The 272,395-nt window shown below is 40.1% G+C and overlaps 3 protein-coding genes across 4 annotated transcripts; all 3 read left to right on the top strand.

Annotated features, from left to right (window-relative positions):
* Nucleotides 1-10,013: 10,013 nt before the first annotated feature.
* Nucleotides 10,014-15,407, top strand: LOC137257436 (uncharacterized). Its single transcript, XM_067794765.1, has one exon. The coding sequence runs from the start codon at nucleotides 10,014-10,016 to the stop codon at nucleotides 15,405-15,407; it is 5,394 nt and encodes a 1,797-aa protein (XP_067650866.1).
* A 10,528-nt stretch (nucleotides 15,408-25,935) lies between these two features.
* LOC137257435 (uncharacterized) lies at nucleotides 25,936-28,284 on the top strand. The gene has a single exon (XM_067794764.1). It carries the CDS (start codon nucleotides 25,936-25,938, stop codon nucleotides 28,282-28,284), a length of 2,349 nt encoding a protein of 782 aa, XP_067650865.1.
* A 14,490-nt stretch (nucleotides 28,285-42,774) lies between these two features.
* Nucleotides 42,775-271,943, top strand: LOC137257620 (microtubule-actin cross-linking factor 1, isoforms 6/7-like). 2 transcript variants are annotated; one of them, XM_067794945.1, is made up of 6 exons: nucleotides 42,775-42,888; nucleotides 95,839-96,007; nucleotides 192,896-193,067; nucleotides 227,372-227,495; nucleotides 267,823-267,975; nucleotides 271,593-271,943. In XM_067794945.1, exons 1-6 carry the CDS (start codon nucleotides 42,851-42,853, stop codon nucleotides 271,915-271,917), a joined length of 981 nt encoding a protein of 326 aa, XP_067651046.1. In that variant the 5' UTR covers nucleotides 42,775-42,850; the 3' UTR covers nucleotides 271,918-271,943. The 2 variants fall into 2 exon arrangements, with proteins under 2 accessions (XP_067651046.1, XP_067651047.1); XM_067794946.1 differs by lacking the exon at nucleotides 267,823-267,975.
* The last annotated feature ends 452 nt before the right edge of the window (nucleotides 271,944-272,395 follow it).

Genomic DNA, 272,395 nt, shown 5'->3' with positions numbered 1-272,395 from the left:
CAAATCAAGGACACTTTTTCTAAAATTCATCGTGTGCGAAAACATAAGGCCAAGGTAAGTATAATGGTTAGCGATAGTCAGTAATTTACCATTGAGAAACCATTTTTCCTTTGAAGCGACGGGACCGCCTCTTCTGAAGATTATTATATTGGTTTTCTCGAAATTAACCGAGAGCTTCCAATTGTTTGTGTAACATTCTAAGATATTGAGTTTTGTAAGCCAGTAATTGTATCGGACACCAAGATCACATCATCAGCAAATAGGAGGATGAAAATTTCGAGCATATCAGGGAACATTTGAACACCGTGTTTACCAGAGAGTGTGATATATGATAATACAGTTCACTTATAAAGAAAGAAAACAACATTGGACTTAGAATACAGCCTTGTCGTAACCCAATGGGGCAGTCAAAAAAGTCTGTTACATCATCACCACAACGTACACATGATTTTATGTTTGAATACATCGACTTTAAAATGTTATACATTTTTCCTTGTAAACCAGCTTTTCGTGAGCAATACCACAGTTTGGGACGATCTACAGAGTCAAAAGCTTTCTTGAAATCAACAAAAGCAACATATAATTTGCGTTTACTTCGTGAGAGACATTTTTGTATTATAGCATATAATGTGAAAATATGATCTGCAGTTGAATATTCTTTTCTAAAACCGGCTTGGCATTCAGGAATCAAGTTTCTCATACTTGACTTGTTCTCATCAAGTTAGAAAATCAAAACTACATAAATATTATTTGAATCATTACCAAAAGGAGTTTGCATAACACAGCCTGTAACATAGCCTAAGCGAGGTCGGGGTCGAAGTGAAAATACTGGGCGATAAATTTCTTCACTTGCTAAATTTACTTGGTTTGTAACGTTCACTCACCAGTATGTAGACACTTGTCAATATACGTCTTTACACTTGGTCTCATAATCCTAACTACTTTGTAATCATACTTGCATGCATTTTGAAACTTAATAAAAAGAAGCGATCTGCGAATGTACAACAGGAACGTAATATGTAGACATTTCATACTTTCCTATATGAATCATAATTCGCACGCACGCCCTAGTGTATATCTGCATCATTACACTTCACGACGAAAACAATGATTCTGTTGAAAGCTATGACACGTATTAAAACAAAAATGCAAATATTAAAATTGGAAATTTTAACTATAAATTGTATATTTATATACTTATCCTATCTCACGATTTGCACTTCTCTCTCTTGCTTCGACGCTGAGTGGAACGAATTAGAACTTTCCTGTAGGCCTCTCTTGTCCATATGCCCGTGTTCCCCAGGCTGCTCTCCTTACAGGACGGGTCCCTTAGCCCATGCAGAGCATGCAGCATGCTCCCCTATCTACCCACGTGACTACCTCAGAGTGATCATTCTTTCTTGGAGCCCACGTCTAAATCTGTGTAGTGGGGAGGCTGGGTGGGCATACATCGCGTGAGATAGGATAAGTATATAAATATACAATTTATAGTTAAAATTTCCAAATTTTTAAACTTATCCTATCTCACGATTTGCACTTATCCCACGGTTGGACGGCGGGTAGCAGATTACCCTATGTCTCAAAGCACTGACAGTATTACTGTATAGGCTAATGACAACCGTAGGTAGCAATGAACAAGAGAGGTCGCATCCAACTAGCATAGAACCTATCCTAGTGGTAGGTTCTCCTGAACCCCTTGGCTTACTAGGCGCCATCGCTCCCAAGGAGTGGGTACTCCTGAGCAATGTGGTGTTCGGCCGCAACCCTCGCATATGCAAGGAGACGCAACTAGGCGAGTCATGTCACTTCGTTGCGATTTATCAGAGTACCCCCGTAATTAAAGTCTTATGACTAGTAATCGGGCCCGTACCTGCTTCGAGACAGCCCCCCAGACCCCATCACAAAGAGGGGAAAAGGAAACTGAATCGGAAAGCTCACAAGTTTAACGTTCAGTACCAAAGCAACACCACATGGCTTCCACTACTTACCACAGTAAGACCACAAAGGTGTGCTAAGGAACTTAGGAGCTATGAACGCTACGAAATCCGTAAAGGAAATCGGGAAGGACTCACTACACTGACGTGATTGCTCCGAGGAGTAGAGGTCAGCAAGCGAGATTGTTGAACTCTTCCACATCGAAAAAACAGGATCTAGCTACTAAAGATCCGTATAGACAGTAATAGCAATCACCCAATAAATTGAGTAAAGAGTTCAATTCCCAGAAGAATTCAGAACAAAACTCAGAAACAAAGTTCAAAATTCTATTCAGTATGTACACGAGAAAGAAAGCATAAACGCACTCTTCCTCATCTGCGTTGACAGGCCAATGACATCAGCTGGGCCAAGACAAGGGGTCCGAACTGGTGAAGACCTTGGGCATCAGTGACAGACAAATCCCTCAGATAATGCGAAGAAAACACTGTATCAGAGCGCCAAAAGCAACTCTCCATGATGGACGTCAAGGAACAGTTGCTGTGTAGAGCCATCGTAGAGGCTGCTGGGGGTGGCAGTGCAGCAAAAGCATACGCCCTCAGTATAGTAGCACGCATCCAAAAAGATAAGGTTGTCCGTGAAACCTCAGCCTTGGATGTAGATGACAGCGGGATGAATGGCCTCTTACGAAGACCGTAGAGCTCTGACAGGGCAGAGAGATGAATCTTCCACATCATCAGGCCCAAGAATCGTTGACAAAGGAGGGATAGTAAAACGTCTATCTGGTTGTCTTGGTAACTGGTTTGTTGCGACAAAGTCCCAACGCAATCCCAGAAATACTCTGCCATGCCGTTTTCGTTCAAACTGCACACGATTCACATCAAGTGCATGCAACTCTGAAATACGAGCCGCAGTAGCCAATGCTAATAAAAAGAAAGTTTTGAACGTTATCTGTTCAAACGCCTTATCATGTAATGGTTCATAGTCAGTGGACACTAAATGACGGAGGACAACTGACAAATCCCATGCAGGAGGTCTGAACTTCCTGGACTGGTCAGCAAGCCTGAACGAGCGAAGCAGAGACTGGAGCTCGGGAGTAGTAGACACCTTTGTTCCAGTAGTTGTAGCAAGAACCGAATTAATGGCAGCCAAACAGGTTGACAATGTAGTACCTTTAAGCTTCCTCGTAGTTCGTAAATGCTGTAGAAATTCTGCAACGACTTGAGGTGATGCAGTGGTAGGAGAAATTATTCCCCTAATACCAAATAATGTTCAAATTTCTTCCATTTATTGTCGTACAATGATCGAGTTGAAGTCCTGTGTGCAGAAGTTATAGCTGCAGCTACTCTCTGAGAGTAACCTTTGGGTCTCAGAGATTTCTGTAAATGCGCCATACGTGCAGATCCAGGGTCTGAGGTGACCCGTGGTACACGTCTGAATGAGGATGACGAAGTAGGTCGTTGCGGGCGGGTAGCGGTACTGGATTCGGTTCTGCTAATTGCTTTAGATCGACGAACCAACTTCTTGCTGGCCAAAAGGGTGCAACCAAGACCAGACGAATCTTGCTGGCTGTAAGTAACTTCTGAACAACTTTGGGAAGTAGAGCCGGGGGAGGAAACGCGTAGGCGTTCAGTCCCTCCCAAGATATTGCTATTGCATCGTCGTCCCACGCCTGAGGATCCGGAATAGGTGATACGAACCTTGGAAGCTGATGGTTGTACCGAGTGGCGAATAGATCTACTTCTGGTTGAGATATGGGGTAGATCATTGACTGAAACATCAGAGGTAGTAACATCCACTCTGTTGGTGACGGCCGTTTGGGACGAGACAAGGCGTCGGCTATGACATTCCTCACTCCGGGAATGTGTCGGGCTCTTGCCACAATGTGAAGAGAATCGATTAGGTGGTAAAACTGACCCTGTCGAGCCTTGATGGTTGATGTACCATACCACTGTTGAATTGTCAGATTGAATCAGTAGATGGGACGACTGGAGTTCTGCTGTCCAGTGTTGAATGGCTAGAATGACCAGACTGAATTCCAACTCATTGATGTGAAGGGTCTTTTCTGCGGATGACCACTGCCCGGCCACTCAATGATGGAGAAAGTGGGCACCCCAACCCTCGAGGGATGCGTCGACGAACAGGTGAAGAGTCGGTGTGAATGGCACCATAGAGACTCCAGCGCAAACATTCTGTTCGTTGAACCACCAACGAAGAACTGGCCGTAGCTGCTCTGGAAGACGAATCATTTCCCTGGGGTTGTCGTTCCGGATGAATGGGCACAAAAACATTTGGAGAGGGCGAAGTTGTAGTTGGCCCCTGTAAGTCAGTGCTTGTGCCGACGTTAACAACCCTAGTAACTCTTGCCATTGGCGTAGGGTTCTGGGTGAATTCAGTGCTAGGGGTAGACTGCGCCGAATCTTGTCCCATCTGTCCTGAGGTACAAATAACATGCCCTGAATGTTGCGTGTCCAATATCGCCCCTATGAATTGTAATCTCCGAGTCGGTATTAATTCCAACTTCTCGTAATTCAGGAGCCACCCTAATTGCGTTAGCAACTTGATGGTGAACTGCCTGTGGAGATGAAGGACAACTGGATCCTGCTGAGCTTAAACACAGTCGTCGATGTAGCTCTCGAAAGTGATTCCCCGACAATGCAGGTAGCTTGTTATCGGTTTGGTTACCCGAGTAAAAAGCCATGGGGCCGTAGATATTCCAAATGGTAGTACCATCCACTGGTAATGACGTCCTTGGAACGTGAACCGACGATGCTTCCGGTGATCTGGATGTATTGGTATGTGAAAATAGGCATCTTGCAGGTCGAGGGAAATCAGATAGTCTCCTTTCTTCAAAATGGTTCGTAGCAGGTTGACTGACACCATCCGAAAGTGGGGTGGTGGTGACAGAAACCGGGCATTGAACTGTTTCATGTTGAATATCAAACGAAGTTTGTTTGAATTCTTTTTTGGGACCAGAAATATTGGGGAGTAGAACCCTGGAGTAACAATGAGTGGGTGGAGCTGTTCTACAGCATGCTTGTCCAGAAATGTCTCTATGGTGGCCTGAAGAAGCAAATTTAGATCAGGAGGATAAGTGCGTTGAAGAGGAGTGACTGTGAGATGGGGATTCCCGACAAGCGGCATCTGATATCCGTGAGTGAGAATCGCCGAAACATATGGATCTCGGAGAATCTCCCAGTTGGGTGCAAACTTTCCTAATCTTCCGCCCACCGGTGAGTCGAACATCGGTACGATTGGGGACGGTAGGACCAAGTCGGGCAGCAATCTCTGTGAGTCACTGCTTAGAGGTGCCACTTCCAGTGTCGGGACCTGTCTTGGTGGGAGGACGAGAGGCGCCACCCTGGGAAGGTTTTCTACTCCTGTTCCGTGTTTGGATAAAGGGTCTCTCACGAAAGCAGTCTTTCAAATCTGGGTTGGTTGGAGAAAAACGAGGCGTTCTGCGTTGTTTCAATGAACGTTGCAGCTGAGATTTCTGCATTTTCAGTAATTCAACAGAGACCTGAAAATGAGTGTCCTGATGCACCTTGTTTGAAACTTCTCCAATGTTACCACCAAAAAGCATATCTGAGGAAAAAGGTTGTCTAAACAATTCAGCCTTCAAGCGTTCATCCCAAGATGAAATGTTGAGGGGGCCTCTCCTGCGCACTGTAAGTACGTACCCGAAAAAATGGGATAATTGGTCTAGAATGACCTGAAGCTGGTCTAATACCAACGCCATGCATCCCCTGATATAAGCATCTTGGTCAGTATATCCGTGATCAACAGCTACAGCAACGGCATCCACTGCCGAAATAGCACAATTGATAAAGGGTAGTGTGCGACGAATAGTCATATCCATATGTGCCAATTCCCCATCTTCCACAAAGAAAGGTGAAGCAGCGCGTTTGCCACATAGGGTAGAAATATCCTCGTCAACTGATGGAGACGAAGCCAATCCAGAAAACCCATGACCGTGAGCAATGGATGGCATAAACTTGGGTGAAGACAAACAATCCTTCACGCGTTTCAATTTCTTAAACGCATCATCTAATGAACTTTTCATTTGCAGAATGCACGGTCGTGGTGCCAAGGTAATGGTCAATAGGTCATAAGACACATTAAGGTCATCCAGAGATCTGCTCATCGACAGCTGAAGCTTTTCAACAAACCAGGCAAGTACATGCGAAGGTTCTACTAAATCAAAACTACCCTCTGGGGTAGAAATATCCGAATTACTTGGAGAGCGGGATGAGGGTTGATGAGATACACCAGTGGAAGACAGGGTACCAGTTGATGCAACTGGAACTGAACTTGACGTAGTCGAAGGTTGACATTGATTCCAAGCTACTGTAATAGCCCGAAGCATTGTATTTAAATTTGGCCCTTGAGAGGAATCCTGAATAGGATTCCATGATTCAGGCAGAATTGTCGCCCCCCGTCATATGATCCGAATCAGTTTGACGTGAAGGAGAGCGACGGTCCCTGGAACTATACCGGCGTCTGGATGGGGAGCGAACTGGTGAAATCAAACGAACCATAGCATGTTGACTAGTCGGGGAGACAGAAGGATGGGATGACCTAACTCCATCTGGCGATCTGGATCGATTAGTAGAGCCTGGCCTACCATCCCGATGGGATGATCTTGAGCGAGCAGGTGAACCTGAACGCTGAAGTGATGTAGTCCGGGAAACAACCCCAGAACGCTGATGCGAATCACATAAGTGGCATGAATCGGGATGAGCTGACGAATCAAATTGATGAGGCAAACCAGTTCGTGTACTTGAAATCAATTCGATTCCATCACTCACTTTGTCTAGAAGCCGTGCTTCGAGAAACTGCCTCAGTATGATTAAGTGAAGCCGAACGGTGCACTGAACTGGTGAACCCGTTCACGCAAACCTGTACATGGTGAATTGAAACGGCCATGTGAATTGATTCTATCTGGTGAATTGATTCCACCATGTGAACTGATTCGATCTGGTGAATTGATTCGGCCTGGTGAATCAGTTTGGCGACGTGAATCCAAACGGGAGGAAGTTCCGATACCACCATTTGAATCAATACGTGTTTTAGTATGATCAATAGAAACAGACTGACGACCAACGCCACTCTGCTATGGTGAACATGACAGCTCAGGCGATCTCCGAGATGGTTTTGCCTTGAATGACTTGGAGAAACGGAATTATTTGGTAATGCAGGTGATGCAGATCGGTGTTCTCACGTTTTGAGATGAACCAGATGCCCTAGAAACCAAGAGAGTAGACCGCAGATCGGGGGAGACAGTAGATACTAAAGGTTTATCCATAACAACTACCCTAGAGCCGGCCTGAGACGTTGAGCCAGGTGAAGAATGCGTCCCCAAAAGCTTCCGAACATATTCCGAAAGGTAAGAATCTCGGAGAGCGGGGATTTCAAACGACGAGGGGTGAGGGTAGGACGATCCTGGCGTGGTTTCTTGGTAGGAGTGGGGCCTTGGTCAGCAGATGCATTCCTAGCTCTATCTGCAATCCTACAAGCAAAAACCCGCTTATAAGCCTTGAAATCTTCTGTTGATAAACCTGCACACTTCTCACAACGTTTCTCCCAAGAACATTGACCCACACAATCAACACACGATATGTGTGGGTCCAAAGTCGAAAACATAGTTTTACACTGAGCGCAAAACTTACGCTTCTTGTTTGGAGGATCTGTTTTCCTCATAATACAAAACAACTCAAACTCTATACAAGATCTAAGATACGTCCACTCTGTCGTGCGACAAGAAGAAGAATGATCACTCTGAGGTAGTCACGTGGGTAGATAGGGGAGCATGCTGCATGCTCTGCATGGGCTAAGGGACCCGTCCTGTAAGGAGAGCAGCCTGGGGAACACGGGCATATGGACAAGAGAGGCCTACAGGAAAGTTCTAATTCGTTCCACTCAGCGTCGAAGCAAGAGAGAGAAGTGCAAATCGTGAGATAGGATAAGTTTAAAAATTTAAAGTTATAGGAGCAATGTCAGGCTATTACCTTCTTCGGGGAATGTATCCATCAATATCCACAAAAAACAAGTGATAATTAATTCATCTGCAGATTTCCCAAGTGATGTGTCTTTTAACAGTCTAATATACGAAAACGTGATGTGTCGTTTCAGGTTTTTCACATTGCTGTATAGTGTCATTGGTTACCCAAGATAGTACACCTGGCAACTAACTGCACAATGTGCGTCATTCTTTTTAAAAAGTTATTTAGTTAGCCAACAATGAGCAATCAATCAATGTATTGGCGGTTAATCCTTTGAAAGAATGGTGTTGTTTTACATAGACACAGACACGACAGAGTGTATTCAGTATAGATTAGTAAATGTACATTTATAAACACTACCTTTTGACAAATCCCCCATTTAAATCCCTATAAAACTAATTAATCAATCAGCGTGTTATCTGTTAATCCTTTGATCGATCCGGGAGCCTTTGTCGGGTAATCTAAGTGGTGTTACCACTAATTGTGGTATGCATGTTAGAAATTCATTAACTGAGTATCAAGTGTATAACGTGACAAATAACGTGTAGGTTTATACCACCTAACACGGATTACAACCTAGCGACACCAAGTGATTTTGACAGAATCGTCTATGAAAACAAGGGTTGTAACTCGAAAACAAGGCAAAGCAGGAGACAAAACTACATGATAGTAGATTGTGAGAACATATAGCTTTCATTTTTCTCAACAGCTTTCACGATTTCAGGTTTGTACAAACCTGTAAACGAAATAGTTTAACCCCTGAAATGTAGATGAATACTGCACAGACCCTCATTTCTATACCCACTATTACGTCATGGAGAGGCGCCACTCTGATTGGTTGAAATTTCGTTTGCGGTTGAGAATTGTGCACTGTTGACAAAAAGGTCGATTTCAGGTAATTAAAGATCGTAATGAGCAGTTTTAATGACAGGGTTTCATTTATAACGATGTCAGCAACTGATTTTGCATTCGAGTATATGTGACTTTTAATATCTCCTACGTAGGACTTACTATCTCCTACGTAAGACTTAGTATCTCCTACATAGGACTTACTATCACCTACGTGGGACTTACTATCTAGTTATTTTGTCATAAATGCCCCTTTTGTCATAAATCAAGGACGGGCGACCTACACTCCGACCCGTCTGGTTCTTTCAAATACTATTCGAAATTGGCATAAATTGATATTTAGGTAGAGAAAAGTGCTGTGTACGCACACAAATAGATTTTCACACAAAAGAAGGTATTTCATTGTTTTTGTCCGTCCTCGAACCATCATACGGATTGCTTCGACTGGTCTCATGGGAGGTTCCCCGTCTGGTTTGCCCCATACCCCCGAGTAGCCTAGTTACTTCGTGATTCATAAAGTCAACCACCCTAGGAAGTTGTCCCACCCATTAAGCGTTTGGTTGGGCTTTGCCCGGCAATGGGGTTTTTGCCCCACTCCTCTAAATCGCGCGAATATCGGTGTGCAAACAACCGTTCGGCTATGGTACGTGTTGGAAATATTACCCTTTTATTTCAATTACAGGAGAGACCTGAGTTAATAATTTATCATTCTGTCTTTTTCTCAGTACCTTTTTCTAAGTATCTCTTTCATTGTCTTTTCCTACCTCTGTTATGATTGAAGGATTACTGAAAGCCAGTATATTGTGTGATTTTTCGCTCCCTAACAAATATTTTAGGGGCTCTTTTTTTGCTTTTGAGCATTAAATGGGGAGTCATGATATATAATGATTGCATGAGAGCTTCTTCCTGTTTCATTAGTTCACTGTAAGGAGTTTTAGGTTTTCTCCCAACAGCTGTATGAGTGCGCGGAGTTATTAGTAACCACATGGTCTGCCATGTGCTCAGTGTTTTGCCTGGGCAGAGATACTTTTTTTTGTCAGAGAGACAAAGGCTAGAGAGGACTACTCTTCAGAACAAGTGTATGATAGCATTCAGTGAATGAATCATCGTTATGAAACCTCCATCTTGCCTTTGTGTGTTTTCTCAACAAATATCTAACAAATTTTCTGAAGAGTATTAGAGTTCCTGGTTTGGTTGTTTGTTGAAAACACGAAGTCTGACAGAGCTGAAATGGATCCGAAAGAGGGGACCAGTAAGGATTCCAGTGAAGAAGAGAAAATGCTGGCAGTGAGAAAGCAGAGGAAAATCCTGAGGGGTAAAATGACTAGAACTATGAACAGATTGAGTGACTATATTGAGCTTAAAGTGCAGAATCCCAAACGGTTTGAGAGAGAGTTAGAAACTTTACGAGTTGACTTTAGTAATATCTGCATTGTGCATTATGAGTATGTAGAGGAACATGAGCATCCGAAACTTGATGAATGGGAATCTGAGCTGATTTCTGCCATGCATGAAACTGAAGATAAAGTTGAACATTATTTAGAATTGCAGAAGGGCCACACGCATGAGGATGCAGGGGGCAATATTCATTCTAAGGATGGACAGTTTAAAGACCAGAAATCAGCAGCAGCTGTTGATACATCTCAAAACTTAGATGATTCTATTGAGTCAAGTGAAGAAAATCATGGTCCAACAAATATGGAAGACAACCATTCTGTGCCTGCAAGGGTTTCAGGCCCCAGTAATCTTATGCTTGGCAGTACACCCACCTCAGCAGATCAGACAGTTTTTGACAAATGGATTGTAGACCTAGTGGAGTTTGAAGAAACCAAATTTCCGAACATTCCTGACACAATGTCTATATCAGAAGCTTTGTATAAACTGGAGGCAGCAAAGGATATTCCTACAATCACTTTAAAGAAATTTGATGGAAACCCATTAGAGTATGTTGATTTTGTGGAGAGATTCAGAATTCATATCCATGAGAAAGCTCATTTGACAGATGATGTTAGGATGGTTCAGTTGTTAATGCACCTTCACGGAGATGCCAGCAGGGCAGTTAGTCCATTGGGATCCAGCGGGATCATGTATGCTACTGCATTGAAATTGTTAAAAGATCAGTTTGGTCATCCAAGTCTCATTGCGCGGAGTTTCATCAATAAACTTGTCAATGGATCTAAAATTGTGCCTAATAACAGAAACAGTTTGAAGGACTTGTCTCTTGACCTCATTGCATCTATTGCTACACTCAAACGGCTAAACTATTTTGCTGATGTGAATTCCAATGACATTCTGCGCAAAATTATTGCTCGATTACCCAGTCATCTCATCGACAAATGGAAGGTTGTTGCTGCCGACTTGAGAGAGAAGGGTGAAGTGCCTTCTGTTATTCACATCAGTGACTTTGTTAGGAAAAGGGTTAAGGCAGAATTTGATCCAGACTTTGGTGATATTGATAAGTCAAGAGGTGATTTAGCTAGGCCACAGAACAATTTTCCAAGGAAACCAGCTGTCAATTCACAACAACCTGCAGGGAGGTTCGAAAAGATTTGTCCTGTTTGTGGAAAAGATCATCGAGTCAGTGATTGCCCTGTTTTCAAAGACAGTCAAGTTACAGATAGAATTGAGCTTATTAAGAAACATCAACTGTGTTTTTCATGTTTGAACAAGGGGCACATTGCCCGTAGATGCCGATTTAAGAGGATATGTGGTGAAGGACACTGCATAAGAACACATCATAGACTTCTTCATACTGAACCTCCAAGTTCAAACAGTGTGACATCTGTTCTTGATTATCATTGTATGTTGCCAGTGGTGAGAGCCTTATTCAGAGCACCCAATGGTAGGATCTGCCAGGGAAATGTATTAACTGATGGGGGTGCTGGAACTACAATTATCCGGAAAGGCTTTTCTATAGCTTTAGGCCTGCAGGGTAAAGTTGAGTGTCTGGACATATCTGTGGTAGGAGGCGAAACTGTGAAACAAAGCAACAGCAGACGAGTGCATTGCAAGTTATCTCCCCTTGAAGGAGGAGAGGAGTTTGACATTGAAGCATTCGAACTGGATAATACTGTTGAGGATGTACCAAATCTGGACAAAGCCTGGCTGAAATCATTTAGTTACTTACGGGACATTGAGTTTTCATGCAAAGGTGGTCCAATTGATCTTATTCTTGGAGTTCAGTACAGTCATATCCAGGCAGATGAAGAAATACGTCAGGGATTGCCTTTTGAGCCTGTTGCTAAGAGATCAAAACTGGGATGGTATGTCATGGGAGCAGATACTGTGCAACGTGTGTCACCAGTGTGTGCAGTTCAGGTGATGCAGAAAGTTGATTTCCAGAAAATGTATGACTTTGAAACATTGGGTATTCAGGCTCCAAACTGCCAGTGTCCAAGAGAAATCTATTCATCTGAGGATAGGAAAGCTCTAGATATGCTTGCGTCTTCATGCCAGAGAATCGGGAACAGATATGAGATAGGTCTTCCCTGGAAGAGAGATCCACAGGAGTTGCCGAATAATTATTCAATGGCAGAGAAGAGACTGTATTCACTTGAGAGAGGTCTTCTTAAAAATGAAGCAAAGGCGTCACTATATAGTAAAGCCATCAGTGAATATGTGGAAAAGGGGTTTGCTGTTCGTCTTGAAGACAAGGATATCCACAGAGAATCTTTCCCAGTATATTATCTTCCTCATCATGGAGTTTATCGTCCGGACAAACCCAGTACACCATTGAGAGTAGTGTTTGACCCTGCCTCTGAATTTCAAGGAGTTTCGCTAAACTCTTTCCTGTACAAAGGACCTTGTATGATTGGGGACTTGTATGGTGTACTGATTCGCTTTCGTGAGGACTATACAGCTGTTGTTGGGGACATTTCGAAGATGTATCTTCAAATCTTGCTTCCAGAGAGTGATACTGACGTACACAGATACCTATGGCGTGATCTTGACACATCTCGTAAACCAGATGTTTACAAACTTTTGAGAGTGGCTTTTGGAGATAAGCCTTCTCCAAACATGGCTAGTTATGTCATGCTGCGTATTGCCAGTGAAAACAAAAACTCTCATCCTGATGGTGCTGTTATTCTAGAGAGAGATCGTTACATGGATGACTTGATTCATTCTTGCCCCAGTGATGATATTGCAGTTGAGAGAGTGCGCCAAGTTGATGATATCCTGGCAAGTGGAAGTTTTCAAATCAAGAAATGGTATTCATCTTCTGTTAATGTGCTGAACATACTGGAGCCAAACAGGGAGCATGACGGTAAAGAGAGCATCGATTTGGACAAGGAAGAAATCAAAACCCTTGGTGTTGTTTGGAAGCCAAAACACGATATCCTGACATTTTCGGTTAAAGATGTCCAGTTAGTCCAATTTACAAAGCGAAGTGTTTTGTCAAAGCTCTCGATGCTATATGACCCTCTTGGTCTGGCTTCAGCAGTGACTATTCGGTCTCGAATTGCTTTGCAAGATGTTTGGAAGTCAAGGACTTTAGGCTGGGATCATCCAATGCCAGAGGACATGTCTCACTTGTGGCAAGAGTTGTTCACAAACTTGAACAAACTAAGTTGCGTGGAATTTCCAAGATGTTTGAAGCCAAATGATGTTATTTCTGGCAGTGAATTGCATGTGTTTGCAGATGCAAGTGTCCGAGCGTATGGTGCAGTGGCATACCAAAGATGGGAAACCTCAAGAGGGTATGAGGTGAGATTAGTTTCAGCTAAAGCCAAGGTTGCCCCACTTCATCATACGACAATACCAAGACTTGAGTTAATGGCTGCTCTTGTTGCTTCCAGATTGGCAAAGAGTTTAGTGTCAAATTTCAAAGAGCAGCCAAGAGATGTGATATTGTGGACAGACTCTAAAATTGTTTATTACTGGGTTCAGGCTGAATCGGTGAACTTCAAACAGTTTGTTGGTGTTAGAATAGCAGAAATCCAGTCCTTTTGGAAACCAGAGCAGTGGAGATTTGTTCCAAGTGACCAGAACCCAGCAGATGACCTTAGTAGAGGCATTTCAGTTGAAGAAATCAATGGCAGGTGGATGCATGGCCCTGACTTTTTGAAATTAGACTCTGAACAATGGCCTAAAGACAGTGACAAAACCAAACTTGAAGAGAGTGCCCTTGAAAAGAGGAATTCCAAAGTAGTAACTTTCTGTGACACATCCTCACCAGCGATTGATCCTGAAAGATTTTCAAATTGGTCTCGTCTTGTTAGAGTGACAGGCTACTGTTTGAGGTTTATAGACAAATTACATGCAAAAGTCAGAGGTCAGGCATACAAACATCCGGGACCATGTTTACAGCCAGAGGAAATCAATGGAGCAGAAACTTACTGGGTTAAGTTTGCACAGCTATCTCTTGGAAACTGGAAAACAACGTTGACAGATCTAGCACCTTTTCAAAGGGATGGAGTCATTCGTGCTGGGGGAAGGCTTAGACAAACCTCATTGCAGTACGATCAGGTTCATCCAATCATATTACCAGCTAAGCATCAAATTGCTAAACTCATCATGAGAGATGTGCATGAGAAGTTGTGTCATGTAGGGCCAGAAAGGACTCTGAGTGAAAGTCGACGGAAATATTGGATCATTCGAGGGCGAAGCATGGCAAAGGGAATTGTGAGAAACTGTGTTACTTGTCGTAAACTTCGTCAGCCAGTTCATCAGACTTTAATGTCAGATCTTCCAGCAGAAAGACTGTACCCATTTTCACCGCCTTTTACGGTAACAGGTGTGTACTTGTTTGGTCCATTCAAGTTGAAGTACGGCAGGAATAAGAGTATTAAAGCTTGGGGTGCTATTTTCTCCTGTGCATCAGTGAGAGCTATTCATCTGGAAATTGTTGCGGATTTGTCTACCCAAGCCTTTTTACAAGCCTTGAGACGGTTTGCAGCTCATCATGGTTGGCCACAGACTATAATATCTGATAATGGCACATCGTTCGTTGGCGCCAAACGAGAGTTGAAAGTTCTTCTCCAGGAAGGAAGGAAACAAATAGAAGAATTTGCAGTGTTGCACAAACTGAAATGGAAGTTTATTACACCACTTAGCCCACATCAAGGTGGACTATATGAAAGTTTGATAAAACAAGTAAAATGTGCTTTGCAGGTAGTGGTGGGTCAACAACTACTTTCTTGGGATGAAATGTCTACAGTGTTTGCAGAAGTGGAGTGTTTGGTAAATAGTAGACCACTTACTAGAATGAGCAGTGACCCAAATGATCTGCAGCCGATCACACCAAATAACTTCGTACTTGGTAGAGCGTCGACCGAGATTCCTCAGGGCCCCTTTCAGGAAATGACAAATCTGCAAAAGCGGTTCAAGTTTGTGCAGTGTTTGGTTCAACAGGTGTGGAAAAGGTTTCTCAGGGAGTATGTGCCGACCTTGATGAAGCGTGTTAAGTGGCAGACCAAGGGGAGACAACTGCAAGTGGGAGATATGGTGCTGTTAGTGGATATTAACTCTCCAAGAGGGAAATGGGATCTTGCAAGAATTCTGGAGGTGTTTCCGGGGAAAGATGGCATTGTGAGAAATGTGAAAGTCAAAACTAGTTCTGGTGTTTATCAACGTTCAGTTCAGAAATGCTGTCTGATCCTAGAGGAGAATTCTTCTTCTCAGTAGTAACAGTGTTAATGGTGGACGTTATCGACGTTATCGTACTGTGACATTTCATTGACAATTTGAAGCTGAAGACATTATGTTGACATTTTTGTTGTGTGGTGGAGGGTTGTTGGAAATATTACTATTTAATTTCAATTACAGGAGAGACCTGAGTTAATAATTTATCATTCTGTCTTTTTCTCAGTACCTTTTTCTAAGTATCTCTTTCATTGTCTTTTCCTACCTCTGTTATGATTGAAGGATTACTGAAAGCCAGTATATTGTGTGATTTTTCTCTCCCTAACAAATATTTTAAGGGCTCTTTTTTGGGTTTTGCTTTTGAGCATTAAATGGGGAGTCATGATATATAATGATTGCATGAGAGCTTCTTCCTGTTTCATTAGTTCACTGTAAGGAGTTCTAGGTTTTCTCCCAACAGCTGTATGAGTGCGCGGAGTTATTAGTAACCACATGGTCTGCCATGTGCTCAGTGTTTTGCCTGGGCAGAGATACTTTTTTTTGTCAGAGAGACAAAGGCTAAAGAGGACTACTCTTCAGAACAAGTGTATGATATCATTCAGTGAATGAATCATCGTTATGAAACCTCCATCTTGCCTTTGTGTGTTTTCTCGACAAACATCTAACAGTACGATTGAATCTCTCCACTATAGTTTGGCTTCGATGTTCTCCAGCTGTGCCACGTTTCATCTCAGCATTGTGTTTGAATAACAGTTGTGACACGGCACCCATAAATTCACGGCCTGGATCGACTTGCGCTGAAATCCACGGGCTACTTGTGTCGCATCCTTCGCGGTCAAGGGTTCGGCTTCCTTGTAGCGGCTGGCTACGTCTACAACTGTCAGGGCGTACTGTCATGTGGAAGAAACAACAGGTCGGCTTGGTGAACATGATTAGGTATATGAATACTGATTTTTCTCCTGGGTATATATTTTGGTGCTGGTAAGTATGCTTGCTTGTTTTGTAACCAGGCTTTGGCTTTTTCTTCCAAAACATATGCGGCTTTAGCTATTTTTTTAATAGCATCTGACCCTTTCTAATATCCCCGCGGGCTGTAGTAAATTTTCTCCATTATACGTATGTAATTTAAATATTTATCCCCAGATATCAAGGAGTGTCCAAAGATATCCATCGTTTTGTATCCATTGGCGATAGAGACGTCTTGTTCAAAGTCTGCCGGTACATCTTATGCCCCTCACTACAAAGTGTGTTCATCTTGTGTTTTAATGTTTTCTTCACGAATAGGATCTGTTTGAAGAGGGTATGTCATTTCACCACATTCCTTTCCACACCTTTAGCCTTAATCAGCAAACAACCTGTCCTATCTTTGCTTTATTATTCACCACTTAATTATTCTCCATATAATTAACAATAGATCTAGACAATACACATATTAAGCAATGACAACAACGTGAAGAGTGAATTGCTAGCATTACTCGTACTCTCGGGTCACATGTCAAACAATGGATACCTGAACAAAACTCACTCAATCAGTACGTCCGATAGTCCAGACAGGCGCCAACCACGCAACACACATTTCTTAGAGACTGTTTGAAAGACCGAGACCATCCAATGTGGATAGGTTTCATGACACTTATCTGGAGATCAACTGACTAAACTGGTCCTTCATCAGTGCCAATTTATCAGAGTCATTGCATTTAATTTAATCCCTTTGAACTGTTTTAAGCTTATCTGGCCTATGCAGCAAGTGTTGCTTTTAGGAAAACATCACTGATTACATACATGCGTAAGTACTCAACTGAATGGTGTTTATTATTAGCGGTAAACTTTAATATGTGATTGGAAACACTCCAGATAAAACTTTCAGATGCAAGTAAGCTTTAAAACTGTCAAACTAAACTATGTTTTAAGAATTAGGCAAATCGCAAAAATATCAAGTCAAGTCAAGTGAAATTGATTGTATTCAAGGCCTCCGGCCCATATACAAGGAATTGCGTACATATACATATTTATAATATATAATGCAATGACAATTATGAAGTTACATGGATAACACATTATTTCTCATGACAACAACGTGTTTCACAAACAAAGAAAGGTTACGGATGACAGTTTCATTTCTGGAAGTGAGAATGGAAACAAAGGATAATGTTAGGTGTTTTGATAGATAATTACTTGGTATATATTTTCTTCTAAGATTATCATAATATGGACATACAAATATAAAATGGATTTCATCTTCAATAGCCGAAATGCAAAGTGGGCAAATTCTCAAATTTCTTTCAATGGACAATCTTCTTCCGTTATTAATGCTTAAGTCTAATAGACCTAGTCTGAGCTGAACAAATGTACGTCTGATATTTCTTGATGTCAAAACAGACAAATATATTTCTGGTTGTATAAGGCTTTTAAAAGATCGATATAGATCATACCTTGAACTATTTTCTAAAGTCGAACGCCATTCTTGATGAAACATATTAATTGACTGCTCTCGGAAACGTTTAAGAAAAAGAGTTGCATTACCTACTGTCTGATTTAACCATACAAATCCAAAGCCATGAGAAAATAAAAGATTTCTAATATGTGACGCCCAAGTTGTCTTACCCATATTATCGAGGTGAACAAGCATATTATAAGCTATTTTAGGTATTCGCTGTTCGTGCATTTCCAAAATCTTAAGCCAATACTTTAAACATCTGATTTGTGAATTTATATAAATTGGGTATCTCCCACATTCCCCATAAACCATACAATTCGGTGTTGCTTGTCCAACATTTAGAAATCTTTTACAAGCTAAGAGATGAATCTTCTCAAGACAATCTTGACGCTGAAAACCCCACACTTCTGACCCATAAAGCATAATCGGATGAATTTGCGAATCGAACAGTTTGAAAAATATCTTCGGAGTGAAGATACCTATCTTCTGAGAAACGGACATAATATTTATGAAAGCCTTTTTTGCGCGTGATTGCAAATCAAGGACACTTTTTCTAAAATTCATCGTGTGCGAAAACATAAGGCCAAGGTAAGTATAATGGTTAGCGATAGTCAGTAATTTACCATTGAGAAACCATTTTTCCTTTGAAGCGACGGGACCGCCTCTTCTGAAGATTATTATATTGGTTTTCTCGAAATTAACCGAGAGCTTCCAATTGTTTGTGTAACATTCTAAGATATTGAGTTTTGTAAGCCAGTAATTGTATCGGACACCAAGATCACATCATCAGCAAATAGGAGGATGAAAATTTCGAGCATATCAGGGAACATTTGAACACCGTGTTTACCAGAGAGTGTGATATCATAATACAGTTCACTTATAAAGAAAGAAAAACAACATTGGACTTAGAATACAGCCTTGTCGTAACCCAATGGGGCAGTCAAAAAAGTCTGTTACATCATCACCACAACGTACACATGATTTTATGTTTGAATACATCGACTTTAAAATGTTATACATTTTTCCTTGTAAACCAGCTTTTCGTGAGCAATACCTCAGTTTGGGACGATCTACAGAGTCAAAAGCTTTCTTGAAATCAACAAAAGCAACATATAATTTGCGTTTACTTCGTGAGAGACATTTTTGTATTATAGCATATAATGTGAAAATATGATCTGCAGTTGAATATTCTTTTCTAAAACCGGCTTGGCATTCAGGAATCAAGTTTCTCATACTTGACTTGTTCTCATCAAGTTAGAAAATCAAAACTACATAAATATTATTTGAATCATTACCAAAAGGAGTTTGCACAACACAGCCTGTAACATAGCCTAAGCGAGGTCGGGGTCGAAGTGAAAATACTGGGCGATAAATTTCTTCACTTGCTAAATTTACTTGGTTTGTAACGTTCACTCACCAGTATGTAGACACTTGTCAATATACGTCTTTACACTTGGTCTCATAATCCTAACTACTTTGTAATCATACTTGCATGCATTTTGAAACTTAATAAAAAGAAGCGATCTGCGAATGTACAACAGGAATGTAATATGTAGACATTTCATACTTTCCTATATGAATCATAATTCGCACGCACGCCCTAGTGTATATCTACATCATTACACTTCACGACGAAAACAATGATTCTGTTGAAAGCTACGACACGTATTAAAACAAAAATGCAAATATTAAAATTAAAGTTATAGGAGCAATGTCAGGCTATTACCTTCTTCGGGGAATGTATCCATCAATATCCACAAAAAACAAGTGATAATTAATTCATCTGCAGATTTCCCAAGTGATGTGTCTTTTAACAGTCTAATGTACGAAAACGTGATGTGTCGTTTCAGGTTTTTCACATTGCTGTATAGTTTCATTGGTTACCCAAGATAGTACACCTGGCAACTAACTGCACAATGTGCGTCATTCTTTTTAAAAAGTTATTTAGTTAGCCAACAATGAGCAATCAATCAATGTATTGGCGGTTAATCCTTTGAAAGAATGGTGTTGTTTTACATAGACACAGACACGACAGAGTGTATTCAGTATAGATTAGTAAATGTACATATATAAACACTACCTTTTGACAAATCCCCCATTTAAATCCCTATAAAACTAATTAATCAATCAGCGTGTTATCTGTTAATCCTTTGATCGATCCGGGAGCCTTTGTCGGGTAATCTAAGTGGTGTTACCACTAATTGTGGTATGCATGTTAGAAATTCATTAACTGAGTATCAAGTGTATAACGTGACAAATAACGTGTAGGTTTATACCACCTAACACGGATTACAACCTAGCGACACCAAGTGATTTTGACAGAATCGTCTATGAAAACAAGGGTTGTAACTCGAAAACAAGGCAAAGCAGGAGACAAAACTACATGATAGTAGATTGTGAGAACATATAGCTTTCATTTTTCTCAACAGCTTTCACGATTTCAGGTTTGTACAAACCTGTAAACGAAATAGTTTAACCCCTGAAATGTACATGAATACTGCTCAGACCCTCATTTCTATACCCACTATTACGTCATGGAGAGGCGCCACTCTGATTGGTTGAAATTTCGTTTGCGGTTGAGAATTGTGCACTGTTTACAAAAAGGTCGATTTCAGGTAATTAAAGATCGTAATGAGCAGTTTTAATGACGGGGTTTCATTTATAACGATGTCAGCAACTGAGTATATGTGACTTTTAATATCTCCTACGTAGGACTTACTATCACCTACGTGGGACTTACTATCACCTACGTGGGACTTACTATCTAGTTATTTTGTCATAAATGCCCCTTTTGTCATAAATCAAGGACGGGCGACCTACACTCCGACCCGTCTGGTTCTGTCAAATACTATTCGAAATTGGCATAAATTGATATTTAGGTAGAGAAAAGTGCTGTGTCCGCACACAAATAGATTTTCACACAAAAGAAGGTATTTCATTGTTTTTGTCCGTCCTCGAACCATCATACGGATTGCTTCGACTGGTCTCATGGGAGGTTCCCCGTCTGGTTTGCCCCATACCCCCGAGTAGCCTAGTTACTTCGTGATTCATAAAGTCAACCACCCTAGGAAGTTGTCCCACCCATTAAGCGTTTGGTGGGGCTTTGCCCGGCAATGGGGTTTTTGCCCCACTCCTCTAAATCGCGCGAATATCGGTGTGCAAACAACCGTTCGGCTATGGTACGATTGAATCTCTCCACTATAGTTTGGCTTCGATGTTCTCCAGCTGTGCCACGTTTCATCTCAGCATTGTGTTTGAATAACAGTTGTGACACGGCACCCATAAATTCACGGCCTGGATCGACTTGCAGCTCCGAGGGCCACGTCAGCGGACTCCGTTTGTTTGCGCTGAAATCCACGGGCTACTTTTGTCGCATCCTTCGCGGTCAAGGGTTCGGCTTCCTTGTAGCGGCTGGCTACGTCTACAACTGTCAGGGCGTACTGTCATGTGGAAGAAACAACAGGTCGGCTTGGTGAACATGATTAGGTATATGAATACTGATTTTTCTCCTGGGTATATATTTTGGTGCTGGTAAGTATGCTTGCTTGTTTTGTAACCAGGCTTTGGCTTTTTCTTCCAAAACATATGCGGCTTTAGCTATTTTTTAAATAGCATCTGACCCTTTCTAATATCCCCGCGGGCTGTAGTAAATTTTCTCCATTATACGTATGTAATTTAAATATTTATCCCCAGATATCAAGGAGTGTCCAAAGATATCCATCGTTTTGTATCCATTGGCGATAGAGACGTCTTGTTCAAAGTCTGCCGGTACATCTTATGCCCCTCACTACAAAGTGTGTTCATCTTGTGTTTTAATGTTTTCTTCACGAATAGGATCTGTTTGAAGAGGGTATGTCATTTCACCACATTCCTTTCCACACCTTTAGCCTTAATCAGCAAACAACCTGTCCTATCTTTGCTTTATTATTCACCACTTAATTATTCTCCATATAATTAACAATAGATCTAGACAATACACATATTAAGCAATGACAACAACGTGAAGAGTGAATTGCTAGCATTACTCGTACTCTCGGGTCACATGTCAAACAATGGATACCTGAACAAAACTCACTCAATCAGTACGTCCGATAGTCCAGACAGGCGCCAACCACGCAACACACATTTCTTAGAGACTGTTTGAAAGACCGAGACCATCCAATGTGGATAGGTTTCATGACACTTATCTGGAGATCAACTGACTAAACTGGTCCTTCATCAGTGCCAATTTATCAGAGTCATTGCATTTAATCCCTTTGAACTGTTTTAAGCTTATCTGGCCTATGCAGCAAGTGTTGCTTTTAGGAAAACATCACTGATTACATACATGCGTAAGTACTCAACTGAATGGTGTTTATTATTAGCGGTAAACTTTAATATGTGATTGGAAACACTCCAGATAAAACTTTCAGATGCAAGTAAGCTTTAAAACTGTCAAACTAAACTATGTTTTAAGAATTAGGCAAATCGCAAAAATATCAAGTCAAGTCAAGTGAAATTGATTGTATTCAAGGCCTCCGGCCCATATACAAGGAATTGCGTACATATACATATTTATAATATATAATGCAATGACAATTATGAAGTTACATGGATAACACATTATTTCTCATGACAACAGCGTGTTTCACAAACAAAGAAAGGTTACGGATGACAGTTTCATTTCTGGAAGTGAGAATGGAAACAAAGGATAATGTTGGGTGTTTTGATAGATAATTACTTGGTATATATTTTCTTCTAAGATTATCATAATATGGACATACAAATATAAAATGGATTTCATCTTCAATAGCCGAAATGCAAAGTGGGCAAATTCTCAAATTTCTTTCAATGGACAATCTTCTTCCGTTATTAATGCTTAAGTCTAATAGACCTAGTCTGAGCTGAACAAATGTACGTCTGATATTTCTTGATGTCAAAACAGACAAATATATTTCTGGTTGTATAAGGCTTTTAAAAGATCGATATAGATCATACCTTGAACTATTTTCTAAAGTCGAACGCCATTCTTGATGAAACATATTAATTGACTGCTCTCGGAAACGTTTAAGAAAAAGAGTTGCATTACCTACTGTCTGATTTAACCATACAAATCCAAAGCCATGAGAAAATAAAAGATTTCTAATATGTGACGCCCAAGTTGTCTTACCCATATTATCGAGGTGAACAAGCATATTATAACAGTTGCAAAATGTGCATATTTGTACCTAAAATTATTCAGATATTTCTCACCAAAGTCAATGTTGTATTTTGTACATTTTGTTAAAGTATTCACGTTGCAGCAGACTTGTTATCGGTAACTTGCGTAACTGACAGCTGTCTATGCTACTGGCATCACCCCATGCCGCTACAAGCCTGATTGAGTATACACTCCAGTGTTTGTACTGACCGATCCGACCACAACTTAATGGTCAAATATTCACGCCTGTACACGCTGTCAAATTACACAGATGTAGATGTGGAGGCTTAACCACGTACATTACTGGTTATTACTTAACTTTTCCGACAACACACGGCCAAAGCAATTAGAATCTCGAAAGCTATCTGCCAAAATTGAGTAATATCTCGGTGCCATAACTTTTCAAAAGATAGACAAAGCGTCGTCTCCATTTTAGGGAAACTGGTTATACCGTACAAGCAGAGGGTTCAGCTATATAAGCACCAGGGTCTGAAACATACATCAGTCTGACCCTGGAACCCTTCTGTTTGTATCAAGGTAAGCCATAGTTACTTTTTACTTTGCTCTTTTCATATTTTTGCTTAAAATGCGCCTTACTTGAATAATGAACCTAGTTCTGCACTTTATCAAAGTCATGTTCTAATCTTGTACCTTGGCCGCGTGGTTATGATTAATGTAATTTGGTATCATTACTACGATAGTTCTGTATGCCGTCACTTTGTAGTTCTGTATGCCGACACTTTGTAAGATCTGTATGCTGTCACTTTGTAAGAATAACATAGTTATGGTTCTTACAGCATTAGACCTTGATGACAAGCAATTTGATGACCAACAGTATAAGTCTCCTGATCTCAAACCCATCATTGATTACCTTGCCAAAGATGAAATCCCAGCAGGTTACAGTGACACACAAGTCAAAGGTCTTGTAGGTCGTGCCCAACAGTATGCTCTTCTTGATGGCATACTCTACCATTTCCATCAAGCTAAATATAGGGGTACCAAGAACAATCGTCCACAGAGAATCACACAGGTTGTCATTCCCTTAGCGCTTAGGAAGCAACTTCTTGAGGCTTACCATGATTCCAAAGTAGGTGGATGTCATTTTGGTAGGGACGCCACTCATCAGGCTCTCATTGGTAAATATCACTGGCCAGGAATGTATCAAGATATTGACAATTACATCAGGTCATGTGAAGTATGCCAAAAGACCAAAATGCATACCCATGCCAAACCAGCCCCTATGGTTCCCATGCCTGTAGACGACACTTTCAGCCGGGTTCACATTGACATACTTGGGCCCTTGCCTGAGACCAAAGATGGCTATAAATACGTTTTGCTGGTAGTTGATGCCCTTTCTAGATGGCCTGAAGGCTTTCCTATCAAAACGCAAGATGCCACTGAGGTAGCTAAGGTCCTTGACAATCAGGTCATTACCAGATTTGGTGCTCCGAGATCACTCCTTTCTGATAGAGGCCGTCAATTTACTTCAAAGCTTGTGAATGCACTATGTGAATTGATGGAAATAAAACATTATACTACCTCTAGCTATCATCCTCAGACAAACGGTATGTGCGAGCGCAGAAACCGTACAATTGCACAAGCACTACGGGCTTATTCGGATGAGAAACAGTCAAATTGGGCAGATCTCATTCCCTTTGTCATGATGTCAATGTCAGGCTAACGGTTTCACTCCTTACCACCTTCTGTTTGGAAAGGAAATGCACCTCCCTATTGACACAGCCCTCCTTCCCAAACCTACCCTTGGCAAAACTGCAGGTCACCTGAAGGCACTCCTTGAGAACCTGAAATTGGCAAAGGCTATTGCCAAGGAAAATACAGAAATATCTCAGGACATCAACAAGACACGATGTGATATCAAAGCTCAGAGTCCTTCATATAAGGTGGATGATCTTGTTTTGGTGGATAACCGACAGGTTCACAAAGGCCAATCTCCCAAACTGTCAGTGAAATATACTGGTCCATTCAAAATCATTGGATTAGGTCCCAATTACACTTACAAACTGAGACATATAGACACAAGCAAACTACACAAATCTCTCATCCATGCAAACAGACTGAAGCCGTACACCACCCGTACAGACCCAAACAACAGACTTCCAGATCCCAATCCTGCTCCCAATACAAATCCACGTCCTAATCCAATTCCTGCACATACATCAACATCAACATCAACATCAACATCAACATCAACGCCCACGCCCACGCCCACGCCCACGCCCACGCCCACGCCCACGCCCACGCCCACACCAACACCAACACCAACACCAACACCAACACCAACACCTACTCCAACTCCAACTCCAATTCCACACCACAACCGTGATACTGCCCCGACCCCTAACCCTAATCAAACTGCCCCAACCCCTGCAACCAACACAGGCGATGGCACTCACACTCCAACAGATACTCAGATGGTACCACCTCAGCCACATATCTCTGATTCCGGCAGTATACCATCTACGTCTCAGTCAGAAAATGATCCGAATCCTATCACGGACGATGGAGACACATACCCCATTGATAAGATTCTCCAATGCAGATGACAGAAAGGCATCCCCCACTATCGCATCAAATGGACAGGTTATCCTACCACAACATGGGAACCTGAATCCAATCTCAGCAAGAATCTTATTGATGAATTCCATAGGACGACCACAAAGTCTGGTAGAAAACGTAAAAAGGGACGCAAATACTTCAAATAAGTCACATGTTTTCTAGAGTCCAGTTGGTCTTCTGAGATTTTCATGGTGTAGCTTTAGGTGTGTTTTGACCACCCCCCTCCTACAGTAACCTTGTTCACTGTGTTTATAGTGCTAGGTTGTTCAGATGTTGACGGCCGCGACATTCTGCTCAGCCAGGTCAGCTCATCTAATAGTCTCATTTTTGATTTCTCAAAAGGTTCCACCTGGAGTCTGATAATACTGTGGCTGCTTATGTATTTTGCCCGCCCTGTTGTGTCTTCTGATCCAGTCCCACGATTGAACTATGGTATTCTCTTTCGTCCTGCCCCCCAAGTTAATTTCTCTACGGAGTACTGGATCCATACTTACGAGGTGAAACTTCCCAATGTTCCTGGCATCCCAACATTCAGTGGCTGCCATCAGGGTAACAAAACCTGCGACCTCCTGCATCAAACCCAGATGCACTTGAATGCTATTAAGACGAAATGTGTTGCCCAGCTAAATGCTACTCGACAACAAATTATCAAACTGATTCCTGAATCCAGAATTCCTTCATCTACCCGAACCAAAAGAGCTATTTTGAGCTTTGTTGGTACATTATCCAAGACATTATTTGGTACAGCCACGACAAATGATGTCAACATTTTAGCGCAACACATAAATGCCCTAACCAAACATGATCTCAGTGTAGCCAATGTCATGAAACAACATTCAGCCCACCTTTCCTCATTCATGAAACTGGTAGATAGTAGGTTCAAAAATGCATTAAAAGGTATTAAAGCCAATCATGACGCCATTACATTCGCTACCACTGCCCTTGAGCATAGTGTAGAAACGATGACTTTTACCCTTACAGCACTTACCTCCCTTTTAATTGATCAGATCCAAAATGCCTATGTTGTTGAACATCAGTTAGAGGAACTGAAGTTAGGCATTCAAGATTTAGCCAAAAATAAATTGTCCCCTTTACTGATAGACCCTGAAACCTTGCTGCAAACAATTCATCACCTGTCTTCTGTCCTGTCCAATAAATATCCCAAATTCCACTTACTACATACCAATCCAAATTACTATTATTCCCAAGCTAAATTCATATTTGCGAGAACAAAATCCCATGTCTACATCTCAGTTAAATTTCCCCTGTCCTCATTAGGTAAACCATTCAAAATGTACAAAGTTATTTCCCTTCCCCTACCAATTAATAGCACATCTACTCATTCCACCCACCTTTTGGCAACACCTCCATATCTAGCGGTGTCTTCAGATGCTCAAAGTTATGTCGAAATTGATAGCTCCACTTTGACGTCTTGCTCTGGTGATGAAATTGCTTTACATTGTCCCTTTAGAATACCCATCGTATCAATTAATAGACCTTCATGTACTTTGGCCCTTTATCACAATAACAAGCAGCAGATTAAGAACCTCTGCGACTTCCGTTACGTTACCAAACCTCAACCACCTCAATTAATTTCAGTTGATTCTTCTCAAGTTTTAATTTACCAAATACCATTCCTTACCCTAACCTGCCCTAAAGCACATAGAATGATTACTGGGTGCAATTTTTGTCTCATTAAAACTCCATGTTACTGCTCCTTGTCTACTGAAGAACTCTTCTACCCTGCCTCTTTTGGATCCTGTTCTAATAACACCAGCCAAATCTCTCATCTTCATCCTGTTAACCTCCCTCTCCTACAACATTTTTTTGATGACACTGCCCTTGCTAGTATAGCAGGTGATACCTCTTTCAAAAAGGCAATCAACTTCACCATCCCTAAATTTAATATATTTTCACATGAATTTTCAAGCGTTTTGGTCAATGACAATCAAGCCCACCTTAGTCTCAAACGAATAGCTGAAAGTGCCAAAAAGGATCAGACCATTTTTCAGTCAATCGCTGAGCCATTCCTTGATGGACAGCTACCATTGCCAAGTACCTGGCCAGACACAAACTCTATAATTGCCATTTCTGCATCTGTTGTTTCAGCCTTTTCAATTTTATTAGTTACATGGATGTTTTTCAAACTTCGTACACTTTCAGCCACTCTCATGCTAATTACTCGTGTTGCTCCCGTTAAATCTGTGCAACACCCATCTTTAGATTATAACGCCCACACTACTCATAGTCCCCAGCCTCCAGACTTCGTCATCTCTTCTCTTGCCGACTATCACGTTTCTATCCTTCTTGGCATCATTACCTTCGCTGTCACTACTATCCTTGTCATCCTTCTCATCCGACATCGTTCAAGAATGCAAAATGGTCTTCTCTTGGAACTTACTACTGGTCCCGAGTGCGTCACTATTCCCATTCTTTGCTTATCACTTTGTCCTGCTTACTGGGACATACAGCCTCCATACACTGTTGAAAGCCTCCGTATTTCTGGTTACTTTTTTCCAACCCTCTCTGTTGACTGGCCAGACTTCATTGTTACTAATAAACTTACTAAAACGTCCATCACTATCCCCCAGACACTTCAAGTCTCCTTTCTTACTGCACGTAAGCTTCAGCGTTTCTGTACACAACCATTCACCGCCTGTGTGTTGCTTATTCATGATGGCTATTATAAGGTTCTCGATCCACACTCCATACCTAGGTCATTTTAGTTACTTATATCAGACCTCCTCTACCTTGGTCACATTTGCAAATTCTTTCTGAGTGTACATTTAGGATGGGCATTTCATGTTGTTGAGCAGTACTTACTTATTTTGTAATTGCATTCTCCGATGTATGACTTTCTAATTTTTGTATATCAGTGTTGACTATGTATTTCCTTGATTTTTTTTATTGACTCTTGTTGTTTTGGTTCTTTTTGTGTGTGTGTTTTGATGTTACCTAATTGCTTTTGCGGTCAAAAGCTTCCCAGGGCACAGGGGTACTATAACAGTTGCAAAATGTGCATATTTGTACCTAAAATTATTCAGATATTTCTCACCAAAGTCAATGTTATATTTTGTACATTTTGTTAAAGTATTCACGTTGTAGCAGACTTGTTATCGGTAACTTGCGTAACTGACAGCTGTCTATGCTACTGGCATCACCCCATGCCGCTACAAGCCTGATTGAGTATACACTCCAGTGTTTGTACTGACCGATCCGACCACAACTTAATGGTCAAATATTCACGCCTGTACACGCTGTCAAATTACACAGATGTAGATGTGGAGGCTTAACCACGTACATTACTGGTTATTACTTAACTTTTCCGACAACACACGGCCAAAGCAATTAGAATCTCGAAAGCTATCTGCCAAAATTGAGTAATATCTCGGTGCCATAACTTTTCAAAAGATAGACAAAGCGTCGTCTCCATTTTAGGGAAACTGGTTATACCGTACAAGCAGAGGGTTCAGCTATATAAGCACCAGGGTCTGAAACATACATCAGTCTGACCCTGGAACCCTTCTGTTTGTATCAAGGTAAGCCATAGTTACTTTTTACTTTGCTCTTTTCATATTTTTGCTTAAAATGCGCCTTACTTGAATAATGAACCTAGTTCTGCACTTTATCAAAGTCATGTTCTAATCTTGTACCTTGGCCGCGTGGTTATGATTAATGTAATTTGGTATCATTACTACGATAGTTCTGTATGCCGTCACTTTGTAGTTCTGTATGCCGACACTTTGTAAGATCTGTATGCTGTCACTTTGTAAGACTAACATAGTTATAACTTAAACACACAATTCGGCTGTATGTCAGATATGGTTTACAAGTTAGGCTTCTATTAGTTTTTTAAAACTATCGCAATATGTGTCCTGGAAGTTTTTCGTTAACAATGTATATACGTGCGTTCTGTAATTTAGAATATGTGCAGGTTGCACGCTGTGAGAATGTGTTTAAGTCGCCACTCTGGCACTGATCGTATTATTCATATGTGTAGAATTCGTCTTTTCAAATATAATGGAAAATGTTGAATAACATGAAGCGCTAGTTCTACCCATACTTTCCGGCGTCAATTCACTGTTCAGTTCATATACAATTCCTGCCTGACAGACAGAGTTATTAGTTCACTTCAGTTGAGATGTTTTACCATCGCATATTGTCGAAACCAAAAACCAAGTCAGCGCAAGTATATGTTTTATATTGTGACTAGTTGCTTTCGTAGATATTGTAATTTTAGGTAACTAAGTTAACGTTGTGACTGCATATATGTTCAGAAGAAATAATAATTGAACGTTAAGTTATTCTGACTAAATGCGTACAGCATTAGCAAAGCCTAAGTGAATATATATTTTCCATTTGATATACGCTATTGTCCTTCACTATCGTGAGTTATTAACTCGGAAAATCTCCGGTAAATAGCAATCATTTGGAAGCTACGAAATTTAGTCTATGTGTGTTGTAGATCAGTTCGTAGAGAACCAGGGTTTTTCAGAATTCCAAACTTACAGATATATTCTTCATAACTTTCTATATTTATCCTGTTAACAGTTTAGTCGTTATAATATTTTAGTGAGTTGTTTACATTGTCAGTTTAAAGCACTTCAGTGGATTTAATGAATAAAGGCTAACGCTGTAAAATCTGTGCAGCAACGCAACGGTCACGGTTCATTAGCATGCCGCCACACTGGTCTGCACAGCTAGTACGCGTAACGTAACGGAACGTGACGTAACGTACCGTAGTCAGTCTCAGTGCGCTCTAATTATCAGTTACATAGGCCTTCATTTATATAACTGTGTGTCAGTCAATATTTTGAACTGGTCTCGAGATATTTATTTGTCAAATATATCACGGCTCATCTATAACTGTTATGTTAAATTTACCGTACATCGGATTATAACAGTACACGTTCAAAACTGTACGGGCGTACCGTATTTAAGGGAAAGGCCGCCCCTGTATTGAAAAATGGTCGCTGTTCAAGAATGGCACAATGTTTATGAGTAAAATGTACATGATAAATGATTGCAGATTATGTTATGTCAGATATTGTTAGTACAGACATGCAGTTGTTAATTATAACTTTAAATTTGTTTGTATTACACCGTCGTAACGGTAATGAACATTGTATTGAGTTTAACTTAAATTGATAATGATTTATTATATAAAGTAAGGTTTAGATGTTATTCTTCTCTTCTCATGTGCATTGGTGACATTTTATATCATTGTGGTTGAATGATCTTGTATGACATTGAATCCATGTATTGAATAAAGAGTCTGACCCTGGAACCCTTCTGTTTGTATCAAGGTGTGGAGATCCCCCCGGCTAATTCCCCAATTCTAGGTACGAAGTAGCTTGGTGACAAACCAAGCCCGACTTCAATATTATAAGCTATTTTAGGTATTCGCTGTTCGTGCATTTCCAAAATCTTAAGCCAATACTTTAAACATCTGATTTGTGAATTTATATAAATTGGGTATCTCCCACATTCCCCATAAACCATACAATTCGGTGTTGCTTGTCCAACATTTAGAAATCTTTTACAAGCTAAGAGATGAATCTTCTCAAGACAATCTTGACGCTGAAAACCCCACACTTCTGACCCATAAAGCATAATCGGTTGAATTTGCGAATCGAACAGTTTGAAAAATATCTTCGGAGTGAAGATACCTATCTTCTGAGAAACGGACATAATATTTATGAAAGCCTTTTTTGCGCGTGATTGCAAATCAAGGACACTTTTTCTAAAATTCATCGTGTGCGAAAACATAAGGCCAAGGTAAGTATAATGGTTAGCGATAGTCAGTAATTTACCATTGAGAAACCATTTCTCCTTTGAAGCGACGGGACCGCCTCTTCTGAAGATTATTATATTGGTTTTCTCGAAATTAACCGAGAGCTTCCAATTGTTTGTGTAACATTCTAAGATATTGAGTTTTGTAAGCCAGTAATTGTATCGGACACCAAGATCACATCATCAGCAAATAGGAGGATGAAAATTTCGAGCATATCAGGGAACATTTGAACACCGTGTTTACCAGAGAGTGTGATATCATAATACAGTTCACTTATAAAGAAAGAAAACAACATTGGACTTAGAATACAGCCTTGTCGTAACCCAATGGGGCAGTGTAATCCCATCCGACACCATGACACTACCACCTCCATATCGATCATGGTCAAGAATTGCTGCTCTGGCATATCGCTGCCCGCTCCGACGCCAACAACGTTTTCTGCCATCTGTGAATCGTAGGCAAAACAGAGAGACATGGTGTAACGCCAGTGGCGCATAGCCCGTCCCTGATGCTGCCTAGCCCATGCCAATCTTTGGCGCTTATAGTGAGCTGAAGGGGTGACCTCCTTAAAAGGCCGTCTTGCTTTCAGACGAGCTTGATAGAGTCGGTTTTTAACGGTTGAGGTTGAAATGCGTCTTCCAGTGAGTGTGCGGAATTCTCTATTGATGGCAGGGCCGATTTAAACCTATCGCGTAGAGCAATTGACGTAATGAGACGATCCTGTCGTGGTGTCGTTGATTTTGGTCTACCACGCCCAGGTCTCGTTGCAACCCCACCCGTTTGACGGTACTTATCCCACAGACGTGAAATTACACTTTTTGATTTACCCATCTGCCGGGCAACTTCACATAATGATTCCCCCCCCCCTTTAATCCCCACAATTCTCCATTTTGTTGCTTCACCGAGATACTGCCTCAGAGGCATTTCTGTCAGTAAGTGTCAATCTCTATTGCATTAGTGATTGCGACTTCTCCAGTACATTTACAGGAGTTAACTTCTGTATGCACATGTAGCACGTGCTGGGCATGCATTATGCGAAATTCCATTGTCATTGGATGTTGCGTTTGGGAGATACGCCACTATAACGGACCCTGTCACAGTCAAAGTCATCTACATTCAATTTCTTGGTTCCCTTATTTTCTGTCGGTAGTATAATATATTCAGTGCATACTCTACTAAAACAACAAGTACATTAATTGGGATGTACAATGAAGACGTGATGACAAAAGGGTTACGTGCAGAAGCCAGTATCAAGGTGGTAACAGGGGAGTACATGTAGAAGCCAAGTAGGGGGTTACAGACATGCTTCGGTTAATTTTCGTTTAGTGAAGTCAGATTGGTTCGCTGCGAGTATTGTTTATTGGGGTTGTTCTACACATGTTCAGAGATAGCTCATTTCTTACCCAGTTTGTGCTCCTTGACTCTGGTGTTGATTGGTCTTAAAGGTTTGCCGATATATGGTTGTGCACAGTTGCACAGTCGTCTTTTAAAGGTCACATATACTGTTATAGGGTACAAATGCAAAATCACTTGCTGACATCGTTATAAATGAAACCCCGTCGTTAAAACTGCTCATTTCGATCTTTAATTACCTTAAATCGACCTTTTAGTCAACAGTGCCCAATTCTCACCAATTCTCAGAGCGGCGCCTCTCCGTGACGTAATAGTGGGTATAGAAATGAGGGTCTGTGTGGTATTCATCTACATTTCAGGGGTTAAACTATTTCGTTTACAGGTTTGTACAAACCTGAAATCGCGAAAGCTGTTGAGAAAAATGAAAGCTATATGTTCTCACAATCTACAATCATGTAGTTTTGTCTCCTGCTTTGCCTAGTTTTCGAGTTACAACCCTTGTTTTCATAGACGATTCTGTCAAAATCACTTGGTGTCGCTAGGTTGTAATCCATGTTAGGTGGTATAAACCTACACGTTATTTGTTAACATTCACTTGATGCTCAGTTAATAAATTTATAACAGGTATAATCAGTGGTAACGCCACTTAGATTACCTGACAAAGGCCCCCATTTGGCATTTCTTTTGTATGGATCGATCATATGATTAGCCGATAACACGCTGATTGATTAATTAGTTTTATGGGGATTTAAATGGGGGATTTGTCAAAAGGTAGTATTTATGTACATGTATGTACATTTACTAATCTATATTGAATACACTCTGTCGTGTCTGTGTCTATGTAAAACAACACCCTTCTTTCAAAGGATTAACCGCCAATACATTGTTTCCTCATTATTGGCTAACTAAATAACTTTTTAAAAAGAATGACGCACATAATGCAGTTAGTTGCCAGGTGTACTATCTTGGGTAACCAATGAAACTATACAGCAATGTGAAAAACCTGAAACGATCACGTTTTCGTACATTAGACTGTTAAAAGACACATCACTTGGGAAATCTGCAGATGAATTAATTATCACTTGTTTTTTGTGGATATTGATTGATACATTCCTCGAAGATGGTAATAGCTTGATATTGCTCCTATAACTTTAATTTTAATATTTGCATTTTTGTTTTTAATAAGTTGTCGTAGTTTTCAACAGAATCATTGTTTTCGTCGTGAAGTTTAATGATGCAGATATACACTAGGGCGTGCGTGCGAATTATGATTCATATAGGAAAAGTATGAAATGTCTACATATTACATTCCTGTTGTACATTCGCAGATCGCTTCTTTTTATAAAGTTTCAAAATGCATGCAAGTATGATTACAAAGTAATTAGGATTATGAGACCAAGTATAAAGACGTATATTGACAAGTGTCTACATACTGGTGAGTGAACGTTACAAACCAATTAATTTAGCAAGTGAAGAAATTTATCGCCCAGTATTTTTACTTCGACCCCGACCTCGCTTAGGTTATGTTACAGGTCGTGTCATGCAAACTCCTTTTGGTAATGATTCAAATACATGTTTATGTAGTTTTGATTTTCTAACGTGATGAGAACAAACCATACATAATCTCATTAATTCAAATGGATTTGACTTCAAGATTTTCAAAAATGGCGGCGCCCTGTTTTGGGATGAATGCTATTTAAGTTTGTTTTCACTGACTTACAAAAGGACAATTACCTTCTACTGGTAGTAAAATATGTATTTCATTGATGGACAATAGGATTTTACATGACAATGCTTATAAAATAACAATTTCACTCTTGGAAGTGAGGTGGGGGTCAATATAACATTGCTTGGAATATAAATGTCACTTCGACCCCCACCTTGCTTCCTTGGAAGAAGTCCTTACGTTAAAAGTTGTGTCGTGCAAAATCCTTTTGGCCATGATTCAAATGCATATTTAACTACCAGTAAAAGGTAGTTTTGATTTACTAACTTGATGAGTTTTTCACCGACCTACAAAATCAAAATTACTTTCTACTGGTAGTAAAATATGTATTTTATTGATTTACATTAGGATTTTACATGACACTGCTTATATCATAACACTTTCACTCTTGGAATCGGTCAATATAAGATTACTTACGATAATATTGTCACATCGAGCACAACCTCGTTTCCGAGGAAGAAAGCGTTATATCCATGCAAAATCCTTTTGGTCAGCAATTTGTAGTAGGCAGTCTTAATTCTATGAACTCGATGAAACTTGAACTCCATTTTCTATCCTGGAAGCGTGGTTGGGGGCGAACTATCCGATTTAGTATACACCACAGGCTTCCACAAAGCTTACTTCGCACACACTAACAACCAATTTAACCCCCTGGATGCCGAGTTTTTTTTCAGGCGCACATTTTCATAAAGTTTGAAAAGTGAACGTTGTGCGAGATTTGCGATCGCGTGGCCCAGGTTCTGCGTACGGCTATGAAATTGCACAGACATGTAGAATATTTGATTTCCTATCCGTTGGTATAAATATAATTGCGGCTACCTCAGGGGTTTGAGAAATAGACACTGCTAAAAGTTGTTCAAAACTTTTGTGTGTGTTCAAAAACAGTAAATTTCTCAGTTTTTTATCGTGCACCAATAAAAGCACTCTGCTACGATTTTTTTAATTTGGCATCTTTACGGAAAGTGTGAGCGAAGAAAATACAGCTTGATATCTGAACGACATGAGTGTATATGAAATGGATGTATGTGTTAATGCATAACGTCATACTCACAAAATCAAAAATGACCTGCAATAAATGTCAAAAATCGATTTTCTACTATGACGTCAAACGTCGACAGAGAGGTCATGCATGTATAAAGATAAGGGGGCATAACTCAGTTATGGTTTACATTAGGTCAATGTAACTCCGATCACATGGAGAGAATTTGCTGTGGATATGGACAGTATATTTTCGTGATGTTTTGTTCACAGTGAACCAAACTATTCCAATACATATTTCCCCAATGTGAGAGGATACCTTTTGGTAGTTTCACAATTTGTAAGAAAAGATGCAAGTGTACTACATCAAAAATCAGGCAATAGCGATTTGGATGTCCCTATCCGATACATATTTTAGTTCTTAGATTCCCATATTCTCCTGTTTGTGTATATGTATTTTTATTAATTTTCCATCATTATTAACAGAGTAACAGCCACATTTTCAAACGTAATGAAATAACTGAAAATAATGCGACATTTTAGTTGACGTCACAGCATGTTTTGTGCATTTTGTGACGTCGGAAAAAGACTACTCTGGTTGCTGATTAGTATATATCTAACCTAATTTCCATTCAATGTGTAAAAGATATCGGCTTCTGTGTCAGAATTCAACACTTTTTAGCCAAAATATAAAATGAATGGTTTTATCACTGAAATAGTGTCCTGAATATATCAACAATTACACGGTTTTACTACATATCTTATTGTGAGCAACACGCGCACCTGCCTAGCATCAATTTAGCTTAAATGAAAATTTCACAACACCTGAATATTCATTGAGTATTCATTTAGGAAAAAGACTTTTCTTCTCATGATTATGAAATCAATTCCCTTCATAAGTATGCAATGAAAGGTACAAAGAGATCGCTTTTTCAGTAAAGAAGTATTAGAAAATGGACGTAATGCTTGTCGAAATTAAGACTTGACCTGATGTATAAAATTATATTTTTAACAATTTCCGTATAAATATTGTTTGAGTTAGACATTCTGCCATCAGATATATTTTAATCGCATTTGAATTGACTTTATTATCGAAAAACAATGATAATGAATCATGAAACGTTTTGACAAAGTCGCACCTGGTCAATTAATATTCATAATAGTTTTGTCTATAAAAACGACACAAACCAATACAATGAACAAGACAATTCCTTTAAACAGTAGTATGTGTGCCCCTACATTTCATAAAATGTACAAATCATTTTCATTAATATTATCCGTTTTACTTCTAAGTTGGAATTAAATCGCTGTTTATTAACCTGTTCATATGTAACTGCAATATTTGTCCCAACGTATTGAATATTGCACATCACGTGAACTAAAGCACATGTTGCAGTAATGGCTACGTGTGATCTTCCAACACTTGTGTAGGGGCTTAAAATGTGGTATAATACACTTACTGAGTCAATTTCCCATGTAGATATTATTCAAACAATCAAAAGCTTTCAAAGAATAAAAACGGATACCTTATATCCACACATGATATGGTGTTGAACATGGTTATATGTAGATTCTGAAATCAGTTTCATTAAAAAATATCTGAACGATGCGCAAAATATACATCACAATACTATAAGTGCAATCGGAATGGTATGGGCATTGTGTTTACTCTTGTTCAACCGACCTTCACCTCAAAGAAATTGCCTAATATGTGCAACAATGTTGACGTATGACATCACTACCGATGACCGATTTCTCTCAAAATGGCGGCTTCGCTGAGAAGGGTACACGGGATTTTGCGACGACTTTTTGCTTGATTCAGGGATCTTTTGTATATAAATGTGAGATGTAAGTAATCAGAATTATTCTGACTATTTGTGTATTGTGATATGTTCTTATCGTTTACATTGTAAATGACGGAACAAGCCAGAAATGCCGATAAGTACCGTTGTCGTTCTGCGTGATTTTGCGTCAGTCATGGCGTCACGCTGCACTGAAAGTTTGACAGTTTCTTATGAATTACCAAATTATTTCATTGTATCTATTTTCAATTTGCTATTTTTTGCCACGATACTCTTCCCCTGAATATACTAAGCGTATTGAGCCATTGTAAGCAATGATTAGAGGGCTGGATGTTGGGAAATTTCCGAAAATGCTACGCAGTGTAAAATTGGAATTTTTCTTTGTTTACATTTCAGTCAAGCGCTGTCTTTCGAGCACAGCGTTCGTTTTCATGCTAAATATATTTCGTTTCGTTTTGTCTAGACAGTTGGTATTGGTGACAAAGACCATTTGTAATTTGATTCTAAGATATATGGGGAATTCAATGATGCATTTGTCGCTGCTAACTATGAAGTATACATGATGTAATGGGCTTCTCAATACCGGCCTTCTCGAAACGTGATTTTGTAAACACTATCCAATATGGCGGAAAGCGCACTTCGGCGTTCGTGTAAGTGTATTTTCGAAAACATCCCAACCGATTCTGGGTACATCGGTGACGTTTCAGAATTATCATTCCTGGTTACATGAAAACTTGATATCATTGATCATTAATATGCTATTTTTGAAATTCATTACTCCCAGTAATTATCCGATTTTCACATTTCAAAACATACTGCAAATAACGCTGTTAACCCCCTGGATGCCACAGGGACATATATGTCCTTCCTCTACATACCTCACTTGGAAGTCCATTGAAATTATAAATATACCACGCATATATAAATACTTCACAGTTTTGAATTCTGCGGAAAATTCCCAGTTTCTTGATACCATCCACTATTATCTCAGACCAAGCTAAAGTGCTTAAAATCGCCTTTCAAAATAGGCTTCATCGTAAATGTCGCCATTTTTCAAACTGTACAAAATCGAGATTCACAGAATTATTTGCAGAATGTTTTGAAATGTGAAAATCGGATAATTACTGGGAGTAATGAATTTCAAAAATAGCATATTAATGATCACTGATATCAAGTTTTCATGTAACCAGGAATGATAATTCTGAAACGTCACCGATGTACCCAGAATCGGTTGGGATGTTTTCGAAAATACACTTACACGAACGCCGAAGTGCGCTTTCCGCCATATTGGATAGTGTTTACAAAATCACGTTTCGAGAAGGCCGGTATTGAGAAGCCTATTACATCATGTATACTTCATAGTTAGCTGCGACAAATGGATCACTGAACTCCCCAAGCATCTTAGAATCAAATTACAAATGGTCTTTGTCACCAGTACCAACTGTCTAGACAAAACGAAATGAAATATACTTTGTATGAAAACGAACGCTGTGCAAAAAAGACAGCGCTTGACTGAAATGTAAACAAAGAAAATTTCCAATTTAACACTGCCTAGCATTTTCGGAAATTTTCCAACATCCAGCCCTCTAATCATTGCTTACAATGGCTCAATACGCTTAGTATATTCAGGGGAAGAGTATCGTGGCAAAAAACAGCAAATTGAAAATAGATACAATGAAATAATTTGGTATTTCATAAGAAACTGTCAAACTTTTAGTGCAGCGTGACGCCATGACTAACGCAAAATCACGCAGAACGACAACGGTACTTATCGGTATTTCTGGCTTCCTCCGTCATTTACAATGTAAACGATAAGAACATATCACAATACACAGATAGTCAGAATAATTCTGATTACTTACATCTCACATTTATGTACAAAAGATCCCTGAATCAAGCAAAAAGTCGTCGCAAAATCCTGTGTACCCTTCTCAGCGAAGCCGCCATTTTGAAAGAAATCGGTCATCGGTAGTGATGTCACACGTCAACATTGTTGCACATATTAGGCAATTTCTTTGAGGTGAAGGTCGGTTGAACAAGAGTAAACACAATGCCCATACCATTCCGATTGCACTTTTAGTATTGTGATGTATATTTTGCGCATCGTTCAGATATTTGTTCATGAAATTGATTTCAGTATCTACATATATCCATGTTCAACACCATATCATGTGTGGATATAAGGTATCCGTTTTTATTCTTTGAAAGCTTTTGATTGTTTGAATATTATTTACATGGGAAATTGACTCAGTAACTGTATTATACCACATTTTAAGCCTCTACACAAGTGTAGGAAGATCACAGGTAGCCATTACTGCAACATGTGCTTTAGTTCCCGCCATGTGCAATATTCAATACGTTGGCACAAATATTGCAGTTTCATATGAACAGGTTAATAGACAGCGATTTAATTCCAACTTATAAGTAAAACGGATAATATTAATGAAAATGATTTGTACATTTTATGAAATGTAGGGGCACACATACTACTATTTAAAGTAATTGTCTTGTTCATTGTATTGGTTTGTGTCGTTTTTATAGACAAAACTATTATGAATATTAATTGACCAGGTGCGAGTTTGTCAAAACGTTTCATGATTCATTATCACTGTTTTTCGATAATAAAGTCAATTCAAATGCGATTAAAATATATCTGATGGCAGAATGTCTAACGCAAACAATATTTATACGGAAATTGTTAAAAATATATAAATCAGGTCAAGTCTTAATTTGGACAAGCCTTACGTCCATTTTCTAATACTTCTTTACTGAAAAAGCGATCTCTTTGTACCTTTCATTGCATACTTATGAAGGGGATTGATTTCATAATCATGAGAAGGAAAGTCTTTTTCCTAAATGAATACTCAATGAATATTCAGGTGTTGTGAAATGTTCATTTACGCTAAATTGATGCTAGGCAGGTGCGCGTGTTGCTCACAATAAGATATGTAGTAAAACCATGTAATTGTTGATATATTCAGGACACTATTTCAGTGATAAAACCATTCATTTTATATTTTGGCTAAAAAGTGTTGAATTCTGACACAGAAGCCGAGACCTTTTACACACTGAGTGGAAATTAGTTTAGATATATACTAATCAGCAACCAGAGTAGTCTTTTTCCGACGTCACAAAATGCACAAAACATGCCGTGACGTCAACTAAAATGTCGCATTATTTTCAGTTATTTCATTACGTTTGAGAATGTGGCTGTTACTCCGTTAATAATGATGGAAAATTAATAAAAATACATATACACAAACAGGAGAATATGGGAATCCAAGAACTAAAATATGTTTCGGATAGGGACATCCAAATCGCTATTGCCTGCTTTTTGATGTAGTACACTTGCATCTTCTCTTACAAATTGTGAAACTACCCAAATGTATCCTCTAACATTGGGGAAATTTGTATTGGAATAGTTTGGTTCACTGTGAACAAAACATCACGAAAATATACTGTCCATATCCACAGCAAATTCTCTCCATGTGGTCGGAGTTACATTGACCTAATGTAAACCATAGCTGAGTTATGCCCCCTTATCTTTATATGTGCATGACCTCTCTGTCGACGTTTGACGTCATAGTAGAAAATCGATTTTTGACATTTATTGCGGGTCATTTTTTATTTTGTGAGTATGACGTTATACATTAGCACATACATCCATTTCATATACACTTATGTCATTAAAATATCAAGCTGTATTTTCTTCGCTCACACTTTCCGTACAGATGCCAAATTATATAATTCGTAGCAGAGTGCTTTTATTGGTGCACGATGAAAAACGGACAAATTTACTGTTTTTGAACACACAAAAGTTTTGGACAACTTTTAGCAGTGTCTATTTCTCAAACCTCTGAGGTAGCCGCAATTATATTTATACCAACTGATAGGAAATTAAATATTCTACATGTCTGTACAATTTCATAGCCGTACGCAGATCCAGGACCACGCGAGCGCAAATCTCGCACAACGTCCACTTTTCAAACTTTATGAAAATGTGCGCCTGAAAAAAAACTCGGCATCCAGGGGGTTAATCTCGATTTTGTACAGTTTGAAAAATGGCGACATTTACGATGAAGCCTATTTTGAAAGGCGATTTTCAGCACTTTAGCTTGGTCTGAGATGATAGTGGATGGTATCAATAAACTGGGAATTTTCCGCAGAATTCAAAACTGTGTAGTATTTATATATGCGTGGTATATTTAGAATTTTATTGGACTTCCAAGTGAGGTATGTAGAGGAAGGACATATATGTCCCTGTGGCATCCAGGGGGTTAAGCACAAACTACGGAGTCTGGTGGAAATCTGTGTATAGTGACACCATCACCCGACCCCAAGGAACAATTGACGGCAACACAATTCGACATGTCTTTGGTGACGTCGAGAAATCAACAAAATGACGAGCTTCCTACACATTTTCTTTACATTTAACTGGAAACCGTTCCTTCTATGACGTCACTGTAGGGCTCTGGCGACAGAGTTACGTAGCCTGTCTGCGGTTTCGTTTGCGGACGAGAGAGAAGCAGACGGCTTTTTAGCAACTTTAAGGCTTGGTATTAATTAACCACATGGGTTTTTTGTTGTTTTGTTGTTGTTGTTTTTTTAAAAAAAGGTGTTTCGTTTACGACTAACCAAAAGTCTTTCATATGCAGTGATAAAAAGGGTAACAAAACATTGAGTTTAGTGGCCCTTTAACATAGCCATTATCACCGGTGGGGTCGCTATAAAAGACGACGTTAAACCACCAATTTCGTTTGTTCGTCAATTTTGTAAGCCACACCCTTTGGGTTTCATTTTTCCTTGTTGGTAAGATTGCACCCGTTGGCCTGCAGTAGGTTGTTCAGAGCCGAGAACATGGTGTCTGTATCCAATTGTTGCTTCAGGAGTCTGCTGAGGTCTTGCCAATGTAGCTAGGAGATTTTATATTGGAGCTGGTTCTGGCCTAAGATGCTTGGTTGGTGGTTTGAGGATTGATACGATTGTCCTCTTGGCAAATTTGGGAGGACAATGGTTGAGATAGGATAATTCTTCTGCAACAATTTTGCACATAAGGATATTTTTCAATTACGCTCATAAATTTTGTGAAGTCACTGGTAGGTGGAGTCATGATATGAGGGAAATGACTTCTTTTGTGCTTTACATGTATTTTTTCGAGCGCGGGATGATGGGGTGTCCGTAAATTTATATGTTTCCTTATACTTCGAGATGGGCCTGTTAGCGTTAGTCTATGTCTCTTATATGTGGGTAGTTTCCTCACAACTGTTTGTAACCATTCGGCCATTCGGGCAATTCCTCACACCATTGCCGAGTTAATTACCTTGAAATTCAGTTAGAATACATATACTATGCCCCTCAGGTTCTTAGTATACATACACCCCTTGAATCAGAGCTTAGGGCCTCAGCGGTTATTCGTGCACTGTTCTGTGCCATGAGCCTTTCCTATGCGAGCTTCGCTGCTTACACTTCTTTCGACTAGTGTTTGTTTCGTTTGTTTTTAACTAGACCGAATCCATCTGTTCCGGTGAGGATTCGATAACTCACCCCACAACAGACTCCGCGAATGGGCGATCGCTGTCAGGAGCTTTGTATCGAGCTCGTCTTGGAGACCACTTTCTCAGCTACCAAACAAGGTTAAAATGGTGTTACAGAAAAAGAAGAAAAGTGTGACGACTAAGTAAGTTTTAACCAGTTATTCAGCGGTACTGTGATTTGGTTAGCTCACTAAATACAATGAATAGTTCGTGATGCCTTTCCAGCTGGTCGTATTCCAAACAAGATCGTAACTAAGGCTGACATACTGCATAGTACTTGGCGTGCATGTTCTGGTCGTTCTCGTCATGATCATGATGGGGGAGGGAAAATGATCAGCTAAAAGGTCTTACCCAAAAGTGAATGATTGATCGATATGATCATTCAGTGGTAACTTAACCAACTGTCAGTTAACTGGCTAAGATAAATAGCGTTCATTACATGAACGCTATGCCGCACCTCCTTTGTCGCACTTTCGCACACTCGTTACGACTATTGCGCACGAGAAACTTATATGAATGGCTTCTTTGTACTTACACCTACATGTGCGCCCTATTTTCGTTATCCAAATATTCCAAAATAAATATTTGCAAGCCATCAAACATCTCCAGTGATCACTCGCACATGAGCGGCGCCATTGTGAATCACGTGATGCGAAGGGATTCCCTCAGTAAAATAGTAACACACTGTTTCTTTACAACAAATTTTCATACATTCTTAAAAAATTAAAAGGATTGTGTGGAGACTTTCGTTTGCAAGTTAGAATGACTAACCTGCTCTTTTTCCCTTAGTCCAATCGTTTCCATAAAAATCAAGAAAAATAAGATTGCAAAAAATCTGCAAATAGCAAAAGGCACCACTTTAGACTCATGCTGAAAAGTAATAACCGGTTTTAGAGCTATGCTCCAGAAAACAAAATGATGACGGACAGACGCATGGAAAAAAAAAACATATGGGAGAAAACACCAGGTCATGTATGTTCATGGAAAATCCCCTAAACCTAAAAGGGTCAAGTTAGTAGACATATTCATGAAGACTCTGTTGCCATTGCGGGGATATTGATGACTGTGCCATAACTTCATGCAGGCAATATACAATGTAACATCAAAAACAAATGAAATCATAACTTTTGATTCCGAATAAACTCCATGTACAATTTCATATACTTATCGTTGTTCAAGTTCTCAATATAAGTCAATAAAATTTGCAAGTTGAAAAGCATACTTTTCTGAACTAATACTTCATTGATAATTTGGAAATCCTGATATTTATGCTGTCAAAAGGAAGAGGTACTGTCATATTTGCAAGTGGAATTTCTTCAACTGACCCCAAAATTAAAACCTTCTGTCCAGTGGTGTGTGAACAAGACTGAAATATGATATTTGGCATTGTGAAGTAATTTGAATGACCCTAACCATTTAACAATTAATTTCTAGTTGTATCCACTTTATGTTAGCATTTGTATATATTTGACTTTCTGAACTGAGACTTCAATGAACGATATAAGTGACTTAGGAAATAAAATCCTTTATCATCAATGATATATGAACAAGAGTTTAGATATGATATTTGCCTTTGTGTTGTAATTTGAATGATCCTTCCCCGTGTAACAATTGCTTCTTAGATGTATCCACTCGGTTTTGGTATTTTTTTAAGATTGAAACATAAGAAACACTGTTTTGCTACTTGTTTGCTAATATGGAAAAGAAGAAATGTGCAGCAAGGATTGAAGCCAGGTGCTTGAAATCTAACACAACATGGAAATATTAAAAGTGATATTCAAGGCAGTAGAAATGTGAATTGAGGAATGTTAAAGGTCACATGCAACCAAAAAATCAAACATAATTAAAACACATTTATCACTTATTCATGACATATAATATACACTGCTGCTGTTAAAAAAACAAATAAACACAATTATAAGCGTACAATCGCGATTCAAAAGTGCAATATTTTGTACTTGGGCTTACTTCCCCCGAAACGAAGCCCTCGGGAGACCGAACCCAGCCATACCGGGTGGATATGCACTCAAGTGAAACGACGGCTTCCGATTGGCTGTTTCATTTGCTGATATGCTAGGTTTCATTGTGTGTACAGAAAGATGATCTGTCTGATGGGCATTTTAGAAGTATACCCAGTCACCAGAAAGTAAAATTCTTGATGGATAACAACTTCTTTTAGTGTACTTGATCCGTCGTTTCAGTATGGATTCATATACTGTTGTCAAACAAAATCATATACACTAAAAGAAGTTGTTATCCATGAAGAATGTATATAGAGATGTTGGGTTTGGAAAATACATATTCTCTGAATTTGCGTTCGATCCAATAAAAAAATCATGTCAGTAGAGATAGTAAACTACTGCGCGGCTGGAATCTGTCATTCGTCCAAGTACAAAGCAGGACTTGAAACTGACAAGAGTTTGCACCAGTTTCCATCAGATCCAGTCATCCGAAAAAAATGGATGTATTTTGTTTGCAACCCACAGACATAAAAACATGTCATGTGTATCACACGTGCCTAATTACATAATGTGGCAGACACGGGACTCGGTTGCACGAGTAATAAATCAGCTTATTTTCTTTATGTCGTATAGTCTGATAGGTGTTAAGTTTAAATCGCACGTGGTCAATGATTGAAGCTGTGTATTGCATGTTGTCTTTAGCAGACAGGCAGGCAGACATATAGGTGTGAATAAACCAGACACTGAGCTTTCTCTGTGACAGAGACTGCTCACCACAATCAACATGTTTTTTTTTTACGTAACGAGCAGATTATTCACTTGTTTGTGTACACAACCAAGATTAGACTACTGCTCACGACCTCAGTATGCATACTGTTTCAAGCTCCGCGAATCTATTCACTGCGCATGCGTTATGGACGCAGCGCAGCACACCTGTTGAAACCAGTTTTCCCCCCAGCGCTGGGGGGAATTTAGTGAAACGTTTGAACTCCGATTTCGCGGGCTTTTTTTTCATCGCGTTTTTTTCAACTTTATAGATTGAATTGGCATTTTTTATGATTTGTTTCGGTAATTGCATACCAAAAGGTACCAGAATCTGCAAAGTTGTGTTTTACGTTGCATGTGACCTTTAAAGTTTTTTTATTATTTACTTTTTATGCATTAATGGAATTTAGAGATAATTAATTCATTAACTCATTAATTATTCAGTTCCTACATTCAATATGTCTTACCAGTAAAGACCTGTGAAGGTCCCGGGGTAGAATAGGCCTTCAGCAACCCATGTTTGCCATAAAAGGCGACTCAGCTTGTCGTAAGAGGCGAGTAACGGGATCGGGTGATCAGGCTCGCTGACTTGGTTGACACATGTCATCGGTTCCCAATTGCACAGATCGATGCTCATGTTGTTGATCACTGGATTGTCTGGTCCAGACTCGATTATTTACAGACCGCCGCCATATAGCTGTAATATTGCTGAGTGCGGCGTAAAACTAAAGTCATTCACTCACTCACTCTTACCAGTAAACTATGTTTTGTAGTCAGACTTTTGGGAGTAGTACAGAAACACCGCCCTGTCAATGAGGCAGCAATGATCCAATATAATGAATATTGTAGAAAGCATTGAAAACTCCAGAGCAATTCCTTTCAAAACAGTTGTTGAAAGGGCTAGGTGGTCAGTCAGTCTTGATTGGGAACAAAAGTCTCCACACAATCTTTTTAATTATCTGAAAATGTATGAAAATTTGTCATAAACAAGCACCGAGGTGTGGAACATGTCTTACTATTTTAGGGAGGGAATCCCTTCGTGTCACATGATTTAAAATGGCGCCGCTCATGCGAGTGATCGCCTGAGATGTTTGATGGCTTGCAAATATTTAGTTTGGAATATTTGGATAACGAAAATAGGGCGCACTTGTAGGTGTAAGTACAAAGAAGCCATGCATATAAGTTTCTCGTGCGCAATAGTCATAACGAGTGCACGAAAGTGCGACAAAGGCTTTTCACCATTGCGTCTTATGGATGTGCGGCATAGCGTTGATGTAGTGAACACAAAAAGATCAAAATGGCCACACAGAAAAGTCAAGATGGCCATACATTGTTTTATTATTTTTGTAGACTGTGTAAAAATGACAAAAGAAGCTATATCACACAACAAAATGGTGTTTATGATTGAGGTACTTTCCAAATAGACCAATCCAGTCTGTCAATCAAAGCTGGCGCATGTGTCGATTTTGGGCAATCAGGAGGCCGGGTGCGCATTGTGGATTTGTCAGACTTATTTCCGAGGTCAAACGAAGCCTCCGAAGCGATGAGCTTCTAACTATGCCGTTCTCATTATACGTTGCTGCAATTTGATGAGTACCTTCAACAAACCTTTTGGGTGAAGGCAAAAAAAAATGAGATTGATCAAGGAGTACGATAGGCCTCACGATCAGTCAATTGTCGGCACCGTCGTTCTGGAAACCTGGAATTCTGCTCGAAGTTGAGAATTTGCATGAATTTCCACACTTTCGCACATGTGCAAAACCATTACCAATTAGATGACAACAACTAGCAGTTTAAGGATTCGCAAGAGTCATAAACACGGATATTTTTTGTAGCTACAAAATTGTTTTTGCTTATCGTTTTAGTCAATACTGGGCATTGGTTTGGTTAGACAATAAAGCTGAAACGAGACGGGCGAGAAGGCCGTGACACAATGTAAACAAATCTGATAGCGATCTAATTTCGGTTAGGGACGACCAACATGGCAAAACTTGTTACATTAAAAAACAATGTGATAATATGGTTGCCTTCGATCTTAGATATTCTTAAATTTGTCCCACATTTTATGATGTCAAGTTTCAAAAGCACAATCTGAAGGCCTACTGTGCAGTACACTATCTGTTAATAGCGCAAAATATTTGAAGAGTAACATTTTTTATTCACAGGAACAGTGTAAGCAGATGTTTATCACGCAATATCCAAAATATGAGAAGCATTTTAAATGAGTGTCTATAAAATCAAGCCTTAAATATTTCAGAATTTCCATAAAGAGATGCGGATCGAGACGAAAACTATGAGAGAAGAAGAGTCTAGTGACTTTCTGGAATATTGGAGGGAATTAAACCAAATTGTATTTCTTAACTAAGAGAATATTATTTGTTTCTAGTTTTTGTTACAATATATTTTTTTAATGTAGGAGTGGTACATTGGTACACTTTAGGAATAATACAGTCAGTAAAACTGTCATTTTAATTACTTCGATGGACATGATAGCAAGATACCTTTTAAGAATCTTGCATCCTTTAGTAAGCGTAGAAAGGTAATAAAGTAAAGAGTAATGTAGTCAATTATAAGTATACCTAACTGAGTGACATATTCGATTCATGTGGTTTGAAAGCAGAATCAGGGATACTTAGACAAGACTACAGACATGTCATGGCAGAGCAGTAACTTGGCACTAGTTTCTTGGCTCCTTAGTAACTTAGTTTCTGCTTTAAGATGTTTGATTACTCATATCGTCACTCATATAAAAGTTACTTCAACATCCAGAGAGTTTGAAAAAAAGACAACAACAAATGCTACCTTTAGGCCACACCCTGGTCAGGCATTATTCAGTCTTGTAACAGAATAACTTACAAAATCACAGTTGACTATTCATGTATATTGAAACACACATTTAACACAGATTTGATGTGATTTAGAAATCACCAGCTTTTGAGGAGGTTACCAATGTTTTATGACTGCGCCAAAATGGTGTTTATCAAGATGGACAAATTGTTCAAGGTGTGTTGATGAATGGTTATTTAGAAAATTAGCTACATTTTAAATTGCCCTCTGGTTTGCAGGCACCCGTGGCGAGCCACCTCCTCGTGGTGGGTGCTGGGTAACGCCAAGAGCTCGCCGACATCCCCGTAGTGGACCCGGGAGGATATTTGGTCCACCAACCCGTTTGCCGTGGGTTGCAGCCCTGTGTCGGCGGAGGAGGGGATCCTGGTGGTTGAGAGCAATAGGAGCTTGCAACCGTGTACCTGTTGCTCAATACACCACTTCGGCCCTGACTTCGCCTAGACGGGTGGTCGAATAGGCCCGGTTCGACCAATCGGCTGGTCATGCCAAGCCCTGTGCATGGGGCATTATTATATTTATCAATGCACATATATCATTTGGAATCGTTGTAAATTTGGACTTGACTATATAATCTAAAACATTTTGAATTTGAAGTATGTTGTTCTGTAATTTGCCTAGAGTCCTATGCCAGAAGGCGGTGGCTCATGGGCCAATCTGGTAGAATTATTAATCTCTTAATTCTTCTGCTGGAGTATATCATCCGGGTATCCTTGGTGCTGCAAGCTGGAGGCCCGCTTGCTTTAGCATTGTCCTTGTGATACTCTATGGTGGGTGGGGAGCTCGGATGATGAATCATATGACACCAATCATGGCTTATGAAATACCCCCCAAAAAAACCAAACGTCCACTTGAAATTGATCCCGTTGATACTTCTCATAGACCGTCTCTATCGATTGAGTATTGGCCACGTTTCCTCATTATTGAGACTCCGGACAAGACACCATTGAAGTTGAACCCTTTCGCAGTATCTAAGGGCATTCAAGGTATTGCTGGGGATGTCAAGAACATTAGACACTTGCGTTCGGGTGCATTACTAATAGAGTGTGGCAAGAAACAGCAGACAACCAATCTGATGAACATTGAATCTTTTGTGGGCATTCCGGTCACGGTCTCTGCTCACAAGACCTTGAACACAAGTAAAGGTATCGTCAGAGATCGTGATCGGTTGTTTGCTGACATGTCCGAGCTTGATATAGCATGCGAAATGAAGGATCAAGGTGTGCTGTATGTGAAGCGCTTTTCCACCCGAAAAAACAATGAAACAATCCAAACAAATACCTATTTGTTTTCTTTTTCATTGCCAAATGCTCCCAAATCAGTAAAGGCGGGTTACTGCAATATCCAAGTTGAAACCTACATCCCCAACCCGCTCAGGTGTTTTAAATGTCAGAAATATGGACACGGTGTATCTACCTGCACATTGTCTGTTGTGTGTGCTCACTGTGGTGAGAAGACACACACAACAGAAGATTGTGACAGTGACTTTAAAAAATGCACTAACTGCTCTGGCGACCATTCATCTTCGTCAAAACAGTGTCCAATATGGAAAGAGCAAATGGCGATTAACAAAATAAAGTTCACCCAAAATATCTCTTTTTCTGAGGCAAAGAAACTGGTGAAGAGATCTGACCTTCTAGAAAGTTATGCTACAGTAGCAAAATCATCATCTGAATCCAACTCTAAAATAACAAAATCATCCACAGGATGCCAAACTACCTTGACTTGGGTCAGTTCCGACTCCCCACAGGTTTTATACCCTGCTATATCATCCCAGACTGAGGAATCACTTCCTACTACATCAAAGTCCTCTGATCATAAGTCATCTTCACAGTCACGCTCTGAGTCTCATTCAACAGCTGATAGACAACAAATTGTTAAAACTAAACCCAAACCTAAGTCTGATGCTTCAAAGCAACAAAGTGGCAGAGCTCCTAAGGGGTCACAAAATAAAATTCAATTGTTTAATAAATATGGGTCTCTTGAAGATATGGACGTTTCTGAAAACGTCCATTCTAGGGCACATAGCTTGTCGCCCTCCAAAAGAGTGCGGGGTAGATCCCCAAAAAATCCCCCCAAAAGATAGTTTATTCCAACAATATTGTACAATGGAACTGCAGAGGTTTGAGGACTAATTTACATGAATTACAGCTATTAGTCCAAGATTTCACACCTTCAGCGTTATGTCTCCAAGAGACATATTTAAAACAAACAGATGCATTTGACCTTCGCCATTTTAATGCATATCATTCTTTTTCACCTCCGGGTGATAGAGCCACTGGCGGGTCATCCGTTCTAGTCAGACAAAACGTTATTCAAAGCCCTGTATCACTTAATACTAATATGCAGGCTGTTGCTGTGAGAATTACTTTACATGTAGCGTTTACGCTATGCTCGCTGTATATTTCGCCGTCTTCGACGTTTGCCAAAACTGATCTGCAAGCTCTCTATGACCAACTCCCGAAGCCCTGTATTATAATGGGAGATTTAAATGGGCACAACCCTCTCTGGGGTAGTGTAAATATAAACGCTAAAGGTAAGTTGTTGGAGGACTTCTGTTCTGACAACGATTTATGTATTTATAATGATGGTTCCAATACGTATTTACACCCTGGGACAGGGACCTATTCTGCTCTTGACCTGTCACTCACAAATTCAGAACTACTTAATGAATTCGAATGGTCAGTCCATGATGACCTCTGTGGAAGTGACCATTTTCCTACTATATTAAAAGCTGTAACTCCATCCGATGTTCCTCCATCATCAAGACGGAATTTTAAAGAGGCTAACTGGACTTTATATGAAACACTGTGTGCTGAAAAGCTTAAACCTGAACGTTTTACTGACGTTCCTGATGCTATTCAATGTTTTTCTGATGAATTGAACTCCATAGCTGATGAGTGTATACCAAAGTCCTCTGCAGTTCCACACATAAGAAAACCATGGTTCAACGATGAATGCAAACAAGCTAGGAAGGCAAGGAAAAAAGCAGAACATTATTTCCGTCGCCATCCTATGGTGCATAATTTGAATAAATTTAAAATTTTAAATGCTAAAGCACGGCGTACTTTTAAACAGAACAAACGCCAATCTTGGCAAAATTATGTATCTAAAATAAATTCTCGGACACCCATGTCCAAGGTATGGAATATGGTCCAGAAAATTAAAGGTAAAGGTACTAAATCTACTGTCAATCATCTTAAACATGGAGATCAAGTACTTACCGATAAATCAGATATCGCAAATAAACTGGGTGAAACCCTTGCTAAACACTCTTCCTCTTCTAATTATTTACCTAAATTCCAGCAGTATCAAAAACAACAAGAAAAGAAAACTATTAATTTCAACTCAGATAATGGGGAAGATTATAATGAAACTTTTTCTATTCATGAGCTCCATACTGCTCTTGATCAAGCTCATGATACTGCTACAGGAGCTGATAACATACATTATCAACTCCTGAAGCACTTACCAGAATCCTGCCTAGAAACTCTCCTAAATATTTTTGATGATATTTGGACATCGGGTAACTTTCCTTCATCATGGCGTGACGCCATAGTAGTACCCATACCTAAACCTGGACGTGATCATACCGATCCATCCAATTATCGTCCGATTTCGTTAACTAGCTGTGTTTGCAAGACCATGGAACGCATGATAAATAATCGACTTGTTTGGTACTTGGAAACAAATAACCTTATAACTGATATACAGTGTGGTTTCCGTAAAAACAGAAGTACTGTCGATCACTTAGTGCGACTGGAATCATTTGTTAAAAATGCACTGATTAATAATCAACATGCTGTGTCTATCTTTTTTGATCTTGAGAAGGCATATGACACAACCTGGAAATATGGTATTTTAAGAGATTTACATGACTTCGGCTTGCGAGGTCGTTTGCCTCAATTTATTGCCAACTTTTTAAATAACAGACAGTTTCAAGTTGGAGTGGGTTCTACCCTGTCTGATCATTACAATCAGGATCAGGGTGTTCCACAAGGCAGTATTCTGTCTGTCACACTTTTTAGCATCAAGATAAATAGTTTATCAAAAGTTTTAAACGATTCAATTGATGGATCGTTATTTGTGGATGATTTTAATATTTCTTGTCGTGGGAAAAATATGCATACCATTGAACGGCAACTGCAGCTTTGTTTAAACAAAATAAATAAATGGTGTCTTGAAAACGGCTTCAAATTTTCTAAATCGAAAACTAACTGCATACATTTTTGTCGTAGATATAAACCCCATAAAGATCCTGAACTGTCTCTAGATGGGACGCCCATTAAAGTTGTGAAGGAAGCCAAGTTCTTGGGTCTAATCTTTGATTCACATTTAACTTTTTTACCACATATTAAATCACTTAAAACTAAATGCCTGAAAGCACTTGACTTGCTGAAAGTTGTTTCAAATTCAAAATGGGGAGGGGATCAAGCTACCCTTCTCCATCTCTATCGATCACTAGTTCGTTCTAAACTTGATTATGGCTCAATCGTTTACGGGGGAGCCTGCAAAAGCAATCTTAAACTTCTTGATCCTGTCCATCATCAAGGTCTGAGACTTTGTCTTGGATCTTTACCTATTGACAGTCTCTATGTTGAAGCTGATGAACCTTCTCTTGAGCAGCGCCGTATAAAGTTAGCTTTACAATACATTACTAAATTATACTCTAATCATTCTAACCCTGCATATAACTGTGTTTTCAATCCCCTTTATGAGGATTTATACAACAAAAAGTCTTCTCTTGTCCCGCCTCTGGGACATAGAATTACACCTTTTCTTTCTGCTGCTGGGATTCAGCTGGAAAACATAGCTCCCTCCCGTCTTCTTTCTTCTACTCCCTGGCAGTTGGTCAGGCCTCAAGTAGACCTAACATTGACCACATTTAAAAAATCAGAGACTAATGAATTACAATATAAGCAAAAATATAATCAATTAAAACATAAATATAGCAATTATAAATCCTTATTTACAGATGGGTCCAAGGATGGTGGCGCTGTGGCTTGTGCCACTGTCATTGGATCCAGAACAATATCTTCTAGATTACCAGTTAGTAGTTCTATTTTTACAGCTGAAGCTAACGCCATATTAACAGCTCTCAAATATATTCAAAGGCACCCTAAACGTAAACAATATATAATCTATTCAGACTCTCTTTCTTGTCTCCAGGCGATTAAAAATTTATCATGTAAACATCCACTTTTAATTGACATTATTGAATTGTATAATAATCTTGCTACTGGCCAATACGACATCGTCTTCTGTTGGTTACCCAGCCATGTAGGCATTTCAGGGAACACAATGGCCGATCTTGCTGCCAAGGCAGCACTCAACAAATCTGTGACACCGCTTCTTATTCCCTACAGTGATTACAAAGCCACCATTAGATCTTACATCCGTGATCTGATGCAAAAGAAGTGGGACACCCAAGTGGGTATAAATAAATTACATGAGATAAAACCTTACATTGGTTATACCCACTTGGGTTGTCAATCCAGATTTGAAGAGGTCATACTACGACAATGTCGTGTTGGCCACACTAGATATACTCATGCATACCTGTTGAAAGGTGAGGATCCTCGATTTTGCATCCCTTGTGATGAGAGAGTCACGGTCAAGCATATTCTGCTTGACTGTGTTGAATTCTCCATCACAAGGGATAAATATTTTACAGTTAAAACAATGAAGGATCTTTTTACCAACGTTAATTCTCATTTTATTATAGGTTTTTTAAAAGAAATTGATTTTTTGGGTGAATTTTGAATAGTATGTTTCTGTAAATAGATGTATTTTAATGATTGGTAGTTTGAATTAGTAACTTGAATTGTTGGTGGCTGTACCCTCAAAGGGGGTTGAAGTATTGTAAAATTATTGTCCTCCTGAGAGGGTACGTAAGTCCACAAACATTCACAGTAAATTTAAGTCTGCCAGGTTTTTAATCGTAGTATTCATGTTGTTTTAATTTTGGCTAACCTTTTGTACAATCGCCAGCAGCAGAGGGGATGATGTAAATCCAACTAGGGTCCATGCAGGTAGCAAAGGTACTGTAAGTCCCCATGGTCCCTAGTGTGGAGATCTACCTTCAGTTGTTGGCGATCTATAGTCTGTTTTTATTATGTATTGTCTAAATAGTGCTATTAGTTTTAACTTTCCATACTAGTTTTACTTAAAACTGTGATATGCTAGTTGTTTTACTGTCCTCCGTTGACAGATTTTTCCATATGCATATATTTAATTTAAATGTTCTCGTCACGATATGGCTGAGATATTGCCGATGTGACGTTAAACATTAACTCACTCACTCACTCTGGTTTGCAGGATGTGAATGCTTTAGGGCGTTTTCCTAAAGGTTTGTTATGACTTTTACCCCTTTTTCAAACAACTTTAATATGTTTTGATGACATTAGTAAGTATTCCAGAAAAGGAAATAGATCAGATTTCATGTTATGTCCTCTAGGGATATGGTCTCAGATATAATAAAACAAAGATTACTAGCGTCATTGTTGAAGAAGCAATGATGTACATATGTACTTTTATTATTATTATTTATTTTTATGTACATATGCAATTTTTTTGACAAAATGCTTTGAATTTTGGAGATATCCTTTGCACCTTATGTCCATTAGTAATTATCTCTGAAGAAACCTAGTTAACTGTTTTGGTAACTGTGGATCCTCTGTTCAGGGATTTTATTGTTTCTGAAAGATGGGTCAGTGTACAGGTGCAGAGTGTATCTTGGATCTTCAGTGTTATGGTGGTGTTATGTACCTGAACATAAACGCTAGCAGTTCATGAAGTCCAGTATTGTGAAAGTTTGTAAATTAGGATTCCACAACAAAGTACACACAGACAAATAAATTGAATAGGATGATTAAAAAAATATATTTCCATATATTAAGTGTCATTTTAGGATGGTGTACATATTTGAAGAGGGAAATTTTATTGAGATTTACTGAAGATTAGCTGCTGAATATTTGCTTCTGAGTATGTTTCTACTAGTATGGAAATATTTTTCTGGTTTGTTACTCAAAGGTATAAACCCATGATTTCACATGAGTGATTGAACTAAATTTGTACATCGGATAAGAGATCGAACTGAAGGCTCCTCGCGCAGTGTTGACAATCTATTTATAGATTCCGAAATGATCTGCAACTTGAACATGTGGTTGTGATCCCGGTTATCATAGAATTATGATGGGAGTCTAGAGGTGAAAAAACAAATAACATACTTCAGTTTCACTTCCCTGCTAGTGTCTTAGACAGATGTGAAATGCCAGACAGATTAATTATTTCGACAAAAAATATGCTTCCAACACGCAGCCGCTGGCGGAGACGATTTTTCATCTGTCATATAACTCATTTTCACTCGCTAATTACTGTCTGTCAAATAAGATATATTGAAAATAAAATACGTAAACCTTTCCCCTCTAAATATTCACAAACGACGGATACCAAAGTACCACAAAGAGAATTCATCAACACAGTTCTCAATATACGTACGTTTCGCCGGAGGTGACGCCATTGTCCGAGATTGTCCCCCCAACATCAAAAAACTAAGTGGGCGGGGCTTATCGGCCCGGGCTGGATCAGTCTATTGATACTTTGAGACTGAGGTGGATGAGAAGTTCAGCCTTCTCGAGACTGGCATTGAAAGTAAACAAGCTTAGAAACACAGTTAGTGTGTTTGTTGTGAATAAGAACTAGCTGATGTGACAGACTCACAGAATGAGCAGAATGAGAAACCTCTACTGATGGAGTCTAGTGGATAAACCTATGTCCAAATGGTACTCTAGCAATGTTTTCTTATCTACCATTTCTAGATGTTTTGACTTGGAAGATTTGTGGCCATTTTGACATGTGGCCATTTTGTGTAGAACCCTGCTAGAATGCAGTTTACCGAGCACGCTACCCGGGGACTGCTGAGCGCTTGCTAATTAGCGCACTACACCGAGTAAGCTCTTTAGTGAATTGTCTCACTGTACCGCACTGCTGTATCCTTATCCCACGGGTAACCCCCTTCTAGATCCTTTGCCCATGCCACTCCTCACAACGCCCCCTAGAAAAAACTAAGCTCGGTGTTCATATGACACGCGTCATTTTCAATGCAGCCAGTATGATCACATCATACCTGTTGTTCTTCAGTCATGAATTTCATTAAGAGAGAACCGCGATGTTCTCATTTACAGTCGTGACAAATGTTTTCAGTTTCAAGTAAATAATAACTCTCGTTGGTATTTCTGAATGAACCATACGGAAGAGTATTAGGGTCACGGTGAAAAATCTTTTTGTTGTCACTGACTCCTACGTAGGACTTACTATCTCCTACATAGGACATACTGTCTGCCATGTAGTACTTAATATATCCTTTTAAAGGTTCGGATTATGATGTGTGCTTATTAAATTGAGAAATGTTTGATTATGCAGGATGTTAGATAGTAGAAACGCACGTCAGTGCATATTTATGACACTAACGCAATGTTACTACACAGTGTTATTGTGTGTGTGTGTGTTACGTTTGGATGACGTGGACCTTGACCTAATTGCAGTTATGGGTATTCTCTCTCTCACTCTCTCACACACAGATACACACACAGATACACACACGCACTCACACACGCACGCTCACAGAGGAGGGGGAAAAGTTTCTGATATGAAATTCTTGTTATGACACGTCCTTCCAAAATTTTGCTTGTCTTCATATGCTTATCCTCAGTACTTTTCGTTACACTCCAACACTGAGTCTAACAAAACCTTATGGGAGGTCGCATCAGGTAACCTTTGAGATTGACCAATCAGAACACAGCTTACCAAATCGTGAAAGTGCATGTTCGCACATCCCTTACAAACTTTTTATCTCGAAAAGGTTCGTACCCGAATGATTCCGAATGCTATTTAGCTTCCGGGTGATGCACATGGCGTAAGTATAACCATGACAACGGTGAGTAAACAGTTGCTGAAAATGGTGTTTTTGACATTATTCAACCATGTCAACAGAAACCCCAAAACATATATACTGCAGGTAAAATAACAGTGTTATGTGCAGAGTTTTGTTTGTGGTGAGATCTGTGTCAGTGACCTGAATATTTTGAAAGTCCCTCTGATCCCTAAATAGTAGCCGTTGTCTGATTGGTTAAGTCTGTTTAACCGTCTTGCATTTGATTGGACTGTCATTGATTGCTCAAAGTTTACCTGACGCGACCTACTAGGTTTTGTTAGACTCAGTGGTGTAGTGTAACGAAATACACTGAGACGAAGTTTACTTAGACTGATATGCATACAAGGTTACAAGGAAGATGAATTTCTCCACCATCTTCAGGGAAACCTTATGCAGATTAATTGCATGAGGATGATTGATCAAATTGCTGAAAAGCATGTGCAGATATCGTGCATGTGAACTGCTGTGATTTGGTGTAAAGTTTTGATAAGAATTTTCCATTTTTCACCAAGTTTAATCATTTGTTGAACACATGGCAATAATCTTGTTAACATTACAAATTTGTTTTATTATACTGTTCATGTGTAAACAGTACCTTTAAACAGTATGGAATATTTTGCATAATCTAGATGAAACATATGATAGTAGACTCCAATGGTAAATATAACACATAACTGTAGACTGTAAACGTAAATGAAACACATGGCTGTAAACTCTGAAACAGTTACTGAAACGGTCAAAAAGGAAATGGTTTCCGTGTCTGGTGGAACTAAGTTGACCATTTTAGATTAATACATTAACATATATCAAGCATCTCTAACAGGAGATACTAAGTTCTACGTAGGTGATAATAAGTCCTACGTAGGAGATGAGACTAAAAAAAAAATTCACCTAATATGCTTCCATAGAACCATGCCTGTTTTTCGGTGGGCACAATTTGGAAATATATGAGACAATTACTATAATATATTTGAGGAAACCTCAATTCCGATGGCCAAGCTTGTGAGCTTGTGTTGCTTCGTCTGCTTGAAAAATAAGAGTGCCCTCTGGGAAAAACTAACTGTTTGGCGTAATGTCCCTTGCAAAAAAATATCCGTGATGATACCCAATATTGGGCCAATGTCGGGCCAACATATGAAATCTGATTGTGATTTTGCCAACCATTGCCAATGTTAGGCCAACGTGGGAATGCCATCTGGGGAGTTTTTTAACAAGCAATATTTGAAGACATTTTATTATGTGAATAACATTTTAAAGGTTACATGAAACGTAAAACATACTTTGCAGATCCTGATACCTTTCAGTATGCACTCATAAAAAATGCTAGTTCAACCTATAAAGTTGAAAAAAAACCCGCAATGATAAAAAAGCCAGCGAAAACGATTCACTAAATTTTCCCCAGGGCAGGGGGAAAAGTGGTTTTAAAAGCTGTGATGCGCTGTGCCCATAACGCATGTGCAGAGAAGAGGTTTGCGGTGCTTGAAACAGTATGATTGCCTGGAGTATGAGGTCGTGCGCAGTAGTCTAATCTTGGTTGTGTACACAAACAAGTAAATAATCTACTTGTTACATAAAAACATTTTGTTGATTGTGGTAAGCAGCCTCTGTCACAGAGAAAGATCAATGTCTGGTTTATTGACACCTAAATGTCTGCCTGTCTGCTAAAGACAATACGCAATACACAGCTTCAATCATTGATCACATGCAATTTGAACTTTATACGCCATAAACAAAATAATTTGGTTTAAGACTCATGCACCCGAGTCCTGTCTCTGCCACATTATGTAATTAGGCAGGTGTGATACTTGTACACATGACATGTTTTCATGTCTGATTGGTCAAATTGCACACCGCGTCCAGAATATTTAATTTCCATTTAGAGAAATAATAATCTCATAGTATACATATAAAAAATGTTTTCAGAATGTGACATGAAAAATCAAGCTCGTGAAGATGGGTTTCGAGGTTATTCTCATATGAGGAAACCTGAATTATTAGCCCTACTCAGTCTAAAACAGGATAAAACTCATACTGAAGGGGATTTAACAAAGGAAGCACGTGAGCATGGGTTGCAAGGTTTTTCCCATATGAGGAAATCGAACTCATAGAACTGTCAAAAGAGCAAAGACCTCTTGAATTACAATTCATGCCTACGGAAAATGCTGTAGGCAAGTATTTGAAAATTTGGGAGATGGGAGAAAATATAAACATTGAAGATATAAAACTGTTGGTCTTTGACAGAGTAAACAAAAAACTAAAGATCTAAATGGTATTAACTTTCAAGATGCCCCTAGAAAAACAACAGGCAAATGACACCATAAAATACACCCAGGTTTACTTCAGGGGTAAACAAGATGTGGTTACCCAAACCGAGACTAGAGACTATTAACTCGTCTGTAGACACCTCGTATGGAAAAAATGTGAGAATCCCTAGAATGCTACATGAATATGGAGTATGGTTTGGTTGTTGACATGGTTAATATGGTCTACCTGGATATAGCAAACTATGTGCCATTGAAAGGTGGATTGTACTTACCCCTGCCTTAGTACATCAAGGATAAACATGCCACGGTCAATGTCAAACCCCAGGTGACGACGACTTTATGAGGATAGCGATAAGATCTGCTGAATTCCCAGCTGCAAAAAATATGGATAGACATTCAAGCTATCCCAAAAATGACGGTATTAACTGGGAAGGTATTGATGAACCCACCCCCATATCCCAGGCCACCAAAATAGAACAGCAGAATACAGATATAGCTATCAACGTATGCGGGCACGAGGGTAACAGTGTAATCGTACACAGGGTAAGTCCTCTTATGTATAAGGATGGATGCTAAACGATCAATATATTCATGATTCAGCAAGGTGGCAAGTACCACTACATGTGGATAAAGCACTTCAACCGGCTTATATACGTTCAAAAGAAATACAGAGATTAAAAATGTTTGCATGGGTTTTCTTTGGCCGGCCTGCTTGAATCACATGGTGAAGATTACCTTGGTGTAGGTGAAACGGCTGTACAAGATGACTTGCCAGACGAAGATAACATCTTGAAATTCATCAACTACAAAAATCAAATGCCTGTGCCCTATATTAATGCCGACTTCAAAGCCGTTAACAAACTGATTGATACCACCACTCCCTCACCAGATAGAAGTTTCAAACAAAAAACACAAGAGCATGAAGCATGAGGATTCGGATATGTGGTAGTTTGATGCCATTGGACGAAAAAAAGCTCTCTTTATTTATCGAGGTTCAAGCGTTTACAACATGAAGAGATTATGCCGACTTCAAAGCTGTTAACAAACCGATCGATACCACCACTCCCTCACCAGATAGAAGTTTCAACCAAAAAACACAAGAGCATGAATCATGTGGATTCGGATACGTGGTAGTTTGATGTGATGGACAGAAAAAAGCTCTCGTTATTTATCGAGGTTCAAGCGTTTACAACATGAAGAGAAAACGATCAAGGATCAATTACAAAACAAGATACCAATACATATGACTGCAGCTGACTGTCAGGCCCACGACAAAAGCAGTCATTGTCATGTGTGTGATAAGCCGATGAATGGTCAGTTAGGGACCACTGTCATGTAACTGGTTGATACAGAGGTGCAGCTCACAATGATTGTAACTTGAAGCTCAGAAAAAATCCTAAACTCATTCATATTCCAGTGGTGTTTCACAACCTTCACGAGTATGATTCCCACCTGATTATGGGTATATCCTGTATACCCAACAACATGGAAAAATATATTTCCTTCTCACTGGATAGTTTTAAATTCATAGACAGCGTGCAGTTTCTGCTGTCATCACTTGATGGCCTGATCAAGGCCAACAACCCACATGACTTGGCGATAACCAGTCGGTATGCAGAAGAGGCAGCTGCTGCTACACAAGGGTATTTACTGTACGATTACATGGATAGTTGGGCCAGATTTGTCAAGACGGAGTTACCTCCCAACGACTGCTTCTATAGCAAGCTGAACGACACGCCTATTTCACAAGATGATTATGAGCATGCGAAAAACTTATGGAATAAACATGGTTACTACCATGACCTGTACTTGTAAACAGACATGCTTCTACTAGCCGACATGTCTGAGATATTCAGAAAAACATGCTCAAAGCAGTACGGGTTAGACCCTGCCTCTTACTACTCCAGTCCCGGTTTGTCGTCGGATGCTCTGCTGAAAATGACCGGTGTTGAGCCGGAATCATTCACCGATTACGACATGCACCAGTTCATCAAGAAAGGTTAAGTAGTGGTATTTCCTTTGTATCATAACAGTACGCGAAAGCCAACAACAAATACGTACATGGTTACAACCCTAACCAACCCCCTACTCTTTATCTCGATGAAAATACCCGGTACGCCTGGGCTATGAGCCAGTATTTACCGACGGGCAATTTTGAGTGGGTGTTGCTTGATTTTGATGTCACGAGCATTGCGCTGGATTCAAACAAAGATTATATACTCGAAGTGGACTTAGAATACACAGAGGAATTGGACTCCTTGCATAACAATTATCTGTTGGCTCCAGAATGGATGAAAGTGAATATGGAATGGATGTCGGTCTACAAACAAAATAAATAACAAAATAATGTAAGTTGAAAAATTCACGCCAAATTTGATGAACAAGACCAAGTACATCATTGACTATCGGAATTTGTAGCTGTATATGTTGCTGGGTATGAAGTTGAACAAAATACATTGGGTACTGAAGTTCCAACAAAGTCCATCGATGGAATCCTACATCAGGATTTGCGAAAAAAAGGCTACCAACAGCTTCGAGAAAAACATGTACAAATTGATGAATAATTCCGTATTCAGAAAAACCATGGAAAATTTGACAAAGCACATCTCCTTTAATCTGGTTCAATCAGGCGATGAAAAAAAAAAATTGATAGCCATCCAATCGTACGACCAAAGTATGATATTTGACAATGACTTGGTAGCTATACATATGAAAAAGAGCCATATCAGACTGAATCAGCTGGTATACATTGGGAATAGTATCCTACACCTGTCAAAACATCTGATGTACGACTTCTACTACCATGTACTGAAAAAGCAGTATGACAACCGGTGTGAAGTACTCTACACTGACACGGATTCCCTCCTCCTGGAAATTCGAACTGAGGACGTGTACAAGGACATGAAAAACTACATACACCTGTACGATATGAGCCATTACCCCAAGGACCATCCCATGCACAGTCAAGTCAACTAAAAGGTACTCGGTAAAATGAAAGACGAATGTGTCGACACACCCATTGCCTAGCATGTAATCTTGAGACCCAAATTGTATTCTATCAAAAAGGCAGACGATGCTGAGATGCAGATGGCCAAACAGAAGAAGAAAACGTTCGAACACCAGATGTTTCACAGCGAGGAACATAAGATATATACGGTCTGACTATCAACAAGATGTCAGTGTCCCCATGGATAAGAAACGATGGATACCACCAGATGCTATTACCACATATGCTTTCAGACACGAACAAATTAAAAACTAGAAATGAATAAGTTAAACATATATGGAGTATATATACTACAACCCATGTGGATATTGGAAAGGGGCAGAGGCTATACCGGGTTTCAGAAGAAAAAGAAAAAGCCTGGTTACAAAAAGAACCCATCTAGCAAGTCTACCTGCCGGCACCCTCTTATATACCTAGAATAAAATTTGGCATACATGCACCTAGTCAAGTTCACCAAACCGACCTGCTGTTTTTACTGCATGAGAGGGTGAGAGGTAAAACCTACAAATATGCCCTGACCATCGTAGACATAGCCAGCCGCTACAAGGAAGCCAAATCTTTAACCGCGAAAGATACATCCCAAGTAGCGTGAGCGTTCAAGCGAATATATAAACACAGCCAGCTGACCTGGCCTACCACGTTGCAAGTTTACCCAGGTCAAGAATTCATGGGTGCTGTGTCGCAGTTGCTGGCCAAACACAATGTACAGGTCAGGCGCAGTGAAGCGGGAGCCCACTGCAGTTAATCTAGAGTCAAGAGATTTAATCGGTCACTGGCCAAACGTCTGTTTTCACATCAATAATCGCGCACGAAACAGCCCGACTGCCTCAAGTTGTAGATGCCATGAATCACGAAATAACAAGATTACTGGAGAAGAGACCCGTCGAAGCCATAAAGATGAAATATGTCGAATCAGAGCCAGTGGCACTATGTCAGGGTGACATACAAGAGAGAAAAATTCCAGACCGTGCACGTGTTAGGTAGTTATATCAGTCCAGTGAATACGAGGGTGACAATTATAAGCATTTAATATTGACCGGGTACATATCAAAGCCGCTCAGCCAAACCTATGTTACTTGAAAGATAGCCCATGTAGAGGTTTCATCCATGAGGAATTACAAATCGAACCCTATGCTACATAAGTTAGCTTTAGACCAATATTATCAATTCTGTGCTGGACCCACCTCTGTAGCAATCCAGGTTATATCTGAATCTGCCGTCTGTCTGATGTGCTTTAAGCATCATACATACCATGATTCGAAATTCAATGGTTCCAAGGAAGTTCATTGTTGAGTTTGCTGGTGATCAGAAGTTTGATGTTCTCAATGTTCATATGGTTGTTTATATACGACAAAATATCCGTATCCCTATTATTATCCATATCCATATAGTATGCATGACCACTAACACGGTGAAAACAGCAAAACCCCTCAGTGCAGCTTCTTCTGCCACAAATCACGTTTTTTCCCATGTAAACCCATTGACAATGGTATGGTGCTGTTATGTTCCTTTTTGTTTTATATATTATGTAATAATTATTTCTCTTAATAGAAAATAAGCCCAGGGGTTCTAGTCGTTTGTTGGTTAGCATGTAATATTGTTGCATAGAGTTGTCTACATCACTGAACGTTCTAATGACATGATTTTCATGTTCGAGTTGCTCATTAATAAAATCAAGTCTCTGCATACGTCTCTTCGCCTGTGCGGCTTTTTATTTAGCTATATCGTGTCATTTTCGCTCCACTCCTGTCCCCGCCACATAAGACTCCTGTAACCTGTAGAATAAATAATTGCTCCCTGAAAAAGCTAGGACATTTATTACAGCCCCGCTGACCATCATTGCTAACGTAGCCATCCTATATTATATTCACTTTAAAATATTTTCGGGTATAATTCCTTGTTTGACGTCCTTGGAAGCCATATCCATACCCAGGTTCATACTGTGCGTCATTGATGAATGGTTTGTCCCTCAGATGTTATTAGAAATATAATTTTAATTAGACATAATATTACATGATGGTCGATTTCTGGGGAGGTTGTTGGGTTTGTTCGGTTTTGTATAGTGTGAACCCCAATAGAGCAGTGGAAACAGCTCCACCGCCTACAGCTACCCACAAAATGTACTTATTGTGATGCTTGGCTAAGGTGTTTTTCTACCAGCCACTACTCTCTTGAGGTTCTTCTTCCTCACGGGTAATATGTGTCACCTCCTCCTCTGTCTGCATCACCTCCTCCTTCAGGTGCATCACCTAATCCACCTGTGGCTGGACACCGTTGTCCATCTTGTATTTTTTTATTGGTCTCCATCATTTGTTTTGAGCAGCTCGTCATACTCCATCCTGTAATGTAACACACAATTTTTAATTTTAATGAAAAAATATCTGGCATACATGAGGCACATGAGAAAAAAAAAATTAAGTTGCATGTGACTTAGATTTCAAAAACTGACATCTTACTAAAAATTACTAGAAATCACTGAAACATTATTTTAAGTTACTAAAGCATTACTAGAAATTACTAAAATTTACTAAAACAGATGTTGCAAGCACTCCTCAAACGAATCTCTGTCCTTGCAGGGAATAGGGCCACCCACTTCATGTTCCCGTAAATTTTTTAATACAGAGCAGAATTTTTGTGTCAGCACCCAGATGCTATGTTTTGCATGTCAGCCTGAAAATGCCAGGTATGACAACATGTCGCTCTTTTTCGTTATGTCTTTGTTGGCGCTGTAGTTGTTTAATATGAACAGGGTCGGCTCTCAACTGAATTTTTTGTGGTAGGCATCCAGCACATCCTGCAGGCATGTGCCCGGGTGGACTCTGTGTATATCCAGATGCATCATCACCCAGGATCTACCCATGTACGTCTTGTTCATACACAATAACGATATTGTTGAATAGGTCTCGATAGTACCCCTCCAGCAAATCCAGCCCAATTACGGTCTTACCACATACCATCTTGCCCACACACTATGGCACAGTGCGGATCGGGTGGCAAATTATTAGATGACTTGCACGAATCTCCCATTCCCTATGTTACATCCTGTGATGCAGGAACCTATTGTACAGGATGGCCATTACTGGGTTTAAACCAGACGGGCCAAATCTGAACTGGTCACCATGTCGAATTCCAGTGAAATATTGTCGATTTCATAACTGGCCTCATCACCATTAGGCATGTGCATGACTTTGCTGTAGTCGTTAAAAGTGAGCTTGTATTCCAGCCTGTCACCCAATGCGGCCTGGTGAGCAACTCGAAATCAAGTGGGATACAAGATCTATTCCCATATGCTTCAGCAATGACTTTTTCACTGTCCTAGATTTTGTCTTGCTGTTGCTGCTTTATATAAAGGTGTCTATTCACTGATACCCTGGTACACATTGTTGACTCGCTCACCCTCGCTTTTCCATGGATCCATGCAGCAGTAGTCTGTCATCGATGCTCAGCCCTTCGTTGCTGCTAATTATTATGGTGGTTTTCCTAGTAATAGCATGGCCCACAATTTTGCACGAATTCAAGTTTATTGTTTCTAGAAGGCAACATGATGTGAAACACTAATCGTACCATGCCAGGCACAATGAGGTCATTCTCACCCAAATTCAGGAATTGAACCAGCAGCGTTTGGTTCTGGTCTATTTTGCTGGGGTTGTTGGTGATGGTTACTGACTAATGCACAGTTTTGACAACAAAGCCTAAAAGGGTCAAGATTTCTCCCATATGACATTATTATATGTATAAATATATATGTAACATTAAAAATTAAAATGGAGGATTTTGATGCTGGTGTGTCGGCCACCACCGGTGAGGCTGAAACTTCATTGAGCAACTTGGATGATGAACTCACCAAACTAGCCATTAATGACTACTACTCTTGGTTAAAAGACAAGCCGTTGTGGAAAGATTATTCCAAGTTCGAAATTGATGGCCATGGCACAGTGCGGTTAAAGACTCACTCGCATGTCGATTTATTTAGCAAGAAATGGAGAAAACCACTGGTCAGGCAATGCTGGCAAGTCGCCATGGTACCGAATATATCCATGATAAACATACCAGATTACAGTGGTGCCCGACCTAAAATTCCTCAAAAAGTCATACAAGATCTAAAGCTGGCAGGGTCAACACAAGCTAAAAAAACATTGGACAGCATTGAAAAGTGCGTTAACTCTTGAAAGGGCTCGAATTTACCATCAAGAACGATTGCGCAACCTAGAAGATGAGAGACGTACTGGAATGAGCATCCTCGAATCGAGAACAGCTTCAATCCAAAATCAGCCACATACGAGAAACCATTGATCAGGTGTTGAATGCAGACACCAATTTGACCAACAAGATCAATGTTTTTAGACCCAAATTGGTTGATATTATAATCTGAACCTATGGTTGTGCCTCTTGCTATTTACAGATGTTTTGGCATTTGTATTTTTTTTGTTTTTCCATGAAACGTTTTGGTCTTAGTCTAATGGTGGGGTGGGCTTTGCTTCTGGAGCAGAACCTGAAAACTGTTCAATATTTTTCTGCAAAACTTGGTAGACATATCAGTCAGAACCTAAAGTGGTGCCTTTTGCTATTTATAGGTTTTTGTGGTTTATCATTTTCTCGGTTTCCATGGAAATATCTCAGACTTAGTCTCAAAATGGAGGGATGGGCTTCATTTCCGGGGCAGAACTCAAAAACCGTTCAACATTTTTCTGCAAAACTTTGGAGATATATCAGTCAGAACCTGAATTGGTGCCTTTTGCTATTTACAGGTTTTTGTGATTTCTTATTTTCTCGGTTTACATCTAAGCGTTTTGGACTTTGTCTCAAAATGGATGGATGGGCTAAGTTTCTGGAGCAGAACTAAAACATTTCTGAGTATCTTTCTGCAAAACTTGGCAGATATGTGGGGGAGACCCTATTTACACTAAGACTAACTCTCAAAATGGATGCATGGGCGTCGTTTCCGGAGCACAACTCAAAAACCATTTCATATCTTTCAACAGACCTTGGCAGATATGTGAAACAGATCTTGAAGTGGTGCCTTTTGCTGTTTACAGATATATGGCATTTATATCTTTTATCATTTCCATGGAAACGATTTAAACTTAGTCTTAAAAATTATCAAGTAACTTTCAGATGATTTGTCCTTTCAAATATGTTGGGCTCCGGGGAGATATGTCATCTTCTGATGACTCTTATTCCGAGAACAAGGGATCACCATCACCAGTATTTTGACTGCATTCGGTTTTATTATATCGACCCTGGTCTTATTTGTGACTGGTGGTGGTGCCGGCGGTGTACCACCCACACCAAAACCTCCCTGCAGCAACGATGTCAAAACCTGGGTCAAAAATTGGGTGAGGCGCTGGATAGGCTGGCTGGTAAGGCTGCTGAAGCCTTGGTGGGCATCCTGTGTAGTATAGTCTGATGGTTATTGAGTACATTGTCTGAAACAGTCACATGGTTCGGTCAAAATTTGTGGGCGCTATTAGTCACCATGGCCGGTTTGGTGTACATAGAGGCTGAGGAATTTTCAACCAAATAAAACGCAGACCTGTCGCAATACCTCCTACTATTGGTGCTGTTTTATTTTTGGTATGTTGCTGATTTTCGACCACCTGGTATGGTGGAATGGATTGTGGTGGGTGGTATGGGTTGAATTCTAGATTTCGTAAGGCAGGGGTGCCCCAATTCCCGTTCCACTGGTATGCGTTGGAGGTGGGTATGCGAGCTATTGAAATCTGGGTTGACACCCAAATTTAGTCCAGACTTGGCAATTAAGATTTTGTTGTTGTGACCCACCACTTTTTATCCCCTGCAACCCATTTTGCAGGGGGTATTAAAATGCTCCCTGTCCATCCATCCGTGCACATGTATCTTTTCCCCAGCAGAACTCTAAAACTGTTCAATATATCTTCGCCAACCTTGCCACATAGAGTAGTCTAGTGGTGTATTGGTGCCTTTTGATGGTTTTGGAATTCTGAACAAAATATGTTTTTGCGTTTCCATGGGTGGCGATAGCATCTTCGGCGTTGGACATGAACTGTTTCCATGCATCATATGCAGTCCCTTTACCAATAATGGTGGAACATGTTTGAGACTGAGCACCCAGAAGCTTTTGAATTGAATCATCATGAGTATATCCTTTTGATGGATCCAGCATAAACATTTTCCAGTTGTCTCCCGGTTCTTGTTTCTAACCTCCAAACATGGTAATTGCTGTCGTCAAAAGTCAAGGAACAGTCATCCCACTCGTTTGTAGTGATATGACGTGTAACCCCATTTTTTAACCACATCTTGACTGGCTTCTGTGAGTGACTGATTTGAACCCTGCAAACGCCAATCTGTTTTCGGGTCAAGTTCAAATTCACTACAAATCTATTCGTAAGCTCATCCATTGTACAGGTTGTTGGCAACTTGGCCACGACTTGTCCTGCTGAAGCGAGATTCTTATTTCTTTGAGGATACGCCTGATCTGGTAGTACACGTGAAACATGAGTACGGATTTGTTAATTTATATACCGAGATGGACCAATATCAATGACAGCACTAATAAGCTGTTAGTCAGTAGCGCCAGCCATTTATTAACCAGTGTTCGATAAGCAATGAAGTTTTCAAACCAATGCGAGCCGGACTCAAAATGAATGACTCAAATGGCACGGTGGTGTTGATTAATAACGGTGTAACACCTTGAGGTTGCTACCTGACAATGTACATTGTATAGGGTTGATATGCACCACTGAGAACTTAACAGAAAAACAGTTGGAAATTATCTTGTAATTTATATAACAATGGATCACCATTTGACCACCAGTCCCTATCAAACGTCGACCCATTATCACTCTCAGTGATCTAGAAGACATGGAAGGGAGTCAATCTACCTGGTGAGGAATACCTCATATACATCCTACACTTTAAAGACAATGTGTATGAGAGAGTGCTGCTGAGAGCAGTTAATGAGCCCTTATGGATGATCAACATGACCCTTATTGCACCTTATATCTATTTTAATGAAGATGGTACTGTCCCTGAAATTAAAAACGATATCTTTTTCGCGTCTTTTGTTCTGTGTTCTAGTATAAAAACCAAAATAACCTTGTTGCGTACTTGTAACTCACATTTAAGCTTCGACTTACCTCCTGATTACCCGTGGAAGCGGGAAACTCTTTTAAGTGTACCTGGCAAAGGCGGCACACTCCAAATCTTACGTGGGTTAACAATACACTGGGAACACAAAGAACTAGAACAACTAGTCTGCCGTATTGTAACAATTTTACCAGACAAACAGTGTTGGTTGACACCCATCTCAATAAACCAAGTTGGGGTTTACTTACATGGTGATCCACCTATTGACTTCTCATGTGTCTTCCTACATAATAATATAAACCTTATAAGTTTAAAATTCACTTATGATGACATAAATGAAACTTAATTAAATTATATTTCATGATATACATTATAGACACAGGATTGGATTGTACCCCATCGTAGAAGAAGTGACAAAAACAATGGACCCAGTAGACGAATTTCACCTACAGCAGTCATGCCATATAAAACAACAACTTGATGAAGACTAAAATACGCGTAAAGCTTTATACAAGAAATACCACAGAGCCGTCAATTACGGTAAGACACAGCCTTAACGGTAACCAGTATTGGATTAGGTGGGATTTGTGTCGAGTCGTTAACCCCCATAGTAGCCTTGCCTGTAGTACTCTCGAATTAGTGGCTGGAGCAACTGGATTGAAAAATACGTATCCTGAAAAATACAGCGCAAAGCAACAAAACACGATGCGAGTCCTGGCCGAAACACAGTAGATTACCTTACATCCACTGCTCTCACAGATAATAAAATCTCGGAAGAGGAGTTTATTGTTTGTTGTTGTCCGAAATAGAAAAATATATAAGGTAAACATGAAGCATGAGATCACTTCCAAATCTCGTAAAAGCAACATTATTAGTGAGGACGAGAAAAAAAGAGTACACAGAACAGGCCTTTATTATAAAATTCAAAGAAATAATAGACGCTACATGTTAATAATAGACATACAAATGAGCTACACCCCAGTTGAAGTCTATACATGCCAAAATAATTAGGGTTAGCTGTAATTAACCATGCCTTATACTAGTCGTGAGCCAGAACCCCCATTGTGTATGCTACGATAGTTTGTCATGAAATGCATGGGGTCCCATTTTTTGTAAATAACTCTTCATCCAATGATCCAATTGATCTAAAACTTTCCATGTGGATGTTTTGTCAGCCAACCCAATCACATTGTATATCACCAATTTATGAATTTGTATGAAAGAATCTGTCCATTTAACTCTCAGCAAAGTAAACAGGAGAACGCAGACTGCTTGCAGAGGGAGGAACAACGACAAGTTTATCACCTACTTTGAGAACGGCCTGCAGAAACTGGCACCCAGCAGCAATCTTGACTCTCTGACACCAGACAGGCTCCAGAAAGCCAACCTCACCCACCAGCCCTCCACAGCCTAAAAACTGACAACACCATCACCATAGCCAAAGGCAAGGCAATGACCATCTTGGATCACAGCTCATTTCAACAGCCAGACTGACACCATCCTTCCAGACCAGACTACCTAAAGAAATTAAGGAAGGACCCCACCAACACTATACAAAAAGAGCATAAGTCAGCTGGATGTACATGTAGGGCTTGGTAAGGTATTAATGTTATTACACCTTGTTACATCAATTGTTGCTAATAAATGACTGTAAAATAATTACGAATTTTACTTTACGTTTAATCTTTGTTAGATTTATTAGTATCACATTCATTTGGGGCTAAAACTCAAGTGATTATTCAATGTGATAACTGTGTCAGTATTGTAAGCAATGAAGCACAACTGAGATAGACTTTACAAGGTTGTATTAATGCATTTTTGTGTTTGGGCAGTATACAACAGTATATACTGTGGGAATCTAATTTGCTGTTACATGTAATGTTAAATTCTTTAGTTGAAGTGATTTAATTTAAAATATTCTCAGGCTAAAAGTTAAGGCTTGATGACTATTGTTAAATACATGATAATGTTTGATGTCAAATCACAAAATAACCGACCCGTGAAGGTACCGGGGGTAGAATATGCTTGCCAGAAAAGGCGACTCAGCTTGTCGTAAGAGGCGACTAACGGGATCAGGTTGGCAGGCTCGCTGGCTTGGTTGACACGTCATCGGTTCCCATTTGCGCAGATCGATGCTCATGTTGTTGATCACTGGATTGTCTGGTCCAGACTCGAATATTTACAGACCGCTGCCATATAGCTAGAATATTGCTGAGTGCGGCGTAAAACTAAACTCACTCACTCACTCATTCAGTCACTCACAAAATAAGCTACCAGTAATCACAGTAATAATTTTTTTGTTTCAGGGAAGGTGAAGCCTGCAACCACATTGCAACTTTTCTTTATGCACTTGTCGACATGTCTGACAAGGAGGAAGGACTTCATACTGTTACATCTACACAGTGCAAGTGGAACAGACCGAAAAAGGAGGAAACTGAGTCTCAAGAGGTCACAGAATGCATAAATTTTGTGAAAATGTGGAGCCAAGTACATCAAGGAATTCAGTAGACTTGAAAAACTGTGCTCTATAATAATGATGGTAAATGTACACAGATTTTGTGAACATTTAAAGGGGCACTGATGCGGAGCAATTTCTGTGGACTGGTTGTTTCTTTTGTTATTGTTTTTCTCCCGTGTTTACCCAGATGATATCCCAGAATTTATGACTGGTTCGAGATCTCTGCTTTGCAACCCATATGCACAGTTGATAGTTTATGTGTAGACTGATCAATAAAGATGAAGTCGTTTTACTTCCTTATTATGAAAGCAAATCAAACACCTTGAAGTTTTACTCATTTGCCAGTAGTATAAAAAAACATGTTAGGACTGAAAAATAACGAAGTCAGTGTAAGTCTTTATATTTTGTTTTATAAACCTAATTAGTTCCTTGTCACATTTGTATGCATTTTGAAAGTTAATAAAAAAAACCCACATGGTCTGCTTATAAGAATGAAGATTTTTATGGATATCAACTTCTTTATGAGAGAACACAACGTTTTGGAGTTAATGCTTACTCCTTCATCAGGTGAATAATGACAAATAACATGTGTAGGTTTATACCATCAAACTTGAGTTGCAGCAAGGAAGATGTAATCTCTGTGTCGCATGCAGCCTGAAAACACTTCCATTTGCTGTGTACTTGGCTAAATGGGTACAATCAGTTTTCTTATGTAAGAAAATTTTCAGATTTCTCTACCAATGGCAAAGTTGTTATTAGTTTACAAATACAGATAAATCAACTATGTGTTTTTATTATCATAGATAATAAACCAGGGTCACAACTACCAAAATTTACGTATGATGTTTGCTATGATAGCTGGGCCAACCCTCAAAACTATCTAAATATAAAGCTTTTCAATCTTTTGGACTTATATGAAACAAATGGCTTGCTACATGTATGTAGACATCATATTTTCACATGACATGATTAAATATCGAGGTAAAAAACACAGAAATAGGATCAAATTAGATCAGTCACTATACCATCCAAGCATCCGAAAAAACTACACTGCTGGGATATTTTGTTACCATCAGATATGGAATACCATGGATATTTTTAAATAAAGGCACATGATGGGCATTGGGAATCTTCACCTTTTAGGGTGAAGAAATTCTGCTGATGTGGACCGGAGCCCAGTCCCTGTGTCCGTCACGGTCAAGGGAGCGGGTGCTGACCAATTTGCTGCTTGGTTTCATAATTAGACAGTTGGTGAGAAACATTATTCGCTCTGCATCAGTGCCTCTTTAAGGGAGTGTGCAAACCAGGCAGCATTTTTGTTGACAATACAGAAAAGAAGACTTACAAATAAATATCTAACGTCTCTTTATTATCTTGTCATATTTATTTGATCATGATGACAACATACATGTACAGTTGTACATACCCCATATGGGCAGCAGCTATCCACAGTAACATTGCAATACTCTCATAGATTTGCTGTATATAAAATAACTAAAATTTTCCCCACATCATGTAACAAGAGAATATCTTGTTATCTAAATGTTTGGCAGGATAATTTAAGTGTTTTCCATATACATCAGTCCTTCCAAATCATCATATCTACATTACACAAGAAAACTGCATCATCATGTTATCAGTCTCTAAAAAAATCCAGTTAAACGGAACCTAACACATGGAACAGGAGACTAAAATCATGAGTGGTAGTGGTCCTGTAGATCAACATTAGTCACAAACAACATTTTTTATTTCAAGGATCAATGACTATTTTCACCTCAAACAGAAATTTAGTTATAAATATTCCAAAACGTTATCAATGTGCAGAAGGCAATTTTATCAAAGTTCAGTAATAAGAAAACTGATTGTTTTCCAGGTGTGTCTTACACAGACACTGAACAAACATGATAAACATCGTATGAGTTAATCTTCTTCATCATTATCAAGTGGTGGTTGCAAATTAGTAAATTCAACACAAAGTTTCCTAAACAAAGACTGCTTTGCAACTGTAAAAGGCATTACCAGTTCAGTGTATACCCTGTAGAATACAGACTTTTTCTACCATTTCCATTGCCGTCTTTACATAAATTCTAAGATTCAATTTATGAAATTCTTCTACTTGGTCTCCTGCTATGATCTAGATCATTCCAGTAGTGGAATTATTAATTTCATATCTAGAATTATCAGATCTAAGATTAAGAAGCCCTTGTCTGCCATAACAAAATATCCACTTTCACATATATTCAGAATTCCACATCATTCTGTCACATGTTTATCACTAATAGTGCCAGACCACAAATCAGAGGCAAAAGTGGTAACACCAGAAAGGTTTTATTAAATTGTGATTGAAGAGTTTCTGTAAAGGTTTCCATGGAACATTTCGGACTTGGTCTCAAAATGGAGAGATGGGCTTCGTTTCCGGAGCAGAACTAAAAAATTGTTCAACATTGTCTTGCAAAACTTGGTAGATACATCAGTCAGAACCCAAAGTGGTGCCTTTTGCTATGTATAGGTGTTTGTGATTTCATCATTTTCTCAGTTTCCATGGAAACCTTTCAAAACCTTCTCAAAAGTGAGAGGTGTGTTTCGTTTCCGGAGCACATCTCAAAACCTTTGTAATATCTGTCAGCAAAACTTGGTAGATATGTGTGTCAAGTAACTGTCAGATGACTTGTCCTTTCAAATATGGGGGAGCTGGGGGGATATGTCATCTTCTGATGACTCTTGTTGACACATGCTAATATCTGATGTATCCATTGGTCCACAATAATCATGAAGCATATACTTGAAGCCTGTAGAAAGATCCACAACATGCGAATACACCGCTGTCATCATTACTAGAAACACTTGAATCATTATCAGAATCTGCATTCTCAAGAGACTTCATTTCTTCAAGTTCCAGAATCTCTTTAGTTACTTGAAAAAAATAAAAGCAGATGGTTAATATCAGATTTAGCTACCTATTTAGATATGTTTCATACAAATGACTGGTGCAGTAAAGCTTTTGAATGAATTACACATTCAGAAATGTATGTTGAATAAAACCAGTAATTTTAGAACACAGGCTGAAAATGAGGCAGAATTTACAAAGAGTAGCTTGTCATACAGATCTTAGATCAGAAATACACTTACAAGTCAATGCAAATATGCCAATTGTTTCAGCTTTTGGAAAGTGAAGAGAGTATCTGTAATATGTTTAAAGATTTCATGGAAATATTTTGATTGCATTTATTCTGAATAAATCTTTAAAAGTATAAATGTTCGTTGAAAAATAGCATTATAAAACATTTTTCTCACCTTGTTGCTTCCAAGATCTTAGTAAATCCATGTTTTGGGATAAATACTGCAGGCAATCATTAACCATCAATGTATTTGCCATTACTGAAATGTGATGAATGCCATTCTTTTCTCTGAACCAAAGATGTATATTCAAATGTATGTTTTTGGCTGAACTGAAAATGTTTACTGATGTATTCGCAGTAACCAAGCCTTATGTAAGCAAAATCTTCTTTGCTGGACAGCAGTGATGTGTAACACATTTTCCATTTGTGATCTTCACACGATAATTACTACAAACACAACAATGGTGTTGATACATAGATTTGATGCCTTTTCTTTCACTCCATCTGCCTGATTGGTAACAAGTTCTCCAGTTATTGCTCTCTGGAAGTAGGGCGGCCTGCCTTCTTATTGTTTCGGTGAACAAACAAGCTACGAAGGGGAGGTAATTTTCAAAGGAGATGACCCTTTTGAACTGGGCTATACATTACATTTTGTGAAACATTATCATATTACAATACATGCATGACAATTACAATAATATCACAAACTGAAAATACAAATTCAATAACAAGAATTATTCATTACGTCAGGAGTGTTGCTTAAAGGGGCACTGATGCAGAGCGAATAATGTTTCTCGCCAATGGTTTAATTACAAAACAAAACTGCAAATTGGTCAGCACCCGCTCCCTCAACTGTGACAGACAAAGGGACTGGGCACTGGTCCACATTAGCAGAATTTCTTCACCTAAACAGTCAGGAGACCGGATGCCCATCATATGCCATTATTTAAAAATAACAAAATATCCCAGCAGTGTAGTCTTTTTCGGATGGCTGGATGGTATTGTGACTGATCCAATTTGGTCCTATATCTGTTTTTTTACCTCGATCTTTAATCATGTTATGTGAAATTATGAATTTGTAAACTGGAAACAATGACTGTGGTATTGGTAGAGAAATCTGAAAATTTTCTCACGTAAAAATACTGATTACACCTGTAATAATACCTGTATGTATTTCTTATGTAACAAAGTTCCGTTGGTATCCTCAAAACACTTTTGCCTCATAGGTGTTTCCAGGCTGCATGCGACACAGAGATTACATCTTCTTTGCTGTAACTCACGTTTGATAGTGTGACATTTGACCTACACGTGTTATTTGTCATCATTCTCTTGATGGTCAGTTAATGAATGTATAACAGGTAGAATTAGTGGTGACACCACTTAGATTACTGGACAAGGGTTCCCATTTGGCATTTCTCCTGTCTGGAGTAAATACTCAACATTATAAATTAAGGTCTGTAGTGGCAAATGTATTGTATGTTATGTAATATATGTATCAGCTGATACATTACTCAAACAAACATCAATCAAAGGATTAACCAGTTACACACTGATTGATTAATTACCTCTATCTACTACAGCGGATTTGTCAAAAGGCAGTGTGTGTAGATGTACTGATCTATACTAACTACATCCTGTCGTAAAGTGTGAGTGTAAAAACAACATCCTCCCTTCAAGAAATAACCATCATTTGCGTTGATTGAATGATTGCTCATTATTGGTTAACTAAATTACTTAGATAGGCAGACATCATACAATTAGTTGGCAGGTGTGCTATCTTGGGTGACCAATAAGAGGTTTATCAGTTTTTTACCAATGTGAAAGACGTGAAACGATGTGTTCGCAAATTAGACTGTTGTAAGAAACACAACATAGAGCAGGATTATTTACCAGTTGCAGATGAATGGAATATCGTTCTTTTATGTACATATTGATACATTCCTGAACAAGGTATTCATTATTTGCATATTGTTTTAATTTATTTGTTGTAGCTTTCATCAGAATCTATATGACAGAAAACACACTAGATCACGAATGTGTGTGAAATAGGATCCACATTGGCAGTCTATACAATATTTAAATGTTACAGTCATGTTAGAAATTTACTATCAGTATAAGCAGACCGTGTGTTCTTTTATTAATTTTCAAAATCATACAAATACATACCTGCATCTTAGGCTATAAATATACAAATAAATGATAGGTGATGACTATTTGAAGAATTCATTCATAACATGTTATGAAAGACGGGATTGTATCCATCAATTGATGAAGTATGGCTGCTAACCAAAATTCTGTTTAATTCTTTGAACACATACATTTCAATAATTACAAGGAAATTTGTCAATGTAAAAATGATGTTCATTTTCAGATATTAGTTTGTAAGGGGTAGTTCTGCCCTTGTTACAATATCACATTTGGGATTCTTTTCGTCATATTGTGGTACGAGTGTTAAAGGGTGCTTTTTCTATGGCCATACCGGTGTTTCTTCACTGATTGCCATAGTTGTCTGCTATGGCAATCATATCAATGTTGGGGGAGTTCAAGTAGATTAACTCCCTTGGCAGCCAGAAATATCGATCTTGAATAAGCACCTGGGCCTTGTCTTGTTGAAATGTGAATTCTCTTCCAGGAAATACAAAGCCAGAACCATGTTCTGTGATGTCATTGATGGTATTTTGCTGATATCTCTGGCTGATTAGATTTTAAAATTTCTGATCCATTTGCAGACATCATTCCCCAAATATGAATTTGGGGTGGGTGTTTTACAGCAGTTTGCAGACAATGATGCCGGTACTTTTCATGAGGTAAATGCCTCACTTTTGTTTGTCGATGATTTTGTAAAGCACTTGAAGATTGATTCATCTGAGAAAAGAACTTTTTACAGTCTGGCACTTCAAAATATTGATGTCACAGAGTCTGATAAGTCCTTCTTTCTCTGAGTTTTCTTCAGAAAAAGATTTTCGATTTGGAATATAACACTTGAGTCCAAGATGGACTCTCCGATAGTTGGCCATGTTGGCTGATCCATTGACCCATTGACCCAGAATGCTGTGTTCAGGATTGCATATCTATCATGCACATTCATTTCTGTTGGCTCTGTCTTCATGTCGTTTCATACATGTCGTTTTGAGGAGGGAGAAGAAGAGACCCATTTAGAGATCCAGAAGGTGGGGCATATGGTGCAATCATAGTCTGTTGTACAGACCCTGAAGCAAATTTATCCAAGAAAGCCCATGCAAGTCTAGAAACTGTGGCAAGTCTAGAATCCTCTAGCTTCAAGAAGGTCGATATTGGGGGGCAATAAAAAGTCCACCTCGGTCCACCACAAGGACACCCACCATATGGAGGAAAAAAAAATATTGTGTGTACGGAGTGGGAAATATATATTGTACTTTGTATACATTGTACATCACAAGCATGCTTATTGTATGCGAATCGAGTAGCAGCAACAGTCAGTTCTGCACTTCGTATTTGGCTACAGCAAACTTTTTGCAATATTCTGCAGAAGAAATGAAGTACCAATTTTACTGCTTCTTTTGGAAAATTAAAACTTATTTTTAGAAGTATTTACTGTTAGTCTCCATTGTGCACAGTAAGCATCAAAGGCTTTCAAACAAAGTTTCAGATCAGAAGGAGATTCAGAAAGAATTGCCAATAGGTTAATGAGTAAACCAATTTCTTTTAGTGCCTGTGCATTCACAAATTCCAAATCAATGACTTATTTGACAGAAAATATTCCAAGTCACTTAAGTGAAGGGCAAACAGAAAAGGAGATAAATTTTCTCCTTGTCTAACACCCCTAATACAAGGAAATATTTGAGTTATACTGACATTACACGCATGATTATATTATCATTATTATGTGCTTATACATATGTCTTGTAACATTAAAACATTGTCTAGTAATACCCTTACCAACCATTTTCAGCCAAAGGCCACAGCTCCACACAGTATTACTAAAATCAACAAACGCTGCAATATAATTTCTTATTTTGGCTAAGTTATATGTCAATCAATACTTTTAAGATATACATGTTATCAAGGGTGGAGTAGTTTTTCTTGAAGCCTGCTTGAGCAGAGCTTACGGCACCAACCCTGTCACAGAAGACTCAGAGCTGTTCACTTAATAAGGATGTGAATTGTTTTACCAAGCACCTTAAAAGTGACAACCCTATGACATTATTTGGGACCCCAACATCCCCTTTGTTTTTGTAAAAGGTTTAATTATACCAAGAAGACCGGATTCAGGCATTACGCTGCCATCAAGTACTAGATTGAATAGTTTTACATATGCAGGTAACATAACATCGGTAGATGACTTAATATACTCATTCACAGTATTAACTAACCCACAAGCTTTGTTGCTTTTCAGACAGTTGTCATGGTTAAAATTCAAAACGTCTAAGAAATCCCCCCAGAAACAGCAAAATATAACACTGACAAGTCTAAAATATTCAGTAATATATATTGACCAAAAAGCAAGATACAAAGATTCACAATAGAGGATTCTAATAAAATGCAACAGTATCAAACCTGAAGTAATGGGTCACAAATATAATATCCACTCACCAAAGTCTTGGTTTTCAGAGTGAGAATCAGTTACACTGAATGTTACATAGCGATGTTGGATGTGGTCCGTGTCAACAAGCAGATGAAGAGGTAGATAGATGTAGAATAGGCCAGATGATGACAACTCCAGTAAATTCTCTAAAAGTCTGTGTGTTTCGTCAACACAACAACCAGCCTTTATATACACAGTCACTGATTCTTGAATATAATATTCAATATAATATTCAATGTTCAAACTTCAGCTTGCTATTAGTTCAGCATTCAAGTCTGTCACACTCATAGAAAGAGTGGATGAACTGCTGATGGGACTATTCAAGTATTACCACTACAGCACTGTGAGATAAAAAAGCTTAAGAAAAGATGCAGCTGTTGACTAAAGAAATGGAAGGTGACACTTCAGATGAACCAAACAGAGGTCCTGTTACAATTAAGAAAGCTGTGCATACCCGGTGGTTCAGTCATGAGAAGGCTGTTCATGCAGTGAGGCAGTGCTACCCATCAATCCTTGTGGACTTGGAGAATGCTGTAGGCATGAGCAACGATAAAAAGGCTGGGGATAAACAGAGCGTCACTGCTGACAGACTCTACAGGCAGCTCAAATCGTATGACAGACTTTACACTATTCTCTTGCTATGTGATGTGTGCTCTCTGTTATCTGGTCTAACAAAGCTGTTCGAGCGAAGGGATTTGGATTTGAGTGTTTTGGAACCACAAATACAAAGCAGCACTGCATCTTGAGAAAAATGAAAGACACACCAGGCCCAAATCTAAATCGGATTGACCAGCTTGCTAATCTGTATGACCTGGAGAGGACAGACAGCAGACGAACAGATATCAAGTCTTCAAAGGACATATTTCTTGACCATCTGATACAGAATATGGAAGAGAGACTGCAAGTTGCACCCATCATCACAAACCTATCAGCACTGGATCTGAGGAAAGCTGGAGATCCTTCCTTCCTGACTTTCCATGGGGATGCTGAGGTATCAGATATATCTATGTTAATACTGCTGACCCTCTAATAACATTTTAATTTAAGAAGATTCTTCCTTGTGTCCCAGACAACCATGATCAAGTAATTTGTGGTACTGCTCACCTGTGATAACCAATGGAATTGTATCTAGAATAAGATTAATTTTAAAGATTTAATTGATTTTGCTTTAATTACATTGTGCATTTGTTTCTTTCCAGATAACACAGCTGGCAGAGCACTTCGGACTTGATGTCAACCAGACACAGATTGAGTGGACTAAAGAGAAGGAGCTGTTTTCAGGGGAGCTTGACACCAGTTCACCCTCCTCCATTTTGAAGACACTCACCAGCCTGAAGCCTCAGCTTGGAAACTTGTATCCAAACATTGTTCAATTACTGTCCATCCATGCAACAGTGATTCTGGCAACTTCTGAAGTTGAGAGAGTGTTCTCAAAAGTGAAATTGATTGTGACAGATCACAGAAACAGACTCAGTGTTCAGAACTGCAACAGGCTTCTCATGATAAGCCTGAATGCATCTTCGGCTTCAGACATTGACTTGAAGAAAGTTGTGAACAAATACTTGGCAAGGAAGAAAAGAAAAGTGTAAATTGTTGTTTGTGTGTTTTGTGAAATTGTGAACAAATGTGGTAACAGATTAATGTCGTGAAATGCTTTTTTTCAAACTCTAATCTTAAAATACAAACTGAGGAGAGTAAAAACGAACTTTACAATTGAAATTATTTTTTCCAACATGCCCTTTTATGTTATGAAGTGCCCTTTTCCATGAATTTACCCTGCCCTTTCTGAACCCTAAGGGGAACACTAATATTCGAAAAATTTGTGACCACATCACCACCAACTTCAGAAGTAAACACAAGTAGTCAAGGGAGGTAAGCCTGGGGCACTACCTTAAAGGCCTGTCGCTAAAATACTAATAGCACTGAACATTTATGATTCAAAATGTGACCCATAATAACTATCACTCAAAACTCTGAACATTTTGACCCAATAATAATTATCACTTAATCATTGATACAGTTTACAGTAAATACACTCTCATAACACAATGGACATCAGAAAAGATTTCCTCGTTAGTAATCAATGAGTCTAAAACCTCATTTTGTAACACACCTTCCAGATAAGAAATATCACAATCAATCTCACAGGCTTGTCCTGCATTCAAATCTTTGAAATGATTGAACATCTTGCTGATCAATATAAAATATACTTACTGAAAAATTTAAGGGAACGCATGAAATAGCTGTGACTTTTAATCATTGAAACAGTGAGAGAAAAGTTCATACCGACGAAAAGGCTTATGTCAAGTGATGAAAATCAATATCGGGTGTGTCCCCCATGTCTCTGGAGAACTGCTTGGCATTGTCGTGGCATGCTGCGAATGAGTGTACGGATGGTACCAATCGGAATTCTATGCCATTCTTCCTGGAGAGCCATGAAAAGTTCATCCAAATTGTTGGGTTGAACAGGTCTGTCCTGAACATTGTGGCCAAGAACATCCCAAGGATGCTATGGTCAGGACATTTAACCGGCCATTGCAACACATGGACACCTGCAGCCCTCATTATGTCCCGACAAACATGAGTGATGGCGGGCATTGTCATGCAGGAACGCGAACATTCGACCTGCTGTACGTGCATAGGGGATCACAGTCGGGTTCAAGATCTCGTCACAATATTGTACACCTGTTATCCTGTCATCAACACGCACAAGATCTGTTTTGTGGTTAAAGGTAAACCCGCCCCACACCATAACAGAGCCCCCTCCATAACGATCATGCTGTTTCATGGTGCAGACACTGTGACATTCTCCAACGCGTCTCCAAACCTGCTCTCATCACTAAACATGGTGTTTCTCTATGATTACACAATGCCGTTTAGAAAGTGGTCAAATTCAACATATGTCAATTTTGGGATTTCACTTTCTCAGTAAAGTACATATTCTAGTACTTTTTTGGTTGAATCCCATCCAGGATTCGAACCTGCACCATGTCGAAGTCGTGAGGGCTGAGCGGGTTAGGCGGCTGACATTCTGTGCTGGCGATTAGGTGCCTGACTCTGAAGGTGCAGGTTTGAATCCCGGATGGGACTCAACCAAAAAAGTACTAGAATATGTACTTTACTGAGAAAGTGAAATCCCAAATATGACATATGTTGCATTTGACCACTTTCTAAATGGCATCGTGTAATCATAGCTTTCGGCCGTGGAAGCCGTGCCAATTTACACTCATCAGAGGGGTACAAAAAGTACGCAGTCTAGACTACCAGTTGTCCGACTTTCATTTTTGTGGAAGTCGTGGTGGCTGAGTGGGCTAGGCGGCTGACTTTGTGTGCTGGCGATTAGGTGCCTGACTCTGAGGGTGCGGGTTCGAATCCCGGATGGGACTCAACCGAAAAAAAGTACTAGAATTTGTACTTTACTAAGAAAGTGAAATCCCAGATATGACATATGTCTCATAAACCTGTCAATAGATAATTGGTTGTGAAGTCAATATGTGTGGATTGGAGCAAATACTCAAATGAATTAATACAAATCATTGTGTAACAAGATTTATATAATCATTTACAAGAAGTATGTTACAGAATATATAAATGGTGCGTGCCGGTCTATCATTTGTTTGCTTATGTTCGGCATACATAAATTTTTAATTTATCATTCATACAAAAAACATAACTTACATAACTGTACACTCTGCTTTGCATTTGGTAACTGCGTAAATATAAGAAATTCTGAAAGTGCTACACAATCATACATCATCAATGTCAACAGTGATAGTTCACTTCATACACAACTGACTCAACAAGATGGGGAAAAACTTTTCCATACTCTGTCATGGTCTTCCTTTCTGCTTGAAGATGTTTTTTGTCTTAAGTCTATGGTTACTTCGGTAAGTATCCACAATTTTACCATCAAGACACCAAAAATAATTATCTTACCAATAACATTCTCATAAATGCTCTATATTGATACAGTTAGTTTGTATGTGTGAAATGCACTTTAGAAAGGTAAATAAACCAAAGTTCTAATACAAGATTATCATATATGACAAACCACGAGGTTAATTCTTCAATCATATTTAGTATCAAATTTAAAGGAAGCAGTGACAAAGAGGTAGGCAGATCTTAAGACGGACAGATTATTAAGATCAGATAATTCACTATTTCCGTATAAGATTGTCTTCAAGCTTTACCCATGTTTGTAATTCAAATTTGTATACATGTGTGACAACACATGCTACATTTAAATTTTGTATTGTAAGTCGTATGCTACCGGTGTCGATATAAACTGTAAAGCCGTTCACAATCCCATTTCATTTTTAATAAAAAAAAACCCGAACACAATAATTAAGCACAAAAAATTAGGTGTGTAAATCATTTACTCTGCTGGTGATGGTTGTGTGGGATTAGTTAAACGACCAAACCCAGTTGAGCATGCCTTATAATCCTCTTACTCTTAAAATAAACAACTTCAGTCCAAAGAGGATATCACTAGTGGGATTATTCAGCTGATTTGAGTTAGTGTTTTGATAACGCTTAGTCTTGATGAACAATAGTCTATTTCAACAACATGGTCAATTGGTAAAATTCATATTAAAGTGACATACCTTTATTTACATGTTTCACACACCGTTATGTACACGTGTAGTGTCCATTGTATTTCTTGGTTGGAGAAGTTACTTTTGAGATCTAAATAAATGTATGAACACTCGATGGGAAAATGCATTGCACACCAACATACAGACATTTTTGCTATCGTGAATTCGAGGCTTTACATCCACAAAGCCGTTCCAAATGTCTGTCAGCAATATTTCTTAAAAGACCACGTTCAGCTCAGGTGAGTATATTGCAGATGACACAAGTATATTATTTGTAAAATCAGTAAGGGAATCCTGATGACGCCATGTGTTCCTTCAGCAGCATGGTTGTTGAGAAATCTTACACTCAAGACTACCATACCATTTAGCAGGGAGCTCAATACACAGAGTAGAGTATGCCTGCATTCAGTAAGTGTTTAGCATATTGAATCACGATATGAGAACAACAGCCCGACTAACTGGCTGGTCAAAGGTTTATTACATGTCATAAATATCCTTCCTGGGACTGAATCAGACTATGAGGGTGGAATATATTCCCCAGGTAACACCAGCTGTTTTTTGTGGTTGACATGAAGGATTACCTGTTGCATATAATTTCAATTATAATGTATAATTAGTATAAGACTGACTTTGGACGTATTCTTACAGATGTAAAACGTTCTGTTTTATGTTTTGAGAGATAAGTTTCATCAAAAACAACAATGACGGAGGAATACAGACTAATCCCAGTATTCATGCATATACGTATTTTGGGTTCCCATATCACACGTCGTTATATGGATGGAATAGTGACTTTAATAGATATAAACCCATTTACTCACAAAACACATCCTTTTCAAAATCGCTGAGGCATTTCAAAATCAAACTTAACACAAATATATTTTAAAAACTAAATTGATTGTTTTATTTCTTTGTAAATGTTTGTAATGTTTTCAGACAAAGTGACCCGTGAAGGTCCCGGGGTAGAATAGGCCTTCAGCAACCCATGCTTGCCATAAAAGGCGACTCAGCTTGTCGTAAGAGGCGACTAACGGGATCGGGTGGTCAGACTCGCTGACTTGGTTGACACATGTCATCGGTTCCCAAATTGCGCAGATCGATGCTCATGTTGTTGATCACTGGATTGTCTGGTCCAGACTCGATTATTTACAGACCGCCGCCATATAGCTGTAATATTGCTGAGTGCGGCGTAAAACTAAACTCACTCACTCACTCACTCACTCAGACAAAGTATTCTTATTCGATGTTGTATTAGCTGTAATTCAACTTTATTTAAGACTTTAGTTGTAATACCTGCTAGTCATTTTGTTAGTTTTTTCAAAATGCTAATTGCAGTTTTCCCATGAATTTACTTTCACAGACAACTATGAGGCAGGCTCTATGGAATGCTAAGTCTGTAAGAGGAATGACCCTAAATCCACAACAGACCTAAGAATATACTTTAATATGATTTAAATATAGTAACTGCAAGAGTTTCAATGCATTAAACCATTCAACAAGTAAAACTTCAGGTGTTTCTACAATAACCTGAACATGAATTTATCTTCATTGTGCTGACAATAAATTTAGAATTGTATTTTTTCAGGTTGGAAACAGGACAGAATAAGGACGCTAAGGCAGCTCTCCCTGTTATTCTGCACCCTGAGTTTCAAGGTATTGCAGTTCTGCGGCCCAGTTCTGCTTAATGCTCTGTCCTATATGCATCAGTGCACAACAAAAAATGACCACAACCCACTGCTATATAAATAAGAATGCTCATTTCTTGAGCTCCAAACGTGACTTTTGTTGCACAGTAAAAATATGCAACAAAATGTGAGTGTTCATAGGCGATTTTGTTCAACCGTTGGAATCGGATGCATGTTTTTGGTGACGACTTCTTGTTATAATTCTGTTATCACTGTATAATATATGTCAGTTTTATTGAAACATAAAGTTTCTGTCAGGGTATTGTATTTTGTTTGTTGCTGTGGCTATGACAAGATGTTTGCAGACAAAAAAGGAAACCATCTCAAGAAAGAAAAACAACCAAAACAAACACAATAATGTCATGAGAAAATATTCCAGAAAAACTACAGTAGACATTTAAGGCCTTGTTAATTAATGAATCCTTACTGACATGACTTGCTCATCAATGAACAAGGGACTAGGCCTTGTTATGTGTTGAGGCTTTGTTCAAGGCTGGGAGATACAGTAACAATCACCCCACAGTATTAATCCGTGTGATCTTTCAAAGGAGAAAAAAGGTTGTACTATACAACACCTGTGTTCTAATGCACTAAATACATAAGTATCAATAATACTTGCTATGAGATTATGAGAACCATTTTTTCTAACCATTGATTCTGTTTTGACATTGGTTTACCATTCACTTAATGCAAGTATAATCATATTGACTGTTTTCTTCAGAAATCGAGTCAAAGGGATGCGACAGGCAGACCTCCCCAGCCATAAGAAAGCAAAATATGAACAAGTATTAAAGAATGCACTACAATAATACCCCATTGTTTTTGATTGTATATTTGATAATAATGTGTAACATATTTTCCGTAAATTTGTAAATGGAATGTTTTTGTATGAAATATAATCTTCCTCTTTCTTGTTGTAATCTGATAATTCCTTCCCGAAGGTAAATAAACATCTAGTGTAAGCTTGACAGTGTCCTTTTTGTTTTGGGGTAATTTAATTCGCATGAAAGACGGGAGTATTATAAAAGTGAAACAAATTCCGCATTATAGAATACCATTTCCATCAACAGTGCAGTATTGACCATGGAGCACTATCAAGCGAACATCAAATTTATTTCAATGTTATGATATGCTAAATTCCTTGTTCACGCGTCATAAACCAAATTCAGCACATTACAACTTTCACCACCTAAACAACCCACTCCTCGGCGCATTATCGCGATGATGACACTGCAAGATGTCAAACCAGCCTACAACTCAGCAGAAACAATTTCAAAATGTTTTATCCAATTTTTTATCCAATAAAGATGCAGCAGAGTAGCGAGGGAAATGGAAACAGTGTGACTTGCCACACCTCAAATATGGTTCCTATGTCATGTGAACAAAATGACAATGCACAAAGTCGAAAGAAGGCCATTCTGTGATTTTTTTCAGGCACAAGGTGGATAAGAACTTACTAGTATTTGGCGTTACCACTATTGATCACGAGATAAAAAAACCCCTCAAAACATGAAATATCAACATGTCAAATATTCCACCACCATAAGTACTAGTAACATATATTCCATTATATCAGTTCTGCTGTTTATAAGAAAATAAATATAATCACAAGCGTACAATCGCGATTCAGAAGTGCAAAATGTTGTACCAGGGAGCCTATATAGAGTATTGTAGAGTATCCCTGGTTGTACTTGGACCTTCGTCCCTCTTAACGAAGCCTGCGGGAGACCAAACCCAGTCATAGCTGGTGGATGTGCACTCAAGTGTAACGACGGCTACCGATTGTCTGCTTCATTTGCTGATACGCCTAGTGCTCATAAGGTGGGGCCCATGGTGTGTTCAGAAAGATGATGTGTTTGATGGGCATTTTAGAAGTATGGCAAGTTACCAGAAAGTAAGATTCTTTATGGATAACAACTTTTTGTATTGTATATGGTGCGTCGTTTCAGTAGGGATTGATATACCGTTGTCAAACAAAATCATATTCACTATGTTGTTATCCATAAAGAATTTATGTAGAGATGTTGGATTTTGTAAATCCATCTCTGAATTTGCATTCGATCCAATCAAAAATCATCTCAGTAGAGATGGTGAACTACTGGAAACTGTCATTCATCCAAGTACAAAGCAGGACTTGAAACTGACAAGCGTTTGCACCAGTTTCCGTGAGATCCAGTCATCTGAGAAAAACGGATGTAGATTCTTTGCAACCCATAGGCATAAAAACATGTCATATGTACAAGTATCACACCTGCTTAATTACATAATGTGGCTGAGACAGGACTCGGGTGCATGAGTCATCAATCAATTTATTTTGTTTATGGCGTATAACCTGATAGGTGTTAAGTTTAAATGGCATGTGGTCAATGATTGAAGCTGGGTATTGCATGTTGTCTTTAGCAGACAGGCAGACAGACATATAGGTGTCAATAACCAGACATTAAGCTTTCTCTGTGATAGAGGCTGCTTCTTACAATCAACATGGGTTTTTTTATGTAACAAGTAGATTATTTACTTGTTTGTGTACACAACCAAGATTAGACTACTGCTCACGACCTCATACTTCGAGCATGCATACTGTTTCAAGCTCCGCGAACCTTTTCACTGCGCATGCGTTATGGGCGCGGCGCAGCGCAGCACAGCTGTTGCAACAACTTCTTCCCCCAGCGCTGGGGGAGATTTTGTGAATTGCTTGAAACCCGAATTTGGGTTGTTTTTTTTCCATCGCATTTTTTTCTTTATAGGTTGAATTGGCATTTTTTATGATTTGTTTCGATAACTGCATACCGAAAGGTATCAGATTCTGCAAAGTTGTATTTTCCATTTTTATGTGACCTTTTAGAAAGCTTCGTTCCATGAGATAACCTATCAAAATAATACAACATATCAATAATGCCCTATGTTCCAGGGTGGGCAGTTCTCTCTGGAGGTCTTGATGTTTCTTTTTCTTTGGGAGTAGTGTCTGGCCAGCACTATGTTGCACCATGTTCAGTTTATTAATTTGCATCTCCAGTCCAACATGAAATTTATCATCTCGAAAACGTTGGGATGGGCTTTTCCAGCAAGTTACTTTAACCTCCCATTCCAACCTCCATCCTGTTATTTGTCCAGGGGACATTTCTGTCATGGGGTTCCATTCCTGAAGGTTTTTGTTTAGTTATGTTAAATATAGCAATTTTTGTTAACTGCAACTAGCCCATGTACAACAAGTGTAGTCCCACGAAGCCTAAAATTATTCAGTTAGGTACAGTTCATTCAGCTTATGCCTCAATGATTTTATGGTATTATGGTGGATTGTTGCTTGGCTGACCACAGAAAGGAAGAATCAACAGAAACAACAAAAATCAAGTATGATTGTGAAATATTTCGAAAGGTGATCTATCCCATCTGTATCACTGGTACTATTGGTAAAGGTTGGATCGACCACATGATTCATAGCAACATATACTGTCATATGTTATGTTATCACAACACAATCTCTATCATTTAGCATATTATCAGAGGTGACAAGGTGATATTGTTTATGGTTATTGTTATTCACTGTTCCCAAACACAAAATAAGTAGGATTCTGAGTCAGAATTCTTTTCTAAAAAGGTTGTGCATAGTGAAAGAAACACCCATGCATCTTCACTCCACCGAACACTGTAGTAAGAGCATCAGCATCCTACCCCTAACAGAGTGACCCCTGTCCACTGAACAGTACTCTGTCCCACTTATTTCACGCCCCAATTACCTCATTAATTATGCCGAGGGGTCAAACTGTAATTAGCCTTTGGGATTTATTAGGTGTGAATTTGAGGCCTTGCGGACCGTTTTACCATCACCCACCAGTTATCTCCCCTTGTGGATCTTTCCAAATTGTAAATGTCTTGTAAACATCATCTTTCCAAAATTGTAAATGTCTTGTGAACATCATCTTTACAAAAGATTTACAAGCCCGTAAATGTGAACTTTTTTTCCAGTGGTTGTTCTTCGCCTGAATTCCATATTGATTTTGGAGGAGGATTTGAACCTGTCTCGCAGAGCAATATGGCGTAGGGTCCGGTCATCCCGTGGGGTGGTTTTCCTTTTCCATCCCCGACCATGCCTCATTTTGACGTCACCAGTCACTCTATAGAGATTCCAAAGTCTGGATATCACGCTAACAGACTGTCGTAATGAGTTTCCACCGTTAACCATGCCAACTGCCTCCCCATTTCTGTGCCAGAGTTAAGTGCTGTCTCGCCATGTTAACAATGTTTTTAACTGTTGTGTTTGACAGTGCACATGCATGTAACATGTTAATCTAAGTGCATGTAACTTTAGGAGCACGTAGTGCATGTGCATGGAAAGCATTATGGTGAGTTTGAGTGAGCTGCTCTTCACGAAAATAATACACGGCGTTGAAGTTAGTAAACAGAAATTTTTAATTGCCCTAAGATACATGCGTGCCCTTAAATTTTTCCATGAGTATATTTTGTCAGAGCAATTATCAAAAGACTTTAAAATTTTGCAGAAAGATTTTTTATCATTATTCTGTGAATTATGTATTTTTCAGCATAGTCACATTTGTAGTTATGTAATGAGGTTTCAAATTTTTATTGTAAATTTTACCAGCTTTCAAAACTTTTGAGTGATTTGATTTATTCTTATTGAATCCAAACACATGTATTAAAATGTGGTAATTGTGCCTTAAAGCTCTACACTTACTATTAAACCAAGGTTTATGCATTTTACAACTTTTGGTACCAGATGTATTCTTACCAGCGCTAACAAACATATATGACAAATCATTACAAACAGAATTTACACATGATGTAACATGATCATAGTTAACATTTTCCTTGTATGTACACAGAGTGTTTAAAACAGATGAATGAATATTATTAACAAAGTCATCTGAAAGTTTAATATCAAACCTGTTAACATTAGTATGGGGTGTATGTACTTGATGCTTCTTGTCATCCTCTATAGACATATCTTTACACTTAAAAGAGAATGTCACACCATAATGTACATCTCAGTACACTCGATCAAACTTGCCCACTGTTAAGAGTCTTGATGCAGGACAATATGGTAGCAAAAGCAAAACAGTAATCAACAGTACTGGCATCCCTACATGTTAACTTCTCACAGTCCTTGTCATCACCAAGACAAACATTAGCAATGAATAATCCAGTGTTCTTACACAACTCTATTAACTTCTTCCAGAGTTGTCAGTGTGTGCATGATCAAGTGGGATGCTCATATTTACAAGCGACTGAACATTAAAATAGCTGTTTAGTGTCGCTGTTATAGATCTAAGAAAGCTCATCAATTTGTACGTGATCCTGTAAATCTTTAGTATGAGCGTTAAAGTCACCAGTTCTGCACACATTATCAGAGACATTCGAGTATTTGACCATGTCATCTTGAAATGCAGTGAAATGTACTGGTGAGACAAATCTGCTGATCTCCAGATCACATGCAAGATATGTATCACAATGTGTCTGAAGTAGATTTTGTTATAATTTACACCCACATAGCAATGTCATGTGAAGTATCAAGCATACTAACATGCCCAGCAATTGTTTGACTGATTGCTAGAACAAGTCATTCTAAAGTTGTTACGAGTGTGTATTTTCTGTATAGTTTGCTATTAATTAACAAATAATTACTATTGGGTCACAACGTTAAGTGTTTTGAATAATAAATATGATGGATCACATTTCGTATAATAGATGGTGAGCATTTTTGAGATTTTGGAAGCAGGCTGTCCTGAAATTATCTGCCCTTGGTTTTCTATTTGTTACTCTTAGGAGACTGCAAGAAATTTCTACAGTGTTGGCAATAGTAGTGTGCCCGAAATTTCTAGAAATAACTGAGAATATATATATATATATAAAGGCTAGTTGCCGTGTTAGGGGGACACGGACACAGAGTTTAACTGGAGTAATATCTTTCTGCATCTGTCAACACCTGATGTACTACTGCCTGACCGCTCACTATGTTGCATTCTGCATAACTGTTTCTCTCTCGCAGTAAGACTTTGGTGAGTTTGCTATATTTTATTTTGTGACCCATTGCCTTAGATTTTTCTCATTTGTATTGAATTTGAAATCAGTATTGTGAAATTGACTTGTGACCTTGTATAACTTGCTCTCTTTGCCAAATCATACAATATTTGAATGTTTTTTGACTTGTCTTTCTTCTGTTTTGCAGGTTCAGGGGGGATTTCTTATATCGTTTCTTATTCTTAACTGTAACAAAGTCCAGATGTGTAGTTTATTTATTGTATTATTTATATATACTGAATGTCAAGGAATGTTAATGTCAATATCACACGTTTTCATTTCAGTTAGGCACAAAATGTCATTCTAGGATATCTTTTGCACAAAGTCTGGGTTTATACATCCACGCTGTCGGGAGCGGAGATTAGGTGTGGTTTGCATATGCTCTATGTTGTCATACCTTGTGAATGATGTTGCTGTCGATGTAGAAATGTTCAGTTCCTCCACTCTGTGTTTCCTCCTTAGAGAGGTGCTTTTGGAGTATGACTCAGTTTCTCCCTGAATATACAGTTTGTCTCCAATGTACAACTTGTCTATGAGTCTCAACTGTGTCACCTGACCTTGCTACCTTTCTCTATACAAGATAGAGTTGCTTCCTTCTTCTATTTCTTTCAAGAACTGTTCATTGATGTGAAACAAAGTAACTTTGAGATGTTTGTAGCAAGATTGACTTTCTGTGTTTGAATTCTGTGAACTTTGCCAGAATAAGCCCGGGTCTAGTCCAGTGAACAAAAGTGCCTATACTCTTCTCTTGCATTGTAGCTTGGTTATTATAAACTCGTGAAGAACCTCTTCACAGTTTTCTTCAGAGTTTTCTTCAATTTCCCTGAATATTAGATTATCTCGCATGGAGCGAGACTGCACATCTAACAGTTCTTTTCTGTTCTTTTAACTCATATACTTCTGACTGTCCACATCCTGCTGGATTACCTTTTACTTCACTCAGCTGTTGCTTGATCATATCTACAACCAGCCTTCTCTTCCTTGCGCTCTGTGTCTCGAAAGACAAACACTTCTTCAATGCTCTTTGCTGTCGTCTTCAGAATAGTTATGTCTGTCTCTTACAATTCAATTCGGTTACATAACTGACTGATTGACGACACATTCTTTTCTTGTGACTTCTGCTTAGTGTCCATCTTGTCTAGTCTTTTGAAGAGATGGCTGCTGGTCTGGGGGACTAGACATATATGTTCTGGGGATGACATACTGGGGTGACTGAGAGAGATGAAGTCAGTCCAATATTCAGGTTGACTGTTTGGGCAGGTGCTCCTGAGTAGAATGACATGTCTCTCAGGTATTCACATTCCTGGCATCTTTTAGAGCTATCTTCTTCACCAGAACTGTAGGATAATTTCTTTGTGTCGTCTTCATTTTGACTAAGTTAAAGGTCACATGCAATGCAAACCTCAAATTTGCAGATTCTGATTCATTTTGTTGTTAACTTATATTAAATGCAAATTCAATTTATAAAGATGAAAAATGACGCGATTAAAAAGGTCCACAAAATCAGGAGTTCAACTGATTCACTAATTTTCCCCCAGCACTGGGGGAAAAAGTGGTTTTAACAGCTGTTCTGCACTGTGCCAATAGCCCATGCAGAGTGATTAGGTTTGCGTGGCTTGAAGCAGGGAAGGCAACTTGTAAAAACACAAGTGATGCATGCAAGCATTATCACTGCAGTTGACGCTGGTGAACAAGAGATGTTTCTTGTGATTACAAACATCATGGGTCTACAGTAATAAAAAGAATGTGTAGCATGGAAAATACTAATTTCATCGTTAAAAATTGCTCAGCTTGAAAACTGAAATGTTTTAATTCTTGTCTATGGAAAAAAACATTTGTTTGTGATAATCAGTCTCTGTCACAGACAAAACTCTGTGTCTGCCTGTCTGCTGATGACAATATACACAACTTCAGTCAGTGACCACATGCAATTTGAACTTAACATCTGTCAGGATAAACACCATAAACAAAATTCATTGATTTATTTAATTATGTCATTACACAGACAGGCAGGTGTGATACTTGTACACGACGTGTTATTTTTTCTGTGGGTTGCAAGCAAACCAAATCCATTTTTCTCAGATGAGTGGATTGGACTGAAACTGGAGTAAATCCAGATTTTCAGTTTCAAGTTCTGCTTTGTACTTGGACGAACAACAGTTTTCAGCCATGCAGTAATTCACCATTTCAGTATTTGTTGGTTGGATAGATCACAAATCAAAAACCCTAACATCTCTATATACATTCTTTGTGGATAACAACATCTTCTATTGTATATGATGTGACATTTTGGTATGGATTCTAATACAGTCTTGTTTGACAATGGTGTATGAATCCATAGCGAAACGTTGTGTGAAAGAAGATGTTATCCATAAAAATTTCTTACTTTCTTACCTCACCATACTTTTAAAGTGCCTTTCAAACAGATCATCTCACACACAAGAAGCACTCAGGGTATCAGCAAATAAACCAGCCAGTGAAAAGTCTTCGTTACACTTGAATGCACACCCAACCTCCCCGACCAGGTCCGGTCTTCTGGGTGCTCCGTTTCAAGAGATGTAAGCCCAAGTACGATATAGAGTGCTTTTGATTCGCGATTGTGTGCTTATAATGTTGGTTATATTTTTTCACAACCATCAATGGATATTATATGTCATGAATAATTTATAATTGTTTCTAATTGTTTCTTTTTGGTTGCATGTGATCTTGAAGTAACTGAGTCACCATGTAAGCTGAGCAGGAGCTAAAAACAAACATGTCCGCTCAGTTCGATGACCCAAATTCAAAAGTCTCATAGGAGACTGATGCTGAACTGTTTCCTTGCTGTCAGTATAGATTCGTATTTGAAAAAACACAGGTGTGCTTACTGAAGTAAACCCCAGCCTAGCAACACCATTTCCATATCAGCTCGATTGTCAAGGTACGGCTACGCTTAACAATACCCTCTGTATTGATAAATACCCTCTGTGGCAGACGCATATCAGGTATGGACCAGGCAGGGGATTCTTATAACAGTAATTACTCCACATACCTTGCGACACAGTATTACCTCTGATAAAAAAATTGAGCAAATGTATGTTAAATATGGGGGTCATTGAATGATGGTCAGTGACAGTTGGACCGCAAATAATGCCATAGGCAGTATTGCAGCAGTAGTGTCATTGTGTATACTACTGTTTCAGTTTTGGCTTATGGCTTCTTTGTTGATATGATCATGTGTTCTTTGAAAGAATGGTGATGATGTTTTCTTTGTTGGAGTTTGTTGAAGCTCATAATGAAGATTGAGACATTTGGATTATCAACAGGACATATTTTTCTTCTACATTTTTAAAGCAAAACAGGAGGTATGACTGTGTTTCTGGGGGTGAGACAAATGCCACAAGACAAAATGTCTTGGGACAAAATCCCACACCAAAACAATCAATAGGACGAAAGATCCAGTTTTTATGTGTTATTGCTATCCACTTCAGCAAGAACCCAGTGAGTTCATAATCATGCTTTCATAACAGTGGCTGCATCGATAAATTGTTTCAATGTGTGGTGATGACAGTTTTAATCAGTGTTCTAAAATGGAGTACTGAAGAGCAATAAAGGAATTAGATGGATTTTTGTACATCAAGAAGGTTACACATTTGAGTGGTGTTAGGTGGAAATGTTCAAGAAAAAGTGCATTAAAAATATATTGTTAGTCATTTGCACACTGTTGGGATTTTGTCCTTATCTTACATACTTTTTGTTCTGTGGGATTTTGCACAGGTGAGTTTTTGTCCTAACCTTCTGTTTCTCTCCAATTTTCAGAAAGAAGTTTTCTTCATCAAAGACTGTTGATCAGGCTGACATTAAGTATATGGATCGAGAACCAAGTACTCTTATCTCAGATACAACACAGACAGTGCCTGATGCAACCTCTAAGGGCCAGAAGAGACAAGGAAAAAAGAAAAAGATGACAAAAGCACAGAGAGCACAGGTGAAGCTACTTGGATCATTCATACTAAATTTCTGCTTTACAGATCTTGTATTTTACATATTGACAAATACAGATCTTAACCACAAACCACACCCTGTTTTAAACAATTACTTGACTTTCATTCCATTGAGCTTGAAATTATCATTGTTTGTTAATGGCTACTAAGATCTTTCAAACTGAATAATTTTGGAATAGTTTCAGGTTTATGATGAAAAAGGCAGTACAAGTATAATTAACAGGAACGAGAATTAATGGCAGTGCATTCATAAATACTTTTGGAAGCTGGCAGGATTTTGGCATTTACAACTAAATATTTTACCAGCCCTTCTGTACCACTTTTCAACTGCTCAAAAAGACTGTCTACCCATATCATATTGACCTTGGATAGTTAAACAATGTGGTCATCCAATGAGTCATGGCAATAGGTAGCAGCTCCCAGAATTAAAGGGGCTCTGATTCAGAGCAATTAATGCTTCCCGCCAACGGTCTAATTATGAAACCAACCTGCAAGCTGCTCACCAGGTGTCCTCCCGCCTAGCCCAAAATTCGATTTCCACTATTTTCGCTTTGCCCAAAATCTATTTTCCCCTATTCCCACTAAGTCCCAAGCCCAAAGGAGCAGTGTTGCTACACAGGATTAATGCTGTGAGTTATAGTCTGTTTCCCTGATGCCTTGAGTGAGTGTTCACTTACTATCTTTAGTGGTCACTCAGTATCATCCAGTTCATAGTATGAAAACTCTTCAGTCTAAATGGCAAACGCACAGGTACAAGTTAAAGATATTGATAACCATAAAGGTGGACAATTTGTAGTCTACAACAGCTTTCAGTTCAGCATTATGAACAGGCATAAGGACACAGGGTATTGGCGCTGTAGACGTTATCCCAGGGGTTGTCGAGCGACAGCTATGAAACAGAACGCTGCCTTAGTTAAGTCAAACCACAACCACAACCACCAGAGTTGAAGTTACCAAAATTGTGAGCAAGATAAAGAAAAGAAACAGGGAAGAAGTGACCTCTGTTTCAGCAATTTACAAAGAAGAGCTTGCAGGTGAGTGTGTTTTCATTTCACTGCTGGAAATATTATGAAACAGCCATGTTTTAGACAGTCCATTAGAAACTGTTATATATGACTGAATTTGAACTTTTTTTTTGTCGTTTGTAAATCATTCATTACTTTTATATTATATACTGACAGGCAAAAGCAACTTTCTGTTGCAAAATGTATTGTAATTTCAACATATAAAATCAGTATCAAATGCAAATTGTTCCATTGTTATTGCCTCAAACATGAGTTTGATTACCACAAACAACTGCACCCAAACACAACTCTTTACCACTTTGGACAAAAAACAACAAAATGCATGTCTTGTGCATGTAAGGGTACAAGGCACGTGCATGTACGATATAAAACCGCCCCACAGTTCCTTGCAGATCGCACTTCAACAGAAAAACATTTAACAATGCCAAGGTTAACTCCACTATGAGTGACGCTGCAAGAATGTGCCACTGTATTGTTGGGACCATCAGGAACCTTCGTCAGCATTATTGACAGACTGGCCAGACCTCAGACACACTCAGGACTGGCATTCCAAGGGTTACAACTGCACAGGAAGATCACCGTCAGTGACAGTGACGTCATCAAGGGCAAAGGCTCTCGGTCACCCAGTCAGTCGACAGACAGTAACAAGAAGATTACGTGCCCATGGTTTCATACCATACCGAGGAATGCTGCTGACTGATGACATTGTCATCTGAAATCTCTATTTTGACCCCATGTCGACCAAAATAAGTCAAAGTCTCAGTTAAAGCTGAATTTTTTTAACTGAACATGTGCCAGTGTCATTGATTAACAAATTACAACATTCATATTTCACTTTGTCCTTGTCATTTTTTTAAAGCTGTCAGATTGTACCAGGGGAATGTTTCTTTTGCCCGTCAGTTTATTTATGTACCCTTCTGCAATGTTTTTCTTTAGATATAATCTTATTGATATTGGCAGGTTATCACAACAGTAATTGATCAGACGAAACGGAACAGTTGGTGCCAGAATATCCAACATTGATTCTTGCTCATCATCCTTCTTCTAAAGCCATGCCAAACTCCATCCTGCACTGCCCAAGACGAGAGACGACATCAACCTGACTGGTGTGTTGTATGAGACTACAGCTGGGGAGAATTTCATTATTACTGATGACACGGACATGATCATCCTGGCTACCCAAGATAACCTCTGTCATCTAGCTACAACAGACTATATTAAAGTACAATGAAACATCTGTGTGTTTGAACTGTAATACCATTGTGTATGTAATTCATCTGTTTTAACAGATTAATTAGTACTTCATGAATAAAGTTTATATATCACAATTTGGCACCTTAACAATATAACTGAACCGATAAAACCGATTATTCGACAGTTGTTTATATGACAAACTTATGAAAAGAGAAATGTTTTTCAAAGATCTCCCTCTTAGATAAACATTTCTAGTGCATTTATCTTGTAAAAGAGGTTATTCTTGTATAATTACATTTATTATAATTGTTAGCCACCATTTCAAGCTCTCTGTACTCAACAAATATCTGTGCTATGGTAGTTGTATCATGGGCGTGTGCCCCCCTTACGAAATAAACACAATCTGATGAACTTTGTTCCTGAGATTTCCGATGTTGACATCAAGTGGTCAAGATGTTAAAATTGTATTGTAGACTATTAAACATATTTCCTTCACAGCTGAATGTAAAACCAGTCAAATAAGGCCATGTTGGGCTGGTGTGGTAGATACGCACGTTTCTACTCAAAGGTGTATTATAAAGTTTTGGTTTGAAATATTAAAAATCGAATTACACTGCCTTCCTCACCAGTGTTATCTATTCCTATAAAAGCTTGATGAAAATGGTAAGCATACATGGGTTTCAGATATCCGCCACATATTTTTCACAACTGGTGTTTCATATGTTTCAATAGAGCAAGATGCTGGAAAAATACAAATGTGTAACAGCACTTTTGCATGAAGAATCCGTGATATATATTCCCAGATTTGGCATGACTCTCTTTGTACATCCACAATCTTAAGGAATTACTTGACTTTAGAATACTATGTAAATATTTTGTTCCGAGAAACGCGTACCTTTCACATACAAATAATACATGGTACTCATCTTTGAGAACATATTGCATACAGGAATGCTTTCATTAGTACAGTGTTCTCAATAAATTAACTTTAACCTAAGTCAATGCAATACATAATTTACAGAATGTATGAATCAAGGTGTTATGACTTAGTACCGTAAGGTTTTATTTCAGGCTGTTATTTCAAAAGTCTGTTCTCAGTACATAAACTACCCAAACAATAACTTCTGTCGCTATTTTCATGAAACATGTCTTTTCCTTTTCATGAAGATGTACATATGTTCTTCCTGTCACGTGTTATAACTATGTCATCACAATCAATTGTCCTTTTTGTCACATGGCCAAACTACCGAATAGATAAATTAAATTGAAATGAATCAAATTGGTGCCTCCGTTTCGATGGATTCTTGTCTTCATCTTCATTGGAAGTTTCTGCTGCATGATGTAAAATCAGCTGGTATTTGGTATACAACCAAAGAGGATGCCACCGGCTATAGTCACATTGGACGTCATGCACGTGACACCGCCTCTACTTATTAACTGTCTGGTGTTTGCGTAATAAGCAGAAATCCGAGGTCATTTTTCACGTTTTAATTGCAATTTTACAAACTTTTTGAGACATTTTGATACATATAGTGATCTTTAGGGTGCCCTTTTCCATATATCAAAAATAGTTTTACGCTAGTATTCTCCTTTGTATATTCTGCCAGCAGATATGTTTTAATCGAATTTGAATTGACTTTATTATCTAAAACAATGATAATGAATCAGGAAACGTTTTTGACAAACTCGCAAGTGGTCAGTCAATCTTCACAATTGTTTCGTCTATAAAAATGACAAAAACCATTGCAATGAACAAGACAAATCCTTTAAATATGTCTGCCTCTACATTTCATAAGATGTACAAATCATTTTCATTAATATCATCAGTTTTACTTATAAGTTGGAATTAAATTGCTGTTTATTAACCTGTTCAAATGAAACAGCAATATTTATCCCAATGTATTGAATATTGTACATCAAAGCTAACTAAAGCACATGTTGCAGTAATGGCTATGTGTGATCTTCTAACACTTGTGTAGAGGCTTAAAATGTGGTATAATACACTTACTGAGTCAGTTTCCCATGATAAATGTTATTCAAACACAGAAAGTCTTTCAAAGAATAAAAAAACATACCTTATATCCACATATGATATAGTGGTGAACATGGATGATACTGAAATCAGTTTCCTGAAAAAATATCTGAACGATATGCAAAATATACATCACAATGCTGAAAGTGCAATCAGAATGGTATGGCTATTGTGTTTACTCTTGTTCAACCGACCTTCACCTCAAAGAAATTGCCTAATATGTGCAACAATGTTGACATGTGACATCACTACCGATGACCAATTTCTTTCAAAATGGCGGTTTCACTGACAAGGATACACTGGATTTTGTGAGGGCTCTTTCCTTGATTCAGGGATCTTTTGTACATAAATGTGAGATGTAAGTAATCAGAATTATTCTGACTATCTGTGTATTGTTATATGTTTTTATCATTTACATTGTAAATGGCGGAAGATGCCAGAAATGCTGACAAGTACCGTTGTTGTTCTGTGTGATTTTGCGTCAGTGATGGTGTCATGCTGCACCAAAAGTTTCACAGTTTCTTATGAATTATCACATGATTGCATTGTATCTATTTTTAATTTGCTGTTTCTTGCTATGATATTCTTCAGCTGAATATTCTAAGCCTATTGAGCCACTGTAATGATTACAGCAATGATTACATGGCTGTATGCTGTAAAATTTCCTAAAATGCTACGCAGTGTAAAATCAGAATTTTTCTTTGTTTACATTTCAAACAAGCGCTGTCTTTCGAACACAGCATTTGTTTTCATTCCAAATATATTTTGTTTCATTTTATCTCGACATTTGGTTTTGGTGACAAAGACCACTTAATTTGATTGTTTGGGGAATTCAATAATGCATTTGTCACAGCAGACTATGAAGTAAACATGATGTAATGGGCGTCTCGATACCGGCCTTCTCGAAGTGTGATTTTGTAAACACTATTCAATATGGCGGAAAGCGCACTTCGGCGTTCGTGTAAGTGTATTTTCAAAAGCATCCCAACTGATTCTGGATTCATCTGTGACGTTTCAGAATTATCATTACTGGTTACATGAAAATTTGATATCAGTGATTATTAATATGCTATTTTTGAAATTCAGTAACCCCAGTTATTATTTGATTTTCACATTTCAAAACACACAGCAAATAACATTCTAAACTGTGATTTTGTATGTGTGAAAAATGGTGACATTTACAATGAAGCCTATGTTGAAAGGCAATTTTAAGTACTTTAGCTTGGTCTGAGATAATAGTGGATGGTATCAGGAAATGTAGTTACAGCCAGTTTGGGGCTAAGCGGGCGTGAACCAACCAGTCAAGTAGTATATACAATGGGGGTTTTAAAACACTTTCAAGAAAAGTCTCTACAAAGCCTTATTTACTAAATAAGGCTTTGGTTGGGCCCTTAGCTCTTGCTACTATTACCCCTACTACATAACGTGTGTTGGAGGTAACACTGTGCCGTACGGTACGATCAATAATTCTTCTCTTACCCGGCCTATGTTACGTTTACCTCGATGAAACAGTTTAACGTGAACCGCCTATGATATCTTTGGTGTTCATAATAAAGGCTTGCTGGGCTTTTTGTATCCCCTGTTCTATGTACTTTTTTTTCTCGTCCTCGCTGATAGCAGACTTACGAGACTTGGATCGAATATCTTGTTTCATTCCGTTATATTTTGTGAGTTCAGAGAGGATTGAACGAAACTCCTCTTCTGAGATCTTACTGTCAGAGAGTGCCGTGGAAATACGCTCACTCACTGTGTTGAGCTTTGCTTCGGCCAGAACCCTGATCTCGTCGTGTTTCAATACCTTATGATGCAGTCTGCGTGATACTAACTTAAGCGCCAACCCTAACACCCCTGCCACCCCAGCTGTTATTTCAATACCTAGCACTATAGGTGCAGCCACGATGGTAGCTAACAACCCAACACCTGCCGCCCCTAGTCCCATGCTGGTTGCCATAAGGGTAGTGTCAGCCCCGTCCACGATATTGAAAGCTCTATGGTACTTTTTACAAAGTGCTTTCCGCGTGTCACGGTCTTGTTCTAGTTGGCGTTTCATATCACATAACTGCCTCAAGCGGAACCCATCTACGGTTTCCAGCGTCTTCGCTACTTCCTCTACGACTGGGTACAGACCCATCTATAATATATATTTTGAAAGATATTTTAATTGGGTTTCAGTTAATATTCTATAAATTAATTTGAAGTCTATAAGTTCTAGACTACTACTCAGGGTAATAGGTGATAATCTAATAGACTTTCCTGTTGTAATAAAAACCCCACTGAGGTTTATTAAGCGGTTTATAGAACCACCGTGGGTATCCCGTTGCATAACAATACGACAATATTGGCCTTTGTGTTCGTCAAACCAGTGTATTGACACCCCGGGTAAAATTTGGTGTACTCTTGAGGTGTTTTCATTGTCTAAATTACTAAAGAAGACTTCTATGATGAGTGTGAAAGGGGAGGATATATCAAGATATATGTTAAAAGAATAATTGATAAATGCTAATTTATTTTTTACTGCAGTCTTTAACCTATTTTTTTCGGTATTAGTAGTTGCTATGAATACCCTCTCCGGAATGAAATCCCCGGCCCAGATACCGTTGTTCCTAATCTTAGAGATATACCCCGTATCTGCGTCTATTGTGATATAAGGTGAGGCGAGTGTTAAGTTGATCAGCCATTTGGGCTCTTTTAAATCTGATAACGACACCAGTCTGTACACGTTGTCTTTGAAGTGCAGGATATATACTGAACATCATTGAAAACGCACCACCCCTAAAATTGTGGATTTCTAAGAGCAGAAGTGAGCAATCTATGTAAATTTTACATATTTGTGTAGACCAATGTTTGATAAAGAAAAGAAGCAAAAAACAATCAAGCAAAACAGTGAAGATTTAATGCAGCTGACAATGAAATAAAGATGGGGTCAAAATGGAAAGTCAGTAGCGTGTATGACCCCCGTTAGCAGCAACACAAGCTGTGCAACGTCTCCTCATTGAACGGATAAGTCTCTGAATAAAGTCCTGAGGCACTGCATTCCACTCTTGCTGCAAGGCATTGTCGAGTTCCCCAAGGTTGTTGATCTGCGGACGACGTGCGAGGCGTTGGCCGATGTAATCCCACAAGTGTTCGATGGGTGACAAATCTGGTGACAATGCAGGCCAATGAAGTAGAGGAATGTTGTTGTTAGCCAGATACTGTATCGAAACACGTGCAGTGTGGGCTCGTGCATTGTCATGTTGAAATGTGTGCAGATCTTGATGCTGGTGAAAGAAGGGAACGACGTTGTTCTGAAGAATGTTGTCACGGTAGTAAACGGCATTCACTCTGCCACGACAAACAATCAGAGCGGTTCTGTGGTGATAACTTATCCCTCCCCACACCATAATGCTGCCTCCACCCCACCGATCGGTTTGCACAACACAATCCTGATGATAACGTTCACCCCGTCGACGCCATACCCGTAGACGCCCGTCAGCATTTTGCAAGTAAAAACGCGACTCGTCAGAGAACACCACACCATGCCAGCGTCGTAACAACCACACACGATGCTGTTCAGCCCATTGTCGGCGTTCACGGCGATGCCTGTCAGTCAGGATGGGTCCAACGTAAGGGCGTCGACAACGTAACCCTGCCGCACGGAGACGGCGTCGGACGGTGGAAGCGCTGATCAAACCACGTCGACCCTGGACAGCGTTGGCGGTTCTGGTAGCGGGCAAGGTTCGATCCCGAATATGGCGCCGTACAATGTCTCGATCTTGACGAGGGGTGGTAACACGTGCCTGACCTGGGCGTTGCCGGTCCCTGCTGGTTCCTGTTTGTTGGTATCTGTTAGCAAGCCTCAGAATGGTCGAATGATGACACCCAAATCGTCTTGCAATGTTTCTGCTTGAAGCGCCGACCTGCAACATACCCAAGGCCTGTTCTCGTTCCTCTGGTGACAATCTTGGCATGGCGAAAAAACTTTACTTACGAAAGTACTGCGAAAATGAGAACGGTTTTGTGCCAAAGGTCATTTATACCCCTGAACAGCATGCTTTCTGCATGCAATTTGTGCCCTTCGTGTGTGATGTGCATGAATTTTGTTGTTTTCATGTGATGTGTTCAATGGTGTGTTCGAACGATCCGTTTTTTACTGTAGAGCGTTATTTACGATCTAGTGTGTTATTATCAAAATTCCCACCATTAATTTTCCATTTCCAAAAGATTCTATTGCCTTATTTCAAAATTTACAGGTGGTGCGTTTTCAATGATGTTCAGTATATAAGGCGTCTTCCTCACCAGGCTGATCGAATCCCTCCGTATCTCCTAGGTCGTTAAGCGTAGTGTTGGGACGATGACTGGTCATTGTTATACTATTACGATATAATTTCCAGCTGGTTTTCTGATAATAGTTCAGGGGTGAACTTCATACCCATGAAGTGTATGTTGTCAGGCAGGAAGATATTGGTTAGTGATATCTTGTTTTCCACGATCACGTTGACCCCTTGCAGACTGGTGTTGGAGCCGACACCCACCCGCACGTAAACGTTGCAAACTTGATACTGGTGTCGTTTCCCCCACCCGAGTTTGATCCCCTTCACGATCTCGACATCATTCCCCGATGGTTCCCCTAGGTAGACTTTGATGATCAGTGTTGAGTTTGCCGGTAGACTCTCCAGTATACTGACCACGCCTTCGAATTCAGACACCAACTGCAATTTCACGTTTTGTATGGCCGGTTTACTCGATAGCATGTGGGCTGCCATAGTGCCGAGTGGGCTGACGACTACGCTACGTCTCTGAGTTGGGACGTAAGCCACGAGCAGGGTTCCATTGTTCACGACTTTGTTTAGGTGGTTGTCTTTGTTATCCGTGAACACGTAGGGAGAGCCGAGTCTAATATTGAGAAACCAGTCGTTATCGGGTAACAACACCCACTTGTCATCTTCGGTGAAGACGAGCATATATGGCTTGTTTCGGGCGACGGTAGTGCTCTCAACATCGTCTAAGTCGAACAGTTTACCCCCGAACGATGGGTATATTATCCAGTTATTACCGGTGTTGACAAGGGTGTACTTAGTGTTGATTTTTGCTCTTGTGGTATCTACTATATCACTTAGGGCTCCACCGGAGGTGACTTCAACGCGTTTGTAAATGTTGTTTTTCAGTTGCAAGGCGTACGTTTTACCATCTACTCCGGGAGCGTCGAAACCGCGCGTGTCTCCGAGGTCGGAGATCCCGATATTGACGCATTTTTTCACTCCGGGCCCTTGTGCGCTGGTCATTTTACATGAAGCGTTAAGCTGAGGTATCCTATATTTACAGGATTATGATTTATATCTAACACCGATATTGTCAGCTCAGGTATGTTGCCCTGGATTAATCTCTTATACTGCCGTGGTGAAAACGACTCGGTTCTACCGTCGTTGAATTTCTCAGTTTTCACCGGCACTGCTCTCAGTATAGTGGAAGGGTGACCTCCTTGAATGTTGTACGTTGTACTCACCTGACCGAGATGAATGTACAGCTCTCGGTACGGTACTAGATCGGGTAACTTCGTGCCTGTGACGGTTGTTGTTGGTTTTATCTCGTCAGGAGACATACCGAGTATCCTCGCTAATGGTCGGCCTAGCCTCAAGGGGTTTCTTCCGTTGTTGATTAACACCACTGTACCGTTTGAGTCGTTCATCTTGAGTTCGGCTCCAAGGGGTTTGAAGACCTCGTCGTTTAGAGAGCACACGCTTTAGTAGCCGTCAGTTATCTGGCTGCGAGTTCCACTGACGAACAGCTTATTGTTGCTGACGTTGATGTTAGTCCATTGCGGTAGGTAGGTGATATCGCAGAGTGCGACTTCGAGTTGGCCTGACGTGTTATCGATCGCGTGCGTCAGCTGAACGGCCTCACCGCTCGTTATTCCTGGAAGTGTTATGTACATATTATAATATATAAATTATATATTATAATATGGACTTAGCACACTTGAAAATCGTGGTGGTAGGTAGTACGGGGTTTAAAACAACCTTTATTAATATCTTTGAAAACTATATCGTGTCCGTTAATAACGCGCAGGCGGTGGTAAACTGGAATCAAAACCCAATGCAGTTTTGGCAGAACCAACTCAACTTTGCTGTGTGGTGTGCGACGACAGGGTCGGGTGTGACACTAGACTACGGTATAGACGAACTGGGTAAGGCAGTCATTTTTTTTCATATTTATTATCAAACGAGACGAATATTGAAGGAAATAAGTGCTCCTCTTCCCCAAGATAAAGCGTGGAGTATGACGAATAACCCCTATGATAAATGCGCTTATGAACGTGTTTGTGGGGAGTTTGAGATTCCAACGAATAAAGACTTTCGCCTTCCTGGTGTGAACCATGGTCTCGGTATAGTTCTCGTGTACTTCTACAGGTTCGGAACATATATGGCCGGTTCTAAAGATGGTACATACAAACCAAACCGTCATACATTTACAGGTCCCACAACGAATGAAAAGATCCATGTCAGCTGCATAAAGCAAACCAATCCTGATGCAGCCACAGCCTGGACTAAAATGATCTCAAAAACATCGAAAGGATTCACTCGTGCTGGTACAATACGCTTGAACGACTCGATTCGAACATACGTGTGGGCGCTGTTGGGTGCGCAGTCGATGACGCGTTCCAACATCCTCGGTAAGGGAACTGCTTACGACGCTCAGAAACAGTTCGTTGCCAACGTTGAGGATGCTATCAATTCTCCAGTTGATCTCCCGCGGGCCATCGACCATTACCAAAACGTATTAGAATACGCCAGATCGAAAGTCAATTACGTGTTCGGCGTGGGGTTGTACATGGCTCCGAGTGATATGCAACTGAGAGTAAAAAAAGTGGTGGGTTATAACAACAAAATAGTCATAGCCACGGCGGATCAAAAGTTGGGTATCAACCCCGATATTAACACCACCTATATCCCACACATCCCACCACGTGAAACGGGTATAGTTGCGCCGCCCCCGGAGCCTAGAGTTCATGTGGGGGTACCCCCCACACACCCCCATATTCAGGCCTCCAATCACATCGATAATAAAACGGCCCTGGTGGTTGGTGGGGTAGCTTTGGGACTTATTTGGTTAAAGATTTCTTAGCCGCTACGTACACCAGACCCACCACGGCGACGATGGCTGCCCACAGGTTTTGACTGAGCCACGTGGCAGTTTTAGCCGGAGCGCCCAACAACCACGAGACGATGCTACCCAGGATGCCGGGAAGGGCTTCGGCGGCTTTACCAGCCAGTTTAGCTAGGCCTTCCCCGAGTTTTTTTATCCAGTCTTTAACACCACCGCCACTTGGGGTTCCGCCGCCGGCAGGCCCCACAGGGGTACCCCCTGTCAGTGACACCACCAGGGTTGATATGATGAAACCCAATGCAGTCAGAATGCTGGCGATGGTGATCCCTTGCTCCCGGAACAATATCCGAATCCTGTCTGCTAACGTGGTGTCTCGGTAGAGGACTTGATTGATGGTTTCCCGCACACGGTTGGTCTGGGATCGAAGCTTTTCTTTGTAGCCGGACGCTGTCTCCAACCAGGTCTGCCTTTCATCTTCCAAATTACGTATTCGTTCCTCGATGGTGGCTTTCATAGACTCGTCCTCAGTTTCACCGAGTTTTTTCTTTTCATAGGCGATGTGGTCGTCTATCTCACTCATTTTGGCCGTGCTTTTCCAGAGCTGACCACGAATGGTTTGCATCAACAGGTCCAACCCCTTCAGTTCCTGAAAGGTAATTTCGAGGCCCGGGAAGGGCTTGTTCTTGTAGTCGGCCAACACCTTTTCAATATCATAAGTCATGTTTTGATCCGATGTGGCGTCCCTGATGCCTTCCAGACTTTGAACTAACTTCGGAGGATACTGCTTAGGTCGCGCGCCACCGTAATCTATGAAGCCTAGTTCATCGCGGACAAAGTTACTCCCATGTCGACTGCTCAGTGTTGATAAAGTAAGCGGTTCTCTCGTGCGTTTATGCACGAGATCGATCTCCGGGTGAGCCTTCAAACGCAGCGTGCCATTGCTATCGAGGGTAAACCTGGAATAGTTCCTTCCCAACGGCTTGAGTTTGGATTTATTTTCAACTGCGTTGTAATAATCGTCGACGGCGCCCTCCATGAGTGAGCCACCTTGCGAGAATGAGGTCTCCTGGTCATCATTGAATGCCTGGGCACTATCGTCCCACATATCATCCATAGGTATGTCTTCATCCATTATTTAGTATTAAAAATATATTTCGTTTATATATAACAATGTACGGCAGAAAATTAGATCCTTTCAGAAGATTGAGAGAGCCATTAGGAGCCAGAGCCGTGCGTCAGTCGGTGACCATCACCAACAATCCCAGCAAGATAGACCAGAATCAAACTCTGCTGGTTAGATTTCCAAACCTTGGTGAGAATGACCTCATTGTACCAGGCACTGTTCGAGTGGCGTTCAATATCATGTTGACCTCCGACAACGACAAACGCGAGCTAGTGCGGAACGTGGGGCGAGCTATCATCAAGAAAACGACCGTCAAGATCAGCGGTAACGAGGTGCTGAGCATCGACGACAGCGACGTGTTTCACTGCTACGGGGATCTCTGGAAAAGCGAGGGAGAACGAGTCAATGATGTGTACCAGGGCATCAGTAAATCAACCCGGTTGCGCATAGGGTATGCCTTCACGCCAGACCAGCAAGACAAGCTATCGGACGGTGAAAAGGCCATCGCTCGAGCATACGGGAATCGATTCAGCGTGCCGCTCGACTTCGAGTTGCTCACGGGGCACGCGCCGTTTTACCAGGCCGCGCTGGGTGATAGGCTCGAATACGAGCTCACGTTTAACGACTATAGCAAAGTAGTGCGTACGCCGAACGGTGATGAGGCCAGTTATGCCATAGACAACATCTCTCTGGAGTTCGACATGGTCACTAGCCCGGAGCTGGCCAGGCAGGTTCGAAGCCAGTACTCTGGGAAGATGGCTATCCTGTACGATCGCGTACTGAGGCATAGATCAGTCGTGCGAGATAAGAGCGACACTGTGTGGAATATCAACCTGAACGTGCCGGCGCGATCGATGAAAGGTATCCTGGTCGTCCCCGTGGAGGATTACGAACCATTCCGGAGGGACAGCGAGAAGTTTTTCAACCCCGAGATTGAAAAGGTGGAAGTGACCATCGAGGGCGTGCCCAACCAGCTGTTCAGTCATGGTATGAGACCACACCAGCAGTGGGATGAGATAAAAAAGCTACCAGTGGGGGATTACATAACAAAGGACCTGGACCTCGGCTCCGTGCAGATCGGTGAATACCTGACCACCAAGTACGCCCTATGGTTGGACATGCGATCCACGGATGATGATAAACTGCACGGTAGCGGGCGCCGTATAGATAACGGCAGCGAAGGGATAACCATCCAGATTACTAAGAAGGCTCAACCCGCTGGTAAGTTGAAATTATATCTGTACGTTATTATGGACGCGCATTTTAATATAGACAATGGGAGATTCGTGCAAGCCATCTACTGATGGGGGGTACCCCCCCACACCCCCCAACAATAAACAGTCCCCACTGCCCCACCTCCCCACTGACCCACACTGCGCCATAGTGTGCGGGCAGACTGGCTGTGGGAAGACCGTTTTCGTGTTGGATATGTTGGAGGGTTACTACAAGGATGTGTTCGATAACATCGTTATCATGTGCCCTTCTCTGAGCATGAATAAAACGTACGCGCGACCTTAGGTGATGACGGACCCGGACGTACACAAAATCGACCCTGGAACACGCCTGCAGGACTGGTTGAAAGCTCTTCACGAGAAATTTAAAGGGGAACCGACGCTGTTCATACTGGACGACTGCAGCGCTAATCGCGAGATAACAAAAAAGAGAGACATGCTATCGTACCTGGCCTTCTCCGGCCGGCATGCAAATCACAGCGTCTGGGTGCTAACGCAGAAGTTCAACTCGGTGTTGAAAGACCTCAGGGAGCAGACGCGATGGGTGGCCTTATTTCACTGCAAGGACAGGGATTCGTTCGAGGAGTGTTTGAGAGAGAACGATGTGATGAGCAAATTAGAACGGGAACGGGTGAAGAAACAGCTCGCTAAAACTAAACACGCTAAGCTCGTGCTCAAGACCGACCAACCAGTAGCATATAGAGTATGCTAAGCAAAGCTAAGCAAAGCTAAGCAAAGCTAAGCTAAAGCTAAGCTAAAGCTAAGCAAATGATAAGTATAGCTATGATATTTGAAGTGTTTGTTGTGTGCAACTTAACCTTCATTTCTCTGTGTTTTGTCTGCATCGGGTATTATATAGTTAAAACTAAATCTTACTTGTTATATTATAAGATGGAGTGTGAGGAATTGCTCGAACAATTGTCGGTGGGGGTCTCCCCCACTGATGATAAGCGAGAGAAACTGGTGGCGTTGGCTGTTGGCGGCAAAGCCAAACATTACTTTGGAGACTACACTCCGGATAAAATTCACAAAATGTCAGCCGAAGAAATCGATAAGCTGTACGCTAGATACGAGTCCCGGCTCGGAGCAGAAATGACAAAGACAATAGGATCGGCTATGACCCAGATATATACCGGTATTGTGTCATACTTCCTTCCCATTCCACCAGAGCGCCGACTTTACCTGTGGGAAGACCTCGAGAAAGACCCTTTTATCGAACACGCCGTGAGCTCTATCAGCTGCGAGCTGTACCACAAATATGGTATGTTGTTGGCTCCAGTGACGGCGGCGATTATCACGGCAAAGCATTGTCAATTTGAGAGAAAGAATAATAATAATAGTATAGATGGATGCTGCACAGGAGACCCCTCCTGAGGTGAGGGAAGTGACCCCTTCACAGGAGACCAGGGAACCAGTGGGGGAAGTGACCCCTTCACAGGAACCCCCCACAGTAACCAGGCAGAAGAATCCTAAGAGAGTAGCTGCCGGTAAAAAACGGTGGTGTAACCAACATAAAATTATCAACCCCCGACTGTTGTTGGCTGTAGGCGCTGCCGTGGTTATAACATGGTTATACGTGGGGGTACCCTCCCACAGTGAGGTACCACCCAACAGTGAGGTGGTAACCCCCACTGTCGACCCGCATATCATGTTATAATTTTAATATTTTTATATCATATACATAATGTCTGAGGGGAAAACGCCACAGTGGTCGCCAGTCTAGCCGTAGGGTACGCTCGGTTGACTAAAATGGTGCTTAAACAACCAACTATCAAGCTAGATTTCAACCTGCAGGATATGGGTATGCTCATAATGAACCTTGGTATGGCGATGGCCACAAAAGACATCCTAGTAAAACAAGGGATAATACCTGAAAATATAATGAAATAAATATAGGATGGCCACGATAGCTATGATGGTCGGTGGGGCGTTAGTGAATGCCCTGGCATTTTACGGGAGTAATTTCCTCTTCTCGAAACTACGAGATGACCACGCGGCTGAAATACAGGAAGAAAGGAAGCGGCACGATCTCGCTACTGAGAAATTACAAAGGGCACAGGCCGAGTACGCTAAAAGTCCTAACTACACGTGTTCTGTGTGTGGTATCGGGGTTAAAGGGCACTACTGTCTATGTAAAGCTCACGGAGCGAACGTAGTCAGACATCAACTCATCTACGAGAATAAAAAGGGCTACATAAAAGAACGTAGGCGACTGCTCAAGATAGACTCCAATTAGACATTGGTTGTGTTAGGTGTAAACACTATGACTACTGTACGTGAGCTTAAGCGGGTCGCAAAACAGAGAGGTGTGATCGGGTATTCTCGAATGCGGAAGTCAGCATTGTTGAGATTACTAGGTTTAGAAGCCCCTCCTACGGTAAAACAATTAAAAGCTCAAGCAAAACAGCTTGGATACACGGGTTATTCAAACCTGGGGAGAGCCGGGTTAACCGCATTGTTATCACATACCCCCGTAGCAAAACCTCCCACTGTAAAACAACTGAAAGCCGAGGCACACGATTTGGGTTTAGGCGGGTATTCCCGTATGAGAAAACCACAGCTTGTAGAATTATTACGACAGAATAGAGCTATTGACCTACAGTTTGTGCGCACTGAGCGCGCTGTAGGCAACTATTTGAGAGGTTGGCGCATGCACGTTGATAGAAACATAGACATTACAGATATCAAGCCTCTGATAGCTGATAAGGTCAACCAGGAACTAAATAACCTAGGAAGTATCAAGTTTCAGATCACAGTGAAAATGTCGCTCGATAAGCAGGATGAGTATGTTCAGCCTTACTTCCGAGGTAAACAAGAGGTCGTCACACATACAGAGACCATTGACACATCAATCGATACCAGTTTTCAGCAGATACGAGAATACCTAGAACGCTACACACACTTGGGGTCCGGGTGGGCTGTAGATAAAATCGATAATGTCTATCTAGACATAGCTAACTACGTGCCGTTCAGAGGAGGATCATACCTAGCCTTGCCACCCTACTATAGGAACAAACATGCCATAGTAAACGTTAAGAATAGAGGAAACGATTGCCTGAGGTTAGCTATCAGGTCAGCCTTATTTCCAGCTGACACTAATCCAAACAGGCCTTCTAATTATCCTCATGACGATGGGCTCAACTGGGATGGTATAGATGAACCCACCCCCATATCCCAGATCACTAAAGTAGAAAAACAGAATAATCTGGCTATAAATGTCTTTGGGCACGAAGGTAACACAACAATAGTACACAGGGTCAGCCCGGTGAAGGATCGCCAAGTTATCAATATATTCATGATTCAGCGAGGTGACAAGTATCACTACACATGGATAAAACACTTTAGCAGGCTGTTGTATGACCAATCGGCACACACAGAAAAGACCCACTTCTGTGAACGATGCCTACATGGCTTCACACGAGCTGATTTATTAGAATCCCACCGGGATGATTGTCAAGGTGTGGGGCAGACGGCCATACGAGTCGACATGCCTAAGGAAGGTGATAATATCCTAAAATTCAGTAACCACAAGAACCAAATGTCTGTGCCTTATATCATATACGCCGACTTCGAAGCCTTGGTCACCCACAAAACACAAGAGCATAAAGCCTGTGGGTTTGGATACATTGTCGTCCGTTGTGACGGGGAAACGAAAGCTCCGGTAGTGTATAGGGGCCCTGACGCGGCTGAAAGGTTTCTAAAGTGTTTGCAGGAGGAAGAAAAAATTATTAGGAATGCATTGTATAGAATCGCTCCCATGCGTATGACCCGAGTCGACAGGCTAGCTCACGCTAGTAGCACTAACTGTCAAGTGTGTGACTCACCACTTAACGGCGATTCGGTGAGAGATCACTGCCACATAACTGGTAAGTATAGAGGCGCCGCTCACAGCGCGTGCAACCTCAAGCTTAAAATCAACCCTAAGACAATAAACATCCCCGTTGTCTTTCACAACTTGAGAGGGTACGACTCACACTTGATCATGCAGGCCATCGCGAAAATCGATGGTAATATAACGTGCATCCCCAACAACGTGGAGAGATACATCTCCTTCAGCTTAAACGGACTTAGGTTCATTGACTCGTTTCAGTTCCTCCTGTCGTCACTCGACAGTCTGGTCAAGGCCAACAATACCTTCCCTATCACCGATCGATACACAGACGCCGAGACTAGACCCCTGCTTATGAGGAAGGGTGTGTACCCCTATGAGTACATGGATAGTTGGGTCAGTTCACCGAGACCAGACTACCCCCTATTGACTGCTTTTATAGCAAGCTGAATGAGGCGTCCGTCTCACGAGATGATTACTCGCACGCGACTAACGTATGGAATAAACTGGGTTGTAAGAACCTGGGTGATTATCACGACCTGTACTTGAGGACAGATGTACTGCTGTTAGCCGACGTGTTTGAGACGTTTAGGCGGACGTGTTTCAAGCAGTATAAACTCGACCCCGCATGGTATTACACCAGCCCAGGTCTGTCATGGGACGCCTTGCTTAAAAAGACCGGAGTTAATTTGGAATTGCTCACAGATTACGACATGCACCTATTCATTGAGAAAGGCTTGCGAGGTGGGATTTCCATGGCATCCAAACGATACGCGAAAGCAAATAATCAATACGTGAAAGGTTACGATCCTAACAAGCCAACCAATCACATTCTCTACCTCGACGCAAACAACCTGTACGGCTGGGCCATGAGCCAGTATCTACCTACAGGGGGATTCGAATGGGTACCCCACGTTGATGTTATGGGGGTTGCACCAGATTCGAACAAAGGTTATATCCTCGAGGTTGACTTAGAGTATACCAAGGAATTACACACATCGCACAACAGCTACCCCCTGGCCCCCGAACGTATGAGGGTTAACCCAGACTGGATGTCTGAGTACCAACATAACTTGTTAGGTGGGCGTGTGACAGACGTTGAAAAACTCGTGCCTAACTTAATGAATAAGACCAAGTACATCGTTCACTATCGCAACCTACAGCTGTACCTGTCGTTGGGTATGAGGCTGACCAAAATACACAGGGTGCTCATGTTCGACCAGAGCCCATGAATGGAGCCCTACATCAGAATGAACACAGACCTACGAAAAAAAGCCACCAGTGATTTTGAGAAAAATCTCTACAAGCTCATGAACAACTCGGTGTTTGGTAAGACTATGGAGAACCTGAGGAAACGCGTGACCGTGAAGCTGGTTCGGTCGAGTGAGGAAGACAAGCTCAGGAGATTGATAGCCAGTCCGGCATTCAACCGTAGTAAGATATTCACAGAAAACCTGGTTGCCCTACACATGAAGAAAAGCCACATAAAATTCAACCGGCCTGTTTACGTGGGGATGAGCATCCTCGATTTATCCAAACACCTGATGTACGACTTTTACTACAACGAGCTCAAGAAACAGTACTGCGACAGGTGTGAAGTGCTGTACACTGACACGGATTCCCTGCTGATGGAGATTCGAACCGAGGACGTGTACGAGGACATGAAAAAACACCTCGATTTATACGACACCAGCGACTACCCTAAGACCCATACCATACACAGTACGGTAAATAAAAAGGTCCTAGGTAAGATAAAGGACGAGTGTGCTGGCACGCCCATAGCCGAGTACATAGGTTTGAGACCTAAGATGTACTCCATACTGAAAGCCGACAATAGTGAGATCCGGAAGGCTAAGGGGGTTAAGAAGTATGTGGTGAAACAACACATCAAACATGCCAGATTCAAGGAAGCCCTGTTCAAGACCCGTACCTTTAGACATAAAATGAACACACTTAGAAGTGATGGACATAAGATATACGGACTGACTATAAACAAGACGTCCCTGTCGCCTATGGACACGAAACGTTGGATAGCTATTGATGGGATAAACACATACGTGTATGGACATGAAAAAATTTGAGGCTATTTACTACAGCCCGCGTGGGTACTGGAAAGGAGCTAGCGCAGTAGATAAGCTAGCTAAAATAGCGCGAGTATCCCCGGAGGAAGCCAAAGCGTGGCTTGAAAAACAAGCCCTGTGGCAGATCTATTTGCCGGCACCACGCTACGTGCCTAGAAGGAGGTTCGGTATTAACATACCTAATAGCGTTCACCAGGCAGACCTACTGTTCCTACCCCACGACAAGAGGTACAAGTATGCCTTAACCGTAGTGGACGTAGCCAGTCGTTACAAGGAAGCCGAACCCTTGACCACGAAAGATTCGGCCCAGGTAGCCAGAGGATTCGAACGCATATACAAACGCAGCCCGCTGACGTGGCCAACAGAGCTGCAAGTTGACCCCGGACGGGAGTTCATGGGTGCCGTGTCACAACTGCTAGCCAAACATGATACAAAGGTCAGGCGTGGCACGGCCGGAGCCCATCGCAGCCAAGCCATAGTTGAGAGATTTAATAGGACTTTGGCTGAGCGCTTGTTCGGCCATCAGTATGCTAGGGAGATGGCCACCCCTGGAAAACGATCGACTGAATGGGTCACGAGGTTACCCAAGGTGGTGTCGGCAATCAACCATGAAGTCACCCGTCTCACCGGTAAGAAACCGGCAGACGCTATCAAACTAAAATCAATAGTTGCAGAGTCGGCCGCTCCATTGCGTGGGAAGGAGAAACAGATACCAGATAGGGCCCTAGTGAGGTATCTATACCAGCCGGGGGAACACGAGGGTGATAGCCGTAAGCGGGCCACCGATCCTATATGGTCAGTCAAAACTTACAACATAGATAAAGTGGATATGAAAGCCGACGAACCTAACTTATACTACTTGAGGGATGGGCCGGGTAGGGGGTTTGTAAGAGAAGAATTATTGATCGTACCGTACGGCACAGTGTTACCTCCAACACACGTTAAGTAGTAGGGGTAATAGTAGCAAGAGCTAAGGGCCCAACCAAAGCCTTATTTAGTAAATAAGGCTTTGTAGAGACTTTTCTTGAAAGTGTTTTAAAACCCCCATTGTATATACTACTAGTCAGCACCTGCTCTCTTGACCTTGAGAGACACAGGGGCTGGGCTAGTTCAACCTAAACTGTGGGACATTAGGAAGGATGGATGCCTTTATCTGAAAATATCCCTGTTAGGTCTTGTCTGATTGTAATAAAGTATTCCAGCAGTGTAAAATTTTTCAGATTATCTAATGTTTGGATAGTATAATGACTAATTCTCTTTGACCCTGTTTCCATGTACTTTTACATTGATATTTAATCATGTGATAGCTACACCACTGATCTATTACCTGTGATGTTAAAAACACACATTTGCAATGTTTGAATCTGTAAACCTTAAAAAAAAAACATTTCCCATTGCATATTTTATGAGGCAATTAGGTATATACAGTTTTGAACTTAAGTACTGAGCAAATGCGTACATGGATTTCTTATTTGACAGTGAAATTCTGTTCATATTCTCAAAAGAGTGCAATGTTCAGGCAGTTAAAATTGCATGCAGTACAGTGATTACTTCTCCCATGCTGTAGCCCATGTTTGATGGTATAAACCTGCACGTTATTTGTTATCATTCACCTGATGATCAGTATATGAATTTATAATAGGCATAATTAGTGGTAACACTACTGGAATTGCCTGACAAAGTTTCTGGTTTGGCATTTCTCCTGTCTGGAGTAAATACTAAACATAAATATAATTTAAGGTCTGATGTGGTAAATATATTACATATTATGTGCATGGAACTGTAGCAAGAGTAATCAGTAGCTGAGCTACAAAAAAACAAACAATGAAAGGATTAACCAAAAGCACACTGATTGATTCATTACTTTTATCTTCCTCAGAAGATTTGTCTAAAGGTAGATTTACTCGTTTATACTGAATACACCCTGCTTGTGAAAAAAAGCATGTCCTTCCGTCTAAGAATTAACTGCCAAGGTGTTGATTATTGGCTAACTACATTACATATAATGGTAGACACCATACAATTAGTTGTCAGGTGTGCTGTCTTTGGTGACCAGTGGGACTATACACCAGTGTGAAAAACAGATATATCGGTTTTTTTGTATATTAGACTGTTAAATTACATATGGCATTGAGCAGGATTCTTTGTCAGCTCCAGATGTAAGGCATATCTTTCCTTTTTGTGGATATTGATGGATACTTTCCTTGAACAAGGTAATAGTCTGACATTGTTGCTATAGCTTTACTCTGTTTAACTTTAATATTTACTCTATTTTTTTATTCATTTGTTGTAGCATTCAGCAGAATCTGTATGACAGACAACATATATTAGGTCACACTCATTTGTGTGAAATATGATTCACACTGACAATATTTAAAATGTCTAGATATTACACTCATGTTATAAATTCACTATAAGTATAAAAAGATTGTCATGCGTTTTTTAAGAGTCGAAATGCATGCACATGTCATAATTGACAAAGTAAAAAGACTTTGTTCCTTTACAGTCCTAACAATTTTTTACCACTGGCAGATGATTAAACTGTGAAGTGTTTTCATTTGTTATAATAATGAAGTAAAAAAGATTTCATCTTTGTTGATGTATTATAAGTTTGTACTTATAATATCAGTTGCGCAGCAGAGTTCATGACCAAGTCAAGAATTCTGGGATATCATTTGGGTACTCACAGGAGAAAAGCAATAACAAAAATATAAACCAGTCCATAGAATTTGCTCTGGAAACAAAGCTCATCCCTTCCTTTTGAGGCTGAATCGTTTCCATGGAAACCGGGAAAAATGAAAATGAGGAAAATCTGTAAATAGCAAAAGGCACCACTTTAGGGTCAACCTCACACATCTGCCAAGTTTTGATTAACTCATTAAGCCCTGGAGCCGCTCCACTGCCCAACACCTGGGACCCCTTGCTGAGTGCCTGATTGCTGCGACGAGCCTAATTAGTGCTAATCATGCCTGATTTCCCTGGCAGGTCTCGGATATGACAGGAAACTGTCTAGTCTCACAAACAAGTACTGATTATTTAATTGTGTCGTAAAGATGTAAATGGAAAAGAGGCCGATGTGAATACATAGATTACAGCATTTCATGTAATTTATTACATGTGTCTCTTATACCCCTTTGCCAGTGTGTGCTGTATTTTTATCAACACTTACGCGGTCTTTGTACGTACGAGATGAACAAATATACAAATTCCTCCTGTCTCTCTCATCGTATTGACTGAATTATAATATATTACATGTATTTATAATAGACTTTAAAAAGAGGTGGGGGACTTGCATTATAATCGTCTACATTTTTTGCCAATATATTGCTCGTGCTTACTGACTATTTCAAGGAAAGTATCAATAGGTGTGTAAGTAACATGGAACATGTAGAGATTTATAGTTTGTCACTTTGTTCATCTTAACTTAATGCTGCAAACATACATCACCATTCATACACATACATACTGCATGATACATTTATCATTACTCGATGCTAAACAAAGCTTCCCATCATGTGATGGGATAAAATATCCCGAATGTAACGCATTATATCTCAGTTACTCATTATATTGGCTGATACTTTGACCAATCGTATCGTGAGAACCTGTCAAAAAGGAAGGGTAAGGTGATGGGGCATGGCCTAAATTTCTGAAGGGCACGATTGGTCACTCAGATTGGATACATTGATTTTTTATTGTATTGTTGACCAGTGGATATGTTGTGTTTTGGTTGTATATTCTATCATGTAACAATTTGTGTATTGTCTGATATCGTATCGCTATCAAGGTTCACCAGATTGCACCCATTTGTGCATATACAGTACAGAGAATGAAGCTTACATAGCACCAGCAAGTGGGTTGTCCGACAAAATAACAACACATGTTTTTTTTACGCTTGTCCCGGGACAGTCCGTTCAATAAGGGAGTAGGGGCGTGGCTACGTATAAATTCTACCGGAGACTGTTGTTTCAAGACCAAAAGTAGCTCTAAATAATCTTATTACTGTAGTCTGAATGATGATACACAAGGGTATCAATACCATGATTAATATGCTATCCTGCTTTTACTGATGATGGATCAACGGAATTAGTGACTACACATGATAATTATAGAGAGGTGTCAAGAAACTTTCAATAGCACATAAAGTAAGGGATTATGTAAGTGTGCCTTTCTTCACATATGTTTGGATTCTTTGTATGTAAGACATACTTAAACCAAATAATGTCCCTCTAAGTACTAATATGCTAGTCTGTGACTTACATATAACAGATTCAGTTTGTCGCTTTGGTTCATCTAGATATAACGTAGAAAATATACGTTATCGCACGAACATACATGCATACATATTGTATAATGCTATTCCTAGCACATACATAAGACAAAGGATCATGGGATGGGCGTCATCAAAGTTCCTGAATAGGTCGTTTTGTATCTTAACTGTTCAATATACTCCCTGATTTGTTATCTATGACCAATCGTATCATGAGATACCTGTCACATCGGAAATGACAGGTGATGGGGCGTGGGCTAAATTTCTGAACAGTACGTTCGGTCACTAGACAGCTTGGATACAGATTGACTATTGGTTAGATCGTTGACCAATCGATATGTTAGATTTCGGCTTTATCAACTCTAGCTATCATGAAAAGTTTGTGTATCGTGAACATATATAATCGTAAGGATGCCTGAAATGTACAAGCACTAGAACTAACAAGCACTTTGACGAGTTTATTTTTCTTTGAAGCGCTCAAAACGCTACAATCCGATTATTTTTACCCGGGATAACCCAATCCAACCATTGAGTAGAGATAGTATTTATTTGCATATACTTTTTGCGCACACTACTTGTATACCAAACATAATGGCTTGCTGAACATTTCAATATAATCTGCACATTGTTACGAATAACTATCATAATTCAAGTGCATGTATTATAGAATTCAAAAAAGTAACACGATACTGATTTATTGTGATGTATACACTTGAAGTTGAATCTCCCCAAATATTTATGAAGATGGGCATACTTATATTTGTTTTGAAAGCAAACGAGGTTCAGAAGATTGACAATGGGCGTGACTCCACAAAACAGGTTGTCCAATGATGTAACAGCGCATTAGTTTGTTTTACACTTGTCACGGGACCAAAGTTTACCTGGACATGCATTTGAACAGAGACTGTTATTTTGAGGTTGAAAGAGGTGTTCACATATCTCCTTTAGTGTTGTCTGATTGAATGATTATACGCATCAATTCCGTAACTGATTTATTATCCTCTTTTTATTGACGATGGATCTGATACACGTGATCATTACACTGGATAAGATAATTACAGAGATCGAATACAAACATTTCTTACACAATGCTTATGTAAATTGCATTGAAAAATCACATTTCAAATAAGCATGAAACAGCTTGAACAAAATACCCCAGTTACCTTTGTATGGTTTATGTGTACTATATGTGTATATTATGAGTAGATGCAAGAGTTATCACTTCATATTCGATTAAGTATTATTGTCAACTTTCAAAATCAATAGTCGCAAATGAATTAGGTCTAAATTAGTAACTTGGTTTATGTCAAATCTACACGAATATGTGTGTAATACAGTATTGCTATTTATGTATACGATTCATTATATGAACTATTACAACGAATGAATGAATGGTTTAATTTAGAAGAAGGTTTTGTAACCTTGTCACCGTTAATTCAATCAATGTACAAACATAGTATCTTAGTATTCACTCCCAATGACGAGTAACAAACACTTGCCTCCTGTAACAACATCTCATAATCCCTTTTCTCGCAGACATGTGTTCATTTGCCTGTATAAGCCCCCGACATTGCAAGCAATTGTTATCAAAACACATTAATAGTTCTTCTGATTAACACAGAAAGTAACCTCTCTTGTAAGAAAGGCTAGTCTTTGACCATTACTGCTAAACTGATTGAAATTATAGGTACAGTACGAATTTAAAATGTAAAACCCCCAGTACGCGGCTCTCGCTGAATAAGAGGTGCTTTTCATAACCCCCAATATGCGGCTCTCGCTGAATAAGAGGTGTTTTTTATTACCCCCAATACGCGGCTGTCACTCTGAGAAGCTTATTAATTTGCCGCATATACGCGGCTCTCGGCCTTAATGAGTTAAAGATATCAAGACATACTTATAGGCATGAACATTCCCTTGATTGTGATAGAGTTTTCCACCATCATTTGGTGATGTGTTAAGACTCACTTAGATAAAAAAGAAAATTTAGTAACAAAGGGAAGTAATTCTTCCCTGGAAAACACCTGTTCCCTCTTGATCACTTCCCTTGATAGATCTTCTCGACAGTGAATAACAACATGTCATTTTTTCCTATGTACTCGTCAGGTGAGGATGTGTTTCCAAGACTTCCTTGGATACTTCTACTTGTGTTCTTCAGTCATACTTAGGTTCGCATTCTTCTCGAGTATTCATATTTTGTAATTATTAAACTCTATTGGACTGTAACTTTCATTGGTGACTTGTTGGATTTTTTTACCACCATTTTCAGTTCTCATGTTTTCAAGCATATCTCAGAAGAAATGTATGCATTGTTAAAAATTTCATTCTGACAGGGATCCTCATTCTTTGTGCTTAACTTGTACTACGGACCCTCCTTGTACCTTAACTACTTGTTGTTTGCTCTGTCAAGTTTTGTCAGAAAATGATTGGAACTGAATGAATGAGGCTAGAATTCGTGCCAAAAAGAGGAAACCTTCTTTTTCTTCAGAGGCACCTAAAAAGCCAAAATCTAGTAAATTGTCTAACCTGAACAGAATCCAACCTCTCCCAACCTGGATATGAACTCTTTAACTGCCATGCTAGCATCATTTATGGGGGACCTTAATGTATCTTTTAGCTCAGCTCTAAAAGAGTTAAAACAGTCTGTAAATGCAGCTAAAATTGATTCGCAATCTACAGCTACCCAGAAGATGTTTATAGGTGCCAGGATATCTCCGAGAATTCCACAGATAATATCTATTAAGTTGATGAGAGGTCGGTGACTCCATGGTTACCTTTCTCTCAAATATCCATCATCTCAGACAAGGCCCAGGTGTCTGGGTCTGTTGGGTCAGTGTTGGATACTACTGACATGGCAATCACGGCAGCTAACCAATCCATTAACCCCAGACAGCTGGTGTTTGGTGTCCACTTGCAACTAAGTGCTTTCCTGGACACCCATGGGGCACTCCTTGTCCAAGTTTCATCTCCGCCAATCTTGTGTTGCCCTTGATCGTGTGTTCCCTAGATAAAGGGTTTTCATCATTGGATCCTAGGGCATCCCAGTTGTCTACCTCCATGATCCCAGTTTCGCTGAAGGAAAGAGACTGATCATAGTGCACGAGCATCCATCAATGTCTCTTCTTATATCAATTAGTTTGCTTAGTTGTATGCAAACTTCTGCCTCCTGTGTTTGAAAATTACACTGGCATCAAATCAGATACTGTGGTTGCTATGTACGCACAGGAGGATGGCTTTACAGCGTGCCTTCATGTTATGTGGTCTTAAGAATATCCCTGACTCAACTAAAGATGAGTTATTTCATCAACCTGTCAAGGCTTTGACACTTTTCAGTGGAAAATCTAATGACACCATCACTTCTCAGGATGCCCAGGTGTCTCAGAAATCAAATCAACAGATGGCATCTGCTTTGTTTCCCCAGAATCGTCCATCGCAACCTCCTACATGTGGTGCTCGAGCATAATCCCTTCTTTGCCCTCCCCCTCCATATTAGCTGCTTCTCATCCAGACACTATCAGGTCTACTACTCAGCGCAGTCTTCCTCCTATGAGGACCAGGTCATCCTGGGGTTTTCAGGCCTCCTGCTCACTGCCTCATAAACGTTGACTATTTCTCTCACAACGTTCAACTCTCAACACATGTTGACTTGGAACTGTCCACGGAAGTGAATGTGATACTTCAACAGATGATGTGGCCATCACCAGTCTACCTATCTCTTTACTATCTCAATTGGATGCAACTAACTAATGAACAATGGATCTTTTCCATCGTTCACAAAGGATATTATCTCCAATTCGTTCATTTACTTTGGTAAACAGTGTTTCCTCTCGGTCGAAGTGTTACTGCAAGGACCCTCGACTATCAGCAGCCCTCACAACCATTGAACAACTACTTGTCAAACAAACAATCGTCAGGTTGTTACCTGAGGATGCCACTCCGGGGTTTTATTCTTCAGTTTTTCTGGTCTACAAGAAAGATACCCTGGATATGAGGATGGTCATTATACCTGAAATATTGAATCTGTCCGAATGTGCACAAATAAATTCCTCCACACACAAAGTTCACCAGTTTAGATTTAAAAGATGTGTACATCCACAGTGACATAAGTATCTCTGGTTTGTGGTCAGTGGACGTCGATTCCAGTTTCACGTTCAGCTGTTTGGCATATGCTTCACTCCCTGGCTTTTTACAGTGATCGTGAGTCCTGTTTTCTCAACCTTTGTCATATTGCTATCCATGGGTATCGTGGGGATGATTTTCTGAACTGGCACATTTGTACAGGCATGCTGCTGTGCCGTACCCACTTTGTTATCCATGTGTTCACACCTCTGGCATTCCTCGCTCGTTCATCCAGAGAAGTTCGAACTTATTCTGTCTCCGAGGATAAAGTTTCTAGAAGCCATGCTGGATGCTATGACATGCCATATTTTTCTGGAATAGGATCATAGGTTATCGATCAGGGATCGAATATTCTGCCTCATCAATGTTTCAACTGTCCCGCTCAGGACTTTGATGTCTCTGATTAGATCTTTAACTTCCCTGCACGATTTATGTGTCAGGGCCACTTACATCTATGTGTAACACAGTATAGGATCAATCAATGCAGACCCTGGATTTGCATGTTCTTCCCCTTTTACCTGTCAAACACAAGCTACTTTGGTGGACTTAGGAACTCAATATTCTCCAAGGTGCTCCTTTTTGTATTCCAGACCTTGATGTGACTACATGGATGCTTCACCAGTGTGTTGGGTCCACTGTTGCAGCATATATAAATGACCAGGGCTGTACGCATTCTTCCACTCTGAAGGATTTGACTCAGAAATTTTATCCTTTAGATGATCTCCACAAGTCCAGTCTATGAGCAAGACATATTCCTGGGAAAGTCAATATTCTAGCGGATTTCTTGTCCCGGAGGGGCCAGATTCTGCTTTTCCTGGAACTGTTGCTGGACGAACCTCTTGTGCTGCCACTGTGGGACAATCTCTTGACCCAACTAGGATCGTCCGTGGCACATCAGAATGTGTCTGCTCTCAATCTTCACACATGGAGATTTTCAACTCTTCCCTCAAGGAATAAGGCTCTGCATGTGCAGCATACAAGCCATGGTTGAAGCTATACAACCATCCACTTCTTTCCTCCATGAGGCAAGATGGAAAAAGTTTATCCAATGGACAACTGACTGACAACTCGCCATCTCCATTCCCGTGTTAGCTAAGTTTTTGTTGTATTTGTGTACCCACAGGAAACTTATAGTGTGTACTATCAAAGGTGATCTCTCTTTCAAGTCTTTAGGTCACTCTGTTTTACTGAAAACTATACCAGTGACCATTGTGGTATTCTTCTGGACTTTGTGGCTATGAATCAGTCTGCAACGCATGGTCCTTTAGGGGCCATGGTTTACAACATTCTGGCATTACCATCTTCAGTTTGTATGGATAAGTCTTGCCTCTTGTGTCCTGTCAGTGCTCCTTGTAAATAACCCATTACTTCAAGAATATGCTGACGGCTTGGCTTTGCAAGACTATAGGCATTGCTTATCAGGATTGTAACAAGTCAACGTTTGATTTTCTCTTCATCAAATATGGACTTTAGCGTCATCCCTCTCTACATGAAGTTTATGATCAGTATCCATTGAAAATATTGTTGCCACTTTTCTGTAGAAATTATCGAATACCTTCATTAAAACTTATCTCAGGGATTTTGCTCCTGATTTGGAAGCTGTACATTCTATGGGACCACTAGTAGCAGCTGAAAGAGGGAGGGGGAGAGGGGATTCTGCTTTGGAAACAAGCTTCAGAATGTTTAACATATTTCAGTTTTAGAAGGGAATGATGACCAGAATAGGATTTCTAGTTAATTTTAACTGAATTAAACTGGAAGTGATGTCACAGGAACAGGGTGTGACATCATAACGACTGAAAGAGACATACGAGTAACCGGAAGTGACATCCAGATATGACGTCATAACCATCTGAAGTTGATTCAACTAGGTGCTGTGTCGCACAACCGAGATGAAATCGTAAGAAATCACTTGTGACATCAAAAATACTGAATTCCTACACATTATCCCTTTGAATTGAAACCCTGGTTATAGTTAATCTCACCTTCAAATTGGTGATGGGAATATGTTCAGTATGGACAATTTAAATAGAATCAATTACTTAAGCATCACAACTGGTAAATTATCATAGTCCTTATCACAGGCAATATGCTTTATTGGGTAGCTCTGAACTAAAATCACCATCTGTATGTAGGATTCCTCTTCACAACCAAGAGGGAATGTTTACACCTATTATTATGAACAATCAAGTTTATTGTCTGTAACTATTTGTAAACTTATCTCTGGGTTGTACATGGTACACCCAACCAGGAAATCTTTTCCTTACCTCCCCACTGTTTGCAGGTTTGACAGTCGCAGGAAAATATCACACATGTTGTTTCCCTTTGTTATTAAATTTTCTTTTTTATCTAAGAGAGTCTGTAACACATCACCAAATGACAGAGGAAAATGCTATCACAACTCTGAGGTAAGTTTACTTGTAATTACAGTCACTATACTTGATTGTTTTTGAGTTCTGCTCTGGAAACAGGGCCATTTATCATTCAATAATTGCTGAAAACCTTTCCAAAAAGTGTGCACATGTTCACAAACCAGAAAAAGTGGGAGATTCTTTCAACATAACATTGACAAAATGTATAAAAGTTGATTTCAGTGAATTTGATCTTAAAGGCCACATGCAACCAAAAAATCAAACACAATTAAAACACAGTTATCACTTGTTCATGATGTATAGAATTCATTGGTGATTGTTAGAAAACAAAATAAACTAAATTATAAGGGTATAATCTCAAATCAAATTATCTCCCTCGAAAGGAAGCATTAGGGATATGGAACCTAGTCAGAGCCAGTGGGTGTGCACTCATGTGTTACAACGCCTTGTCATTTGGCCACCAGTTCATTTGCCGGCTCCATGTTTTTGGCTTATAAGCCCGATAGATGTTAAGTTCAAATTGCATATGTTCAGTAATTGAAGTTCTGCTTTGCATATTGCCATTAGGGAGACATATAGGTGTCAATAAACCAGACATTGAGTTTTCTCTGTGACAGAGTCTGCTTATCACAATGAACATGTTTTTTATGTAGAACGAGTAGATTATTTACTTGTATATGTACACAACCAAGATTAGACTATTGCTCACAGCCTCATACTCTGGGCAGGCATACTGTTTCAAGCTTTGTGAACCTATTCACTGCGCATGCATTATTAGCCCAGTGCAGCATAGCTGTTGAAACCACTTTTTCCACCAGCGCTGGTTTAAAATTAGTGAGTGAGTGAGTTAATATTTAATGTCACATCGGCATTATTGCAGCCATATTGTGAAGAGAACAATTAATTATAAAAATACAAATAGATTAATAGCACATACATTGTAAAAACCTGTCAACGAAGGACAGTAAAACTAACTAGAATATCACAGAATTAAGTGTACAACTAGCGATTAGACCTAAAACAATGTACCTATAGAAGACAATACAATATAAAAATGAGCTATAGGTTGCCAACAACTGAAGATAGATCACCATACTAAGGAACATGGGGACTTAAAGTACATTTGCTTCCTCCATGGACCCTGTTTGGATTTACATCATCCCTTCAGCTGTTAGCAATTTGGACAAATCTAGCCATACAGTAAAATACCTGGAAAGCTTAGTGAGTGAGTGAGTTAGTGAGTTGAGTTTTACGCCACACTCAGCAATATTTCAGCTATATGGCGGCGGTCTGTAAATAATAGAGTCTGGACCTGACAATCCAGTGATCAACAACATGAGCATCGATCTGCGCAATTGGGAACCGATGCCATGTGTCAACCAAGTCAGCGAGCCTGACCACCCGATCCCGTTAGTCGCCTCTTACGACAAGCTGAGTCGCCTTCTATGGCAAGCATGGGTTGCTGAAGGCCTATTCTACCCCGGGACCTTCACGGTTCACCTGGAAAGCTTAAATTTAAATACCAGGAAAACTTAAATTTACATCAAATATTTTGGGACTTACATCCTGAGGACAACTTTTTTTACAGTACTTCAACCCCCTTTGAGGGTACAGCCACTAACGATTTGAGTTTAATCTAATTTAATCTTCCAGTCATAAAATATTTATCTATTTACAATTCATTCAACAAATCTAATTCCTTCAAAAATGCAGTAAGTAAAAGAGGACTAACATTGCTAAAAAGATCCTTCATAGTTCGTGAATTAAAATACTGATCCCTTGTGATGGAATACTCAACACAGTCAAGTAGAATATGCTTGACCGTGACTCTCTCATCACAAGGGATACAAAATGGAGGATCCTCACCTTTTAACAGCTATGCATTAGTATATCTAGTATGGCCAATACGACATCGTCATAAAATAACCTCTTAAAATCTGGACTGACAGCCCAAGTAGGTGTAACCAATATACGGTTTTACTTCATGTAGTAATTCATTTATACCTACTTGGGTGTCCCACTTCTTTTGCATCAGATCACGGATGTAAGTTCTAATGCTAGCTTTGTAATCAGTGTATGGGATAAGAAGTGGTGTCAGATTTGTTGAGTACTGCCTTGGCAGCAAGATCTGCCATTGTGTTACCAGATATGCCCACGTGGCTTGGTAACCAACCAAAGAAGATGTTGTATTGGCTAGTAGCAAGCTTAGTATACAATTCAATTATTTCTATTAAAAGTGGATGTTTACAAGAAATATTTTTAATAGCCTGAAGGCAAGAAAGAGTCAGAATAGATTATATACTGTTTATGTTTAGGGTGCCTTTGAATATATTCAATAGCAGTTAGTATAGCGTTAGCTTCAGCTGTAAACATAGAACTGCTGTCTGGTTTTCTAGAAGATATTGTTCTGGATCCAATGACAGTGGCACAGGCCACTGCGCCACCATCCTTGGACCCATCTGTAAATAAGGATTTATAATTGCTATAGTTATGTTTTAACTGATTCATTATTTTCTGATTTTCTAAATGTACTTAATGTAAGGTCAACTTGTGGCCTAACCAGTTGCCAAGGAGGAGAAGAGAGAAGTCGGGAAGGAGCTATATTTTCCAGCTTAATGCCAGAAGCAGCAAGAAATGGCTTAATTCTGAGCCTAAGAGGCCGTACAAGAGAAGACTTTTTGTTATACAAATCCTCATACAGAGGATTAAAGACACAATTAAATGCAGCATTAGACTCATTAGAAGCTAATTATGTAATGTATTGTAAACATAGTTTTATAAGGCGTTGGATGAGAGAAGGCTGATCAGCTTCGACGTAAATAGGTTCTAAAAGAACCAAGACAAAGTCTAGTCTAAGGCCTTGGTGATGGACAGAATCAAGTTGTTTAAGGTTGCTTTGACAGGCTCCACCATATACAATGGAACCATAATCAAGTTTAGATCGCTCAAGTGATCTATATAAGTGAAGGAGGGTAGTCTGATCCCCTCCCCATTTTGAATTAGAAACAGCCTTTAAAAAATCGAGTGCCTTCTAGCAGTTGGCTTTTAGGGATTTAATATGCAGCAAAAAGGTCAAATGTGAATCGAAAATAAGTCCCCAGAACTTGGCCTCCTTGACCACTTTGATTGGGGTACCACTTACAAATAGTTCTGGGTCTTTATGTTGTTTGTATTTACGACAGAAGTGTATACAATTGGTTTTTGATTTAGAAAATTTGAAGCAGTTTTCAAGACACCATTTATCCATTTTTTTAAACACGACTGTAGTTGCCATTCTATAGTATGCATATATTTCCCCCGAAAGAAATATTAAAATCATCCACAAATAACGATCCATCTATTAGATCATTTGAAACTTTAGATAAACTGTTGATCTTTATCCTAAAATGAGTGACAGACAAAATACTGCCTTGTGGAACACCCTGATCCTGACTGTAATGATCAGACAGGGTAGAACCCATGTGCACTTGAAATTGTTTATCATTTAAAAATTTAGCTATAAATTGAGGTAAACGACCTCATAATCCAAAGTCATGTAAATCTTTTAAGATGGCATATTTCCAGGTTCTTGATGAAAAAAGATAGAAACTGCATGTCGTTTATTAATTAGAGTATTTTTAACAAATGATTCCAGATGCATGATCAACGGTACTTCTGTTTTTACGGAAACCACACTGAATATCTGTAATTAGGTTATTGGTTTCTAGGTACCAAACAAGTCGATTATTGATCATGCGCTCCATGGTTTTGCAAACTCAGCTGGTAAGCAAAATAGGTTGATAGTTCGAAGGATCGGTATGATCACGTCCAGGTTTAGGGATGGGACAATTGTAGACATGAAGAAGGAGAGTTTCCAGACGTCCAAATATCATCAAAATTGTTTAAGAGGGACTCTAAGCATGATTCCAATAAGTGCTTCATTATCACTATCAAAGAGCTACATTATCAGCTCCTGTAGCAGTATCGTGAGCTTGTTCCAGAGCAGTATGAAGCTCATGAATAGAAAATATTTCATTGTAGTCTTCCTATTATCTGAATTAAAATAGATAGTTTTCGTTTCCTGTTGATGTTTATATTTTTGGAACTGAGGTACATAATTCGATGAGGAAGAGTGTTTGGTTAAAGTTTCTCCAAGTTTGTTGCAATATCAGATTTAATAGTTAGTAATTCATCTGTGCCAGGATTAGTGCTTATTGTGCTTGAAAGTATGCCGTGCCTTAGTGTTTAAGATCTTGAAATTATTCAAGTAATGGACCATGGGATGGCGACGGAATTAATGTTCAGCTTTCTTCCATGCCTTCTTAGCCTGCTTGCACTCATCGGTGAACCATGGTTTTCGTATGTGTGGAATTGCAGGGGATTTAGGGATACACTCTTTAGCTATATTATTGAGTTCGTAAGAGAAATTCTTTATGGCATCAGAAATATCTTTAAGGTTTAAGTCTTTCACAACACAGAGTTCGATTTAAGTTCAGTTGGCTTTCTTAGTTTCCACCTCAAAGATGGGGTAGTATCAGATGGGTGCACAGGTGTTAAAACCATTGGAAAATGGTCACTTCCACAAAGGTCATCATGGACTGACCATTCAAATTCACAATAATAGTTCAGGGTCTGTAATTGACAGATCAAGAGCTGAATATGTTCCTGTGCCAGGATGTAAATATGTGTTAGTACTGTCATTACATAAGCATAAATCATTATCTGAACAGAACTCTTCCAATAGTTTACCTTTACTATTAATAGCTGTACCACCCCAGAGTGGGTTGTGGCCATTCAAATCTCCCATCTTTTTGGCGGATTTATTGCGGATCTACCCCATTCTGTTTTGGAGAGGGACAAGCTTTGTGCCCTATAATGGATGTTTTCAGACATGTCCATGTCCTCAAGTGATCCATATCTGTTGTAAAGTTTAAATCTATTTTCTGATCCTTTTGGGGCTCTAACACTTTGTTTCTTTGGATAGTCAAGCATAGGTTTATTTTTGCCTTTAGTACTTTGATGCACATTAGATAGCGACTGAGATGTTTTGGTTGACTGAGAGGATGTATCAGGAGCAGGAACTTGAGTTTGAGACATGCCAGAAAGTGGCTCTGCTGTTTGAGTTCAAACTGCAGTTGAGAAAATCTGTGGAGAATCAGTTTTGAGAATCAGATTTTTTTGGCTGATGCTTTAGGTACTTTTGGAGGTGCTTCAGATGGTGTTTTTGAAGCTTATGTTTCTTGTTGATCATATCTTTGTACAAGCTGTTTCGCTTTGGCAAAAGTAACATTTGGAGAATATTTGATCTTGTTGATTTCCATCTGGTGTCTCCAGTCTGGGCACTTTTGAGAGAAAGAGGGATGGTCTCCTGAACAATTTGTGCATTTCTTGTAATTACTGTCACAATCTTCTGTTGTGTGTGTTTTCTCACCACAGTGAGCACACACAACAGACACTATACCTGTGCTTGTGTTAAGCATTCAATGGGCAGAGACTGATACAGGAATGCTGACAAACGAGTCAGTTGACAGGAGGTTGGTGCTTGTTGTTTTTTACTGCGTTCAACTAGAAGTGCACCTGTCCATAAACGTCTAATGTTTTTAACATCCCCCACAATGCCTTGTATGCCCCTTGATACAGAAAAGGGTTACGTGTTAATGGTGTTTTGTCAGTGGTCTCAATCACAATGAAACGTGGTCAGTAATCAATGGAAGTGGGCAGACGCTGGTCATTAACATCAGGATCAGAGTCAAGTGGACGTTTCTTTTTGGTAATAGGGGTTTCATAAGCCATAGTTATTGTGGAAAGGTTCATCAACCGAGCTCCCCACCCACCACGGAGTATCACAAGGACAATGCTTAAAACAAGCGGATATCCAGCTTGCAGCACCATGGATACCCGGATGATATACTCCAGCAGAAAAATAAAAGTTTTATCATTCCACCGGATTGGCCCATGAGCCACCACCTTCTGGGCATACAACTCTAGGCAAAAACATGAAAGTGTACATTTGAAATTACGAAGGTCCAAAAATTCCCCAAGACTTACAAGGATATAATTTTCAATTTTTTTAGATAATGTAACATTCAGGGCTTGGCGTGATCAGCTGATTGGTTGAACCGGGCCCATTCAACCAACCGTCTTACTGAAGTAAGGGTCAAAGGGGTGTGTTGAGCAAAGGGAAAGTGGTTACAATCTCCAAGAGCCCTCAACCACCAGGATCCCCTCCTCCACCAACACAGGGCCACAACCCATGGCAAACGGGTTGGTGAACCAAATATGCCCCCGGGTCCACAATGGGGGTGTTGGCAAGCTCTTGGTGTTACCCTGCACCCACCACAAGGAGGTGGCTCGCCACAGGTGCCTGAAAATTAGTGAATCATTTGAACTCTGATTTCACTGGCTTTTTTTTCATCATTTTTTTTTTTTTCAACTTTATAGGTTGAATCAGCATTTTGGATGATTTGGTTCTGAAAGTGCATACCGAAAGGTATCAGAATCTGCAAAGTTTATCTAAAGTTTTAAAGGATCTAATAGATGTATCGTTATTTGTGGATGATTTTATTATTTCTTGACGGGGGAAAAATATGCATACTATTGAATGGCAACTACAGTCGTGTTTAAACAAAATGGATAAATGGTGTCTTGAAAACGGCTTCAAATTTTCTAAATCAAAAACCAATTGTATACACTTCTACGAAAGCCTAATGCTGCCACTTTTGTAGCACAAAATATTTTTTTTTTTCAAAGACAGTTCTCGTTACTTCAATTATTTACTTGTTGCTTCGAGTATTATTTTCGTTATTTCAATAATTTTCTCATAACTTCGAGTATTTTCTCGTTATTTCAAATATGTTTTCGTTGCTTTGATTAATTTTTCGTTACTTCGAGAATTTTCAGTCAAAAACTTGAAATTTCGAGTATTTTCTCGTTACTTCAAGTTTCAGTCAAAAACTTGAAATTTCGAGTATTTTCTCGTTGCTTCAAGTTTCAGTCAAAACCTTGAAATTTCGAATATTTACACGTTGCTTCAAGTTTCAGTCAAAAACTTGAAATTTCGAATATTTTCTCGTTACTTCAAGTTTCTATCAAAAACTTGAAATTTCGAATATTTACTCGTTGCTTCAAGTTTCAGTCAAAAACTTGAAAGAAACTTGAAAGCAACGAGAAAATACTCGAAATTTCAAGTTTTTGAAAGAAACTTGAAGCAACGAGAAAATACTCGAAATTTCAAGTTTTTGACTGAAACTTGAAGTAACGAGAAAATACTCGAAATTTCAAGTTTTTGACTGAAACTTGAAGTAACGAGAAAATTCTCGAAGTAACGAGAAATTAATCGAAGCAACGAAAAAAATATTTGAAATAACGAGAAAATACTCGAAATTTCAAGTTTTTGAAAGAAACTTGAAGTAACGAGAAAATTCTCGAAGTAGCGAGAAATTAATCGGAGCAACGAAAAAATATTTGAAATAACGAGAAAATACTCGAAGTTACGAGAAAATCATTGAAATAACGAGAAAATACTCGAAGCAACGAGTAAATAATTGAAGTAACGAGAAATGTCTTTGAAAAAAAATATCTTATGCTACAAAAGTGGCAGCATTAGGCTTTCGTACACTTCTGTCGTAAATACAAACAACATAAAGACCCAGAACTATTTGTAAGTGGTACCCCAATCAAAGTGGTCAAGGAGGCCAAGTTCTTGGGACTTATTTTCGATTCACATTTGACCTTTTTGCTGCATATTAAATCCCTAAAAGCCAACTGCTAGAAGGCACTGGAATTTTTAAAGGCTGTTTCTACCAATTTTAAGTGCTTGTTGTATTAGATTGGTTCTGTGATGAATTCATCAAATGAACATGGTTGAATCTTATGTGCAAACTTGTTGAAACCAGAAGTAGGATCATGCCAAAAATCATTCTTAATGTCTTAACATTACCAAATACAGCTGAATTTTGTATTATGGGTTAGGAAGAAAAGCACATACATTTCAAATTGAATTCATAGCCAATATCCAACAACTTTCTTATCCAAGACAATTTTAAAGAGCTAACAAGAGCTTCACCATACCAAGTCCACCCTCTTTAACAGGCTTACAAGCAACCACTCTTTTGATCTTGTCAGGTTTACCACTCCAGAGGAATTTAAATAGTACTTTGTTTAATTCAGGCAGGAAGTTCCCAGGGGGGTTTGATAGAGTAAGAAAGAGATAATTCAATTTTGAAATCAGTAAGAGCAATTCCAACAGTAGAGTAATTATTCGTTTCATCCCCCTATTGATAATTAATTGAAATCAAATAATTTATTTTAACAATTCTTTCTAGCCATAACATTTAAATTTTACACCTAGACGCTTGAAATATTCTGGATTCCATAATACATTTAAACAATTTAAGTATCTAACTGAATTATTCCTTCTTGACCCTTTATATTACCTGGGACTTATTGTAGTTAATTTTAAGGAAATATCAGCATAAAAAGTTCAAAGTGTCAACTGTAGGTTCAAACGATTTCTGTGAACCATCTACTTTGTATCATCTGCATTTTGCATCAAGAGATACTCATCCTCATTAACTGTGTGTAATTCCTGGAGTGTCATTATTCTTTCTTAGAAGACTAGTCAGGATCTCGATGTTCTTTTGGACTTTTTATTTTGTCAAAACTGAGAATATTAACTTTCTCCTGATTTCCATTAGGAAAGTTTCCTCAAACAACTGATCATTAACAGAAAAATCAATTTCACACAGTTAGACCTCACCAGTATCTTTGTCTTGACCCAATTTAGAAGCATATTATCTGACATTTCCTTAACAGATAAAACATGTTTAGAATCCCTTAATAGTGAATTGTTGAATTTCCAACTGGACTGACAGATAATAATATATAAATTCTGAGACACCAGGAAGAAATCTAGCCTTGCTTTTCTAATAGGAATAGGATGCCTACATGTATAACTTTGTACTTCTGGGTAATGATCTCTCCAAACATCTGCAAGGTAAAGATCCGCAATCATCTCAATCACTTGCTTTCTAGCATTAGGATTGTTTATATGTTGACAACTGAAAGTATCCAAAGACAACAGTCAATTCTGTCCATCACCCTAGCATAAAACTCAGGTTCATCTGCATTTGAACCATATAAGTTGACTAGAGTCATCTACTTCTGACATGTAGTGATACTTAACATTAAGAGATTGCCCATGTCATCATGTATCATGTAATCAGCTTTATTAGGAAACATGACATGACTCCTCTTGACTGCCGATTATTACTAGTAAGTGGTACTTCAGAGCCCCCATTCTCTTTTGAAAAAAGGTTCCTTTTCTTTCAAAAATGGGCATCTTGAAAACAATAGATATGATACACATCATTTCTTTTAGCATAATCAGTTGACTGAACATGTAGATATATTAAAAGGTCACATGCAACGTATAGAGTTCTTGTTCTATTTCACAAAAAATCCAGTTGAAACAAATGTCAATTCCTCTAATTTATTCTTCATAAATGCTGAAGTTGAAGATTGACTGAAATAACAAAAAACAAATCTTAAGTCTCTGTCAACAGTGAACTATAGAAAATGGCTGACATCCATTCACTGACAGAGTTACCTCCAAAAGCAAATAAAGACACTCAAAATTACCAAATTAGAATAATGCTACCCAATAATAAGCTGGAGTACATACCATTTTGTTTGATCTCCACATCCATCCAGTCTAGTGTGAGACACTCTCACAGCCCAACTCTCTCAACCATGTGCCTCTCAGTCACCCATGTGCTTCCCAGACACCCATCAAGAGTTACCCGACTTATCTTAGCCAAGGTAACTGAATCACCTCATAAATCCCTCTCTCTATCACCTCATAAATCAGTCAGTTAATCAATCTCTCTATCTCTCTGTGTGATATTGTCACATGGCTATAACCAAACATTCTCATTCTTACTTTATAACTCCTATGCACAATTTTATACATACATTAACTCACACTTTCATAATTTGATACTAACACTCAAAAACCTACACACTTAGCATACAAACTTAGTACACATATCATTTGCACTCAATACACTTACTCATGCTACCTAAATGCAACCACTCTAGACATTCATACCAACTTATATACAAACAAAATTAACCTGTTACCTGCACACTACACAACGTAAAACACAACTTTGTAGATTGTGATACCTTTCGGTATGCACTTACCAAAACAAATCAGCCAAAATGCTGATTCAACCTATAAAGTTGGGAAAAAAAACACGATAAAAAAAAGCCTTCAAATCAGAGTTCAGACGATTCACTAAATTTCCCCCAGCAATGGGGGAAAAAGTGGCTTCAACAGCTGTTCTACGCTGCACCCATAATGCATGTGCCAAGAATAGGTTGGCGGAGCTTGTAACAGTATGCTGGTGCGCAGTATGAGGTCATAAGCAGTAGTCTAATCTTGGTTGTGTGCACAAACAAGTAAATAATCTACTCATTACATGAAAAAACATGTTCATTGTGGTAAGCAGCTTCTGTCACAGAGAAAGCTCAGTGTCTGGTTTATTGACTCCCATATGTCTGCCTGCCTCTCAGCTAAAGACAATATGCAAAACACAGCTTTATTGACCACATGCAAGTTCAACTTAACACCTATCAGACTACACGCCCAATGCAAAATGAAATGATTTATGACTCATGCACCTGAGTATTGTCTCAGCCATATTATGTAATTAGGCAGGTGTGATACTTACGACATTTTTTTTATGTCTGCGTGTTGCAAACAAACTGTATCCATTTTTCTTGGATGACTGGATTTGACGGAAACTGATGCAAACTCTTGTCAGTTTCAAGTCCTGCTTTGTACTTGGATGAATGACAGTCTCCAGCCACGCAGTAGTTCACCATCACAACTGAGATGATTTTTAGATTGGATCAAATGCATATTCAGAGAACATGTATTTAAAAACCCCAACATCTCTATATACATTCCTTATGGATAACAACTTCTCCTAGTGTATACGATTTTGTTTGACAATGGTATATGAATCCATACTGAAATGACGCATCAAGTACAATAAAAGAAGTTGTTATCCATAAAGAATCTTACTTTCTTGTGATTTGCCATACTTATGAAATGCCCATCAAACCATTCTGTACACACAATGAGCCCTCAGCATATCAGCAAATGAACCAGCCGATCGGAAGCTGCTGTTACTTGTAGTAGAAGTAATAAGGCCAATAATATAAGGCCAATTCAATATAAGCCTTATACTTATCAATAACATGGATCTATTTGTCTATGATATAGTCTGTAAATCTGTCAACTTGAAAGAAAATACTTTAAGTCTATATGGTTTATATTATCATGTAGGAAAATGTGTGACATATGAACATCTCTGCTATTAAAAATATGAAGCCCCAAGAGGCTTGTTGATGGTGGAAAGCCTCATCTTATTATGATTTGACAACGTTTATTCTCATGTCTTTTATCCCAGTTTATTGAAAGATGTTCTAAAAGTTTTCTTGGATTGGTGGGACTCTTTGCGAGACATACATCTATAATTAGTTTTTGTGTGGTTTAATACAAAATGGACCCAACTCACAAGCTGCAAAATAATAAAAATGTTGGAATTCGTATAGAGTGCTAATGTTTAAAATGGCATCCAAGTTGACAGGGGCTAACATGTTGCCACCAATGTACTCTGGTATTCATGACACTTGTACAGAAAATTCTTCGTCGGGATAAAAGTATGTGAGAAGGATGCCATTGTTAGTAATTTTGGAAACATTACCATATGGATTAGAAATGATGTAAGGGTTGGTTAGTATTATTTTAATCCATTCTAGCTCTGTAAACTCTACTAGTGATATTTGTTTGTATACGTTATCTTTAAGGTATAAGATGTATGGGGTGTCTTCCTCTCCAGGTAAATTGAAAATCTGTGTGTCTCCTAGATCACGTAGTGTTACATTTGATACCATTATTTATATAATACTGTTAGAAAATAGTTTCAAATTGTTTTCTGATAACGTCTCCTGTATAAATTTTAAACTAATGGAACTAATGTACTCAGTCAGAAAAATCTTGGTTAAAGTTACACTGCCTTCCACTATCACTGTGACATCTCGCAAACTGGTGTGTGACACACACCCCACCCGTACGTAAATTGAGCGAATGCGACCCTGGTGTTTTTTAACCCACTGGAGTTTGATTCCTTTCACGATCTCAAAATCATTCTGCAGTGGTTCGCCTTGTAAAACTTGCATGCAAGTATGGTATTATCCGAGAGGCTTTCTAGGAGGGAAGTTACACCCTCAAATTCAGTAGTCAACTACAATACCGCATTCTCCCCAGGTTTACATGACAGCATGTGGACTGCTCTACTCAAGGCTGGTGTGATGATAGCACTGTGTCTCTGTGATGGGACGTAAGCCGCGAGCAAGGTTCCGTATTTTACGACTTTGTTTTGGTAGTGGTCTTTATTTTCCATGAAAACGTATGGGGAGTTTAGTGTTATGTTGAGAAGCCAGTTGATTTGAGCTGGCAACATCGTCCACTTGTTGTCGTCAATGTGTATTAGATGGTATGGTAAGTTTTGATAAATATATGTAGGCCCACCATAGTCTTCTAAATCAAACAGTTTACCACCGAATGATGGGTGTATTCTCCATTCACCAGTGTTGTTGTGAAATATATCATATCATGTGTTGCTGACAGACCCTAATGTATCTACGTTAAAGTTACCACCAGATCCAACAGCAGCGGGAACTTCAACTCATTTGTAAATGTTGTTCATAAGCTTAAAAGCGTGTATTTTACCATTTATTCCCGCATCATCAAACCCTCTAGTATCACCTAAGTCTGATAAACCAACATTAATGCATCTTTTTATTCGCATTCCTGGTCCTTGATTACTGGCCATTTTGTATATGCAGTGTTACGCTTAGGTGTCCTGTATTTACAGTATTGTTTTTTTGTATCTAAAATTGATATCTTTAACTAAATATTACCTTTTGTCAGTTTTTTATACTTAACGATGAAAATGACTCTGTGCAGCCCTCTGTTTTAACCGGGACAGCCATCAACAACGTGGAAGGACGTTCATTTTGTATGTTATCAGTTGTGTTAAGCTGATCGAGATGAATGCATAGCTCGTGGTATGGAATTAGATGTGGTAATTTCAAACCACAGATACTCTGGCCAAGGGCTATTGCAAGTGATGACAGCCCTAGCATATCCACCCAACGGGTGACTGATTACCAGTCTGTTTTGTCCCTTGTTGTCTTACACCACTCTTCCGTTGAGTCATTTATTCTCAGTTCAGCTCCTAAGGGTTTGAAAACTTCATCATTGAGAGAACACACGCTGTAGTAACCATCAGTTATTTTGTTTCACACTCCACTGACGAACAACTCGCGGTTGACATTTGTCCATTGTGGGTAGTAGGTTATATCACATAGTGCTATTTCGAGTTGGCCAGACGTGTTATCAATGAACGAAGTTGAACGGTCTCACCATTCATTATATCCGCAAGCGTAATGTACATATTATAATATAAATTATATATAATAATAAAATGCATAACCCCTAAGTACATTATCCCAAAAATGACAACATAAACACCTCCGACTTCACACGCATGAAAATCTTGGTTGATGCGGATGGTTCGTATTTCAGAGTCAGATTCATGGATATGTTTGAACATTATGGGTTTTCTGTTACGAACGTGAAAACGGTACACGCATGTTTTAACAATCCAATGCAGTTCTGGCAGAATCAGTTTATTTTCGCTGTGTGGTGCACTTGACGTTGACAGATTCTAGACGTGATGAACTGAGGAAATCTGTGTTTACATTTCATGTGTACTACTGTATCAGACATATTCTCCAAGAAATAAGCGCACCAATACCTCAGGATAAGGCATGGAATGCAATACACAATCCGTACAATAGACGGGCATACGAACAAGCTCGGTGTTGATATGAATACGGACTGGCATTTGCCGGGGCCAAATCATGGATTAGGAATTCCTATCATTCACAATCAGTCTCTTGTGGAAGCCAGCTATGATGTGGTTAAAAATTGGGGATATAAGTCATATCAGTAATTTAAAACAAACGAGAAGGATGACCGTTACTTGGCTTTTGACGACAGCAAGGATTACCACGTTTAGAGGTTCAAACAAGGGCCAGGTGATGATTGGAAAATATTTATGCTGGATACATCAAAAGGATACACTCATGCCAGCGTTATCCGTTTAAACGATTTGATTAGAATATACATGTGGGCTATTCTTGGTGCGCAATCGCGGATGCGCTCCAGTATCATAGGTAAGGCAACCGCTTACGACGCTCAGAAACAGTTCGTGGTTAATATTGAGGATGCTATTGCATCACCAGTAGATCTACCTAGTTCTATAAAATGATACCAGGACACGTTACAATACGCTAGGTGAAAAGTCAACTACATGTTCGGTGTGGGATTGTACATGGCTGCGAGCCACATGTGTCTGAGAAAGTAGTATAGGGAATGACAGTTCTAAAACACTTTCAAGAAAAGTCTCTACAAAGCCTTATTTACTAAATAAGGCTTTGGTTGGGCCCTTAGCTCTTGCTACTATTACCCCTACTACAAAAAAGTTGGCGGTAATTACTATGCCTACTTTGTGTTGGTAGGAGGTAACACTGTGCCGTACGGTACGATCAATAATTCTTCTCTTACCCGGCCTATGTTACGTTTACCTCGATGAAACAGTTTAACGTGAACCGTCTATGATCTCTTTGGTGTTCATAATAAAGGCTTGTTGGGCTTTTTGTATCCCCTGTTCTATGTACTTTTTTTTCTCGTCCTCGCTGATAGCAGACTTACGAGACTTGGATCGAATATCTTGTTTCATTCCGTTATATTTCTTGAGTTCAGAGAGGATTGAACGAAACTCCTCTTCTGAGATCTTACTATCAGAGAGTGCCGTGGAAATACGCTCACTCACTGTGTTCAGCTTTGCTTCAGCCAGAACCCTGATCTCGTCGTGTTTCAATGCCTTACGATGCAGTCTGCGTGATACCAACTTAAGCGCCAACCCTAACACCCCTGCTATCCCAGCTGTTATTTCAAAACCTAGCACTATAGGTGCAGCCACGATGGTGGTTAACAACCCAACACCTGCAGCCCCTAGTCCCATGCTGGTTGCCATAAGGGTAGTGTCGGCCCCGTCCACGATATTGAAAGCTCTATTGTACTTCTTACATAGTGCTTTCCGCGTGTCACGGTCATGTTCTAGTTGACGTTTCACATCACATAACTGCCTCAAGCGGAACCCATCTACGGTTTCCAACATCTTCGCTACTTCCTCTACGACTGGGTACAGACCCATCCTATAATATATATTATGAAAGATATTTTAATTGGGTTTCAGTTAATAGTCCATAAGTGAATTTGAAGTCTATAAGGTCTAGACCACTAGTCAGGGTAATAGGTGAGAGGTTAATAGACTTTCCTGTTGTAATCAAAACCCCACTGAGGCTTATTAAGCGGTTTATATGACCCGGGGTATCCCGTTGTATAACAATACGACAATATTGGCCTATGTGTTCGTCATACCAGCGTATTGTCACCCCGGGTAAAATTTGGTGTACTCTTGAGGTGTTTTCATTGCTTAAATAAAAGAAGACTTCTATGATGAGTGTGGAAGGGGAGAATATATCAAGAATATTTATATTACTCAAACGATTGCTAAATGTTAATTTTTTTTTCCCTACAGAACTTAATTTATTTACGAAATTAATTATTATCTTGAATCCCCTCTCCGGAATGATGAAATCCCCGATCCAGCTACCGTTGTTACTAATCTTAGAGATCCACTCATTTTCATCCATTGTGATATAAGGTGAGGTGAGTGTTAAGTTGATCTTCCATTTGGGCTCTTTAAAATCTGATAACGACACCCGTCTGTACACGTTGTCTTTGAAGTGCAGGATATATAAGGCGTCTTCCTCACCAGGCTGATCGAATCCCTCCGCATCTCCTAGGTCGTTAAGCGTAGTGTTGGGATGATGACTGGCCATTATTATACTATTACGATATAATTTCCAACTGGTTTTTTGATAATAGTTCAGGGGTGAACTTCATACCCATGAAGTGTATGTTGGCAGGCAGGAAGATATTGGTTAGTGATATCTTGTTTTCCACGATCACGTTGACCCCCTGCAGACTGGTGTTGGAGTCGGCACCCACCCGCACGTAAACGTTGCAAACTTGATACTGGTGTCGTTTCCCCCACCCGAGTTTGATCCCTTTCACGATCTGGACATCATTCCCCGATGGTTCCCCTAGGTAGACTTTGATGATTAGTGTTGAGTTTGCCGGTAGACTCTCTGATATAGTAACCACGCCTTCGAATTCAGACACCAACTGCAATTTCACGTTTTGTATGGTCAGTTTACTCGATAGCATGTGGGCTGCCATAGTGTCGAGTGGGCTGACGACTATGCTACGTCTCTGAGTTGGGACGTAAGCCACGAGCAGGGTTCCATTGTTCACGACTTTGTTTAGGTGGTTGTCTTTGTTATCCGTGAACACGTAAGGAGAGACGAGTCTAATATTGAGAAACCAGTCGTCGTTATCGGGTAACAACACCCACTTGTCATCTTCGGTGAAGACGAGCATATATGGTTTGTTTTGGACGACGGTAGTGCTCTCAACATCGTCTAAGTCGAACAGTTTACCCCCGAACGATGGGTATATTATCCAGTTATTATCACCGGTGTTGACAAGGGCGTACTTAGTGTTGACTTTTGCTCTTGTGGTATCTATTATATCACTTAGGGCTCCACCGGAGGGGACTTCAACGCATTTGTAAATGTTGTTTTTCAGTTGAAAGGCGTACGATGTACCATCTACTCCGGGAGCGTCAAAACCGCGCGTGTCTCCGAGGTCGGAGATCCCGATATTGACGCATTTTTTCACTCCGGGCCCTTGTGCACTGGTCATTTTACATGAAGCGTTAAGCTGAGGTATCCTATATTTACAGGATTATGATTTATATCTAACACCGATATTGTCAGCTCAGGTATGTTGCCCTGGATTAATCTCTTATACTGCCATGGTGAAAACGACTCGGTTCTACCGTCGTTGAATTTCTCAGTTTTCACCGGCACTGCTCTCAGTATAGTGGAAGGGTGACCTCCTTGAATGTTGTACGTTGTGCTCACCTGACCGAGATGAATGTACAGCTCTCGGTACAGTACTAGATCAGGTAACTTCGTGCCTGTGACGGTTGTTGTTGGTTTTATCTCGTCAGGAGACATACCGAGTATCCTCGCTAATGGTCGGCCGAGCCTCAATGAGGTTCTTCCGTTGTTGATTAACACCACTGTACCGTTTGAGTCGTTCATCTTGAGTTCGGCTCCCAGGGGTTTGAAGACCTCGTCGTTTAGAGAGCACACGCTGTAGTAGCCGTCAGTTATCTGGCTGCGAGTTCCACTGACGAACAGCTTATTGTTGCTGGCGTTGATGTTAGTCCATTGCGGTAGGTAGGTGATATCGCAGAGTGCGACTTCGAGTTGACCTGACGTGTTATCGATCGCGTGCGTCAGCTGAACGGCCTCACCGCTCGTTATTCCTGGAAGTGTTATGTACATGTTAGAGTATATATGCTCATTATATAAGAGTTTTAAAATGTTGTTTTACCCTAAACTGGACGTAGATTTCTCCCCCATGAAGATCGTGGTTGCTCCTGAGTTGTATTTCAATGCCCAGCTTTTAGATGTGTTCGATAAGTATAAGCTTTCGGTGACTAACATCAAGGCAGTCCACGCTTGGTTCAACAACCCTATGCAGTTCCGGCAGAATCAATTAAACTTTGCCGTGTGGTGCGCTACAACGGGGTGTGGGGTGACATTGACTGACACTCGGCGTGGACCGCTGAGTCAGTCTGTGTTCAAGTTCCACGTATACTACCAGATCAGACGTATCCTTAAAGAGATCAGCGCCCCCCTCCCACAGGACAAAGCGTGGGACGCAACAAACAACCCGTACGATAGACGGGCCTACGAACGTATTTGCAATGAATTCGAAATAAACCCGAAGACGGATTGGCGTTTGCCGGGGCTGAACCACGGGTTGGGTATTCCTTACATCGACTGAATGGGTCACGAGGTTACCCAAGGTGGTGTCGGCAATCAACCATGAAGTCACCCGTCTCACCGGTAAGAAACCGGCAGACGCTATCAAACTAAAATCAATAGTTGCAGAGTCGGCCGCTCCATTGCGTGGGAAGGAGAAACAGATACCAGATAGGGCCCTAGTGAGGTATCTATACCAGCCGGGGGAACACGAGGGTGATAGCCGTAAGCGAGCCACCGATCCTATATGGTCAGTCAAAACTTACAACATAGATAAAGTGGATATGAAAGCCGACGAACCTAACTTATACTACTTGAGGGATGGGCCGGGTAGGGGGTTTGTAAGAGAAGAATTATTGATCGTACCGTATGGCACAGTGTTACCTCCTACCAACACACGGTAATAGTAGCAAGTAGGCATAGTAATTACCGCCAACTTTTTTGTAGTAGGGGTAATAGTAGCAAGAGCTAAGGGCCCAACCAAAGCCTTATTTAGTAAATAAGGCTTTGTAGAGACTTTTCTTGAAAGTGTTTTAGAACTGTCATTCCCTATACTACTGAGAATCAATAAAATAATGGGCTACAACAATGAAACAATCATCACCACGGCCAATCAAAAATGAAGTGTTCATGTTGATGTAAACATGGAGGAAACCCCCCACACCCCCAGGGATGAAACTGGTATTGTGCAATCACCACTAGAGCCAAGGGTACAGAAATTGCCAGACCGGCAGGTCTCTCCCACTATGCAGGCGTCCAACCAGCAGCATATCAATCGTAAAACAGCGCTAGTGGTTGGACGTGTCGCGGTCGTGACACGCGGAAAGCACTATGTAAGAAGTACAATAGAGCTTTCAATATCGTGGACGGGGCCGACACTACCCTTATGGCAACCAGCATGGGACTAGGGGCTGCAGGTGTTGGGTTGTTAACCACCATCGTGGCTGCACCTATAGTGCTAGGTTTTGAAATAACAGCTGGGATAGCAGGGGTGTTAGGGTTGGCGCTTAAGTTGGTATCACGCAGACTGCATCGTAAGGCATTGAAACACGACGAGATCAGGGTTCTGGCTGAAGCAAAGCTGAACACAGTGAGTGAGCGTATTTCCACGGCACTCTCTGATAGTAAGATCTCAGAAGAGGAGTTTCGTTCAATCCTCTCTGAACTCAAGAAATATAACGGAATGAAACAAGATATTCGATCCAAGTCTCGTAAGTCTGCTATCAGCGAGGACGAGAAAAAAAAGTACATAGAACAGGGGATACAAAAAGCCCAACAAGCCTTTATTATGAACACCAAAGAGATCATAGACGGTTCACGTTAAACTGTTTCATCGAGGTAAACGTAACATAGGCCGGGTAAGAGAAGAATTATTGATCGTACCGTACGGCACAGTGTTACCTCCTACCAACACAAAGTAGGCATAGTAATTACCGCCAACTTTTTTGTAGTAGGGGTAATAGTAGCAAGAGCTAAGGGCCCAACCAAAGCCTTATTTAGTAAATAAGGCTTTGTAGAGACTTTTCTTGAAAGTGTTTTAGAACTGTCATTCCCTATACTACTGAGAATCAATAAAATAATGGGCTACAACAATGAAACAATCATCACCACGGCCAATCAAAAATGAAGTGTTCATGTTGATGTAAACATGGAGGAAACCCCCCACACCCCCAGGGATGAAACTGGTATTGTGCAATCACCACTAGAGCCAAGGGTACAGAAATTGCCAGACCGGCAGGTCTCTCCCACTATGCAGGCGTCCAACCAGCAGCATATCAATCGTAAAACAGCGCTAGTGGTTGGACGTGTCGCGGTCGGTTTGTGTATTATTTGGTTAAAAATTCCTTGGCTGCAACGTACACCAGCCCAGGCACGGCGACGATGAATACCCACAGATTTTGACCAAGCCCCATGGCAGTTTTACCCAGAGTGCTGAGCAGTCACAATACAATACTTTCTAGGATACCAGGCAGGGCTTCTGCGGCCTTACCAGCGAGTTTAGCCAGGGCCTTTCTGAGTGATTTCAGATGCTTTTTTTATCCAGTTTCTGATGTCACCACGACTCGGGGGACCACTGGGGGGCCCTGGGATGTGGGGGAACCCACCACTGATACTACAATAGTCGACAAGATGAGGCCCGATACCGTCAGAACGCTGGCAATGGTGATGCCTTGCTCACTGAACAATGTTCAAATGCAGCATCATAGCGAGTGGCTAGAGTGGTTTCAGTATCAAGGCAAGTGGTAGCTCCAAAATCATCCATCTCAATATCGTCCATATTTTGAAATTAAATTATATCAAATATTAATATGTATAATGTCTTACGGTAGAAGGCTAAATCCTTTTCGAAGATTAAGAGAACCACTAGGAGTCAAAGATGTGCGCCAATCGGTTGCTATTACGAACAACCCCAGCAAGATAGACCAGAACCAAGTACTGTTGTTTAGATTTCCAAATTTGAGTGAGAATGACGTCATAGTGCCAGGTACAGTACGATTGGTGTTTAACATCACATTGACTTTGGGCAACGACAAACATGAGCTCATGAATAATGTGGGTTGTGCCATAGTCAAGAAGACCACCATAAAAATTAGCAATACCGAGGTGCTTAGCATAGACAACAGGGATGTAGATTACTGTTACATAGTCCTGTGGAAAAGTGAGAAGAACGCGACAGCAGCACATACCAGGGAATTGGTAGCAAAAGATTGAATAGGTTACGTATCAGGTACGCCTTCACACCGGATGAAATATCCAAACTACCGAATAGTGAACAAGCAATCGCTGAAGCGTATGGGAACAGGTTTTGTATCCCCCTTGACTTTGAGTTGCTAACCTCACACGCACTGTTTTACCAAGCCACATTGGGTGACAGGCTGGAATACAAACTCATGGTCAATGATTACAGTAAAGTCATTTGTACGCCAAACGGTGACGAGAGCAGTTATGAGATAGAAAACATCTTGGAGTTCAACATGGTGACTAGTCCAAATCTTGCCAGGCAGATTCGAAATCAGTACTCTGGGAAAATGACCATCTTATACGATAGGATACTACGTCCCAGAATGATAGTACGCGACAAGAGCGACACCGTATGGAATAACAACATGAACGTGCCAGCTCGATCAATGAAAGGAATATTGATCATACCGAAGGAGGAATACGATTCATTCGAAAGAGACATCGAGAAATTTTACAACCCAGAAATCACCAAAGTAGAAGTAACCACAGAGGGAATACCCAATGAATTATTTAGCCATGGAATAAAAGCATACCAGCAGTGGGATGAAATAAAGAAACTGCTGGCGATCAGACGAAACTCAATAGTCAACAACATGATCAGTGATCTTGATCTATACTCCATGAATATCGGGGGTTACTTAACAACAAAGTATGCATTATGGTTCGATATGAGATCGACAGATGATAACGGTCTTCACGATAGTGGTCGGCGTATCAATAATGGAAGCGAGGGTATAACCATGCAAATAACGAAGAAGGCTCAATCACCTGGTAAATTGTATTTATATTTATATGTAATTGTGGATGCTCAACTTAATATAGACAAAGGGAGATTCGTGGAAGCCATCTACTGACCTGCATTCAGCCAGACACACTGGGTTGTAGGGCATGCCCCATGATCCATACTGTGCTATTATATGCGGGCACACGGGTTGTGGGAAGACTGTTTTCGTGTTGGATTTGTTGGAGGGATATTATAAGGAAGTATTTGATAAAATCATTATCTTGTGCCCTACTATAAACATGAACAAGACTTGGGTGATGACGGACCTGGACGTACACAGTCAACCCAGGTACACGTCTAGAAGAGTATTTAACATTGTTTCACAACCAATTTAAAGGAAAGCCAACGTTGTTCATCCTGGATATAACTGTAGTGCTAACAGAGAGATGACAAAAAAGAGAGACATGCTGCCGTACCTAACCTTCTCTAGCGTCCGGCCAAGTAAATGTTTTAGTGATTTTAGTAAAATGTCTGGTTTTGAAGTTCTATTCATGTGTAGTCTAACCATTATCTCTATGTGTTTAGTGTTCATTGGTTATTATTTTTTAAAAATAAAAACTATATTATAAAATGGAGTGTGATGAATCACTAGAGCAGATGTTAGTTGTAGAGGAAAAAAAGGACATGCAGCATGACAGACTGGTAATGCTATTCGTGGGTGGTAAGGGAAAACAGTATTTTGGAGAAAACATCATTGCTGATAAGATTTAGAAAATGACGGATGAGGAAGTCGATAAATTATACGCAAGGTATGAGACACAAATCTGGGCTCAGAGGTTCTACTATTAACCATAGTTATGAAGGCATAGCATCGCACTTTCTACTGATCCCACCGGAACGTCTTTATTTGTGGGAGGACTTAGAGATGGACCTGTTTATTGATAATGCCTTGAGCTACCTAAGCTGTGCTTTGTATCACAGATACGGTATGTATCTAGACCCGATGATGTCAGGGATCATCACAGCAAAACATTGTAAATTTAATAAAACAGATAATAATAACGAGTATAAATCTCGTTTAAAGAAAATCTGGAGCGCCGAGCTAAATGCTCGAAACAAAGTCAAAGCCACCAATACTTTTGCTGTGCCAGTCCTCTCCTACTCCTTTGGAGTAGTTGTTTGGACAAAACAAGACATCCAGGGTCTTGACCGCCTGACCAGAAGGATCATGTCAGATAACAGAGCACACCTCCCTCGTTCGTCTCTTAATCGTTTATATATGCCAATCAATTCTGGAGGTCGGGGTTTGATTAATGTGGAAGCTCTTCATGACAGAATTTTATTGTGTACTTTTGCACATATTTATTTATCGCGTGATCCTCTGGTGAAGCACGTCAAGACTCATGATAAAAGCAAGGAATTCCACAGCTATTTTAAGCGTGCCAGGGTTGTTGGACACAATCTGAAATTTGAAATTGATTTTGTTGATGGCGATGTACTGCTGGACGGTACAGTGATGGGAGTAAACCAGGTGAAGTCCTTCACCAAGTCTGCCCAGAGTCGCTCCTTTGTGGAGAAGCTGTCTGAGAAACCATTGCATCGAGTGTACATGCAGTGTGTGGAACAGAACAGCAATCCAAGCGACTCCTTCGCCTGGATGAAGTCGGCTGGTCTCAAATGTGAAACTGAGGACTTCCTTTTTGCTGCTCAGGACCAGGCACTTCCCACTCGCAATCGCCAGAATGTTATTCTTAAAGAAAATATCAATATGAAATGTCAGCTTTGCAATCAATTTACAGAGACTGTCCAACACCTTGTCAGTGGATGCCCTTCCTTGGCACAAACAGCATATCTTAAAAGACATGATGGCATGGCTCGCTGCTTTTATTATCGTCTCCGCCATGCCTGTGGCTTTGACTCCGAGGTCCATCCATGGTACGACCCTGAACATGTCCAGGGCGTCCTGGAAAATGATGCTTTCAAACTTCTCTGGAATAGGCCATTTCACAGCCTGAGACGAATTCCAGCCAACAACCAGATCTTGTCCTTTTTGATAAAACCAATGAAGTTATTTGTATCATTGAATTTTCTGTCCCTTTTGACAGCAATGTGATTGGAAAGATTCAGGAAAAGCATGATAAATATGTGGACCTCGCCTTTGAATCCCAAGTACACTGTTGTCAGGCTCCCCATTGTTCGGGGCAAGAACCCTGAGCTGATGATGAGCCTTACTGGCCTGACTGTGCCAAGATCACCCAAACCCTCTCAGCTGCATATCAGTCTTAATCTGTAAAACATAATAATAATGTAACCCTGTTCTTTAGATCTGGACGCTTCCACTCCAGGAACAAATTAGCAGTGACAACGGACTTCGTGATTCGTCAAGTGGTTTTAGTTTTATTTAACTTTGAACGGTATGTTTCATAATAAGCAACAACACAGGCACTTGACAAACGTACTGTAAGTAGCCTGAGTGTTCAGGGAGAGCAACGACCTCTGACTCTCTCGTCCCCCGCAAACCGTTCCCCTACAATAATATTTTGCACCTAGTTTTATCCCCATAGTTGGCTGTCATCAAGCCCCCCCAATCCATCATGTTAGACATGCAAACATGACTGGGTTGCTGGACAGTGCTTCAGATGTCATACTCCCCTCCCTAATTCTAACTCCCTAATTAACTATATGTCTCTTGCAATTGACATTTTACAAGGTTTCTCTCTTCTTGACCATACCACTTCAATGATTTAATCCCCATAATACATTGACCTTACTCTACATCTATCTACTGCTACATGGTCCGATCTGTACTTCCCTTAGGTTATTTAATTTCCTCCCGTTTCTCAAGTGGTTGCTTCTGGCCATTCTCGATGTTTACTTCAACAAAACTCTTGTTACCTATCCCCTACATTACTCTCATGTCATCCAAATTCGGACCACTAATTAACAATACTAATCCCCGTGACTAGCTGCGCTCCCTGGTTCTCACGTACAATTTACCATTATATAAAACAGTTATGTATACAAAATCAATATATAAAAGTTACCACAACATGCAAATTACTATATTTGCAATTAATATTAAACCGGGAGTGTAACTCCTGGTTACAATCCTCCCCTTCTTAGGGTAAGAAAATGCTAAATCGTAGCATTTTCTTGCTTATATACTTATACAGTCATTTATTCATATCCTGTCATGGTTTTCCGCACGGTTCAGTTCACCTCAATATGGAATGAATTCACGGTCCCATTTTCCACTTAATCAAGGCACAGGTGACTGATCACTCACGTAATTAAATGTCCATTAATAGTTGAAAAGAGTTCACAATCCTTTACAAAGTCCTTTACTTGAGTTCCACCTTCACTGCCAGTAACCACACCCATATATGTGATTATGTATATATCTATATATATATAGTTATATATAGTTTTTCCAGTTCTGCATGAATCCATCCTCAGAATTTCACCACAAAATCACATCACTTTCACATACACATTTCGTCATCACCTCCATGAATCTGTCCTCTGGAACTCTCTCTTCAGTTCACCAGCCGACACCTACACCATTATCAGGTTGCGTTGTATGATGAAGAGTTGTCAGGGGGATTCTTTCACCCTCTGGCCCTCTTCCTCGTTCATTGTATTCTTCCCTCAGTCTCTCACTTGGGGACGCTGATCGTTTTCTTTTACGGCCAGTTACTCGTGGAGTCGGTCTTGGACTTGCTTCAGGTAGCTGCATGCGACACGGTGCTGCGTAGATGTGACTGGAGTTCGTTCGTGCTCTCGGGGCGGATTTATGGCCCATCTCTCTCAGCTCTACCAAATTATTTTCAACTCGTTCGTTGGCTAGATCCCTATCCCTACATCTACTTCTTAGATATAAAAGTATCAGTAAAAGTATCACTACTGCCACAACACAAATGCCTGTAATACTATATAATACTACTAAACCTGATGATAGGGAACTCCCATCATTATCCTTGAAGTTTATATCGTCCTAAGCTTCATCTAGTTCATTCTTTAACTGATCAATATCATCAGTCGGATCTCTTTCCAAGGTTTTATATAATATTGGTGCTAGAGTGGTAGTAATGAACTGATAAATCGGTTTAGAAGTTGCGAAGGTATACAATTCCAAATTCAGTTCTTTATGTAAACTTGGCCGCATTTTGAATTGAGATTCGGGCCTGAGATAAACGGGTAGACTGAAATGCGTGGAATGAGCTGCGCATCTGATAGGTATTTCGAGTACACTTACTCCGGGGTTGACTTCAATAACAGTGGATGAGACAGCTTCGGGAGGCAAACAAGCTAATTCTATATCCAAACCGTCTTTCGTGTAAATTAGCCATTGACCTTTAGTGAGTGATTTAATGACTGGAAGATCCGGTGATTTTTGAGCGTTTGTTTTACAATGTTTCCGAATATCCCCAATGTTCTGCAAAAATAGGGAAGTGAGACAACCCGGCACAGTATTGGTGACGTATGTAGCTGCAAGTAGTGGACAATACGTGATATCTTGTCGTGTACATGAATTTACCTCAGTTTTATCTAATAGAGTATATTTTCCCTTGTCAGGAGATATAGCCAAAAAGGGCGTTTCGGTTATAAAAGTGTAAGTGGAATTCCCTGACTTGTCCCATTACCATTTTATACAATTCAAAATACGTAGATTCTTGAAGTAAAGGTATCACCATGACTACATGGAATGAATTTCGATCAGGTATAAGTGTTGATCTGAAATTTTGATAGTAGCGTTGTAAATTTTCTTTACTAACTGCGTAGGGTAATCTAAGTGTAGGTGGTAATTTTCTTTTCAGATTTAATAAAGCCCTCCTTAGTGCATATTCGGGAATTAACGTTCTTGAATTTTGACCTCGTAAACAATGTTGTACTTGATTAAACATTTCTTGTAATGTAGTGCCTAAAGTACTTACTGCATCATCTAACAGATGAAACATAGCGTGAATCTGTCCAACCGTTTCTGTATAGGATAACTCTTGGCTATCCCTTATAGCATTGACATTTAGTCTTACTTTATCCATATCATCCTGACTTGCTGTACCAAATAATTGCGATAAGAATCCGCCTACATTCAGCAACGCTCTTTTCTGTCTCTTAACTTTCTTAGTTCTTGTAATCTCTTGTAACCTGTCATATATTGATCTAAATCTATTATATTTATCTACGATTTGCTGGCTCTCCTTTGTCAGTAATGCCTTAATACTTCTGTGTACATATTTAGTTACGTTCTCATATCTACCCCTTGGAATTTGTAACTCATTCACTGTATTTTTGAAAATAACCACGTTGTCCCTAATTTTATCTAACTGTTGATCGTATGGTCGTAAGTCCACAGTAAACAATACTAGCCATGTACTGTAAGAAGCGTAAATGTCATTTAAATGTACAAATTTTACTCCTGTCATGGTTTTCCCTTGTCGTGCAGTCAACATCAGTACTAATAGCATTGAGAGAGCTAGAACTGAGAGAGGCCCTCTTCCCATCTGTAATGTAAAAGTTTCCACAATATCACCTCCTACTAAATCGTCAATACATACATGTGATACAATGCATCGTTTTATATATATGTATATATATAGATATATACCTTCCCGCCATACTATATGTGTATGCAGTGACATAACCAGTATTTTACTTGTCTTGGTGTGTCAGCATCCTTGCTTACCACACCCTAACCTAAACGACTAAACCATACTAGTCAGTCAGGTCCCTACTCCGTCAATTTAAACATACTAAATTGTAACGTGAGTTTACTTTCTTAAAAACCTTTACCAAAGGCCTATCAGTCTCATCAATTTACTGGTTAGTCCAGAGTTCTGAGTTTCAGAGACGTCTTTCGAATCCGAGAACTCTATAACGGTTTCATTATCTGAAGATCCCGTGGCCGTCCTTGCCCTTTTCTCCTCTACGTTCGTCAGAGGGGATGAGACTACCCTCCTCTTCAGACCTTCCCTACCTGATCTCAGGTTATCTACGTTTAGATCCTCGTCAGTAGGCGTAACGACTGACCAATGTACGAGCGGCAACTCGTCCTCAGTATCATACGAACTGTCACTGTCAAGTTCTAGTTCGTCATTCTCATGCGTCTCTGGTTCACCTGTGTCAAATCCGTTCATGTCAAGAGGTCCCTGACCAAGTACAAGTGCATTGTCTACACTCGTCGGTTGGCCGAATTCTGCCTCGGGTTCAATGTCCATATCTTCGCCCCCTGAGTCATAACCAGTTTCCCTTATAATACTCTCCCGGCTATCTCTCCCGATTGGTACATTCAACCTAGCTCTCCTCATAGGTTGAATTCTTGTGCCTATTTGTCTTTGTTTCTTAGGATTCTTCTCCGTAGTCTTGCTTAACACTTGTTTGTATTGCTCTCGTTCCTCATCCCAAGTATTATCAGGATGTGCTGCCCTTATATTCTCTGCATGTACTAACCTCGTTCTCCCTGACAATTGATGTCTTATTCTAAAGTTCACTGGTGATACTTGCTCAATTATTCTATAATAAGGCTTCCATTTTGAAGTTAATTTTGCTGATACTCCCAAAAGTGTAGTAGGGTAGTAGTAGTACACTGCATCGCCTACCTCAAACGTACATTCTTTAGATCTCTTGTCAAATTGTATTTTATTCTTCCGTCTACTCTCTGCCATATTCTGTTTGACTTCTGAATAGGCACTATTCAACCGCTGTAAAAATTGTAGGAACATAATCCTCTCCCATATACTTCAGTTGTGGTTCTAACAATGTGTCCATAGGTAACAAGGGGTCTCTCCCATACATTAAGAAATATGGGGTAAACTTTGAACTTTCATTTACTGAAGTACGGTATGCCATCAGTATAGGCGTTATGTATTTATACCAGTCCGTTTGTTTCCTATTCACATACTTCCTCATGGTGTCTTTCAAAAATCTATGAAATCTTTCTGTCTTCCCATTTGATGCCGCATGGTATGCAGAAGTTCTGATATGATGGATATTCAACTGACTCGTGATTTGTGTAATCACCTCATTACAGAATTCCGTACCCCTATCTGAGATAATCCTCCTCGGACACGCATGTTTAGGTATTATTTCTTCTAGTAATACCCTAGCTACTGTTTCTGCCTTTTTGTCAGGAATAGGTATTACTTCTGGCCATCCACTAAAATGGTCCATAACTGTAAGCATATACCTATTTCCGCTGTCACTAAGTGGGAAATCACCACATATGTCTATGCCTATGATTTGATAGGGATACTCTGGTTGGGGCATATCTTGCATGTACACTTTCTGCCTACGTAGCTTCTTCGCGTTACATTTGTCACATTTCCCTACATAGTTTGCTATGTCCTTGTACATACCTGGCCAGTAATACCTGCTCCGTACCTTATCGTACGTCTTATCAATACCAGTGTGTCCGCCATATACACTACTGTGCATCGCCTCCAGTATCACTGAAGACATGTTGCTAGGCACTGTCAGCTGTAGTGAAGGACTTTTGTCATTCTTAATAGGCCTACTGACGTGGTATAAAATACCTTCTAGTAGTACATACTCTTCAGTTGATTTATCTGATATTCCAGCCCTTAACTTTCTCCTTAGTTCTCTCAGTTCTTTGTCTTGTTTCTGTAACTTCTTAGGATCAGTAATCCCCAGTTTCCCATCTAATTCAGCTCCCTTTTCCCCTTCATCACTAGATTCGTCGGAGTCTTTCAGTTCTGTCATCTGAGTGTTTGGCTTGTCTGTGTCTACCACGTATATCTGTCTGTCTACGTCATCTGCTGCGTAAGGCTCTGTAGCCTTCAGACGAGATAGCATGTCGGCATGCGCATTGTTTTTCCCTGGCGTGTGTTTTATCTCACAATTCATTTCATCCAATATGATTGCCCATCTCTGAATTCTTGGGTTTTTCATTTCAGCTGTAAATAAGGATCTCAATGGTTTGTGGTCTGTAAAAATTGTGAATTGCGCACCTATCAAATAGTGCCTAAGCTTTATGACATTATATATTATTGCATATGCTTCTCTCTCTATGCATGGCCATTTCTGTTGTCCTGGGCTTAACTGATGCGATACATATTGTATCACCCGTTCCCCTTCATCAAATTCCTGTGTTAAAACACCCCCTACTGCATGAATAGATGCATCTGTGTACAGCTTATATGGTTTGGTTGGATCTGCGTATGCTAACACCGGTGCTACTGTTAGTCTATATTTTAGTTCTTCAAAAGCTGCGTTCGCCTGTTCAGTCCAAATAAATTTTGCGTTTTTTCTAGTCATAGCCGTCAATGGCTGAGCCACTTCCGAAAAGTTAGGTATGAATTTCCGGTAGAAAGACAAACATCCAATAAAAGATCTTATTTGCTTCACAGTCTTTGGTCTTTGTAGTTTCTGTATCACTTCTATTTTCTCTGAATCAGGCTTTATCCCCTCTTTTGATATTTCATGTCCCAAGTACTTAATTTGTCTCTTAAGAAATTCACATTTGGACGTTTTTAGTCTTAACCCTGCATTCTTCAACCGACAAAACACATCCTCCAAATGTTTCAAATGTTCTTCAAAAGTCTTTGAATACACCAAAATATCATCTATGAATGCCTTAACGTACTGGTTTAGAGCTCCAGCCATAATTTTGTCCATTAAATTCTGAAATATTGATGGTGCAGTAGAGATGCCAAAAGGTAATCTGTTAAATTCATACAACCCATATCAGGTGATAAAGGCCGTCTTAGGTTTTGATTCTTCTTCCAATTCTATTTGAAAATACCCGCTTTTTAAATCCAAAACTGTGAAATAATTCTCCCAAATCTGCTATTACATCTTCCATATGAGGTAAAGGATAGCTGTTCTGTCGTAACTGTCTGTTCAGCAATCTCATGTCAATGCATACCCTGAGTGGTTTATTTGGTTGCTGCACTAACACTACTGGAGAGGCGTACTCACTAGTAGAGGGTCTTATAATTCCTGCATCTAACAAGTCATGTATTTTCTTTTCTAGCTCAGGTCGCTGGTTTAAGGGTACTCGGTAGGGCTTTTGTCTAAAGGGTGGATGGTCACCGGTGTCTAATTTTGCCTTAATTATGTCTGTTCTTCCTAGCTCTAGGTCTGTCTCCACAAATAATTCTGCATTTGACTTAAGTAATTTCCGTAGTACATATCTTTGACCTGGAGGTATATGACTTAATTCTATTTTCGTCAATCTATCATTTTCCTCAGTCATCCCTGTTTGGTTGACCTCTTCAGGTAGTGAGAGTTCATCCTTGCCTATTTCAACTACTTCTATTGGCTGTATATTCCCTTCTGCTACACGTTCTGCCAAGGCCACTACCTGGTTCTTCTTTATTTGGTACGCTCGTCCTGTCTCGTTAACGACTTCTACAGTTATATTCCCGTCCCTTGAGTAATCTACTGTACTGGCCATCTGTAACCCTGGTTGATTCTTGAAAAATGTCGCATTATCCAATGGTAATACTACAACACATGTGCTAGTAATCCCGTTTTCAATTAAACATAAAACTCTAGTCACTGATCTTGGGGCTATGTGCGTGGCCTTCTGCGCCCTAACTAGACATACATGGTCCTCGGAAACCCTTCTACCTTCAGGCTTTAATATCGCTATTTCCCCTCTTACTGCCAAAGTTTTCTCATTAAAATCTATCATTGCCCCAAATCCCGTAAAGAAATCATTCCCTAAAATCATATCCTTCCTTAATTTCTTAATAATCTGCACTTTTACATTAAATTTAGCCCTTCCTATTCTGACTTCAATTTTTGCTTTAGCCACAACATCCAAACTTTTCCCTGACACACCTACCATTGGTACTAAAGTGCTGGGGTCTGTTTCATATGCCGAAATACATCTTTTAGGTATTTTCTCAAATGTATCCCCATCAATTACACTAATATCCGCCCCAGTGTCTACTAAAGCCTCTATCTGTAAATGTCCTATTCCTAACATTATAAATAATCCCCCTAATTCCGTCTCAGTTGCCTCTACTGCCGTATCCTTAGCCCTTAAGTGAGATCGGCATTTCTCACTTAGGGATTTCAGTTTCCCTGAAGGGGTGCATTCTGATATCTTTTCCTACACTTTCTTCTAGTGTGGCCTATGCCCCCACAATAGGCGCATATGGGTGACCCGTCCGGTGCCCACTGATACTGTGACGGTTGCTGAGGAACTGGCCTTCGCCAATCATTCTGATGTACGAATTGTTGGGAATTTGGTTCCCTTCCTCCATTTCCCCCCATCTGAAATGTGCCTGGTCCATTCATAGGATTCCTAGAGATAGGTGGTTTGGCCTGGGCCGTGTTTAAACTTAACAGCCTCTCAATGCTATTAGCTAACTGCTCCGTTCTACTAGTGTTCTCCAGTGTTTCGAATCGACTGTCCCTTCTTAGAGAGTCTACCTCCATGGGCACTTCCTCTCTGTGTCTCCTTAAATTGTATGTCCTGGTAGCCTGTTGCTCTACACATGCTTTCTTTATAGCCTCTTGTGAGGTCGTCTGTCGGTCCCTAATCAACCTTCTTGCTATATAGTCGTCCTTAAGTCCGTCTATAAAAATGTCAGTAAGCATATTTTGAATCACAGGTGTCTGAAGTTCTTCTGATGAATAACATTCGTCAGCTAATGCCAGCAGTCGATCTGAAAACCCCTGCACTTCTTCGCCAACAGTTTGTTTAAGTTTCTTTAACTTTTGCTGTGCATATTGCACATCGCTCAGGTCACTGAATCTGTCTTATAGGCTCTCTTTTAGCTGGGCCCATGAAATAATTGGGTTTTCCCTAATCTTTCGCACTACAAAATCCCCAGCTGGACCTACTGCTGTTTGCACCGCCAAGGTGCACTTTGCAGTATCCGAGGCTCTCACTGATATACATGCTTTTTCTATTTCCTTAATCCAGTCTGTGTATCTTTTATATCCCTCCCCCGAGAAATTTCGTACTTGTTGCTGTAATCCTTGAGCTTGTATTGCTTTCTCTACCCTTGTCAAATGAGATGCTACTATGTCAGCCGGAAGGTCTGGTACCCTGTCATTTCCTTCTGCCATGTTAGATGTATACCCTACTCTACACCAACGTTACTAATCTGCTGTTATTTACTATTCACCTAGTGTTATTAAGTTGTCTCAGTTCCCTCTGTCTTTCTGCGATTTCCTTGCGTAACACTTCCTTCCTAGCTTGTCTATCCAAAAATCGCTGTTTCATCAAGTGAAAAAATATTTGAATTATTTCCTCCGGGGAGTTATCCTCATAGTATCTTCCCAATATCCGTTGAGCGAAGATCCAAGACTTAAGGTGGGGAGATTGCTTAACGTAATCCCCCAAATCCTTGTCTATTATATATGCGCTAAATCTAAGCTGACAGGCTACCCGTTCCTCAGATGTTTTTGAAATGAACCTTCTGCTCAATCTATGCCCGATTTATTCAATTACGTTACTTATTATTCCCCCTTAAATCTAATTTCTTAATCTTTTATACTTCCTAGCCAACAAAACGAACGAAATGATATTTTTGGTAGAGCTTACCTTGAGATGTACCGGCGTTCCTGGGCGAAGTCGAATTTCCAGATCCTGGTCACGGCACCAAGAAAATTGTTGTTATGTAGATCAGGTTGTAACCCTGTTCTTTAGATCTGGACGCTTCCACTCCAGGAACAAATTAGCAGTGACAACGGACTTCGTGATTCGTCAAACGTACTGTAAGTAGCCTGAGTGTTCAGGGAGCACAACGACCTCTGACTCTCTCGTCCCCCGCAAACCGTTCCCCTACAATAATATTTTCCACCTAGTTTTATCCCCATAGTTGGCTGTCATCAAGCCCCCCCAATCCATCATGTTAGACATGCAAACATGACTGGGTTGCTGGACAGTGCTTCAGATGTCATACTCCCCTCCCTAATTCTAACTCCCTAATTAACTATATGTCTCTTGCAATTGACATTTTACAAGGTTTCTCTCTTCTTGACCATACCACTTCAATGATTTAATCCCCATAATACATTGACCTTACTCTACATCTATCTACTGCTACATGGTCCGATCTGTACTTCCCTTAGGTTATTTAATTTCCTCCCGTTTCTCAAGTGGTTGCTTCTGGCCATTCTCGATGTTTACTTCAACAAAACTCTTGTTACCTATCCCCTACATTACTCTCATGTCATCCAAATTCGGACCACTAATTAACAATACTAATCCCCGTGACTAGCTGCGCTCCCTGGTTCTCACGTACAATTTACCATTATATATACAGTTATGTATACAAAATCAATATATAAAAGTTACCACAACATGCAAATTACTATATTTGCAATTAATATTAAACCGGGAGTGTAACTCCTGGTTACAATAAGATAAAAGATGGAGAGTCCTGCCTAGTAGAGATAACCCCCAGTGGCGGATGTCGATGAAGCTATGAAAGAATACTACATGTTAATGGGTAACCAACTGAAACCATTAAATGAGCCAACAATGTCTCAGTATTACACTCATTCTGAGGGACAGAAAGAGCTTGAGTTGGTCTTCGTGGCACTTGGTTTAGAGACGACAGAGTTAATGGTTAAACAATTAGACTAATTACATATATTTGTCAATGAGTACTTATGGGGAAAGTGAAATTTGTGGTAAAATAAGCCACAGCGAGGGTTATTGTTCTTACCACCGAAAAGATAATATCAACTATACGTGCTCGGTGTGTTGTTTTGGGTGAAAGGTCATTATCGTTTATGTAAAAAACGATTTCAGCTAATTTATGAGAAGAAAAAAGACTACATCAGGGAAGTTAAAAGCCTGCAAAAGATCAAGGTATGATTTGTAATACCTTGATAATACTTTGATATCCACTCAATCGATGTTGTATGTTTTCATAGACCAGACAGGATCTGTAGCATGTTTATGGGTGTCTCCCTTGTATTCACCTTGTTCATATAAATATCTAACGAGTGCGCGATCTGGAATTTATTTTCTCTTTTTTCGACGGGGTGCTGCTGCCTGTGTTACAATGGATTTCATACGGATTGTGTCGACTGGTTACTTCTCGTTACTTTGTGATTCATAAAATGAACCACCTGTGGAAGTCACACTACCCATTCTCTATTCCTATGTGGGGGCCTAATTCTAAATCAAGTTCAGCTAAGGAGCGATTGAATCTCTCCACTATGGCTTGGCTTCGATGTTTTCCTGTCACACCCCTCCTTATCACAAGATTGTGTTTGGCTAGCAGTTGTAACACAGCACCCATGAATTCTCTTCCCGGGTCCACTTGCAACTCAGAGAGCCTCGTCAGCAGACTGCATTTGTATAATGCGCTTGAATCCGCGGGCTACTTATGTCGCATCCTTTGCGAACAAATGTTTGCCTTCCTTGTAGCGACTGTCAGGACGTACTTGTAGGTTTTACTTCTGATGGTGTCATGTGGAAGAAACAACAGGTCGGCCTGGTAAACTTGATTAGGGATATGAATACCAAATTTTCTCCTGGGGATGTATCTCGGTGGAGGTGAGTGTACTTGCCATACAGATTGTTTCTGTAACCAGGCTTTGGCTTTTTCCTCCAACACGCATGTGGCTTTAGCTAATTTTTTTATAGCACCTGCCCCTTTCCAATATCCCCAAGGGCTGTAGTAAACTTTCTCCATTATACATACATAATTTACATATCTTCATCAAGGAGTGGTCATAAGCGTATGTATTGACACCATCCGTGGCTATCCATCGTTTTGTATCCATGGGTAATAGAGACATCTTATTCAAAGTCAGCCCGTATATCTTATGCCTGTCAAAACAAAGTATGTTCATCTGGTGTTTGAACGTTTTTTTCTCGAATAGGGCCTGTTTGAAGAGGGTATGGTTGATATGTCATTTTACCACAATCTTTTTCACAGCCTTTCTTATTTCAGCGTTGTCTGCTTTCTTTATAGAAGACATCTTAAGCCTCAACCCAACGTATTCAGCGATTGGTGTGCCAGCACATGCGTCTTTCATCTTACCTAATACTTTCTTGTTGACTTGACTGTGCATGGGATGGTCTCTCAGAAAATGGCTGGTATCATACATATGTATATTGGATTTCATATCCTCGTACACGTCCTCGGTTTGGATCTCCATCAGCAGGGAGTCAGTATCGGTGCACAACACACCACACCTACCACCGTATTGTTTCTTGAGCTTGTTGTAGTAGAAGTCATACATCAGGTGTTTAGAAAGGTCTAGAATGCTCATTCCAACATAGATCGGTCGATTAAGTTTAACGTGACTCTTTTTCATATGTATGGCTGCCAAGTCATCATGGAATATAGTACTTCTATTGTAAGCCTAGCTGGTTATCAGTTTCCTGGTCTTATCTTCCTCGCTTGACCGGACTAGCTTCATGTTGACGCCATTTCGTAAATTCTCTATTGTTTTGCCGAAAACGGAGTTGTTCATTAGTTTGTACAGGTTTTTCTCAAAGTCGATGATGGCCAGCTTTTGCATGTCTGTGTTCATCCTGATGTATGGTTCCATTCATGGGCTTTGATTGAACTTCAGTATTCTATGTACTTTAGTCAGCTTCATACCCAGCGATAGATATAGCTGTAAATTACAATAGTGCACGATATACTTTGTTTTAGTCATCAAATTCGGTTCCAGTTTTTCAATGGGGGATACCCCCAAGCAGGTTATGTTGGTACTCAGACATCCATTCTTGGTTAACCCACAACCGTTCGGGTGCCAAGGGAGACTGGTGCAATTCCTTCAGGCATTCTAAGTCCACTTTGAGTATATAACCCTCAGAATCAGGTGCAATAGTCATGACATCCACCTGCTGGTCAGGCACCCATTCAAATCCCCCTGTCAGTAGATATTGACTCAAAGCCCAGCCATACAGGTTGTTAGCATTGAGGTAGAATAGATGGTTTGTAGGTTTATTAGTCTTGTATCCTGCCACGTGCTTGTTGTTAGCTTTAGCATAAAGTTTTGATACAATAGAAATACCCCTGCGTAACCCTTTCTCAGTAAACAGATGCATATCGTAATCTGTGACTAATTCTAACTCCACACCGGTTCTCTTCAGTAGGGCATCCCACGAGAGAACAGGACTTGAATAATACCATGCTGGGTTCAGCCCGTAATTGTTTCGAACAATTCTGAATATCTCGAAATCATCAGCCAGCAACAACACGTTTGTTTCCAAATATAAATCGTGGTAATCACCTAGGTAATCGCCTAGATTCTTACAACCTAGTTTTTCCCATACGTTTTTAGCGTGTTTGTATTCATCTTGTGAAACAGACGCGTCAGTCAGCTTCTTGCATCATAAATATATTGATTGTTTTACGCCCATTCTTATATGATAAATGACTTATCTTGTGCACTATTACATTTTTACCTTTGTGTCCGAATATGTTTATGGCTAAGTCTGAATTCTGCTTTTCTACTTTTGACCACTGAAAGATAGGGGTGGGCTCATCTATGCCTTCCCAATTTATCCCATCATCTTCTGGATGACTGGAAAGTCTATCTGAATATTTTTCAGCTGGAAATTTAGCAGATCTTATGGCTATCCCCGTACAATCTTCACCACGATTTTTAACGTTAACCATAGCTTGTTTGTTCCTAAAATGGTCAGGCAGGGGTAAGTAAGATCCACCTCTCAATGGTTTATAATTTGCTATATCCAGGTAAACCAGGTTAGTCTTATCAACCAACTGACCAGACCCCCTATTAGTGTAACATTCTAGTGATTCCTGAATTTTTTCAAATGACCTGTCAATGGAAGAGTTGATAGTATCTGGTTGTGTTGCAACTTCCTGATTACCTCTGAAGTAAACATTGGTGTATTCAGTAGCTCCATCGGCCTGTTATTTCTCTAGTGTCATCTTTAACATGAGTTGAAATTTAATACCTCTTAAATCATTCAGTTCTTTGTTCACTTTATGAAATACCAAATGTTATATATCCCCAAAGTTTATATTTCTTTGAACTTCCATCTTCCAACCCCTCAAACATTTTCCAAAAGCACGCTCAGTAGGGGTGAACAGTAATTCTATATGTTGTTGTTCCTTAAGTAATTCAATGAGCTCAGACTTCCTCATATGTGAATAGCCTCTCATTCCGCGCTCATGCGCGCAATTTATATTTTAGCCCAAATAAAGTTAGTAACTTAGACTTCCTCATACGAGAATACCCCCGCATACCACTTTCACATGCATGCTTTTCAACTCACATACTGCAGCCACATCACAGGGTTCATACTATATGTGAATCATTTCTGTAATTGGTTGATCGATTCACATTTAAACATTTGTTTAGTCCAGTGAATAGGCTGGCCCACTGCGTAGGCAACCCCTGCAGTGGTCCTGTGTGAATGCAAACGGGTTGTGTCTGTTTTTTCAGACTTTGTGAATAAGGGGTCGAGATCCATGTTATTGATAAGTATAAGGTTTATATTGAATATGAGCTCTAGGCCTTATGACTTCTACTACTGTTACTCTTGAGTGCACACCCACCCGCTGTGACTGGGTTTGGTCTTCCAAGGGCTTTGTTAAAAAGGAAGTGTGCCCATGTACCAAATATTAGGTAGATATGTGTGGCAGACCCCAAAGTGGTGCCTTTTTGCTATTTTCAGGTATTTGTGATTTATTATTTTCTCAGTTTCCATGGAAACGTTTTGCACTTAGTCTCAAAATGCAGACTTGGCAGATATGTTAGGCAAAGCATAAAGTAGAGCCTTTTCCTACAGATTTTGGTGATCATTTTCTGGGTCTCCATGAAAACAATTCTGACTTAGTCTTATAAGGGAAGAATGGTCTTCATTTCCGAAGTACAAATCAAAACCCATTTGATGTCTTTCAACAGATCTTTGCAGATATATGAGACAGATCTTAAAGTGGTGCCTTTTGCTCTTGACAGATGTATGTATACTGTTCAGGATTTCCACAGAAACGATTCAAACTTAATGTAAACAAGAAGACATAGTCATCAATGTCCCCTGCATTACCTCCAATTTCAGTCGAAGCCACACTTGTTGCCATGGAAATGCCAAAAATATTTTATTCAGAATTCCAAAACTATCAAAAGGCATCAGTACACCACTAGACCAATCTATGTGTCAAGTTTCGTGAAGAAATATTGAATTGTTTCAGAGTTTTTCTCCAGAAATGATAAATGTGCACGGATGAATGTGGTGCATTTTAATACCCCCAGCAAAACTCGTTGCAGGGGATAAAAAACATTCAGTAACTGTCAGATGATTTGTCCTTTCAAATATGTGGCGGTCATCCTCTGATGACACTTGTTTTATTTTCGGATAAATAGTATTTACTAAGGACTGAATGAAGCTGACATTCAAAATCGACCGTGTAAACATTGTATTGTCGAGTATAGAACTTTGTCAAATTAAAACAAGTAGTATATACAATGGGGGTTCTGGACCACTTTCAAAAAAAGTCTCTACAACGCCTTATTTACTAAATAAGGCGTTGGTTGGGCCCTTAGCTCTTGCTACTATTACCCCTACTACTTAACGTGTGTTGGAGGTAACACTGTGCCGTACGGTACGATCAATAATTCTTCTCTTACAAACCCCCTACCCGGCCCATCCCTCAAGTAGTATAAGTTAGGTTCGTCGGCTTTCATATCCACTTTATCTATGTTGTAAGTTTTGACTGACCATATAGGATCGGTGGCCCGCTTACGGCTATCACCCTCGTGTTCCCCCGGCTGGTATAGATACGTCACTAGGGCCCTATCTGGTATCTGTTTCTCCTTCCCACGCAATGGAGTGGCCGACTCTGCAACTATTGATTTTAGTTTGATAGCATCTGCCGGTTTCTTACCGGTGAGATGGGTGACTTCATGGTTGATTGCCGACACCACCTTGGGTAGCCTCGTGACCCATTCAGTCGATCGTTTTCCAGGGGTGGCCATCTCCCTAGCATACTGATGGCCGAACAAGCGCTCAGCCAAAGTCCTATTAAATCTCTCAACTATGGCTTGGCTGCGATGGGCTCCGGCCGTGCCACGCCTGACCTTTGTATCGTGTTTGGCTAGCAGTTGTGACACGGCACCCATGAACTCCCGTCCGGGGTCAACTTGCAGCTCTGTTGGCCACGTCAGCGGGCTGCGTTTGTATATGCGTTCGAATCCTCTGGCTACCTGGGCCGAATCTTTCGTGGTCAAGGGTTCGGCTTCCTTGTAACGACTGGCTACGTCCACTACGGTTAAGGCATACTTGTACCTCTTGTCGTGGGGTAGGAACAGTAGGTCTGCCTGGTGAACGCTATTAGGTATGTTAATACCGAACCTCCTTCTAGGCACGTAGCGTGGTGCCGGCAAATAGATCTGCCACAGGGCTTGTTTTTCAAGCCACGCTTTGGCTTCCTCCGGGGGTACTCGCGCTATTTTAGCTAGCTTATCTACTGCGCTAGCTCCTTTCCAGTACCCACGCGGGCTGTAGTAAATAGCCTCAAATTTTTTCATGTCCATACGCGTATGTGTTTATCCCATCAATAGCTATCCAACGTTTCGTGTCTATAGGCGACAGGGACGTCTTGTTTATAGTCAGTCCGTATATCTTATGTCCATCACTTCTAAGTGTGTTCATTTTATGCCTAAAGGTACGGGTTTTGAACAGGGCTTCCTTGAATCTGGCGTGTTTGATGTGTTGTTTCACCACATACTTCTTAACCCCCTTAGCCTTCCGGATCTCACTATTGTCGGCTTTCAGTATGGAGTACATCTTAGGTCTCAAACCTATGTACTCGGCTATGGGCGTGCCAGCACACTCGTCCTTCATCTTACCTAGGACCTTTTTATTTACCGTACTGTGTATGGTATGGGTCTTAGGGTAGTCGCTGGTGTCGTATAAATCGAGGTGTTTTTTCATGTCCTCGTACACGTCCTCGGTTCGAATTTCTATCAGCAGGGAATCCGTGTCAGTGTACAGCACTTCACACCTGTCGCCGTACTGTTTCTTGAGCTCGTTGTAGTAAAAGTCGTACATCAGGTGTTTGGATAAATCGAGGATGCTCATCCCCACGTAAACAGGCCGGTTGAATTTTATGTGGCTTTTCTTCATGTGTAGGGCAACCAGGTTGTCTGTGAATATCTTACTACGGTTGAATGCCGGACTGACTATCAATCTCCTGAGCTTGTCTTCCTCACTCGACCGAACCAGCTTCACGGTCACGCGTTTCCTCAGGTTCTCCATAGTCTTACCAAACACCAAGTTGTTCATGAGCTTGTAGAGATTTTTCTCAAAATCACTGGTGGCTTTTTTTCGTAGGTCTGTGTTCATTCTGATGTAGGGCTCCATCCAACAAGTTATGTTGGTACTCAGACATCCAGTCTGGGTTAACCCTCATACGTTCGGGGGCCAGGGGGTAGCTGTTGTGTGATGTGTGTAATTCCTTGGTATACTCTAAGTCAACCTCGAGGATATACCCTTTGTTCGAATCTGGTGCAACCCCCATAACATCAACGTGGGGTACCCATTCGAATCCCCCTGTAGGTAGATACTGGCTCATGGCCCAGCCGTACAGGTTGTTTGCGTCGAGGTAGAGAATGTGATTGGTTGGCTTGTTAGGATCATAACCTTTCACGTATTGATTATTTGCTTTCGCGTATCGTTTGGATGCCATGGAAATCCCACCTCGCAAGCCTTTCTCAATGAATAGGTGCATGTCGTAATCTGTGAGCAATTCCAAATTAACTCCGGTCTTTTTAAGCAAGGCGTCCCACGACAGACCTGGGCTGGTGTAATACCATGCGGGGTCGAGTTTATACTGCTTGAAACACGTCCGCCTAAACGTCTCAAACACGTCGGCTAACAGCAGTACATCTGTCCTCAAGTACAGGTCGTGATAATCACCCAGGTTCTTACAACCCAGTTTATTCCATACGTTAGTCGCGTGCGAGTAATCATCTCGTGAGACGGACGCCTCATTCAGCTTGCTATAAAAGCAGTCAATAGGGGGTAGTCTGGTCTCGGTGAACTTGACCCAACTATCCATGTACTCATAGGGGTACACACCCTTCCTCATAAGCAGGGGTCTAGTCTCGGCGTCTGTGTATCGATCGGTGATAGGGAAGGCATTGTTGGCCTTGACCAGACTGTCGAGTGACGACAGGAGGAACTGAAACGAGTCAATGAACCTAAGTCCTTTTAAGCTGAAAGAGATGTATCTCTCCATGTTGTTGGAGATGCACGTTATATTACCATCGATTTTCGCGATGGCCTGCATGATCAAGTGTGAGTCGTACCCTCTCAAAATGTGAAAGACAACGGGGATGTTTATTGTCTTAGGGTTGATTTTAAGCTTGAGGTTGCACGCGCTGTGAGCGGCGCCTCTATACTTACCAGTTATGTGCCAGTGATCTCTCACCGAATCACCGTTAAGTGGTGAGTCACACACGTGACAGTTAGTGCTACTAGCGTGAGCTAGCCTGTCGACTCGGGTCATACGCATGGGAGCGATTCTATACAATGCATTCCTAATAATTTTTTCTTCCTCCTGCAAACACTTTAGAAACCTTTCAGCCGCGTCAGGGCCCCTATACACTACCGGAGCTTTCGTTTCCCCGTCACAACGGACAACAATGTATCCAAACCCACAGGCTTTATGCTCTTGTGTTTTGTGGGTGAAGCTACCACTGGGGGGTGTGGGGGAATCCCCACCCACAACCAAGGCTTCGAAGTCGGCGTATATGATATAAGGCACAGACATTTGGTTCTTGTGGTTACCGAATTTTAGGATATTATCACCTTCCTTAGGCATGTCGACTCGTATGGCCGTCTGCCCCACACCTTGACAATCATCCCGGTGGGATTCTAATAAATCAGCTCGTGTGAAGCCATGTAGGCATCGTTCACAGAAGTGGGTCTTTTCTCTGTGTGCCGATTGGTCATACAACAGCCTGCTAAAGTGTTTTATCCATGTGTAGTGATACTTGTCACCTCGCTGGATCATGAATATATTGATAACTTGGCGATCCTTCACCGGGCTGACCCTGTGTACTATTGTTGTGTTACCTTCGTGCCCAAAGACATTTATAGCCAGATTATTCTGTTTTTCTACTTTAGTGATCTGGGATATGGGGGTGGGTTCATCTATACCATCCCAGTTGAGACCATCGTCTTGGGGATAGCTAGAAAGCCTATCTGAATGAGTGTCAGCTGGAAATAAGGCTGACCTGATAGCTAACCTCAGGCAATCGTTTCCTCTATTCTTAACGTTTACTATGGCATGTTTGTTCCTATAGTATGGTGGCAAGGCTAGGTATGACCCGCCTCTGAACGGCACATAGTTAGCTATGTCTAGATAGACATTATCGATTTTATCTACAGCCCACCCGGATCCCAAGTGTGTGTAGCGTTCTAGGTATTCTCGTATCTGCTGAAAACTGGTATCGATTGATGTGTCAATGGTCTCTGTATGTGTGACGACCTCTTGTTTACCTCGGAAATAAGGCTGAACATACTCATCCTGCTTATCGAGCGACATTTTCACTGTGATCTGAAACTTGATACTTCCTAGGTTATTTAGTTCCTGGTTGACCTTATCAGCTATCAGAGGCTTGATATCTGTAATGTCTATGTTTCTATCAACGTGCATGCGCCAACCTCTCAAATAGTTGCCTACAGCGCGCTCAGTGCGCACGAACTGTAGGTCAATAGCTCTATTCTGTCGTAATAATTCTACAAGCTGTGGTTTTCTCATACGGGAATACCCGCCTAAACCCAAATCGTGTGCCTCGGCTTTCAGTTGTTTTACAGTGGGAGGTTTTGCTACGGGGGTATGTGATAACAATGCGGTTAACCCGGCTCTCCCCAGGTTTGAATAACCCGTGTATCCAAGCTGTTTTGCTTGAGCTTTTAATTGTTTTACCGTAGGAGGGGCTTCTAAACCTAGTAATCTCAACAATGCTGACTTTCGCATTCGAGAATACCCGATCACACCTCTCTGTTTTGCGACCCGCTTAAGCTCGCGCACAGTAGTCATAGTGTTTACACCTAAGAGAACCAATGTCTAATTGGTTCACAGATAAAAAATATGTTTCAATCCTGTATATTTTATTTGGCATTTATGTCTTTCGGACCAATTCTTTCGGAAGTCTTCTATCAGCGAGGTATCATGTGATAACAATCCGACTAACCAGGCTCTCCCCATGTTTGAATAACCCGTGTATCCAAGCTGTTTTGCTTGAGCTTTTAATTGTTTTACCGTAGGAGGGGCTTCTAAACCTAGTAATCTCAACAATGCTGACTTCCGCATTCGAGAATACCCGATCACACCTCTCTGTTTTGCGACCCGCTTCAGCTCGCGCACAGTAGTCATAGTGTTTACACCTAAGAGAACCAATGTCTAATTGGAGTCTATCTTGAGCAGTCGCCTACGTTCTTTTATGTAGCCCTTTTTATTCTCGTAGATGAGTTGATGTCTGACTACGTTCGCTCCGTGAGCTTTACATAAACAGTAGTGCCCTTTAACCCCGATACCACACACAGAACACGTGTAGTTAGGACTTCCCGTATGGAAACAACAGAATCCCTGATTCCAGCATTTCCTACCACAGGCCTCGGTCTTCCCCATAAGTATGTATTCGCATCGGTATGGAGCGGGTCTCATGTTTACTTATATGGGTATTTAATTTAATTGCTTCGCAACCAACGCAGTAGCTGCTATACCCAACACTATGAAGCCCAGTTCACGATTCATTTGTCCCTTGGATGGTGTGTAGTACTGAGCGAGTGTGGGTTTATTGAGCGGTTCCAATCGTTTACCAGTTAGTAGGTAGTATTCTTTCATTGCTTCATCAACATCGTTGAATGTTTGAACGGCATGGTTTTCACGCGTGAGTTGTTCGTTAATAAAATCGATCCTCTGGAGGCGTTTTTTAGCATACTCGGCCTGTGCCCTTTGTAATTTCTCAGTAGCGAGATCGTGCCGCTTCCTTTCTTCCTGTATTTCAGCCGCGTGGTCATCTCGTTTCGAGAAGAGGAAATTACTCCCGGAAAATGCCAGGGCATTCACTAACGCCCCACCGGCCATCATAGCTATCGTGGCCATCCTATATTTATTTCATTATATTTTCAGGTATTATCCCTTGTTTTACTAGGATGTCTTTTGTGGCCATCGCCATACCAAGGTTCATTATGAGCATACCCATATCCTGCAGGTTGAAATCTAGCTTGATAGTTGGTTGTTTAAGCACCATTTTAGTCAACCGAGCGTACCCTACGGCTAGACTGGCGACCACTGTGGCGTGGTATGCGTCGTTGACGAACGTTTTCCCCTCAGACATTATGTATATATAAAAATATTTAAATTATAACATGATATGCGGGTCGACAGTGGGGGTTACCACCTCACTGTTGGGTGGGGGCTCACTGTGGGAGGGTACCCCCACGTATAACCATGTTATAACCACGGCAGCACCTACAGCCAACAACAGTCAGGGGTTGATAATTTTATGTTGGTTACACCACCGTTTTTTACCGGCAGCTACTCTCTTAGGATTCTTCTGCCTGGTTACTGTTTCCCTGGTCTCCACCGTCACCTCGGGAGGGGTTTCCCTCACTGGTTCCTGTGAGGGGGTCACTTCCCCCACTGGTTCCTGTGCAGCATCCATCTATACTATTATTATTATTTTTTCTCTCAAATTGACAATGCTTTGCCGTGATAATCGCCGCCGTCACTGGAGCCAACAACATACCATATTTGTGGTACAGCTCGCAGCTGATAGAGCTCACGGCGTGTTCGATAAAAGGGTCTTTCTTGAGGTCTTCCCACAGGTAAAGTCGGCGCTCTGGTGGAATGGGAAGGAAGTATGACACAATACCGGTGTATATCTGGGTCATAGCCGATCCTATTGTCTTTGTCATTTCTGCTCCGAGCCGGGACTCGTATCTAGCGTACAGCTTATCGATTTCTTCGGCTGACATTTTGTGAATTTTATCCGGAGTGTAGTCTCCAAAGTAATGTTTGGCTTTGCCGCCAACAGCCAACGCCACCAGTTTCTCTCGCTTGTCATCAGTGGGGGAGACCCCCACAGACAATTGTTCGAGCAATTCCTCACACTCCATCTTATGATATAACAAGTAAGATTTAGTTTTAACTATATAATACCCGATGCAGACAAAACATAGAGAAATGAAGGTTAAGTTGCACACGACAAACACTTCAAATATCATAGCTATACTTAGCATTTGCTTAGCTTTAGCTTAGTTTTGCTTAGCTTTAGCTTAGCTTTGCTTAGCTTTGCTTAGCTTTAGCACACCCTATATGCTACTGGTTGGTCGGTCTTGAGCACAAGCTTAGCGTGTTTAGTGTCAGCGAGCTGTTTCTTCACCCGTTCCCGTTCTAATTTGCTCATCACATCGTTCTCTCTCAAACACTCCTCGAACGAATCCCTGTCCTTGCAGTGAAATAAGGCCACCCATCGCGTCTGCTCCCTGAGGTCTTTCAACACCGAGTTGAACTTCTGCGTTAGCACCCAGACGCTGTGATTTGCATGCCGGCCGGAGAAGGCCAGGTACGATAGCATGTCTCTCTTTTTTGTTATCTCGCGATTAGCGCTGCAGTCGTCCAGTATAAACAGTGTCGGTTCCCCTTTAAATTTCTCGTGAAGAGCTTTCAACCAGTCCTGCAGGCGTGTTCCAGGGTCGATTTTGTGTACGTCCGGGTCCGTCATCACCCAAGGTCGCGCGTACGTTTTATTCATGCTCAGAGTAGGGCACATGATAACGATGTTATCGAACACATCCTTGTAGTAACCCTCCAACATATCCAACACGAAAACGGTCTTCCCACAGCCAGTCTGCCCGCACACTATGGCGCAGTGTGGGTCAGTGGGGAGGTGGGGCAGTGGGGACTGTTTATTGTTGGGGGGGTACCCCCCATCAGTAGATGGCTTGCACGAATCTCCCATTGTCTATATTAAGTTGCGCGTCCATAATAACGTACAGATATAATTTCAACTTACCAGCGGATTGAGCCTTCTTAGTAATCTGGATGGTTATCCCTTCGCTGCCGTTATCTATACGGCGCCCGCTACCGTGCAGTTTATCATCATCCGTGGATCGCATGTCCAACCATAGGGTGGTCAGGTATTCACCGATTCACCGATCTGCACGGAGCCGAGGTTCAGGTCCTTTGTTATGTAATCCCCCACTGGTAGCTTTTTTATCTCATCCCACTGCTGGTGTGGTCTCATACCATGACTGAACAGCTGGTTGGGCACGCCCTCGATGGTCACTTCCACCTTTTCAATCTCGGGGTTGAAAAACTTCTCGCTGTCCCTCCGGAATGGCTCGTAATCCTCCACGGGGACGACCAGGATACCTTTCATCGATCGCGCCGGCACGTTCAGGTTGATATTCCACACAGTGTCGCTCTTATCTCGCACGACTGATCTATGTCTCAGTACGCGATCGTACAGGATAGCCATCTTCCCAGAGTACTGGCTTCGAACCTGCCTGGCCAGCTCCGGGCTAGTGACCATGTCGAACTCCAGAGAGATGTTGGCCTCATCACATCAACTGGCCTCATCACCGTTCGGCGTACGCACTACTTTGCTATAGTCATTAAACGTGAGCTCGTATTCGAGCCTATCACCCAGCGCGGCCTGGTAAAACGGCGCGTGTCCCGTGAGCAACTCGAAGTCGAGCGGCGCGCAGAATCGATTCCCGTATGCTCGAGCGATGGCCTTTTCACCGTCCGATAGCTTGTTTAGCTGGTCTTGCGTGAAGACATACCCTATGCGCGACCGGGTTGATTTGCTGATGCCCTGGTACACATCATTGACTCGTTCTCCCTCGCTTTTCCAGAGATCCCCGTAGCAGTGAAACACGTCGCTGTCGTCGATGCTCAGCACCTCGTTACCGCTGATCTTGACGGTCGTTTTCTTGATGATAGCTCGACCCACGTTCCACACTAGCTCGCGTTTGTCGTTGTCGGAGGTCAACGTGATATTGAACGCCAGTCGAACAGTGCCTGGTACAATGAGGTCATTCTCACCAAGGTTTGGAAATCTAACCAGCAGAGTTTGATTCTGGTCTATCTTGCTGGGATTGTTGGTGATGGTCACCGACTGACGCACGGCTCTGGCTCCTAATGGCTCTCTCAATCTTCTGAAAGGATCTAATTTTCTGCCGTACATTGTTATATATAAACGAAATATATTTTTAATACTAAATAATGGATGAAGACATACCTATGGATGATATGTGGGACGATAGTGCCCAGGCATTCAGTGATGACCAGGAGACCTCATTCTCACAAGGTGGCTCACTCATGGAGGGCGCCGTCGACAATTATTACAACGCAGTTGAAAATAAATCCAAACTCAAGCCGTTGGGAAGGAACTATTCCAGGTTTACCATCGATAGCAATGGCACGCTGCGTTTGAAGGCTCACCCGGAGATCGATCTCGTGCATAAATGCACGAGAGAACCGCTTGCTTTATCAACACTGAGCAGTCGACATGGGAGTAACTTTGTCCGCGATGAACTAGGCTTCATAGATTACGGTGGCGCGCAACCTAAGCAGTATCCTCCGAAGTTAGTTCAAAGTCTGGAAGGCATCAGGGACGCCACATCGGATCAAAACATGACTTATGATATTGAAAAGGTGTTGGCCGACTACAAGAACAAGCCCTTCCCGGGCCTCGAAATTACCTTTCGGGAACTGAAGGGGTTGGACCTGTTGATGCAAACCATTCGTGGTCAGCTCTGGAAAAGCACGGCCAAAATGAGTGAGATAGACGACCACATCGCCTATGAAAAGGAAAAACTCGGTGAAACTGAGGACGAGTCTATGAAAGCCACCATCGAGGAACGAATACGTAATTTGGAAGATGAAAGGCAGACCTGGTTGGAGACAGCTTCCGGCTACAAAGAAAAGCTTCGATCCCAGACCAACCGTGTGCGGGAAACCATCAATCAAGTCCTCTACCGAGACACCACGTTAGCCGACAGGATTCGGATATTGTTCCGGGAGCAAGGGATCACCATCGCCAGCATTCTGACTGCATTGGGTTTCATCATATCAACCCTGGTGGTGTCACTGAAAGGGGGTACCCCTGTGGGGCCTGCCGGCGGCAGAACCCCAAGTGGCGGTGGTGTTAAAGACTGGATAAAAAAACTCGGGGAAGGTCTAGCTAAACTGGCTGGTAAAGCCGCCGAAGCCCTTCCCGGCATCCTGGGTAGCATCGACTCGTGGTTGTTGGGCGCTCTGGCTAAAACTGCCACGTGGCTCAGCCAAAACCTGTGGGCAGCCATCGTCGCCGTGGCGGGTCTGGTGTACGTAGCGGCTAAGAAATCTTTAACCAAATAAGTCCCAAAGCTACCCCACCAACCACCAGGGCCGTTTTACTATCAATATGCTGCTGATAGGAGGCCTGAATATGAGGGTGTGTGGGGGGTACCACCACATGAACTTTAGACTCCGGGGGTGGCGTCACTATACCCGTTTCACGTGGTGGGATGTGTGGGATATAGGGGGTGTTAATATCGGGGTTGATACCCAGCTTTTGATCCTTCGTGGCTATGACTATTTTGTTGTTATAACCCACCACTTTTTTTACTCTCAGTTGCATATCACTCGGAGCCATGTACAGCCCCACGCCGAACACGTAATTGACTTTTGATCTGGCGTATTCTAACACGTTTTGGTAACGGTCGATGGCCCGCGGGAGATCAACTGGAGAATTGATAGCATCCTCAACGTTGGAAATGAACTGTTTCTGAGCGTCGTAAGCAGTTCCCTTACCGATGATGTTGGAACGCGTCATCGACTGCGCACCCAACAGCGCCCACACGTACGTTCGAATCGAGTCGTTCAACCTGACTACCCCGGCATGAGTGAATCCTTTCGACGTATCCAGCATAAACATTTTCCACCTGTCTGCGGTTGACTGCTCCACTTTCTGGATTATGAAAGCAACACCACCTTCAAAATTCATACGATCATCCCTCCATTCATTACTCGACAAAGCAAAGTCCTGCCTAAGTATACCTCGTTTCACTAAATCATCACTTGCATCTTTCACTGGTTTTGGTCCATATTTGGTAGGTTTAGGAACAATATCATCTAATACATGGAAAAAATTCTCAGTACTAAACATTTTTCGTTTCATAAAGTTTGTTAGTAAATCTTTCTTAAATGCTTTTACTGAGAGCCCATCGCTGTAAGGAATACCCAACCCGTGGTTCAGCCCCGGCAAACGCCAATCCGTCTTCGGGTTTATTTCGAATTCATTGCAAATACGTTCGTAGGCCCGTCTATTGTACGGGTTGTTTGTTGCGTCCCACGCTTTGTCCTGTGGGAGGGGGGCGCTGATCTCTTTAAGGATACGTCTGACCTGGTAGTACACGTGGAACTTGAACACAGACTGACTCAGCGGTCCACGCCGAGTGTCGGTCAATGTCACACCACACCCCGTTGTAGCACACCACACGGCAAAGTTTAATTGATTCTGCCAGAACTGCATAGGGTTGTTGAACCAAGCGTGGACTGCCTTGACGTTAGTCACCGAAAGCTTATACTTATCGAACACATCTAAAAGCTGGGCATTGAAATACAACCCAGGAGCAACCACGATCTTCATGGGGGAGAAATCTACGTCCAGTTTAGGGTAAAACAACATTTTAAAACTCTTATATAATGAGCATATATACTCTAACATGTACATTACACTTCCAGGAATAACGAGCGGTGAGGCCGTTCAGCTGACGCACGCGATCGATAACACGTCAGGTCAACTCGAAGTCGCACTCTGCGATATCACCTACCTACCGCAATGGACTAACATCAACGCCAGCAACAATAAGCTGTTCGTCAGTGGAACTCGCAGCCAGATAACTGACGGCTACTACAGCGTGTGCTCTCTAAACGACGAGGTCTTCAAACCCCTTGGAGCCGAACTCAAGATGAACGACTCAAACGGTACAGTGGTGTTAATCAACAACGGAAGAAACCCCTTGAGGCTCGGCCGACCATTAGCGAGGATACTCGGTATGTCTCCTGACGAGATAAAACCAACAACAACAGTCACAGGCACGAAGTTACCCGATCTAGTACCGTACCGAGAGCTGTACATTCATCTCAGTCAGGTGAGCACAACGTACAACATTCAAGGAGGTCACCCTTCCACTATACTGAGAGCAGTGCCGGTGAAAACTGAGAAATACAACGACGGTAGAACCGAGTCGTTTTCACCACGGCAGTATAAGAGATTAATCCAGGGCAACATACCTGAGCTGACAATATCGGTGTTAGATATAAATCATAATCCTGTAAATATAGGATACCTCAGCTTAACGCTTCATGTAAAATGACCAGTGCACAAGGGCCCGGAGTGAAAAAATGCGTCAATATCGGGATCTCTGACCTCGGAGACACGCGCAGTTTCGACGCTCCCGGAGTAGATGGTAAAACGTACGCCTTGCAACTGAAAAACAACATTTACAAACGCGTTGAAGTCCCCTCCGGTGGAGCCCTAAGTGATATAATAGATACCACAAGAGCAAAAGTCAACACTAAGTACGCCCTTGTCAACACCGGTAATAACTGGATAATATACCCATCGTTCGGGGGTAAACTGTTCGACTTAGACGATGTTGAGAGCACTACCATCGCCCGAAACAAACCATATATGCTCGTCTTCACCGAAGATGACAAGTGGGTGTTGTTACCCGATAACGACTGGTTTCTCAATATTAGACTTTTTTCTCCCCCTACGTGTTCACGGATAACAAAGACAACCACCTAAACAAAGTCGTGAACAATGGAACCCTGCTCGTGGCTTACGTCCCAACTCAGAGACGTAGCATAGTCGTCAGCCCACTCAACACTATGGCAGCCCACATGCTATCGAGTAAACCGGCCATACAAAACGTGAAATTGCAGTTGGTGTCTGAATTCGAAGGCGTGGCCAGTTTACTAGAGAGTCTACCGGCAAACTCAACACTGGTCATCAAAGTGTACCTAGGGGAACCATCGGGGAATGATGTCGAGATCGTGAAGGGGATCAAACTCGGGTGGGGGAAACGACACCAGTATCAAGTTTGCAACGTTTACGTGCGGGTGGATGTCGGCTCCAACACCAGTCTGCAGGGGGTCAACGTGATCGTGGAAAACAAGATATCACTAACCAATATCTTCCTGCCTGACAACATACACTTCATGGGTATGAAGTTCACCCCTAAATTATTATCAGAAAACCAGTTGGAAATTATATCGTAATAGTATAATAATGACCAGTCATCGTCCCAACACTACGGTTAACGATCTAGGAGATACGGAGGGATTCGATCAGCCTGGTGAGGAAGACGCCTTATATATCCTGCACTTCAAAGACAATGTGTACTGACGGGTGTCGTTATCAGATTTAAAAGAGCCCAAATGGCTGATCAACTTAACACTCGCCTCACCTTATATCACATTAAAAGAGGAGGGGTAGGATTGGGGTTTGTCTCTAAGATTAGGAATAACAGTATCTGGCCCGGGGATTTCATTCTGGAGCATAACGTGAATAAAGTAGCCACGATAGATTTTAGGGAAGAAAAAATTTTGTTAAGTACTGGAACAGTAGATCATAAATTAACATTTAACAGTAATCTTTTCCCCCAGAGGTTTCTTGATAGAACATCCTACTCCTACACAATCATCATAGAAGTCTTCTTTATGTATTTTGACAATGAAAACTCCTCGAAAGGACAACAAATTTTACCCGGGTTGGTAATACACTGGTATACCGAACACGTAGGTCAATATTGCCGTACTGTTATACAACGGAATACCCCCACGGGTCCTATAAACCGTTTAATAAGCCTCCGTGGGGTTTTTATTACAACAGAAAAGTCTATTAGCCTCTCACCTCTTAGCATTAGTTATAATCTATCCCTTGTAGGTTTCAAATACATTGATAGAGTATTAACTGAAACCCAATTAAAATATCTTTCAAAATATATATTATAGGATGGGTCTGTACCCAGTCGTAGAGGAAGTAGCGAAGACGCTGGAAACCGTAGATGGGTTCCGCTTGAGGCAGTTATGTGATGTGAAACGTCAACTAGAACAAGACCGTGACACGCGGAAAGCACTATGTAAGAAGTACAATAGAGCTTTCAATATCGTGGACGGGGCTGACACTACCCTTATGGCAACCAGCATGGGACTAGGGGCGGCAGGCGTTGGGTTGTTGGCTACCATCGTGGCCGCACCTATAGTGCTAGGTATTGAAATAACAGCTGGGGTGGCAGGGTTGGCAGGGTTGGCGCTTAAGTTAGTATCACGCAGACTTCATCGTAAGTCATTGAAACACGACGAGATCAGGGTTCTGGCAGAAGCAAAGCTGAACACAGTGAGTGAGCGTATTTCCACGGCACTCTCTGATAGTAAGATCTCAGAAGAGGAGTTTCGTTCAATCCTCTCTGAACTCACAAAATATAACGGAATGAAACAAGATATTCGGTCCAAGTCTCGTAAGTCTGCTATCAGCGAGGACGAGAAAAAAAAGTACATAGAACAGGGGATACAAAAAGCCCAGCAAGCCTTTATTACGAACACCAAAGTGATCGTAGGCGGTTCACGTTAAACTGTTTCATCGATATAAACGTGACATAGGCACAGTGTTACCTCCTACCAACACACTGTAGTAGGGGTAATAGTAGCAAGAGCTAAGGGCCCAACCAACGCCTTATTTAGTAAATAAGGCGTTGTAGAGACTTTTTTTGAAAGTGGTCCAGAACCCCCATTCCCTATACTACTAAACACAATATTAGCACCATCGTGTGCAGTCATACAGGTTGTGGGAAGACCGTTTTTGTATTGAATATGCTGGAAGGGTATTATCGGAGTGTGGTCAATCAAATTGTGATTCTTTGCCCTACTATATGTCCCATTAAAATGTACACACAGAGAGCATGGGTGATGACCAACAGCCTTTGGATCCTCATGCAAAAAATTGGTTGCCTTGTTTCACTGCAAGGAAAGTGTTAGAATTTTCTTTTTCACCAGCTGACAGTTGAAGATAATGATACAGTAAAGAGCTCTTATATCTTCAAAACTTCAGAAATATAAGCTCTATCTAACTCATTAAGCCCGGGAGCCACTTCACTGCTCAACACCTGGAACCTTGTGCTGATTGCCTGGCTGGCTGTGGCGAGACTAATTAGGGCTATTCATGCCTGATATCCCTGGCAGGTTTCGGAGATTACAGGAAACTGTCTGGTCATACGACCAAGTCCTGATTGTTTAAGTCATTAAGCCCTGGAGCCGCTCCACTGCCCAAAACCTGGCACCCCTCCCTGACTCCCTGATTGCTGCGACGAGGCTAATTAGTGCTAATCATGCCTGATTTCCCTGGCAGGTCTTGGATATGACAGGAAACTGTCTAGTCTCACAAACAAGTACTGATTATTTAATTGTGTCGTAAAGATGTAAATGGAAAAGAGGCCGATGTGAATACATATGTAGCAGTACTAGCTATGTCATAAACAAAGATGACAACATGGCTACGGGTGTGATTCGGTTTTAATGATGACTATCCTCATCAGTTACACCCTGAAATACACAATAACATTTATAAGAACAATAAATATATCCAGAGCATGATAAAACTTTAAGCTTGCATACAAAGGTATAAATAACATATTCATTGTATATATCATTAGATCTACATGAAGATAATGTAGTTATATGGTCGTTGTATGTCATTACAATACTGGCCACGAAACCAGTGCAGCATCAGGCTACACAATTACATTAGTAATAACGACAACCTGCATTAAAGTTGTTCAGATATATTTGAAAGGATACAATATGAAGCATGCACACATCTTACTGTCTGTGACACATAATACAATAGATAATTGTAAACATATATTTAGAGAGATATGCAATAACAAACATACCAGAGGTATGGTCCCTAAGTGTGAGTCACACTAGAAGGACATGGTGGACACATTGACTCCAGCAGTATCTACAATATGCAAACAATTAAAAACTAACGTCCCTTCACAATGTTGGTACACATGTAAACATTATGATCAAAACAGAGCACATATTTACAGACCTGGCATAGCACACAACAGATACCGAACACCCTGACACTATCGTAAATGCACATACATTCACAACACATACATTATAAAAGCTTCATAAACATGTTCAAATACCTGACTATCTAGATTTTGCCATTTACTAAATCTATCACAAATATTGAAATTACTTTATTTAGCATACATAATAAAATGTTTATATAATCTTTTCTATGTAAGATATGCACATATGTTTATGTACAGAATATAAAACAAACATACCTTGGCAGTATGGAGAATATGTTTTTCAAACTGAGCTGAAGTTTGTCAGTGACTTGTCTGTCCAGTGACTGAGGTGCAAGTGAGAGTTAAAAAGCATGCAAGCTGATAACAATAGGGTGAGCCACTCAACCAGAACATTTGCCCTGCTTTTAACAATAGAAGCTAGTAGGGTGGTGAATGACCCAAGCACAGCTAAGTTAAAATATTTAAAGTGTAATATAACCTGTTAAATAAAATCCTTTTCACCCATATTACAAACTAATATCAAATGCTTATATTAATACTAATATATATAACTAATACTAATATCAATAGCTGATACCAATACTAATAACTAATACTAATACCACTACTAATACTATATATACTATAAACTAATAACTAGTACTAATACTAACACTAAAACTAATAACTAGTACTAATACTAACACTTAAACTAATAACTAGTGTTCTGAAGAGAATGTCAGTTACATTAGTTCATGATTTTGATATGTGAAAAACAATAGCCAAAACACACCTTTTCAAGAAACATGAACATCGCACAAAAACGCAACCGTCGCGTCTCGTGCATTTTGAGTTTTTTGCATGTGCAGGGTCGTGTATATGCGCTTTGGACGGGAAGATGTAGGGTCGAAAAGTAGAGTGTTCGTCTGCACTGTTGTGAATTAAGACAAATAGTTGCCATATTCGGGCATTGTTCATAGTTCGAATTCAGATAACTTATCTAGTCAATTTAGTTTGGTGGACAGTCATAAAAGGTGTCAATATTTAGTTTGGTGGTCGGAGTGGCAATATCATTGTTTGGTTACCGTTTAGTTGAGCACATTTCTTTTTTTCTTCATATTTAGTACTTACAAAATTTGTTTAACAATTCCACTGCGCAACAAATTTTGGTAGCAGAGCGGGGTTACTGCTCTGTATTTCGGAGCTGAGTTTGTTTATTCAGGTAAGTTGTTAGGTATTCTTTTCTTGCATAGATAGTGTTGTTTTTCAATATTTTGTTTTGAAAATCATGGCTAAACCATAGTAAGAGTGCTATCCTCAAGTTACAAATAATTAAACTTAAACGTGAAAAGACCAGTTCGAAAACAGCACTCACAAAAGCTAAAAATCAGTTGTTAGCTTTACTTGAACAAGAACTACCATCAAGACAGGCAATCAGAGATTACATTGACAAGGTCGCATCACTACAAAGCAAGACTGTTGGTATTATTGTAAGCTTAGCTGAAGCTTACCAAGAAAGTGATGATCTAGAAAAGTTTGACAAAACCATTAAAGAGATTGAACCAATTGAAGAAGAAAGTGAAACTGCCATAAACAAGGCTTTAGTATACTTGAACAACACTGCTAGTACATCAGCAGGTAGTCTGAGAGATGGTATGAGTAGGTTGTTTGGCAAGGATCATGATTCGGTTCAAGAAGTTAATTCGGATGATCAGGTTTCAAAGCATGGTGATTATGTAAAGCCAATAGAAACCGTAGCTCCTGGTACACTAAAGGTTGTGACAGATAAATCTGAAAATACTGGAATTGGGCGAGACATGTGGAAACAACTGAAAAGAGTTTCAATTCCTGTGTTCTCGGGTAAAGTTCAAGAATATGAAAGCTGGAGAGCAGCATTTATGGCATGTGTGGACAAAGCCCCTGCAACAGGTGAATACAAGTTGCTCCAATTGAACCAATATTTGTCAGGAGAAGCCCTAGCATTGGTCAATAGATTAGGACACAGTGCTTACGCTTATGACATAGCGTTAGAAAAACTTGATAGGCGATATGGCGGTAAGCGGAGGGAGATAGCTCTAAAAATGGAAGAAATTTCCAATTTCAAACCTGTTAGGAAATGCAAAGGATTTGGAACGATTTGCCGACTTGTTGGACGTCATGGTTGTAAGCCTGCGAGACAACGATAAGATAGAGGAGTTGGGAGACGGCTGTCTTCTCTCTGTATTAAAGACAAAACTAACAGAATCAATGTTAGTTCACTTTCAGAGATGGGTGTTCGAATCACAAAGACAAGAGTCAGTGGAAACTCTGCGAGAATGGGTAGTCAGGGAATCTGAATTTCAGACAATAGCATCAGAGGTTAAATATGGTGTTTCTGAAAAATCAAGGAGCGGACAATCCTGTTTACGTACACACAAAAGTGTTTACTTTGGAACAAAAAACGAGAAAACCCTCCAGTGTAATGTATGTCAAATGCAAAACCATACAACTTCACAGTGTCGTAAACTGAAATCTCTTGATGTTGTCAACAGATGGGAAACGGTAAAACTCCTGCAACTGTGTTTTCGATGTTTAGACAAAGGCCATGTTGGGAAACATTGTCAACAGTGGGAAAAATGTAATGTTGATGGGTGTGAGGCAACGCATAATCGTTTACTTCATAGCAACAAAAAAACGTTACAAGTTGATGTTAACCAAACATCAGGTAGTACAGAGCAATTTTCATCTGTTACAATGTCAGCTATCAAAAACCAAGTTAAGACCTATGCACTTAGGACTGTACCAGTTGTTTTAAAGAATGGCACTTCTGAAATAAAGGTCAATGCTCTGTTGGATGACGCCAGCACTCAAACTTACATTAATGAGGACATTGCTAGTCAACTAGGTCTTCAAGGTAGATATCAGCAGATCTCTGTTAGCGTTTTGAATAGCAAAACTGAGACATTTAGTATTCGGTGTGTTCACTTTGACCTTGAAAGTGTTGATGGATCAGTAAAAATTCCAATGACGACAACTAAAGTGACAGGATCATTACCTGCTGTGAACTGGCAAAAGATCAGTGAAAACTGGAAACATTTGGAAGATGTTGATTTTCCTAAACCAGCTTCACCACCAGTAATAGACATCCTCATAGGAATGGATTATATTGAGTTCCACAGTTCTCAAAAAGAACTGTATGGACTACCTGGGGAACCAGGTGCAAGGCTCACACCTTTAGGTTGGACATGTGTTGGGATTGTTCCAAAAGGATGTGCATCCCAGAACCAGACGTCACATGTATGCTATGTTCAGCATGCTGATGTTGGATGTGCAGATGACTGTCTCGATGAACTTGTTCAGAGGTTTTGGGAAACGGAAGAAGTTGCTGCTGCAACACCCAAGTTAAGCCCTGAAGATGAGGATGCAATTCAAGCTGTTAAAACATCCCTTAGCTACACAAATGAGCGATACAAAGTAGGCATTCCTTGGAAATTGGATCCTGAAATCTTGCCCGACAATTATGAGATGGCATTGAAATGTTTGAAAGATACAGAGAAAAAATTGTCAAAAAATGATACAATTTTAGAAGCATATGAAAACGTCATAGCTAAATACCTTGAAAAGAATTATATCAGAAAAGTTCCAGAGTAGGAAATCAGTAAATCCAAATGGTACTTACCTCATTTTCCTGTGGTGAATATGGATAGAGCAACAACAAAAGTCAGGCTGGTGTTTGACGCATCTGCAAAATGTAGTGGCATATCCCTGAATGATGTTATTCACCAAGATGCAAAATGACCTGTTTGAGATACTGTTGAGATTTAGAAGATATCCAGTTGGACTTATCTGTGATGTAGAGGAGATGTATTTACAAATTGAGATTACAGAGTGTGACCGTCCATACTTCAGGTTTCTTTGGCGATCAAATGATCAGGACAAACCTCCTGATGTTTATGAATTCTCTAGACTAGTGTTTGGGATAAACTGCTCACCTTTCCTGGCTCAGTACATCACACAGGAACATGCCAAATTACATGAAACAGATTTGACTATGGCATCTACAACAGTTGTTAAATCAACTTACATGGACGACAGTATAGATTCTGTTCAAACTGACACTGATGCATTAGAGCTTTACAGCCAGCTTATGAATCTTTGGGAAACAGCAGGTATGCATGCCAGAAAATGGCTATCAAATTCAAAGAATGTTTTAAATGAAATTCCGGTGGAAGACAGGTTGAAGGAAGTGAGCATATTGACAGATGAATTGCCATCGGTCAAAACCTTAGGACTAGTCTGGTGTGCTGAAACTGACGAATTTAACTTTGGTTGTAGTTCAAACAAAAAAATGCTGACAGTGACAAAGAGATCCTTTCTTAGAGAAATTGCCAAAGTTTTTGATCCGTTAGGATTAATAGCACCATTTGTAGTGAGAGCAAAAGCCTTACTCCAACAAATGTGGCTTGCTGGACTCGGATGGGATGATAAAATGAATCCTCATCTTGAAGCAAAAACATGGAAGTGGTACAATGAAGTGCTGCTGCTTTCTTCACTCAGATTTCCGAGAGAGATAGGATTAAATCAAGCTACAAGTGACCAGCAGTTGCATGTATTTGTAGACGCTTCTCAAGAAGCATTTGGTGCAGTCATCTATTGTGTAAGTAATCTCTCCAGCCAAGGCAGGTCTAGCACTCTAGTAGCTTCCAAAAGTAGAGTTGCTCCATCAATAGCAATGAGCATTCCTAGGTTGGAACTGCTTGCAGCTGTTCTTGGTGTACGACTGACACTGATTGTCACAGAGGCTCTAGCTGTTTCTCCAAAATCAGTGAAATTTTGGTCAGACAGTGAAAATGTCTTATGTTGGATTAAAAATCAAAGCAGAAACCTTAAGCCTTTTGTTGCAAACAGAGTTGGGTTCATACAGGACAATACACAACCAAGTCAGTGGAAGTATGTACCAACCAGCCAGAATGCTGCTGACATTCTCACAAGAGGAGCACATGTTGAAGCATTAGATAAAAAGGAATGGCTTCAAGGTCCAGAGTTTATTAAACAAGATGAGAAGGAGTGGCCAAATCAAAGGAACTTGAAAATCAATGAACAGTTAGAAAGACGCAAAGGATGTCAGTCAGATTTTACAATGGTAACAGGTAAAGCTGCTACAGTGATGACCTGGTGCTTAGACCCATCAAGATATTCACATTGGAAGGGATTGTGCAGAGTTACTGCCTGGGTACTTCGGTTTGTTCACAATATTTCTTCTGGAGGAACTAGAAAATCTGGCGAGCTTGAAGCCGATGAGATACAGGATGCTGAAACACTAATTCTTCTGAACGCTCAGAAAGAAGCATTTACTGAAGAATACTCAGCCTTGACAAAAGGAAAACAACTTCCTAACTCGAGCAAACTATTGAGTTTACATCCATTTTTAGACGATTCTGGACTGATCAGATCAGGTGGAAGACTCAGATATGCCGAGGACCTTTCCTATGAGTCACGTTTTCCAGTCATACTTCCTAGAAGTCACTGGGTAACAAAGTTGATTGTGAAACAGTTCCATGAGGATTGTTGTCATATGGGAACCAACTACACATTGGCTGCATTGTCAAGTAGGTTTTGGATTATAGCAGCTCGTGAAGAGATTCGTTGTTGGGAACATCAGTGTGCTTGGTGTAGACGTCAGAAAACCAACTGCTACACAGATAATGGCAGATCTACCAAGTGACAGGGTTAAATGTTCGATGAGACCTTTTGCTAAGACAGGAGTAGACTTTGCTGGTCCATTTCTAACAAAACAAGGTAGAGGGAAAAGTAGACAGAAACGGTGTCTGTGTTTATTCACGTGTTTATCAACTCGAGCGGTACACCTGGAGATAGCTTATGGTTTAGACACAGACTCCTTCCTGAACGCTTTCTCTCGTATGGCACACAGAAGAGGAATGCCAAATGAAGTCATATCTGATAACGATACTAACTTTGTGGGAGCCGTAAAGGAACTGAGGCAGCTCATTTCTAATCTCGATGTCGATGATCTAAAAGCATCGTTAGCAAGCAAAAAGGTCTTGTGGAAGTTTAATCCACCACATGCTCCACATTTTGGTGGAATCTTCGAATCTTTGATTAAATCAGCAAAAAGGGCAATTTATGCTGTTCTCAAGTCTGGAGAAGTAACAGATGAAGAACTGATGACCACCTTTGTTGGTGTTGAGGCTTTGTTGAATTCTCGACCACTAACATATCAGAGCGCACATCCAAATGATATGTTGCCCATCACACCAAATCATTTCCTACATGGGCAATGTGGCGGTCCTTTTGCACCTGAGGCGGATCAACGAGACTTTAATCCTCATAAACGATGGAGGCGTGTGCAGGAATTACTGAGGCATATATGGAAAAGATGGTTGAAAGAGTGGTTACCCACTCTCAATGTTTGCAAGAAATGGCAGGCAACAAGTAAGGACTTAAGCACAAATGAGGTTGTCATTATTGTTAGTCCTGATTCTCCAAGAGGAAGTTGGCCGCTTGGTAAAATTGTCAAGATATACTGAACATCATTGAAAACGCACCACCTGTAAATTTTGAAATAAGGCAATAGAATCTTTTGGAAATGGAAAATTAATGGTGGGAATTTTGATAATAACACACTGGATCGTAAATAACGCTCTACAGTAAAAAACAGATCGTTCGAACGCATCATCAAACACATCACGTGAAAACAACAAAATTCATGCACATCACACACGAAGGGCACAAATTGCATGCAGAAAGCATGCTGTTCAGGGGTATAAATGACCTTCGGCACAAAAACGTTCTCATTTTCGCAGTACTTTCGTAAGTAAAGTTTTTTCGCCATGCCAAGATTGTCACCAGAGGAACGAGAACAGGCCTTTGTGTATGTTGCAGGTCGGCGCTTCAAGCAGAAACATTGCACGACGATTTGGGTGTCATCATTCGACCATTCTGAGGCTTGCTAACAGATACCAACAAACAGGAACCAGCAGGGACTGGCAACGCACAGGTCAGGCACGTGTTACCACCCCTCATCAAGATCGAGACATTGTACGGCGCCATATTTGGGATCGAACCTTGCCCGCTGCCAGAACCGCCAACGCTGTCCAGGGTCGACGTGGTTTGATCAGCGCTTCCACCGTCCGACGCCGTCTCCGTGCGGCAGGGTTACGTTGTCGACGCCCTTACGTTGGACCCATCCTGACTGACAGCCATCGCTGTGAACGCCGACAATGGGCTGAACAGCATCGTGTGTGGTTGTTACGACGTTGGCATGGTGTGGTGTTCTCCGACGAGTCGCGTTTTCACTTGCGAAATGCTGACGGGCGTCTACGGGTATGGCGTCGACGGGGTGAACGTTATCATCAGGATTGTGTTGTGCAAACCGATCGGTGGGGTGGAGGCAGCATTATGGTGTGGGGAGGGATAAGTTATCACCACAGAACCGCTCTGATTGTTTGTCGTGGCAGAGTGAATGCCGTTTACTACTGTGACAACATTCTTCAGAACAACGTCGTTCCCTTCTTTCACCAGCATCAAGATCTGCACACATTTCAACATGACAATGCACGAGCCCACACTGCACATGTTTCGATACAGTATCTGGCTAACAACAACATTCGTCTACTTCATTGGCCTGCATTGTCACCAGATTTGTCACCCATCGAACACTTGTGGGATTACAACGCCTCGCACGTCGTCCGCAGATCAACAACCTTGGGGAACTCGACAATGCCTTGCAGCAAGAGTGGAATGCAGTGCCTCAGGACTTTATTCAGAGACTTATCCGTTCAATGAGGAGACGTTGCACAGCTTGTGTTGCTGCTAACGGGGGTCATACACGCTACTGACTTTCCATTTTGACCCCATCTTTATTTCATTGTCAGCTGCATTAAATCTTCACTGTTTTGCTTGATTGTTTTTTGCTTCTTTTCTTTATCAAACATTGGTCTACACAAATATGTAAAATTTACATAGATTGCTCACTTCTGCTCTTAGAAATCCACAATTTTAGGGGTGGTGCGTTTTCAATGATGTTCAGTATATATCCAAGCAGAGATGGACATGTCAGAGTAGTGGATGTTCAAGTGGGGAAGTCGGTGTTGACTAGACCTGTTACTAAGCTTTGTCCACTGGAGTGGAATCCAGAATAGGTCACCCACGTGTGCACTTCAACTTCAGTAGTTCTACACATTTAGCTCAGATTATATAGACGTCTTTCTGAAAGACCAGGGTCTTGTCAGCGGGGGGTGGTATGTTCTGAAGAGAATGTCAGTTACATTAGTTCATGATTTTGATATGTGAAAAACAATAGCCAAAACACACCTTTTCAAGAAACATGAACATCGCATAAAAACGCAACTGTCACGTCTCGTGCATTTTGAGTTTTTTGCATGTGCAGGGTCGTGTATATGCGCTTCGGACGGGAAGATGTAGGGTCGAAAAGTAGAGTGTTCGTCTGCACTGTTGTGAATTAAGACAAATAGTTGCCATATTCGGGCATTGTTCATAGTTCGAATTATCTAGTCAATTTAGTTTGGTGGACAGTCATAAAAGGTGTCAATATTTAGTTTGGTGGTCGGAGTGGCAATATCATTGTTTGGTTACCGTTTAGTTTTCATTTTTTCTTCATATTTAGTACTTACAAAATTTGTTTAACAATTCCACTGCGCAACAACTAGTACTAATACTAATATGACTAATAATTACACTGTACAAAGCTGACAGCCATATGAATATATGTGACTGCCACACATATATTACAGCATTTCATGTAATTTATTCACTGTGTCTCTCATACCCCTTTGCCAGTGTGTGCTGTATTTTTATCAACACCTACGCGGTCTTTGTACGTACGAGATGAACAAATATACAAATTCCTCCTGTCTCTCTCATCGGATGGACTGAATTATAATATATTATTTATATAGAGTTTAGAAAGAGGGGGGCTTGCATTATACATTGCTCGTGCTTACTGACTATTTCAAGGAAAGTATCAGTAGGTGTGTAAGTAACATGGAACATATAGAGATTTACAGTTTGTCACTTTGTCCATCTTAACTTAACGCTGCAAACATACATCACCATTCATACACATACATACTGCAGGATACATTTATCATTACTTGATGCTAAACAAAGCTTCCCATCATGTGATGGGATAAAATATCCCGAATGTAACGCATTATATTTCAGTTACTCATTATATTGGCTGATACTTTGACCAATCGTATCGTGAGAACTTGTCACATAGGAAGGGCAAGGTGATGGGGCATGGCCTAAATTCCTGAAGAGCATGTTTGGATACTCAAAGTGATAGGGTAGAGATTGATTATTGGCTTTATCGTTGACCAATGGCTATGTTGTGTTTCGGCTGTATCAACTGTCATGCAACAATTTGTGTATTGTAAACATAACATCAGTTATTGTAATGATGTATGAAAGAAACACATAAGACATATGGGAGTAGACTGACACTATGATGGCCTAAATTCCTGAAGAGCATGTTTGGATACTCAAAGTGATAGGGTAGAGATTGATTATTGGCTTTATCGTTGACCAATGGCTATGTTGTGTTTCGGCTGTATCAACTGTCATGCAACAATTTGTGTATTGTAAACATAACATCAGTTACTGTAATGATGTATGAAAGAAACACATAAGACATATGGGAGTAGACTGACACTATGATGAGTGTATTTGTTCTCAGATGGTGAACACACATGTCTTAGTATTTTGGAAATGTAAAAGAATAGCGACTGAAATGCAACAGTTGAAGAGAATGAGTGAATTTAGTTTTACGGCGATTTTAGCTATGTTCCAGCAGTATCGCGCGGGCTTCACACATTGTGCCCAACAACTGACAAGAATGGTATACGGTACCATTTGTATAACACAACTAGTGCATAAAGCGTTATCGTCCTTGGAACAAGTCTTTATGGTAGGCCTCATTTGATGTCTCGACGTTTGTCAGTCCGTTTCATTGTATGTAAGGCATACAAAATGATGTCCCTCTCATATCATTGTGAGAGATTAAATTGTTCAAAACATCTGTCAATGGCGAATATACGCACATGCATAATAATCTGTGAAAGAAGCGTTTTCGCCGATACATTGCTAGTGTATACTGAATATTTTAAGGAAAGTACTAATAAGCTAGTCTGTGACTTACATATAACAGATTTAGTTTGTCGCTTTGGCTCATCTAGATTTAACGCAGAAAATATACATCATCACAAGAACATACATGTATGCCTATTGTATAATGCTATTCCTTGCACATACATAAGACAAAGGGTCATGTGATGGGTGTCATCAAAGTTCCCGAATAGGACATTTTGTATCTCAACTGTTCAATATAGTGGCTGATTTGTTACGTATGACCAATCGTATTATGAGATACCTGTCACAGAGGAAATGACAGGTGATGGGGCGTGGGCTAAATTTTTGAAGAGCACATTCTGTCACTAGACAGCTTGGATACAGATTGACTATTGGTTTGGTCACTGACCAATCGATATGCTGGATTTCGGTTTCATAAAATTTAGCATGAAAAGGTTTGTGCATCGTGAACACACATAATCGTAAGGATGCCTGAAATGTACATGTAACACTAACAAGCACTTTGACGAGTTTATTTTCCTTTAAAGCGCTCAAAGCGCTACATTCCGATGATTTTAACCCCGGATAACCCAATCCAACCATTGAGTGGAGATAGTATTTATTTACATATACATTTTGCGCACACTATTTGTACATCAAACAAAATGGCTTGCTGAACATTTCAATATAATCTGCACATTGTTACGAATAAATATCACAATTCAAGTACATGTATTATAGAATTAAAATAATTTACACGATAATGATTTATTGTGATGTATACACTTGCAGTTGAATCTCCCCAAATATTTATGAAGATGGGCATGCTTATATTTGTTTGAAAGCAAACGAATTTCAGAATATTGACAATGGCCTCCACAAAATGAAAGAATGAATTATTTAACTTAGAAGAAGGTTTGTAACCTTGTCACCGTTAATTCAATCAATGTGCAAACATAGTATCTTAGTATTCACTCCCAATAACGAGTAACAAACACTTACCTCCTGTAACAACATCTCGTAATCCCCTTTCTCTGAGACACTTGTTCATCTGCCAGTATAAGCCCCCGACATTGCAAGCAATTGTTATCAAAACACATTAATAGTGAAATGTAACATAGAAAGTAACCTCTCTCGTAAGAAAAGCTAATCTTTGACCATTACTGCTAAATTGATTGAAATAATAGGTACAATAGGAATTTGAAATTTAAAACCCCAATACGCGGCTCTCGCTGAATGGGAGGTGCTTTTTATCATCCCCAATACACGGCACTCGCTGAATAAGAGGTGCTTTTCATAACCCCCGATATGCGGCTCTCACTGTGAGAAACTAATTAATTTGCCCCACATATGCATCTCTTGGCCTTAATGACAGGGATGAGAAATTTCCGCGGATCCGCGGAAATCCGCGTTTTTTTACATCCCCAGGGTCATTTTTCTGAAACATCTAAATTTATATACAGTGTTAATATTGATTTTAGAAGCCATATTTAGTGTGTAAAATGCCAAAATCCCAGGAGCTTCTGGCCCCCAGACCCCCGACTAGTTTTCAGCTGTAAATGAAAATTTCCATTCTCATCCCTGTAATGAGTAAACAACAAAACTCACAGATCTCTTTGAATATGTGTAACCACAGCATATCGCCACCTATCACACTGAGAGAATGTACCTTGTTAAGCAACAATGGCACTGTTTCTGTGCAATCTGGTAACTTTGCACTTTGACAATGTTTTAATTGATTGAGGCAATTCATTATCTTGTGTCATAGTGCTGAAAGGTCTTTTACCTGGTGTACTTTTGTATTAACTACAATGATGGTCAGTTCCTTTCAATCATGTTTCACTTTCATTCCAGGAAAAACTTGAAAAGAGTACAGAGAAGATTAGAAACAATCCAGAGATGTTTAATGTCTTTGTGAACCGTATGGACAGATGGCTGAAGCAGAAATCATCTTGTGCTGTAGAAATGTTCAAGAAAATTGACACTGAAGGAGAGGGAATAATCACATACAGCCAGTTTAAATCAGGTAAACTGTTATGCAGTGAAATACAAACAAGACAAACTTACGAGAAATTCACTGAAATATGACAGGGTGGTGATCTTTCCATAAAGAACATGTGTCTTAAAGGAATCTTGCCATTAGTTTTTAGGGAAAGATCACCCTGTCACATTGGTAAATCGGTATTTTTATCCCCGTAACATGTAATGTGGGGGGATATTGTCAACGCCTTGTCTGTCTGTCCATCCATCCATCCGTTCATCTATCCATCTGCCCATCCATCCGTCCTTCTGTGATCATTTTGTTTCCGGAGCATAACTCAAATCTACTCAATATTTTGAGACCAAAATTGCTAGATATAATAATCTGAACATATGGTTGTGCCTTTTGCCATTTACAGATTTTTCTCATGTTTATTTTTTGTTTTTCCGTGGAATGTTTTGGTGTAGAAGTTGTTATCCATAAAATCGTACTTTCTTGTGATTTGCCATACTTCAAAAATGCCCATCAAACAATTCTGTACACACAATGAACCCTCAGTGTATCAGCAAATGAACCAGCCAATCCGAAGCTGCTGTTACACTAGAGTACACACCCACCCACTATGACTGGGTTTGGTCTCCTGAGGGCTTCGTTTCAAAGGAAGTGAGCCCATGTACCAAATATTTGTTAGATATGTGTGGCTGACCCCAAAGTGGTGCCTTTTGCTATTTTCAGGTTTTTGTGATTTATTATTTTCTCGGTTTTCATGGCAATGTTTCAGACTTAGTCTCAAAATAATGTGATGGGTTTCGTTACCGGTGCAGAACTCAAAAACACTCAATATTTTTCTGCAAAATTTGGTAGTTTAGGAATTCTGAATAAAATAATTTTGTCATTTCCTTGGTAACAAAGTTGACTTTGACTCAAAATGGTGGTAGAATCTTATTATACCCAAGCATGTTATGTGGGAGGATATAGTCATTTTGTCTCCAGAGCTTAAAAAGCAAAATACCGTTCAAAATAATTTGTAGACCAAAATTGCCAGATATAATAAACTGAACCTATGGTTGTCCCTTTTGCTATTTACAGCATTTTGGAATTTTTATTTATGTCATTTTTTTTCACTCCATGAAACGTTTGGGTCTTAGATTAATGGGAGGGGTGGACTTTGTTTCCAGAGCATAACTAAAAAGTCATTCAACATTTTTCTGCATAATTTGGTAGATATATCAGTGAGAACCTAAAGCTGACCTCAAAGTGGTACCTTTTGCTATTTACAAGTTTTTGTGACATTATTTTCTTGGTTCCCATGGCAGTGTTTCAGACCTAGTCTCAAAATGGAGGGATGGACTTCATTTCCAGAGCATAACTCAAAAACCATTCAACATTTTTCTGCAAAACTTGGTAGATATATCAGTCAGAACCTAAAGTGATGTTTTTTGCTATTTACAGTTTTTTTGCGATTTATTATTTTCCCTGTTTCCATGGAAACGATTCAGACTTAGTCGCAAAATTGAGGGATTTACAAATTGTTTACAGAGGATAACTCAAGAACTTCATAATATCTGTAAGCAAAACTTGGCAGATATGTGAGGCAGACCCCAAAGTGGTGCCTTTTGCTATTTGTAGTTATTTGTCATTTTCCTTTTTTCCCCGTTTACATGGAAACGATTCAGACTTACTCTCAAAAGGGGAGCGATGGGCTTCGTTTCCGGAGCACTGCTCGAAAATTTCTTAATATCTTTTAGTAGATCTTGGCAGATATGTGAAACAGATCTCGAAATGGTGCCTTTTGCTATTTACAGATTTGAATCATTTTAATTTTTCTTGGTTTCCATGGAAATAATTTGTACTTAGTCTCAAAAGGGAGGGATAGGCTCTGTTTCCGGAGCTCAACTTGAAAACTTTTTAATATCTTTCTGCAAAACTTGGCAGATATGTGGGATAGACCCCAAAGTGGTGCCTTTGCTATTTACAGATTGTTGGCATTTTTATTTTTCATGATTTCCATGGAAACAATTCAAACTTAGTATAAAAAGAGGTCAAGTAACTGTAAGACGATTTGTCCGTTCAAATATGTAGGGGCCAAGGTGATATGTCATCTTCTGATGACTCTTGTTATCTTTTCTGCAACAGCAGTTTAAAACTGTTCTCTTTTTTCAAACCTAACTGGGCACATAGATAGATTTGGTGTTGTACTGGTGCCCTATAGTTGTTTTTGAATTCTGTATAAAATATTTGTTTGTGTTTCCATGGCAACAACTTTGACTTGGATGGAATTTTGTGGTAGTACTTTTTTCCGGTAGTGGTCCTTTCTGGAACAGAACTTCAAAAGCTTTAAATGCTGTCCTTCCACTTTGCAATATACACACCAAAACATAGATCATAGATATGTTTGTGAGTATTTTGCCATTGATATTGATGACTTTACCTTCTTGTTTTCTTTCAGTCAAACTCACTTTTGGCTTATCTCACTGAAATTAGCGTATACCTATAAGTGTGTAGACTTAATGGGTGATGTTTTTGAATTTATCTTCCCTTCACTAATCCGCTAGGTGCGCTGATCCAGATGGTCCAACCATAAACTGACAGCGCATGTTGTATGCGCGATGTGAGCCGTACTTGTTACCATTACAGTTAACCAGTATAGCCTTCACCTTCACAGGGGCGGTGGGGTAGCCTAATGGTTAAAGCGTTCGCTCGTCACGCCGAAGACCCGGGTTCGATTCCCCATATGGGTGCAATGTGTGAAGCCCATTTTCTGGTGTCCCCCACCGTGATATTGCTGGAATATTGCTAAAAAGCGGCGTAAAACTAAACTCACTCACACTCACCTTCACAGGTAATGTTCACGCCGGTGCGTGGACAGAATATCTTTTCCCTTTTACGATGATATATCAAGTGTTATGTCTTAAAATATTTATTCCATGCTTCTATGATACACCTGGGATAGGCATGACTGCTTACTTTGCAAGTATGAATCGCGAAATGCCAGTTCGAAGCGAGGCAGTGGAATCAGCTGATCGTTTTCAGGTCATGTTTTGTCGTTTTGTTGACGTTTTGCAATCGGTTATTTAAGTCTGGCAGTAGATTTGTCAGTATCACACATTTAAAACTGCAGTGTGTTTTCAGTGTATATGTACTCAAATCATTTTAGTATTACGACCAATATGACGCAATCATGCAATTTACAACGGCGGGGAGCTGATGCGGTGCGAGAAATGTGAAACACTAGTCTTTTCATGTAAATTTCATCGGGTCATTCATGGTGGGATTAAGGACAACACAGATATTTAGCAGCAACAGAGGAAAGTGAGAAACAATGTTCAAGTAATTGTTAAATAACAGTAGCAGATGAATTATGTCAATCATTGCCTACATGTAACCAACTTGCAAATGCGATAAACATGGGCATAACTAAAATCTACTTTAAGTTTTAATAAAGGAAATAATATTAAAATATTAATTTATTAAATATACTATTGTAGACACAGAAGAAGCAAAACTACCATTAGGTTAAGCATATCTTCAAGGGCACTTTCCAAAATCTATTTTCATTACACAACTAAACAATACATACATTCATGTTGATAATAAATTTCAATATCTAACATAATAAATGCTACTGTTAAGTGTTGTCAGCATCAAAAGGTTTACATTTTCCTGCAGTGTCTACATACATCTTGTCTTCACAATGATCAGATTATTATAATAATTATGAAAAAGCTCATATTTTAGTTTTAGAGCTCGCTTTTATGTTTTGTTGCATTAAATTGATTTTTCAAATTTTAACATAAATATATCAATAAAATCAATATCTTTTCCCACTTTACATAGTATCTGCACTGCACAATGTTGTATTTCAATCTGATTCTTTGTATGCCAGTGAGTGAGTACTTTTATATTACATTACACATGCATGACTTTATCCAGCCATTGTACATTGTACTGTTAAAACTTGTAATAATATATATAAATGCATAAACATATCTTCGTATAATAATTCTGGGGTTAAATTCAATTCTATATCATCTAAAACATATATTTGATAATAAGCACATTTTCTGTGTTAATCCCTAACAAACAGACATAGCCTAACATTTTCTTTAACAACTGGAGAATGAAAATCAGATAGTAAATTGTCTGTCATGGGAAATATTTTGTTACCAAAACAAGATACATATGAAATATATTTCTATCCTAAACATCCGTTTTGTCGGTCAGAATTACATGTTGTTCGTTGAGAGAAATCTCTGTAAATGACTATGTATATTAAGAGCTTTAAGTGGTGTTAAACTTTTGTGTGAACCAATAAATTCACATATATAACAGACTCACAATACTGACTGGTGGACATGTTTTTGAAGGAGGAAATATTTTATTTTAAGCTATGATGACTGGCATTTCTGATGCAACAGACTAATTGCTTGGATAATAGGTTATGGCACTTGTATATGTAAACATAAAAATATACAGCAGTGTCAGAATTTAAAAACAAAATGGATTTAGATGAGTGAGAAACAGCTGCTTGAAACGTAATATATATGTTTCTAAGAAACTTATGAGAACTACAGGATTAAGCCGAATTTCGATAGTATGCATTTTTTATTTAAATTAATGTAACTACATGTGACATGTGAAGAGACACATTTTTGAAAGTTGGGATCATATCCTATGCTATCAACTAGGAATCAATTCTATATAATAGTATATCTACACTCATCTGCATCCTTCTTGTCCTGAGTGTCAAAAATTGATATTGACCGCTATATTTGCTCCTAGTATGGCCAGCATTTTCAAAAATACTGTTTTTAGTGTATGGTTTACTTATTTAAACCCAAACGGGCAAATAATTTTTCCTGTCACAGTTTGAATAAACACAAATTACATAGACCTACATTACATCATGGATTAAATAAAAGTTTACCGGACACACTGACATAGGGTTTATTATATGTCATAAAAGTGAAGACTTGCCAGGGAATAATAGGCTCATTGTTGTAGAATATATTCTCAAATTGGTACTGGCTAATCAACACCTACCACAAGGAATGGACCATTTAGGTGGTTTTTCATTGCATGATCAACAATCAACAGACCATGAAATGTTGTTTATGCTTGTAGGCATATTTGGATGCAGACAAATAGAGGACAACCTGTTTGGGTTTGTGGTCAGAGACAGTGTGCTTCATGACCAGAAAGGCTAAAATTGTGACATTTCTCGGTTCAATGCGCTTAGCCTTTGCAGTACTTGCAAACTTGCAATGCAGTGTTATGGCTTAATGAACATGGCACACCTCACTCAGAGGCTCTGACAAGTTACAAAGAAAACGGTTAAAATGGACACCACATTTGGGCACATTTAGAAATATAAATAAAGTTGTTTACAAAAGTTGAAAAATTTATTTCTGAATTATGATAGCCATTTATTACTCACCCGTTTAATTGATCACTATTTGACAATAACATATGACACTAAAGTATAGTTACACCGAAACAATGCTAACTGTAATTCTTCAGCCCATTCCGATAACTAAACAATGTCATCTGCATACAATTATGCTAATAAGTTTATGTAAATGCTTATCTGTTCTTCTATAAAGTACATTTACATGTGTATACATAAAAAATGTTTAGTGAATTAAAAAAGATTGGTGAATTAGAATCACCATGTTTTACACAGGATTTAATTTGTTGGTACCTATTGTTCATTATCTTAAAACATGTGCTGTTTATGTTACTACAAGCATTTGTATCCAGAAACCATTTCTCCAAACAGTATCAAAGGCCTGACTACAATCTATTCTTAAATATTGGTCTGCTATAACCGAGTAGCCAAGATTCAGCTAGAACTCTGCTGCCGATATGGATTATGTTTCTGTCTGGCATCGTATCTTTTGCTTTGGTGGTACTTCCCTACTTCCTTGGAAAATATCTCTCCCAGGAAATCTGAAGCATAAATATCAGACTTCGTGGGACATCCGAAAAATAAATTATAGTCTTCCCGGAACGACACCCATGGGGTTATGCAACTTGTGTATTCACGAAATAATGGGGTGGCCTGAGGCAAAAACAACCCAAATTAATTCATTTTTAAAATTTTCATAATGTAACTGCTTAATTTGGTCCTTTACATGAATAGGGGAGAAAATGTTTAATATATTATTCATTTTAGATCACAACTTCTAGAGAAATCAGTATACACAGATGTTTCCAAAGACAAATTGGTTATGAGATTATAGTTTGAGAAAAGCATTAAATTCCAAAATAAACAAATCCGTCTTGATCCTAATGGTCAGGAATTACTACCACTTATATGACAATAGTTTGAGAGGGTGTCAGATCAGAAAGCCAACCTTTCACATTTTTTAGGCTCAGGACGTCAACAAGCAGTACACTTTGAAGTTAGGGTGCTGCTTTAGCTGCTTTGATGGAAGTGAGCATATCTGGCACGGACAGGGACCAAGTCTGAACTGAACTTCTATTTTCACTTAGACTGCAAACTGAAGCATAAGAGGTACATAAATAGTGTTTTCTTAAACAAGAATAATCATGTGAAGAAAACACTGAAAAGGGCACTGATCCAGAGTAAGTTCTGTGGACTGGTTGTTACTTTTCTGGGATGATATCAACAGAATACTCAACTTGTTCGTGACCTCTGCTGCACCCCCACATATGCAAATGATAATATAGGCATAGTGTAATCAAGAAAAAATAAATCTTTTTCACTTGATAATATGTGCAGCTTCATTTTTTATGATAACAAACAAAAACATTTGGAACTTAAACCATCTTCCAGTGGTAGAAAATGGTATAAATGAAAAATAAATGTGCATATTTATATTTTGTCTGACCCTAATTAGTTTATTGCCTTTTTCTGTATGCATTTCAAAACTTTATAAAAAGCAAACTATCTGTTAATACTTATAGTGAATTTATAACATGACTGTAATATCTAGACATTTTATATTTTTCACGCATGCCCTAAGTATGATCTAGTGCATGTAGTCTGTCATAGTGTCATAGACTGTGTGGAATCTGTCAAATTCGGACTCAACTGGGACCGACTTAATTGTCCGAATTACATAGAGTCCGAAGTGTCCAATTTGACAGGAGTTAGCTCCCTTGATGACGAACTTTCAGACACAACAGTGAAAACACATAATAGACAACAATACACTAGTGTAAAATGAATAATTATTTATTAATTTATCAATTTCACTTAAACTTGATCATCATGTTGTGATTCATGGTCAATTTTACTTTCACTTACAGAAATACTGCCTCAAGTCGGCCTGTTTGCACTCGGAAAATCGTTGACATAGCGCAACATCCTGTGTCATTGCCTCTAAGTTTAAAAGAGGCTGCAACATTCTCTCATTGTTACGGTATGCAAATTGTCTCATTCTTTGTAACATGTTCATCTTTTCAACATGAGACACATCATCATCATCTGGTTCATGGTCATTGTCATCTGACACACACTCGCTCGCAGTCCCACGATGCGATTCCACCATGTCACGCTCCCAATCATCATCACACATGCTTTCTGTGGGGATTTTACTGTCAAAAGAAGTGTACTCTTCTGCCGTTTCATCCGGATGTAGCGATGAGATGAGTCTTGACAATGGAATGTCATCTTCCTCGCTGTCACTTGCGTTGTCGTCTTGGTCGACGGGCCTGAATCCACATACTGCAAAACACTTCAAAACAGTCGAAACTGTGGTCTCAGACCAAGCAAGGTTTATCCAACGCGCTGCATCCATCACAGTCACTGACTTACAAAGTTCGCTCACACTCTCTCTGTCATCCATACGCGTCAAGAGAACTTTTAGCATGTGTCTTCGATACCTTGCCCTGAACGCACATATTATCCCTTGGTCGAGCGGTTGCAACACAGAAGTTGTATTAGTGGGAAGAAACTTCACATCCACATTGCTATAATCTAACTCACGTGCGTGCGAAGGCGCGCTATCTAGGAATAAAAGAAACTTCCTTCTTTGTTTCCTCATTTGGTGATTCAATTCTCCTAACCTGCTGTCAAACAATGTCTTGTTCATCCAAGCCTTTTTATTAGCTGCCCATGTCATGGGGAGGGACTTAACGTTCTTGAAACACCAGGGATGTTCCGCTTTACCTATCACAAGCGGCTTAAGTTTCTCACCGGTAGCACTACAACACAATAGAACAGTCAGTCGCTCCTTTGAAACTTTGCTGCCTTTTGATGCGTGTTGTTTATTTGACAGGGTCTTGTCAGGTAGTGCACGGTAAAACAATCCTGTCTCGTAACAATTAAAAATGTCCTCGAGGCGATAATCTCCGATGATGGTTGGGAGGCAGTCCTTATAGCTGTCAGTCACATCAATGTCAACGCACGCACTTTCTCCACTAACAGTAAACCGTTTCACATTGTAGTGTTGTTTCCAACACGAAAACCATCTGTCAGACACCTTGAAATCAGTCACACTGAGGTCAGTCGCAAACTGTAAAGCTTTTTCCTTCAATATTGGTCCGGACAGTGGCATATTCTTACTTCGTGCCATTCGCAGAGCATCACGCCAATGTTGTCATATTTACCATTGTGACTTCGCTTGGTTTCTGCATTTACATTTTCGGCATACTGTTGGTGGTAGTAGTCCCGTTTTCTTAAAATGTCTGACACTGTTTGCTTGCTGATTTTGTTCTTTTCAGCAAGGTCTTTCTGTTTAATTGGAGGTGTCGATTTGCCATCTTCTGTTAACTTGATCTTAGAAGCCAAGCTTAATGTCGCATATGCACGTCTTCGCTTTGGAGGTCGTTCAGCCATTTTACTACTGATGAAAAATAATACGAGACTGTTTTCTATTTATAATAAAATGACAGTGACACTGAGTCCTCTTGGTTGAGTTGTTTGTTTACTGATTAACCCAATAATCCTTTTGAAGTCTGGGACCGCTGATTAGGTCACTCACTCTGCCTCTGTCAGGAAGTCTGACGTAATCAGCTTGTTTTCATAGTCAATTGCCTTGTCAGGCCGAGATTCTAGTCCGAATTCCGAATTGTACCGAGTCGGATTTATAACTTAACTAAGTTCTGCCGGGACCACCACTAAGGTCCGAATTGTAAAGAAAGCCGATTTACCCATGGTCCAAATTTGACAGATTCCACTGCATAAACAAAATGCAAATATTAAAAATAAAACAGACTAACATCTGCAACATTAAATCTGGCTATTACCTTGTTCGAGGTATGTGTCCATCAATATCGTAAGAACAAAGACAATGAATCATGTTCCATGTTAAGTTTTATTTAACAGTCTAATATACGAAAAAGATCTAGAGATCTGTTCATATAGATAGCACATAGACTAAATCTGAGGAGAAATGATTCACCTATCATAGCAAAATTCCTGCTGACTAAGGACAAGAGCAGCATCTTCAAACAAGTCCGGGAATCACTGGAATGAGGAGCCAGGACACGAGTGACAGAAGATTTTCCACAGTCAGTGCATGAGGATCAACGGGCACTATCTCCATGTTTTGTACAAGCGCAAGATGCTGGAAAACAACCTAAAATGCGTCTCAACAAGTTGATAGTTCAAGGGGAAGTATTCGTTTATGATTAAATGTCCATCAAGAATATTTCACATGATCAACCACAAAGACCACAGGCAACAGGTAACATGCGCACATGGGAAACTTTGGACCCCGGAAACAGGGTAACGCCCACTCCAATGGAGGCAACTCCCATGCCAACGTCTCAAAACAAAAACACTTGAAGTTTTGGCCACGACCTCACATTTGACATTCTTTCATGGAATATAGGATTACATAAACCCGATTCGCAGGTAAAACAACTTTGCACTGATTATGACTTGATTGCCTTCTGTGAATCTTTTGCTCGTAGCGTAGATGAATTTAAAACCTTTCTGGTCAGTTATCGATCATTTAACAGTGTACGGATAAAAACTAAGAAATTTGGTTGACATAGTGGTGGCGTAACAATCCTCATCAAAGAATCATGACTGAACGGAGGATATTTAACTAGAATGTATGAACATTTTGAAAATACTGTGGTTTTCTTGTTCAAAACTTCAAGATTAGGTAGTTTAAATGATACAGTACTGATTCTAACTTACCTTTCACCTGAAAACTCTCCAATTTATGAGGACACAGATAACAATGGCATGTCTGTTTTGGAGGATTATTTGATTCAGATAGTTTATGACCACCCAGATAAAGAGCTCTTCCTAGCAGGTGACTTGAATGCTAGGACTAAAACATTTCTTGACTATATACCAGAAGATAACATTGATTTCATGCAGCAAGGCATTGATGATTATCCCACTGACAACTTTGAAGTCGAGCGACATATCAAAAAGTAATAAATCACCTGGACCTGATGGAATTGTCACAGAATACTTTAAAAATACAACAAGTGCTATTTTACCCACATTAACAGTCATTTTTAATCAGATATTTGACAGTGGTGTATTTCCTTGTGCTTGGAATAGAAGCATTTTTAAATCTGGAGATAAGAACGATGTTAACAACTATAGAGGAATTTCATTGATTGATACCATGTGTAAAATATTTACATCTATATTAAACCAGAGACTTTTTGTGAGGACAATGCAATTATTGATGAGCTGAAAGCAGGTTTCACTTCAAATTACTCAAATATTGACAACATGTTCAGCCTACAAGCAATGATACAGAAATATATCGAAAAAAGGAAAGGGAGATTTTACGGTCTTTTTGTGGACTTTTCAAAGGCATTTCACAGTATAAGACATGATATTCTATTTCAAAGTTTGAAAGATATTGGAATTAATAGAAAATTTTATAATATATTCCTATCTATGTATTTAAGCCTGTGTACCTGTGTGAGAGGTTCAGGAGGATTAACAGATTATTTCAAGTGGCACCCGTCAAGGTTGTATTTTGAGTCCCCAGCTATTTATCATATTCATCAATAAGCTTTTAAAACAACTGGAAGATGTTGGAGGAGATGGTGTTTTTATTTCACGAGATTTTAAAAATGTTTTTGCTATAATGTTTGCAGATGATCATCTGGAGCGTACTCAGCCATTGAACTCCAAAAGAAAATAGATGCTCTGTAATTATTTTGCTTCGAAACGGGAATGGAAGTGAACTCGAAGAAAACAAAAGTCATGTTTTTTCTAAATGGTGGACCCTGAAGCTATGAAAAACGGACATACAATGGCGAAAATACAGATATTTAGGCATTATGTTTGCACCCAAACTGATATGGACACAGGTTCAAATTTCTTTAGCTACCCAGAGCTCTAAAGCTATGATAGCTATACACAGATATCAGAGAGCACATGGTAATATTTCTTGTAAAGATCTGTTCAAGATTTTCGATAGTATTGTCACTCCTATCCTTTGCTGTGGCTCTCAGATCTGGGGATATAATTACTGTAAAATAATTGAAGATGTCCATGTAAAAATATGCAAATCTCCGCTCAAAGTGTCAAAATATACATGTAATGTGATGGTGCTTGGTGAATGTGTTAGAGCTCCATTGCAGCTTACATATATGACAAGAGCTGTCAAGTACCTGTGTAGGCTGATACAAATGGGCCCTGAGAGACTCCCCTTCCAGTGCTACAGAATGTCCACTGCCTTTGATGACATGGGACACACCTGTTATGCTACAAACATCAAAAATAGTTTATTTAGATTTGGATTTGGATATGTATGGATCTCCCAAGATGTTGGTGACAAATATTTTCCTATCAATGTTCAAGCTGAGACTGTTTGACAATCTACAACAAACCTGGAGTGTAAATGTTCGTAACTTACCAGATTCTTACTCATATAAACAATATAAATCCCTACTCACTGTTGAATACTATCTGAATTCATCACTACCATCTCACTTCAAAAGGATGTTATCACATTTCAGATGCAGTAACTTTAGAATTGCTGTCAACACTGGAGGACACCAAGCTATACCATATCAAGAAAGACTTTGTCCTCTCTGTTTATCAAATTATCAAAAAAAATATTTTATTGAAAATGAATATCATGTACTTTTAATCTGTGAAGCTTATTGTTCTCTCGGTAATACACTTATTGGCAAATACATCAAGTCCACCTCGCAACAAAACTTCATCTCCATAATTATGTTGCAGCATTATGACATATTCCATAAAACTTCAATCTTTTTATACAAAGCACAACAAATAAGGCAAAATAATATATGATATGTTTATGTTACGCTCTTGTACTTTCTACAAATATGTTCAATGCGCAGGGATATTTTGTAACACTAAATCTCTCTGTATTTTGGGCCAAAGTCCTTACACTGAATAAAATCTATCTGTCTGTCTGTCTCTCTGTCTGTCTGTTGAGGTATGTATCCATCAATATCATAATGAGATCTGGCTGTTTGCCTGTATCTCACAAGTTATATAATAACAATATCAAAATATGACCAACAAGTGTGACTGCAGTTCAAGAGTCTTTATTGAAAAAGACAAGAATTAATAACGTCAGTATATATTAATAATCAATGGATTATTAATATCGTCTGTAACAGATTTCAGCAATGATAGCATCATTGTAGATTACATTTATGTCTGTATGTTTTACTATTATATAGTTAGAAGTACCTGAATAACATCGAGAGTAACATAATAGTAAGTTACATATACAATATAGGGTTTAATATTTCATATCATGACTTACAATAGAATAGGATATAACTTTATTAACCGTACATGTTACATAAACGTTACCAGTGAATGTTTTAATCATATGTATTCAAGTAATACAATAAGAGTTATCTAGATATATATTTAATCAGAAATAAGTTCAAAATAATTCAAGTACAAATAGTAAGTCCAACATCAACTTAGTAACGTTTCATAAATGAAACGTAAGTCAAGTAATACGTACAAAACATGTAGAATGCAAGGTCTTACCTGAACAATATCAAAATATGACCAACAAGTCTGATCATGACTGCAGTTCAAGAGTGAAGATGAGGGGACGATACCGTGTATTTATGTGCAAGGAACATGCAGTCAAACTTGTTGGGGTAAGACCCGCAGCAATCTTACACAATAACTCTTTTGGTTAAAGCTAACTGAAACAATGCAATAGTGTGACATATTTACGCCATAGGCTTGTGTGACATCACAGAGACTGGCAAAGGTAATTCAGAAAACTTTAAGCAATGGTTTGAGCCGTGCTCACGAGCTTAGCCGGAAGATAATGGGATACTGACCAGGAAGTCATGGCCGGTGGCTATACTGATGGGTATGCAGCGGTAGTTGTTTTGACAAGCCAAGAGGGAAGCGATAGTGTTTAATTTATGCTTATTGAAAGGAGCTTATCTGAGGAGTGTTTACCTTTGCCAGATGACTTTTCTAAAGTAACATTTAATATACAGTAAATGAAATGTATGAATGGTCTTTATTTCAAACAATATAGAACGTAAAAACTGTACAAAACATATTCCACATTGTTACTGTATACAATAACAACAAAAACAAGGAATCATGTTCCATGTTAAGTATCATGTAACAGTCTAATATACGAAAAAGATCTAGAGATCTATTCTTTCAGGGTTTTTCACATTGGTGTATCGTCTCATTGGTCTGCATGACGTCTGCCATTCTTTGAAAAAGTTACTTAGTTAGCCAGTAGTGAGCAGTCAGTCAACATATGGGCAGTTAATCCTTTGAGAAAGATTGCTGTTTTTACACAGGTACTTTACAACAGCGTGTAATCAGTATAGATAAGTAAATCTACACACATAAACACTACCTTTTGAGAAAATCAACTGTGCAAGATAAAAGTAATTAATCAATCAGCGTGTTACTGGTTAATCCTTTGACCGATGCTGGTTTTTGTATGTTAACTGATAATTCTTGCACCTCTCTGTGTTTGATTTAACCCTTTGAGAAGAGTGTTCAAATCTGCTGTCACCTGCTGTTTAATGCTATTCTTTGAATTCTTGAAGTGACATCCACATGTTCATCTTTTGATGTATTGGTATAAAATATGTCATGACATCCATGACAAAGGAACTTTTATTTGTTTGGAAAATGTTAAAACCTCCATTGAGAATGCAACACCAATCATAATCCATTGCCTGACATTTGATTGACATTCTTACAATACAACTTTGCAGATGCCCTTTTCTTGTTGATGCATAATGCATAGGTGGGACATTCCATGTTTATTCCAATGCTGTTATCAAGATAATAGTGATTACAACCAGGTGAAAGGAAGTATATAAGCATAGTATCAAGCAGGAAGTTAACAGCAGGTACTTTAGTCAGTAGCATATCGTCGGATGAGGCCAACAGAAGAGTAATATCAACAAATTGCAGACAGACTGATAGGATGCAAACTGAACAGCTAATTGACAGATTCTATCTATAAATCAACTCCACTGTGACAAAGTCAAAGCCCACTCCATTGTCCAAATGATGAAATCAATCAACATTCAGTATTTCTTCAAAGGCATTTAGAAGTTGGCGTAACAATACAGGCCAAATTTTATGAATAGCAACTACATAAACATACCTAAACTCAACTCAGTAAGCTTGTTTATCCTGGACAATGCACATCAAACTGCCGCTGTATGCAGTAAACACAGAGATGTTAGCACTATGTTTCTTTATGTATCCCCATACTGTTTACTGCAGTATACGTGAAATAAGTGCTTCAGTTTGCACATGAACGTTCTTTTGAAGTTCATTCAAGTTCTACTTTAGTAAGCTGCTGCCTAACAAATCGATCTCAGATTAAAGCATCTCATTTCAAATTTGTGTATTCCTATTTCAGGTACTAAGGAATGATGATCTTTAACTTATTAGAGCAAAAATCTATCAGTACCAGTTTGAAGTGTTTGGTCATGGGCTAACTAGCATAGTGATTATATACTGAACAAAATAAGTTAGGGATATTTATGATTGATATTTTATCAGTGTGTCCATGAATAAATAGATCATTATTCAAAATTTCCAAATATCCCTATTTTTGTCAAGTATATTTATTTTGGCCAGTACATGAGTCATTAAAGCGTAATTTATGCCATAGGAATGTTCTCTGATCCATTTTATCATGCATTTATTTCTTGCAATGTTTGGCGACCCGTGAAGGTCCTGGGGTAGAATAGGCCTTCAGCAACCCATGCTTGCCAGAAAAGGCAACTATGCTTGTCGTAAGAGGCGACAAATGGGATCGGGTGGTCAGACTCGCTGACTTGCTAACACATGTCATCGGTTACCAATTGCGCAGATCGATGCTCATGTTGTTGGCAGCTCATATGATGATATGGAAAATGTTACTGTTCCAGTTTATTTTGTAGTGGGAAACTAGTTTCATTCTTCAAGTGGTCCAACCACTCATTATGTCTAGAAATGGCCTGATTTTTAATCAAGGTGGATATTATATATGAGTATATGCGCACGCAGACACAATATACCCGTAATTAGTCAGTCTAAGTAAACTTAGTCTCAGTACTTTTCATTAACACCACTACTGAGTCTAACAAAACGAAAGTGGACATTCACACGTTCATTTGTAACTTTTACCTCAGAAAGGTTTGTACCCGAACGATTCCAAATGCTATTTTCCATGTGATCGCTACCGGGTAATGCACATGGAGCACGCTACAATATTGTCAACAGTAAGTAAACAGTCACTGAAAATAGCATTTTTGTCAATATTCAAGGATGTCAGCTTTCTTGTCAGTTAGCAAATGGTAACCATGTCATCAAAAAGCCCTAAGCATATATAGTACAACCCAAATACCCCCGTTTTATGCAGATTTTTGGTTATTGATGGATCAGTGTCAGTGACTAGCCATCAAGCCCTAAACAGTATCCGTTGTCTGATTGGTTAAATCCATTTGGCCTTCACACGTTCGATTGGATGGTCATAGGTCAACTCAAGGGTTACCTGACGCGACCTCCTACTAGGTTTTGTTAGACTCAGTAATATAGTAAAAAGTTTTACTGAGACTGCATCTGCTCCCTCGACAACGTAGGTTACCTCCTCTGTGGGCCGGCCTATTTCCTAGACTAAACAATTGTTTAAATGTGAATCAATCGATGCCGGAGGGTCACACAGTGCGCGTTGGCTGAGTCGATAAAGTGACAAGCAATTATAGAAATGATCCACATATAGTGTGAACCCTGTATTATGGCTACAGTACGTGAGTTGAAGAAGCGTGCACGTGAAAGTGGTATGCGGGGGTATTCTCGTATGAGGAAACCTGAGTTAATTGATTTATTAGTTCTAAAATATAAAAAAAACCTACTGTGAAAGAGTTAGTGAAGGAAGCGTGTGAGCGCGGAATGCGGTGTTATTCACGTATGAGGAAGTCTGAGCTCATTGAATTACTAAAGGAACAAACTCGCATAGAATTACAATTTACACCGACTGAGCGTGCTTTTGGAAAATATTTGAGAGGTTGGAAGATGGAAGTTCAAAGAAATATAAACTTTCGGGATATAAATCAATTGGTATTTCATAAAGTGAACGAAGAACTGAATGATATAAAATTTCAACTCCCGTTAAAGATGACACTAGAGAAACAACAGGCGGATGGAGCTACTGAATACACCAATGTTTACTTCAGAGGTAATCAGGAAGTTGCAACACAACCAGATACTATCAACTCTTCTATTGACAGGTCATTCGAAAAAATTCAGAAATCACTAGAACGTTACACTAATAGGGGGTCAGGTTGGGTGGTGATGATTGTGGGAGGGTAGGGATAAGATCTGCTAAATTTCCAGCTGAAAAATATTCAGATAGACTTTCCAGTCATCCGGAAGATGATGGGAAAATTGGGAAGGCATTGATGAGCCCACCCCTATCTCTCAGTGGCCAAAATCCAGACTTAGCCATAAACATATTCAGACACGAAGGTAAAAATGTAATAGTGCACAGGATAAGTCATTTATCGTATAAGGCTGGCTGTAAAACAATCTATATTTATGATATGACAAGGTGAAAAATATCACTGTGTGGATTGAGTATTTCAGACAACTGTTGTACGATCAATCAAAATATAAAGGGAAGAACCACTTCTGTGAAAGGTGCCTTTCATGGGTTTTCTAGGGCTGTATTTCAGCTGTATGAACAGATATGCCAACTGAAAACAACTAAGTCTTGAAATTTATCAACCAAAAAGATTAAATGAACACCAATGCATTTGACCCAAGCAGATTGTGAAGCCCATATCAAAAGCACACATTGCCATGTTTGCTGTAAACCTCTGAATTGTGATTCAGTGCGAAACCACTGCCACGTGACGAGGAAATTCAGAGGTGCGGCTCACAATGAGTGTAATCTAAAGTTGAGAGTAAACCCTAAGCTTATTCATATCCCAGTGGTGTTTCACAATTTATGAGGGTATGATTCACACTTGATTATGCAAGCTATTTCAAAGGTAGAAGGCCACATATCCTGTATCACAAACAATATGGAAAGATGTATATCCTTTTCGTTAAACAGGTTGAGATTCATAGATAGTGTTCAGTTTCTGTTGTCGTCTCTAGACAGTTTGGTCAAGGCTAATAACCCAGACGACTTGGCTGTAACAAATCGATACACAGAAGAGAAAAAAACTAGAGCTTTGTTGCTACGTAAGGGTATTTACCAGTATGAATATATGGATGACTGGTCTAAGTTTAATGAGACAGAGTTACCTCGCATTGACCGCTTCTATGGCAAGCTGACTGACACGTCTGTCTCACAAGATGATTATGAACACGCGAACAATGTATGGGAAAAACTAGGCCGTAAGAATCTAGGTGATTACCACGATTTATATTTGAAAACAAATGTGTTGTTGCTGGCTGATGTTTTCGAGATATTCAGAATTGTTCGAAACAATTATGGGCTGGACCACACGTGATATTATTCAAGTCCCTACTAGGATGCCCTACTTAAAAAAACAGGTGTGGAGTTAAAATTATTCACAGATTAAGATATGCTGGCACACCAATCGCTGAATATGTGGGGTTGAGACCTAAGATGTATTCTATCAAGAAAGCAGATGACGCTGAAATAAGAAAGGCTAAGGGTGTGAAAAAGAATGTGGTAAAATGCCATATCAAATATACCCTCTACAAACAGGCCCTATTCGAGAAGAAAACATTCAAACACCGATGAACATACTCCATAGTGACGAGCATAAGGTATACGAGTTGACTTTGAATAAGACGTCTCTGTCACCCATGGATACAAAACCATGGATAGCAGCGGATGGTGTCAATATATATGCTTACGGCCACAGTGGGGTTGCCCACACACACTATTAGATGGTAATAGCTGTTCGCAGGACGTCCCACTAAAGATATTTAAGTAACAGAAAAGGGCAGACACTATTAAAAAAATTAGCTAAAGCCGCACGTCTCTGAAGAAAGCGCCGTGATATTGCTGGAATATTGCTAAAAACGGCGTAAAACTAAACTCAGTCACTCACTCTGAAGAAAGAGCCAAAGCCTGGTTACGAAAACAAGCTGCTGTTTCTTCCACATAACACTGTCAGAGGTAAAACCTACAAGTACGCCCTGACAGTCGTCGATGTAACCAATCACTACAAGGAATCCGAACCTTTGACTGCGAACGATGCAACACAAGTAGCACATGGTTTTAAGTGTATATACAAACGCTGTCCGCTGACGTAACCCTATGAGTTACATGTCGACCCAGGTAGAGAATTCATGGGCGCCGCGTCACAACTGTTAGCCAAACACAATGTCGAGATAAGGCCTGGTGGTCGAAGTCAAGCCATAGTGGAGAGATTCAATCGCTCCTTAGCCAAACGTTTGTGTGCACACCAATATTCACATGGGTAGTACGACTTCAAAGGGTGGTTGACTTTATGAATCATGAAGTAGCGAGACTACTCGGGGGTGTGGTGGGTTCCAACACTAGGCCAGTCGACTCAATCCATATGAAATCCGTTGCAGTGGAGGTAGCAGCACCCCGTCGTAAAAAATTCCAGATCGTGCTCTCATTAGATATTCGTAAACGTACTACAGATCCTATCTGGTCCATGAAAGTGTACAATATCGATTGAGTTGATATAAAAGCCAGGGAGCCTATATAGTATAGTTGATATTATCTTTTTTACCACAAATTTCACTTTTCCCCATAAGTACCCATTGACAAATATGTGGAGTTGTTCTCATTTTATGATATAATAAGATGTGTAATTAGTCTAATTGTTTAACCATTAACACTACTGCCGCTAAACCAAGTGCCACGAAGACCAACTCATGATCTTTCTGTCCCTCTGAAGGAGTGTAATACTGAGACATTGTTGGTTCATTTAATGGTTCCAGTAGTTTACCCATTAACACGTAGTATTCTTTCATAGCTTCGTCGACCATCTGTGAAAGTTCTAACAGCATGATTTTCATGCTGGAGTTGATCATTGATAAAATCTAGTCTCTTTAACCGTCTCTTAGCATATTTAGCCTGTGTGGCCTGTAGCTTTTCATTTTCGTTCTGCTTCTATCTCAGCCACATTTGACTCTCTCAATTGAGAAAATAGGAAATCTCTTCTGGAAAATGCTAGGGCATTCACGAGAGCTCCACCAACCATCATTGCTACAAAGGCCATTTTATGTATATTACTTTAAAATATTTTCGGGTATAATACCTTGCTTTACCAGAACGTCCTTAGTGGCCATCGCCATACCATAGTAAGCATAAACATATCTTGCATGTCAAAGTCGAGTTTTATAGTCGGTTGTTTTAAAATCATTTTAGCCAACCATGCATATCCTACTGCTAATCCGGAAACCACCAATGCGTGGTATGCGTCGTTAACGAATGTTGTCCCCTCAGACATAATATATTAATGGAAATATATAATTTTAATTATAACATAATATGAGGGTCGATGGGGGTTCCCCCCACACCCCCACTGGGGGCATGGAAATTACAAGTCTCTTGCAGTCGGCTGTCCGCAGCACCATGTATAATGAAACAGTAGCAGTGGCTATTACACCACCTGCAGCTACCCACATGTAATTATTATTTTAAAGCATTTTTCCTACCAGCTTCAACTCTTTTTTGGTTCTTCTTTTTGGTGACTTGCATCACTGGCCCCACTGGGATGTGGGGTATCCCCCACTGCAGGACTCTTCACTACAGGACTCTCCACTAGGCTGTCTCCATCTTTTATAATATTATGTTTTACAGATTAAGATCGATATGCAGCAGAGAGGGTTTGGGTGATCTTGGCACAGTCAGGCCAGTAAGGCTCATCATCAGCTCAGGGCCCTCGCCCCCTCTACACGCAGCCCAGACAGCAAATGGGACCTCTTCTAAGAAACACTGCCTAGTCGAACCAAGAACTTTCTTCAGAATATGAAGACTCCCCAACACTGCAGCCATCTGCATTACCCAGATTGTCAGAAGGCCTGTGCTCCCAGTGGAGAACCCTGGCACTCTCCTGATCTGCACCAAGAGATCAGGAGGTACCAAACCAAGAGCACCGAGAACAATGGGGAGTCTGACGACAGTGTACTTGGGATTCAAGCGAGACATTTCAAAGGCGAGGTTCGCATATTTATCATGCTTTTCCTGAATCTTGCCAATCACATTGCTGTCAAAAGGGACAGAGCATTCAATGATATAAATAATTTCATTGGTTTTATAAAAAAGGACAAGATCAGGTTTGTTGGCTGGAATTCTTCTCAGACTGTAAATTGGCCTATTGCAGAGAAGTTTGAAAGCATCATTTTCCAGGACGCCCTGGACATGTTCAGGGTCGTACCATGGATGGACCTCGGGGTCAAAGCCACAGGCATGGCAAAGACATGGCTAGCCATGCCATCATGTCTTTTAAGATATGCTGTTTGTGCCAAGGAAGGGCATCCACTGACAAGCTGTTGCACAGTCTCTATGAATTCATTATTATTATTTGTTTTATTAAATTTACAGTGGTTTGCTGTGATGATCGCTGCTGTCATCGGGGATATTTGTGATACAAAGCACAACTGATGTAGCTCAAGGCATTATCGATAAACAGGTCCTTCTCTAAGCCCACCCACAAATAGAGTCGTTGTTCCGTTGGGATTGGTGAAAAGTGTGACGCTATGCCTGTGTAAATCTGGGTAATAGTAGTACCTATGACTTTTGTCACCTCGGCCCCGAGTTGTGTCTCATACCTAGCGTATAATTAATTGACTTCCTCGTCCGACATTTTGTGAATTTTGTCAGCAGTTATGTTTTCTCCTAAATACTGTTTTCCCTTACCACCCACGACTAGCGTTTTGAGTCTGTCACGCTGCTTGTTGTCTTTTTGCTCCTCTGCAACTAACATCTGCTCTAGTAATTCATCGCACTCCATTTTGTAATATTGTACTCTAGTTTTTATTTTTAAAACATAATATCCAACATACACTAAACACAGAGATAAAGGTTAGATTACACACGACTAGAATTTCAAAAAGAGATATTTTACTGAAATTACTTATACATAACTAAAATTTACTAAAACATTACTAAACATTACTAAAAGTTACTAGGCCAACCACAGTTCACCACTTGGTAATCCACTGGCTGGTCGGTTTTCACGACTTGGCATGTTTAGTTTCAGCGAGCTGTTTCTTCACCCCTTCCCGCTCTGATTTACTCATCACGTCATTCTCTTTCAAACACTACTTGAACAAATCCCTGTCCTTGCAGTGAAATAATGCCACCCAACGCGTCTTCTCCCTCAAATCTTACAAAACTAAAATGAATTTCTGTGTCAGCACCCATATGCTGTGATTTGCGTGTCGGCCAGAGAAGGCTAAATACAACAGCATGTCTTTCTTTTTTATTATGTCTCTGTTAGCGCTACAGTCATCTAATATGAACAACGTTGGTTTTCCTTTAAATTGGTCGTGAAACAATGATAAATACTCTTGTAGCTGTGTCCCCGGGTCAACTCTATGTATATCTGGGTCCGTCATCATCCAAGCTCTTTCCTTGTACGTCTTGTTCATGCCTAAAGTAGGGCACAAGATAACTATTTTTGTCAAATACTTCCTTATAGTATCCCTCCAACGAAAACGGCCTTCCCACAACCTGTCTGCCCGCATATAATAGCACAGTGCAAAAAGTGGGGCAAATGGGAAGAGAGTATGGGATACCACCACACCCCTCCCACGAATCTCCCATTGTCTATATTAAGTTGCGCGTCCATAATTACATATAAATATAAATACAACTGAGCCTTCTTCGATATTTGAATGGTTATCCCTCGCTGTCATTTTCAATGCTGCCCCTACTACTGTGTAGATTGTTATCATCGGACGATCTCATATCCAACCACAAAGCGTACTTTGTTGTTTAGTACTCAGCAATATTCATCGAGTATAGATCCAGTTCACTGACTACGTTGTCCACTACTGAATTTCATCTGATCGCTGGTAACTGATTAGGTACTCCCTCTATGGTCACTTCTACTTTGGTGATTTCTAGGTTGAAAAATTTCTCGCTGTCTCTCTCGGAAGCGATGTATTCGTTCACAAGTATGATCAATATACCTTTCATAGATCATGCCCGCATGTTCATATTGATATTCCATATGGTGTCGCTCTTGTCACACATTATCATTCTGTGTAGCAGTATCCTATCGTACAGGTTGGTCATTTTTCCAGAGTATTAACTTTCGAATATGCCTGGCAGGATGCGGACTAGTCACCGTGTCAAACTCGAACGAGATGTTGTCTGTCTCATAACTACCAGGAAGACCGCCTGTCATACGCACGACTTTGCTGTAATCATTGAACGTGAGTTCGTATTCCAACCTGTCCCCCAATGCGGCTTGGTAAAATGGTGCATGCCCAGTTAGCAACAAGGGAGATACAAAATTTCTTCTCATATGCTTTGGCGTTATCTATCTCATCTGGTGTGAAGGCGTGACCAACACGTAACTTATTCAGTCTTCTGCCGCTGATTCCCTGGTTGTCTCATTGTCCCTCACTTTTCCATAGGTCTGTGTAACAGTAATGTACATTGCTGTTTTATAGTGACCTTCTTGACTATAGAAGAACCCACATTATTCACAATATCATTTTTGTTGTTTTCTACAGTCAACTTGATGTTAAACGCCAATCGTGCCGTATCTGGAACTATGACGTCGTTCTCACCCAAGTTCTATCCCAATCTATCCCAATCTAACCAACAGTACTTGGTTCTGGTCTATCTTGCTGGAGTTGTTCATAATAGTAACCAATTTACGCATGGCTTTGACGGCCTAGTGGTTCTCTTAATCTTCGAAAAGGATTTAGCTTTCTACCTTAAGACATTATACATATTAATATAGTTCAAAATATGGATGATATTCAGATGGATGATTTTTGAGCTATTGCTCCTCTTAATGTTGATGACGATGAAGATACTTCGTTTATTGGTTCACAATCAAGAGCCACAATGTTAGAAACAGCAGTAAATGATTGTAACGAAGGATAAGAAAGTGATAAAAACTACATCGAGCCACAGGGTCGAGACTATTCAAACTTCACCATAGATGATTATGGCACTCTGCATCTTAGGGATAACCCGGTGGTTGACCTCTTTAACAAGCAAAAGAGAAAACCACTCCCGTTAGCAACTCTAGCCACTCGCTATGGTACCAGTTATATCCATGAAAAACCAAACATGTATGATTATGGTGGTGCAAAACCAAAGGGTCCTGCGGATAGCCGTCTGCAAGTCTCTCTGAAGGTTGTTCAAGATCTTGAAACTACCAGATCCGAACTTGTGGGGGGTTCTGCGAACCGCTGACTGCAAGTCACCCCCACTGACATTACACAGCGTGCGACTGAAGTGTCGGACAGCATTGAAAAGCTGTTGAGTAAATAGTGGGATAAGCCGTTGCTGGGACTTAAATTTCCAATGAGGGAACTGTACGGCCTGACGAAGACTTGAAACACATACAAGGTGAACTCGTGAACAACATGGGAAAACTTAACGAACTCAACGAGCACATAGCTCATGAAAAAAACACAACTCAGCGAAACGGAAGACAATCAGCCGCATACGGGAAACAATCAATAGAATACTGAACGAGGAAACCACGTTGGCCAACAGGATCTGAATATTGTTCCGGGAGCAAGGTATCACTATGGCCCGTGTTCTGACGGCATTGGGCTGCATCATATCAACTCTGGTCGTATCGCTGACAAGAGGTTCCCCCAGTGGGGCCTCCGCACACCCCAAACCAAGTGGTGGTGACGCCAGAGACTGGATAAAAAAACATCTCAAATCGCTCAGAGAGGCCCTGGCTCAACTCGCGGGTAAGGCCGCAGAAGCCGTAGGAAGTATCATGTCTTAGCTGCTCAGCACACTGAGTAAAACGGCCACGTGGCTTGGCAAAAATCTGTGGGCATTCATCGTCACCATTTCAGGGCTGGTGTACGTTGCAGCTAAGGAATTTTTAACCACAAGCCGGCCGCGACACCTCCCACCACTAGTGCTGTTTTACGATCGATATGTTGCTGGTTGGCTGTCTGCACAGTGGGTGGGGGAGACCTGCCGGTCGGGCAATTTCCACACTTTTGGCTGTGATTGGTGATAGTTTTATACCCATTTCACCCCTGTGGGTTTGGGGGGTTTCCCCCACATTGACATCGTCATTAAAACCCTATGATACTGGAGCGCATCTGTGATTGAGCACCAAGAATAGCCCACACGTATGTTCTAATTGAATCATTTAAACAGATAATGCTGGCGTGAGTGTATCCTTTCGATGTGCCCAGCATAAATTTTTTCCAATCTTCACCTGGCCCTTGTTTGAACCTCCAAACACAGTAATCCTCGTCAAAAGCCAAGTAACATTTGTTTTATAGTAGTGATACGACTTATATCCCCATTTATTAACCACATCGTAGCTGGCTTCTGAGAGAGACTGATTGTGAACGATAGGAATTCCTAATCCGTGATTTGGCCCCGGCAAAGGCCAGTCCGTATTGTATTGTCCCCAAACTTGATGCCAAACCTGCAATGAGGAAATTTCAGATTTTGATAATTGTGTTGAATCATTATATTGATGAGGGAGTTTTTGAAGATGATGTTTTGGAAATGGTGTCAGAGGAATGTTCAGACCTGTTGGAAATGAAAAAATTAGAACTGGAAATGAAAAGGTTTGAGATGGAGAAGGAAATAGAAAGAGAAATGGAACTGAAAAAAATGGCAATTAACAGAGAAATTAAGCTGAAAAAACTTGAAAACCCTTCTCAGTCCTTAGATTCTTCCTCATTTGACATTGCAAGGCATGCTAGGCTTGTACCCCCTTTTAATGAGACAGAAGTAGACAAGTATTTACTACATTTTGAGAAAGTTGCTGAAAATCTCAAGTGGCCTAGGTAGTCATGGACTATGCTATTGCAAACTGTTCTGAAGGGGAAAGCTCAGGATGCTTATTCAGCTTTGTCAGTACAACAAAGATCAGATTATGATCTTGTCAAGAGTACACTTTTGAAAGCTTATGAGGTAGTGCCTAAGGCTTATCATCTGAAATTCAGAAATGCTCACAAAAGGGACAATGAGACTTTTGTAGAGTTTGCTAGAGAAAAGGAAACATTGTTTGATAGGTGGTGTGGGTCTAAGGAGGTCACAGATTTTGATGGTCTAAGACAGTTAGTGTTGATGGAAGATTTCAAGCAGAGTGTTCATGCTGACCTGAAGACTTATTTTGATGAACAAAAGGTTGATGACTTACATAAGGCAACAATGTTGGCAGATGATTATTGTTTGACTCACAAGAGTTGACTCTCTCCCAGTTCCGGGTGTCGATATGTTGATCGGTAATGACCTTATGGAGGCCAAAGTTAGTGCTGATCCTATTGTCACTGTTTAGCCGGAGAGTTCAGATAGTACAGAAATGTTGGAGGATGAATTTCTGGGTATTTTTCCTTCTTGTGCAGTGACTCATTCAATGTTGAAAGGCATTTCTTCCAAGACATCTTTGCAGAATGATACCATTTATGATTTGTCAGATACTTTTATGGATCATTCTTTGTGTGAGGTGTTGACAGATGACTTATCTTCAAAGAGAAGTAGCAGGACTTCTCGATAAGTCAGATAGTTGGTCAGGTAGCGAACACATCCTTTCCAGAGAGCAGCTTATCAGTGCACAGGGTGAGGATGTAGAAGTGCAGAAGTTGGCTAGTAAGGCTGTTTCTTTTGAGGAGGTTAGCAAGGTTCCAGTTTATTATTACTACAAGGATGGAGTTTTGATGAGGAAATGTTCTTGCAGAGGATGAATGGAAATTGTACCATCAAATTGTGATACCGAAAGTATTTCAAAAACATGTACTTTCATTATAACATGAAAGTCCCTTGGCAGGTCATTTGGGTGTAAACAAAACTTGTGAGGAAATTTTGCCATATTTCTTTTGGCCCAGTGTGAGACATGATGTGGCTGAATTTTGTAAGACCTGTCATGCATGCCAAATTGTTGGAAAACCAAATCAGAAAATTCCTTCCGCACCCTTGAAACCTATACCGGCTTTTGAGGAACCTTTCAGTAGAGTTATTATTGATTGTGTTGGTCCACTACCTAAGACTATGTCTGGTAATCAGTATTTACTCACAATCATGTGTGTGCTTCTACCAGATTTCCTGAAGTGATTCCACTTCGTAGGATTGTTGCTCCTATGATTGTCAAGGCTTTGATCAAGTTTTTCACCTTAGTTGGTTTGCCAGATGTTGTTCAGTCTGATCAGGGCTCAAATTTTATGTCTAAGGTGTTTCAGCAAGCTATGTACCATTTAGGTATTAAGCAAGTTAAGTCTAGTGCTTATCATTCAGAGTCACAGGGAGCTTTAGAAAGGTTTCATCAAACTTTTAAAAATATGATCAAGACATACTGTTTTGAGACTGAGAAGGATTGGGATGAGTGTGTGCATTTGTTGTTGTTTGCTGTCAGAGAGTCAGTTCAGGAAAGTTAAGGGTTTAGCCCCTTTGAAAATGTATTTGGTCACAGTGTGCATGGGCCACTTAAACACTTAAAAGAACAATGGCTCAATGACAGACCTGAGATCAATCTGTTAGACTATGTGTCTACATTTAGGGACTATGTTTATTTTATTCAGGTTTTTCAAGGCCCAGGGCCCATATAACATAACATAACATAACAACAGTATATTTACAATTACAAATGGAGTGAATCATACAATTTCATAGCAAAGAACACATATTTTGATAGATTTTGTACAGTAGGCAAATGTTTAGAAGACATCACATGAATAAAGGTTTCAAGGGAAGGGTTTCTATAATATTTTGCAGGGATGTACTGTGTTCTTTAGTTGGAAAAGGCAGAACATACGAGGACAAAATGGTATTCATTTTCCACAAGTTGCATATTGTTGCGGAGGCAGTATTTGCACATTCGGTTCTCAGGTTCGATACCGAGTTGTCTCCCCATTTCAATCATCAGCTGGTGACAGCCACACCTGAACCTTGTTAACGCTGTCTTGAACGAGGGGGAGGTAATCTGCGTCAGATAGGTTTCCATGTGTAGAACTGTTTTGTAGGTTGAATAAACAGCCAATTTAGAGTTGAATGAAACTGCTGCCTGCCATCTTTGTATATTATAGTCCGATGCTCTCTGTTTGAAAATTGACATAAATATTTCTGTGTTACCAACATCTTGCATGACCCAGGCGTACCCAAATCCAAACTGGAACAAAATATGTTTGATCTTTGTCGCTCAAGAAAACCTGTTAGCATTGTCTAGTGCATACAACATCTTATATGTTTGCTTTGGTAGTCTGTTGTTATCCATGGTGATTAGTCTAGTCCAGTATTTAATACATTTTGTTACATAAGTAACATATAACAGAGGTCGCCCACATTCACTAACTGCTTCGTTGCTAGTTGCCATAGGCAGATGTAGGATTCGTTTGATAAATTTCATTTGCACTCTCTCAATCTGTTCCACCACCTCATATCCCCAGAGCTCCGCGCCATATGTAAGTACTAGCAGAACCATGCTGTCAAATATCCTCAGTGCAGTAGTGATGGGTAGCCCGCCGCACATGTGATGTAGTTTGTATATCAATAAACAAACTTTCTCTGCCTGTTGGGCTAATACTTGTCTCAATCTAGTCCACACTAGCTTTGGTGTGAAATGGAGTCCAAGGTATTTGTAGAATGGAACGGTTTCAATTTGTGACGCTCTATAGTACCATTTTTCATGAGATCATAAATATTCACCTTTACGAAACACAACAATTTTCGACTTTAGCATGTTTAAAGTAAGGCCCCATTTTTCAAGAAAGTTGCTGACAAAGTCGATTTGATCTTGGAGTTTACCCGCAGAGTCGGCCGTGTTGGCAACATCATCAGCGTAGAGAAGGGAACAAACGTTCGGGAACTCTTGTGATATGAATATCCCTTTACAGTTGGACGTTGACATTTCAGAGACGAGTTCATTAATATACAAAGTGAACAATAGCGGACTGATCATACAACCTTGACATGTACCAACATCACACTGGAAGCTGTCTGTTAGTCCTTCATCTGTTCGAACACACTACTGCAGTTTTGAGTACATATCTCTTATCACTTTGAGAGCGTTTCCATGTATTCCATAATTGATGAGTCTGTGCCATAGTAGTGCATGGTTAACACTATCAAATGCTTTAGAGAAGTCTATGAAAAATACATACATTCTCCTTCCAGTTGATTTAGATAAGTATTTCGAAATCATGCCATAAAGAGAGAACATGTTGTCCACTGTACAGTACGCTTTTCTGAATCACGCCTGGTTCTCATATATGATATTATTCTCTGTAACCCATAACTGCAAACGTTGATTTAGTATTTTGGTAAATACTTTACCAATTACTGGCAGAAGGGAGATTCCTCTGTAGTTATTTGGGTCTAATATTGATCCACTTTTGGGCAATGGACATATGATAGCTTTACTCCACTTCAAGGGAAAGTATCCAGTTCGCAAAACTTCATTAAAAAGGTTCACAAGTGTAGTAGAAATTGCATTAACAGAATGTTTCAGTAGTTCAGATGAGAGTCCAGCAGCTTTGCGACATTTCAAACCCTGTATAGTGTCTGTGACTTCATTCACCATTATCTCAGCATTAATCTGGTCGAGCAGTTGCCTCTCACAATCCTCACAATAACCATCATGATCTGAGACATCGTCAGCTACAGTAGGGATGTTTGTTCCCGTGTTTAGTAACTGCTGAAAGTAGGTAAACCACTCTGTGCCACTGATTTTATTGCTAGAAGGTGAAGATCATTTCAGTGACTTAATAGATTTCCATAGCTCCTTGGGATTGTCACGGATGTTATGAAGCTTTTCTCTTATTTCTAATTCATGGGATGTTTTATTACGTTTACATGTAGATTTAAAGATCTGTTTCCTTTGTTGATATCTCTCGAAATCCACTGAAGCGTCTGTTAATCTGAACTTGTCAAGTGCGTGGTACTTGTCTTGCTTCGCTAGTTCACACTGCTCGTCCCACCAAGCAGGCTGACGCAGAGTCGAGTCACGTGACCTGTGTCGTCTGCTCATCGCTTCTGCAGCCCGCGCTTTGAGCCTGCAGATCATATCAACAGCACTATCGATATCAATACACAGCACAGTGTTAATATCATTGATCAATGAAGTCGAGACATCATCAGCAATAAGTTCTTCAAATTTCTCTTTAAAGGTATTATTCCAGACAAACTTTGTGTAGGGTTCTGTTGATACCTTACTTGCTGTATCACTGCACACAGGAGTTATGTTTAGTTCACAAGTAATAGGGAAATGGTCAGATTCGTCCAATGTTAACACGTTTAAGTCGACTTTGTAGTCAAATAAATGCATTGTAGCCATCATATAGTCAACTGTGCTACGTCCATTATTTGCTGTACAAGTGATGTTACCCTCTCTATCTCCTGGGAATCTACCATTCAGGAAGTGAACACAATGTATAGCACATATTTCAAGTAATTTTCTTCCAGAAGTGTTGACTTCTATATCCTTGTTTCTACGTGGTAGGGAGAATTCATCACTGTCATACCAATCACTAGCAGCAGGAAGGAAACCAGCACTGTCATCACTTATGAAATCTTCTTCCAACCCTGTTCTACTGTTAAAATCTCCCATCAGTAATATTTCTGCATCATACATGTTGTTCAGTTCGCAGAGAGTTTCGTCCAGAATATCGATGCTATCTTTATCTTTTCCATCATAATACATAGATTTCTCTGGCGAGGCATAGATGAATCCTAGAATTAGGTCTCTGTCGAGACTGAAGTGATTTTTCTCCAGGAGAACATACACTGCATCCTGAACGCCTGGCAAAATCCTCTTGATTCCGTGACAAATTGACTGGTGAATATACAGTCAAACATCAATTGTATGATTCACTCCATTTGTAATTGTAAATATACTGTTGCAATGTTAAATTATATGGGCCCTGGGCCTTGAAAAACCTGAATAAAATAAACGAACATTTAGGGACAGACTATTAAAAGCAAGTGAGTTGGCCAGAAGAAACTTGAAAGTTTCACAAGAATAAATGAAGCTTAACTATGATAGAAAGTCAAAAGAGAGAAATTTCACTTGTGGTGAGAAAGTGATAGTTTTGCTTCCCATTCCTGGTCAGCCACTGAGAGCAAGATATCAAGGTCCATATGTTGTTGACAAAAAGGTTAGCGACACAGATTTAGTCGTCCCGACGCCTGATCGTCGTAAACAAAAGAGATTGTGTCATGTGAACATGATTAAGAAATATCATGACAGGTTAGAAACCAAACATATTGCCACATTCTCCCCAGTTACTGATTGTACTAAAGACAATTATGAAAATAATGACAATATTGATGACTGTCATAATGTTTCACCAAAGTTGAGAAATTCTGACGTGTTAGCTCACCTTGATGAGAAACTATCACATTTATCCTGATGTGCCTGGTCAAACTAATGTTGTTAGCCATGATATAGATTTAGGTGATGCTCTGCCTGTAAAACAACACCCATATCGGATGAACCCAGTGGAACGTGAAATTCTGCGGAAAGAGGTGAAATACATGCTGAAGAGTGGAGGTGGTTGATGCTGCTGTGCTGACATGAAAGCTGTCAATGCACTCTCACGAACTGATTCGTATCCTATTCCGAGAGTGGATGATTGCATCGATCGCATTGGTCAAGCCAAGTCTATAAGTAAGTTTGACTTACTGAATGGCTTCTGGCAGATTCCACTTACAGACCATACAAAGAAAATATCGGCATTCGCTATGCCAGATGGACTGTATCAATACAAGGTGATGCCGTTTGGTCTTTGCCTGAATTCCATCATGATTTTGGAGGAGGATTTGAACTTGTTTCGCAGAGCAATAAGGGCCTTAGATTTTGTCTCATTTGTATTGTATTTGAAATCTGTATTGTGAAATTGACTTGACTTTGTATACCTTGCTCTCATTGCATAATAATACATTATTTGAACGTTTATGACTTGTCTTTGTTCTGTTTTGCTGGTTCATGGGGGATTTCTTATGTTGTTTGTCATGGTAAATTATTAACCATAACACCAGTAAAAACAGAAAAATACAATGATGGTCGCACCGAGTCATTTTCATCGCGTCAGTATAAAAAATTAACAAATGGTAATATTTCTGAATTAAAAGTATCAATTTTAGATACAAAAAACAAAACTGTAAATATAGGATACCTAAGCATAACACTACATATACAAAATCGTTAGTAATCAAGGGCCAGGAGTGCTAATAAAAAGATGTGTTAATATAAGTTTATCAGACCTAGGTGATACTAGAGGGTTTGATGACACAGGAATAGATGAAAAAATGTATGCTTTTAAGCTTATATACAACGTTTACAGACGTGTTTATGTTCCCGTCGTCGACGGATCTGGTAGTACTTTTAACCTGGATACATCAGGATCTGACAGCAGCACACAATACGATATAGTTCGCAACAATGCAGACATATTGAGAATACACCCATCGTTCAGTGGTAAATTGTTCGATTTAGAAGATCTTGATAGGCTAACAGAGACTTATCAAAACATACCGTACTATCTAATACGCACTAGCAGCACAGCAACAAGTGGACGATGTTACCAACTCAAATCAACTGGCTTCTCAACGTAACACTAATTTCACCAGACATTTTCATAGAAAACACAGACCTCTACCTAAACAAAGTTGGAAACAATGGAATCCTGCTTGTGTCTTACATCCCATCACAGAGACGCAGTGTTACTATAACAGCAGTCTCGAGAAGAGGAGTCCACATACAATCATGTAAACCTGGGGAGACCGCGGTATTGCAGTTGATTACTGAATTTGATGGTGTAACTGCCCTCCTAGAAAACCTCTAACAAAATACCACGCTGGCCATGCAACTCTTACTAGGTGAACCACCACAGAGTGATATTGAGATCGTGAAAGGCATCAAACTCCGGTGGGGTGAAAAATACAAGGGTTAAGTTTGCTTAATTTACGTACGGCTGGGCGATGATTCACACACCAGTTTGCGAGATGTCACATTGATAGTGGAAGACACTGTAACTCTAACCAAGATTTTTCTAACCGAGCACATCAGTTTTATTAGTTTAAAGTTCATGCATGAGACACTATCAGAAAAACAATTGGAAACTATTTTCTAACACTTTTGTAAACAATGGTAAGCTCCAATGTAACACTCCGTGATCTAGGAGACACACAGAGTTTCAATTTACCTGGTGAGGAATGCACCCCATACCTCTTATACTTTCAAGATAAAGTATAGCAGATTTTACAGAGCTTGAATGGGTAATTAAAATAACACCAACTAACCCTTACAGTGAAAATGATTCCGTCTTTGTTGATCAGTCTACATCGCATGACTATTTAAGTCAAATGCAAAATGAATTCATCAACACGTTACTTTTCTTGTGGATTGCGTGCATCTAAATGCAAATTTTCCATGTTTTTTTTTATTCATGTTCTGCAGTCTGCATTATTATTTTCCTGTAAGACATACAGACATTTCATAGAATTCAATCTCACGACGCATTACACCTATGACACCCTAACAATAACATCTTACCGTAGGAATTTACTAAACAACCCATTCTCTAAACAACAAATAGAACAAACCCCTTAAAAATACCTAACAGAAGAAAAAACAAAATATGTTTCAAATATCGTGGGACGATCATGCACTCAGCCTTTTTTGCCATTGATCATATTTACACTTTAAGCAACAATTTTTATTATGTCAATTCTTCATGCGTTTCTCCAACAGCACCTGTGATTGTCCCTCATTCCTTACCTTCCTTTGTCATTAGTTAATTGCTTTATGGTGCAATTAGTGGGACCATGCTAATTAGCTGATGCTAATGTCCATGCTCGGAGAGTGGCGTCTCTCATATATTGTAATCAACAATCATAGTGAGCTGTCCCATCTCTGGAGCTATTATTCAATCAACGACAGGTTTTTATGTGTAATACTGGATCACTAATGTGTTGAATGCTTTAATAGAAACAAAGCTTTTGATTCCATTCTTAGATAATATTAGATTGAAAAATATTAACCTTTAACCAAACTCCAAATCAGCCAAACAAAATAAACTTCCAAGCAGACAAATCCACACAAAAAAAAACAGAAACTAAACTGTAACAAAGGACAATTTTTAATTGGGGCCACAAGACCCATAGTACTAGTACATAAACAATTGCACAGTGCACATACCAGTATGTCATTCATTTACAACCATATCAAATTGGCAAGTATCTCTTCAAAAACAGTGACTGAAATTTAACAAGGTTTGTGTCAGTTGTGTCAGTAGATGGTAATATTTGACCCATTTGACCCCTGACATGTGACGCGGGACTCATGTGATGCACACCCATGTCACATGCATGTAACAATGAACTTTTTAGACGGTAGTGTAACACTGGAGTGAGCACAGTAAGTCCAGCAGTGGGCCACCCATTACTGGCCCATCCATTACTGGCCCATCCATTGACAGTTCAGTAGGTACTTAGAGGTTCAGGGGTGTTAAATGAAGCACAACTTGTTATACAAAATGACATTGTCGACTTAAAAGTGACATATACTTTTGGTGAAAGTAAGGTACTTTTATCTGGCATGAGACAGCATATGTTGCCACTGCATGCAAAGGACGATTCTATCAAATACTTTTTTTTGTGATAATGAAGAATGCATGTATTAAACATGCCTGTTCAACATTATTCATGGGTAATGATAACTGCAATGAAATAAGAATCTGTTTTAGTGAATCAAGATTACCGGTATTCTTTCTTAATATGAGATTTAAAACAGAGCAACTACAAATAACTGTGTTTTTAGTTTTTCGCAAGGATTATATTCTCGCAATGTTGCAGGCATGTTTGATCTGAATGCGCCACTGAACAAAGTAGAGCTTCATTTGCTTGCTACACTTTTGGACACAGCTGACAGTGATGAGATTGACTACACAGAGCTGGGAAATGGCCTACAACATAAAAGGTAAGATCATCATCTAATGCCTATCTTCTGTAATTTAAAAGGAGGGGGAACTACACTGATACAGAGTGATTTATGTTTCTCACCACTGGTCTACTTATGAAACCTAGCTTTACGCATGGGGACTGGGCAACTGTCCATCTAGGCAGAATTTCTTCAACCTAAACAGTGGGACATTAGGGAGGGTGGATGCCACACAGATGCCATTATTTGAAAGTATCCTGCAGTCTAAGTAAACTTAGTCTCAGTGTATTTCATTGCACTTCACCACTGAGTCTAACAAAACCTAGTAGAAGGTCGCATCAGGTGACCTTTCAGCGACCAATGACTGTCCAATCAAACGCGAGACGGTTAAATAGATATAATCAATCAGACAATGGCTACTGTTAAGGGATTGGAGGGACTTTCAAAATATTCACGTCACTGACACAGATCTCCCCACAAACAAAAATCTGCATATAGCACAGTTATTTTACCTGCATATACACTTTGGGGTTTCTGTTGACATGGTTACTATTAGCTAATATTTCCGCAAGAAAACATCCTTGAATATTGCCCAAAACACTATTTTCAGCGACTGTTTACTCACCATTGTCATGGTTGTACGTGCGCCGTGTGCTTCACCCGGAAGCAAGTGTACGCTAAATAGCAATCGGAATCTTTCGGGTATGAACCTTGTTGAGATAAAAAGTTCAAAAGGTATGTGTGAATGTGCACTTTCGCAATTTGGTAAGCTGTGTTCTGATCTCAAATTACCTGACGCGACCTTCTACTAGGTTTTGTTAGACTCAGAGATGGAGTGTAACGAAATACACTGAGACTAAGTTTACTCAGACTGAAGTATCGTGGGTCGTTCTTGTCTGATTGTAATAAAGAATTCCAGCAGTAGCAGTATAGGGAATAGTGGTTCTATGACAGGTACCCCCACAGAGATATTTTAACAAATTTTGAGCCCTTACAGTGTTTTGATGGGGGTCTAGGGTCCATGTGAGGGTACCAGTGAAATCCCTTATCTAACTGGCGTGCTGGTCTGCTTGGGGGAATTAACTCAGCAGAGAGTCTGAAGTCACAAGAAGCAAATTACAACTTTATTAACAAGAGATAGAAATATAGTTACGAGCAGCGATGAGGGCTTCTTGACTGTTATGCAATACAGCTATTTGTATCTGTGACGTAGTTCCACCAGTTGTCATGGCTACAGATAATATAGATACATACTACTGTCGGTAATGGGAAGTGTGTCATTCTTTAACTTTGAATTCTTATTGGCTTTGAAACAGATGCTACCTGTATTGGAACATCAAAGGAACAAACATAATGGTTGTCCATTCTGTAAGCAAAGAATGCATACGGCACAACGATCTGTTCAAAATGTCAAAAACAAAATTGGTAGCCTAAGCTGAATGTGATTCACGTTATATTACTTATATATATATATATATTAAGTAAATCTATCTCAAGTGAATAACAAACATTTCCATTGATCTAACATACAGGAAAAAATGCCATTGATCTTGTTGAGATACGTGTACTTGAATTGTTCCTGAGCTTTGGATTAATCTTGGAAATTTCATTCTACCAGCACAACAAAAAAAAAACAGTCCGGATGGATTCAGTGTGTTCACTTTCGTGGTTCAAGTGATGCAAATTTGTCTTAAATATTCATACCATCACACCAGTACCAGCTGAATGCTCAATACCATAGGACGATAGTACATTACTACAGTCCAAATGATATTGGTTGTGACTTTATAAATTTAAACACAAATTAACAGCAGCTTTTCCTGCTTCGATGACAGTACTTCGCTAGATCGTCAGCACAAGATACATTTTGCCTGAGATATACTAAATCACAGAGTATTTTAAATGACTAATAAAACCTGCACAAAATGACTATTTAATCATTCTATGGTTGATGTGTCTCTTAGTTATATGGTTGCGTAGGTTTGGAATGTAGCTCTCCGGGTGGTGTTTTTAAAACCTGCTTTGTGATTTAAATAGGTTACCATACCTATCAAAACAAGACATGTATGCAGAACTGAAGGCAAAATACCGCAGTTCTACTTATATCTCGGTTTTCGTTTCACATTTATCTCATACTCATGCACCTTCAAGTATGAATTCCGTGCACACTTGGATAGAGAGCTGTTGTTTGTCCTTGGGGTGTTACTTCTGAAGTGATTTTGCCATCATACCATCAGTTGCGATGTGGCTAAAAATCAGCAGGCGAGCAGAAGAGATTACCCAAATGACATCAGTAGCGGTGAGATTACAGTAGCGATGGAACATTTAACCAATCATAAATCCGTAAACACCAACATGAGGACTAGTAAACTTGCATCATTCGCTTTGTTAATCGAAACCAGTATTCCATGTGTATACAATTAAATTATTTAGCTCACTGATAAACCTGTACATTGAAGTCACTGAATTTGCTTATTAATATATATGTGTTGTTAGAATCAGAATTTTAAAATCGAGCGAGGATGTCAGTGACCATCCACTCTTCAAACTCTGTGTCATAAGTTAAAGGCTCATACTTCTAACTGCTGTTATTCTGACCTGAATGGGGAATTTCAGGAATGAATGTGTATGTGCTATTACATATTGCACTAAACATTCTATGCATTAACAGGTAACAACATCAGCCCAAACAAGGTATGATTTAGTTGGGGAAGTACAACCAGACCAAGTTAATTTGCTTATTTCAGTGCCTTCTAGCACGTCAACCTGGCACAACATTTTACTTTTGCCATTTTCAAAAGGATGAGTGAAAAATCGATGGGACCTGTCAAAAAAGTTATTGTACTTTTGGCATGATTCATACAATTAAACAATCACACTACATATATGACATGTATATATTTAAGCACCTTTCATACATTTTTAGACCAGCCACTGAGTTGTACAAATTGAGGGATTTTCAAAAACATATAATCTTTAGTGAGACACATGGAATTATTGTCTACATCTGTTGTTCTTTGAAGTGGTAAATGTAGTTTAGGTTCGCAAGCTTAAAACGCCTTCTTTGCAAATTAAGTTGTGTCAAAAGTTTAATAAACGTTTATATGTCATAACTGTACTAGGAAATCTTCATAGTGTGTCACGCTACACTGTGTAGATTTGTTAACATCTGTGAACTCATTAATCAAACCATGGGCTGAAAGTCAGCATCAAAACAATGCCATTTGTGATTAATTACTTCAAATGATGCCAGCTCAAAACTGTAATGTGCACATGGCCGTGACTGAAGGGACTAATTGGAAATTCAATGAGAGGATTAGTTATGGTCTATTATGACACTTGTAGGTAGTACAGGACCGCTCCCCCACTGGACCGTAGCAGTGAAAAGGCAGTAAGGATATAAATCACTTCATGATATTTTTTTCCACACATGGCATTGACGAAATATTGTTTCATACACTAAGTCATCATACAGTTTCATTATTAATATACAATATATACAATATTTACATTGCAATGGACACACATCAATTTCATGAAAACATCATGCAACATACATTTATTACAATGTAGATCTCCCGTGACATTCTTTAATCTAGATGGACAAGATGTGATACTGCATCAACTGCATCAGGGGTAACATTAAACAGTTTATTGTAGGTTGACTCTTTCTTATCAGGAAGCAGAGCATAGAACAACGGAAACATAACACCATCAATCATAGCATGGATAATGTAGAGTTGGCAGGACAGGGATGGAACTGACTGGAAGGTGCCATCGCAGAACCAGGTGTCAGCAGCACTCAGATGTCACAAGTGTTCACTTGTGGCAAATATGATGATCTTCTTGTTGTCGCCATCTTCTTTGAGAACAAAGTTTTCTCCAGATGAGGTCAGACGCCAAGGTCCTTCAAGGCCAATGTCTTCACGTCTGGTAGGAAGAGCAGGCAGCAGCTTCTGTCGTCAGTAGAGGGATGATTTCACAGAATACAGAAGTGGAATCTTCTGTATCAGCTCACGAGAGTCATCTCTCCACTCTTCGTTGCGCAAACGAAGAAAAAATTAAAATGAGATATAGATATAGGTTATACTCATGATGATCTTAATATGAAACTGGTAGAGTTTTCATCTTTATGACTTTTGTGTGTTTTGTGTAGACATATGCAGTCGTGCCCTGTTTATCTGAACACTAGTGTTTTTATTGAAATCGCCTGGATAAGTGAATTCTCGGTTATCTGAATCATGGGCCATATGTTCAAAAAAACGTACAAAGAAACGAACATAGTATACGTAGGCATCAGACATAATCTTTATTGATTACACATAAATAAATATCTGTGCATACAAATTACAATGTCTCAAACACGAGCTTCCTTGTGAGACATGGGTGGGGGAGGTGACACCTGCTCAACTTATTATTATCATCAGTCTCGCTGTCCAAACACACTGCTTGGAGGATGTCAGTGTCATCCAAAGATTCCACCGGTCACTTTGTCAGTAACTACAGTGACCTACAAATTGACTCACCTCAAAATTAACTCAGTGTCACCTTGCTACTCAGAGGTAATTAATCTTCTGATGCTTCAAAGACCAACGACTTCTTTGTTACGGCATGCGAAGCCCTTGGTAATCGTGTGTGTAAACATACAGTGCTCAGCCATCTGGATATACGTGACAAACAATGTACATAAATTGGTGTTTTGTACGCTTACGGAAATCGGATTTCCGGATAAGTGAGTAATTTTACAACATTGTGAATTCATTTTAAGGAATTTTCGTTCGGAAGGCGAGTTTTCCGGATATCTGAGGTTCGGATAAACGGGGCACGACTGTAGATATGAACTTGTATTTCTTCTAAACATTAATAATTGCATAGTTAACATACCTGCGAGTTCTTCATTGTACAAGGACGGGATGGGTGTCACTTCTTCTCTGCAACATTTCTTTACGTTTTCTCTTTGAAGAAAGGACTGAATGTCTGGAGTATGGTGGTCAGACTGATGATTATGTGGTCTTCCAAACTTGACTGGGAGGTCATTCTTGGTGTTTAAAGGGGCACTGATGCGGAGCGAATAATGTTTCTCGCCAACGGTCTAATTACGGAACCAAATCGCAAATTGGTCAGCGCCCGCTCCTTCGACCGTGACGGACAAAGGAACTGGGCTCCTGTCCATATTAGCAGAATTTCTTCACCTAAACAGTCAGGAGGCCGGATGCCCATCATATGCCATTTGTTTAAAAATATCCATGGTATTCCTTGTCTGATCGTAACCAAATATCCCAGCATTGTAGTTCTTTTCGGATGCTTGGATGGTATAGTTACTGATCCAATTTGATCCTATTTCTGTGTTTTTAACCTCGATATTTAATCATGTTACATGAAAATATGATGTCTACAGGCACGTAGCAAGCCATTTGTTTCAGTACGGAAGATGGCAAAGCTTTATATTTAGGTAGTTTTGAGTGTTGGTTCAGCTGTGATAGCAAATATCATACGTAAATTTTGGTAGCTATGGTAGCTGCAATGGTTTATTATTTATGATAATAAAACACACAGTTGATTTATTTGAATTCGTAAACAAAAAACGATGACTTTGCCTTTGGTAGAGAAATCTGAAAATTGTCTTACGTAAAAAAACCCCTTATTTCACCTATTTACCCAAGTACACAGCAAATGCCTGTATGTATTCCTTATGTAACGAAATTCTGTTGGTATCCTCAAAACAGTTTCGGGCCATAAGTGTTTTCAGGCTGCATGCGACACAGAGATTACATCTTCCTTGCTGTAACTCACGTTTGATGGTGTAAACCTACACGTGTTATTTGTCATCATTCTCTGGATGGTCAATTAATGAATTTATAACAGGTATAATTAGTAGTAACACCACTTCGGTTACTCAACAAAGGTTCCCATTTGGCATTTCTCCTGTCTGCAGTAAATACTCAACATTATAAATTAAGGTCTGTAATGGTAAATGTATTGTATGTTATGTAATATGTGCATGTAAGTGATGCATGAGGGTTTATCAGCTGAGTTACAAAAACAAACATCGATCAAAGGATTAACCGATAACACAGTGATTGATTAATTACTTTTATCTTCTAGCGGATTTGTCAAAAGGCAGTGTGTGTAGATGACTACACCCTGTCGTAAAGTGTGAGTGCAAAAACAACATTCTCCCTTCAAAGAATTAACCACCCTTGCGTTGATTGATTGATTGCTCATTATTGGTTAACTAACTTACTTAGAATAGTGGACATCATACAATTAGTTGCCAGGTGTGCTATCTTGGGAGACCAATGAGAGGTTTATCAGGTTTTCACCAACAAAAGACGTGAAAGGATGTGTTACTTTTTCGCAAATGAGACAGTTGTAAGACACGCGACACAGAGCAGGATTATTTACCAGTTGCAGATGAATGGAATGCGATTTCTTTTACGTGGATATTGATGGATACATTCCTGAACAAGGTAGTAGCCTGACATTGTTGCTATAAAATTAGTCTGTTTTACATTCATTATTTGCATTTTGTTTTAATTTATTTGTTGTAGCATTCAGCAGAATCTGTATGACAGAAAACACACACTAGATCGCGTATGTGTGTGAAACAGGATCCACATTGGCAATCTATACAATGTATAAATGTTGCTGTTATGTTAGAAATTTACTATGAATATAAGCAGATCGCGTGTTCTTTTATTAATTTTCAAAATCATACAAATATGACAATAAACTAATTAGGGTTATGATACAAAATATAGAGACGTACATAGGCTTCGTTATTTTTCCGTCCTAATAGTTTTTTACCATTTCTACCACTGGCAGATGATTAACCTTCAAAGTGTTTCATTTGTTTTCATAATACATTTGGAATGAAGTAAAAATGACTTCACCTAAGTTGATCTGTCTATAATTAAACTATCAATTTCGCTTACGGACTGCGCAGCAGAGGTCACGAACCAGTCACGAATTCTGGGATATCATCCGGGTACTCACGGGAGAAAAACAATAACAAAAGTTTACACCAGTCCACGGAAACTGCTCCGCATCAGTGCCCCTTTAAGGTTGCTGTATATGTGTGAGTTGCTTACATCTCCAGCAGATGGTATCTTTGTAGCCATTCTTCTTGGTGTACTCAAACTAGTTCTTGGTGAACTAACATACGACCACCATTAGAGGTTGGACAGAACCGTATCTGAACATTGGTATTTGCTATTTTGAGATGCAAGGAAATGGATTTTTAAATAGTCTTGATCTTGAAATCCATTCAAATGCATGTAAAATTATTTATAATATAGAAAGAATATGGACGCTTGACAGAAAATATAGTATAAATAATTATATATATAATTTACATTCATGGTTTCCTCGCTGCAATGGTAAATATCCCTACTGTGTTAGGCATGGAGACTCATCGGAGGCTCCACACCTAAAACAGATGGGATATTGACTGATACACTTCAGCCTTAGCTTGTTGATGAATTTACATGTATGAATCCACATATACACTACAGAACATACAAAAACCTTTAACTTTTTCACATTTTGAGTTTCTTATCCGATATATTCATAGGTCTAATAAGAGGAGTTTCAGCAAATATCTGAAACATATTTCAACTCAAGTTTACATAAAATTTATCCAGTAAGTGTTAGTACTTTTGATATTTATATACACAGGACTCATACGCATCGCCAACTTTGAGCAGAACATTTGAACTTTCAAATAACAGTGAGTGCTGGTGTACGGTCCTGTGAGACGAGTGTTTCAAAGAACAGCCGTAATCGTCCTCACGCTTTCCTTCAGATCTCCATGCTCTTTCCAAGTGTTTAATGTTAAATGTTGCAGCAACTTTTGACACAATCCGTCACATATCCATGGGCCGTCGGTGATAAAAGGGAGTGCCTATTTTCTTAAAATGCTGAAACGTCAGGATTTTGAAGGGTAGTATTGTTTATGGTGATGTGTACATAGATGCAAGCACTTTCGATAGATATTTAACGAGGTATGAGTAAAAGTATTAGTGACTTTGCTGCACACTCTTTTCTTTCTTTCGGGGCACGTCACAAATTTTTTTTCCTCTTTTTAGCTAATGCAGTCTGTATGACCGTCAAAACGGTGCATTTTTGCAACAATGTAAGTGCGTAGGGAGGTGCCTAGACACAAAGTATGCCAAGTTTGAAAGTGGTAGCTGTTGTAGCTGTAGTGCAGCAGATTTGGGGAGCAAAGTAGTCAGAATTTTGCTGAAAAACAGCAGCAAAAACTTCAATCCAAAATAGCCACCAAGCGGTGCATTTTAGCGACTCTGCCCATGAAATTGTTGATGAAATTGTAGACATTTTGATTGTGCATCTGCTCAAGAAGTTTGGTAGTCATTGCATTAGTAGTTTTGGAGATATTTGCAGTTAAAATTGAAAATTTTGAACTAATTTTGAATTATCTGCCCTTTGCTATTGGGCTTACAACCTAGAGATTTTAATGGGAAATATCTGTACCTCATCGGCAATACTGACGGTCTTCAGACTTTCCCCATACACCTACAGTGGTTATCTTCACTTGAACAGTTTCTTTAGATGCCAGTTTGACCGTTCAATACAGTGTTTTTGAGATTAATTTGGCACGCAATTCAACATTGTTGACACTTACAAAATTCACAAACTGTGGAAAAATAAACAGGAAGGCACAGTCAAATAAAGAGGACACTGGTATACTGTCCTGGTATACTGGGCAGATTAAATCCTGATGTTTCCAGAACACTAATTGTTTTGAATGTAGGCCCAAGAGCAACAGAGCTATGGATGTTAAAGAGGGAACTGGAAAACCTGAAAGTGCTGACTGTTGCTAGATGTTACTGCTCTTCACTTAGCTATATATGACCACAAATCAGTTTCCTGACTCTTAATGTTTCTCTTGGTTTTCGTTGTAATTGTGGCGTAATTATTGTTTTATATAATCATAATGTAAAGGAAAAATGTTCCCTGTTTAATTATCTAGAGTTTGGTGCCTTTCAGGATGAAATACATTGTGTTTTTGAAGAGCTGCGAAACCTACCAAAACACATTGTGGAAAAATTTACCTACTTCAAAGGGCGATAACTCCAACACTTCAACATGATATCAACATGTCTTGAGCAATATAAATAGTGTAGAATATGGGCTTTCAAACAGTGTATGAAACACTCTGGTAGTAGTATATACAATGGGGGTTCTGGACCACTTTCAAGAAAAGTCTCTATAAAGCCTTATTTAGTAAATAAGGCTTTGGTTGGGACCTTAGCTCTTGCTACTATTACCCCTACTACAAAAAAGTTGGCGGTAATTACTGTGTCTATGAAACAGTTTAACGTGAACCCTTGCTACTATTACCGTGTGTTGGTAGGAGGTAACACTGTGCCGTATGGTACGATCAATAATTCTTCTCTTACAAACCCCCTACCCGGCCCATCCCTCAAGTAGTACAAGTTAGGTTCGTCGGCTTTCATATCCACTTTATCTATGTTGTAAGTTTTGACTGACCATATAGGATCGGTGGCCCGCTTACGACTATCACCCTCGTGTTCCCCCGGCTGGTATAGATACCTCACTAGGGCCCTATCTGGTATCTGTTTCTCCTTCCCACGCAATGGAGCGGCCGACTCTGCAACTATTGATTTTAGTTTGATAGCGTCTGCCGGTTTCTTACCGGTGAGACGGGTGACTTCATGGTTGATTGCCGACACCACCTTGGGTAACCTCGTGACCCATTCAGTCGATCGTTTTCCAGGGGTGACCATCTCCCTAGCATACTGATGGCCGAACAAGCGCTCAGCCAAAGTCCTATTAAATCTCTCAACTATGGCTTGGCTGCGATGGGCTCCGGCCGTGCCACGCCTGACCTTTGTATCGTGTTTGGCTAGCAGTTGTGACACGGCACCCATGAACTCCCGTCCTGGGTCAACTTGCAGCTCTGTTGGCCACGTCAGCGGGCTGCGTTTGTATATGCGTTCGAATCCTCTGGCTACCTGGGCCGAATCTTTCGTGGTCAAGGGTTCGGCTTCCTTGTAACGACTGGCTACGTCCACTACGGTTAAGGCATACTTGTACCTCTTGTCGTGGGGTAGGAACAGTAGGTCTGCCTGGTGAACGCTATTAGGTATGTTAATACCGAACCTCCTTCTAGGCACGTAGCGTGGTGCCGGTAAATAGATCTGCCACAGGGCTTGTTTTTCAAGCCACGCTTTGGCTTCCTCCGGGGGTACTCGTGCTATTTTAGCTAGCTTATCTACTGCGCTAGCTCCTTTCCAGTACCCACGCGGGCTGTAGTAAATAGCCTCAAATTTTTTCATGTCCATACGCGTATGTGTTTATCCCATCAATAGCTATCCAACGTTTCGTGTCCATAGGCGACAGGGACGTCTTGTTTATAGTCAGTCCGTATATCTTATGTCCATCACTTCTAAGTGTGTTCATTTTATGCCTAAAGGTACGGGTCTTGAACAGGGCTTCCTTGAATCTGGCGTGTTTGATGTGTTGTTTCACCACATACTTCTTAACCCCTTTAGCCTTCCGGATCTCACTATTGTCGGCTTTCAGTATGGAGTACATCTTAGGTCTCAAACCTATGTACTCGGCTATGGGCGTGCCAGCACACTCGTCCTTCATCTTACCTAGGACCTTTTTATTTACCGTACTGTGTATGGCATGGGTCTTAGGGTAGTCGCTGGTATCGTATAAATCGAGGTGTTTTTTCATGTCCTCGTACACGTCCTCGGTTCGAATCTCCATCAGCAGGGAATCCGTGTCAGTGTACAGCACTTCACACCTGTCACCGTACTGTTTCTTGAGCTCGTTGTAGTAAAAGTCGTACATCAGGTGTTTGGATAAATCGAGGATGCTCATCCCCACGTAAACAGGCCGGTTGAATTTTATGTGGCTTTTCTTTATGTGTAGGGCAACCAGGTTGTCTGTGAATATCTTACTACGGTTGAATGCCGGACTGGCTATCAATCTCCTGAGCTTGTCTTCCTCACTCGACCGAACCAGCTTCACGGTCACGCGTTTCCTCAGGTTCTCCATTGTCTTACCAAACACCGAGTTGTTCATGAGCTTGTAGAGATTTTTCTCAAAATCACTGGTGGCTTTTTTTCGTAGGTCTGTGTTCATTCTGATGTAGGGCTCCATCCATGGGCTCTGGTCGAACATGAGCACCCTGTGTATTTTGGTCAGCCTCATACCCAACGACAGGTACAGCTGTAGGTTGCGATAGTGAACGATGTACTTGGTCTTATTCATTAAGTTAGGCACGAGTTTTTCAACGTCTGTCACACGCCCACCTAACAAGTTATGTTGGTACTCAGACATCCAGTCTGGGTTAACCCTCATACGTTCGGGGGCCAGGGGGTAGCTGTTGTGTGATGTGTGTAATTCCTTGGTATACTCTAAGTCAACCTCGAGGATATACCCTTTGTTCAAATCTGGTGCAACCCCCATAACATCAACGTGGGGTACCCATTCGAATCCCCCTGTAGGTAGATACTGGCTCATGGCCCAGCCGTACAGGTTGTTTGCGTCGAGGTAGAGAATGTGATTGGTTGGCTTGTTAGGATCGTAACCTTTCACGTATTGATTATTTGCTTTCGCGTATCGTTTGGATGCCATGGAAATCCCACCTCGCAAGCCTTTCTCAATGAATAGGTGCATGTCGTAATCTGTGAGCAATTCCAAATTAACTCCGGTCTTTTTAAGCAAGGCGTCCCACGACAGACCTGGGCTGGTGTAATACCATGTGGGGTCGAGTTTATACTGCTTGAAACACGTCCGCCTAAACGTCTCAAACACGTCGGCTAACAGCAGTACATCTGTCCTCAAGTACAGGTCGTGATAATCACCCAGGTTCTTACAACCCAGTTTATTCCATACGTTAGTCGCGTGGGAGTAATCATCTCGTGAGACGGACGCCTCATTCAGCTTGCTATAAAAGCAGTCAATAGGGGGTAGTCTGGTCTCGGTGAACTTGACCCAACTATCCATGTACTCATAGGGGTACACACCCTTCCTCATAAGTAGGGGTCTAGTCTCGGCGTCTGTGTATCGATCGGTGATAGGGAAGGTATTGTTGGCCTTGACCAGACTGTCGAGTGACGACAGGAGGAACTGAAACGAGTCAATGAACCTAAGTCCATTTAAGCTGAAGGAGATGTATCTCTCCATGTTGTTGGGGATGCACGTTATATTACCATCGATTTTCGCGATGGCCTGCATGATCAAGTGTGAGTCGTACCCTCTCAAGTTGTGAAAGACAACGGGGATGTTTATTGTCTTAGGGTTGATTTTAAGCTTGAGGTTGCACGCGCTGTGAGCGGCGCCTCTATACTTACCAGTTATGTGCCAGTGATCTCTCACCGAATCACCGTTAAGTGGTGAGTCACACACGTGACAGTTAGTGCTACTAGCGTGAGCTAGCCTGTCGACTCGGGTCATATGCATGGGAGCGATTCTATACAATGCATTCCTAATAATTTTTTCTTCCTCCTGCAAACACTTTAGAAACCTTTCAGCCGCGTCAGGGCCCCTATACACTACCGGAGCTTTCGCTTCCCCGTCACAACGGACGACAATGTATCCAAACGAACAGGCTTTATGCTCTTGTGTTTTGTGGGTGATAGGAGCCTCGCCGGCGGCACCACTGGGGGAATCCCCACCCACAACTAAGGCTTCAAAGTCGGCATATATGATATAAGGCACAGACATTTGGTTCTTGTGGTTACTGAATTTTAGGATATTATCACCTGCCTTAGGCATGTCGACTCGTATGGCCGTCTGCCCCACACCTTGACAATCATCCCGGTGGGATTCTAATAAATCAGCTCGTGTGAAGCCATGTAGGCATCGTTCACAGAAGTGGGTCTTTTCTGTGTGTGCCGATTGGTCATACAACAGCCTGCTAAAGTGTTTTATCCATGTGTAGTGATACTTGTCACCTCGCTGGATCATGAATATATTGATAACTTGGCGATCCTTCACCGGGCTGACCCTGTGTACTATTGTTGTGTTACCTTCGTGCCCAAAGACATTTATAGCCAGATTATTCTGTTTTTCTACTTTAGTGATCTGGGATATGGGGGTGGGTTCATCTATACCATCCCAGTTGAGCCCATCGTCTTGGGGATAGCTAGAAAGCCTATCTGAATGAGTGTCAGCTGGAAATAAGGCTGACCTGATAGCTAACCTCAGGCAATCGTTTCCTCTATTCTTAACGTTTACTATGGCATGTTTGTTCCTATAGTATGGTGGCAAGGCTAGGTATGACCCGCCTCTGAACGGCACGTAGTTAGCTATGTCTAGATAGACATTATCGATTTTATCTACAGCCCACCCGGACCCCAAGTGTGTGTAGCGTTCTAGGTTTTCTCGTATCTGCTGAAAACTGGTATCGATTGATGTGCCAATGGTCTCTGTATGTGTGACGACCTCTTGTTTACCTCGGAAGTAAGGCTGAACATACTCAGTGAGGTCCCCAACCTGCTTATCGAGCGACATTTTCACTGTGATCTGAAACTTGATACTTCCTAGGTTATTTAGTTCCTGGTTGACCTTATCAGCTATCAGAGGCTTGATATCTGTAATGTCTATGTTTCTATCAGCGTGCATGCGCCAACCTCTCAAATAGTTGCCTACAGCGCGCTCAGTGCACACGAACTGTAGGTCAATAGCTCTATTCTGTCGTAATAATTCTACAAGCTGTGGTTTTCTCATACGGGAATACCCGCCTAAACCCAAATCGTGTGCCTCGGCTTTCAGTTGTTTTACAGTGGGAGGTTTTGCTACGGGGGCATGTGATAACAATGCGGTTAACCCGGCTCTCCCCAGGTTTGAATAACCCGTGTATCCAAGCTGTTTTGCTTGAGCTTTTAATTGTGTTACCGTAGGAGGGGCTTCTAAACCTAGTAATCTCAACAATGCTGACTTCCGCATTCGAGAATACCCGATCACACCTCTCTGTTTTGCTACGGGGGCATGTGATAACAATGCGGTTAACCCGGCTCTCCCCAGGTTTGAATAACCCGTGTATCCAAGCTGTTTTGCTTGAGCTTTTAATTGTGTTACCGTAGGAGGGGCTTCTAAACCTAGTAATCTCAACAATGCTGACTTCCGCATTCGAGAATACCCGATCACACCTCTCTGTTTTGCGACCCGCTTAAGCTCGCGCACAGTAGCCATAGTGTTTACACCTAATAGAACCAATGTCTAATTGGAGTCTATCTTGAGCAGTCGCCTACGTTCTTTTATGTAGCCCCTTTTATTCTCGTAGATGAGTTGATGTCTGACTACGTTCGCTCCGTGAGCTTTACATAGACAGTAGTGCCCTTTAACCCCGATACCACACACAGAACACGTGTAGTTAGGACTTCCCATATGGAAACAACAGAACCCCTGATTCCTGCATTTCCTACCACAGGCCTCGGTCTTCCCCATAAGTATGTATTCGCATCGGTATGGAGCGGGTCTCATATTTACTTATATGGGTATTTTAATTTAATTGCTTCGCAACCAACGCAGTAGCTGCTATACCCAACACTATGAAGCTCAGTTCACGATTCATTTGTCCCTTGGATGGTGTGTAGTACTGAGCGAGTGTGGGTTTATTGAGTGGTTCCAATCGTTTACCAGTTAGTAGGTAGTATTCTTTCATTGCTTCATCGACATCGTTGAATGTTTGAACGGTATGGTTTTCACGCTGGAGTTGTTCGTTAATAAAATCGATCCTCTGGAGGCGTTTTTTAGCGTACTCGGCCTGTGCCCTTTGTAATTTCTCAGTAGCGAGATCGTGCCGCTTCCTTTCTTCCTGTATTTCAGCCGCGTGATCATCTCGTAGTTTCGAGAAGAGGAAATTACTCCCGGAAAATGCCAGGGCATTCACTAACGCCCCACCGACCATCATAGCTATCGTGGCCATCCTATATTTATTTCATTATATTTTCAGGTATTATCCCTTGTTTTACTAGGATGTCTTTTGTAGCCATCGCCATACCAAGGTTCATTATGAGCATACCCATATCCTGCAGGTTGAAATCTAGCTTGATAGTTGGTTGTTTAAGCACCATTTTAGTCAACCGAGCGTACCCTACGGCTAGACTGGCGACCACTGTGGCGTGGTATGCGTCGTTGACGAACGTTTTCCCCTCAGACATTATGTATATGATATAAAATATTAAAATTATAACATGATATGCGGGTCGATAGTGGGGGTGGGAGGCTCACTGTTGTGGGGCTCACTGTGGGAGGGTACCCCCACGTATAACCATGTTATAACCACGGCAGCAGTTACGCCTACAGCCAACAACAGTCGGGTTGGGTTGGTCACTGTAATAATTTTATGTTGGTTACACCACCGTTTTTTACCGGCAGCTACTCTCTTAGGATTCTTCTGCCTGGTTACTGTTGGGGGTACCTCCACTGGTTCCTGTGAAGGGGTCACTTCCCTCACTGTTGGGGGTGTGGGGGGTTCCCCCACTTCCCTCACTGTGGGGGGTACCTCCACTGGGGTTTCCTGTGCAGCATCCATCTATACTATTATTATTATTCTTTCTCTCAAATTGACAATGCTTTGCCGTGATAATCGCCGCCGTCACTGGAGCCAACAACATACCATATTTGTGGTACAGCTCGCAGCTGATAGAGCTCACGGCGTGTTCGATAAAAGGGTCTTTCTCGAGGTCCTCCCACAGGTAAAGTCGGCGCTCTGGTGGAATGGGAAGGAAGTATGACACAATACCGGTGTATATCTGGGTCATAGCCGATCCTATTGTCTTTGTCATTTCTGCTCCGAGCCGGGACTCGTATCTAGCGTACAGCTTATCGATTTCTTCGGCTGACATTTTGTGAATTTTATCCGGAGTGTAGTCTCCAAAGTAATGTTTGGCTTTGCCGCCAACAGCAGTCGTCCAGTATGAACAGCGTCGGTTCCCCTTTAAATTTCTCGTGAAGAGCTTTCAACCAGTCCTGCAGGCGTGTTCCAGGGTCGATTTTGTGTACGTCCGGGTCCGTCATCACCCAAGGTCGCGCGTACGTTTTATTCATGCTCAGAGTAGGGCACATGATAACGATGTTATCGAACACATCCTTGTAGTAACCCTCCAACATATCCAACACGAAAACGGTCTTCCCACAGCCAGTCTGCCCGCACACTATGGCGCAGTGTGGGTCAGTGGGTAGTTGTGGGTACCCCCGGGGGGTGTGGGGGTCTCCCCCACTAGTAGATGGCTTGCACGAATCTCCCATTGTCTATATTAAGTTGCGCGTCCATAATAACGTACAGATATAATTTCAACTTACCAGCGGGTTGAGCCTTCTTAGTAATCTGGATGGTTATCCCTTCGCTGCCGTTATCTATACGGCGCCCGCTACCGTGCAGTTTATCATCATCCGTGGATCGCATGTCCAACCATAGGGCGTACTTGGTGGTCAGGTATTCACCGATCTGCACGGAGCCGAGGTCCAGGTCCTTTGTTATGTAATCCCCCACTGGTAGCTTTTTTATCTCATCCCACTGCTGGTGTGGTCTCATACCATGACTGAACAGCTGGTTGGGCACGCCCTCGATGGTCACTTCCACCTTTTCAATCTTGGGGTTGAAAAACTTCTCGCTGTCCCTCCGGTATGGATTGTAATACTCCACGGGGATGACCAGGATACCTTTCATCGATCGCGCCGGCACGTTCAGGTTGATATTCCACACAGTGTCGCTCTTATCTCGCACGACTGAGCTATGCCTCAGTACACGATCGTACAGGATAGCCATCTTCCCAGAGTACTGACTTCGAACCTGCCTGGCCAGCTCCGGGCTAGTGACCATGTCGAACTCCAGAGAGATGTTGTCTATGGTATAAAAAGTCTCATCACCGTTCGGCGTACGCACTACTTTATTATAGTCGTTAAACGTGAGCTCGTATTCGAGCCTATCACCCAGCGCTGCCTGGTAAAACGGCGCGTGTCCCGTGAGCAACTCGAAGTCGAGCGGCACGCAGAATCGATTCCCGTATGCTCGAGCGATGGCCTTTTCACCGTCCTATAGCTTGTCTTGCTGGTCTTGCGTGAAGACATACCCTATGTGCGCCCGGGTTGATTTGCTGATACCCTGGTACACATCATTGACTCGTTCTCCCTCGCTTTTCCAGAGATCCCTGTAGCAGTGAAACACGTCGCTGTCGTCGATGCTCAGCACCTCGTTACCGCTGATCTTGACGGTCGTTTTCTTGATGATGGCTCGACCCACGTTCCACACTAGCTCGCGTTTATCGTTGCTGGAGGTCAACGTGATATTGAACGCTAGTCGAACAGTGCCTGGTACAATGAGGTCATTCTCACCAAGGTTTGGAATCTAACCCTCAGAGTTTGATTCTGGTCTATCTTGCTGGGATTGTTGGTGATGGTCACCGACTGGCGCACGGCTCTGGCTCCTAATGGCTCTCTCAATCTTCTGAAAGGATCTAATTTTCTGCCGTACATTGTTATATATAAATAAAATATATTTTAATACTAAATAATGGACGAAGACATACCTATGAAGGATATGCGGGGCAATAGTGCCCAGGCATCTGATGAGCAGGAGACCTCATTTACTAGTTCGCCATTGAACCAAGAACTTTTGGAAACAACGGTAGATGATTATTACGAAAGTTTAAGAGAATCTAAAAACTACGTTGAACCACAGGGTCGATACCATAATAATTTTTTTATTGATAAAAAAGGTGTTCTACGCCTTACGTCTAAACCAGAGGTTTACCTCTTTGACAAGCGCACTAAAAAACCACTGGCCTTGTCAACTCTAGCCAGCCGCCATGGTACCGAATTTATCCGTAAACATCTAAACATGCATGATTACGGTGGTGCAAAACCTAAGGCCGTTGTTGAAGATCTGCAAGCTACCAGATCCAACCTCACCACTAGAGATGAAATGACACCACAGCGTGCTACAGAAGCCTCAGACAGCATAGAAAAACTGTTGAGCACCTACTGGGACAAACCGTTACCGGGGTTTGACTTTCCGGTAAGGGAACTGCGCGGCTTAAACGAAGCCGTGAAATGCGTGCGTGGAGAACTCGTGAACAATATGGGGAAACTGAACGAAATCGACGAGCACATCGCTAGGGAAAAAACCAAACTCAACGAAACTGAAAACGATGATATGAAGCGTCGTATCAATGAACGACTACGTGATTTAGAAGACGAGAGACGTACACGATTGGGATCCGCTTCCTCGAATCGTGAACAGCTTCGATCCCAGATCAGTCGCATTCGGGAAACAATCGATAGAATACTGAACGAGGATACAACTTTAGCCAACAGGATTCGGATATTGTTCCAGGAGCAAGGGATCACCATCGCCAGCATTCTGACTGCATTGGGTTTCATCATATCAACCCTGGTGGTGTCACTGACAGGGGGTACCCCTGTGGGGCCTGCCGGCGGCGGGGGAACTCCCACAGGCGGTGGTGTTAAAGACTGGATAAAAAAACTCGGGGAAGGTCTAGCTAAACTGGCTGGTAAAGCCGCCGAAGCCCTTCCCGTCATCTTGGGTAGCATCGTCTCGTGGTTGTTGGGTGCTCTGGCTAAAACTGTCACGTGGCTCAGTCAAAACCTGTGGGCAGCCATCGTCGCCGTGGCGGGTCTGGTGTACGTAGCGGCTAAGAAATATTTAACCAAATAAGTCCCAAAGCTACCCCACCAACCACCAGGGCCTTTTTATTATCAATATGCTGCTGATAGGAGGGTGTGGGGGGTACCCCCACATGAATATGGGGGTGTGTGGGGGGTACCCCCACATGAACTTTAGACTCCGGGGGTGGCACCACTATACCCGTTTCACGTGGTGGGATATAGGGGGTGTTAATATCGGGGTTGATACCCAACTTTTGATCCGTCGTGGCTATGACTATTTTGTTGTTATAACCCACCACTTTTTTTACTCTCAGTTGCATATCACTCGGAGCCATGTACAGCCCCACGCCGAACACGTAATTGACTTTCGATCTGGCGTATTCTAACACGTTTCGGTAGCGGTCGATGGCCCGCGGGAGATCAACTGGAGAATTGATAGCATCCTCAACGTTGGCAACGAACTGTTTCTGAGCGTCGTAAGCAGTTCCCTTACCGAGGATGTTGGAACGCGTTTGCGACTGCGCACCCAACAGCGCCCACACGTACGTTCGAATCGAGTCGTTCAACCTGACTACCCCGGCACGAGTGAATCCTTTCGACGTGTCCAGCATGAACATTTTCCACCCGTCTGCGGTTGACTGCTCCACTTTCTGGACTGTGAAAGCAACACCACCTTTAAAGTTCATACGATCATCCCTCCATTCATTACTTGACAAAGCAAAGTCCTGGCGTAGTATATCTCGTTTCAGTAAATCATCACTGACTTCTTTCACTGGTCGCGCGCCATCATAAGGAATACCCAACCCGTGGTTCGGCCCCGGCAAACGCCAATCCGTCTTCGGGTTTATTTTGAATTCATTGCAAATACGTTCGTAGGCCCGTCTATCGTACGGGTTGTTTGTTGCGTCCCACGCTTTGTCCTGTGGGAGGGGGGCGCTGATCTCTTTAAGGATACGTCTGACCTGGTAGTACACGTGGAACTTGAACACAGACTGACTCAGCGGTCCACGCCGAGTGTCGGCCAATGTCACACCACACCCCGTTGTAGCGCACCACACGGCAAAGTTGAACTGATTCTGCCAGAACTGCATAGGGTTGTTGAACCAAGCGTGGACTGCCTTGATGTTAGTCACCGAAAGCTTATACTTATCGAACACATCTAAAAGCTGGGCATTGAAATACAACCCAGGAGCAACCACGATCTTCATGGGGGAAAACAACATTTTAAAACTCTTATATAATGAGCATATATACTCTAACATGTACATAACACTTCCAGGAATAACGAGCGGTGAGGCCGTTCAGCTGACGCACATGATCGATAACACGTCAGGCCAACTAGAAGTCGCACTCTGCGATATCACCTACCTACCGCAATGGACTAACATCAACGTCAGCAACAATAAGCTGTTCGTCAGTGGAACTCGCAGCCAGATAACTGACGGCTACTACAGCGTGTGCTCTCTAAACAATGAGGTCTTCAAACCCCTGGGAGCCGAACTCAAGATGAACGACTCAAACGGTACAGTTGTGTTAATCAACAACGGAAGAAACCCCTTGAGGCTCGGCCGACCATTAGCGAGGATACTCGGTATGTCTCCTGACGAGATAAAACCAACAACAACCGTCACAGGCACGAAGTTACCCGATCTAGTACCGTACCGAGAGCTGTACATTCATCTCGGTCAGGTGAGCACAACGTACAACATTCAAGGAGGTCACCCTTCCACTATACAGAGAGCAGTGCCGGTGAAAACTGAGAAATACAACGACGGTAGAACCGAGTCGTTTTCACCACGGCAGCATAAGAGATTAACCCAGGGCAACATACCTGAGCTGACAATATCGGTGTTAGATATAAATCATAATCCTGTAAATATAGGATACCTCAGCTTAACGCTTCATGTAAAATGACCAGCGCACAAGGGCCCGGAGTGAAAAAATGCGTCAATATCGGGATCTCCGACCTCGGAGACACGCGCGGTTTCGACGCTCCCGGAGTAGATGGTACATCGTACGCATTTCAACTGAAAAACAACATTTACAAACGCGTTGAAGTCACCTCCGGTGGAGCCCTAAGTGATATAGTAGATACCGCAAGAGCAAAAGTCAACACTAAGTACGCCCTTGTCAACACCGGTAATAACTGGATAATATACCCATCGTTCGGGGGTAAACTGTTCGACTTAGACGATGTTGAGAGCACTACCGTCGCCCGAAACAAGCCATATATGCTCGTCTTCACCGAAGATGACAAGTGGGTGTTGTTACCCGATAACGACGACTGGTTTCTCAATATTAGACTCGTCTCTCCCTACGTGTTCACGGATAACAAAGACAACCACCTAAACAAAGTCGTGAACAATGGAACCCTGCTCGTGGCTTACGTCCCAACTCAGAGACGTAGCATAGTCGTCAGCCCACTCGACACTATGGCAGCCCACATGCTATCGAGTAAACCGACCATACAAAACGTGAAATTGCAGTTGGTGTCTGAATTCGAAGGCGTGGTCACTATACTAGAGAGTCTACCGGCAAACTCAACACTGATCATCAAAGTCTACATAGGGGAACCATCGGGGAATGATGTCGAGATCGTGAAGGGGATCAAACTCGGGTGGGTGAAACGACACCAGTATCAAGTTTGCAACGTTTACGTGCGGGTGGGTGCCGACTCCAACACCAGTCTGCAGGGGGTCAACGTGATCGTGGAAAACAATATATCACTAACCAATATCTTCCTGCCTGACAACATACACTTCATGGGTATGAAGTTCACCCCTGAACTATTATCAAAAAACCAGTTGGAAATTTTATCATAATAGTATAACAATGGCCAGTCATCGTCCCAACACTACGCTTAACGACCTAGGAGATACGGAGGGATTCGATCAGCCTGGTGAGGAAGACGCCTTATATATCCTGCACTTCAAAGACAACGTGTACAGACTGGTGTCGTTATCAGATTTAAAAGAGCCCAAATGGTTGATCAACTTAACACCCACCTCACCTTATATCACATTTTACGCAGATACGGGGAATATCTCTAAGATTAGGAACAACGGTATCTGGCCCGGGGATTTCATTTCGGAGAATCACTCAGCATCTCCGATACGTTTTTATACCGAAACAAATGGGTTAAGTTCTGGATTAGATAATAAATTAACATTTAGCAGTAATTACTACTTAATCCGGGGGTCTCTTGATAGAATATCCTCCCCCTACACACTCATCATAGAAGTCGTCTTTACGTATTTTGACCAGGTAAACTCCTCTAAAGGACGTCAAATTTTACCCGGGTTGGTAATACACTGGTATACCGAACACTTAGACCAATATTGTCGTATTGTTATACAACGGGATTCCTCCACGGGTTCTATAAACCGCTTAATAAGCCTCAGTGGGGTTTTTATTACAACAGAAAAGTCTATTAGCCTCTCACCTATTATCATTGGTAATGATCTATCCCTTATAGGCTTCAAATACATTGATAGAGTATTAACTGAAACCCAATTAAAATATCTTTCATAATATATATTATAGGATGGGTCTGTACCCAGTCGTAGAGGAAGTAGCGAAGACGTTGGAAACCGTAGATGGGTTCCGCTTGAGGCAGTTATGTGATGTGAAACGTCAACTAGAACAAGACCGTGACACGCGGAAAGCACTATGTAAGAAGTACAATAGAGCTTTCAATATCGTGGACGGGGCTGACACTACCCTTATGGCAACCAGCATGGGACTAGGGGCGGCAGGTGTTGGGTTGTTGGCTACCATCGTGGCTGCACCTATAGTGCTAGGTATTGAAATAACGGCAGGGGTGGTAGGGTTAGCAGGGTTGGCGCTTAAGTTATTATCACGCAGACTGCATCGTAAGGCATTGAAACACGACGAGATCAGGGTTCTGGCTGAAGCAAAGCTCAACACAGTGAGTGAGCGTATTTCCACGGCACTCTCTGATAGTAAGATCTCAGAAGAGGAGTTTCGTTCAATCCTCTCTGAACTCACAAAATATAACGGAATGAAACAAGATATTCGGTCCAAGTCTCGTAAGTCTGCTATCAGCGAGGACGAGAAAAAAAAGTACATAGAACAGGGGATACAAAAAGCCCAGCAAGCCTTTATTATGAACACCAAAGCGATCATAGGCGGTTCACGTTAAACTGTTTCATCGATATAAACGTGGCATAGGCACAGTGTTACCTCCAACACACGTTAAGTAGTAGGGGTAATAGTAGCAAGAGCTAAGGCCCCAACCAAAGCCTTATTTAGTAAATAAGGCTTTGTAGAGACTTTTCTTGAAAGTGGTCCAGAACCCCCATTGTATATACTACTCTGGTACTTGTGTACAGAACATTTGCCTATAGACAAACTAGATGGAATGCAACTTCATACTGAAGACACTAATCTGGCAAAATATACAGACATATACTTTCAGGCAGTAGGAGAAGGTGCTTGAGAACATCTTTTAGTCAGAGTGTTTTGAGAGGCCATGTTTAAAAGTTCTTGCAACAGACAAACAAATTGAAAGACAAATGAAAAAAACAGTATAATCAAATGAAACCTAAATCTTGCCTAACAATAATAAGACACAAGAGATAGGCGGCAAATACAAGAGTATGAGCAGCGAGCAATGACAATTGGAATTTGAATGTGTATCTCTCTGTAACTAATTTAGTGATAAAGAAAGGACAACTCCGAGCGTGGCAACGGTGCTAGCTTTGTGGACACAGAAGCGCAAGTGAAGTGACTGAAGCTGGCAGCAAGTTGGATGGGGGGTAGTGGTGGGCGTTTCTATCATCCGCAAAGTGGTGTGCATTTGTAGGTAACTCTCGTGTATTTCTGTGAACATTTAGTGCTAATCCACAACCTTGATACCTTGCAAAATGAAATCCATTGTGTTTTCACAGAGCTGTGGCATTTTCATAAACCATATGAAAATACTCCTAGGTCAAATGTGGGGAGACCATCAAAATCAGGAAACATGATACCCCCATCCTTATCACCCATACTGCATAGCTGGTCTGTGTAGGACGCCAGTGCCTGTCACCCTCTATTAGACAATGTGGCAGATGTGTAATTTACCAAGCATCAGTGTTAGCTCTCCAGAGATAGGTTAATTAGAACACACCTCAGGACCTCTTGAAGGCTATGTGCCGTGAGAGTGAAAGTTGGGTATGAGTTGGGAGAGAAGGCAAGGAGAAGAATGCTGGTTACAGGAAATTATTACTTTCATTGTAACCAAGCAAACTACTGACATCCTTTCATACGCTAAATGTCGTTGTTTATTGTCTTCAAAATATGTGTATTTTAGTACTTAGTATATTGTCACTGTTTGTACATGCAATGCAAAGTTGTTTCTGCTTTTACATGCTAAACGTGTACAAATATAAAACAAGCCTATTAAAACGAATTCACAATCGAAACAACATGTACACTGTGTATAACATGACTGAACTGATATTAACAATGTTTGTGACAAGATTAACAGTGTGCACATCGACATTTAACGTATGAAAGGATGTCAGTAGTTTGCTTGGTTACAATGAAAGTAATATGTAACTTGTTTGCAGACCTGGTGAAAAGCTCAGTCAATCAGTCAAGTATATTTCCTAACAAGGCCTTAGGCCCACGTACAATACAACATAAACAAGTGTAATTATAAGATAGCGGTAATACACAGCTAGATTAATATGCATAACGAATCAATGAAAATGCTTCCTTAATGTATCTAAAACAATTTGTTGCTGTTGAAAAACTTGGTACATGAAAATGTGTTCATGTAATTTTGTAATGCTTTCAAATACTTACAGTGCAAACGATGATAAATTTTGCATTCAAACAGGCCGTGATTCACCGAGGGCTTTTAATTATCTTCAATAGTGTATGATGTCGGAAATATTACGTGAAGTTGTAAGATGTTCAAACAACGATGCTTAGGTATTCATAAACAATCATATGCTGACAACTTAGGGCAGATAAAGTTTCATAGACACACTAAAGAATTTCTTATGTATGAAAACTTATCACTTGTATTACTTATCATCGGAATATGTGTATGCTTATCGCAGTGCTCACATCATAATGTATTGACTGAAGTTGTAATGAAACATAACGTAACAGCAGAAGATAGATTATGCCTATTCTGTATAGTACTCAAGCAGGAATCTGAGTTTCATTTCCTGTTACAATGTTGTTTTACTCACATCCAAGGTTGAAACATTGCTGATGTGACGTTAAATATGAACTCACTCGCTCACTCACATCCAAGGAAAGGTATTTTGCTATACAATTATTGCAAGTTCCATCAGTACAGAAATCGATTATGCGTTTTAGAAGGGTTGATCCCTATAATAAACTGCCTAGCAAAGTATGTCTTCTGAAGATTTTAAAAAAAGTTTCTTGATATAACATAGTCACTATTGTGATACATGATTATCACATCGAAGTAATCTCCGTTAAGTACGTATGACGCAATACTCAATCAAAGGTAATTAGACATCATTTAATCATTACACTTTACTCATGTCGGAAGCATTTTAAAGGCATCAAGGATATTATACGACAAATAGTTTACAGGCAGAAGGTATAAAGAATATATAACAACCGTGCAAGGAATGCAGACCCTGGAATGCCCATTACAGTGTTTTTGAGATTAATTTTGTTGGGGTCAAGAAGTCAAACCGGATCCTGTCACAGTCAGGCATTATGTAAATAGAATGTCCTCTGTTGATGTCGCTCACATAACGCAAGAGCAGAAGTTAGTTAGAACTTGATTGATTCGCAATTGTTTGCCGACATGAAAGCAATATCATCCGGGAAGCGATGTGCGATTTATCGAAGCATGAGCATTTCTGTGAACATTTGATTCCAATTGAGCTGAACAAGTTGAAGATAAGCTTAGGTTCTATTGAGACATTGTGGTTTGCAAATAGACATGTCTTTGTTAATGTTTTGACCATAGCGTAAAGAGCAGAATTTTATAATAACGGAATTTGATTTTCAAATTTGTTTTGAGTCAATGGTACGTTTTCAGAATTAGGTATTACAAACATTAGGTAAAACGCACATCTCTTCGCGGATATTTGTATCGATGTATATAAAAATTACCCATTGCCATTGTGTCCTCGCATTAGCTTACTAGTCAGGGCATGGCATGCTTTGATATCAGCTGTTCGAATTGCATTGTGTTCGCAATTTTTTATCAACTGCACACTGTCGTGGTTTAATTTTTAGTATCGTAGCAAGTGTTTGAATTTATAACCGATGTAGATTTCGATTTTGTAGGAATTATCATCTTGTAAAGTATCCACTAATATTGGTTGTTTTAATCCCCCGAGGCTGCAGAATGAGGGGAAGTTATTTATGTTGAGTTTGTGTGTGTATTACTGTGTGAAGAGTGATTGTTTAGCTATCATAGTTTCGTTGTATAAATCATGGTGATGTGATCATTACCATATTAGTTATTTTGTATTCCGTGCTTAACGGTGGGGAATGATAGATATTGATTTCCGTTTGGTTGGTTTATGTATCTTGAGCATAACCTACTGAAAACTTGCTGTGAGTGTCAGATTGAGGTGTGATCCTGGGACTTGTCAGTTATTCTTGTATTTGTTGCGGCATATTTAATTTGTTGTCCTTGAGTCGTCATTCTCAAAGTTGCTGAAATATTTACACAGTGTGATACTGAAAGAATTGTGACTTTGGGATTGCAACTGATAAGGTCGCATTCATATTGTCTGGGATATTTGATTTTGTGAAGTGTTAGCAAAGAAAGCAGGCAGGCTAATTTCTTGGCCTGGAGACATCATTTTCAAGACTCATGAAATATTTTCACATTTTGATCTTCAAGGCATTGTGAGTTCATCTTTATAGATCGCATTCGTATTGAATGGTGTATTAATTTGAATTTTGTTAACAGCGTTAACGAAGAAAGGATTGGGTGAATTGTATTACTTAATTCTTGAGACAAGTTTGATTTGTTGGCCATGACACATCATATGACTCGTATTTAAAGTTGGTGAAAGATTTTCACATCGCGATATTGAAAGAGTTATTCAAGGGGATTTGTCAAATAATTCTCAGATGTGCTTTTTTTTATTGTTTTACATTCAGCCAAATTCAGCGAAATTTGGTGACTTTGAAACGCCAATGTGAAGATCAAATTCATTTTTAAATTCAGCATGAATTAAGTCAAGGTTAGGTGATTTTTCATATACAGTGGAAGCTATATAATCCGTTATTGTGACATGCTACAGCCGTGTCATTAATGGTTAGCAATGAATACTTGAAAAATATTTCCTAACCGGAAGCATGTAAATCGCTTATTTCATTCTCGTTATGTTTGCACTCACCTGCTATTGTTTACTGTTCACCTGTACTTTGTTCAACTGGCTGGTGTTTTATTACGTTTTTAGCTTGTTAGCTAGGAGTATGTAGTTACTTGAATAACGTGTTTAATTGTTGTGAGTGTTAGATTGATTGGAACTGCGATGTGTAGCAGTTATCATTGTCCTTAGTACTTGATTGCATACTAAAGTTACTTTAGTTAAGCTTGTCGGTTCCTTGTTTGTCTCTTGTAGCATTAGCTTGACGTGTGATTATTAAGCCATTGAAATTATACTGTAATAACATGTAACTAGCTTGGCGATTACAAATAGTTTTGTGAATTTGTCTTTGTCAAAGTCATTCATTTGAGACTCGCCAACACTCAACTTATTAATTTGACACATTTAGTTTTAATTGTCATTGTGTTGACTTGTGTGATTATCAGTTAACCATTAACAGCAATGTCACAGAAGAAATACTGGAAGAAGTCTCAGGCTAAGACAGTGAGAGATCAAATACATCATACTTCAGATGACGTAGCAGTAGATGATGTAAGTGCCATGAACATGTCTGTAGATGGTGACTGCAATGTTATATCCATGGACCGCATAGATGAGTCTTTTTCAAAATATGCCAACATTTAGATCTCATGAAATGACAAAATGAAATGACTGAAAAGTTATTTTTTCATTCTTTAAATAGCATCATATGCTATTGCTCTTTCTAAACATAAGAGAATTAGGCCTTAATTGCAATTTTTGTTTTTAAATTTGTAAGTTTTCTCAAATCACCAAATTTACATTTCTTTCCCGTAACAACACTTTAGATGATGTAACTTGATATAAAAATGATATTTCTAGCAATATTGTGTAACAGACATGAAGATAAGCTTAGATTGTATGTATATCCACCTAAATGCTTGAATTTGCATGGATTTCTTTGCTTAAATAGATTTGTATTTATATTTCTAGAAATCACACATAGAACTTAGTGTCCATTTTGGGTTTTTTTCAGCAAAATCTCACCCAAGAAAATGTTTTATTACATTAATGGTATTGAAAACATTCATACTTCTCGATACAATATTTTAAAATCAATATGATTATTTAAAACCTTTCAAAAATACAAAAAGTATTGTTGTTACGGGAAAGATACGCTTGTTAAAGGAAAGACAAAAAATGTTGCTTAACAATCTATTTTTCACATTAAAGGGGCACTGATGCGGATCGAATAATGTTTCTTACCAACGGTCTAATTACGAAACCAAACTGCAATTGGTCAGCGCCCGCTCCCTCGACCGTGACGGACAAAGGGACTGGGCTCCTGTCCATATTAGCAGAATTTCTTCACCTAAACAGTCAGGAGGCCAGATGCCTATCATATGCCATTATTTAAAAATATCCATGGTATTCCTTGTCTGATCGTTGCAAAATATCCCAGCAGTGTAGTTTTTTTCGGATGCTTGGATGGTATAGTGAATGATCCAATTTGATCCTATTTCTGTGTTTTTAACCTTGATATTTAATCATGTTACGTGAAAATATGATGTCTACAGGCACGTAGCAAGCCATTTGTTTCAGTCCGAAAGATTGCAAAGCTTTAGATTTGGGTAGTTTTGAGTCTTGGTTCAGCTGTCATAGCAAACATCATACGTAAATTTTGGTAGCTGTGGTAGCTGCCCTGGTTTATTATTTATGATAATAAAAACACACAGTTGATTTATTTGAATTCGTAAACTAAAAACAACGACTTTGCCTTTGGTAGAGAAATCTGAAAATTTTCTTACGTGAAAAACAAACAAACCAATTACACCTATTTACCCAAGTACACAGCAAATACCTGTATGTATTCCTTATGTAACGAAGTTCCCCCGTTGGTTTCCTCAAAACAGTTTCGGCCCATGTGTTTTCAGGCTGCATGCAACACAGAGGTTACATCTTCCTTGCTGTAACTCGCGTTTGATGGTGTAAACCTACACGTGTTATTTGTCATCATTCTCTGGGTGGTCAGTTAATGAGTTTATGACAGGTGTAATTAGTAGTAACACCACTTCGGTTACTCAACAAAGGTTCCGATTTGGCATTTCTCCTGTCTGGAGTAAATACTCAACAGTATAAATTAAGGTCTGTAATGGCAAATGTATTGTATGTTATGTAGTATGTGCATGTAAGTGATGCAAGAGAGTTTATCAGCTGAGTTACAAAAACAAACATCAATCAAAGAATTAACCGATAACACACTGATTGATTAATTACTTTTATCTTCTACAGCGGATTTGTCAAAAGGCAATGTGTGTAGATGTACTAATTTATACTGACTATGCTTTGTCGTAAAGTGCGAGTGTAAAAACAACATCCTCCCTTCAAAGAATTAACCACCCTTGCGTTGACTCATTGATTGCTCATTATTGGTTAACTAAATTACTCAGAATGGCGGACATCATACAATTAGTTGTCAGGTGTGCTATCTAGGGTAACCAATGAGAGGTTTATCAGGTTTTCACCAATGTGAAAGACGTGAAACGATGTGTTACTTTTTCGCAAATTAGACTGTTGTAAGACACATGACACAGAGCAGGATTATTTACCAGCTGCAAATGAATGGAATACGATTTCTTTTATGTGGATATTGATGGATACACTTCTGAACAAGGTAGCAGCCTGACATTGTTGCTATAAAATTAGTCTGTTTTACATTCATTATTTGCATTTTGTTTTAATTTATTTGTTGTAGCTTTCAGCAGGATCCATATGACAGAAAGCACTGTATCGCATCTCTGTGTGAAATAGGATCCACATTGGCAATCTATACAATGTATAAATGTTGCTGTCATGTTAGAAATTTACTATAAGTATAAGCAGACTGCGTGTTTATGAGACAAAATACAGAGACGTACATTGGCTTCGTTATTTTTCCGTACTGATAGTTTTTTACCATTTCTACCACTGGCAGATGATCAACCTTCAAAGTGTTTCATTTGTTTTCATAATACATTTGTAATGAAGTAAAAATGACTTCATCTTTGCTGATTAGTCTACACATAAACTATCAATTGCGCATACAGACTGCGCAGCAGAGGTCACGAACTAGTCACAAATTCTGGGATATCATACGGGTACTCATAGGAGAAAAACAATAACAAAAGTTTACACCAGTCCACGGAAATTGCTCCACATCAGTGCCCCTTTAAATAACCATCAATGTGGTGAACCAAAAATGTGAGTTTACACTGGTTTTCACCTACAAATATATTAAGACATATGCATATTTAATACAAATATCCCCTGTCATGTGCTGTTTTTCTTTATTGTAACATACACGTTCTTTACAGTAACAGAATTAATTCTTTACTGTAACGATTGTATTTCATTGTAGTTAAATCAGTATGTGTATCTAGCAAATGCTGTTAATTTCATACACATACGGTAGAGAATAATATTCATTTAACAATTACTCCTACTTAGGGTAAGATATTAGTGAAAACTTTAACATGATAATAACAGTAACCGATATATTCTTTCCCGTAACAATTACCTCTCTCTACTGTAACAGTCTGAGGGGAAAAATGTCACTTATCATCTCTTTTTCACATTGTATAAACATAACATGTTGAACCAAAAGTGTGCAAGGTTCACACCTAATAATATATTAAGATACAAGTTTATATTATATACATAGTTCCTGTTTACACGTCTGATTTTTCTTTCCTGTTACAATTCTTAGCGTTACAGGAAAGAATGTTACAGGAAAGAAGTACATCAACACAAATAACATTATGAGGAAGTTAATTGCCCCCTCGCAAAAATTGGACTTTGCAAGTTTTAAATGTTTCATAGTTCAAATGCAATCATGGAAACAAAATTTTGCAATATTGTACATGTCAGTGCAAAAGTATTGTTACAGGAAAGATGCTTAATAAATATATGCTCCAAGTCCTAATATATTGAGGCTGTCGTTACGGGAAAGAACAATAGCTGAGGGACAGCTATAAAACATGTCTTATTTTAAAAAAATATGGCGTCAAACAACTTTCAATCATTATGTGTATGAACTAAACAGTTCATACACATGAAATCAGCCCCCGAAAGTTAACTAATTTAGTGAATTTGTATCAACAGATATGAAAAACGAACAACACCCTGACTGAGGGACAGTGAAAACAGCTCATTTTTCACCCTTTCGAGGACTGTAATAAAAAATCTAAACATATTTGTCCACAATTAAACCTAGATATACAAACATAATGCCTTAATTTCTGTCTTGGGCTGAAAAATTGCATCAGATTTGAAGAAATATTGATGTGATTGAGCAGGGACAAGAATTCCTGCATTTTTTTAAAACAACTCAGATAGTGGCAGCGATGTACAAAATCCAGTTTTCAGATAAAGCTGAGAGGTTGTTTTCATCAAGGGGATGAGTGCTTTATGCCAAACTCCAGTTGTCAGTGCACTTGCTGTGCACTTATGTTTCTGTACAATGCCCAGATTACACCATCATATAACTGGACAGTGGATGACCTAGACAAAGTCCTTGTTGATGGAGTTGTATGGGCACATTCAAAGATCTTCCACCATATCTGCAACACATCTGTTGATCAATGAACTGCCAGAATATGTCTCTGCTTCTGATGATAGCGCTTTCAGGCTAATGAGACACGAACCAAACTCTGGGTTATCATGGCCTGCAGAAGACATAGGCAATTTTGGAGGTTTTGTTGGTCTTGAGCTTGCATTAGAAAGAGGGTTATTCGATCATAGCTCATGTTTTGTGAACTTTTGTGATACTGTATGTGCCATTGTACAATGCAGAGGTTCATTCTTTGTTTTCGATTCACATTCGAGGAATGAGGAGAGTACAATGGCATGTGATGGCACGAGTGTCCTCATTTCGTACAGCTCTGTCCATGAGGTTTATGAACATTGTTTGCATTTGGCAACGTCCATGAATGCAAATGTTAATACGATGTTTGATGTGATGCCTGTGTCCATTTTGACATTGCAAGGCATGCTAGGCTTGTACCCCCTTTTAATGAGAAAGAAGTAGACAAATATTTTGAGAAAGTTGCTGAAAATCTCAAGTGGCCTAGGTAGTCATGGACTATGTTATTGCAAACTGTTTTGAAGGTAAAGCTCAGGATGCTTATTCAGCCTTGTCAGTACAATAAAGCTCAGATTATGATCTTGTCAAGAGTACACTTTTGAAAGCTTGTGAGTTAGTACCTGAGGCTTATCGTCAGAAATTCAGAAATGCTCACAAAAGGGACAATGAAACTTTTGTAGAGTTTGCTACAGAAAAGGAAACATTGTTTGATAGGTGGTGTGGGTCTAAGGAGGTCACAGATTTTGATGGTTTAAGACAGTTAGTGTTGATGGAAGATTTCAAGCAGAGTGTTCATGCTGACCTTAAGATTTACTTGGATGAACAAATGTTGGCAGATGATTATTGTTTGACTCACAAGAGTTCTTTTAAGTCTCCAGGTAATACAAAGTTTTTTGGCCAAAAGGGCTTTTCCCAGGTTAAGACTTCAGGATGTGCAGGTTACAGTGGTGTTAGAACAGGCTCAAATTCTAGTGGTAAGCAGTCACATACTTTACAGTCTAAGCCTAAGACTACCAGTGGCTCTGATCCTGTTTGTGCATATTGTAAGAAGTCAGGTCATTTGGTGTCTGCATGTTACAAACTCCAGTTTAAAAATCAGGCTACAGGTTCCCCAAATGCTTTTGTGTCCATCGCACCTAAGCCTTTCTTTCCAGGTGGTTCTGAAGAGAGTTTTGTCTGTGAGAGTAAGTCTCCAGATTCTGTAGTTCGGGAGGAGTTTTTACGCTTTGTGTATAAGGGTTCTGTGTTACTTATGGGAGATAATTCTACCCCACGGCCCGTTATTATGTTGAGGGATACTGGAGCTCTTCAGTTTCTGATTTTGAAGGATATTTTCCCTTTTTGTGATGAGTCTTTAGCTAACTCAGATGTTTTGCTTCAGGGTATAGGTGGGAATTCTTCTGCTCCTCTCCATTTTGTGAATTTGACCTCAGATCTGATTTCAGGTGAGGTGAAAGTTGGTGTTTTTGACTCTCTCCCTGTTCCAGTTGTCATTCCAGAATTTATCTGCTCCTAGTTTTCGAAGCTCACTTCCGTCTGTCGATACTGTTTTGTGACCCATTGACTTAGATTTTGTCTCTCTTGAAATCTGCATTGTTATATTGATTTGTGACTTTGTATACCTTGTTCCCGTCGTATAACAATATAGAATTTGAATGTAAACAACTTGTCTTTGTTCTGTTTTGCTTGTTTACAAGGGGATTTCTTAAATTGTTGTGACGGTAAATTCTTATCTGTAACAATATCTTGCTCTCAGTGGCTGACCATGTATGGGAAGCAAAACTAACACTTTCTCACCACAAGTGAAATTTCTCTCTTTTGACTTTTTGTCATAGTTCAGCTTTATTTTTTCTTGTGAAACTTTCAAGTTTCTTCTAGCCAACTCACTTGCTTTTAATAGTCTGTCCCCAAATGTAGTCACATAGTCTAAGAGATTGATCTCAGGGCTGTCACTGAGCCATTGTTCTTTTAAGTGTTTTCATGGGCCACGCACACTGTGACCAAATACAAGCTCAAAGGGGCTAAACCCTAAATTTTCCTGAACTGACTCTCTGACAGCAAACAACAACAAATGCACACACTCATCCCAATCTTCCTCTGTCTCAAAACAATAAGTCTTGATCATATTCTTCAAAGTTTGATGAAATCTTTCTAAAGCTCCCTGTGACTCTGAATGATAAGCACTAGACTTAACTCACTTGATACCTAACTGGTACATAGCTTGTTGAAACACCTTAGACATAAAATTTGAGCGCTGATCAGACTGAACAACATCTGGCAAACCAACTAAGGTGAAAAACTTGATCAAAGCTTTGACAATCACAGGAGCAACAATCCTATGAAGCGGAATTGCTTCAGGAAATCTGGTAGAAGCACACATGATTGTGAGTAAATACTAATAACCAGACTTAGTCTTAGGTAGTGGACCAACACAATCAAAAATAACTCTACTGAAAGGTTCCTCAAAAGAAATAGCCTTACTAGCCAACTTCTGCACTTCAACATCCTCACCCTGTGCACTAATAAGCTGCTCTCTGGAAAGAACATGTTCACCACCTGACAAACTATCTGACTTATCAAGAAGTCCTGAAGAGCTACTACTCTTTGAAGATAAGTCCTCTGTCTCCACCTCACACAAAGAATGATCCATAAAAGTACCTGACAAATCATAAATGGTATCATTCTGCAAGGAAGACTTGGAAGAAATGCCTTTCGACATTGAACGAGTCACTGCACAACATGGAAAAATACCCAGAAATTCATCCTCCATCTTTTCAGTACTAACTGAACTCTCCGGAAAAACAGTGACAATAGGATCAGTGCCAACTTTGGCCCCCATAAGATCATTACCGATCAACAAATCTACACCCGGAACTGGGAGAGAGTCAAGAACACCAACTTTCACCTCACCTGAAATCAGATCTAAGGTCAAATTCACAAAATGGAGAGGAGCAGAAGAATTCCCACCTATACCCTGAAGCAAAACATCTGAATTAGCTGAAGACTCATCACAAAAAGGGAAAATATCCTTCAAAATCAGAAACTGAAGAGCTCCAGTATCCCTCAACATAATAACGGGCCGTGGGGTAGAATTATCTCCCACAAGTGACACAGAACCGTTAGACACAAAGGGCAAAAACTCCTCCCGAACTACAGACTTACTCTCACAGACAAAACTCTCTTCAGAACCACCTGGAAAGAAAGGCTTAGGTGCGATGGACACAAAAGCATTTGGGGAACCTGTAGCCTGATTTTTAAATTGGAGTTTGTAACATGCAGACACCAAATGACCTGGCTTCTTACAATATGCACAAACAGGATCAGAACCACCCGGTAGTCTTAGGCTTAGACTGTAAAGTATGTGACTGCTTGCCACTAGAATTTGAGCCTGTTCTAACACCACTGTAACCTGCACATCCTGAAGTCTTAACCTGGGAAAAGCCCTTTTGGCCAAAAAACTTTGTATTACCTGGAGACTTAAAAGAACTCTTGTGAGTCAAACAATAATCATCTGCCAACATTGCTGCCTTATGTAAGTCATCAACCTTTTGTTCATCCAAGTAAATCTTAAGGTCAGCATGAACACTCTGCTTGAAATCTTCCATCAACACTAACAGTCTCAAATTATCAAAATCTGTGACCTCCTTAAACCCACACCACCTATCAAACAATGTTTCCTTTTCTGTAGCAAACTCTACAAAGTCTCATTGTCCCTTTTGTGAACATTTCTGAATTTCTGACGATAAGCCTCAGGTACTAACTCACAAGCTTTCAAAAGTGTACTCTTGACAAGATCATAATCTGAGCTTTATTGTACTGACAAGGCTGAATAAGCATCCTGAGCTTTCCCTTCAAAACAGTTTGCAATAACATAGTCCATGACTCCCTAGGCCACTTGAGATTTTCAGCAACTTTCTCCAAATGTAGAAAATATTTGTCTACTTCTTTCTCAATAAATAGAGGTACAAGCCTAGCATGCCTTGCAATGTCAAAAGTGGAAGAATCTGAGGTCTGAGAAGGGTTTTCATGTTTTTTCAGAGCAATTTCTCTATCAGCTTGCAATTTCTTCAGTTGTATTTCTTTCGCCATCTCAAACTTTTTCGTTTCCATCTCTTTTTCCAACTTTTTCAGTTCTAATTTTTTCATTTCCAACAGGTCTGAACATTCCTCTGACACCATTTCCAAAACATCATCCTCAAAAACTCCTTCATCAATATAGTGGTTCAAAACAATTTTCAAAATCTGAAATTTCCTCATAGCAGGTTTGGCATCAAGTTTGAGATGTGAAGAAATTTGCAATGAATCTCAGATTTCCTCAACTGATTAATTGTCTCAGAGTCAGGGGACAATACAAACTTCTCAAGTTCAAACACCATTTTGCTGGTTCAACAATTAACTTGTGCAAAATTGCAGAAATTTGGAATATATTTCGCAAAAGGTCTCAAATGTCAAATAATTCTATCCCGGACGAGCCCCCAATTTTCAATGGTTAAGAATTTACCATCACAACAATTTAAGAAATCCCCTTGTAAACCAGCAAAACAGAAGAAAGACAAGTTGTTTACGTTCAAATTCTATATTGTTATACGACGAGAACAAGGTATACAAAGTCACAAGTCATTAAATCAATGCAGATTTCAGGTACAATTCAAGAGAGACAAAATCTAAGCCAATGGGTCACAAAATTCAATATAGCAAACTCACCAAAGTCTTGGTGTGAGAGGGAACAGCTATGGCAAAATGTAAACACAGCGATTGGTGCGACAGCAGATAATGTAGGTCTGGCGTTGACAGGTTTCGATTATCAAGCGTGGCAGAGATGTAACTGAGTTTTAGTGTGAATGTCACCCTCAACACAGCAACCAGCCTTTATATATGTTCACAAAGTCATTTCCCGAAAGTGCGGGTACAAACGAACATCGTCAACACTGTAGAATGGTCTCGAAACAGTATCCCGGAAGTGAGCTTCGAAAACTAGGAACAGATAAGTTCCAGAATGCCAGAATGCTAAAAGTGTTGACCAGATATTAAAACGAAATGTGACCCATAATATTTACTATTCAAAACACTGAACATTGTGACCCAGTAATAATTATTACTGAATGAATAACAAAATATACAGAAAATACGCACTCGTAACAATATCAAGGTCCATATGTTGTTGACAAAAAGGTTAGCGACACAGACTATGTCGTCTTGACACCTGGTCGTCGTATACAAAAGAGATTGTGTCATGTGAACATGATTAAGAAATATCATGACAGGTTGGAAACCAAACATGTCAATTGTATTGCCACACTCTCCCCAGTTACTGATTGTACTAAAGACAATTGTGAAAATGTTGACAACATTGATGATTGTGTTAGTAATGTGAAGTTTGATGATCTTAGTGACAATGTTTCACCAAAGTTGAGAAATTCTGATGTGTTAGCACTGCTGTGCTTACATGAAAGCTGTCAATGCACTCTCATGAACTGACTCGTATCCTACTCCGAGAGTGGACAATTGCATTGATCACATTGGTCAAGCCAAATATATAAGTAAGTTTGACTTACTGAAGGGCTTCTGGCAGATTCCACTTACAGACCGTGTGAAGAAAATATCAGCATTCGCTACACCAAGTGGACTGTATCAATACAAGGTGATGCCGTTTGGTCTGAAGAACACTCAAGCGACATTCCAGACACTCGTCAACAATGTCACATCAGGCCTTGATCGTGTCAACGCGTACATGGATGATGTCATCGATTACGACCATCTGAAAAGGACTCGTGCTTTCTTTGAAAGACTGTCTGAGGCGAAGTTAACTGTGAATCTCGCCAAGTGTGAACTCGGAAAGGCACAAGTGGAATTTTTAGGGCAGGTTGTAGGGCACGGCCAGGTACAACCAGTTCATGCTAAAGTTGAGGCAATTGTACATTTTCCAGTACCTCAATCTAAGGGAGAGCTGATGAGATTCTTGGGTATGGTTGGCTATTACAGAAAGTTTTGTCAAAACTTCTCAGATGTTGTATTTACACTAACCAACCTTTTGGTGAAAAAGGTAAACTTTCAGTGGGAAAGCAGTTGTCAGACTGCATTTGAAAAAGTCAAAGCCATACTCCTGAATTCTCCTGAGTATTGCAGGCACCAAATTTTGAGAAAGCTTTGAAGTTGCAAATTGATGCAAGTGATGTTGGTGCAGGTGCTGTCCTGATTCAAGATGATGATTCAGGGATTGAACATCCAGTTTGTTATTTTTCAAAGAAATTTGACAAGCACCAAAGAAATTATTCTACCATTGAGAGTGAGTGAGTGAGTGAGTTTAGTTTTACGTCGCACTTAGCAATATTCCAGCTATATGGTGACGGTCTGTAAATAATCGAGTCTGGACCAGACAATCCAGTGATCAACAACATGAGCATCGATTTGCGCAATGGGGAACCGATGACATGTGTCAACCAAGTCAGCTAGTCTGACCACCCGATCCCATTACTCGCCTCTTACGACAAGCATAGTCACCTTTTATGGCAAGCATGGGTTGCTGAAGGCCTATTCTACCCCGGGACCTTCACGGGTCACCATTGAGAAAGAGACATTAGGTCTTTCGTTAGCTTTACAGCATTTTGAAGTGTACCTTGGTACTACCACTTTGCCAATTGAAGTTTTTACTGATCACAATCCCTTGACTTTTCATCACAAAATGAAGAACAAGAATCAGAGACTTATGAGGTGGAGTTTGACCTTGCAAGGGTTCAATCTTGTGATCAAACACATTAAAGGCAAAGACAATGTTTGTGCTGATGCATTTTCCAGGGTATAAATGTACGATGACTTGATAATGCTGTATGGAAATAAATGCATTTTGTCATTGTAATTTTGCAAGAAGTTTGCATATTACTCATATTGTTACATGTCATGTTATTATGTTACTATTGCTAAGAATGTAACAGAGAGTTTCTGCGAAACTTTCTTTTCATCAAGGGGAGAGTGTTACGAGTGTGTATTTTCTGTATATTTTGTTATTAATTCTGTAATAATTATTATTGGGTCACAATGTTCAGTGTTTTGAATAGTAAATATTATGGGTCACATTTCGTTTTAATGTCTGGTCAACACTTTTATCATTCTGGCATTCCGGAACTTATCTGTTCCTAGTTTTCGATTTTTCACTTCCGGGATACTGTTTCGAGACCATTCTACTGTGTGCCCAAACTTTCGGGAAATAACTTTGTAAATATATATAAAGGCTGGTTGCCGTGTTGAGGGCGACACTCACACTCACATTCATTCATATTCGCTGGTGTTACATCTCTGCCATGCTTTTAGTCATCAAAATCATGTCAACGCCTGAATCTACATTATCTGCTGTCGCACCGATCGCTGTGTTTACATTCTGCCATAGTTGATTCTCTCTCACACCAACACTTTGGTGAGTTTGATATATTGTTTTTTTGTGACCCACTGACATAGATTTTGTCTCTCTTGAATTGTACCTGAAATCTGCATTGTTATATTGACTTGTGACTTTGTATATCTTGCTCTCATTACATAACAATATAGAATTTGAATGTAAACAACTTGTCTTTCTTCTGTTTTGCTAGTTTACAAGGGGATTTCTTAAACTGTTGTGACGGTAAATTCTTAACAGTAACAACAGTTACAGCAATACTTATCAGGCAGTGCTTTGAAAGTATTTGAAGGGTTAAGGCATAGTGCTGTGGCGTATGACATGGCTTTGCTACGTTTGGAATGGACGTATGGAGGAAAGAGACGACAGATTTCCTTACAGTTAGAAACACTGAGTAATTCTATACCCATTCGCCAAGGCTGTGCTAAGGACCTCGAGAAATTTGTAGATGCATTAGATACAGCAGTTGCTAACATAAGAGAGGCTGATAGGTTTGAGCATTGGGCAATGGATTGCTATACAACATTCTGCTAAAGAAAATGACCGAAACAATGATATCACAGTATCAAAGATGGCTTCACGATGGTGAACGCCAAGAAAGCGTAGAATCTTTCAGGGAATGGATATTACAAGAGTCTGAGTATCAGACTATAGCTTCCGAAAACCTACATGGCATAGCACAAAAAGATAAAGCATCACATTACAAAAGTAAAAAGTTCTTGTACATTTGTCACAATCAGTTGTATCAAAGCACCCCCTCTCAAAGAAGTACTTCATGTAGAGTCTGTGGTGATAATCATGAGTTGTGGAAGTGTCAAGAATTCAAGAACATGGGTGTATCTGATAGATGGGACACCACTAAAAAGCACAGTGCCTGTTTTCAGTGTCTTGGTTATACTCACATTGGTTCCAAGTGTAAGATTATCCCACAGTGTGGTATCGGTGGTTGTAGTAAAACTCACAACAGGCTTTTGCATGGTTCAGCAAATTCAAACAAAACAAAACAACAAATGAAGCTCCCTTGTTGAAGCCAGATACAAGATTTTCAGGTAGTCACCATATTGTAGAAACGATAAGGAATCTCGACTGAGGCCTCAGATGGTTTTGAGAGAAGGTCGGAAACTGTTGATATTTTCCTATTTTCTGACATCCATTACAGCGTACAGCACTTTATCTGCTAAATGTTCTGAACCAAATTATTTCAAACTGTATGACCATATTATGGGTCAAAGAAATTTATTTGTTGTTTGTCTGACATCCCCCTCTAGACAACACAATTCACTCTGAAACATGCTCTGAAACGTCATGTTATCCACAATGAAGAAGCTGTCATCCATAAATCTGGCAATTCTTATGCTTTCCACTTCTAAATGCCCTTTAAAGATTTGATTATTGTTTTTTTCAATCTATCAGAGACAATACAATACTGGAAGATGAAGAGGGGCTTGAAGAAACTGATGCCCCTCAACCTGGAAAACTGTTTCTTATTCCAAGTGATCACAGTTTGCACAAGTGTGTCTCCTGCAAGATGGCCATTGATGAACCATACAGAGAGAAAAATCCCAAGTAAGATATTCAAGACAATTTATAATTATTGTCCTCAGTACATAATAATGGAGGTTAAAGTGATCATGTCTTTCTCTGTGATTTTTGCAGGTGGATGAATAAGATGAAAAAGATCTGTGCACATTATTGAAATCTTTGAGTCACTGTAACTTGATTGCAGTTACATTACAGTTTGTTTTTTTGCTATGTGATGTCAAATCAACATGGACAAAACAGTTACATCGAGGTTCTCCCACTTCACCTAATTTTTTTCTTGCTAGATGCAGAAAATAAATTAGGTGATGTGGGTATGTCGTGCCTGGTTGATTACTCAGGATTAGGTGAACTGGATATAGGAGAGCCCATATATCAGAGGTGGTTAAAGTAACCATTAGGTGATATGGGTATACTCATGATGAAATTTGGTGAATATATTTCACATATTCAGTTGATAAATTACCATTTAAACATATGTGACAATAGTAAAATAATCATCCATGTGAACACAAGTCACATTCAAGTCAAACACAATCAGTCCCGATCATCAAGAAGTTGGGCAACACAGTCCACATACTCCATGACTTCAAGATAGCCACCAAACACTCACCGTCTTTCGCCCGTCTCAACCTGTTGTCAACAACAACATATTTCTTCTTTCTTCATTTGATGATCACATTATATCTAAATCTGAACTAGACTTTGAACTTTGTGCTTGTCTCATTCAGTAGTGTTACAGTTTTAGCATCTAACCAAACAAGGTCAACTTGATCTAGAGGGGCAAGTGCGAGCATCTTTACTCTATGGGCCAGTTGTCTGCAGTCAGTGTCCTCCTTGTATTGTAATGTAAGTCTGAGATTCTGTATCTTCCTTCATAGTGTCTAGTATATGCATAGTGGAAGCATCAGCCACAGATTCCCACCATATCAAAGACAGCAAGGGCAGCACTGGTGATGGCTCTCTCAAAGTCTCTCTGCTGAATCTGCGTCTGGAGATTGAAGTGAAGTTGCTCTGTCTCAGTCTTCAACAACTGGAATGCTGTGGTGTAGTATGCCTGGGATTTGTTAGGGTGTAGCATGTATACAAGAGGATACATGGTCCCCTCTACTTCGGTATGTATGGTGTTAGTCTGCAGGAGAGGAGTAGAAGGATCCATTTGCATACAAAATGTCTGCTTCACAGAGATGTTCCAGGGTCTGCCTAGTAGCAAAGATGAGAATCTTGTCTGTCTCCATGGTCAGCTATCAGGATCAGGACTAGCCTTGCAGCATCATTTTCTGGTCAACTCATCTTCTAGCAGTATTGCAGATCTAGTCTTGACAATGCCTGGAATCTTCTTCTGATGCTGTCTGTACATGGATGACAGCATAAATCAAATGTTGGGATAAACTGGAAGTAATCTTCTTGGATGACGCCAACATTCCTCTCAGAGTCTCAAAAGGAGGAAAGGGTCTCGTTTCTGGAGCAAAACTATGCAGTTTGAACCAGACCACAAAGTGGTGCCTTTTGCTATTTACAAAGTTTTGGCATTCTTATTTTTTTACGGTTTCCATGGAAACAATTTGGGCTTAGTCTCAAAATGGGAGGATGGGCTTTGTTTACAGGGCACAACTCGAAAACCATTTCATACTCTTTCAACAGATCTTGGCAGATATCTGAGACAGATCTTGAAGTGGTGCCTATTGCTGTTTACATATATATGGCATTTTTCATGATTTGACTCTTGTTCAAAACATCTATGACATTGAAATATTGTAAAAAAGAATTTTCTTACATACGTTATACCTTCTACGACCTTAGCATTTTTGCTAGTTCTCTCCTAGTGTACAGATTATTTAAAGGAAAATACTATTACGCTAGTCTGCGATTAACATAGAGCACATTGATAGCTTGACACTATGCAGAAAACATACAAACATGACCATACAAACATACGTATACAAAATGTATACTACTTATTCCTTCCACAGACATAAAACAAAGAGTCGCGTGATAATGCATCATCAAATTTCCTGAGAAGAAGAATCGGTATCTCAGCTGTTCAGTGTAGTGGGTGGTCACTTATTATCTATGACCAATCATATCATGAGATGCCTGTCACAGAGGAAAGGACAGTTGATGGGGCGTGGGCTAAATTTATGAGGAGCACGTCACTAGACAGCTTGGATACAGATTGACTATTGGTTTGATCACTGATCAATCGATATGCTGGATTTCGGTTTTATCAACTCTAGTTATCATGAAAACATACATAATCGTAAGGATGCCTGAGTACATGTAGGACTAACAAGCACTTTGACGAGTTTGTTTTTCTTTAAAGCGCTCAAAGCGCTACAATCCGATTACTTTTACCCCGGATAACCCAATCCAACCATGGAGTAGAGATAGTATTTATTTGCATATACATTTTGCGCACACTACTTATACATCAAACATAATGGCTTCCTGAACATTTCAATATAATCTGCACATTGTTACGAATAAATATCGCAATTCAAGTACATGTATTATAGAATTCAAAACAGTTACATGATACTGATTTATTGTGATGTATACACTTGTAGTTGAATCTCCCCAAATATTTATGAAGATGGGCATACTTATATTTGTTTTGAAAGCAAACGAATTTCAGAAGATTAACAATGGACTCCACAAAACAGGTTGTCCAGTGACATAACAGCGCATTAGTTTGTTTTACACTTGTCAAGGGACAAAACTTTACCTGGACATGCATTCTGCCAGAGGCTATTATTTTGAGGTTGAATATGATTGGTCATAGATAACAAATCAGCCACTATATTGAACAGTTGAGATACAAAATGTCCTATTCAGGAACTTTGATGACGCCGATCCCATGACCCTTTGTCTTATGTATGTGCAAGGAATATCATTACACAATATGCATACAATGTATGTTCATGTGGTAACGTATATTTTCTGCGTTAAATCTAGATGAACCAAAGTGACAAACTGTGAATCTGTTCCATGTAAGTCACACATTAGCTTATTAGTACTTACCTTAAAATATTCAGTATATACTAGCAACGCATCAGCGAAAACGCTTCTTGCATAGAAGATTATTAGGCATGTGCATAAATTCTTCTTTACTGCCACTGACATAGATATTTTGCACAATTTAACCTCACACAATGATATGAGAGGGACAATTTGTTTAAATATGTCTTACATGCAAAGAATACAAACATGTGTTAAGAAAATACACATGCCCCAAGATTATTAGGCATGTGCATAAATTCTTCTTTACTGCCACTGACATAGATGTTTTGAACAATTTAACCTCACACAATGATTTGAGAGGGACAATTTGTTTAAGTATGTCTTACATGCAAAGAATACAAACATGTGTTAAGAAAATACACACGCCACCAAAAGTCTACAAGAGAAAGTGTAGTAAAATTACGTAAAACGTTACATATATGACATGTATTCACTCCTGCTTTCTTTCAACATATACCTTTACAACGCAATTAAACTATTAAACAATCAACACTTGCTCGTATGACGAGACAGTTTCCTGTAATCTCCGAAACCTGCCAGGGATATCAATTGTGTGATGAATTTGAAAAAGAAATGTAAATCATGACAGATGAACCACTGACACATTTTACTGTGTGTTGCAGATACCTACACATTGAATTGCGACTAGTGACTTTTGAAAAGTTCAAGCATCACCCCGGCCATGTGAATGTTCTTGTCCACTCCCACTTGCCAGTGTTTGGTCTGGTACAGCTTTTGGTGCATCTCACAAGTGTCCAGTCCACAAAAATATCAATCTTCCAGGACAAAACCCGTACAAAGGATGTACGACTGCCACCTGATTTTAGACTTGAGGACTGTGGCTATGAAGGAAACAGCAAGGACAACCCTCAAGAAATAATGCTGTATTATGACTATACTGTTGAATTCACAGATTGTCCAATACTTGTCTGTGATCATTACTTTTAACACATAAGATCTGCATTGAAAAATGGAAAAAGCTGAATATATACTGAGTTGAAAAAGAAACTTTACAAAATGTAATTTTATAAAAATAATGAATAATTTTTCTCTGATGATACATCTATGTATCCGAAATGGGATCGCTATCTTTCGACTTTTGAAAAATGTTAGCAAAACACTCTCAAACCCATCCATTGGTTGTGGAAATTACGTTAGTGCCAATTCTGGTTTTGCATGTGCAGTCGATCATGTGATTATTGCATCAAAGTTTTCTTCATTTGCATGTGTTTGCATTGGCCTCAAGAATTTAAAAAAAACTTTTAAACCACAGTTCTGAAGATACTTTAAATGCCACAATTGTTAAATGTGTAACGTGAACGTGCCGTTGGCATGTTGCAAGCAGGAAGATCAGTTATTGATGTTGCAAGAGCAATGGGATGCAGCCTTCGTACTGTGTATGACTTGCGAGGTCGTCTACAACAAA

This window comes from Haliotis asinina, chromosome 12, assembly GCF_037392515.1.
Source record: "Haliotis asinina isolate JCU_RB_2024 chromosome 12, JCU_Hal_asi_v2, whole genome shotgun sequence".
Lineage (NCBI taxonomy): Eukaryota > Metazoa > Mollusca > Gastropoda > Lepetellida > Haliotidae > Haliotis > Haliotis asinina.
This window is presented reverse-complemented; position numbering and strand designations above follow the sequence as displayed.

What these genes read in the sequence shown, in the direction of transcription:
- LOC137257620 (XM_067794945.1), top strand. Translation starts at nt 42,851, where the DNA reads ATGGTGTTACAGAAAAAGAAGAAAAGTGTGACGACTAA. An exon ending in AAGAAAAGTGTGACGACTAA is followed by an intron (nt 42,889 to 95,838) that starts GTAAGTTTTAAC and finishes TCCAATTTTCAG; the next exon opens with AAAGAAGTTTTCTTCATCAA. An exon ending in AATGGCCTACAACATAAAAG is followed by an intron (nt 227,496 to 267,822) that starts GTAAGATCATCA and finishes TCAATCTATCAG; the next exon opens with AGACAATACAATACTGGAAG.
- LOC137257436 (XM_067794765.1), top strand. Translation starts at nt 10,014, where the DNA reads ATGGATCCGAAAGAGGGGACCAGTAAGGATTCCAGTGAAGAAGAGAAA.
- LOC137257435 (XM_067794764.1), top strand. Translation starts at nt 25,936, where the DNA reads ATGTATTTTGCCCGCCCTGTTGTGTCTTCTGATCCAGTCCCACGATTG.